Source organism: Meles meles, chromosome 19 (genome assembly GCF_922984935.1).
Source record: "Meles meles chromosome 19, mMelMel3.1 paternal haplotype, whole genome shotgun sequence".
Classification (NCBI taxonomy): domain Eukaryota; kingdom Metazoa; phylum Chordata; class Mammalia; order Carnivora; family Mustelidae; genus Meles; species Meles meles.
Window position 1 is genome coordinate 16,030,592 of NC_060084.1, and position 232,213 is coordinate 16,262,804.

Consider the following 232,213-nt stretch of genomic DNA (forward strand, 5'->3'; position numbering starts at 1 on the left):
AATACTACTGGATGATGGATGTACTCAATTATAAAATATTCAAAAATGCTCCTTTTCGTAAGTCTCCCAAACAGCAAAACTGTTGTAGCCTTTATGTCCAGCTTAGCTCAAACTCTGCTGAATTCATTTCAAAAACTCAAAAATGTGTAATCAATGCTAAGAGACAGCTTAAAAGTGTCTCTATGTATCACACCTGCTTGCCTAGAACGCAAAACACAAAAATCAAAACCAAATACAAAGTAAATTGAAAATATGTGTACCGGAACCGTCTGCTCTTCAGCATCGAAATTCAGATGAAGCATTCTTTGATACAACAAGACAACCGAGATTCAAAATCCAAAGTTTCAGGCTCTTTACTAAACAAACAAACCCCACACTATTAACATTCCCAACTATTCTCTTCTGAAAAGCAAGCATGCACGCGCACACACACACACACACACACACACACACATACACACACACACAATACAAAGTATTGTTCAAAGTAAACTCAGAATTAATACTACAAATATGTTGGCAGTGAACTGCTGTGTGTTGAAAGTAAATAGGTAGCACCGGTCACAGCCAGATGTTGCAGGTGTATCATCAGGGTTTTCATGTTAACAATTCATCATTGAGTGTAGACGAGGTGGTGCCAGGTTGCCACCAGAGAAGCCTGGCGTGCCCAAGTTTAGAGAACAGGGAACAGAGAATGTGTCTTGGTTATAGAACAAAAGAATTCGTTTTATCACTTGCCTTTACCGCTGGAGAAAATGGCTCCTGGTGTGCTGAACTCCATGATAAATGTGCCCCCTCTAGTTCTTTATTGCCTCTGTAAATCACAGGACTGACAGCAGTTAATAAGAAAAGCTTTTGAGTGGTTTTGAAGTTTTGCTTTGTACAAATAAAGTCTCATATTAAAGATTTTGCTAGTCCTGAAGGTGTAGAAAAAGGAGCACGGGTAGAACTTCTATACTTTTAACTGTTTGCCTCCTTTATTTTTTTTAAATTTTCAGAACCAAAAGAAAGAAAACCTTTCAGACATGCACATTGGGAAAACAAAAGAAGATCAGAGACGAAATGGTTTCGTATACTCACAGAGTTGCTGGTGAGTTGCTACTGAAATGACAATCTTTTCTAGTTTTTAGAAGCTGGGTATTCAGATAAATACCAGAAAAGGTATGTGGTGGAAAGAAGGTTGTTACAGTAGATTTATTATTACGTTTCTGACGATAATTGTATGCTTTACCTCTCTTGGCCAAAGCAAATTTCAGTTCAGCGTCAAGAAAGAGAACTCTAAATTCCACTGAATTGATCAGCTGCCAGTTCAATCGTAGGTCCTGGGATCCTGAAATTCTGAAATCATATTTCAGAATATAATTGACGCTAAAAGGAATAACAAAGCTACCTTACCGAGCAGGCTTTTTCTCCAAGGAGCTCAAAATACTTTGCCACAACAGCCTTACAAAGTCCTAAAGGGCAGGTTTATTAGTTGTACTTTCTTGCAAAGGAAGCTGAGGCACAAAAAGTAAGAAGTGCCTGTTCCTGATCATTGCTAAGTTCTCCATATAGCTAAAACAGGACTACCTAGAGTTGGTGTTCTTCTCACAAAATCTCTCTTACCTTACAGTACACAAAATAAGAATTTTGAATGCATTTTCCTCTGACAATATCTCCACAGCACAGAAAAGGAGGGTTAGTAATCCATATAAATTAGCTAACTATCTGCAAACCAGAAACTGGCCAGTTTATAATCTGGAGTTCCACTTCACTTTGACCCAAACAACAAGGCCAAATAAAAATCAGACTTTCACCTGACTATGATGCTTTGGATGTTGCCAACAAAATTGGGATCATCTAAACTGAGTCCAGCTGGCTAAATCTAAATACAGTTTTTTCATGATACATGAAAAAAAAAAATCAGACTTTCAAATTATCTAGTTGAGGCAGTTTGCAACTTGATAGGCATAAAGTTAAAGGGGACTAGGTAATTTAATGTAGGTTTTTTTAGAGCATCAGGATTAAGTACACATTTCATAGTAGTGTATATCCAGGACACAGACTTATGAGTAGGATTTGATTAGTAACATTTTACTGAAACAGAATGAATGTTCCAGAGGTTTTTGTTTCCTTCCTATGGTTTGCTTTATCCTAATCTCTCTCTGGCCAATTCTTTCCAAAGTAAATTTTCTTAACCCATTATCCTAAGTGAATGGGAATAAACAAGAATCCATGTTCTTCCAGGTCTGTCTGTTGAGATTTGCAATCTGCACAGGTCACCCTGGGAGTCACCTGGGGCAGTTGGCAAAGAGATCTTTAAGAGCTCAGACTTGGTCATCAGTCCTTGAACCATGGGAGGTGGAAAAAAGACATGTCATTACCGATCCACCGTACATCTACTACAATGTCATCTCTCTTCATTCCAGAGATTATTCCAGGAGGCCCAGAACACATGTGCTACAAATGTCTATGAAATACTGAGGTGTTTGTCTGGAATCCAGGTTCTGTCTGGATTATTATGATAAATTTCCTTGAACCTGTACTTGGGTTCAACAGTAGAAATCTGGTCAAAGCCCTTGGAGATAAAGGATTCATGTCAAGGAAGTCAGACTGTCCGAATGTCATATAGATGTAATCAACTGAAAGTATATGAGAGAGCATCCATATAGATTTATAGCACACTTGACATTTAAGAAACTGACAAAAATAGAATGGGCACTAACATCCATGGCATTGACCAGATTTCTGATGGTTTAGAACATCAAGACTTATGCCAGGCTGTTCCTGAAGGCAGTGGACCATAGTCCAAAGGAACAGAAACTCCAGCATTGGACAGATCTAGGTGCAAATCTAAACTCAGCCACTTTGGAGCTGTGTGACCCTGCAAATAAACTAATATATCTGAGAGTTCCTTTAAATACATTTCACAGGACTGGTAGATATGAAAGTTTACACTTGTAAGGTGCTCCACAGGGAAGGCACCCACTGAATCACTCATTAATTTGTTCAATACCAGTGTGCAGTGCGCAGGAAGAGAGCTTTACATACATTATTTCATTTAATCCCCACACAAGTGTAGGACTGGCCCTTATGTAAAAGAGAGGTCATCAGAAGATTACTTTAAAATAGAACCATTTCCGGGGGCGCCGGGGTGGCTCAGACGGTTAAGCGTCTGCCTTTGGCTCAGGTTGTAATTCTGGGGTCCTGGGATCAAGCCCCCGCATCAGGCTCCCTGCTCAGTGGGGAGCCTGCTTCTCCCTCTCCCTTTGCCTGCCACTCTGCTTACTTGTGCTCCCTCTCTCTGTGTCAAAGAAATAAATAAAATCTTACTTAAAAATAGATCCATTTCCAATAGGGTCAGTGGACCTAAGGAACAGGAGAGTAGAGATGAACCCTGGAATGCCACCAGAGGACAGACATGGCACCTGCAGTCTGCCATTCCCAGAAGGGGACCTCAAGAGAGTACATCTGGAAAGTCAGCGCTGAGCATCTGCCAAGCCCAGAGAACACCACCAGCAGATCAGTGTAGGCCAGCTAAAACTTTCTCTGTCCCTCCCACTCCCCCTCACCTCTTCCAGCTCCACCCTGGGGGTGGGATGGATTCAGGGGAGAAGCTCCTTTAGGAAAGAAATAGAGAACTCAACCTATTCCCCACCTCCTACTGTGGGCTTCTCAATCTAAAGCAACAAGATGAGTGGCTTGAACTTTAATAAAAGTCAGAATGTTACAATGAACTGGTCATTTTTATTACTGAAATTAGACTGTTCTTATGACCAGAAGTAACCAGAGTGTATTTTCTTAAATCTAAGAGTAGCTGGAAAAGCTAAAATGTGTGTCTAAGATCTCATACAAATGCAGGCAAAGAACTGGCACAAAGTGGGTTTGGGGGTGGAGGAAAGAATATAGTCTGTATCCTAGAGTTCTTTCCAACATGCCATTGATTTTAATATAAAGTATGTTCATCTAATAAGTCCTATGAAACTACAAAATGAAAACAGAAGAGCATGGTCATCAGCCAAATTAAAAATTAACTCTGAAAGTATTGTTGCTGGATTTAAAGATGGGCATTCCATGCTGATATGGAAGTCTAAATGCATGAAATTCTGAATGAGTCTCCGTAATCAAGCATGTATCTCTATCATATTGCACTGGGATTAGTTTAGTCATCTGTCTGAATATACTGAGCAAGAGAAGAAGTCTATAAAGCTCAAAGTGAAGCAGAGCTATAATTTGAATAAATCAGACTGTTTGCTATTTCAAATGATTTTGATAGTCACTTAGATTATCTAGAACTCCCACATCCTAACTACCAAAAAAGAAAAAGAAAGAAAAAAAAAAAAGCTTTCCACACCATCTGAATTCACTAGACAAACATCAACCTATTCCTTCACTTCATCTTGCACGGATCCAACCAAAGACTAAGGGAGTAGTGGGTCTTGAAAGACCCAGGTTTTTGTGTGCTTTGCAACTAGGTTTAAGAATTTAAAAAAAAAAAAAAAAGTGAAGTATTGGCAGGGTAAAAGGGAGCATCTGGGGAAGAACACATAAGAGCTTCAAAAATATTGGCAATATTTTAATATCCCAGCTGGAAGATGAACACATTTTATTTATTTCCTTGTTTTTTATACATCACACACAAATGTATATAATGGTATAGTAAACATTTCAAAATTTTCAAAACCTTTTATCTTTATGGAAACAGTAAAAAGATCAACGAACGGTTCATAGGGGACGGGAAAGAGGGAGGGATGGATAAATAGGTGGAACACAGAGGATCTTTAGGGCAGAGAAACTATTCTGTATGACACTGTAAAGGTAGATACAAGTCCTTATACTTTGGTCACACCCACAGAACGTATAACACAAAGAGTGACCGCTAATGTAAACTATGGACTTTGAGTGATAACAGCATATGTCAATGTAGATTCATCAGTTGTAAAAAATGTACCACTCTGGGGGGTCCTGGGTGTCTCAGTCGGTTAAGCATCTGCCTTCAACTTAGGTCATGGTCCCAGGATCCTGGGATCAAGCCCGGTGCTGGGCTCTCTGCTCAGCAAGGAGTCTGCTTCTCCCTCTTCCTCTGCCTGCTGCTCTGCCTGCTTGTGCTCTCTCTGTCAAATAAGTAAAATCTTTAAAAAAAAAAAAAAAAAAAAAAAAGGGCCACTCTGGTGCAGGATGTTGATAGTGGGGGAAGCTGTGCATGTGTGGGGTCAGAGTGCATCTGGGAACTCTTTTTACATCCTATCCAATTCTGCTGTGAACCTAAAACTGTTGTAAAAAATAAATAAATAAAGCTTATTTAAAAAAAAGGATTTGTATTGCTGGTCTCTCTACTTCTGAATGCTCATCTCCAACTGTTTTAACTATTTTAAGTCACACTTCCATAAGGCCCTCCCTGACACTTCCTCCTCCCACAGAGGAAACCCATTATTCTTCCCCATGCTGCCATAGTTCCTGCCCTTCATTCCAACTTTTTCATGGGATGTGTACTGCATGTCCACTGAAGGAAAGGAAGGCATCATCTTGGTGTTCTTTATATTTCAAACACCTACAAGAATGTCTTGCATATAACAGATACTCAGCATAGCTTATTTCTTATTATGTTTATATAATTTATAAAATAGCATTATTAGAAATATTTATATTATTTATACTATATTTATATTATTATATTGTTAGGGAAAAAATCTGGTTTTCAGCCTCAAATAGATTAAAACTACAATGATGCTTCCAACATCCCCAATACACTGTAATGACACCTATCAGCATTTTAACTAGTTTTCTTTCCTTGCCAGTGAGTAACTGCCACTACTGGAGATATGACCTCATTTGAAAGAATGAAAAGAGCTATCCCAAAGATCATTTAATAGACCTATGCATAATTATCAATTTCCTCTTGAAGCTAACATTTGTTAAAAGAAAAGGAAAGATTCTATTAATGATCAAAACACTTGACTTTCTGGACCTATTCCATTTAATGGGGAAAACTCAGTTCTCTGTTCTTGGGTTACTGCCAGGTGGTCTTTTACCGGGAATCACTCTAAACTTCTAATCACAGTTCCACAACCATCTGCCAAATCATATACAGGTATTGATATTTGCCACTCTACAGTTAAATTACATCAAATGTCAATGCAATCAACTCATTAGCAGGCTTGTATCGAGCTTCAGTGCTCGCTACCCACTTCGGCACCTCTTTGATGAAGCAGTGTATGGACCACATTCCTTGTCTGTCTACCAGCTGATCAGCTCAGTAACACTGCTAATGTAAAATCAAATGAGCAAAAGAAAGAAGTGGTAAAAACCCCTCTGAGCACTCTGGTTCCCTCATATGCAGAATATCAACACACTATAATCTACCAAGAAAAGCAAATGAAATTTAAAAATTGCTTGGAGAATCATTTCAACCAAAAATCACATGAAGTGATTAAAAGGCACTGTAATTGTCCCTGGATCACGCTGTCATTCCACCCTCCTTCCTACCTGAGATTTTAAATCTTTCTTGCTGATATAAAAACCATAAGCAAACCTGAAGTGTGACTGTCACCTGCAGAATGTGAATGTCAGAGGTCAGCATGGCTTACTGGTATGCTGGCCCACTGCTCCAAATTTTATATCTCTTCTGTCCCTTAGTTATTGCCTGACATGATTTAACAACTGTAATTCCTTATTTAACGATGTCAAAGGTTTTTAGGAAATTGACTGTATTTCACCAATGATATATTTCTTCTTGATTACGGAGTGGTTAAAATGATTTTAAACCAAGACAGCAAAATAAAGCAGTAATAAAATCAATAAAAGGTGCTTAAAACATTCCTTCTATTAGGTAATGGCATTTAAAATATCCGTAGCTTGTAATGGCACTTAGGATATGCCCAAAAATCAATGAGCTAAATTACTTATTGAACTAGTTAATTTGAACATTGAGTTTTTTATGTATATTGATAAAATGGGCTACAGAATACTCTGGGCAAGTAGCAATACCACGTTCATGGTCAGATGTCTCCCTCTGCTGGAAAAACAAGTTAAATAATTTTCTTTAGCTACAGAACAAAAAGATCAAAAAATTAAAAGAGACAACCTAAAAAAGTTCACCACAGGCCTCTGTAGGGCTCCAGAAATTCTTGGGAGTAATATAAAATCACTAAGGGTTAATAAACACATGTACCTTTTTAAAACTTTGTCATTAACCTGGACTATGGGAATTTATGTTCAATATACAACAGCAGATGAGAACCAGAATTCAATTATTTCAAAACTCTCTTCCTAATTTTCTAACCATTATCCTAGGGTTCTTTGGTATCTTAGAGTAAGATTCTAAAAGCTTTGAATACTTTTTCTTTGCTGTCAGAAGGAAAGGGCTTGAATTTTAAAAGAGAAAGCATAAATCTGTGCTCAAGGAAAAGTCTACATTCTTAGTAGTTTAATTTGATCAAAATCAAATTTGAACTATCTTTACAAAAGAAGATTTTTGAGAACTCAAAGTATGAATCCACTAAACAGCTTCACATTTCTCTCCCTGCATGGAGTCATATGGGAGTTTTCAATACTATTATTACCATTATTTTTTCCTCCAAACATCTACTATTTAAAATGCTAAGTACTTTATTGAAAAGACTCTTCACTGCTTTTCAATTTCTCCCCCTGCCAGTTCAGCCCTAAGCAGGTGTTAGAGTTCTGAAGAGCTTGCCTCAGGACTTTAAATTCAAACTACAAAGGGGAGCTTCAGAAATTATGATAAAAGGTGTTAAGAGAGAGATGAAGGTGAAAAGGTTATCTGACACTAACCTAAAATTGTATATAGTTCCTTTCAAAAATTACTGTGAACCAGAAAATATAACATTTTGGTTTGGAATTCCTTCAGTAATAGTCCATATATTTTTCACTCACTATTTCAACACATTTCATTTATATTTAAATCAATGGTATAGGGGGCGCCTGGGTGGCTCAGTGGGTTAAAGCTTCTGCCTTTGGCTGGGGTCATGATCCCAGAGTCCTGGGATCGAGCCATGCATCGGGCTCTCTGCTCCATGGGGAGCCTGCTTCCTCCTCTCTCTCTGCCTGCCTCCCTGCCTACTTGTGATTTCTCTCTGTCAAATAAATAAAAAATATTTTAAAAAAATAAAACAATGGTATATATAAAATTACATGCATCGATAGGAAATTTGTAATCAGAGTTGTGCTCATTCTGCATTTGGTTTGACTTTGTGTTGCTTTGTTTTGTGTGTAGGGAGATTAAAAAGTAAACTACGGAAAAAATCATTTTCGCGTGCTGAAAGATCACTGACCAACACGTTACAGAGGCGCTGTAACATACCACCCAAGTTTCACAATATGGGTAATGAATGTCTGACTCTTGCTAGGTGCGGATGCTATAAAGATGACTAAGCCAGCCTTTAAACATACTCCAGGGCAGAAGAGTCACATGTCAAATGAACCGTTACCATTGAGCATGATGAGCACTATATTAGAAAGATGCACAAAGTGCTGTGGGGACTCAGAGGACGGAGGAACTAACACTGCCTGGGGACGCAAGGAAAACGCTAATGGTAGAGATGACCTTCTGAGTGGGATCCTTGAAAAAGACCTAGAAACTCTCCTGGTATATAAGGCAGTCAAAGATAATTCAAAAAGTGGGATAAGCACAGAGAAAAGCAAATGCCAGGTAAGAGCTGAAAAGGCTGGAATTTCAGGTTGCTTGGGCAGAAGGCAAGAGGTCTGAGGGGTAGGTAGAAGCCAGGCTGGGTAGTGTCTTGGATATTTTCCTTAAGTTCAGATTTTTGTCCCATAGGCGTTGGAAAGGTTTAGAAGGATTTTAAGGAAATATCACTGGGGCAGGGAATTTTTTTTAAAAGACTTTTTCCCAGGGTGCCTGGGTGGCTCAGATGAGGGTCTGACTCTTGACTTCAGCTCAGGTCATGATCTCAGGGTCATAAGATGGAAGCCCCACATGGAGCTCTGTGCTCAGTGCAGAGTCCGCTTGAGATTCTCTCTCTCCCTCTGCCCCTCCCCCTACTTGTGTTCTATCGCTAAAATAAATAAAATAAAATCTTTAAAATAAAATAACACTTTTCCCTTTCCTTTTCTTAGAGAAAGCAAAAAATTACCATTTACTATTGCCAAGCCTTGCTCTATTCTTAAAACACGAAGTATGCCAACTTCATGTTGATTAAACTTCCTTCAAATTCCTTCTCCATAGTTTTTCCAGGTGCATTAAAACTTAACTTCAACTTGATAAAGTATGTATGTGTGTATCCAAAATGGAAAGGTACATACATGTAAAACTAAAAGTAGTGGCTATATTTGAGATTAGAATTAAGGTTGATTTTTTTCTTCGACAGCAGTTAATTAATATTGTTGCCCCAGTTTTTCAAATTTAAAATAAAAAAATTCCTCTTTGATTTACTATCTTGAAGAAAATAAGAAAAAATATCTCTCTCTTTAAAGACTTTATTTATTTATTTATTTGACAGAGAGAGAAAGATCATAAGTAGCCAGAGAGGCAGGCAGAGATAGAGGGGGAAGCAGGCTCCCCACTGAGCAAAGAGCCTGACAAGGAGCTCAATCCCAGGACCCGAGATCATGACCTGAACTGAAGGCAGAGGTTTAACCCACTGAGCTACCCAGGCACCCCTTCTTTTTTTTTTTTTAAGATTTTATGTATTTATTTGACACAAGAGAGAGATCACAAGTAGGCAAAGAGGCAGACAGAGATAGAGGGGGAAGCAAAAATATCTCCCTCTTTAAAAAAAAAAAAGCTTCATCTGTCTTTAAACCTAGTAATTGTTTTGCTACTAAACTCATAAATCTTCATCTAAAATCTAGATAAAACCAAGAAGAAAAGAAATATTTAATTTTACACAGCCATAAGAGTGCTCTGAAAAGAATCAGAATGGAAATAAAAGACAAAAGTGGCCTTCCCAGCATTTTAAAACATTAAAGAAATGCAACTAGTTGTTTGCTTATTTATGTTAATGTAATGAATTCTTTTTATTAAAGCTGATAGCACGTGTAATCCAAGGAAGAGGTAAATTCAAAATAAAGGTCTTTGAGGCTCAAACCAAAGGATCTCCCAGGGCTGAATGTGGCCTCCTGGGTTTTCTTTTACAGTCAACTGCTATAAGTGTTCCTGTACCAATCTTAAAGTGTCTTGTTGTAATCACAGCAGCCCCTAACACTGATCCTGAAAGAAAATTAACTCTTCAGATGGGAGATTTCCTACAGTCTATGCACTGCAGTCTCTCTGGGCTTCATCCAAGATTGGTGAACTGTGCACCATTGTGGCCTGCTTACAGGCTTTCAGAGCACAATGGAAAATAGTTTTCTAACATATTTGTACCATGCATGGGGTCCTGTGGAGAGTTCTATTTCCTGGATATAAACTAGAAATTGCTGTAATTTTTTTAGTTCTTTTTAATTTGCAGTTAAGTGAACCATGACAACAATAAGAGGAATAACAATCATCCAGGGCCAACACACAGGACCATCACTTATGTAAAACAAAACAAGGAAAAAAACTCCTTAAACTAATCAAGTCATTATGCAACAATTAGCCATTTGAAAAATCAAAATGATCAACAATATATTTAGAAATAGGTATTTAAGAAAACACATTTTCATAAACTAAAAATACCTTAGGGAAAATATAAGGATAAAGAAATATTCAGCAACAATGAAACATGAATTCTAGCTCTTTTTCTACTGGATTACTTAAAACATAAACATCAGCTAATAAAAATAAAAAATTCTTATAATCTGTTATAAAATATAACAATGATGAGGACTCTACACTTCAATGACAATGATATCTAACATCTCTGAGCTCTTCCTATGTTCTACAAACTGTGCTAAGCAATTTATGTCACAGGACAGACTTGCTGTTTTTATCTGCCCAGTATTCATTACCCACTTCTGATTACAACATCCCCTTTTCCTTCTCCATTCCATGTGGTCCTGGTGAGCTGATCCATCACAGTAGCTCATGCCCAAAATGATCCCAAACTAGACATTTAGAGTTAGAAAACTCTATTCCTCTGAGCACAGTGGTTAGTTAGTTCAGGGAAACCCCCTAGTCCTAGAAAATCCAATCAAATTCCACAAAAAAAGGTTTGGAGTTCAAGGTCTCCCTTCCTTTAAAGATTTAAACCTGTGACTGACTGTAGCCATCAACAGGCTTCCTTGTTACTAGTAGGAAACTGGTCTGAAAATGAGCCAAAACGTTGAAAGATGATAAAAGATAGAAAAATGAAAATATCATTTGGGCCCCTGGAAAAAAGGGCCCCTGGACCTGCCCGGTACATGTGATAATAAATTTCCCTTTGACAATCAGCTGGTTAGAACAGAAATCAAGAATGGTCTGATAAATAAAAAAATAAAAAACGATCACAGGGTCATGAGCTTGAGATCCATGATGGGCACAGAGTTTACTTGAAAGAAAGACAGATAGATCGATAGATCTGATTATTACACATGCATATGGGTAGCCCCCACAGTCACACAAATACACACTGACAGCAAGGGCCCCCACAGCTGCTTAAATGCCTGTAGTTAGCCCAACCCCTGCTACTGGCACCAGCCCTCCCCACTGAATATGTGTCTACAGCAGGCCCCTGCAACACACAGGTACCTGTAGCTGATCCCCATAGCTGTGTGGATACTACCAACTCTGGCCACCATTGCTGCTGCCATAGTCTTACCCACCAGAACTAGAGGCAACACTGAGGACCTCAACAACCCTACAACCACTCCTGACATCCCACGGCCTTCACCAAGCATCATGCAGTTGCTGTGGAACTCCTCAGCTCCTCAAGCCAATGAGACACCACATACCCATGGCTGCAGAGCGATCCCTCACTACCATGAGATGCAGGGCCCTCGCCTATAAGTGAAGGTCTTTCCTTACTGAAATCAGTCCATAAAGTCTAGAAGAGGTAGCTGCCTCTTCAAGTATACAGACACCGATGTAAGGCTATAGGGATCATAAAGAATCAGGGAAACATGACACTACCAAATGAAACAATAAATTTCTAGCACCTGACCACCCCAAAATGGAAGTGCCTGACAAAAATTCAGAATAATTGTTCTAAAGATGCTCAGGGAGATATAAGAGAACACACAAAAATAATTTAACAAAATCAGGAAAATAATATAAGAACAAAATAAGATATTTCAACAAAAAAAATTAAAAAAAAAAACAAAAACAAAACACTGGGATGCCTGGGTGGTCAGTCAGTTAAGCATCTGCTTCATCTGCCTTTGGCTCAGGTTATGATCCCAGGGTCCTGGGATCAAGTCCCACATCGTGGTTCTTGCTCAGCAGGGAGCCTGCTTCTCCCTCTGCCAGTTGCTCCCATTGCTTGTGCACTCTCTCTCTCTCTTTCTCTGACAAATAAATAAACAAAATCTTTTAAAAAGTAGAAAATATTAAAAAAAACAAATTTTGGATCTTAAGAATGCAATGAATGAAGAATCTGAAAGAGAGCTTTCAACAGCAGATACAACCAAACATAAGAAAGAATCAGTGAACTTGAAGAGTGATCCCTTGTAATTATCCAAAGGAGCAAAAAGAAAAAAGAATGAAAAAGAATGAAGAAAGCCTACAGGATTTACAAGATACCATTAAAAGAAACAACCTAAGCATTATGGCAGTCCCAGAAGGAAAAGAAAGAGAGAAAGGGGCAAAAAAATTATTTAAAGAAATAATAGCTGAGAACTTCCCAAATCTAGTTCCAAGTTCATGAAGATCATAGGTTCCTAAACTAATTCAACCTAAAGAGATCATCTCTAAAACACATTATTATAAACTGTCTAAAAGAAAAAGAGCGAATTTTAAGGCAGCAAAAAACAAGAAAATTCTTCATATATAAAGGAAAACCCCATAAGGCTATCAGTTGCTTTCTCAGCAGAAACTTTGCAACCTAGGAAAGAGCAGGATGATATATCCAAAGTTCTGAAAGAGGAAAGCTGCTGACCAAGAATATGGTACCCAGTAAAAATGTCCTTCAGAAATGAAAGATGGGTAAAGACTTTCCCAAATAAACAAAAGCTGAGGGAGTGTAACAACAATAGACCTGCCTTACAGGAAATACTGAGAAGAATCCTTGAAGCTGAAATGAAAAGATTCCAATAATAACATACAAATATGAGAAAAAAGATACCTGTGAAGATGAGTACACAGTCAGATTCAGAATACTCTAATACTGTAATATGGTAGTGTATTAATCATTTAACTCCATTATAAAGATTAAAGGACAAAAGTATTAAAAATAACTATAGCTACAGTAACTTGTTAATGGATACACAATATAAAAAGATGTAAAGGTAAAGTGTAACATCAAAAACATAAAATGTTGGGGAGGGAGTAAAAGGCAAATGAAGTTGTACTAATCAGCTTAAAGTAGAATATTATACCTGTAAGATGTTTTATATAAGTCTCATAGTAACCACAAAGTAAAAATTTACAGAAGACACACAAAAAGTAAAGAAAAGGGAATCAAAAGAATTGTTATAATATGGCTAATATGGGTACATCAGTAGGTTTATTATCATCCACTTTTACAGATGAGGAAACAGAGGATGTTAAAGTAGACAGGACTTCCTGATTATAAAGGCTATGCTATTAACCCACTGTACTCTTCTGCCCTGCTGATATGACAACATATTTCCACAAAAATAACAATATATGACCATGGAAAAACTGAAAAACAGAACAATAAGAAAATGCAAGAATGTCTAGGAGGTTCAGTCAGCTAAGCGGCTGCCTTCAGCTCAGGTCATGATCCCAGGGTCCTGGGATGGAGTCCTGCATCGGGCTCCCTGCTCTGTAGGGAGTCTGATTCTCCCTCTGCCCCTCCTCCAACCCATTCTCTGAATCTCTCTCTCTCTCTTTCTCTCTCAAATAAATAAAATCTTAGAAAGAATGAAAGAATGGAAGGAAGGAAGGGACGAAGGAAGGAAGGAGATGCAATATACTACTAACTGTCATTACTATCTGGGGATAACCAATGTTAACAATTTGGTGCATTTCTTTCCAAGTTTTTTTTTTTTTTTCCTGAAGCATTATCTAGTAATATTTCATATTAATAATTAACTATTCAGTGGGTACTTAAACTACTATTTGGTATTTCCTATACTTATTAAAAACCTCACATCACTGTTCAATATGTTCAAAACCCACCCCTGAAAAGGTTAAATTATAAGCAGAAGGCAATACACAACTTGAGGGCCTCATTTGCAAACCAGCCTATATTGATACATATAGGTTTACTCAAAAATATAGAAACTTTAAAAACAATGAGAATCTACTGAAAGGTCAGCACAGTTTGCATAGACCTCTCAACAATTCAAATGTTAAGTTACCAGCATTCCTGGAAAGAATCAAAATTATAAGAAGATTCTAAAAGCCTGGCTTTGAGAATTTTATTTACTCAATGAATGTTCATTCTGGCACTAGCCTGCCCTGGGATCCAAAGAGGGAAAGTACAAAATCTCTGTCCTCTAGGAATCCTCATTCTACTGTGGGAGCCTGAAAATAAACAGAGACTAAATGATACAAAAAGTCCAAGAACGGACCACATGCCAAGTACTTCAGTCAAACTGTCCTGAGGGCCAAAGACCTCGCAAAGATTCCTGCACTGAGACCCAAATGATGATGTGGGGATTCTCTAAGCAGGTAATAGAGGGAAAGACACCACAGGCAGAGAGAAGCCTAGGTTCATGCCACACGAGAACCAAGAGTGGAACAGGCAGCCAAACCTGAAAACCTTCATTCCACCACCTTCACTGCACTATCATATCAATGCGGCTGCACCTAGCTAGATGCAAGGCAATCTAAGATCTCCCTGAGTCCCAAAAAGGCACAAGATAGGAAATCTTCATTGCCCTCTCATACTCACACTCATGTAATCCAACACACTGCCCCCTCTCTAAGACAATAAGACAAAGCCCAAAGAAGGGAAAACTGAAACACATCTGATCATCTTGCTCGTGTTCTTCCTCCACTCCCCTTGACAGGAAAAGGAGTGGGATTTTCTTTTACCTTCTTTATATTGTATCTTCATTCTTCCTGACTCTTGCTATGCTTTAATGGTAAGCGGAGCATTTCCTTAAACTACCAGAAGACCTTATAGTTCCATGGACTGAGATCTCCAACCTAGGCTAGAAACAAAAAGAGTAAAAAGATTTAGAAAATTATCTCTCAAGACAATGCTCTGGCTGGCAGAGCTATTAACTTATTGAATAATCCAATTGTGCGTGTCAGAAGCTAAATATTGCATATTTCTCCTTGACCCACACCCTCCTCGCAGATGGAAACCTCCTAAAACCTAGAGCAAATGTTTTGTATGGAAAAGGCAAAAGACAGAAAGGACATTAATAATTTTCCAACGACTACCTCCACTGCACATACACAATAGCCTCCATTAGAACAGATGGAGAAGTTCATTATAACATAATCACAGTCCAATGCACATAGACACATATACATACCCCTACAATGCTTTCTGCCTTTGTATATGTTATTTCTAAAAATCTTACTTTTTCATTTCCTGTTTTCTAGTAGGTTGTCAACTCTAATTAATAAAGTACTAGAATTTTTGAATATTTTCATACTTTTATTATGAAATGATAGGAAAATCTAAAGGCCTCCTCTTAGGAAAATCTGCATTTTTTTTTCTTCAGATGATCTACAGAGGCCTTGAGCTATGTTATCTAATTTATAGCAAGCAGAGAGCTATTTTGAAGCAGTATTTGTTGAATATGTAATACTATCTTATATACACACGTAACCACTGCTCATTAGCTATTGCGTTCTTATTGCAGGAACCCAGGACTTCACTATGTTTGTCCCACCCCAAGTACTTCTCAAGGTCCTGAGGATGTAGTGTATGCACACAATGAGCCTGCAGAATTCTTGGTTTTATCTCCTCCTGCTCTGACCCATCTGTTGTGTATCTCCATGGCTCCCAGGCCTGCTGACACTGCTAGATACCACCATCTTCTACAGACTCCAGTCTCCTGCAAACACCTTTGCTCAGATACCAGTGCCTAAAGGAGCCAAAGCCACAAAGTGGGGAAGAAGGGGTCTCTCCATGTTTTGGGGTTACTCTGTTGGAGAAATACTACGAGCAGTGCTACTACATGTGCACAAATATCTCACAGAGCTTTTGTGAAACAACTCTTGCCATTTTCTCATAAAACTTACCCAACATGGCTTTCCGGCCTCAGCTGAGAGTCTAAGATAGGCTGAAATATTAGTCAAAGCTGAGTGGCAGATATATACATTCTCAAGAATCAGTGCTCTTCCTCTGAAGACTAAGGCTTAGCGTTTGGTGGTCAAATGGGTCTATCTGACTGTCCCCTTGCAACAGTGCCACTGCTGGTTTCTCAGTGTTATATGCAAGTAGAATACTAGAGGGCCTACCCAGTTTTGCCAGACATTGCCAAAGATGTCTGAATACCAGCAATGAATGTAGCTAAGGGTGAAGGTCAGTCAGTCTGCTATGTATACTTTTTTTTTCTTCCAAACATAATAAAATGATAAATAGAAACTTTAAAGTTCAAAGTATTGCCACCATGCTTATAGGACCAGTGTTCCATGTTGTGGAATTAACAAAAATAAAAACTCTTTCAAAATACTAGGGTCTGTAGGAGTTATCCCCAAAAACTGAAAGACAAGATATGAACAAGATGGCAGTAAAGAAATTTCTAGCACTTACTACCTTCCAGAAACATCAATTTGAACTATCCACATGCAAAAATACCTTCACAAGAGGTAAAAATTCAAGGTAAACACAGAAACAAGATGCATTGAAGAGAATGGGAAAGACAGTTTTACATTACTCCTGTCACATTTCCCCCAAGCCTGGACAGCTTAAAGGAAAAGAGACATCCTTTCTGTAGGGAAGGAGAGAAGAGTTAGCACCCAACTTCACCATGAACCCCAGCACCGGACCTGCACCTACAGGCTAAATCCCACAAACCAAGGCTTCCAACCCACCCTACCTTCAGCTGGCTCCTATGGGCCCAGGTAGCTTCTGTGACCCAGAATCCTAGAAAGACCCCATGAATTCAGGCTCCTGATGGACTCCCACAAACCCAGGCTCCTGGCCAGCCCCAGAGCCAGACCAGCTCCTGTGGCTTCAGGCCCCCAGATCATCCCAGCTCCAGTCCCCTACCAAATTTAAGCTATAATCTAGATGAAATGAACCTTAGAGACACATACACAACATTCCACCCAAAAGCAGCAGAATGCACATTCTTCTCAAGGGCACATGGAACATAAATTGTATGTTAGGTCACAAAACAAGCCTTAGCAAATGTAAAAACACTGAAAGCATACCAAGATTCTCTTCCAAACACAATAGTATAAAACTAGAATTCAGTAAAAGGAGGAAAATTGGAAAATTCACAAACATTTGAAATTAAACAACATCCTCCTGAACAACCAATGGTTTGAAGGAAAAACACCAAAAAAGAAATTAAAATATATCTTGAAACAAATGAAAGTTGAAACACAATATACCAATATTTATGGGATGTAGCAAAAGCAGCTCTAAGAGGGAAATGTATAGGATAAATACCTACATTAAGAAAAAAGAACGTGGGGCGCCTGGGTGGCTCAGTGGATTAAGCCGCTGCCTTCGGCTCAGGTCATGATCTCGGGGTCCTGGGATCGAGCCCCGCATCGGGCTCTCTGCTCCGCAGGGAGCCTGCTTCCTCCTCTCTCTCTGCCTGCCTCTCTGCCTACTTGTGATCTCTCTCTCTCTCTGTCAAATAAATAAATAAAATCTTAAAAAATAAAAAAAAAAAAAAAAAAAAAAAAAAAAAAAAAGAAAAAAGAACGTTCTCAGGGCACCTGGATGACTCAGTTGGTTAAGCGCCTATTGATTTCCACTCCCGTTATGACCTCAGGGTTGTGAAATCCAGCCCAGCACTGGGCTCCATGCTGAGCATGGAGCCTGCTTAAGATTCTCTCTCTCCTTACTCTGCTGCCCCTTCCCACTCCCTCTCTTAAAAAAAAAAAAAAAAAGGAAAGAAAGAAAGATCTCAAATAAACAACCTAACTTTAACCACCTCAAGAAATTAGAAGAAAAAAAGCCAAGCCCAAAATTTGCAGAAGATATAACAAAGAGCAGAGCAGAAATAGAGACCAGAAAAGCAACAGAAAAGATCAATGAAACTAAGAGCTATTTTTTAAATGATAAACTACATTGACAAGACATTAGCTGGACTAGGAAAAAAACAGAGATATAAATCAAGTAAAATCAGAAATTAAAGAGGAAAAGTTACAACTGACACCACAAAAATATAAAGCATCATAAGAGGCTACTATGAACAATTACCAACAAACTGGATAATCTAGAAGAAATGGGTAAATTCCTACAAACATCCCAAAACTAAATCATGGGAATGATTGGCTATGCAGTCAGTAGAGCATGTGATTCTTGGTCTTAGGGTTGTGAGTTCAAGCCCCACATTGGGTGTAAAGCGTACTTTAAAAAAGAAAATTATAAAAAGAAGACTAAATCATGAAGAAACAGAAAATCTGAACAGACTAATAACAAGAAGATTGAAGCAATAATCAAAAACTTCCCAACAAAGAAAAATTCGGACCAGAAGTTTTGATGGAAACCACCACTGAATTTACCAAACATTTAAAGAAGAATTAATGCCAATCTTTCTCACATTCATCCAAAAATTGAAGAGGGAACACTTCTAACTCATTTTGTAAGGCCAGCATTACCCTAATACCAAAGCCAGATAACACAAGAAAACTACAGGCCAATATCACTGATAAATATAGATGCAAAAATTCTCAACAAACATGCTAGCAAACCAAAGTCAATAGCACATTAAAAGTATCAGACACCTTTATAACAAGTGGGGTCTTATGAAGTACACAGTGTTACAGAATGAGTTCCTGAATGTGGGATTTTGTGTGCTTTATATCCTTCTTTGTATTTTTTTATATTTTCCAAATTTTATGCAATCATCATATGTAACTTTTATAAAACAAAAACGAATGTTCTTTTAAAAAAAACTTTCAATCTAAGTAGTTTGCGGTGTAAGTAAAAGGTGTATTTTAAACTTAAATACAGGATGCCTGTCTCCCAAAAAAAAAAAAAAAGTATCAGACACCACAATCAAGTGAGATTCATACACAAGATGCAAGAATGGTTCAACACACACAGAGAAAAATAAATAAGATACACTGCATTAATAGATTAAAACCATATGACCATCTCAAATACAGAAAAAGTATTTGACAAAATTCAACATTGTTTCATGATTAAAACTCTCAACAGGGGTGTCTGGGTGGCTAAGGTGTTAAGCACCTGTCTTTGGCTCAAGTCATGATTTCAGGGTCCTGGGACTAAGCCCTGCATTGGGCTCCCTGCTCAGCGGAGAGCCTGCTTCTCCCTCTCCCTCTGCAGCATCCCCTGCTTGTGCTCTCTCTGTGTCTGTCTCTCTGTCTCTGTCAAATAAAGAAAACCTTTAAAAAAAAACAAAACAAAACAAAAAAAAAACTCTCAACAAACTGAGTATGGAAGGAACATACATCAACATAATAAATGCCATGCATAATAAGCCCATAGCTAACATCATACTCAATGGTGAAAGGTTGAATGCTTTTCCGCTAAGATCAGGAACAAGACAAGAGGGGCCACTCTCACCACTCCTATTCAACACAATACTGGAAGTCCTAGCCAGAATAATTAAGAAAGAAGAAAAAAGAAACTGCCTCAAAATCAGAAAGGAAGAAAAAAACTGTATCTGTTTGCACATGATCTTATACATGGAAAATTCTAAAGGTCACTCAAGTAATTATTAGAATAAACAAATTCAGTAAAGACGCAAGATACAAAATCAACATACAAAATCATTTGGGATCCTGTGGCTCCTGGATGGCTCAGTTAGTACAGCATGAGACTCTTGATCTTGGGGATGTGAGTTCAAGGCCCATATTGGGTGTGGAAGCTACTTTAAAAAATAAATTTATAAAAACATGCTTATTAAAAAAATCAGTTGGGATTCTAAAAACTAACAAAATATCTAGAAAAGAAATAAAGAAAACAATCCCATTTACAATAGCATCAAAATCTATAATATACTGAGGAATAAATTTAACCAAGGGCAAAAGATTTATACACTGAAAATTATGACACTGATGAAAGATTAAAAATGACACAAATAGGGGCGCCTGGGTGGCTCAGTCGGTTAAGCCTCTGCCTTCAGCTCAGGTCATGATCCCAGGGTCCTGAGATCAAGCCCCACATTGGGCTCCCTGCTTGGCGGGAAGCCTGCTTCTCCCTCTCCCACTCCCCCTGCTTGTGTTTTCTCTCTGTCAAATAAATAAAATCTTAAAAAATAAATAAATAAAAGATACAAATAGGGGTGCCTGGGTGGCTTAGTCAGTTGAGCATCTGTCTTCCACTCTGGTCATGATCTCAGGGTCCTGGGATCAACTCCGGAATGGAGCTCCCTGCTCAGCAGGTTATCTACTTCTCCCTCTGCCCCTCCCCCTGCTCATGATCTCACTCTCTCATGCTCTCTCTCTCTCAAGTAAATAAATATAAATCTTTTTAAAATGAATCAGAAGAATTAATAATGTTAAAATGTCCATAATCTCCAAGCCATCTATATATAGCAACCCCTACCAAAATTCCAATGACATTTTTTACAGAAATAGAAAAAACAATCCTAGAATTTGTATGGAACCACAAAAGAACGCCAAATAGCCAAAGCAATCTTGAGCAAAAACAAAGCTAGAGGCATCACACCTTCTGATTTCATACAAAGCTATAGCAACCAAAACAATATGGTAAGCGTAAAAGCAGACACATAGACCAACAGAAGAAAATGAGAGCTCAGTGGCCAATATTTGACAGGGAAACTAAGAATACTCAAAGGGGAAAGGATAGTCTCTTCATTAAATAGTGCTGAGAAAAACAATTAGACACACGCAAAAGAATGAAACTGAACCCCTACCTTACATCATTCACAAAATTTAACTTAAAATGGGTTTAAGACTTTCATTTATGAAAAGTAAATGAAAATGTAAAGCTCCTAGGAGAAAACTCCTAGGGGAGTTCTAGGGGAAACAGATGCTTGACACTGATCTTAACAATATGGTAGACATGACACCAAAAGCATTAAGCAGCAAAAGCAAAAATAAATGAGTGTGACTACATCAAACTAAAAACCTTCTGTACAACAAAATAAGCAACCTACGGAATGGGGAAAAAATATTTGCAAACCATGTACCTAATAAGAGGTTTACATCCAAAATACATGAAGAATTAGCAAACAGTAACAACAATAATAGTTTTTTTTAAATGGGCAGAAGACCTGGATAGACATTTTTCCATCCATACAAATGGCCAACAGGTACCTGAAAACATTAGTCATCAAGGAAATACAAATCAAAACCACAATGAGGTATCATCTCACACCATAATAACATGGCTACTATCAAAAAGACAAGAGATAGCAAGTGCTGGCAAGGACAAGGAGAAAAGGTAACCAATTCCTGTGCACTGTTGATGAGAATGTAAATTGGTACAGCACTATGAAAAAAACTATGAAGATGCCTCAAAAAACTACCACATGATTTAGCAACCCACTTCTGGGTATAGATAGAGAGGAAATGAAATCACTATCTGAGACGTCCATACTCCTATGTTCATTGTGGCATTATTCACAATGGCAAGACATAGAAAAAACATCAGTGTCCATTAATGGATCAATTGATAAAGAAAACGGATGAATGGGGGAAAAAGGAGTGGAAAAAAAGTCATACCTATATAACGAAATATTATTCAGCCATCAGAAAGAAGAAAATCCTGCCACTGGCAATATGGCTGGAATGGAACAAAAGGGCATTTTTCTAAGTGAAATACATGAGAAAAACAAATACTGTATGATCTCATTTGTATGGAGAATCTTAAAAAGTTGAACTTACAAAGAGTAGAATAATGGTTGCCAGGGGTTGAAAGGATGGGAGAAATGGGTGAAAAGGAGCAAATTTCCAGTTATAAGCTGGGGATATAATACACATTATGGTGACTATAGTTAACAATACTGCCTTATATACTTGTGAGTTGATAAGAGAGCAAATCTGAAATGTTCTCAACACCCCCCCCCAAACACACACACACACACAAAAGATAATTATGTGAGGGGATGCAGGTATTAACTAATCTTATTGTGGTAATCATTTTGTAATATATATGTGTATCAAATCATCACGTTGTACACATTAAACACACAATGTCATATGTTAATTACATCATTATAAATCTGGAAAAAGAAGAACTTAATATTTAAAAAAATAAAGAAAAACAAAGGTGATCAAAGAGAGGAAACTGTATTATCCTTAAGGTGTCATCAGTTCCTCTTAAAGTACAGAATTCAATGAACAAAAGAAGTGGATTTCTTATACCTTCTTCTGCATTCCTCTGAATGAATTCAGCCCCCAGTAGTGGCTACAATTTGAAGTATGATTTCATTTAAAAAATGAAAATCTCATTTATTAAAAAATAAAAAATTTCATTCCATTTAAAAAAAGGAGGGCCAAGACAGAAAATAACTTGCGGGATGCCTGAGTGGCTCAGATGGTTAAGCATCTGTCTTTGGATCAGGTCATGATCCCAGAGTCCTTGGATCAAGTCCCATAAACGGCTCCCTGGCTCAAGTGGGGAGTTTATTTCCCCCTCTGCCTCTCTCTCTCTCTCTCATGAATAAACAAATTAAAAAAAAACAAAAACTTCCTTGTGATTTTAAGCCATTTTCATTAAACTTTTCACACATTTTAGGAAAAAAAAGTAAAGCTTTCTTTAGACTTACATGACAGGAGAAAAATCAAAATCAATCTTTGATCTTCTGATACCTATCACATTTTTAATAACAAAACTGGGGAAAGAGAATCCTTTGGAGCTCCTTCCGTAACAGATACATGTCTACCCTGTGTTGAACAGCATTATATAAGAGATGAAACAAGAATATCTACTTTGGGGAGGACAGGGTGGCTCAGACCAGTAAGTGTCTGGCTTCTCTTAGGCTTGGGGTCCAGATCTTCCCATTTCATGCTCCTTGCTCTGCGGGGAGCCTGCTTCTCCCTCTGTCTGTCTCTCGCCCTGCTTGTGCACTCTTTCTCTCCTGCCTCTCTCTCTCAAACAAATAAAATCTTTAAAAAAAAAAAAAAGTTTAAGAATATCTATTTTGGGGGCGCCTGGGTGGCTCAGTGGGTTAAGCCGCTGCCTTTGGCTCAGGTCATGATCTCAGGGTCCTGGGATCGAGTCCCGCATCCGGCTCTCTGCTCAGCAGGGAGCCTGCTTCCCTCTCTCTCTCTCTCTCTCTACTTGTGATCTATCTCTCTATCTATCTACTTGTGATCTCTCTCTGTGAAATAAATAAATAAAATCTTAAAAAAAAAAAAAAAAAGAGTATCTACTTTGAATCAGGCACTAAACACCAGTAAGCATGCTTTAACAATCACATAATGGGGGCTGACCTAAATTTTCTTTACCTTAAAGTTCTGTTTTCTTAATTAGCAGCAATCATTATTAGCCAAATCAAAAACATTAAAACAAATGAGGAAAATCCAAAGCAATGTCCCCAAAAGTAGGAAGAGTACATATAATAAATTGATGGGTAGAACCCAGAAAAGAATTATCAAAAGCTCCTTGATTACCCTGGAAGGAGACCAAAATTCAGAGCAAGAGTCTCTTGGTTACTTTTGAGAGAGGTCAGACCCGACCTCCAGTGCTATGGGGAAGGTTAAAAGTCATTCAGACAGGGCAAACAGGTGCATCTGGTTGGCTCAGTCAGTTAACTGCCTGCCTCGGCTCAGGTCATGATCCCGAGATCCTGGGATGAGCTCCCAAACCCGGCTCCCTGCAGGCTCTGCGGACTCCCTCCCACTGTCCAACCCCCTACTCTCTTTTATTTAAGATTAAATAAAATCTTAAGAAAAAAAAAAAGGCAAACAATAAGCAAACAATTCAAGTTGCTTAAGTATTGTTTCTGTTTACACAAACAGCAGCTTAAAATTAGAAATACAAACTTGTATGGGATTAAATGATTTGCCTCCTTCCGCAGATACGCTTAGATTTTGCCTCCCGCATTACCCACTTTAGTCTTCCTTTTTCTCTTTCCTAGCTAAATACCAAAGCATATTTGGAATTAGTTTTTACCCTTATTTCAACCCTTACCTAAGCTTTCATTTGAAAATCAACCTGAATGACCTGACTCCAGGCACAAACTGAATTCTTCTAGCCCTAATTAAATGGTAACTAATAGAAACAGGTAGAAAAATATAAAAACAAGTTGATTATCGTCCATGAGTCCATAATAAATATTAAGGGTTAATTCCCCGACAATAAGAATGAAATAAATTACCAAATCTACTTTAACCACATGCCCTAATGCTAAAGACTTAAAAGTTAAGAAACTCTGGAGGATTCTGGCTTGAAACAATGGTGAACATTTTCTGGGTGGTGGAGATATGAGTTATTACTTCCTTCTAATATTTTTTTCTACAGTCTTCAAACGCGGTGGAGGGGAGGACGGTGTGAACTGGGAAGGAACTAAAACGAAAAGCCGCTGCAGGTGACGGTGCAGGCCCAACACCAGGAGGTCAACCTTTATCAGTCGCCACTGTCCCTTTAGCTTCGAAGACCAGGGAAACTGGTAATGAGTCACCCAAGCCGGGCCCCACCTTGCTCCGGCCTTTCCCCTCCTCAAGATGGCAGCAGGCGCGAAAATCCCGGGTGGCGCGCGCGGCACTCTGGGAGCGGAAAAGGGGGACCGCGGCGGCGGCCGAGCCGGAAGAGGAGGAGCCGGGCCTGGAGGATTCGCGAGTGTCGCTGCGTCTGCCTGTGTTTGCGGGTCGCAAGGAGCGGAGTCTGGCGGGCGGGGTGTGTCGCGATGCCGGAGCTGGCGGTGCAGAAGGTGGTAGTTCACCCCCTGGTGCTGCTCAGTGTGGTGGATCATTTCAACCGGTGAGTGGGTGCGCGGGGCGGCCTATTGGGATCGCCGCTGCTGAGTCACCGGCACGCTGGGACGGCGCGGCGGCCGCCGGGGCGCTGAAGGGCGGGGGGTGGCACTGACTCGCGGAGGGGCCCGGACCAGCCTCGGATCACGAAGCCTAAATCACTAGCCTCGTCCCCCGTCCCCAGCCGTCACTCTGCGGCCGGGACTGCACGTTCCTTTTACCCAAGTCCGTACGCTGCCAGAGTATTGGGGGGAAGCTTCATTTGGTCCTGATCCCCCAGGCCTCGTGCCCATCTGTCACCACGTCCTCCCCTTTTCACCAGAAAGAGTCGGTGCCTCGTGGGAAAGCCTAACATTTGCGTCTCTGCCTGTGAAAGCTGTCACCAAAATTCTGGTCTCTGCGGGGGCTCCCTTGAAAAGCTGTAGTTCCGAAGCAGGAATCTGTTTTGATGGTAACCTAAAATGTAGATTAGGTGTCAAGCTTTTCTTTTAAAAATGAGAGCTTGAGTAGCTTTGGGCATTAATGAATAAGCTGAAACATCCCAGAGATGTTTCTTCCGCCTTCCTTTCTCTTGTTTTGGAGCTGTTCGTCCCGCTGGACCTGTTACACGTGTTCATAACTTTTACACGGTGATTACTTGAATTGGCAAGTGTAAAGGCCCACTTGGGAGCATCTTCTATAAAGTCAGTTGTGAAGTGCCTGTTGTCTTGCAGCTTGCCTCCTACAACTACTCATTCAACCATAGCTAATAAAAGTCACGACTCCATGAGGTTTAGGGTCCCCATTTCCACAGCTTTTGCATGCATTCCCACTATACAGTAGTCACTGTCTTTCTCCCTTGGATACTAGAGGTGGTAAGGGGACAAGCACCATTTCAGTTCTATGTGGAGGACATAGTGCAGACAGACACTGCTAACTGCTGTGTCATAAGAGATGTAGGGTTTTGTTTGTTTTTTTTTTAATGTATTTTTGTAGACCAAAAGAAAAGCACATGAGTGTGGAACTTCCCTTTGATGTGTGACAATTCCGTGCCTAAGACTTCCCCCAAAATCAGAACTACCATGGATACAGAAAGATTTGTTTTAGTCAAATCCCAAATTTAGTAAGCATTTATCTATCTGCCAGACTGTATATTTAGAAGAATAGTACAGTGAAAACAGTAACTGTTAAGGAACTACAGTTCGTTTCACAGTGGCCTCTGTCTTTCCTTTGAATGTGGAATTGCATTGTGTATGTGTCACACATTTGCTGCTGGTCAAAGGAGAATACATTGTCAGTGAAATGAGATCGTATAAGTGAAACACTTGTAGTTCTCGAAGACGGAAGTCACTGAGGACGTTTGACAAGTAGATAGAAATTCTGAAGTAAACTCTTTGTTACTCATTCAGCCATCCTGTCAGTGTTGCCGGTCACAGCTCACTTCTGACTTCTGCCTGATTAAGCCATTCACGGAGACCACAGGTGGCATATCTCAGCATCAGAACCCATTTTCTGAGCCTCTAGATGGTATAAAGAATTAGAACTTCTAGTGGGGCTTGTCCACGTGGAATAGATATTCCAGAGAATAACTGGCAAGCCACCCCATAAAAGTGGTTCTACTTCAGCATCTTTATCTCTGAAAATATTTAAGGATAAGAAAGTTGGGGAAAGTTTAAAGGAGAAAACTGCAGAAGAGAAAGGTGGCAGCATAACTTAAATGTACTTTTCAAACACCAACCAAGTAACATTTTAAAACTCTTCAGACGTGAGGAGTTTTCATTTTCTCTATTTTCAGGTTCTAGAAAGTTTGAAATTTTTCTGAGCGTGTATTTCTTGCAGTCAACAGTGTAAAGACTGTCAATGTACAAAGTTGGTGAATTTCCCATTATATTTATTAAAATTTAATATTAAGGACTAACCTGACACTATTCTGTTTGTTTAGTGGGATTAGTTCCCAGGTAAGCCAAATTGTATCTGTACCATTGATATTTCCCACTGAGTATCTAATTTGGGGGTCAACCATCTCTATATGCCTGTCAGACTGACCTTCTGCTTTTTCCTTCAGAATAGGCAAGGTTGGAAACCAGAAGCGCGTTGTTGGTGTGCTTTTAGGGTCATGGCAAAAGAAAGTACTCGACGTATCCAACAGTTTCGCAGGTATAAGCAAAATCTTAATTTCTGAGCCTGGGTTAAAATGTCAAATGTTTTCAAAATTAAGAAAAGAAACATGATTTCTGTTTTTACTACAACCTAGAAATTCTCTGTCAGAATTGCTCAAATATAGGAGGAAGGCTAAAGGTTACTCACTAAACTGAGTAGTAAATATTTTAAATTTGCAAGCCATATGGTCTCCATTACAACCTCTCAGTCCCTCATTTTGTAGCAGGAAAGCAGCTATAGACAGTATGTTGACAAAGGGGTAGCTGTATGCTAGCAAAACTTTATAAAAATAGGCAGCTCTGATGTTTGTAAATCCCTGCACTAGACTGTTAGCCATGGTTATGGAGACCATTACCTTTTACTCAGTGTCATGAACCTTTACAAGAATGTATCTGTGTATTTTATGGCTAAAGTAACAACAAAGAACAAAATAATTGCTCTCCAATGAACTCTAGACTAGAGGTCATGAAGTTCAGTATTTGAAAGGACCAGGCAGTTACGTTATTTGTCAAAGGAAAGTATTAGCAAGTGATGGGGCTTTCAGTAAACTGATGAGCAGGTGTCCATGTTAAAGGGGGAAGGCGCTCCCTGGCTCCAACCAGTTGTTACCAGGTCTTCCAATTTCAAGAGAAGCTGGAAGTCTGGATTTTACATGAAATCTCCCAGTTTTTAATGAGAGCTACTCAAAAATAATTTTAATACCATGCTGTACAAACCACTTAAGTGGATCCCATGTGGCCTAGGGGTCTCCTAGGCTAGTTCTATCCATCACCCTAAACTAAATCTATTTTTTTTTTTTTTTAGTCCCTTTTGATGAAGATGACAAAGATGATTCTGTCTGGTTCTTAGACCATGATTATTTGGAAAACATGTATGGAATGTTTAAGAAGGTCAATGGTATGTCTTGATGTTTTTTAAGAAGACATTGTGGCATTGATTTGTGTGTGTTTTTAGGTGTGTGCGTGCACCCAGGTACATGCCCCTGATGTCATTTATTAATATTCCATTTTCTTCAGTGTTGAGGGCTCTTTCTCTTAGCTATACTTAGGTAAGCATAGTCGTAGTAGAAGAATGAGAAGATAGAGTAGCAGTGTGAGGCCAGCTAGACCTTGGTTTGGGATCTAACCAGCCCTCTGTAGCAGAAAAGTGAAGAACTATCAAACAAAATCTATCTGCCCCTAGAACCTAAGTACCATCAGGGTAACTATAGCTCTGTCACATATATCATTTTCATTTTATTTCATTATAGCAACCATGTGTGCTTTGGAAGTCTTTATACCCACAAGGTTTACAGTTCTAGTCTCTGTGACATAGACTTGTATTTGTTTATGTATTGCCTTGGAATTGTTTTCTAGTGTCATGTGTGACTGGTCTCAGCTAGTCTGAGATACAGATATCTGAATTTCCCTCACTGTTTATTTTCTGAGAATTCTGGTTTTCAGTTTTAGATTTCACAGGTCTGTCAAGATTTAAAATAGATGTATCGAATTTTGAAAAAGTAGAGAACATAAGGACTAGCGTTCTTACCACCCTTTTTGAGGGAATTCTGTAGACCTTCATGTAACAGTTCAAACCCACTAATGTTTTCCTTCCCAGCCAGAGAAAGAATAGTTGGGTGGTACCACACAGGCCCTAAACTACACAAGAATGACATCGCTATTAACGAACTCATGAAAAGATACTGCCCTAACTCAGTAAGTGTGCTCTATCTTTAAAACGCTTGAATGATATTCCTTGCCAGATAACTTACATAAGAATCCTAAGAAGGATTCAGGTAGCAAATCATTTCATGTTTTTTCTCTAGACTGCCTGTGTTAATTGGTAGTGTTTTGTATAAAATACAATAACCCAGGATATTTAGTAAGTAACAGTAAATATGTGCTGTGTGCTTAATCCTCTCGGTCACTATACGGGGTTGTTCTCTTCCTTACAATAAGAAAACTGAGATTCAGAATTGTTAGTAAGGTCTCCTACTTGTGGGGGCCATGATCAAACTGTTGGCTCTCTTGATTCTGGCTTCCTCATCCTTGATAACGACACTGTACTACCTTGAAGCTTGTTAGTGGATGAGGGTGATAAGAGCAGGGCAAATGGTGGGATCATGTGAAATGTAGACTCATTTTTGCTGAAAATTCCCATTCTTGTCTGGTTGAATGAATGAAATAGCTTCGGTAATCATCATCAGAAGAATGGCTGTGATTATTCCTTATGTGCTTGGTGTGAGGTGGTTTGCTAAGGTGTGTTTTTCTGCCAGGTACTGGTCATCATTGATGTGAAGCCAAAGGACCTGGGACTGCCCACAGAAGCGTATATTTCAGTGGAAGAAGTCCATGATGTAAGTCTTCTTCCTAGGAGCCAAGATTAGATTTGCTGCTTATTGGACAATTTGGATTTTGTGGTGTTTTTAAGTCCACTAACAAAGAGTAGGTTGTTGATTTTTGTCAACAGTTTGATACTATGTTTCTTTCCCCCTTGAGTTTTTGAGTCACCAAATTTTAGAAATCAAGAGGACCATGGAAATCTAAAATGCCCTTTTACACATGAAATTGAGGCCCAGACTCATCATATGATTGCCCAGAGATGTTCACAGCAAAGGAAATGCAGAGCCTGGTGAGCTTAGTCTTAACCTAATGCAGTTTCCACTGTTCAGGTTCTCTGCACCAGCATTCCTTTCTCCTTAAAGATTTTCATTCCCTATAGATGAGCCAAAGGTTTTCAGATAGAGTGAGTCAGAGCTGCCTGGAGCCAGATGGCAAGACCCATCTGTGTGATTTGACACCTAAATACTCAGCTCCACAGCATCCAACACCTGCTGCATGCTTTGGGTGTAGACACAAAGAGGTTTCAGAATACAGCTTTTCTCTATTTCCAGGAAAACTAAACTCATATTCTAGGGTAGCATTTGATGTGAAAATACATGTGTGTTTTGTTGTGAGCATAAAATTTTGCACTTGAGCTTACTCTTGAATTTTCAGAGTCAAAAGTCTGAGGATAAATTCTGCCTTTGGATTTAGATATGTAGACTTTATCCTTATATTCAGTTTTTAAATCAGGAAAAAGATACCAGGATAACTCCCTGCAAATGTTCCTTGCACTGAGCTCTGTCCTCCTGTTTCTCTCCTTGTCTTGCCACCAGAGATCTTATATCAAAATATATTTCCTTGTTGCAATAAGGCTTTCATCCTTGGTCTGGTACAGTTTTTAAAGTTAATTTTACCCTTTTTCAAAAAGGAATCAGAGGCTCTTACATACACACACACCCATGCATGCACACATACAAATCAAGATTTTTAAGTAGGGGACAAAAGGCACATGAAGGCCACAACATTAAATGAAGCCAAGGAAAAATGAGTACCTGAAAAGGCATTCCATGTAGTCCTGACCGTTCTAGCAGACACAATCAAGACGAAAATGGCATTTGCAGGATTCACACTGTCACGGATAAAATAATTACTGCTAACATTTATACCACTTAGTCACTTTCCCAAGGCCTTGCTGCTGCCTTGCGGACACTTCACAGCCGTCACATACGTCCAGCCTCTTCTGGCATGAGATATGAGGAAAGTTGTTCCTGAATCCCATCAGAAGTAACTAGGTGATAACAGGGAACCATTTCCCCAAACAGACCTTTTGACTGATTCAGGCTACAGAAAGCCGGTTATTCTGACTGCATTGTTTTGCTGCTCGGGCATCATTTGATCTGAGAGACAGTAGGTGGTTAAAAGTTAGATTATCTGACATGAGCTTATCTCCGGTACACGTATTCTGTGTACTGCCTATTCCAGAAAGAACTGTATGCTTTAAAAATCAGCCTAATTGAGACTTCTCAAGTGTCCATTCCCACAGTGGGCTTAAGGGATTATCAAGATTTTCCTCAGAAACACGGAGCAGCACCATTGCAGTGTCAGTCTAGAAGGCTGAGCTTTCAAAGCAAACCTCACCCATTTCTGCCAGCACTTGGGAAGCCTGGTGGCCTGATGATGTACCCATGAGGTGATCTGACTGAAAGCAGAGGAATCAAGGTGTGAAAGGAACATGTGCCAGGGTGTTTGTAAGTAAATAACTACAGTTAAGCCTCCTCTCCCAGGATGGAACTCCAACCTCGAAAACATTTGAGCACGTGACCAGTGAAATTGGAGCCGAGGAAGCCGAGGAAGTTGGAGTTGAGCATTTGTTACGGTGAGCTGCAGGATGGCATCAGAATCATAAGCGGCCCAAGAGGCTCTATTAGGAGTGGGGAGATCTGGGTTCCAGGCCTGGATCATTTCTAGAGTGTCTTGAGTCACAGTTTCGGACCGTGGATAATACACCTTATCAGCAAAGGGCAGTGTTGACTGTGACAGGAACACGTGTGGGAAGGAAATGCAGGCGTGCATTCTTCCCATGTGTATTGTTTTCAGTGAAGGTAGCCTGTTGTCTATGGAGAAGCTATGTTAGGATGGGTTTTTATTTTAAAAAACTATAATTGACTTAATTCGAAAGGGTCGTAGTTTCTCTCAATTCAAAAAGTTAGTCCTGATGGCAGCTTCTCACAACATTGTATAGATGCAAGTGAAAAAATGCCACCCTTTAAGTGAAGATGGTTTCATTTTAGGTTTTTTTTTTTTTTTTTTTTTTTTTTGAAAAAATGTCCTTTGATAAGAAAAATATATGCTTCCAAATCAAAACTAAGGCAGTTTACAAAATGATGAAGGAACATTTTTCTTTTGAAAACTTGCCCTTCCCCACCAAGCAGGGTATTTGCCTAGATTGTGGGAACCTGTTTGATGATATGGTATACTGATGCTTTCTCCTGCCCTTTCTTCTTGTGGGTTATTACAGAGACATCAAAGACACTACAGTGGGCACTCTTTCCCAGCGGATCACAAACCAGGTCCATGGTTTGAAGGGACTGAACTCCAAGCTTCTGGATATCAGGAGCTATCTGGAGAAAGTGGCCACAGGCAAGCTGCCCATCAACCACCAGATCATCTACCAGCTACAGGACGTGTTCAACCTGCTGCCAGATGTCAGCCTCCAGGAGTTTGTCAAGGCCTTTTACCTGAAGACCAACGACCAGATGGTAGTGGTATATTTGGCCTCACTGATCCGTTCTGTGGTCGCCCTGCACAACCTCATCAACAACAAGATTGCCAACCGGGATGCAGAGAAGAAAGAAGGGCAAGAAAAAGAAGAGAGCAAAAAGGATAGAAAAGATGACAAAGAAAAAGAGAAAGATAAGGAAAAGAGTGATGGAAAGAAAGAAGAGAAAAAGGAGAAAAAATAAAACATGTAGCTTTTTAATTTGTAAATTAAAATCTTATAAACTAATTCAGTGTGCCACTAGAGGGTTCTTTTTACTTTAAGTGCTTTTTAAAAAGCTGTACTGCTGAGAGCTCTCTGGCCTGGGTCACGCTCGCTGTGGCGGGAAAGCGAGTGCACAGAGGCACTGATGTCACGGCCGAACTGTGGCTTAGGCTGCTGTGCATGGGGGATATGATAGCTCAGACTTCAGATCTCGGGAGAAAAGTGAAGAGAGGTAAACAACGTTATTGGTACTCTTCACTCTTTTATCTGTAAAACTGGAAGTTGAATTTTCCCCATCTCAGAAGACTCTTGGGGTTGGTTTTTGGCAGTTTCCAGAATTGCAAAATGGAGTGCATGAATTCCGTAAGCCTTAGAACACCCTGAGTTCTGACCCCTCTGAACTCTGTACCTGGAGCTCTGGCCAGCTCAGGGCGTGGGAGCCAGCTCCATATATTGTTTACCTTTGAAGATACAATTAAATGACTTGGTTTGTAAGTCTGTGTTCTAGTCGTTTTTGATTCTGAGAGTGATAGTTGTTTTCAGAAGCAGCCAAGACTTTGTTTTTAATTGAAGCTGCCTTAAAGAATTTAGACTTGGAATCTTTCATGAAGGAGAGTCTCATTCCTTTAAAAACAACCTGATGGTGAGAAGAGCTCTCAACCCATCCCAGAAGACCTGGATCCTAGTTTGTGCCTCAGGTCATCTGTGAAGTCCCTTGGAGCAGTTTTTCATAAGGGACACAGTTACTACAGTAGGCCTTGGTACCTCGGACCCCGACGTTAGTGGGGATGTTTTAGTGGATGGAACAAAGTTGCCCCAAACTTTCAGGTCTCAGAACAAATAAGTACTTAATCATTTGACTTCCAGGAGTCCCTTAGATACTAATTTTCCTCTCTTGAGCAGATAGTTCTTTCGTATACCATATGGATTATCACTGTTCAAAAATTTAAGGATATAATAAAATGGCACTAAAAGTCAGTTGAATTTCAGTAACCACTGTACAGTGGTTCTAAGATCTCAAAGTTTACTGGAAACATCAATTTTTATTCCAAAGAGCTAGTGAGTGGGAAAGGGGAAGTTGACAGTATGAGGTGTAAATAAGCTTTTATTCTACTTACTAGAGGCATGCCAACATTAAGGGCTGACTTCAAGGTTCATGAAGATTCTGACCTAAAATGGGATGGTCAAGGAAAAACTGGAAAACCAACTTTTACTTAATCTATTCCTGCAGTCAAGATGAGGGTTGCTGCATCTAATATTTGAAATAATAGTCAAGGCCTGAGATCTATTACCCAGAGGAGTGCTAAAGAAGCTTTTGAAATTGGACATTTCAAACATAACTGATTTGAGAAAGGAAATCTGGAACATTAACTTTCTCCAGCAAATGGGCAGGGAAGAGCCAGTATATTTCTGGGGCTAGAGGGGTAATGAGAATGAGGAGTGGGTCATTTATGTAAGTGCTCAGGGCAATTAGAGACTACATAGGAGTCAGTCCACTTTTAGTAGTATAATCTGAACTCAAAAAGCTTTCCAGGGTTTTGCAACAACAATGCCACATGCTTTAAAGTCAGTCACCATTTCATAAGCTGGAAAGTTTGTTGAGCAACTAAGGCCATGAGAATATCCAGACTTTGCTGTGTTTGGCCCACAAATGGGCAGAATTGACTTCTACCTTTTTTTTCTTAGATTTTTTTTAAATTTTTAATTAATCTCTTCAACCAACATGGGGCTTGAACTCACAACCCTGAGATCAAGAGTCACATGCTTAGCGACTGAGCCAGTCAGATGTCCGAAACAATACCATCTTTCTAACAGGATCCTCTGTTTCTTGCAAAAAGTGTGTAGCCTGTAGCTTAGGCTCATTTTCTAAGACAAAATTGATCATCCCATATAAGAGAGTGACTCTCATAAGGTTATTAATAAAATTTTGCTTATACAAATAGCAAATGAATTCACAGTAAAGCCCATGACCCTCACCTGACATAAACCCTTGTGTTTGTATAGCCTGACAGTCTCAAGATGAGATTTCTAAACCACGTCTGTTGTTAGGTTTGATTTTGTTTTGAATTTTTATTTCAGAGAGAGAGAGATCACAAGTAGAGAGGCACGCTGAGAGGAGGAAGCAGGCTCCCTACTGAGCAGAGAGCCTGATGCGGGGCTCGATCCCAGGACTCTGAGACCATAACCTGAGTTGAAGCTAGAGGCTTAAGCCACTGAGCCACCCAGGCGCTCCTGTTGTTTTTAAAAATACCAAAAATTATGTCCTGGGAAAAGTCTCCTCCAAAGTCTGTAGCTGTAACATTACCCTCACTTCCACTTCCAGCACTTCAGACTGACTTAACAGAGTTCAGTCCATTCCTGCTATGCACATTACGGAGGACGGTATTTGTGCCTTACTGATTTTGTGTGATAACTAATATCTGAAATATCCCTTGACTTGTAAATTAGTTATCCTTCATGTAAAGATGGAAGCTATCAGAATGGAACAACTGTGGGCCAACTAATCAAATGTTCTTTAATTATGCTCACTCAGCCCACCAGTCACTAAAGGGACAAAAGAGAACTAATCCTATTAAGGAGCTACCTTATTACTTCTCCTATGTGCTAGATGCAGAGTAAACCTTTCCAGCAGGAAACAGCAACCTCAGAATAGCAATCCATTTTCTGGAGGATCCTGGAGCTATGAGAACTCAGCCATATACAATGACTTTGACTTCAAACAAAAGAATTAACACAGGTCCTCATAAAAGAATGAAATCAGGGTTGTTTGTTAAACTACAACAGACTAAGAAAACTACCTCATCTGCTCCTGTTCCCAAAAATGGGGAGGATTTGTGGCATGCTTCGAAGGCAAGGGAACGTTTCATGTATGTGACCCACAAGAGCAGACTTTTTTACAGCTTTTCTACGCAAATTCATTCCAAATTATTCTATGTAATAGAGGCAAGTGCTGATTTGCTTATCTTGGTGCTATTCAACTCTATTATCAATGTGTGCCTGGGAACAACACAGAGTGCAGATCTTTCAAAAAAAAATAGACATTCTTGTTGGGGGAGTAGGTAGAAAGTGACTTAGAAAGCAGGGAAATGGAAGTGGAGAAATAAAATAGAGGAAAAGAAAGGAAGGGAAGACCAGGGAAATAAATGTTTCCAGGGCACAGATCCAGAGAAACTTTTTCTCAGCATTCCTCTTTGGAGCCAATCTGTTCTTCGACACTAGAGGGCGCTATTGACTAATCTCGTCTCTTGCCCAGAGAAGCCTTTGATGCCCTTTCCGCACGGGATTGGGAACCTTCCCCAGAGTTGCCTCCCATCATTTCTGCTTTGGGCTACAACCATCCAGACAAGATTTTGAAGGAACATGGAGAGTGTATGGATGCAAAAAAGTTGGGTAAGTTTGCCACTCCTCTCTACTCACACTACTACTTAGGCAATGAATATACTCAGTCTCCTCTGCTCTTCAGATAGCTCATGCTTTGATTTTCCTCACTAATACCACCCCTGATTTCTTTAAAAACCATATTTACTGGTGTGCTGGTAAATGTGAAACGACTAGTTCTCCCAAAAAGGGGGGCAGCAGGGTTTGATTTGTAGCTTTGGCCAATTCCCCTGGTGTAAATACTCCCACCATGGCTTGATGGGATGATCCCAGCATTAGTTGATGGGAAGAGCCCAGCATTAGTTGAGAAGAGATGCACAGTAACATGGCATGACAGAGTACTTCCTAAATACAGATACAATAGACACCAGTAACCTCAAGAATACGCATGATAGTAAAATGTAGTAAGATTATTTGGATATGATGCATTTTGAGTATGACCTTTTTAGATATAACTTATTTCAATAAAAATTTATACAACTTACCAACCTCATTAGAGTCTCTAGGAATCTGTGTGAAGATCCCTCTTTGCAGTTCTTATCCACATGGAAGTGAGAACCTTTATTTTGATATAGACAAATCTATCCATTTCTTGCCTCTGGTTAGCACTCTGTGGGTCACTCTGTGGGTCAAGTCCTTTCCCAGCTCTGGGTCACCTGGGTGGCTCCATTGGTTAAGCCTCCAACTCATGATTCCAGGGTCCTGGCTCTGCACTCAGCAGGGAGTCTGCTTGAGGATTCTCTCCCTTTGCCCCTCCCCCATTCAAATAAACAAAATCTTAAAGAAAAAAAATAAATAAGAAGTCCTTTCCCAGATCAAGACTTCTTCTCAATACACATACATCTATTATACTCCACAAGGTGTTTTCCTTCTCAGCTTAGTACCCTATCAACCTCTATCTACTATAGCTACTCAGACCAATCATAACGTAACACGGCTACTATTTTAAGCAAAATAACCAACTAAGGTCCTCACTTCATCTATTAGGGTCTTTCCTTCTTTTCAACCCTGGCCTTACCCCTACCTCTTACTCTTCAGCATGTAAACACTCAATTCTCTCCCATCATCACATACACACACACCCCTCTGTTTCAGTTAACTTCATTCAGCAAATAAATACCTATGTTCACTAAATTATCTTTATCTTCTGAGCATTTTTTAAATCTTATGCAGCCCAGTTTTTGTCCCCACCATGCCCCTAACAGCCTGTACTAAAGCCACCAATGGCTTCTGCTTTCCCATTCAATTGACCCTGACCTGTCAGCCCTGACCTCACTTGACCTGACCTCTGAAGGCTTCTCTCCAGGAGCTCATCCTGCCTCTCTTGGACCCTCATGGGCCCTTTGCTCTACTAAAGTGTCATCTTACTTAACACAAATTTTTAAGTCTCAATCTATATGACGCTTCTAATTCCAAAATTTGTTTCTCCTCTTTATTCCATATCCTGGCTAGTTGCCCACTCACCCAGAGTTTAGGAGTCACACTGGTCACACTGCTCACCTTCAGCCTCTGCTTTCAGCTCCTGTGGGTCCTACCCACGTGGACCATGTCTGACAGCTGCCCTCTGTGTTTCCCTGCCCCTGCTCACAAGTCCAGCTACCTTTTCTGTGGCTAAGGTTGCCCACCTGCAATTTCTTCATACTTTCTCACCTTCCTCTTCCATATTCTATCCTCATGCCAGAGTCAGCTTGGCTGGACGATGAAGATGGAGAGGGTTGCATGAGCTTACTCATCAGCTCATGCCAATCACCATTGTCACTTTTATGGCCCATCTCACTTGCCCTGTTTTTACCTTTATCCTGATTTCCATTATAGTTTTAACTCTCCCCCAACACACACATACTCACAAGTAAAAGATGCTTCAATGTGTTTAGTAAATGTCCTTACATATGGATGGATCGTGGAAGAATATGTAGTCTAATTTTGAATGGGTATGCATTTTACATTACATTTATTTCCCTTTCGATTTCACTCTTTCATGCTCTTTTAAAATTCAAAACAATATTAGGTCTCCTAGGTCAGTTAAGCGTCCGACTCTTGATTTTGGCTCAAGTCATGATCTCAGGGTTGTGAGGTCCAGTCCAGCATCGGGCTCCACACTGGGCATAGAGTCTGCTTAAGATTCTGTCCCTCTCCCTCCGCCTCTCCCCCCTGCTCACACATGACTCTCTCTCTCTAAAATAAATAAATACATAAATACATAAATAAAATTCAAAACAATATTGTAAGGGCCTATCTTCATTCACTTCATAGCTTTTAATCATGTGTAGCAAAGACATTACTACGTGATCTTCAAATCCCATTTCATATTCCTTGTTCCTGACCTGCCACAAACAATACCTCCCATCCACTTTGCTGTTAGAGACAGCCACAGGTTAGTCAAGGCAATGAAGAGACGGGGGCGGTGTACACGGTGTAAAGCCCCTTTTGTCTCTTCCTCCCCTTGCCTTGGCAATAGAGGATGAACATGTTGAGCTCCGCCCTGACCCACCAACCTCATTCACACTGTTCCTGCTTACCCTCCATCAGTGCTCAGCCACACCAGCCTTCTAACCACGTCTGGAACATGCCAGTCTCCCAGTCAGGCCACTGTACCTGATGGGTCCAACCCCAGATGTGGCTCTTTGCTTGATGGACTCCTTCCCAGCTTTCAGATCTCCAGGCTGAAACACCTGTTTGGAGATGCTTTCCCTAAGGTCCTCTAAAAGATCCTTTCCCCCCTATCCCCCATACTATTCTCTCTCCTGTTTATCCAGGGTACTGCATGGTAACTATAGTTCCTAATACTACTTCCAAATATTGTATACTTGAACATTGCTAAGAGAGCGGATCTGAAATGTCCTCAACATTAAAAACAAATGGCAACTATGTGAGGTGATGGATGTGGTACTCATTTTGCAATCTACATATGTATCAAATCATCTTGTACACCTTAAACTTACACAGTATTCCCTGTCAATTATATCTGAATAAATCCAGAAAAAAAAATACCTATCCAGGGGTTTCCCAGACCCTGTGGCAGATCACTGATGCACTGGGGTGTGTGCCTGTTGGAGAGCAGGGACAGGGTGAGTCGAATTCAATCCCTACCACATGTACCCTATATTTTAGCCCCTGTGAAACAATTACAAGGAGGTAGCAAACCATCATGACTATAAAACCCAAAAGTTCAACGGTGAAATGAATTCCCTCATAAAAGAAACAGTGCTTCCACATCCCTGGCCAGCCAGGGCCAGATGAGGCCACTATTGAGGAGAAAGTTGTGCCCCTCGAGCCAACCTCAGCAGGAGTCGTGGAGCTGCAGAGACCCTCCTTCACACTGGTTTACTGCTGTAATGGTACCACCTACCTAGCTGCTCACCCTATAATTATAGAGGAAACAGACCCAAAATTGTTCTTGAGAGATTGGACATGACTCTTTGCCAACTGGGTTTGGCTGGAGGCTCAGATAAGCACTAATGACATCCCGACGCAGAGGGCCACAGTCACAGGCTGGGCCAGACCCAAGGCCTCTGAGATCATTGGTTCTGCCAGGCAACTGACGTCAGGCTGTGGACTGGGTACAGGGACTGAAATGACTCCCTCTTCCCAGTATTTGCTTTCCCCAAGGAGAGGAAGAAGAGCAATACTGGTCCCTTTCCGCCTTTGTTCCTGTTTAGTGGGATTTTTTTTTTTTTTTCTACATACAGTCTCCATGCTCTGGCTCTTTCATTTACTAAAAATCATGGCCACATTCAGGGCCCAGAACATGGAAGAGATGCTAATCCGAGGACACCGAATCTGACCTAAGATAGTGTATGAGTTTTCTATTACTGTGTTAACAAATTGCCAAAATGCAGCAGCTAAAACAACACATATTATGATTTCACAGTTTCTGCGGGTCAGGGGCTGCAGCACAGCATGGCTGGGTTCTCTGCTCACGGGCAGGCAGCAATCAAGGGGTTGGCTGGGCTGCAGTCATCTTAAAGTTCCAAGCACATGTGCTCATGGGCAGGTTTCAATTCTTCATGGGCTGTTGGATGGAGGGCCTCTGTCCCTCACTGGCTGTTGACACAAAGCTGCCCTCAGTCCTTTGCTACATGGGTCTCTCCAACATGCAAGTTTGCTTCGTCAAAGTGCACAAAGCCAAGAGGGCAATGCAGAGTCAGCTGGCAAGGGGGAGGTCAAAAACCGTTGAAACGCAGGCACACAAGTGACACCTGTCACCTTGGCCATGTTCTATTTGTAAGAAGAGGCGACCACCTAAGACGTCTGCCTTCCTGGGGCACCTGGGTGGTTCAGTTGGTTAAGAGTCTGCCTTTAGCTAAGACCATTATCCTGGGATTCTGGGATAGAGTCCCACGTCGGGCTCCCTACTCAGCTGGGAGTCTGCTTCTCCCTCCCTCTGCCCTTCCCCCAGCTCATGCTCTCTCTCTGTAATAAATAAAATCTAGAAGAAAAGGAAGGGGGGAGGGGGGAGGAAGAAGAAAAAGTAGAAGTAGCAGTCGTCGTTATCGTCTGCCTTCCACTGATAGAATTTCAGCAGAGTAATCCACAATAGGCTATGGGGGGGTTCCCTTTTTTAATTTCAGAACTTAATTAATGTCTTAGAACGAAGATAATGTTAATAGAAAATGCAGAAGGAAAACATTCCTCCTGTTAATAAACAGGACTATCTATTATTAGCAAAACAAAACAAAACAAAGCAAAGCATCAGGAACCAAATCAGTGCTCTTAGAGAGGTAGGCCTAATGGCCTTAACTGTGGCAAAACAGCAAAATTTAATTCTGACACGTATTTATCAATGCTCCCTGCAGAGATTCCATTAAAATGATAGTGAATGAATGTAAAAGATTTCTCATTGTCCCCTGGCCACTTGGCCCAATTTGAGAGAGAGAGAGAGAGAAAACCTGAGAGATAGAAAAGAAAATTCAACAAATTTCTAGGAGGAAAGAAGAAGTGGCCTGCAGCAGGATCTCCAGCCGAGATGAGTGTGGAAGGAGGTTCGCCAAGGAGAGTTCTGGAAAGCCGGGAAAGGCTTATCTGAGAGAGGCTGGAATTAATGCCACAGGGGTAAACAGGGGCAGATCCCATCAAAGTCAGGTCCCTCCTGGGACCCTGACACACAGACTGCCAGCTACAAGCTGCTCCTCCCCTCACCCCGCCATCTATCAAGGGAAAGGAAGTTAATCGAGAAGGCAGATTAATCATCTCTTTGCCCTCTCCAGCCTTGCTAAAATGATAGTGAAGAAAGCTTTATAAATCTTTCTCCACAAGGGCAAAGAGAACATAAGAGGATTCAGTGACTGGACAAGGATGTTCACGCAGGTGTTGAAAGGTAGAAAGCAGGTAGAGGAGCATCGCCAAGCAGAAGTTTTAACCGAAAACCCTGCAGAGGGAGATGCAGAGGAGAAGTGAGCAAGTCCCCAGAGAGACGCAGTACTTGGGAGCAGCAGGAGGGCAGGAAAAGTGCGGACAACTCGGGTCGTTCAAAGTAATTACTCTATGGAAGAGTGGGCCACCCAGGTCCCCATGCCCAGCCACAGAGCCTGGCCATCTCCCCTCTGCCAGCTGCAGGAGCCCAGGCTGAGGGAAAGGGCAAGAAAGTGAGAAAAGGTCAAGTCAGGGGCCAGGACTCTGAGAACCAAGGTTCCTTCCTTCCCCTGATCCCCAGCAAGCCTACAGTCAGGTGTACCCCTCAGCTCAGGTATCTCCCCCCCCCCCCCCCCAGGCAGAGAACAGAACTTTCCTCTTGCCTCTCCAGAGAAAATGATCACCCTAGAGAAAAGACACGTGAGCAGTGATATTTACGGTCCCGGTATAAAGCAGTATAAAGGTCCACCTGCCATGAGTCCTCTTACAGCAAAGACCAGCGGGCAAGAAACCATCCAGGAGTGTCTTCTGAAATATGGAGAACCACAAAGGTTAGGGAAGGAGTTGTCTCCCTTCATGTGTGCTTTTTCCTAATGGTGTTACAGCTATCTCCTCCTGTCCTGCTGGGCATCCATTCGACAGCCTTATCTTCTGAGTGGCAGTCTGGGCCCTGGCCTGAGCATACCTAGGAATATCACAGATTCAGGCTGGATCCCTGGATGATTTGTCTTGATGAGTTTCTGCCTCCATCTTTTTCAAAGCCATGGCCCGGTGCATAGGAGAGGCAGCTGGGTTTTGCGGCAGTTTGCTGGTTGGCCACTTTTCATGAAACAGGAGGGAGCACTGGGCGGGTTCTCAGGCCCTGTCCAGACTGGAGCTTATTTAGACCCCTTGATCTCCCCCCCCCCCCCCCCCCGCCAGCAGCTGCACAGCCAGGCACTGCTGGCAGGCTCTGGGGGCACCAGCACACTCGCGATCTTGGTCGACACTTTGCGTTTTGCTCTATTTCTGACCCTTGGAGGTCCCTCCCTTGTTTTTGAACAAGCCTTTTTGGGTTTCTCTTGTTTTATTTTATGTGTCTTTATTATATGTTCGGAACAGAGAGGTTGGGAATTTACTACACCATCTCGACAGAACGCATTTTGGTTTCTAACACTGACTTTACTCCGTAGAGAACAAAGAAGAGTTGATTCTGTGTTGGGGCGATAGTACTGAAGTTGGGAATAGAGTATCATAGAGATCATCAAAGACATCCAAAAGAGGCAAGCTGAAGGGGCCAAAACTGACAGGCATCTAAGAAAATAATGATTGCAGAAAATAATGTCTCTGGGACCAACTGAGTCAAGTTAGACCCTGAATCCATGATGTTCAAATGGTATGGATAAAAGTGCGCCAAAGAACTCACATGTTCCAATGTGAGTCCGCTAAAGGTGGACTCATAAAGCACGGGCTATAGAAAAGTGAGTTAGACTGGGACACTTCAATCAAGCTCAGAATCACAGGGTCCCAATTAGTAAAAGGATATTTAAAAACTGGATTCACAGGGTAGACCATAGGGATACGAGCTGGGGGTAAGAACTTTAGGCACTAACTCGTTTTCTTCAGTGGGGCTGGGGCCTTATTGATGCCAAGTCTAGCCGAAGAACCAGGAGAGCTTTGCTGCAGGTATGCTGTTGTAAGTATACCTCTAAACAGAGACACAGAGATCTTTAGGGTTTTTCTAGAAGGGTGATGTAAGCCCCAATGCAGAATGCCAGTGGGATAGCAAGAAACTCCAGATCCACGGAGGTCCCACCTTATGTAAAGTCTCACTGACACCTGGGAGACCCACTGGAGATCTTTGGCAACAAAGGAAGTCCTATCAGCTCGCTTTACTTCCAAAATAATTGTATAGCTTTGACTAATTACATCAGAACTTCTTACAGAGTGTACGGGTGGGGGGCCTCTCTGCCTGCCTAATTCTGCTTGAAACACTTTCAGAATAAGGAAAAAAGAAATTGAGGATACAGGAAAAGCAAAGAGAGGTACTTAGAACCACCGCCCCCCCCCCCCCCCCCGCCCAGGGTGAGAGACTGGATAAGAAAGAAAAAACTGTATTATATTATACTATTAATTCTGGAGCAAACAATATATATTTATATAATCATAGTATTATAGATGTCTTTTGTTACTTTTCAGCTTTTTGAATAAACCTTTAGAAGTACAGATGATCTCATTGTGATTACACAAAACAATGTTAAAAGGGGAAAAAAAAGAATTCGTGTAGAAGTAAAAGGACAGCTACCCAAAGTCAGGAGAGGGAATGCAGACGGAGAGCTGGAAAGACAGCCAGGGGAGCTCAGATGCACTGCTCAAAGGGGGGTGAGAAGGGACCCTGTCCATTGCTAAGGCTAGGAACACAGGAACCTTTCTGAGGGCCATGGGGTAGACTCTGTTGGGGGTTTAAAGTTGTATCCGGAAAGATACAAAGAAACTAGCAATCCCAGCCTCTAGCAGATGATCAGAGCAGCGGAGGAACAAGAGTAAGGGGAGGGTGGGTGGTAGGCTTTCACTATAGACCCTATGTATCTTTGAATTTTAAAACTTTTAAAAAAATTTTTAAGTAAAAGTAAAGGTAACTTTACTTCCAACTTCCAGGACTGCCCCCTCCCAGAAGAGCAGCACCAGGGCACAAGACCTGCCAAAGGGCATTCACTGAAGGGGTGCAGCCAAGAGCAAACTGTTGGACACAATTCTAATGCCCCTTAGGATGGAAATGGGCATATCATAGGAACCATAGGAACTATAGGCAGTAGTTAAAGAATCACTTATACTGGGCGCCTGGGTGGCTCAGTGGGTTAAGCCGCTGCCTTCGGCTCAGGTCATGATCTCAGGGTCCTGGGATCGAGTCCCGCATCGGGCTCTCTGCTCAGCAGTGAGCCTGCTTCCCTCTCTCTCTCTCTGCCTGCCTCTCTGTCTACTTGTGATCTCTCTCTGTCAAATAAATAAATAAAAATCTTTAAAAAAAAAAAAGAAAAAAAAAGAATCAATTATACCTATGTTGAGGAAGAGGGAAAGGCTTCGCAAACACCTTGTTGAAAGAGACAAGTGGTTAGCATAGATAAGATCCCATTTTTGGTATATTTAAAAGTGATATATATATACGATCTGCGTAGGCACAGTGAATAGTATGGAAGGGCCGCAGCAAACTTAACAGCAGTCATTTCCGAGGTAAGACTGGGGAGAACAGCTTCTTACTTGTGTCTTACTTGAATTTGTTATGGGATGTCTGCATACGTGTAGACTTCTTTCAATAATGTTCTCAAAGCACAGCATTGCTCTGTCAAGTGGGAAAGGGCTTTGGAGGGGCGCAGTGAACTCCCCGAGTAAACTCCAGGGACAAACCAATCTGAACACCTCTGCCTCCCTTGAGAAGAGGCACGATCAGGGCAAGGCTTGATCAACGTCATTTCCATGTCAAATGCCTTAAGACGCAACAGCATGGTGATCTGTCCCATCTGAATCCTTAAGTGTTCAAAAAGTGGGGAGCAAGACCTCGTATGACCATTAGTTCAAGATCATGGCATCCCTCTATCATGGTGAGAGACTCAGTGAATGTTTCTCGAATGAACAACAGCCCAGACACTGTCCCCAGAAGCTGGTTTCCAAAACCCACTGGACCTGCAGCCACAACAGTTCATGTTCTGGCCCCGCAACAACTCTTCACAGAAACCCTGGCCTGGTGGGGGGGGCGGCGGTGAGGGCATCCAACCCTGACCAAGGGCCACCCCCGTGATCCCTACACAAGGACTCAGCCTCCCACAAGAAGTGTGACTGTCTCAGTTAATAACACACACATTCCTGACACCAGCAAGGTCATGGAATTTCCACCCCTGTCTGGGCCTGGAGGGTCTGTGGGGCCCAGAGGCCTCTCATTCCAAGCACAGCGATCTTGCAGACATCCACACCAACGCCGCCCATAGCTGCTGATTGTTTATTGCACAAGAAACTGGCAACACCAAGGCAAGGGGAAAGGCATTACAAAACCATCTGTTGACCAACCCAGAGCTACCGAAGGACACTCGACACAACACCTCAGTTATATACACGTATGTACACACACGCACATGAACACACTCGGAACACCTAGGAGTCTCAGGCTTCCAAACCCCACATAGAAGCTTGCACCCCAACCCCCCAGGAGAGAGGGACACTGCAGGGAAGCACAGCAAATAACTCCAGGAGAGAAAAAAGGCTGAGCTCCACTGAGCCACACCACTCAAATCAGCACACGCAACTGGACATGGGCTGTGCCTCCATGGGCCAGGGTGGGGAAGGACAAGGGTCTGGAGATGTGAGCTGGTCCTAAGAAGGCCCCGTGACTGGTCAGTGGGCCTGCCTGGGGACCTAGGAAGCTCAAGCTAGTCTGCAGCTGGTGCTCAGCGCGAAAGCCCCGGGGGCCTAAACCAGGGAGCTCAGAACCGCCATTGCGCCAGTATCCCAGAGGAGCATGTTCGCCTTTGCACATCTCCACACATGGCGGCCCGCCCATGTCAGAGGCTGGTGGGGGCTCCAGACACCGAGTCAGACCGTGTGCCACAGCTCGAGGCCCTTCCGCTGACCTCCGTGGGCAGACAAAGCCTCACTCCCGGGCAGGATGAACGTGCTCTAGGGCAGCTGGACACGCTGCATTCTCAACAGGAGACTAATGGACCTGCCTGTAGCCTCAGGGGCTGCTGGGGAATGACAGGGGTCCCCACCCGCACATGCTCCATCACTCGGGGCTACTGGACATCTGCATCTAGGAAAGGGAGTTTTCCATCAAACGTGGCAAAGTTGGGTGAAACGCCATCCCCTCCCTTCTCTGTCAGGGCTTGGGGACTAGGCCGCCGTGAAGCTGGGTCGGGCCTGCCTTGCTCACAGAACTGCTAAGCGGGTTCCTAAGAGGAACAGCTGTTTGGGAAGTTCCTGGACCAATGGTGTTGGGTCCCTCCGGGTCCCATCAAAACCAGTGTACCAGCTCCTTGACAGAGAGTGACAGCAGCATACCGACATCAAAACACAAAGTAACCCTACACACAAAATGCTTCAGGTTGATATAAAAGGGAAAAGAAAGTCTGAGGGAATTTGTTGTTTCCAACCCACCGACACCCAAGCAGCTGGTACAACCCTTTATTTGCAGGAAAGAACAAACCGTCCCGCACCGAGCGCAGAGATGGGCCTCACTGCTCGGCCTCAGTGGCTGCGTCCTGCCGGGAAAGGCAGCAGCAGGCCTCCACCCAGAGCTCTCTCCGGTGCGGGAAGAGTTTCTCTCCCTCAGACCTCCATTCTACACAGATCACTGGAAAAGTTCTATTTAAAACAGAACCTCTTTTACTGGCAAAGACCCTGGGCTTTCCCAGCCCAGAAGAGCTACCCCGAGTGAGCGGCCCGTCTCCTCCTTGCCGAACTGGCCTGTGAGAACCAGGGCTCCTGCCGCAGCTCTTCGGCACAGGGCACCCTTCCCTGCGCGCTCATGCATACATAGCACTGGGCTTAGGGGAAAAGGAGGAAGAGCTTACAGAGAGGGTCAGGCCTCCAGACTTTGCAATGGGTGAGGGGGCCAAAGGTAACACGGGGGCTTTATTCCAGACTGCCACCAGTGGGCAGGAGAAAGGAAGGGATAGGCAGGGCCTCTTGAGGTCGAGCTCTGCTACCACCAGCCTGATGACGCTGTGGTCCCACGCACGGCCACCACCTGGGGGGGCCTCCCAGGAGCTCTGTGGCCACCGGCCTCTGGGGGGCAGAAAGAACTCATGACTACATGTGCGCTGGGGGGTGAGGGAGAGGGCTGCCTCAGTTACTCCTGTCCGAAGCCCTCAGTCTCCTCGATGGCGTACAGCAGCTTCTCCTTCAGCTGTTCGTAGCTCTTATATGGTGGGAGATCCAGGCGGTTAAAACTGTTAAGAGAGGGAAGCAGAAGAGTCAGCACGGGGAGGTCGGGGCTCCACGGCCCTGCCCCAACCTGGCCAGAGTGGGGTCAAAGCAGTTCACACGGCCGTGGTTCCCTCACAACACCGTGTGGCCAGATGCCAGAACAGAGTCCTAGAGAGCCCTGCTGTGTGAAGCCTTCAGGCTTCCTGTGCCTGGTCCTTGGAACGGTCAACAGACAGGGCAGGGCAGCAGCAGAAATGGGGAAATGGGGGCCTGGGCAGAGGGCAGCTCTTTGTCTACTGGAATGGAAGTGTTTGGTGAGGGATACGAACTGCTGCCACAAATGCCAGAAGCTCAGAGGCCCCTCCTCTCCAACCCCAGAGCCACACAGATGTTGCCAAAGTCCCTGAAGCTGCCCTACCCAATGGGCTGCCCTCAGGAGCTCGTGTGGTCTGCGAGCTGTGGCCACCTCCCACTAAAACCAGCGCACTCACCACGTGTGGCTTCTGGGCAGCCAGGTTTCCTTGCCAACCTTGTCGACACAAAATTTCTGCGGTCCGTTGCTACCTGTTATCCAAAGGAGAAACAGCATAGGCAGCAGGACCACGCCTTCCATGGGCAGGACCCTGACTACCCCCCTCAGAGCGGCCCCCAGGCCCACCCCAGGGCGCCAGCAGGACAAGGGGAACACATACCAATGAGTTCGGCAAATCCGCCAACAGGCAGGCGGCAAGTCCCAGTGACGAACTGCAGCAGTCGGATCCTCTTCTCGTTGTCCATCTCCTTCACCACCTAGGAAGAACTCGGCCAGTCAGAGCAAAGCCGGGACGCCCACCTGACCCAGAGCCTTGCCCTAACCTGTGATTCTGGTCAGCCGGCACCCCTCTTCGGGATTGAGAACACAAAGCCCGGGTTGGGTGGCAGGTTACAGCCACCAACCTTGGGAACCCCAAAGCTGCTCCCTCTGAGAGGCAGAGTTTGTATACAGGCCATTCCCTGTAGCTCATGGGACATCTCGGTCTCAGGGGCACCGTAAGCCAGGTTTTCTCTTCCCATTCAAGTTCTGCTTTTAAAAATATACTAAGGATGGGCTCCCTAGAGCATTAAGGAGCCTGCTTCTCCCTCTGCTAGAGGCTCCCCCTGCTTGTGCGCTCTCTCTGCTCGCTCTCTAACATAAATAAATAAAATCTTTAAAAAATAATTAAAAAGTAAATATTTTTTAAAAGGGGGGGGCTCCTGGGTGACTCAGTTATTAAGTGACTGCCTTCAGCTCAGGTCATGATCCCAGGGTCCTGGGATCAAGCCCTGCATCAGGCTCCCTGCTCGGTGGAAAGCCTGCTTCTCCCTCTCCCACTCCCCATGCTTGTGTTCCTTCTCTCGCTGCGTCTTTCTCTGTCAAATAAATAAATACAATCTTTGAAAATATACATATACTAAGGATGGGAGTGACTGCTTCATGGGAATGGGGTTTGTTTTTGGGGGGAGATGAAATGTTCTGAAATTAGACGGTGGTCATGACTGCCTTGTACTGTGAAAGGCCAATGAACCGTAATACCTTAAAATGCTGAACATGGTGAGTTTTATGGGGTGGGAATTTTGCCTTCACAAAGGAATGTTTATACACCTACTCTTCCTCATGTATGCTATACTTCATAACGACAACAAGAAGACTACACATACAAACGGACCAACTCATTACATCCAGGACTCGGGTCATTCAGTTTCTCCAGAGACAAGCACATGCTGGCCCGTGTCCCCAGGCTGGAAGGAAACCACACGACCAATGGGAGCTTTCCTTCCTGCCTGCAGGCTCACCCCTGTCCCACCAAGGTTGACCACCAACGTGTCCTTTCAAGAGCCCTGGTCACAGTCCAGCTGCAACAGCTCTGTTCGTCCCAAGGCTGGGTCTCTCTTCTCCTTCCACAAAGTGAGAAGAGCGTGAGAGATGAGGGAGGTGACCAGGCAACACGCGTCCTTGAGCCTGAGATCGAATCAGGTCTCCTTGCTGAGGCTGACTGCTAAAGCCTATCTGGACCCCTGCCCCAACCTCCCTGGGACGGGCCCCAGGACCTACCTGCCAGAACCACTGGATCTGCTTGCTGTTCTTGGTGTAGTGTCGGTAAATAGTGTTCCTCTGCCAGTCGCTCATGTCTATCTCCTGCATGCCGCACAGCATGAGCTGCAGGGAAGACACATGTCAGTGGCCCAGGCCAGCCCTCTCCCTACTCACTAGCAGATGAAAGCATCCTGAACATCTTCCTGATTTCTGCTGGCAGCAGTAATAATAGGAGGGACATGAGTGTTGGACGTGGGCCCCCTCAAAACAGTGCGAGAAACCCAACCACAACTCTCTAGCCTCGGTCCGGAGGGAGTGTGAGGTTCCACTGGCAAGCTTCTCTGGAGGCAGAGTTTGCCAACAAAGGGCACGAATGCCCTGGAGGCCGGGGCTCAGGGTCCCAGCGACCTCAGCTCTCACCTCCAGCTCCTTCTCATCAAAGTAGCGCAACCACTCCAGAGGGGCCACCTCGTTGAAGCCATCCAGGAAGGCTTTGGTCTGCTCTTCCACGCCGCGGGTGAAACGCCAGTCAGTCAGCAGCCTGAAACCGAAGACCAGCCATCAGGGGAGCTGAGACCCGAAGCTCACGTCCACCTCGGGACCTGCCGGGAGGCTGCTGTCACACAGCAGCGAGGAATCAGCTGAGAGGTGACTTGGGCACACACCCAGAGCCAGTCTGCTGCTGGCAGGGGCCGGGGCCGACGCCAAATGGGAGGCTGTGAACCCTGGTGAAATGCATGGGGGACATGGATGCAGGGTATCCCGGAGACAAGGGTGGCTCTGCTCCCCTCCCCCCGCATTGGCTCTCCAGCACTTAAGACTTACATGATGTACTCGTCCTTGTTCTCCTCTGTCACTCGGATGCTCTCACCACCTTCCTTGAGCTCGTGGGTTGTCACCTTGCCCAGGATCTCCATGTCCTGGATGAAGTACAGCTCTAGGCCACACTCTTCCAGGTTGTTCTCTCTGGTGACACAAGAGACCAAAAGGGAAGGGTCTACCTTAGAAGGGTCCCCCCTCATCCTGCTCTGTCCCTCACTTTAGTGCTCATGGGATGCCAGGACTCACAGCCTTGATCCAGAGCAGCCGCACGGGACCTCTCCCTGAGGCATGGAGAGAATTCTGGAGCTGCCCTACAGGGAAACCTAGAAGCTGCACATCTCCACAAGCACTTCTAAAGCCCATCTGAGCGCAGAGCCAGTCTGGCAGAGAAAATAAAGGCCAGCAGCGCCTGCTCCCCAACCAGAGACCCCTCTCCTCCCAGCATGGCACAGGGGAGAGGACTCACTTGATCCAGACAATAGAGTTGTAGAATTCGGGGTCAATAGATTCCAGGTCCTTCAGGGTTGGTCTCTTGTTGAGCATCCGCTTATAGAAAGGGAGGGTGAAGCCTGTGTCAATGAACTTTCCATGGTACAGAGCCTGAGGAAGAGGAGACATGGAAAAGGGCTTTGGTCTTCTTAGGACACTGCCCGAAGCAGGCTCTTGGATGCTCCACACCAAAGCCCAACTACTGTTACCTACCCTTTCTCCCCAAGAGCAACTGTGACCTTGACACAGACTCTCATCACACCTGTAGACCACCGGGGCAAACAGAACCAGCCTACTTAGGAACACAGTGCCTGCCCAGCACACTTGCCCACCAGCTCCCTGCTCCAGCAGAGAAATGCCCCACGCTCATGGACAGCACAACGCCAGGTGGCAGCCCTGACTCACTGACGCTCCGAGCTGGGCAGCAGAGGCAGCCAAAAATAATGCAGACGCTGTGGACGGCGAGAGCTGGCGGGCCAGCAGTGAGTAATAGTCTAGGGTTTTACTGGTCTGTCCTGTCGGCTGCTGGGCCAGGCGGGTCTCTAGACCTGGGAAGAATGTGCCCACTTCCTGAGCCCAGCACCTTGGCCAAGAACTTCCAGACAAGGGGAAGGGACATATTTAGTCATGGCTCTTGGGTTCTTGCGGGCAGAGCATTCAGGAAGTCAGGAAGAAGCAAAGGAAAATTAGCAATGAAACATCTTAAACTACCAAATACAGCAGAAGGACTGTGGCCACCATGGGCTCCCCTTCCTCAATCCTGGCTCTCTACCCTCACAAGACACTCGACAGGATGCACATGACATGACTCCCTCCTCTCTTCACAGTGTGTCCCTATTTCTAGATAAATACGGGTACCGTCACTCTGCTTTCCCTACTCTTCACCCTGTCCCTGATGATGCCTCCTACGTCCTGACCAGCTGGTCTACCAGGACTCTCTTCTAAGCTACTGTTGATTCCAAATCCCCTTCCAGAAGGCCCAAGTGTCTCAGGCAGACATTCCCTAACACTCTCACCCAAGGGCTGTGGCAAACGGTGGCAAGTGGTGGTAGCCCGCCCTGCATCTCCCCTCCCCCGGCAAGAAAGACAGCATGTCGGCAGCGTTTGTCATGCCAACATCCTGGACAGGGTGCATGCTGAAAGTTCAGTGGTGCCCATGGCCCAGAAACCCTGGGCTATCACTGACAAGTCCCACACAAATCAACACAAGAAAACCCTCTCGAAGCCCCTGGGGACGCCCCTGAGGGAGCTCTGAACTATCTCCAGAACTCTCTCCTGCTTTTTGTATTTCCTGTTAGGTGTTCTGTGAGGAGTGTGGAGCTCAAAGTTGGGGCATCCACTGCAGGTTGCTGTTGGTACATCCGGCCTCCTCGGCTGCTGCCCTGTCTAGAGATCTCACAGCAATGCGTCTTACCATAGCAATGAATCTGCCAATAAAGCGGAAGTAGGTGAGGTGGTCGGGGTTGATGGAGGAGGCAGGGTTGATCTGCAGGCAGTAATTGTTCTTCCCGGCATACTCAAATAAACAATACATGGGGTTGAGCACCTCATGGGACAGGAGGAAAAACCACTCCCTGTGAGAAAAGATAGAGAAAAACAAGAGTAATGGATCCCTTCCTGCAGATGGGATGGGACTCTCTTTTGCTGTCCTGTTTCGGTGAGTTTGGAGACACGGTTCTCTAAGTCGAGCCCCACTGGGATGAACACCTGGTATGACCTGTATTCACAGCTGGTCAGTGAGCGAGGGTGAATCAGGACAACTGCACTTGCAGGCAGTGCTCAGGAAAGCCTGCGTGCATGTCTCCGGGCTCCCCGACGATCTATTCCAGGACTTTCTATCCGATATCCAGTATGGCTGATGGCAAAGGAGCTTGTGGTACCCTGAGGCCACCAAGTATACTTGTGTAGGCTGCTCTGTACAAGAGCACTATGTTAAAGTATCATACACTTGCACATTTATTACAATAATTTTCCTGCATACAGCAGTCAGTCTGGTTTTTTCCTGATAAAACCAAAGTATCATGACCATTTCCCATTGAGAAAGGGCATCTTTTTCTAAATCTTGCAGAGGTGCTGTAGAAAACAGCCCCCCCGTTTCCAACCTGAGTAGGCAGCATGAAAGGAATACACAGTAACACGTTCCTAGGTCCTGATGCATGAAAACTCTGTAATCCATGCTGCCTCTAGATTTTTAAACCTCACTCCCATTAGCTACACAAAAGGCATCTCATTTCCCTTGCTCTTTGCCCTCCCCTCACCCCAAACCCCATCACCATGCATTTGTCTGAACCAACACCCATGCCTTGACATCTCTTTGTGGCCTAGGTAACAAGCTTCAAGCCAGAATTCAGGGTCCTTTCAGGCTTGAGCTAAACCAGCAGGAGGACATCCCAAGGGGGGCCAGTCCCTGGCTGCTTGTGGCCGGGCAGACGAGGAGTCCTTCGATGCAGAGGGTGCCTCGGTATCCTGTCCGTGGTTCTACCCTGTGGTAGAACAGCATGACGTAACCTACCATAGGGTAAAACCACTGGCAGGACACAGAGAGACAGACACACACGGGGTGGGAGCCACAGCACCAAGCAGAGCCTGGAGAGAAGGTCACCATAGTCACCACGGAAAAAGAGCAATTGATCCACAGGGGCCAGCAAGGAGGGCAGCACCACCAGCAAACAGAGGACCAGAAACAAGTGAACCCAACACCAAGAGAGAATATGTCCCCAACACCAGGAGAGGTCAGTGAGCTGAGCAGTCGCCGCAGGCCAAGATGCTCCTTCTCCCTGCCAGGGACGTCAGCCCCATGATCCAACGCAACGTTTTGTCAGAGACTCTGTTAGCTTTTGTAGGTAGGCTAGGGTGAGGGCAAGACAGAGCTTTAGGCTCTTTTTATGGGCATGTCAGCCATTTTAACTTTATTGACGCTATGCACATGACGTGTAGCTGAGCACTGACTGAGGCCCTCTGGATGGTGACACAATTTATGTCAGGCACACGCCAATATACTAGGTTTCAGTGATATACCTGCCCCAGCTGCCTCAACAAGAGAAGCCTAGGGTCGATTTTTAATGGAAACAATAGGACACCAATATTTAACCCCCGTCACTGGTGCAGACAGACTGGTTCAAGTTCAGATAGTTTCCTGCACCACTGTCCTAAGCCCTGACCTCTGAAGCTCCCAGCCTCTCCACAGACCATTAACTAAAGGGTTAATGCCTAGCCCACAAAGGGACCCCAGGACCCTGCTCCTGTACCCATGTGGACCAGCTGTACCCACGCCCACTCCTGAAGGTGCATGAGAATTCTGGGGACCGATGTGAACAAGGGGGAGGCAGCTTTCTGGCCCTGAGCTCTACAGGCTGGGGAAATGGGGTGTGGCCCAGCCTTCGAAGGGTGCTGAGCTCACCTGGCGATGCCTCCATAGTCCAGGCCCTCCTCGCCACGCATGATGATGTACAGCCGGCGGCGGAGGTCGTAGGGCTTCATGTTCATGATCTGGGGAGACAGAACATTGTGGCCCACCTGCCACTCCCACTTCCATGGCAGCTCAGGGGCTGGGGCAGGGAATTCTAAGTCCCTCTCTTCCACAGAGACTTGTCACCAAGGCCCACACCCTGGAAACTCTACCATAGGGGTTGAACAGACCACGTGACAGAAGATGGTGTAGTGCGAGGGGGCCTTCTGCTTGTTGGGTCTTAGACACTTATTATTCTCTAACCTGTTGGAAAGAATCCTCGAACAGCGTCTGCCTGGAAACACTGATCTTCACATGGCTGGGGAGGGCATTTGACTAAAAAAGAGAGAAAGAAAACACCCCGAATCAGGACCTCAGTGGTCACTATTCAGTCAGGTCTCCTGTGTGTATGAACAGGCTTCCCGTCTCCCGGGCCAGTGGCGAAGAACCTGGTACCCTAGAAATGGGAGCTAGTGACTGGAGACGATGTCAGACAATGCTGCGGGCAGGACTAGTAACAGGCCCCCACGTCGGACGCAGGCATCCCAACATCTCTGCGAGGTTGGGAAATCATGCTAAAGTAACTCAATTAACCCCACCGTCTGGGGGAGGTCCGGTCCCAGAACTCACGTGACAGAGGAAACGGAATTGGTGATACTTCCACCGAAAACTTCGGTCATAGGCACCAGGGGAACCTTGCTTCGTCCTGGGAAGAGGAAAGATGTTCTAGAATCCATGTGATTTCTCAAGAATTAGCAAAGGTTAGCCCTGAGGAAAGCTGGTACTATGTTGAAGACCAGAAAGGCAGGCATGAAAGAAAGGAGATGACCGCCATTTCTGTAGACAGATTTGAAGAGTAAAAAGAAAAACCAGAAATAAAGCCAGACCTCTTGCTTTTAAAGAAAGGCCACAAGTGTTATTCCAAATAAACAGGATAGCCCCTTCCTCCCGCCGCCTGGTTTCTCCCATCCCCTCTAATGTGACACCAAAATTAGCCACCAGAGGGCAGTAAGAGGAGCAAGACAAGGATAAAACTGGGCTGTGCCAACAGCTACTAATGCGGCCTGTGGGAAGTCCTTACCCAGACTCAAACCCAGGGCGAGGATCCTTAAAGGTGGTGGTGCGTGTATTGTGGTCCACAAAATAGCGTACCCCTTCACTGGTGTACTTCATCTCCCACCCTGGGGGCAATGCTGGTTCCTGGATCATCCTGGAAGCATGGGAAGAGAGGAATTAAGAGCCGAGCTCTCCTTCTGGGCCTCAGTGCTTACGAGGCTGGGGTTCCGGAAGTGTTGCTTTCTCTCTCCTTTCACCCAGGCCCCACATAGCCCTGGAGGGTGGGCCTTGAGGAAAGGCACGTGGTACCACCCAAGTCATAAGGACAGTTCTGGAGCAGAGAGAAGTCATCTACCAGCTCTGGGTGGATGGCTGTGGCCTAAGTGGCGGACCAGCTATCCTGAGACTCCACATGCCCCTATCCTAGACTGGCTTCTGGAGAGGTTCCCTCAAATCTCTTGAAATCACCCTATTGGTAACCTGCACAAGTGGCAGAGAGACCAGCAACACCTGCCAGTCGGGCCACTCTCTATCCTTCGGGAAGTTCAATTTAAGAAGCCACGTTCAAGTCTCATTAGGCAGAAACTATATGGTAAGGATCCTGAGGCACTTGTGTGTGGCTAAAGATCCCAGAATACTGACCACAGAGGACCAACACAGTCCAAGGCACTTGGTCTGGAACAACATGGGGCCCACTCGGCCCAAGTCCTTACCCCTGGGTCCGAGGGTCCTCCCACTGGGTAGTACGTGTGTTATGGTTCACGTAATACACCCGTCCATTGTCCTGTCTCTTCTCTGCCATGGGAGAAGAAAGAAAAGAGGACAATCAGCTTGAAACATCTTGAGTCCACGTCCACTTCCCTCTGGTTCCCTCCTCCTGAGCGCCAGGTCCAAATTTCTGCCCCCGTTCCCGACCAGTTAGAGAAGTTTAACCGCTGAAAGCCTGGCTCACTCGCATCTTTCACTGGTAAAAAGGACAAAGAGAATCTTTCCCTACTGGGGAGTGGGGGAAGAATAAACCATTTCAAACTCAAGATCCAGCACTGTCTTTGCTTGGTTGATTTGTTGGAGAGAAGGGGGCGGTGTGGCAACAAGGAGGGGGAGCAGCCCAGCTGAAACCAGAGGCGTAATTGCATCCAGCTGTGTGCAAAGTGGAGGCGCAGCCAGCCACCTCTCAACGCCAGTCCCCACCCCAGTCCCTCACAGGCTGGTCTCTGGTCCTGCAACTGCTCCATCCAAACAGGACCATTGTGGGATGGCTGCATTTCCTTCATATCCTTTTGATCAGCGCTCTGTACCACAGGGCCTATCTACCGCCCACCCTCTTATTCCTTGCATGAAGGCAGAGCTTTGTTCTAAAACTCACATCCCAGCAAAACCACGATGCTGCACGTGTGCGATAAATGCCTGGGGCCACGGGCACTTACAATGCCCATCTTGTGCTTACACCTAAGTGTGCACTTCAAGCCAGGGCAGTATTGGGGGTGGGGGGGCCTCAGGCATACTGTCTCTGTCCTCTGGACAATCTTTGCTCTCTCCCCTCTCCTGGGGCTTACGTGCTTATGGCTGAGAGTCTGGGCAGACCCAATTTTAGCTGGTGATTCCAGGCTTTGAGAGGCATTGAGAAGGATGCCCCCATCAGGTCCAAGCAGACAACAGGCAAGACTAGGGGCAAGGCTGTGAACGGAAGAGGGGTCACCTTTCCTAGGAAGTTCCTGAGCCTTCAAATCTATTTCTGTCCCCCAAACAAATGATATGAATGGCCCTCCCTCTTTTACAATTACAGGGTGAAATTAAAGAAATAAAAAATAATTAGTCCCAGAAGCTACAGGGATACCAAGAGCTAAAAAGGGACAGAATCGAGGAGCCCACTCCTCTCCCTCAAGCATCAGGCTGCAATGTTCCCAGCATCAACCCAGGGTCTTGGTCTCTCTCTGCCTTATGTGGTATCTATTATGTGTGTGAGATTTTAAAAACACAGACAAAAGAAAGAAAAGAAGATGCCCAAGATTATGACAGCACTACCAACACCTCTGATCAGTTTCTGGGACTGTCCCACAGAAGTCAGGCTTCCCAAGAATTTTCTGAGGAACAGGAGAAGCTTCTGCTTTGAACTATATTCTCTGTGTCTGCTTGGCCAAGGGCCAAAGCCAATGCTCATCATCAGGCCGGGGGATCTGTCCAGCCGGTCTGGGGCTAGCTTGCCTCCTTTAGGAAGAAACAGACTTGGAAGCATTTAGTCACATGCCAGGGTCAGGGCCGCTGAAGAGATGTGGATCTAAACCTGAGGTGTCCTGACCCCTGGGTGCAGGGAGAAGCGAGGGCTCTCTCCTGGAGAAGTACAAAGGGCCCAGGATGGAGAGCAGGAGGCCCAGTAGATTTGATCACAGGCTCCCACTAAATGCAATTCTCACTTGATTCTGCCGCTCTTTCTCTTCACTCTGAACTCTCCTTGGGACGGTGGCCCTGTCCTGGCCCAGCCCTGAAAAAGCCAACACAGAGCCCAAAGGATCTGATTAGGAAGGCTCCTGGCCTTCAGCCGGATGTTCTTTTTTCTCAGTTTCATACCGCTATGCTCTTGTGTGTTTTCCTGATCACATGTAAACACCACTGACTCCATGGCTCCCCTTCCCATCCCAGACATTTCACACTTGGCTTCTAGGAGCTCTTTTCGAGGTGCTAGAGCTGCTCTTACTCAGTGACCATCATGTAGCAGAACCGATACAGCAATCAAGCATGTGACTCTGTAGATCCAGGAACAAGTCTGGGTCCCTGGCTCCAAGTCACAAGTGTCTACTGGCTGCCACACAACATCACGGATTCTTGCTTAATCGGATGCGCTCTCCCCTGCCTAGCCAGGGATCCTGTGCTCGACTCCTCATATGTGACTGGCTGCTGGTCTCTGAGACACCAGGGAACTTTCATCAGTTCAAAGAGCCATGTGGATGATCTGTGTACCTAAGGGATTTCCTAGCTGAAAATCAGGAACTGTCTGGAGGCCCCACTAACCCATACGCCCTCCTAGAAGGCCTACAAGGTCCTTCCAGAGCTCTGGAATGCAGTGGTAATTCACTAAGTGACACCCTGTGGGCCCGGGGCGGGGTGGGGGGTGGGGTGCTGCGGTGAAGCAACCTGGTAAATTACTACCAGGGAGTAGTGTGTCTCCACTGGGGGTTCCAGCTCAAAAGCCTTACTTTTCCACATCATGCTCATCCTATCACTTGTCCACTTCTCCGTCTTTACTGGGGAGCAAGCCCCTGCCCAATTTAATACCACACGTGCACATCATCAAAGCAGCATTCACTGTCCTCCACTGGCCCAACCAATACACTAAATCCAACACCTGCCGATTCCTGCAAAAACCGCCCTCTTCCATTCCTAGAGACTCTCGCTGTACCCAATGAAACCCTGCCCCAGCTCTGAGCTGCAGGATGCGCTTTTTGCACGAGCACACCCTCCCAGAATAGCCACAAAGCCCATAATCTCTCCCAAGTCATGGACGTCCATCCTTCTAACTCATTATTGGCAGATCACAGCACGGACCTAAGATTCTCCAGGGTCAAAGAGAATCCAACACGGTACTATTAACTAGCAGCAATGTGCTACCACTGACTTGCCGCCCAGCGCTCAACTCTCTCATCGGCTTCCCTCACAACAGTGTCACAAAGAAAAAGGCAGCTTTCTTTAGTCAAAATCAGGATGAAGTCCAACATCTCAGCTGCAAAGAAAGGTTTGGTGAGGTGGCTCCTTCAGATCACACAGCCACAGACCTGAAACCAATGCACGAGCGAGTAAGCCAGCACCAGAATGCCTTCGTCAATGACAGGTTGGACGGTTGGGTAGAGAGTTTAAGGTCAGGACCAAAACCCAACAGTCCCATGGCTGCCCAGGGACTCTGTCCACAGTCTCATACGCTGCTTCAGCCATGGCGGATGAATGCTCCAGGGGTGCAGGGGAACCCCACTGTTTTCCCAACCTTCCAGCTCCAACGCCTGTAACCACTCGGGCCGGGCCTCCCCACAGAGCATGCTGGCGAGAAGCGAAATGGGAAACTGAGGGCTGGGAGTGAGGCAGACTCTCAGGGAAAGACGACAGAGCACGGAGGAGCATCGGCTGACAGACGGCTGAGGACACAGAACTCGGTACTTACCCCAGCCAGGAGGGAGTGGGCCCAGTGGGTCATGGTCAGTCGAAGTACTTGAAGACTAAACACAAGAAACACAGCAGAACACAGAGGTTAAAAAAAAAAAAGCCACTGGTTTAAAAATAAATGGACCGATAAAAATAAAAATGCCAAGGACTCATTTCCACATTTGAGCACTTTGTACAGGCTACAGCGGGGCCTGAGGTGGCATCGGCGCCTCTCGGAAGTTTTTCTCAAAAAAGAAAAACCAAGAAAGAACCCCCCGCACAGAGGGCCCTGACAGGTTGTGGAGAGGGTGGAGCGAGGGGGAGGAAGATGCGTGGGGAAGAAGGTCGGCCAGGGCAGGGGAGGAAGACAGACGGCCCCAGGCCCAGACAAGGCAGGAGGGCCCAGAGCGGACAGCCCCGCAGGCTCGGCCAGTGCCCTGCTCTCGTCTCCTGCTCCCGGCAGTCGGGCCGACTGAAATCACCACCACCTCCAACTTTCTCCAAGAACCACACACAGGAGGGGAAAAAATATCGCAGGCCTTTCCAATGAAATCATTCCCACAAGCCCTGCCCACGCCCAGAGCTTCCTGGCTGGGGGCTGGGCCCTCCTCCCTCCACCTCCCTCCTGGGTGCCCTGGGAGAGGGAGCAGCCTCCCAGCAGCCGTGGTGTGCACACCCGGCCCAGACTGAGGGTACATTCATGCCCCAGGCCCCTCACCTCCCCCAGGAATGTTTTGCTTCCCTTCACAAAGCACCTTTATTCTGCTCCAGCCTGAACCTGAAGTTGCTCAGTGTTCTGTGTGTGCCTGTCTGGGGAGGTGGGGCTGGGGGCGAGGTGGCAAGCGAGCAGGAGAGAGGAGAAAGAAGGGGGAGAGCGGACTCCAGGCCTTCAGGGGCACTGTTTACATTCGAGCCCCCCACCCGCAGCCTAATCTGCTGGGAGAACCCTCGGGCAGGGCTGCAGTGGACCGAGAGTTCTCATATCCTGCAGGGAAAGGAGCTGCTGTCAAAAACTCTTCATAGTTAAATAAAACAAGTACTGTTCTGTTGTTCCACACTTGCTTGCTTTTTTCTTTTCTTTTCTTTTTTGCTGAAGCATTTTTATTTCACTTACTAAAACTTAATCGTTGCATGAAGGGATCAAGTTCTCAGTGCAGACTTCGGGCTGCCTGGCCGGCTCTGTCTGGGGGCAACGGAGCCACACACGGGCAGGACGATGAATGGGGCTCAGTCTCGGCTTGAGAAAACATTGGTGGAACTCAACTGCCAACGCACGCCCCCCACCGCCGACCCCAGCCCACCCCTTCACAGGCGGCCCTCCGCCCCCAGCTGAAAGGACAGAGAAACTTTCTTTCCAAGGTGGCAGCACAGGCAACTCTTCCAAAGCAAGTTCCAACAAAGATGTTTAAGTCTTGAAACCATAGGTTCCTTGATGGAACAGAGCCCCCTTTCAGCAAAGGGTTTCCTGCCCAGCAGAATGAAACTGCACAAAGGTGTGGGAAGCTGGGCTGTGCTCGATTTAGGGCCCCGGTTACCATCGTCCTGGAGGATGTGCTCAAACTTCCATCCCAATTCAGATTTGTCTGGTGGCTACTGGAAGAGAGCTCCCAAATTTGACATCTCCCAGAGGCTATTCTGGTGACAGTGCAGGGGTAAGGGGGGGGGGGGGGTTGCAGCGGCTCATAAAACCCAAGTTCCTCCAACCTTATTAACACAGAAGAGCAATAGCTATAAAAGCATTCAGTAACAGAAGGAAAGGAACTAACTTGTGAAATACGTGTGCATTTCAGATAATGAAGCCAAATAGAACTCACTGGGTAATGAGCTGTAGCAAAAGGGAAGAAATACAAAAAAGATCATTTTAAAAAAGTAAAAGAAGCATTCAAAGCAAAACTGTTTGCCCCTTCAAATGTTTTGGGGTTTTTTGGGGTTTTTTTTTTTGTTCTTTTTTTTTTGGGAGATGAGTGGATAATCCATAAAGCAGTCACAGGCTCCAATGGGAAATCAACTCCCAACTGGTACCAACTGGGTTTCAGGGGACTGACAGTCATCTTCTGCGTAACTCGACAGATCAACAGACCAAACCATCTTTACTAACAGGCTTGCTGACCCACATTGTACTAGAAACCAAAAAATATTTATCGGCTAGCAAACATTTCCTTTTCCAACACCACAGCAACAACAGTGCAGGCACATGACTTAACGAACAGCTGATCAGATGCTCCCACTCTGAACTTCCGGGGACCGGCAGGAAAGCACGAGGTCGGGGCAATGACTCACTGTTGCAGTGGAGCCCACCGTCCGTAGGAGCAATGGCTGTTCAATGGCAGCACAGCAGGCAGCGTCCTGCACAAACTATTCCCCTGCCTAGCCTACCCTGGTTTCGGCCAGAGCTTTTTTCATCATCGTCCTGTTCATTCTATGAACTACCCCCCATTCCCATTTGGTAAATTCCTTTTCTGCTTAAGTTTAACCAAGTGGATTTCTATTATTCATCAAAATCAACCATGACTTGTACACAAAGCATAGGGAGGAAATAAAAAAAAATTACCAACTCTTGGCTCTTTCTTTCCTTTCTTTCTTTCTCTCTCTCTTTTTTTTTTAAAGTAGGCTCCACACACAGCATGGAACCCAATGCGGGGGCTTGAACTCCTAACCCTGAGATCAAGACCTGAGCTGAGATCGAGTCGGACACTTAACTGATTGAGCCACCCAGGTGATCCAACCTTTTTCTTGATACTTGCCTTTTTTAAATCTTCATACAATGTTGGTTCTCTTTCGGGTACTGTCATTCTTTTTTTTTTTTTTTTTTTTATTTCTTAGCATTGTCCTATTCTCATCCTATCAGATCCACACACCCCACCAAAACCTGCGAAAAGGGGAATAGAAGAGGAAGCAAGAGAGAAGGGAAAGTGACCAGAGATTGAGAAGCATGAACAATACATGAGAAGTCAATGAAAGCGGACACTCACAACAGTCTGACCGCTTGCAGTTAAAGCATAACACAACTACTCTGGACATTTCTTCCCTAATGTACACAGTACAACCTGAAAAATAAGAAAAGGAAGTGGACAGAAAGAAGCTGAAGAGAAACAAAAGAATAAGAGCTACACATCATGGTCTGGAAACCCAAACCCCAAATCTCCACTAAGTCAACCAACTGCCCCTTCTCTTTTCCCACATTTCCCCTAAAATGAGAGATCCTAAGTATTGCTTGGAGCACAGCCAGAGAAGCACAGAGAAGACGGCATGGAGGGATTACAGAAGGGATCAGAAGAAAGATCCTGGGATGTACAGGTGACTCTAAGCGACAAGACAGTTTCCTTTACCAGTAGCAATAGAAAGCAACACTATCGAATCATTTTCCTGGTAACTGTCCCATGGTTGGGACATCTGAGGTGCAGGCCACGAGCCAGACAGCTCACATTGAGTTCAATTCCCTCAGGGACTAAGCACTAAGTTCCAGTAATATTTTAAGATACAAATTCAGAAATAAAGAATGTCTAGCAAACAGAGCCGAGGGCAAGAAAGGCTCCGGGAAGGGCATAAAGGTTACTGTATGGAAGGCAGGCTCCCTTTTTTCACGATCCACCCCGTGGGTGCAGAACAAAACCCAGGTGTTTGAGAGTTCAATCCAAGGGGCTCTCTGCAGAGTAAGAAACGAGAGTTGTCTGTTTCTGGAGAATGCAATTTGGCAAGCACACATCAGGAGCCACAGAATGATCCTGTTCAGTCCTGGGGACACTGGCTACCTCCTTTAGTTCTTAAAGGAGGACCAAAGTGGGGGTTACGGGAGCCTCTAAGAAAGCAGTAGGCACAATGCACGCGAATGGGTGGGCAGCCCCGCGGGTCCACAGCAGGATCACAAAAGAGCGGGCACGGTGAAACTGTGAGAGCAAAACGCAAGTATGCATGTGATGTTCACAAGAAACAAAGGCCGCTGGGGTATCAAGAAACAGAAGCATATCAGAAATGAGGGAACAATAAAAGAAATCAAAACCGTGTGTTGAAGCCGGGGGCAGGAAGGAACTGTGGGAGACTGCTCTGTGGGGTTCCCCTGGCTTCCATCTTGAACTGTTCTTCATGTTCTCTCTAGAGCAAGTGAAGAAGAAGTCTTGGTTTCGGCCCAGCAGGAGAAGGAGGAGGGGAAACCGCTGGTACAGTATCAGCTCTTAAGTCTTCCGAGTCAAACCCTGGGCCGAGGCCAAACCCCAAAATAACTGTATGAAAGCGAGGCTTCTTACTTGTAACCAGGACATGGCACCATAGCAAACGAGGGGCAAAGCAAATCCAGGAGAGAGGGAAGTCAACAGAGAGACATTGAAAGCTGACCCAAAAAAGATTCCTAACACGTTTTTCAATATGAATCTTGTTTCACAGAGAAAAAGGAACAATCACCTCCATCCAGAACCCTCCTGAATCCCCAGCCAAGCTGAGAAAACCAGGTTAGAATACTTAAAAAAAAAAAAAAGAAAAAAGAAAAAAAGTTTCCTTCAAGGGGACACTCCAAGGCAAAGTTCTACGTCTGTGTGCCTGGAATGACGCTGCTAGAGCGACAGAGGCGGGCCAGAGAAATGGATGTTCCAAAAGACCAAGTGAATGTGACCCCTAGAACCCGCCTTTTCACACACCAAACATCTCAGTCAACTAGCAGAACATACTTGGTGCATTGTGGAGGAAAACAAGATTCCTTTAAAAGATTTTTTTTTTTTAATTAGAGAAGCTGAGTAAGCAAGGAAACAAAATGACTGTGAGACTTCTAGAACGTGTCCTTATCTCTAAGTCAAAGGATAGAGATACCCAGACCTTTCTAGTTTTTCAGCTACAACCACCCAAGAAAATAGCAGGTGAAGCCTTTGGGCCCTTGCTCTGGAGGAACGGTTTTTGAAATGCAGAGAATGACTGATCCCACCCACTTGTGCAACGTGCCCAAAGCGGATGCCAGGCAAGTGTGAAAAGGGCTGTGGAGTGCAAGGCCGGGCCTAAGAACCCCGAGGGCACGGATCAGAGCCAGGCATTACAGCTCATCTCGACACAACAGGATGTGACAAACTTTGTGCTTTCTGTATATCCATACTAGGGAAACTGATGTTCCTCATCGGTTTGGTTTACTCGCTATACGATGAGCATCAGCCCCCACAGATGGAAGAGGAGGCAGGCCAGCCCAGGGAGATAGACCCCTTGTGGTTGCTGGTGTAGCTCCTGCTTTGGGTTAGAAGCTGCAAACAAAGACAAACCTGATAAGGAATGCTACTTGGTTAAATGGAATTAAAGATTTTCTGAGCATCTGGGGCGCCTGGGTGGCTCAGTGGGTTAAAGCCTCTGCCTTCGGCTCAGGTCACGATCCCAGGGTTCTGGGATCGAGCCCCGCATCGGGCTCTCTGCTCTGCGGACAGCCTGCTTCCTCCTCTCTCTCTCTGCCTGCCTCTCTGCCTATTTGTGATCTCTGTCAAATAAATAAACAAAATCTTTAAAAAAAAAAAATAAAGATTTTCTGAGCATCTAACTAGGCAAGTTTCTAATTTAAAAAGGTATTGTTGTGGGCTTAGAGTTTATGTCAAATAGAAACAATGTTGACTAAACAAGGTGATTCAATGTTGTGGACCAGGTCAAAAAGTTTCCAGCCTCTAAGTCACTACTTTCTATAGGAATTCTAGTGCAGATCCCAAGCTTCATGTTCAAGGTGCCCTGAGAATACACGGAGTTCGTTCGGGAATTCCCCTGCTCCTACCAAAGCGGCTGTGTGGCTCGGTTCCCCTCAGCCACCACGTCACCGGTAGAGGCTTTAATGGGACGGAAGGTGAGGCTGGGAGGGTTTCTGAAGGGACACAGTACAAGAGGCCATTAGACAGTTTATTTGGAACCACAGCACTCTGAATTCTAGAGTAGGAAATCTAATGCTGTTCTGTAGATAATGACTACAGAAAGCTTCCAGCCAGTGATTAAAATGGCATAATAAATGCCGAGAAAAAGCCCCTCTTGTTAAACCCTTCACAGTGACTTTTAAAAAGCGGTCAAGCAACAATGACCTTTGAAGACTACTCTCCTGGGAATAGGCAATACCGATCAGAGAAGAGAGCAAAGCCAACACACAGAACAATTCAGAGGCTGCCCTAACTGTTCAGTTGGGAGGGACAGAGAAAAATCAGGAATCAGATAGAAGGAAGTTGAACCAGACCAAGGGTCAGTAAATTTTTTCTTCTATGGGTCAGACAGTAAATATTTTAGGCTTTATAGACTAAATGGTCTCTGCTGTAACTACTCAACTCTGTTGTTACAACATAAAAGCAGCCAGAGTCAATATCTAAACTACTGGGAGTGCTTCTGTGCCAATAAAACTTTATTTACAAAACAAAATGTGGGCCAGTTTGGCCCATGAGCCATAGTTTGCCAAGCCCTGATTCAGATCAATTTTAAAGGTCCTCTATCCTTGAGAATCTGTCAAATAAGAAAGATCTAAAGAAAAACAGTAGCAGCTACAAAAAGGATTTGGGCGGCTGTTTTGTTCTGAAAAGTAGAGGTATGGGAGAGGTCACAGCTGACCTTCAGGTTTCAAATCAGAATAAATGGGCTTGGAAGGGGCCAGAAAAGAAATCTGGTCTTGGAAGAAAGGTGGTATCTCAAATCCTTAAACACAGAGGCTAGACATTGAGTTTCTAAATTAGAAATAATGGAATTTGAGGAATTTCACATGATGCATAAAATGTCCAGAGCACTGAGGTTCCCAGGCACGGTTTTCCCCGTTCACCAAACAGACCAACGGCTGCTGCGTGAGGTGGCACATTCTTGGCGCCGGGAGGCTCCACGCCCGCGTGGCGAGCCCCGCCCTCTCACCTGGTAGAGGAATCTTTGGCTGAAGTGCTGCATGGCGCCCTGGAGCTGATTGCGCTGGGACTGCCACTGCTCGTAGTTCCGCACGTATTCGGCCGTCGGGCGCTGCCAGGTGGTGGTCCGAGTGTTGTGATCCACATAGTAAAACCTGCCTCGGGGGTCTGTGCGCTTTTCCCAGCTGGAAACATAAAGCTCAGAATGAACAGAAGGACCACCCACCCCGGCCCTCAAATTCCAGAGACATCCCAGGATGGCCGGCAAGGAGGGACTGTCTGGCCTAGGAGCCTGGCCAAGCGAGCCCAGGTCACGGAGGCTTCTGGGGCTTATGTGATGAAAGCCGTCATTTGTGGCCGCCTCTGCAGCCACCAATCCCTCCTCACCATTAGCTCCTGATTTCCATTTAGGAGATCCATGTTTTTCTGGGGAAGGTGACTTTCCTCCCAAGTGCAAAGTGACCAGCTGACCGGATCAGGAGTGGGCATGTGACCTATGCTGACCTTAATCAAGGCAAATCTCAAGACATTTGCTAGGAATTCTCAGAAAAATATAGTCTCTCTTCTTTGCCAGAGAGGACTGAGAAAGTATGCAGTCTGAGGAGCCATGGGCTGCCATTTTCAATGTAAACACAATATGAGGTTGACCCAATAGATGGCGGAGTAGAAAAACAAAACAAAACAAAAAAGCCAGCCCCTTGGTGAAATTGCTGAGTCATCAGATCAGGGTTCACTTGAAACCAGGATCTACATCTGGAATTTTCAGTTACGTTAGCCAGTGAATTCTCTTCATTATTTAAGCCAACTTGGATCCCAATTTTTGTTCCTTACAACGGAAATCATCCTGATATAAAGTGTCAGTGAAAACACGCTGCATAGTCATGAGAAGAAGAGTTGGTACGAACAATGGCAGGATTCTCTACATTATTTTTAGTGAGAAAGCAACCTTACCAAAGTACTAAAATACCCATGGGTAAGGCAAGGCTAGAACAGATGGTCAAAATCTTCATCTGTGGTTTGTAGGTCTAACTTGATTTGCACACACTGAGGGAAGAAGTGATCAAGAGAAAGTAAGAGAGGGAACTTTGTGGAATGATGGAAATGCTTTAACATTTTGCTGGAGTGTAGGTTACACGGATGTATGCATTTGTCAAAACTCAGCCAGTTACGTACCTGAGATCTGTATATCTTATTGTATGTAAATCATACTTCAATTTTAAACAGTGAATTTGAATCTAATCAAGACTTCATATCTAACTACCAGTTTACAGGGAAGACAAGGGATAGAGGAGCATGTTACCCAACACCTCAAGGTCACACCAGTCACATTTAGAATATGAGAAATTCTACGGAGCACATGCCATGGATCTTCAAGAAATAAATGGTCAGAATAAAATAAGAAAGGGTGGGAGACTTATAGATTGAGAGACTTATGAGACATATCAGCTAAAAGCAACGTGATAGTCTTGAGTTTGAACTGGACTCAAACAAATCACACTGTAAAAACAGTTTTAAGACAATTGGGGAAAATAGAACACGGATTCGGTATGATGACATGAAGTAAGGAAATATTGTTAATTTTGTTGGGTGGGATAATGGTATTTCAGTTTCGTTTTTGTTTTTAAAGTAATCTCTATGCCCAAAGTGGGGCTCAAACTCATGACTCCGAGATTAAGAGCTGCATGCTCTACCGACTGAACCAGCGAGGCACCCCTAGTTTTGTCTTTTTTTTTTTTAACCCTTATCTGTTAGAGATGTATGTGATGTATTTATGGTTCAAAGGATATGACATCTGGGATTTGCTTTAAAATTCATCAGTCACCTCCCCTGAAAAGTAGGTGGTCAGATGAAACAAAATGTTATTGTCAGAACCAGGTGGTGGTTACAAGGGATTCATTGTACTACTCTCTCCAATATGCCTGATGTTTGCATTATAAATTGGAAAGGGGGACAGAGACAAAGAGGCTTTAAAAAGATAAGAAAGAGATACAATTGAAGAAAACAGCACTAACCCAATACAAAGGGAACCAAAAGGGATTACACTGTATGTGTTGGAAACTTTTGTTCCCTAACTACCTTCTCATTTCATCTTCTCTGAATCCTTATCTTACTCATGTGACTACCATGCTTTGGTCTGCTTCCTCAGTTTTCAGTTAGCTTCCTAATTGAATTTTTTTGGCCACCTCTTCAGTGAGTCTTTTAACTCAAAGCCTCTCTAAAAATGGCGTCCCTTCAAGGAGTTCCCAGTCCTGATGGCCAGTACCCAAGCTGCGTCAGAATTCAGCCTGCTAGACTGCATTGACTTCATGACCTACTGTCACTTTGGACTCAGCTAAATGCCACAAGCCTCTTTTCAAATCTGAGTCTCCCCCGGTGTTCCTCCTGCTCGTCCCCTCTCAGGGGTGAAGCTACCCCATCACTCCTGACTCTTCCCTTCCTGCTGATGTCAGTAAACTATTCAACACTTCTGGTGTTATCACCCACCCTTGACTTTCCATTTCTACGTCCAACTATCCCCGAGCAAATCTCCCCACTCTGAGCCAGCCTATAAACTGTCATCGGGATAATCACACCAGACTGCACCCCCCGCTTGAGTGCAACACTCCTGCTCAAAAACTGCAAGTGACTCCTCATCACCCTTAAGTGAAAACCTCGAATTAGTATTCAAGGTTCACAACAAACTGGAACCTTCCCATAAATCCTCTCAACTAGTGACTTTTCTTTTTCTTTTTTTTATCAAAGGAATCAAGTATCAAGAGTTAACAAATACAAATAGTTCTATAGGAGGTACAATAAAAAACAGCCTCTCCTTCCCTACCTCTCCCCATTGCCGATTCCTGCTCCTGAGAAGCAACTTTCAATTCTCTATTGTCTCTTCTATTTATAGCCATATTTCTGAATAACATGCTTCTTCTATTATGCCTTGATTTGTCATATTAGACATTACATGTGAACCTTCCACTATTGGAGCTGAGCACTGAGTTATTGTATCCCACCCCACAAGACACACAGAGCCCTCTCCTCCCCTAGCCTCTCAATTTAGAAAATCATCATAAATGAATATTCAGAGTTTGTATTATGACTTTGTAGAATACTAGAAATGCATTTCCTTACTTGTACAACTTTTTCTTTTTTTCTGAAGTTAAAGAACTATGCATTTCATTCTGCTTGATTCGCAAGAACCTATCACTACTGCACCCCCAGATTCTCAGAGCACAGGTGGCCTCTCAGTGTCACCACGTTTCTCCAGGCCCACTTCATCCTATGCGGACACCTGTCCTCCAGGTCAGCTCTACGTCACTGTCCTGAGTCAGCTTCCCTCACCTTCCTTGTGGGAACGTCTTTGGCCCCTGAATGGAGTCCCCTGTGTCCTGCATCTCATGACTTCTTTCTTGGTTTCCTCTTGTCTGGTGGAACAAACCATCTAGTAGCTTCTGAGAAAGAATGCACCAAAACGAACCCATTTGAAACACTAAAGATACCTTAATTTCAACCCTCAGGGCTGTTAAGATGACTAGGAGTTGATTTCCAGGCAGGAAATAATTTTCCATCAGAATTTTAAGGGTCCAGTTCCATAGCTGGCTGTTGAGACGAGAGATGGTATTCTTGATTCCTGATCTTTGATATGTACCCTATTTTCACCTTCTGGGGGCTTCTGTCAAAACTCAGCCAGTTACGTACCTGAGATGTTCTCTTGCCATCCCAAAATTTCACTAGAATGAAATTCTAGGGTCACTTCTTTTCCCATTCTCTGGGTTGGGCATTTGGTAGGCCCTTTCAATTTGAATACCTTACCTCTCAATTCCAGCAAAATCCTTTCATTCTTTCTTTGATAATTTCCTATCCTCTATTTCCAGTTCTTGCTAGAACTATTCATGAATGATGTTGAAGCTCCTAGACTCATCCCCTAATTTTCTTGTCTCCAACATTATCTTTCAATCCTGTAATTTTTATTTCTGCTGTTATATGTAGTTGACCCTTGATCATTAAGGGTTTGAACTGTGGGGGTCTGCTTACACATGGATTTTTTTCAATAAATACACTATAGTACTGGAAATGCATTTTTTCTTCCTTATGATTTTCTTAACATTTTCTTTTTCCTACCTTACTTTACTGTAAGATTATAGCATATAATACATATAACATACAAAATATTTGTCAATCATTATAAGGCTTTTGGTCAACAGTAAGCTATTAATAGTTAAGTCTTGGGGGAGTCAAATTTATATCCATATTTTCAACTGTGCAGGGTGTCAACTGTCCTAGTCCCTAGGCTGTTCAACAGTCAACTATTTATTAATTTTTAAAAGGTCTTCTTGGGACACCTGGGTGGCTCCATTGGTCAAGTGCCTGCCTTCAGCTCAGGTCATGATCCCAGGGTCCTGGAATTGAGCCCCACATCGAGCTACCTGCTCAGTAAGGAGCCTGCTTCTCCCTCTGCCTGCCGCTACCCTTGCTTGTGCTCTCATTCTCTCTCAGACAAATAAATAAATAAAATCTTTTTTAAAAATCTAAAAAAATAAAAAATAAAATAAAAGGTCTTGTTTCCTGCATGGTCCCTTTTATGGTCTCCTGTTCTTGTAGAGATGCCATATTTCCTCCCAAACTTTCGAGGATATGAATTATAATTTGGTTCTATCTTTCACATTGTTTTCACCAAGGCCCCCTTTCTTTGCTGGTTCCTTGCTATTCTTTCACACTGAAAAGTGAGTCACTAAAATGTTGAATGGACACTCTGGGTATCCAGGGTGTGGCAGGCTGACCCGTGGCTTTACTCCGCTCTTTGACTAAAAGACCCCCGAACAGCACGATCTATAGTTCTCTTCCCTTAGACTGGTCACTTTAGCCAGCAAAAAACTCCAATCTTTAACTTGGGGACAGTATCCTCACTTAATCCCTTTTAGTCTGAGTTCATCTCTGCCTTCCGCTATGGCTGTATCCCACAGGGTGGCTGCGTATGTGCATGTGTGTGAGAGGCGTACACGTGCGCATGCATGCATGGGACAACGGGATGCAAGTGATGGGTGACAACTTCAGAATGTCTAACTGCTCCCTGCACATATTTTTGACTTAACTTCAGGGTTTTTAAGTCTCATTACACACACACACACACACACACACACACACACACACCCCACCCGAATGTCTGACTGTTGAGGCTTTCCAGGGCTCCTAGCTGCAAACTGGCTGGCTTCCTGGGGGATACCCACACTGCAAACTTGGGTTTCAGCTTTCTCAGCTCTGCCATTTATCTATCAGCAACTAAACTTTGATTACCATCTCCCATATGCTGCTTCTCCTCTTCCATTCCTTTATCATTATACTTTTATTGCCATTTTAGGGAGTTTTGAGAAAGGAATAGAAATAAACACATGTTCGATCCACATGTTTAACTGAAATTCCTCAGCACTGGTAAATTTCAAACTTCCAAGCAACACAAGCTTGCCCTGATTCCGGGTGAAATCTTACGAAGACAGACAGACGGAGCAATGGCGGGAGGTCCAGTCCGCCCTTTACTCTCTCCACTTCCAGCAGGCATGTCCGCTGCACCCAGGTGCCTTGCTAGACACACTCTGAGCACCTTTGTTTCACATACACCTTCCACTACCACAAAACTGTTCCATGAATCATTCCCTATAGACATCTTTTACATTCACACTCTTCCCCAAACCTGGATCAACTTCCTCTTGTCACTGAAGTCCACCTCCAGCAATTCCTACAAGATGAGTCTGGCCACCTCCCTCTCAGAGGCCTCCCCTACACCACGCTCTATGGAGACCCCTCTCCCTGCTCCCCTCTGGTCTGAGCACCACCTAACAGCAAATGACTGCATTCATCTTTAGTTACCAGTAACAATACTTCTTGTTCCTAGATTTTAAAAATGACCATTTGGGGGCACCTGAATGGCTCAGTCAGTTAAGCATCTACCTTCGGCTCAGGTCATGGTCTCAGGACATGGTCTCAGACATGGTCTCCCGGGACTGGGTCCCACATCATCGCTGGGCTCCCTGCGCAGGGGGAGTCTGATTCTCCCTCTCCCTCCCCCCCCCCCCCCCCCCGCTAGTGCACTCAAGCATGCTTTCTGCCTTTCTCTCAAATAAATAAAGTCTTCTTTAAAAAATTACCATTTCTCATACAAGCATTCCCTGGCTCTGACAGAAGGCGGTGGCCCTGATAAAGTGAATCCTTTGGCTCAATCTCACTCCTGGGTGACTAGGTCTGCTGAGATAATGGCTCCATCTGTAGTTTCAAGTGTGCTGTGTGCATGGTAATACTCGCCTGGGATGGAACTTCGTCCATCAGTGAGCAATGAGAGCTGAAGCACTCTGTTCTCTCTGGGCTCCCTGTTACAGTGCAGAAGTAGCTGCCAGGGGCTCAGAGGTATGCGACTAAAACTCAGTAAGAACTAACAGGCTAGGGGTGCCTGGGTGGCTCAGTTGTTAAGCATCTGCCTTCGGCTCAGGTCCTGATCCCAGGGTCCTGAGAATGAGCCCCACATAGGGCTCCCTGCTCAGTGGGAAGCCTGCTTCTCCCTCTCTCGCTTCCCCTGCTGTGTTCCCTCTCTCACTGTGTGGCTCTCTGTGTCACATAAATAAAATCTTTTTTAAAAAATTTAAAAAGAAGAAAGAAAGAAAAGAAAGAAAGCTGGCTCTAGTGTCCCACCTCAGAGATTCTTAGAAAACACCATTTAATATCTTCATTTAGATTCTATCCAAATGTTCATGAGATCAAGGCCTGCATAACTATAGACCAGAGGGGGTAAGAGAAAGCAACCAGAACACTTCTAGAGTTAAGGCCGCTTTTATATTTTTTAATTATTTTAACTCAATTAATTAACATATAATGTATTATTGGTTTCAGAAAAAATGCTGCTTTTAAATATATGGGCTATCAACACAAAGTCAAAGTATGAAATGTATCCTGTAAAAAATCAATGATTAATTTGCAAGACACTGGAGAAATTTGACTACTGACTGGGTATTCGATGACAGCAAAGGAATACTGTTCACAATACAGTGGTTTTGTTTTTAATACGAGAACTTTTTTAGAAATACATACCAAAATCTGGTTAAAATTATATGATGCCTGGGGTTTGCCTCAAAATGATCTAAGAAACAGGGAGAGGGCCGGGTGAGGATTACAGATCAGGAGTTGGCAAATTTTTTCTATAAAGGGCTACAACGTGAATATTTTAGGCTTGGCAGGCTATACAGTCTAGGTCGCAATTACTCAACTCTGCCATTGAACATGAAACAACCACAGATTATACGTAGAAACAAATGAGTGTCTGTCCAATAAAACTTTATTTACAAAGACAGGTAGAGGCCGGAATTCATCCACAGGCTCATAGCTTGTCAACCTCTAGTACAGATGAAACAAGACTGGCCATGATTTGAATAATTATTGAAGCCAAGCTGTAAGTATGTAGGGATTCTCTCTATTTAGTGTGTATATATGAAACTATCCATCATAATATGAAAATTTCCAATAATTTCCAAAGTAGTAAGTTTGACCTTTTTCTAAGTCAATATTTTCCTTTGGTTAAATACGTAAATAAAAAAAATATGTAAATAAATATTCTGGACTTAAAGTAGAAAATAGAATGAGGACCAATGATGACAGATTATAGTTTCATTTCCAGAAGGTTAAGGAAAACACAGTATTCTACTGGAAAACTGAAACCAGAAACAGCCCATCCATGGACATTGGTAGGACCAGAAGGTGAAGTGGTATTTGCCTGGCACATAACTGATGGCTGAACCAGAGTATAAGGGTTTTCCTGATATTCCCCACCTCTGACATCCTCTCCCTCTACAAGGTTGGTGGGGAGGTGTTCATATGTTCTGCAGGAGCCCTTTGTGACTGCTTTACTGGGAGGGAATTCTCTCCTGAGAGCAGAATACGTTCTCTTTTGAATGCTCTCAGGACCAAAAGGCACATGTGGAAAGAACTTTCTGTCCCTGGCAAGTGGGAACCAAACCCCTTCTCCTTGAACTTGGACAGTCTTCCCTCACTTGGAAGCCTCACTCATCCTCTGGTTTTAGAGAACTTAGCTGCATTCTCACAAAGCCCAGCTGAATAAGAAGCACACTTCAGGGGCCGAATGGGGCAGGATGCTATGAAATGCACCAATACCCTCTCTATCTTGGCTTCCTTATGCCCCTTTTTCCCCAGAAATGCACTATAAATCTTAGGATGTCCTAAGAAATGAGAGGAGAATTAAGTGACTAGGAAAAGCAATCAAGTGACCAGGGGAAAAGGTCCCCGTTCCTTGCTATCTCTGCAGAAAGAGACCGAGAACCTGGTCCTGATAGGGTACCTCTGTAGGTGAAATAACTGAGGGCATCAGGATACCAATGGCCCAAGAGGCAGGATTCCTAGCCATATATACCAAAGAGCCATAGTATCTGAGTATCATTTACTAAAGCTCATGGCCATCAGTCATGACCAACACAATGAATGTGGGCAAAAGGGAAAATAAAGAGAGGAAAGAATGTAGAAGACGACAATGGAAGGGGGGAAAAGAGAGGGAAAGAAGCACAGAATAGTGGGAACTAAAGAGATGACTACGGCAGTGATGGTAGAGAAGCCAGCGGGTGATTCTTGATGCCAGTTCTAGAGTCTCAGGGCTTGCCAGCCCAAGCCTTACCCTGGAGGAAGAGGCCGCTCCCAGGTGGTGGTTTTGGTATTATGGTCAACATAATAGACGCGCCCATTAGGCAGTTCTCGCTGTTCCCATCTGAAAAATAAAGTGAAAGGAAGCATGAGATACACAGTTGAAAAGCATAAGCCGTTGTTTGAGAAGGAGTCCTTCCCTACTGATGTGGTAACTTTAAGAGGATAAAGATGACATATGAGATCAGCCCGGTGGTCAAACCAGGTGCATTCTGTCACTGACGGTGGCACTCAGGAGTACTTCTTGAGAACAAAACCTTCCCTTAATGAAGTCAATGTACTAGCATATGCCACAGGTCACTTTAGCTTCTCCTAAATGACCCATAAAAATCTACATTCTACGGACTTTTCCAAATCAATGTTTCATGGCCATTTCAGGATCACAGATCCCTGTAGGAATGGGATGAAAGCCAAGGACACTTTCCTTCCAAAGTGCACTTACCAACAAAAATTTGTATGCCATGTCTGGGCCTCACAGACCTCGCCTAAAGTTTATCTAGGACCCTCAATCTTTGTAGCCAACACTACCTTTTAAAGTCACAAATTATAGGACTATCCCAATTCTCCTAGCATCAAATATATTTATGATCACATTTCTTTTTAAAATATAAGATTCATTTACAGAGGATCTTTAAAAGAGATCAGGGTGAATCAAGACACACCGTATACTGTCATTTACTGACTGCTCTCCTCACGTTATTTATTGACTTCTCGTCTTACGTGCCTATGTGTAATGATGAGGTAGGGCTGCCGACAGTGGCCATTCCGTGCTAATGGAAGAACAACAAGGTAGCAGACGATCCAAAGAAATAATCTACAAGCAAAACCACTACAAAATATAGTCAACTAGTACACACCCCTACACTCCTCTATTATTCTCACACTCAACACAGTCTGACAATAATTCCACTTACTCAGAACACAGTAATCCATAAATAAAGGATGCAAATTTTTATATTTATAAAATGATCACCGCTTTATAAAGGATATTAATGGTCCCCTTAGGCTTTATGTTTTACATTAATTTCATTCACTTCTACTTGTAGGTACTGCCTAGAAGGTGACCTTTTCCAGGAATTTATTAGTACAGTCAGTTCTGCTGAAATGCTTGTTTTGAAAACATAAATCTATCCCAGCATGATTGATACATGAGGGAACAATGTGAGCATAATGTGAATTTTGTGTTTGCTTATGAACGACTTTTCCTTTTCGAAACATGAAATGCACTCAGATGACTCCCCCAGCTGAAACCAGTCACGTAGGAACACACAGAGCCCATATGCATCTACCAGCTGCCTCGGTTTACTACATGCCATACGCCATACTCATCCACATCTGGCGTCACAACTCCCATCTGATTTCAGACAGCCCTTTTTTGCACCACTTTGTAACAACACTCACAAGCTCACACTCTTCAGACACCCACTTCCACAAGCACAGTTGAGGTCTTTTCATGGAAACACACACTTATTATAGTGTTATGTACCTCAACCATTTAACGTGTGGAAAACTCTGCTACCACCATTATTAGGTTCTTGCTTTTCATGTATATCAATGACACATTTTTAAAAAGATTTTATTATTTATATGAGAGAGTGAGAGAGATCACAGAGGGAGAGAGAGAAACAGACTCCCTGCTGATGCGGGGCTCAATCCCAGGACCCTGAGATCATGAGCTGAAGGCAGATGCTTAACCAACTGAGCCACCCAGGCGCCCCTTTCACTGATACCTTTTTGAGGGTTATACCCCTAACTCATTCTTTTCCTGTAAGCCCTATAGTTTTTATTGCATTTTTTTTTTCACTTCATGGTGATTTTTAGGAACAGGTACATAATAGCAGAGCAGACCGCATACCGAAATACATGTCCTAACTTCTATGACTAAGCCTGGTATGGCTATTCCAATGGACATTAGCTTTATTCGATACTATTTCTCACTTAAACCAAAATGTCTGATCAGCAGCCTGCACTGGTCAACACCTTGGAGGCTGGTTCAGACACAGATATACATGAGGCTTTGAAGAAAAGGAAAAGAAGGGAGGGGCGCGATCACCCTCCGAGCATCAATAATGAGCTACAGCGGGCTCATGTTCTAATCAAGCAGTCCTTGCCTCCACCTTTGAAGGTGAGAAATGCCACCACCATGGGCGAAACTGAGGATCAGAAAAGCCAGGTGACTCTCTTGGGTGCTTCCAACTCAGCTGACTCCCCTTCCAACTTCAGCATGTCACCACAACATGCTGAAAGGAAGAAATGAGGAAAAGGAAGGTTGACTGGAATGTATAGGGAACCTACTACCCAGAAAACAAACAGGTGCCTTCCCAAACCCCATCTCAAAGTGAACAGCACCAGAGTCCAGGTAGGGAGCCCTGCAGAATCAAGACAGCTGTGGAGTGATTGAGCAGCTCCACCACGTTCATCTCTAGGCTCCATCTGAATTACAACCCTCTGCTCCAAAATGATCTGCTGGAAGAGGCTGCACATTCCTGTGCAGGAGGCTTAGCCCTGGGAACAGTGAAGTCCACTGGTTCCACAATCCCACCTCTCAAAAGAGACCAACTACTGGCTGGAGGACCAGAGTGCTACCCACACTGTTAACACTGCTCGAGGACATTTTCTCTCCTTGGGTATTCTTGCTCGAGGTACTGGTTAAAGCAGATATGGGTGACTCGATCCCGGGACCCTCATTCCTCCCACCGCAGAAAGATCCTTACGCTTCACTGTTTTATTAAAAGGGCAGAATATTCAGAATCTGCTGAAAGTGACCCGATGAAAATGCACACTGGGCAAAAAGTTAAAGATCTCCCTCTAGATGCCCTTCTGAATCAAAGACAAAAGAGTAACAAATATTTCCAGCTCGAGAGGCTGATGTTCCATCTATGAAGAACCTTCCTTGTGAGGACTTCTCAGCCAAAAAGCCAGGCTAACATATTGTGGCTTCACACCAGACCCTCAAAGTCCTCCTGTCTGCCCGGTAATAGAGCAGCAAATCTGATACCCTCTTTATTCATCTGAATTCAGAAATGAGACAGTCTTGAGAAAGATGCTTGGCTTACGGGTTAAGTACTGAAATATGGAAGCTGCTCAAGGAAATGGCAACAAACCACTCTTTTGTAACATTCGCTCCCAGGAAGGCTTAAGTGGATGAGAACCCCTCAGTGTTCCCTGAGAAGTTAGCCAGCTCCTTCCCTTCCTTCACAATTTCTGGCACAAACCACCAACAAAACGAGTCTGCTCATTTTGTAGTCACCGTCTGGAAACCCATCCATAATATGTGGGTAAGGCTGCACCTTTTAAAGAAGACAAGATATTTGTTGTAGCAATTGCAGGTAAAAGGTGCCAAACACACATTTTTCTTTATTCTAAAAATTTTTTGTTACAACTTTCATCTTATAAATAGTCTCTACTTTTACAATTCATTTCAGGTGAAGAAGAAACTTGGTTTTGTTATACTTTGGCTCTTATTTTAATTCGAAGATGGGATAATACTTAAAATTCCATGAAGTCGATGCATTTAATTGACACCGTGGTCTTCCTGGCAGAAAGAAAATCGGTGTGAAGTCCTCTTCGCTTATATTCAAGAGTTACCGCAGCTCTTTCCAAGCCCGGATAAGATCTGTCCATCCCATCTTTGATCCCAACTGATCCTGGAAATGAAAGTCGCTCTTTCATGGGCTGTTATTGTCCAGCAAATCTCCATGTCCTTCTGTGAACCCTCTCAATTGGCCTAACTGGAAGAATAGTTACGAGAGGAACAAGACCTTTCTTGCATTACCTTTTTTGATATCTACATTTTTTTCCTTTTAAAATTGGACTCCTGCTCAGATTAAATGTCCGTGTGGGTCCTCCCTGATCCATGACCTGGCCTAACTGCTTTTCTTAGAGAACTCTCGACTCCTCCCTTACCTGCACGGCTCCTCAGAATTCATACAAACCTCTTCCCTTCATTCACTGCAGCACAGTTGGTCGATTCTAGCGACAATCAAAAGAGCCTCCCGATTCTCCTGTCTCCTCAGTAGCTGCTGACCCACATAGATTAAGCCTTCCGACTGTCTTGGTTTGGTCTCCCCATGCCAAGAAAGTGATACTGGCAGCGACCTTTCATCAGCACATCCCTGTCAGGGGTTAGGTTTCTGTCCCTTATAAGCATCTTCTTCACACTGAGATAAAAAGGCTTTTCAATCACACTACCCATGGGTCTCAATACTGCATCCTGGTCACATGGTCATATCCTCTCCCACTGAATAGCTTTCTTTGATGCTCTCAGAAACAGTGTTCAAAGCATCAAGCTTGATTCAGGTGCCTTCCCAACACATTGCTCCTTGGCCTTCAACGAGTAACATTCAGTTCGACCACGAACTACATAGGGTATTTGTATTCCAAGGCACTTAAAAAGTACTCTCCAATTTCAATTAATCGTAGATAATTTTTTTAACTTAAATTACCTTTGTTCCTATGCCTTTTATACAGTTCTGTGTCTTCCGTGCCCATGCCCTAACATGCGTGCCACTCCCCCATCCCACCCCCCACCCCCCCCCCGCATCACCATCTTAAATGGGTAAAAAAATCCCATTGTCAAGATGACACCCAATCATTTCTCTCCTGGACAAACTGAAATTGTCTGGTCCCCCAAACTACATTTCCTGTGGAAGGTTTCCTGAAAGGTCTTCAGGGAATTCTTGATTATTTTGCCACTCAAACCAACCCTGATCAACATGCCACCTGGTCAGATTTCCTATGTTTGGGCAGAATCACATTTTCACCAAGAGTTGGATTAAGTTGGGAAGGGCTGAAAGCCAGGCAAGGAGTTCAGGTTAGTATCAGAGATGTTCTCTTTAAAAGGACCTCATAGGGATGCCTAGGGGGCTCAGCTGGTGAAGCCTCTGCCTTGGGTTCGGGTCATGATCCCAAGGCCTGGCTCAGCGGGGGTCTGCGTCTCCCTCTCCGTCTGCCTGCTGCTTTTCTCTGTCAAATAAATAAAATCTTTCTAAAAATAAATAAATAAAATAAAAGGCCCTCACAGATTTACCTATCAACGTGCTCAAAAAATTCGATCTTAATTACCTTTTATTATTTACTAATTTACACACTATGAGTAATACAGGCACTGGGCGTTAGTAAAGTTGACTCTCATTCAAAAACACTCTGTTACAAAACAAAGTCAGGCCCAAACCCTTACATGCCCCAAAGAAAAGATGTCTTGCTGGCTACTTAGAAAAAAAAACTCAACTTTAGAAAAAGACACAAAGTATTCAAGTATTCTTAAAACTGCCAGTGTGGAAGTTCTGCTCTGCAGAGGCCCAAACCCCACGGTATTTTATGCTCATCTAATAAATGACTCTGAACCAACTCCTAATCCCCAAGCTTCGGCCACTTCCTGGGTGAACCATAAGATTTACTTCTGTTAGGGACGTTTTTAGACTTCTATGAGCCAGAAATCTAGATGCGAGGGAACAAATCTGCTCACCGTTTTCATGGCTTCAGTAGATCCTTTGTAAACTGGGTAGGAAATGTGTAAAACTCGGGTCTTCCCCCAGCAAACCTTCTTGGGATACTGAGCCTCCCTTTCAATCTAAGCAGACTAACCCCTTCTTAAAAAACCATCAGCAACCAGCACTTTATGCCCTTTAAGCAGAGAATGGCAATGTTTAGTAGCAATCAAGGCTTCTGAATTAAGTCTGTTTTTCTTCCCCTTCAACCATCCAATTTCTTTGCACTGGAAAAGTCTCCAAAGCTCCTCCAGGAAGGATGACAATATTAAAATGTATGCTCTCCCGCAGAGGCAAGACAATACCTGAAGATGGTGTACATTAAAAAATTAAAAAAAAAAAGTGAAACATTTTTGCTGATAACAGATCTTGCAGATAAATTTGGCAATGCAGAGGAATAGTCACTGAAAAAAAAAAGAGTTGGAGGGAGCAAAAATAGGTATACTCTTTGAAAAGGGCAATTTGGCAGCTTGGTCAAAAAACTTTCCTATATGAATATCTCATAAGTCAGCAGCTCTTCTAGGATGTATATTGTGGGAATAATCATGTGTCAACGATTTAGCTGTAAGTATATCTATCACAGTAGGTTACAGCATGTTACACAAAACCTGGAAACAACCTAAATGCCCCCAAAATGGAGGAGTAGTACAATAAATTATGTCATTTCTCTAATGGATATTACACTCATTGAAAATAACATGATAGATAATATAGACTTGTCCAGCTAGGTACCATATATTGGGTGGAAAAAGCAAGTTAACAAATAACACATATAATTTAATCAAAATTTTGTTTAAAATTATGTTAATATACTATTTTTCATTAAATCTAAAATGCCATCAATTATATGATTTAACATATTACTAAGAAAGAAAAAAATGCTGCCAATTAAGCTTATAAATTACATCTTGATTTTCAAGTTTAAATGTGAAATAACAAGTGTGTCAGAATCAACAAAATGTGGAGCGTGTGAGTAAAATTTTTACATCAGCGTAAGGAGGAATTTTAGATAAGACACAAACAGCATACGAAGCTTAACAAACAAGGCTGCTTTAAATTTTGAACTCCTGTACAATGAAAGGCAACATTAAAAAGTGAAAAGATGAACCACATCCTGAAGAAAATGTCTGCAATGCACAGAATTAAAAAGAAATTAGTATCCAGCATATATAAACACTACATATTAGAGAGAAAAAGACAAATAGCCAAATAGAAAAATGAACAAAAAGATATGAAGAGGCAACTCAAAAAATGGGAAATCAAAGAACCAAATAAAAACATGTAAAAGAGGTTCAATCTCAGTGGTAATAAAGGAAATTCTAATTAAAACTACAAAGCCTCCACCCATCAAACTGGCCAAAAAGAAAAAACCCTCACAATATTTTTCGTTGTTGTTGTTGTTTTTAAGATTATTTATTTATTTATTTGACAGAGAGAGAGAGAGGGCACAAGCAGGGGGAGCAGCAGCAGAAGGAGAGGGAGAAGGCGGCTATCCATGAGCAGGGAGCCCGATGCAGGGTTGGGACCGTAGGACCATGACCTGAGCCAAAGGCAGACACTCAACCGACTGAGCAACCCAGGTGCCCCACAATATTAAATTTTAGCAGGAATGCTTATGCATGCTCATGGGAGTACTGGTGAGCAATTTGATCGTATCTACTAAAATTGAAGATCTTCAACCCTTACAAAAACATTCCAGCTCTAGTACATGCCTTAAAGAAACAGACATGCAGGAACACTGAGGTGGCTCAGTCAGTTAGGCATCTGACTCTTGGTTTCATCTCACGTCACAATCTTAAAAGTCCTGGCATCCAGCCCTGCTGCATCTCACAGTCCACGTCCAGTGGGGAGTCTACCTGAGGATTCTCTCTCCCTCTCCCTTGCCCCTTTCCCCGCAAAGCCCCATGCACTCTCTCCCTAAGAAATAAATAAAATCTTTAAAAAAAAAAATAGACAACACAGACAAGATACGCACAGAAAAATTTCACTGTAGCATGTTTATAATTGTGAGGAGATAATAACAGTATAAATATAAAATATATAAACATTTACTTAGTTGTCATATTATTAAGTATACAAATGGAAGGTATAATTATATATAAAAATAAATTATCAAACATATATGTTTACTAAAATAATATATGTGTTTAAATATACATTTATGTTTTTATATTTTATATTTACATGACATAAATATAGTAAACATAAATAAATTTGATTTATAAATAAAATTTACCTATTCATACAATAGAATACCTTATAGCAGTTTAAATGAATATGCCAATTCCATGTAGCTCTGTATATAGAGAATGGAAATGGGAAGAGGTTCATGGAACTTTCTAATGGATTTTTAATGTCTTCGTCAAGAGGTTAAAGAAACGGGAAGCCTGCAGCAAACATAACATAACTCGAAAGTCTGATATAGCTGGGTGGTGAGCCCACAGGTATGTTTCATATTACTCTCCAAGCATAACTGCACGCTTACAATATGTTACAATAAAAATATAAATTTTAGGGGCGCCTGGGTGGCTCAGTGGGTTAAAGCCTCTGCCTTTGGCTCAGGTCATGATCCCAGCATCCTGGGATCGAGCCCCGCATCGGGCTCTCTGCTCAGCAGGGAGCCTGCTTCCTCCTCTCTCTCTCTGCCTGCCTCTCTGCCTGCTTGTAATTTCTGTCTTTCAAATAAATAAATAAAATCTTTAAAAAAATATATATAAATTTTAAAAGCACATGCTATAAGATGATTAAATTTTAGTAGATGTGTGTTTACGTGTATGTTGTCTGCATATGTGGTCCTGGGCAAATTGCTTAAGGTCTCCTCATTTGTAAAATGAAGATAAAAGCAGCTACCCCACACAGTGTTGTCAAGACTTAACCATATAATCCATGGGCAAAACTTAGCGTTCCCCTACACACTGTAAACACTGAACACAAGTTAGCAGTCACTAATGATCAGGAAAAACTATATATAATCTGGAAAGCACCAATGGTTAAATCTGGGCATTGGCTTGTTATTGCTGCTCTTCTCCATTTTCTTTTTCTACTTAAAAAGAATCTTTTTTTAAGTTTAAATGCTACTGAGAATGTGAAATCATTTATCTACTCATTATCAAATACTTCTCACCCCATCTCCCTCTAAGCCGGGTACTAGGCTAGGTGCTGGTGGATATGAAAATGGACACAATTGTCTCTGCTCTTGAGGAGCTCTCAAGAAAGTGTAGTAAGAATGGGCATTTGTAATTACACATAATTACACACACATATAGTAGTGTGAGACTGTCTCATGGACCGGACTCGGACAACACAAGAATCTTTGGAAATAAGGTTTCATTTGAGAAGAGGAGGAGGAAGCCAGAAGCATGTGCCGATATTCAGCATTATCTAAGTGTGTAATAGTCCTTGCATGGCCAAGAACGAAACCATATTCAACAAGAAGGCACAGAGTCTCCCAGTATAATCCTTTAATCTGGCGGCACTCAAAGCATGGTCCATGGCCCAAATGGTTACTGTTTAGCGACCAGAAAAGTACAGAAGTTTCCAAGCATTTAGAAACTTCTGTACCAATTTAGCATCGCCACATCTAACTAATGTGATCAGTGGAGAAGCAGAGAACAAAAGTAGAGATTCCTAACAGACTGAAAATAAGAAAATAAAAACAGAAAAGAGAGAGAAAAAAAAAAAAAAAAAGGATTGGTTCTTCACAGACCGTGTAAGAAGGACCGTTTTCTAACTCCCTGGGTAAGGAGCTTTGGCTAGTGCCAAAAATGAGTTAGGAATGAAATGCAATGGCAGCGGCTGGTTTATAACTTAGCGGAGAAGCTCCAAATTCCAACGTCTCTGAAAGCTCTCCACAAACAAAACATCCAAGAGCTCGTAGGAGACTGTCATCCTTGATAGTGTTTCAAGGAGCACCTGGGGCAAAGGGCCTCTGGACGTCCAGGAATGGGTGTGGGGGTAGCGGAGATGACAGAGCCGAAAGATCTAGAAAACACCCCTCCTCAATTAATTCTACTTTGAGGCAGGAAACAGACAGGCCAGCCAATGACTGCGGGAGAAAAAGGATGGTGTGAAATGGCAGTGCTGAGGTAAGTCGGCAGTCCAAACACAACGGCCTCCCTTATGTAAGAAACCACAGCAGAGCGCTGGCTGCCAGAGTCAAATAATGTGCCTCTGTGTGCGAGGGACTGAGGGAGCTGCAGAGCCCAGGACGCACTTGGAGTTTATCTAAGCCATGTACACACGGTCTGTTAATGAGCACTTGGTTCCCAAAGTGGGCTCGCTGCTGATAAAAAACAGATGCAGGGCCAGCCGAGCAAAGTGGCCTCACTCCCCGCTGCCTGTGACCACTATCTCACGTCTCCTGGGCCTTCCTGGCACCCCCTTCTTTAATGAACGTTTGCAACCTGAAAATGCCTCACCCTTCCACTTGGCTTCCTTCAGCCTAATTAAATTTAAAAGTACAGAAAGCTGAAGGGTTTGGAGACAGGGAGAGAGAAAAGGGGCCAAGGGGTGCTCTGTGGACCCACGCAGCACAGCCTTCTGTACCTTCGGTCCTTAAAACATACAGACAGGCGTGTGTAAATTCTTCAAGATCAGAGCTGCAAACACTGCAAATTTCAGAAAGGCAATGCAGCCACCAGGGAGACAGGACTTCAGGATTCCCAAGTGGACCTTGGGCAATCGCTGAGTAGAGGAGACTGAAGGGGTCAAGAAGATCAAGTTGGGAAGAGACAGCTGCTAGATGCCTCGATAAAGCAATGTCGTGTGGCTCAGAAATGACTTGGCCAAGAGGAGACACAGTCCTAGGATCTTCCAGTGCACAAGGACTCCTCATGAGCAGCGAAGAGTGTCCCGCAGCCCGTGAGAGTAGCAAATCTGAACCGAAAGCCGGGCAACCCAGTGGATGACAGCCTTCCGCTCTGGCCTCTGGGAAGGAAAATGCAATATTCCTGTCATAGTTGAGGTACCAAAGAAGCAGAACACATTCATCCAGGTGGAGGAAAAAAAAAAAATGGCATTTAAGTTTACTCATGACAAATATGTCTGGGGGGCCTACTTTCGGTCAGGCTCCCTGTCACCCTGACGTTTACAGCCCAGTGGGGCAGAGAGATGCGAAACAAGCAAAATACACATGTGAGAAGAGTTACAATAGACAGAGCAACTTGACCTTGTCTACCACGGATCAAGGAAAGAAGCCCAGGGGAAGTGCTGGTTGATTGACGGAAAAAATGGTAAGGAGGTTTTTGGAAAGAGTGACCTGCATGGTGGAGCGTCCGAAATCCAGGGAAAGGGTGCTCCATCTGTCCAACTAGCCTAAGCCATTAAGGCTAGAGCTTAGAGACCCGAGCAGAGCCCTCCATGGGAGGCCTGAGTGGGTAGTGGGGGTTATGCCATGTGGGGCTTCTTAGGCCTTATGAAGGATTTGAGCGTTTACACCTAAGGACAAAGGGCAGCCAGGACAGCAATTTTCAGTGTAAAATGTCATGCTCAGAGTTTTATTTAAAAAGATGAAAATTGGTCTCCTTACTCCGAAAGCCAAAGTGCCAGGAATAAAGGAATAACCCATCCTGATCAGATCTCCTGAACCTGTAAATAAGCTGGTGTGGTGACGGTAGGTCTTTGAGTTGCAGAGGTCACTGTGGGAACCATGTCTTCTCCAACTTGCCATCACAGAGCAGCACAGCAAAAGCACGCCATCCGCATGCCCGGCACTCAGCAGTTCTGGTGGTGATTTCCAATCTCCAGGCCCGGAATCAGCCTGCAGAGTACTAAGCTCCCGCTGTCTTAGGGATGGGCACCTTAAGATGGAAAACTGGGTCTCAATACCATCGTACCCATGTTAGAGTGGGCAGTGGCCTCCCCAGACCCGCTCACGGATCTCGCCACATTCTAAATGCTCTAAGGAAAAGATACAGTTCAAACTCTACCTCAGCAAAGTGTTTCAGCCTCTGGCAAGGATGGGGGTGGGGAATCGGCTTCCCTGGGCTGCTCCATCTGCCAAACTTAGAATAAAGAGTGTTTTCAGGGCCTGGAGTTTTCCAGCTGCCTGGAAACAGGAAGAGCCCAATCCCAGAGAACAGTAACCCTCACACACACCCTACATAAAGACATGTTGAGCCATTAGCCCTAATTGCCTGTGACTGACACAGGAGCGAAGCCGGCCTTCCAGGCATTTGCTCAGCGGAAAGAAAACAAACAGCTCACAGGGGACACAGGCAGCCATTTTTTCTCCTTCCTGCCAAAATGATTTTGCTCTGTTCCCCCCAAATTACAGCATACAGATCTAAAATTATAAACCAAACAAAGGTCTTTCTAGTATTCTTCACCACATATGAGAGAGAACATAAATCTCTGCAGGAAAGGGCTCACCAGCAATTGGTTATTAATGTTTTCGCAAAATGAAGAACTTCACAAAAACTTTTCGGAGCCACCTCTCAATGTCCCATCTCTCCAGGTCTGAGGTATTAGGAACTGCTTGCAGTACCTGTCGTTTATTCATTCATCATACTTTAGTAAGATATATGTTAGCTAGCGGGCCAAATGCTAAGGACGTGATACACACGTGGTAAAAATCACATTTGCCTTCAGATTTATGATTTTTGTTTCTAACAAGCTGGTTTTCTAAAGAGGCTTAAGAAGATGGGGCATATTATACATCAAGCAATAGACCGTGTATCCTTCCCTTTTCCTTTATGAACTACCAGGGTTCAGGGGAGCCACCCACAGTCACCACCACCGCCATCAGCCAGACCAGGGACTATGGTGATAAGACACTGGTTTCCTTGGTACCAAACTGATAAGCAGGATGGATTTGAGGATCACAACAGGACTGGCTCTGACAATGACTGGCGGTTGCTGAGATAAGACTTTATTCCCCGGTTCAGAACCATTCCCTTTCTTCACCGTTCCCCATAGTCGATTGAAGAATATCACTCACCAGGTGGAACAGCCACCATGTTCCACCTTTCACTTCCTAGACAGACACATATGATTATGGACTCCCCCTTGCAGGGATGGTGACGCATTGGAGCAAGGACACATCGGATCCAGTGGAGACAGGAAACCAGATCTGTCTGATTCCAGGGTCCATCCTTTTAATCTCTATCGACTATATAGCCAAATTTGAACTTCCTTTTGGCTTAATGGGGTCACCTTCTTATCATTCAAGGTCTTTACCATCAGATTTAACTCTGAACTAAAGGATGGCCAGAAAACGAGTAGTCCATGTTGTTAGCATCAGCCCCAGTGTATTACAGGACGTTTATACAATAATACTCAGAGCCTGATGTCCTCCAGAGATTGTTAAGATAAAATTCAGGAGAGAAAAGCAGCTTTCTCAGCAGGATCTCAATGAACACCCTCCAAAGACGAAGGAAGGCAAAATGAGCTCCTTGTTCCTTGACTCTTTAAGTCAAGCCATTCATTTCAAGTCATGGTATAAGGTAGCATTGATTCTGCCCCAGATGATTTAAATTCTTTTCAGGATTTCTGTAGAATAAGCAGTTCTTCCACAACTCCCTCACTCCTGTGCAAGGCAGCCTCCCCAGAGACTACAAGCCACTAGGTAATAAATAACCATGTTGTTTCTGTCCTGGCGAAGGAGCCTGAGATTTGAGAGGGGGAAGCGCTGCTGTGGGCCAAAAGGCTACTCACCCGGCGGGCAGAGCATCAAGGGCCTGGGCAGCTGCCGGGAGCTGCTGGGTGCCTGAGGTGCTGGGCTCCTCTCCTTCTGCTGGGGTGGCCGAAGCAGGGAGAGACACTGAGGTGGGGTTCGGGGTCACACTCGACACCGCAGCAGGCGACGATGTCACCCCAACAACAGAGGGTTCTTCAGGATCAGTGGCTGCAGTGGGTTCGTCGTTCACTGAAAACAGAGAAATCGTATTGCAGAAATCAACTCAGACTCGTGTTCACATTCACTAGATTTTTCCCTTAAAGTGGTAACACAATACCTACGATGTTACACGCATGTATCTGGCAATGGCAAAAAGTTTCATAAAACAAAACTTCGGAAATGACAGCAAGTCAGTAATGGCCTGCCCCTGTTCTCCACCCCCACACCCCACCCCCAAGAAGTGGGAGATGGATCTGAAATAAATACATCTAACGTTACCTCTTTTGTATACCTGTATTACATTTTTCTAAAGTATTCTGATTACACGTATTACAATAAAAGAGGAGCAGGAAGGAGGGTAATAGGGAGGTGTTTGGTGCTAAATGAAGCAAGGCCAAGGCCACATCTGCAGGGTTACATTTCTTTGAACTTGCCATTTGTCTGCCAGGCACAAATAGCACCTTCCTTCAAAAAGCTCTCTATACTCTAAGAAGCAAAAAACTTCCAACTATGTGCTTGTTCTTTTAAAGTCTCATGCTCAAAGCATGGAACAAAGATTAATACTATAGATGAAAAAGATGAGCACCAAAGATGAGGGACTTGTCTTCCAAATAACGACAGACAAAGAGAAAGAGAGTCAAATAAGCCTGTTCTGAGTCTCCTTATTTCTCCACTTCTTTATCTCTTTTATGATCATTCATGTTCACAAGGACCCCAAGACAGTGCAATAGCTTCTTATTCAAAAAGGGATCCAACAAGGTTTTCGAAGAATTCTTTGAAAATGGCTAAGCCATCTGCAGAGGATTTCTACCTATGTGACTGCATATGTGCACATTTATACTAGAATTCTGTGGGAAAACCCCTTAGATGTGATTTAGCCTCATCTTCCTAATTCAGAAATTCTTTTTGCAGTTTCAAATGTAACAAATGTACTATCTACACTCTTCTCAAACACTTCTGACAAGGAATTTGCTACCATCCCATCACTGAGCAGATGTCCTGCCTGCAAGTTTTTTCTTATGTGAAGCAGAATTTTACTGGCTGGTCCTAGGGAGGTGGGACTTAGAGTGGGGCCCCACCCCCTCACCCCTCCAGCCCCCACCCAATACAGTGTAAGTACGTGGCCACACTGTTTCTCATTCACCTTCTCTTTTCTGGTAAGAAGGCCTGCTCTTTCTCTAATGTTACTAGGCCCTTCCCTTCTTATCACCAGGCTGCTCTCTTTTGGTATCTTCTCCTACTGCCTCTTTTCAATAATGACAGCAGGAACTGAACATAATATATCAGACACCACCAGACCAGCAGAGTCAGATTTCCAATCTAAGTGGTAGTAGTTAACGTGTACACAACACCAGTGTATGCCAGGCAAAGTGTAAAGCATTTTGCATTACCTCCTGTAAGCCTCACACATAACCCCACACATGAGGTACAATGAATATCCCATTTTACATTTGTGGAAACTAAGGCTCAAAGAGGTCAAATAAACTGCTGAGGTTGAGAGGCACCTAATTCTCACCCCTACTGGCTGCCTCCAGAGGGTGAACTCCTCACTAACAATGCTCTCCTTCTCCTTCCATTATCCTTTAAAGCAACCCAAGACGGTAACAACTGAAGCCAAGACAGGATCCTACTGGCTTACCTGAGACTGGGGGCCAGCTGGAACCAAAATTTCTTCACACAATGTGATGCACCTGCTCTTCAGAAATGCAAAAGAGCCTAGGGACGACCTGTGATCCATTCATTTGCTTTCTCCCCAGTGTATAAAACACTGTCTGGCACATCAACTAAATTAGTTGTTTAATAAGTGACGCCATCTTATGCAATTGGTGTATCCCCCACACAGATGAGACTTCGTACTTCTATTCCTATTCTAGCTCAGCTGAGTTGGTGAGACACAACAGATGGCAACTCTCTTCAGGCAAATCTATAAATTTTATTCAACTCCAATACAAAAATCATCATGACATTTTTGAGAACCAAATAAGCTCATTCTAAAAGTTACAAGAAGGGGCGCCTGGGTGGCTCAGTGGGTTAAAGCCTCTGCCTTCAGCTCAGGTCATGATCTCAGGGTCCTGGGATCGAGCCCCGCATCGGGCTCTCTGCCCCGCAGGGAGCCTGCTTCCTCCTCTCTCTCTCTGCCTGCCTCTCTGCCTAGTTGTGATTTCTCTCTATCAAATAAATAAAATATTTTAAAAGTTACAAGAAAAACTAGGGGTGCCTGGATGGCTCAGGAGGTTAAGCCTCTGACTGGTAATTTCAGGTCAGGTCATGATCTCCAAGTGGTGGGACAGAGCCCTGCGTCGTCAGGCTGTGTGCTAAGCGCAGAATCTGCTTGTCCTTCTCCCTCCCCCTCTACCCCTCTCCCTGCTCATACTCATTCTCGCTTTCTCTCCTTAAAATACGTAAAATGTTTAGGAAAAAAATTATTTAAAAAAAAACCAAAAACAGAAGAAAAGCCATGAAAATTCTGAAGAAGAGTGCTGTGTGAATATGTGTGGGAGGGAGAAGAGTTCTCTAAAGTAGTAACACATCATAAAGCTGTAACAATTAAAAGAATGTGGTGTTAACAGGAGAATAAGCAGATGCTGATGAAATAAACAGGAAGTTCAGAAACAGAATTAAACACACATAGGAATTTAGTATATGACAAAGGCGGCATTTTAAATCACTGTAGCAAAGAGATCATTCAGTGGACAGCGCTGGTCAACTGGGTAGTACACTGAGGAAAAGATGAGTTAAGCCCTACCTTATCCAGGACATGAAAATAAATTCCAGATGAATCAAAAATTTTGACATAAGAAATGAAGCTAAAAAGAAACTAAAGAAAACACAGGAGAATATTTTTATCTCAAAGTGGACAAGACTTTTTGAAGTATCACCCAAAATCTAGAAGACATAAAAGATGAATGAATTCAACTATATTAAAGGGTTTTTTTTAAATGGCAAAAAAAAAAAAAAAAAAAAAAAAAAAATCACAAACAAAATCAAAAATCAAAGAAAAACAACAAACCGGGAAAAATTATTGCCAACTCATACTATGGACTAATGGCTAATTCCTTTGATATGAAAAGTAGCTCTAAAAATCAGTAAGAAAAAGACCTAAAATATGCACAGGCACTTCAGAGTAAAAGAAATACAAATTACCCCTGTGGCACCTGGGTGGCTCAGTGGGTTAAGCCTTTGCCTTCAGCTCAGGTCATGATCTCAGGGTCCTGGGATCGAGCCCCACATCAGGCTCTCTGCTCAGCGGGGAGCCTGCTTCCTCCTCTCTCTCTGCCTGCCTCTCTGCTTACTCATGATCTCTCTCTGTCAAATAAATAAATCTTTAAAAAAAAAAAAATTACCCCTAAACGTACTAAAAGATGCTCAATCTCAATTATGAGAGATGCAATCTAAGGGGCGCCTGGATGGCTTAGGCAGTTAAGCGGATATCCGACTCTTGATTTCAGCTTGGGTCATGATCTCAGGGCTGTGAGATGGAGCCCCGCATCAGTCTCTGCCTGGGTGTGGAGCCTGCTTAAGATTCTCTCCCTCTCGGGGCACCTGGGTGGCTCAGCGGGTTAAAGCCTCTGCATTCGGCTCAGGTCATGATCCCAGGGTCCTGGGATCAAGCCCCGCATCGGGCTCTCTGCTTGGCTGGGAGCCTGCTTCCTCCTCTCTCTCTCTCTGCCTGCCTCTCTGCCTACTTGTAATCTCTATCTGTCAAAAAAAAAATAAATCTTTAAAAAAAAAAAAAAAAAGATTCTCTCCCTCTCTCTCTGCCCCATCCCCTCTTTAAAAAAATTAATCTGGTAAATTAAAAAAAAACAAACAAACACTGGTAAGAGTATAAGAAAAACTGGCATTTTCACATACTGTTGGCAGGAGTAGAAATTATTAGAACCTCTGTGGAGAACAGTTGGCAATATGGAAAATTTAATGCAGTAAGAGGGGGTGCCTGGGTGGCTCAGTTGGTTAAGTGTCTGCCAGGGTTCTGGGATCAAGTCCCATCTGGGGCTCCCTGCTCAGCGGGGAGCCTCTTCTCCCTTTGCCTGCTGCTCCCCCCGCTTGTACTCTCCCTCTCTCTCTCTGACAAATAAATAAAATCTTTAAAAAAAATAATAAAACTTAAAAAATAAGACAGATGCAGTAAGAGGGACGTGGGGGGAATGTGGGGTGGGGGTGTAGAACAGAGGCGGTGGGGCTATAGATGAAATTAAAATAGCCATGAACCAGTAATATTTAGAGCTGGGTTTATTGTAATATTCTTTTTGCTGTTATGTATTCAATGTTGGTGACACAAAGGGAGTTGCCTACTTCCATCAGGAGGCACATCACAGCTGGCTGCCACCCTTTTGCAATGTCAGCACCCACTGATGATTATTGCCTAAATCCATAAATTGGTTGGGGATTGCAAAACAGCCATATTCTAATCCTACCATGCCTATAGGAGAAACTTTCCCCTGTTGATTATTTGGCTACCTTGAGGTTCAGCTTGCAAAGAAAAGGCAGGAGAAATGCTTGGGTCTTTCTTTTTATTTACCAATTTTCAGAATAATGAATTGATTTCCTTCCATCCTCCAAAAATGAAAAATGAGATTTTGTTTTGTGTAAAAATCATCATAAGCTCTTGGATTTAAACTTATTTAAAATATTTCAATCCATTGCAATTATTATTATTTTTGATACTAAAATTGTCCCCGTATCTGGTTGGGGTTAGTAATGTGGCAAAAGGGAGTAAAGTGGCAAAGTTCTTCAAGTTTGATTCAAAAATCTATGCAAAAATTTCTAAGATAATTATTAAGTGGGAAAGGGCAGAACAGCATATATATTGGCTAGCGTGTGTGTGTATGTGTGTGCTTTCAAATAAATGTGCATATGCCTGTATAGTCAAAGAGTATCTCTGAAAGAATCATAAGAAACACAACAGTGACTGCCTCTGGGGAGGAAACTGGGGGGGAGAGGACCGGAACAGGAAGGAGACTTTCTTTACACTGTCTGAGTTCTTATACTTTTAAAATTCTCAAGATGAGGGTGCCTGGGTGGCTTAGTCCGTTAAGTGTCAGGTTGTGATCCCAGAGTTCTGGGGTCAAGCCCCGCATCAGGCTCCCCACTCTTTGGGAAGCCTGCTTCTCCCTCTCCCTCTGCCTGCTGCTCTGCCTGCTTGTACTCTCTATCAAATCAATAAATCTTTTAAAAATAAAAATAAATAAAATTCTCATAATGTACATGTATTACCTATTGAAAAGAATTACAATGAAATTATTGACATGAAAAGAACAAAAGCAGAGCCCCATTTTCCACGGCATGCCAGTGGTAAAGACCCTCCAATCAACGCTATTTGGATCAGGCCACACTTGCAGATATAAATCTAGTTCGAAGGGTTCCCACCAGGACTGCATCCATTCACAGACCTAACCCAGAGCCCTTGATTCACCACAGGCACTCATCTGTTTTGGAGCTCTGTGCTACACTTTGATTTGGAAACAGAGTGTGAGAGCCGGATATCCTTGCACTGACAAACTTTCTGTGTCGTGCTTGTATTCTTCTATGCTCAAAAAGTTTTTGAGTGTTGGGGCGCCTGGGTGGCTCAGTTGGTTAAGCGACTGCCTTCAACTCGGGTCATGATCCTGGAGTCCCGGGATCAAGTCCCACATCGGGATCCCAGCTCCATGGGGAGTCTGCTTCTCCCTCTGACCTTCTCCTAGATCATACTCTCTCTTACTGTCTCTCTCTCAAATAAATAAATAAAATATTTTGTAAAAAAAGTTTATGAGTGTGTCTTAGAGCATGAGAGCTTGAAAGAAACTCAGCGGTAAATGCAGCCCATCATGGCCTCTGACTCTGCAGACGATTAAGTTACTGGTTACACCAGTAAGCCAAGGACAGAGCACCATAATCAGGCCATGACAGGGCTTCAAGTAGAGAAAAAAACTGGACTGACAAAGACAAGGAGTTACAATTTAGTCATGATTTAGAGAACTGCTGTATTTTACATGTTTTCTATTAATCCTAATCGTGTGATATATACAACGTAGCTCCCCTCGAAGACTGCATGCACCCTTCTTGAAAACAAGAGCAAATCTGCTCCCTTTGTTTTTCACTACTTCCACTCTCTGTCTCCTGTGTTCTTGTCTACACCTCATTTTCACTTGAGCCCACTCCCTGGAGCCCTCTTCATTACTTAAGCCAGACTGATCTTCTCTGTGGATCCCAAAATACCTGTGCTCTTGACTACTCAACACACAGCCCCTGTGACATCTGCTGTGTTGATACTTAGCTGACAGTGTCTTGAGCTTCTTTTTTTAAACAGACTAGAGGGCAGAGACTTATTTTATAATTTTTTTTAAAGATTTTATTCACTGGGGCTCCTGGGTGGCTCAGTGGGTTAAGCCGCTGCCTTCGGCTCAGGTCATGATCTCAGGGTCTTGGGATCAAGCCCAGCATCTGGCTCTTTGCTCAGCGGGAAGCCTGCTTCTCTCTCTCTCTCTCTGCCTGCCTCTCTGCCTACTTGTGCTCTCTCTCTGTCAAATAAATCAATAAAATCTTAAAAAAAAAGATTTTATTGATTTATTTGACAGAGAGAGAGCACAAGCAGGGGGAGCAGGAGAGGGAGAATCAGGCTGCCCACTGAGCAGGGAGCCCAATGCAGGGCTTGATCCTAAGACTCTGGGATCAGGATCTGAACCAAAGGCAAATGCCCAACTGGCCGAGCCACCCACATGCCCCCTTATTTTATAACTCTTTACACCACCTATGCTCCTTAGCAAAATGTCATTCGACAGATATTTGTTCAAGAAATACTTGTTTAGGGGCACCTGGGTGGCTCAGTGAGTTAAAGCCTCTGCCTTCAGCTCAGGTCATGATCCCAGGGTCCTGCTTCCCTTCCCCCTCTCTCTCTCTACCTGCCTCTCTGCCTACTTGTGATCTCTGCCTGTCAAATAAATAAATAAAATCTTCAAAAAAAAAATACTTGTTTAATAAACCTAATAATCTAGTGAAAGAAGTCTGAAATAAAACCATCTGACATTTGTGTAACACTATCAATCACAAAGCAGTTTCTTTTCATTTTTATTTTGGAATAACTTTATAGACTTACAGAAAAGCTGCAAAGACACCACAAAGAGCAATATTAGGGGAAAGTGAGCACATATGTTGAAGCTGAAAAGTAGACATCAGTACATTACTATCAACCCAGCTTCAGACTTTATTTGGATTCACCAGCTCTACCACTCATGTCCTTTTTCTGTTCCAAGATCCAATCCAGAAACCTACAACCCCTTTAGCAAACTTGTTTTCATTAGCTCATTTACCTGCTTAAGAGCTCTGCAAGGAAGATACTATTCCCATTCTTTTTTTTTTTTTAAGATTTTATTTATTTGACAGAGAGAGATCACAAGTAGGCAGAGAGGCAGTCAGAGAGAGAGGAGGAAGCAGGCTCTCCACTGAGCAGAGAGCCTGATGTGGGGCTCGATCCCAGGACCCTGAGATCATGACCTGAGCCGAAGACAGAGGCTTAACCCACTGAGCCACCCAGGTACCCCTACTATTCTCATTCTATTTAAGACAAAACTGAAGCTCAGAGGTTCCATCCAGACAGGAGCCATGCAGTTGGCAAATAGCAAAACCAGTACTCAAATCCAGAACACCACAAAGTAAAAGCAATGGTGGAGGGAGGGGAGAAGAAACGAAGATGGCTTTGATGGCTTTCCCCTATGGGAAGAAAAGTTGGGTATCAAGATGCCACAGTAAATGGGGTAAGTAGGTAAAATGGTAGTTGAACGGCCTCTGGTTTCTGCAACAAGGAATATTTCACAAGCTTCCCTCTGTGACGCTGGTTAAACATCCTAACTTTATGAATCAGATATTCAGTCAGGACTGAGACATACCCTAGTCGCAGTTAGCCAAGAAAAGATCAGGATTTGTAAATTCTTGTTCTTAATCCTGGACACACCGCCAGCTCACTGTATGTTCCAAGATCTTCAGGTGTGTGTAGCATAGTGCAGGCTCTTGGTATACACACAGGCCTTTTTAGCCCCCACGCTCAGGCATGGCAAAGGCTACTGCCAACAGTGGAAACTTTTTAAACTGAAGATCAACTCATAACGTATGATTCACAGCAAAGCAGTCACTATCGCTCATCCATGAAACACAAGCACTGGATTCCACGGCAACTAGCTGCTCAGTTCTTCACAAGAGCAACCAAAACCAGAAAAATCTTTCATTATTAGCATGACATAGGGTGAGGCTTATATATAAAGAAAAACAACCAAATTAGATGGGGGGAAAAAAAGAAGAAAAATTAGCTGGAAAGCAAGAAGAGAGACTTGAAAACCGTACAAAGCCATACCATGGGAAAGTTCAGTCCTTCCTTGACCAAAATACAGATTTGCCCAACTTCGAAGTATATCCCATCACACTTCTAAGAACTCAAAGACTGAAATTTGTTTTGAAAATGTGTAATACCAAAAAATATCAGGAATAGCCCTTCAAAACATTAGAAAACACACTATCACATGTCAAGAATCAAAATCACATGGGAATAGCCCCAAATTGGAAACAAATAAATGGAATGAGTCCAGAAATAAATTCTCACTGCATATTAAGAACATGATAAGTGATAAACACCAGGTAAAACCACCAGCGAGGGAAAAAAAGTTGTTTCTGGAATAATAGGACCACAATATAAAGAAAAATTAATTCAGATCCAGACTTCATTATATTTAATATGTATACAGACATATCACTATACATTCCATCAGGATAAGTTATTTTGTAACCATGAAAAAAAAATTCAAACAGATATAGTATTTATCCTAGCCACAGACAAGAAAGAATTTTTTCTACTACTGAAGCAAAAAGTAAAACTATAAACACTTTTTTAAAAATGCTCAGGCATAATTATTTTTAAATTTTTATTCCTCGTTACTACAAAAGCCACAGAAAATGAGATAAAATGTAAAACAGTAATATAGGAAGGAAACTTAAAATCACAAATTTAACAAATAAAACTTATACCTAAGTACTTTGTATATATTAAGATAGCCATTATATTAAAAAAAAAACAGAAAATAAGTGTTGGCAAGGATATGAAAAAACTGGAACACTCATTCACTGCTAGAGGAAATGTAAAACGGTGCAGCTGCTGTGGAAAATAGTTTGGGGGTTCCTCAAAAAGTTACACAAAATTACCAGACATTTACCCCACCAACTCTACTCCTAGGTTTATAGCCAAAAGAACTGAAAAATGTACACCCATATTCACAACAGCATTATTTGATATTATTCAAAATAGCCAAAAGGTGAGCACCATCCATTGGGTCCACCAACAGATGAATGGATAAATAAAATGTGGTATACACATGCAATGGAACATTATTCAGCCTTAAAAAGGAATGAAACGTGCTACAATGTGGATAAATCTTGAAAACATGCGAAGAGAAATAGGCCAGAGACAAAATACAAACTATTCCACTTATAAGACGTACCGGAATAAGCAAAATCATAGATTAAATTATTAGCCACTGGTTATCTTTTAAGTCCCCCCCCCCCCCAGTAATCTCTATGCACAGCATGGAGCTCGAACTCACGACCCCAAGATCAAGAGTCTCTTGCCCTACTGACCAAGCCAGCCAGAAGCCAAGAATAAGCAAACAAGACAAATAAGACAGGAGACTAGAGGTTACCAAGGGTGGGCGCTGGAGGGCAGATAGAGAGGAGAAAGTTATTGTTCAAGGGATACAGAGTTTCAGTTTGAGAAGATGAGAAAGGTCTGCATGTGCATAGCGGTGGTGACCCTTACACAACACTGACAATATACTTAATGCTACTACATTACACACTTCAAATGGTGTGATGTCTATGTATATTTTGCCACAATTTAAAAAAAAAAACAACTTACATATAAATCTTTCAGAATATATAAATCTCTCAATCTCCAAACAAACAAAAATCAAATGCTATGGAAAAAAAAATCACAAAAGAGGAAAGAAACAGTCGAGCAAGCAACTAATAACTGGAAACGTGCAATTAGGTTCAACAATGAAGTGGCACCTAACAGCTGTTAGCAAAATAAGCCAGTATTTACACAGTTTCAGGAAAAAATAAACTTCATATACCACCTAACAGAAATTTCATCCTACTGTGATTGCTTCAATCCCTTTGGAAGGCAAGCTGGTAATAACATATTTGATCTCATTTTTAAAAATTCATGTCCTTTGACTCAAACTACGCAAGAAGAAACAAAGATGTGTGCAAAGACATTTGCAATCGGATTTTGTTTTATAATAGGGAAATGCGTATGAATTGAATGGTTAAATGAATTCTGACATATTAACTGTGAAACAGTAGGAGGTCACTAAAAAAGCAAACAAGACAACACAGACGTAGAACTGTGTGTAAAAAACAATGGGATTTAAAAAACCCTCATATCCATGCTACATAATTAAAATTATATGAAAAGCTAACTTTGACAGTCTCAGGCACTCTACATGTTTTATATACTTTATTCCATCTAACAACTTTATGAGATATATACTCTTGTCCTCATTTTATCAATGAGGAAACTAAGACCCAGTGAGTCACTGGGCGTTACACACATACTGTACATGGTGTGTGCGGGGGGAGCGGCGCCTCCAGAATCTGACCGCGACCTGTGTGACTCCAGGCTTTATGTGCATGGAAATCACATTTAAGAGAGGAATAAGAGATGTAATTTTCTTGGATAAAGTTTTCAATAAAAAGTTAGAAAGTAAATCATGACACACAGGTCTCAATGAAGTGCTATACTGTTCATCTACTTGGCTGCACCACTTCTAAAACTTTGTAATGTTACATTTATACAGACAGGCTGCCATTCACTTTCGTTTTACAAAAAAGGATACTTTACAGTTGTGACAACATGAAAAAACCACCTGGAACTCAGCTCTGTTTTTGCCCTAAATGTCTTTTTCATGCATAACTGCAGAGCATAGCCAAGAAGGCTTGCTAAATAAATCTTGTATGTCTGTGGAAATATTTCCTGGAGGCACAGCTACTACCACCATTTTGGAACTGGTCCTCACAGTTCTAAGAGCAACATATTAAAAGATGAAGATGTCCTCATTCATAGCCTCAAAAGCCTTTCTTGTCTCGTGCTGCCGGAAAAGGAGGGTTTGTCTGTTCCCCAAAGGAAAGGTAAGATCTTTCTGTACCCCTTGGATGGACATTAAAAAGCCTACAAAGCCCAGGCTGGCTGGAAGCAAAGGTGAACCGTCATCGCAGCAGAAAGCAGAGAGACGAGATAGAGGCCAAGGCCTTAGTATTTTAACAGGCAGAAATCCCCAAAATGCAACGATCACAGATGGGTTCTGGGAACAGTCTGGGCACTCAGATACACCCCTATAAAACATTCCCAGTGCAGTTTGGGGTTAGAGACATTTGGCTTTCTGAAGACATGGCTGGCACCTGCCTTGTCTGCTGAAACATAGCGTTCCTGGAGATAAGGACAATACGCAAAGGTACCTAAAAATAAACGTAGGAGAAACACAGATCTGTTCCAGTACCCAATAGGAGTGACTCAAAGACCATCGCCATATAAAGTCAATTTACCAATAGTTTTTATAAGAAAAGCAGAGATGGTTGAAGGAAACCAGTTTCAAGTAATGTAGGCCCCTAAAAAACAAAGGCCTGTGGTAGCCTGGCCACAGCCTCCGGAAACAAGTGGTTCCAAAAATCCAGTTCCCCTCCCCATTTGTAAATGCTGGCCCTCCTCTACGAAGGACTTATTTTTCTTTCCATTTTTTTTTTTTTAAAGATTTTTATTTATTTATTTGAGAAAAGTGAGCTAGAGAGCATGAATGTGGGTAGGGAGAAGGAAAAGCAGACTCGTCTGCTGATTAGGGAACCTGACATGGGGCTTGATCCCAGGACTGTGGGATCATGACCTGAGCCAAAGGCAAATGTTTAACCCACTGAGCCACCCAGGCACCCCATGACTTATTTTCCGAAGAGAAGCACGTTTACTGGTGCTAATGGAGCTGTATACAGTTTTCTATATCACAGTCCATAGCTGCCACCTCACCATCCCCCTCCCCCAGACTGGAAGCCAGGGCCCCCCATCGTCGCTACGACTGGATGTCCCAGCCCATGAATATGGCAGTCAGCATAGGAGCACCAGGTGCGCTGAGATGGCAGCTACTTGTACTCCTCATCCCCAGCTCACCCTCGTCCTCAAGGCTTAGGGGGAACGAGCTAACTCAATTCCTTCAGGTAGGTTTCCCAACTCCAGGGAGAATGTCCACTCACCACACATGCATGGAGGCCAGAAGGACAGGCCCCTCCACCCTGCAGTCCAGCCAGGTAATGGTATAGCAAAGCACCATGAACTATCGGAGGGGCTCTGCAGCCCTCATACGGTGCTGTCTGGTGACTGAAAGCCACTAGAAAGCAGTCCTAGTTGAACTCTGACTCAGTAAGTCGGCTCACAAGGGGCAGCAACAAGTCCGATCTACTAGTCTGTGAAGAAGATATGCTTCTCCAATCTCCCCTCCCTCACGCCACACCTCAGTTATCACAAGCACCCACAAAACTCATTCCATGTCACGTACTGATTTAAACATCTGAGGGGGGACCTGGGTGGCTAAGTTGGTTGAACATCTACCTTCAGCTCAGGTCATGATCTCAGGGTCCTGGGATCAAGCCCCACCCACATGGGCTCCCTGCTCAGCAGTGAGCCTGCTGCTCCCTCTCCTGCTCCCCCTGCTTGTGCTCTCTCTTTCTCTCTCTGTCAAATAAATAAAAAAACAGAACAACAACAACAAAAATAGATCTACTCTTAAAAAAAAATTTTTTTTTAAAATCTGCACCTCCCTCATCTACAGTTTACTGAAATAAACATCCAAATCCTTTCCCAAACGCTTCAAATTAAGACAAATTACCAAACGACTGGCAGTCACTAAAGATTTGACAATCTTCAAGACATTGAGAAAAACAAACTCTTTTTTTGCTTTTTAATTTGACACTGTCCTGAGGAGACAGAAGGAAAGCATGACAAAAACTGATTTGTTTTGAAATAGGTCCTTCCCTTCCCACTTACAGAGAAGTAGAATCAAGGGCACAAACTTCTCTGTGGATATGGAAGGGCTACCCATTCTTAAATGGTACGAATACTTTCACTGGAACAACCACGGAATGCGCCCCCCACATTCACCCCTTGTGGCACTCTGGCTTTGCCCCTAGTCAGCATCCCAGTGGGTCCAACAGCGCTGCCATCTTCTCAAACCCAGCCCTGAGTGACAATACTTAGTCTTTTTCTCCCTAGTCTGATCATTCCCTTAAATTAAGGAAATTTAAAAAGTGTCATATTTAAATAAGGTTACCCCCTACCCCCACTACTGATCAGAAATGAATTTAAAAATCAACACTTTTTATTTTTGTGCGAAGGAATATTTTAGAAGAGTGCAGTCATATGGAGAATATTCTCGGCTGAAAAGAATATGCCAGAGACAAAAGACGATGGGCCAGTGGGAAGGCTGATGGATTTTAGTATTGGAGTCTTCTCTAGCCCACCCTACATTCTGACGCAGCAGGTAGAGTCCCGACTCCATGTGAGCAAGGTTAGAAGCCACTGCTTTCGTCCAGGCTGGAATTTTGTGTTGTCACTCACCTGTGCCATTGGCCAAGCCATTGTGGGTTGGGTTCTTGACGGGCTGACGGTGCCGGTTGCTAGTACCGGGGCTTTGCTCACCAGTTGCTGGGGCTGTTCTAGCTGAGCCACCTGAATGTCTGTGTGTCCTGGAAATTCAAAGTATAAAGCAGACAGATATAAGTCACTGTGAAAAAGAAAGAAGTACGTCCCATCTAAGTCATCGTATCACCTCTCTCACTATTTATTGGAAATAAGACTTAATAGCCCCTGTAGTCTTTGACTCAACAGAAGCTGGCTCCGAACAGAGAGACTCAGGTAAGCTTCTCTCTTGGTCATAGCCCAGAAGGCAACATTGGATAAACTTTTCCATTTGAAGTAAATAAATCCAGAGTGAATTGCCCCCACAACTGAAGTAACTGGCAAAATATCCTATGACCATCACATTATTTTTATTGGGCTCAAATGTAATAAATAAACACGAATCACTGGACAGGCTACAGATGACATAATTCTCCCATTAGGTAAAAAGTGCCCAAAACTTATCTAAATATATTTTCTCTATAGCTAGAAACATACAACCCTCGGGAAAAAGAAGTCAAGGGGCACTAGACAACTCCAGCCCATGCATATGTTGACATGTTTTATCTAGGAAAGATGACTCAATGGTCCATTCCAAATAAATGAGGAACAAAACATAAAGGGATCTACATCACTGAAGATGGCGGAATCCGGGAGCAGAGAGTCTGACAACTTCAGAGAACACGAGGCAATGGGCAGTCTGTATTCTCCCAGTCCTGTTGTCGCCTGACTTTGTTCACTCAGTGAAAATGTCTAAGCCTCCCCGCCCTTCAGTCCAGGGGTTTTGTCAAAGGAGATTATTCTTCTGCCTAGTCCTTATCTATTAATTTTCAAGTGAGAGTATTTAAAAGTGAGAGTATTTCAGTATTATCTAATAAAGAAAAGACCACTCATGTCTAGGCAAAGAAACAGAGGTCCACATACCCCAAATCCCCCAAAACACACAGCCCCTTGGAGAGAAGTCCCACACCATGTACACGGGCTGTGAGAATATTTTCAGCAACAAAAGGAACAGCAGTAGCTACAGGAGTGTGTACTATGCACTGGGCCAGAACATTCCATCACAGGTATCCCTGGTGCTTATCCCTGGTGCGCTGTGTGCTTTATTTATTTTATCTCATCTAGCATGGAAACCCTAGAAGGAGTTTACGATTGTTATGCCTATTTTACAGGTAAGAAAGAAGATAAAGAAAGTAAGCAATGGAGCAAGCCTCAAGTCCAGGCAGCCTAAGATCAAGAGCTCCTGTTCTTTGGTTGGAGACTGGGAGTGGGCAGCCTGGCCTTGAACTGAATCCCTCCCAGGCTATTCTTTCACTGCTCACTGGGCAGATGGTGAGATGTAGAGCCCAAAGGGAAAGGTGCCCTGCTGGGCTGGAAGGCTCCATATCCACAGAACACCTCTGCTGGTGAGACTCTCATTCAGTGTATTGGGACAAGTCCACAACACAACAAACTTGGAGGTTTCTAGGGGCGTGAGAAGTGCCCCCACCAACCACCTTCTCCAGCACAAGAAACGGACTTTTTCCAACATGATGGGCATAAGCCAAAATATTACTAGTGATTATCTTTGACTGTTGTTACTATGAATTTCCTAGGTTTTTCCTTTTGTGCTTTTCTAGAGTTTTCTAATTTTCTTCATTGAAATTATACACTTTTGCGGCGCCTGGGTATGTCAGTGGGTTAGAGCCCTGCCTTCGGCTCAGGTCATGATCTCAGGGTCCTGGGATCAAGCCCCACATTGGGCTCTCTGCTCAACAGGGAGCCTGCTTCCCTTCCTCTCTCTCTGCCTGCCTCTCTGCCTACTTGTGATCTCTGTCTGGCAAATAAATAAAATCTTTAAAAAAGAAAGAAAGAAAGAAATTATACACTTTTGAGTAAGGAAAAAACCACAATTTTTTAAGGAGGAAAAAGTTTTTTCTTGGATCAAAATGGAAGGAAGGAAGGAAGGAAGGAAGGAAAGAAGAAACCTAGCAAACCGTGCAGTTTTTCATAGCTAAAGACTGCAAGGCCGTTATAAATGGATAAAGAAGGCACAACTGAGCTATGGAAATAAAGATTTAATTTGGACTCTTTTTTTCCATCTTATTTTTCCCTAAGCTAATTTCATAAATTAAAAGCTGTCAACCACACCTCAATCAAAAAAAAAATTTCAAAGTCCCCACTTCATGGGAAGAAATGTTAGTATTGAGCATTTTCCCACAACTCCTCATCGAAAGTAGAAGGAGTACAGATTCATTCCAAAGGGAGAGAGTCTTCGGCCACTGGTGAATGCATGTGTATGTGTTAAGTGCAGAGAGCTTGACAGAGATAAAATTGGTTAATAAACGGTTTATTTCAGCCAAGAAAACCCTTAAAAGGACAAAAAAAAAAAAAAAGCCTCTTTGATTTGGTACGCACAGCCCACAGTAGAGGGCTGTACCACTCAAGAAGCAGCAGGCTGTGTGGGCAGCACAGGAAAGGCGACATCAGTCCCGTCACACGCACAGGCTCCGAGGAGCCCGTGATCACTTCCAGTCTGCAGCTGCTTGTCCCTCTGCAGAGCAGCTGGACATGACAACAGGGTGGGCCCCATTAAGTCTCCTGGCTCCTCCCTCCCTTCCCCGAAAGGGCATGTGGTCAGAGTTGAGAGCGAACACTCTCAGAAATGTTTCACCACTAATGATAGCAGCTCGCCCTGAATGATGGGCTGCAGCAGGGCTGGGATTAGCCTGTAACCAGGGGCAGCTGGGACCACTTGGCAGGAATTGCTGCCTCCCTGGCCGCAGCCCACTGCCACCTCCGCCCTCCCCCCAACACACACACACACACACACATACACACACACACACCCCCCACCCATTCCCCAGATTCTTCCCTTGCCCTCAATCTGGAGTTTCCACTTTTTTTCACCTTGAATTACCTTTAACACAAGACTCTCAGAAGGAAGAAAGGCCTCCACAGTTGAGGAAAACCTCTTCAACAGTTGAGGAAAAATCTCTTCAGCAGTTTCCTCTCTTGGAGGACTCGCTCAGCCCTTACAAGATGGGATTGTGTCGTGATTAAAAGCTGGCTCAAATGCTGAAACCACACACCATAAGCCAAAATAGTATCAGGACAAAAGTGAGACGATGGGGTGGAGATGAGCTGGGCTCCACCACAAGCAGCCTGGCTTGGGCTCTGCCAGTGACTTCAACTTTGGCCTGATCCCGCCACCATTTTGAGGGTGGAGAAGTCAGCAGGGGTGGGAGGGAGCAGAGGGCATGGGAGAGGGTGGTATGCAACCCCTGAGACAGAAGATAGAACAGCACAACTCCGCAACTGGTTTCAACTTACCTAGTTACAGAGCTTCAGCTCTCTGTCTCTCTCTCTCTCTTTTTTTAAGATTTTATTTATTTATTTGAGAGAAAGAGAATGAGATAGAGCTAGCATGAAGAGAGGGGGAAGGTCAGAGGGAGAAGCAGACCCCCTGCTGAGCAGGGATCCTGGTGTGGGACTCGATCCTGACTCTCCAGGATCATGACCTGAGCCTAAGGCAGTTGCTCAACCAACTGAGCCACCCAGGCACCCAGATTCAGCTGTCTCAACAGCATGCCCTTCTCGGGATTCTGGTGTGTCCTTACCTAAGGTCCTCTCTCAGGACCTGAGGCCTCCCTAAAAAATCGAGTCAAGGCCAGGGCCCTGGAATTCTCTCTCCACATTCCCAGAAGCAGATCTGCTGCACGTGAAGTCCCCCAGATGGGGCTCTGGGCTGTCCCTTGGCATTCAAGCTTTGCCATTCACAGAGCTGGCCTCAGTCCTCAGCTGTACCCTGAGAGCCATAGCCCTGGTTGCTTTGGGACATCTTGCATGAAAGTGGCTTCATGGAAGCCACTGAATAGCATTCATTTATGTTCTGAGCACTAAGCCCTGGTCTAGGGCAACTAGGGCAACTAGACCCAACAAAACAGAAAGGGTCCCTGGTGCTCCAGGTTGGTGAACACATGGAGATGTGGGTAGAGCGGTGTGCCTGGAGAGAGCGTGGAAGCTCCCCATCTTTCCTCATACCTCGCCCAATGTGTGTCTTCCATCAGGGTGTTGATTCATATTCTTTATCATCTCCTTTAGTAAACTGGTAAACATTTAAGACAAAAACAGAAAGAGTCCCTGATCTCAAAAAGTTTACATCTTAGTGGAAATGCACCAATCTGTAATTTTGCATCACACTCTACAATACTGACATGTGAGAGCCACTGGGCCAGTGAGTGACACCAGCTGACAACTTGGCACTGTCACTCCAGTACAGCTTTGTTGACCATCGTCACATATACAATAATTTTTTTTTTAAGATTTTATTTATTTATTTGACACAGAGGGAGAATGAGCAGAAACAGAGGGAGCAGCAGGCAGAGGGAGAGAGAGAAGCAGGCCACCCATTGAGCAGGGAGCCCAATGTGGGACTCAATCCAGGACCCTGGGTTCTTAACCTGAGCTGAAGTCAAGCACTTAACTGGCTGAGCCACCCAGGAGCCCCACATACCCAATAATTTATGTGGAGTAGTTGAACAAAACTTTGTTTCTTTGGTTTAAAAAGAGGCTTGCCTTAGCATTGGAAACATATGTGAAAAGAAGAGGAACAATTCAAAAAAGCAATGGTTCACAAGTCAGAACACAAAACTTTTTGCAAAATTAACAGTGGATTTCAAAATTTGGTGGTGGCTCAGAATTTGAGATTAGTCTATCATATCCTTCATAGTGAATCTGATTTTTTTTTTTTAAGACTTGATTTATTTATTTGACAGACAGAGATCACAAGTAGGCAGAGAGGCAGGCAGAGAGAGATAGAGAGGAGGAAGCAGGCCCCCTGCTAAGCAAAGAGCCCAATGTGGGGCTTGATCCCAGGACCCTGGAATCATGACCCAAGCCGAAGACAGAGGCTTTAAACGCACTGAGCCACCCAGGCGCCCTAGGAAATTGATTTTTAAACATAGTTGGTAGATTCATCAAAATTCAAAATTCCTGCTCTTCCGAAGACATTGTCAAGAAAACAAAAAGACAATCTAGAGACCGGGAAAAAATATTTGAAACTATCTGATAAAGGACTTAAATCCAGAATATTTAAGGAACTCTCAAAACTCAATTAACAAACCAATATAAAAAATAATCAAAAGATTTTAACAGGGGCGCCTGGGTGGCTGAGTGGATTAAGCCGCTGCCTTCAGCTCAGGTCATGATCTCAGGGTCCTGGGATCGAGCCCTGCATCGGGCTCTCTGCTCCGCAGGGAGCCTGCTTCCTCCTCTCTCTCTGCCTGCCTCTCTGCCTACTTGTGATCTCTCTCTCTGTCAGATAAATAAATAAAATCTTAAAAAAAAAAAAAAAGATTTTAACAAACATTTCACCAGAGACAATCTAGAAATGGCAAATAAGCACAGGAAAGTTGTTCAACATCATTAGTCATTAGGGAAATATGAATTAAAATCACAATGAGACACCATTACATGCCTATTAGAATGGACACAATAAAAACAGACAAACAAAAGAACTGACAGTAGCAAGTGCTGAGGAACATGGACACAAAGCAACTGAAAGTCTCAAACACTGCTGGAGGGAATGGGATGTGGTACAGCCACTTTAGATTACAGTTTGGAGGAAAAAGAAAAGAAAAAGAAAGCCATTGGCAGTTTCTCATAAAGTTAAATATGCACTTAGCATACAAACCAGCAATCCCACTCCTAGGTATTTACCCAAAAGAAAGGGGAAAATATGTTTCCATAGCCTTTAGGCAAATTTTTTAGTGACTTTATTCATAATTTCCAAAATGGTTAACAACCCAAAGTCCTTCAGACTGTGGTACATCCATACAAGGGACTAGTACATAGCAAATAAAAGCAAACAAACTACTAATACATGTAACAACATAGATTCACATCAAACACACTACAGGAACCAGAAGACAGACTCAAAAGGCTACAGTGTTTCATTCATTTTTATAATATTTAGGACAAAGCAAGGCAAACAGTATGGAAAGAAAACAGACTGGTGTTGGCCAGTGGCTGGAAGTAGGAGAGGATGACTACAAAGAGGCACAAGGGGATTTTTCAGGAAGATAAAGCTATCTATATCTTGAATACAGTAATGGCTACCGGACTTACGCTTCTTCTTTTTTTTTTTTTTTAAGATTTTATTTATTTATTTGACAGGCAGAGATTACAAGTAGGCAGAAAGGCAGGCTGAGAGAGAGAGAGGAGGAAGCAGGCTCCCTGCTGAGCAGAGAGCCCGACGCGGGGCTCAATCCCAGGACCCTGGGATCATGACCTGAGCCGAAGCCAGAGGCTTTAATCCACTGAGCCACCCAGGCGCCCCCGGACTTATGCTTCTGTCAAAACCCACAGAACTATACACAGCAAAGGATGAATTTTACTGTATATAAAGTACACCTCAGTAAACCTAACTTAGTAATTTTTAAACATCAATTTATATATTTCAGCCACTGCAAAAACAGTCCATCACATGAGAAAAAAATAAAAGTCAGCAAAAGTTTTAAAAGACAGGTAACTCACTGTGTGAGGATATGCTCAAAAAAAAAAACAAAAAACAAAAAACACACACACACACAGAAAGCAAGAATCTCAGGAAGAATATACTTTAGGTGATATTCAAGACTCTCCAAACACTCTGTATTACTAAATGTGAAGAGTCTTCAAAGCTCAGGAACACATTTCTCTGAAATACTGAGAATTCCTGGTTGACTGGACACAGGGTCCTGAGCGTAATTTTCTACGTTGGCAAAAGAGGACTAGGGTACAAAAGGGAGGTTCTGTGACCTCAGATTCAGGCCCATTAGTATTTGACCTCAGCATATACAAAGTTTCAGAGTATAACAACTAACAGTGAGTTTTCCCCCATTTACAAAGTCAAATCAATAACAATGCAAAAGTTAAAAATCACCTAATAACCTTCAAACTCTTCTCACATTCCAATCCAGGGAACTGATATTTGCCTGGATGACTGGACCCAAGAGGGTGGCTGCCCGGCCCCTCCTCCAGGGCCTCTTAACTGGGCATTGTCTTTTAATAGCAGCATGGAAACAAAACTGAGTGAGGCTGGGCCAGTTTCCAGTAAGACAGAACCAGCAGAAAAAACAGGCACTTAAAATAGAAGCAATGAAAAAAAAAAAGGAATTGGCGATGGGAAAAGAAATGGTTTCCACCATTCAGAGATGCATCGTCAATCAAACCTGCTCCCACCTACACGTTCTTCAATCATTCCACTCCATTCAAATGTGGATTCAGGGCAAACTAAATAAATAAATAAACAAACAAACGAACAAATAAAAATAAGGAAGGGATGAAAAAGGAGAGGTGAAAAGGAAAGGCGCAATTAAGAGTTAAAATGGGACCATTCTCGTCATTCCTAGGGTAATTTACGGCTCCATTCCACACCCTACCTCTAGGCTGCCAGCCTCAGAAATGACAGGAAAGGTAAAAATAAAACTGCTGCCAAGTCCATTCAACGTTTTGGAAAGACAAATGATTTACTTGTGCCCAACCTGGAGTACACAGCAATCGTCTCAACAGTGGCAGCTTTAAGAGACTAAAGGATTTATCTTACCCGAGAACATACGATACATTCCAATTCCTCTAACCTAATTCCATGTTGTAGGTCGAGAATAACAGAAAAGAATACTCCAAAACCCTCCCCAAGCTGAACGGGAGCTGAAGTTCAGGGGAAGTATTCACTCATTCTACCCAGCTTGCTGCAGCAGTCAATGACTGATCAATGTCCCTTGGCCTCAGATGCCACGAGGACATAGGCAGCTCAAGCGGCGAGCGTTGTGGGCCACTCGCCTCCACTGACAGGCAGGAGGAACCTGCACAGGGTCCGCCGCACCTCGTACAGGTAAGCCAGAAGGGCGTCTCCACCTTGTCCTAATCAAGTCATCTCGTTTGAGTGTCCCTTGTGCTACAACCTCAGACCAAAAAGGACGACATGGGGACCTGAGGTACTGGGATCAAACAGTGCATTCTGCTGTTATTTCTAAGTGTTCTGACCCAGCAAATCACAAAGGCAGAAATCCAGTGGAAGTGAGGTAAGCTCCAAAAAGAGTATGTTCCTTGGACGTTTCTCAGAACATCCCTCTAAACTGTTCCTGAGAATATAATTCAGGGTCTTTGTATATCTACTCACCTGACAGATCTTCTCTGGGCGCCCAAACCAAATCTTGGTCTAAATGAGCCTCATCTCCGAAGCTACAATAAGTTCCCTTACACTCTCTCACAAAGCATTCTAATTATCCTTTTATGGCAAACAGAAGTATTACAAATACTTCTATTTGTAATTATGTATTTGTTTGTGTGTTTATTTGTTCAATGTCTATCTCCACGAATGTCCATGAGGGCAAGCACCGTATCTCTTTTGTGTACCTTTGCATAACCAGCACCCAGCATGTGCCTGGTCCCACAAGAAGGCATGTAAAAATATTTGCTGAATGAATAAAAGAAGCAGGCTGTCAAGTTCAAAAGTACTCTTGGGCCTGTAATCTCTAGTACTGCCTATGTTCTTTGTAGCCCAGTCACTCATCACGTCATCTCCCACCATCCCTTTAGACAATGGAATCCAGCCAGGGGATAGAATCCAGGACCTAGGAGGTAACTGAGAAGTATCAGAGCTACTGCCTTCCAGAAAGACCAGCTCTAAACATCATGTAAAAACATTCTCTAATATCATGTCTAGAAATAAAAATCATTTCACTAGACTCATTTCACGCCCAAACGCATATACTAAAATTACGAGACAATCTCTAAATCCAACAAGTTTTATTTGGCATGGGTTTTTATTTGTTCTAGTTATAATTTTCAAGCATATTCTAACAGGTAAAGAGTAGGCGAGTGACCAAACATGAGAATTTAAAGAGACACCTTCTATGGTAGGCAGAATTTCTAAAATGGCCCCTCCTCCCAGATACTCCACCCTAATGTCTAAAACCAGTGAATGTGACAAAATATCACACCCTTCATTATGTTATGTTATGTGGCACCAGTGAACTTAAGAAAGGGTGCTCATACAAGCAGGCCTGATCTTATTATATAATATAAAAACAGTATGCTTTCTCTAGCAGATGTCAGAAGTGGAGAGCAGAAAAGAAAATCAGAGAGATTCACTGAAAGCTCAAGGGAGTGGGGGGGCACCTATATGAGAAGGAATGCAGGTGGCTTTCCAGACCTAAGTGAAGCCCCAGTTAACAGCCAGTAAGGAAACAAGGACCTCAGTCCTACACCCGAAAGTAACTGAAGTCTACCAACCACTGGAATGAGCTTGAAGCAAAGTCTTCATTAGGCTTTCCAGATTGGAAGGCAGCAGCCCAGCCAGCCACACTGTGCTGCTACAGAATTATCAGCTTAAAAAAAGTTAGCACTTTAAGGCCTAAGTTTGTGGTGACTTATTACACAGCGATAGAAAACTGATACAACCTTTCAATACAAATAAATGTCAATTTCCACAGAAGACAATACTAACTTTCAAATATGAGGCTAGGTAATAGCCTTGGCCAAATTCTTACAGATCACCCTATCTCACTCCGATTTCAGAACTCCTTATGCAGGCGTGGTACAGCTCCATGCAATCAGGGCTCATCTCACAGCAATAGCATTTCTGTGATATGATGTCCTTTTATGAGACAAGCGTCAAAGACTCAACATTCACTTGGAATTTCAACTATATATAAGTAAGGCATTACTGTTCTTAACGGGTAACATTCTCCTATGGTACAGTTCAGCTACAGGGACTTTATACATTCTTTTCCCAAAAAAGACATATTTATGTATCAACTTATGTCTGATTCCAATGTCAACCTTAAAAGTTGCAAAGATTTGAAAAGATTAGTCCATGCAAACGGTTCAGTATGGAAATACCAGTCATGAAGAAAAAAACAGATGAAACAGGAGAGAGTGAGCAGGCAGTGGGAACCCACCATGCTCTTGGCGGTTAGGCTATGCCCTGGAAAGCACAAGGCAGTCCTGATAAAAAGTCTCCCCTACACCCTGGGCCCCTGAAATCATCACTTCTCAGGAGAAGTGGCGCCAAGGAATGTAAACTGGTAGCAAGACCCACCCCGAAGTTTTGGCAAATACAGAGCAAGAACACAAGACTCTTTCAACTCAACAAATATTTATTGAGCTGCTGCTACGTGCAGCAAGGCACTATTCTAGGCTCTGCTAAGGACAGAAAGATGAATAATGCACAGATGCCTTTAACACAGTATTTGGCTGAGAGTTTGGTACCACTCCCCCTGCACCTTCTCCCCCTCCAAAAAGAAGTGGATGGAAGAAGTCACTCCTTGGTAGTCTGTAATTCATTCTTTTCTATGCTGAAAGCAAAACTGAACGATGTGATTTAAAATAAATCTTTCTTCTTAAGCCTTTTTTAAAGGTAAAATTTTTAAAAAAGAAAAGAACAACAACAAACAAACCTGGTCTTATGCTCTCCTTCTCCTTTGCAAAATAATTATTTGCACTACATTCTACCCTGTGTTTTCACTACTTTCATTTTTGAAAAATTCTTGTCATTTTGTCATTAAAACCTTGTACCTTCAAAGGCTATTTGTTTACACAAAGTAAACCAAACCCGTTAGGCATGCTAAATAGTAAAGGCAAACAAAATATTCAGACAGGGAGCAAGCGAATATGTTCCTGTTCTCTTCACACCGCTGATGCAGAATTTCACACTCCATTATCAAATAATCAGCGAGCCAAAGCTGACTTCAATTCATCAAGACCAAGAAAAGGCACAGCAAACACAGGCTTAAAGTGCAAAGTCAGCCCAGGGATAGGAAACAAAAAAGGCAGCACAGAAAAGGCAAGAGGATGGTGAAAACAACTCCAAGGATATGCAGAAACAAAGAAACATAAGTGGCCTGTGGAAGTTTCAAGATAGACACTATCATACCGGTATTTTAAAAATATAGTTCAATGGCATCGCAAGCAATACCACCTAAAATACAAACACCAAAAAGGTTGAAACTAAATGGGTGGGGGGAAAACATGCCAAGCAAAACAAAACAAAAAGAAGCTGTGAAAAAAAAAAAAAAAAAAAAAAAGAAGCTGTGACAGCTAGGCTAATGTCAAACCAAATAGATCTTTTAAAATAATTTATACAAAGCAGGTGTAATTTACATAGAGTTAAATTCACGCTTTTTAGGGGTACAATCTAACGAGCTGTAACGAATGTATACAATCGTGCTACCACCACCACAATGAAGACACAGAGCATTTCTATCACCCCCAAACATTTCTGGTGCCCTTTTGCAGTTAATCCCACCACCCACCCCTGTCAATTCCTAGAAACTGCTGATTGGATTTCTATCCCTATAATTTTGCCTTTTCCAGAATGTTATATAAATGGATTCATACACAATGTAGTCTTTTGTGTCTAGGTTCCTGCACTTAGCATAATACTTTTGAGTGTCATCTATGTTGTTGTAGGTGGTTCCTTTTCATCCTTCAGACCAAATAAATTTCCAGAGAAAAAGTACTAAAAAAGGAGGATCATGAGATAAAGATAAAAAATTCAATTTGCACATAACTCATATTTCAAATTCATAGTGCAGACCCAATAAAATAATCTTGAGAAATGCATAAAGCAGAAGTTCACAGACACAATCTGGCCCCACCTAGTGCTGCCCTCATCTCCAATTTTCCCACCACTCCCTCCACACCAACAACCACACTGGCCTCCCTACCCTTGCTCCACCTCCAAAGGCCTTGGCAGAAGCCAGTCCTCTGCTCAAATATTCTTCCTCCCAGATATGCTCATGGTCAGCCTCATCTTCTAATCTTTGTTGAAAGGCCATCTTCTTTTTTTTTTTTTTTTTAAAGATTTTATTTATTTGACAGCGAGAGAGAGAGATCACAAGTAGGCAGAGAGAAAGAGAGAGGGAAGCAGGCTCCCTGCCGAGCAGAGAGCAGAGAGCCCGATGCGGGACCCGATCCCAGGACCCTGAGATCACTACCTGAGCCGAAGGCAGCAGCTTAACCCACTGAGCCACCCAGGCGCCCGAAAGGCCATCTTCTTAATGATGCCTCTCTGACTGCCTGTTTATTCCTGAATCTTGTTGTTAAATAATACAGATACAGATATAGCTATATAGATATATTGCATTGGTCAGATTTATTTTTTAAATAATAAAATCAGGGGCACCTGGGTGGCTCAGTGGGTTAAGCCTCTGCCTTCGGCTCAAGTCATGATCTTAGGGTCCTAGGATCAAGCCCCACATAGGGCTCTCTGCTCGGCAGGGAGCCTGCTTCCCCCTCTCTCTCTACCTGGCTCTCTGCCAACTTGTGATCTCTCTCTCTCTCTGTCAAATAAATAAATAAAATATTTTTTAAAAATTTAAAAAATCAGGGGAGCCTGGGTGGCTCAGTGGGTTAAAGCCTCTGCCTTCGGCTCAGGTCATGATCTCAGGGTCCTGGGATCAAGCCCCAAATTGGGCTCTCTGCTCAGCAGGGAGCCTGCTTCCTTCTCTCTCTCTGCCTGCCTCTCTGCCTACTTGTGATCTCTGTCTGTCAAATAAATAAATAAAATCATTAAAAAAATTTTTTTTAAATAAAAATTTAAAAATCAAATTATAAAATAAATAAATAAATAAAGATCAATAAAATCAGAAAAAAGAGGAACACTCTGGGATTCTGCAAGGCACAGGATGTACACTTCCAGAAAGAACTAGTCCACAAGGTTAAACCTGCAAATAGGTCAGGTGGGCCTTTGTGGGTATAATTTTGGCAGGATGCTTGAACCAGATGCCAGAATGAAATGAACTAATACCCAAAGGGAAATAAGGAAGGGAGGCACAAAGAATACTGAGGCCAACAGCTTCACTATATTTTTAATAAGTTAAGGATACATAATAACTTCAGAACACTGACACGTGAAGCATCATGCTCTATAAACTCTGTAATTCAGTTCTGGAACTTTTCATCTAAATGAAAAACTTAAATATAGAATTGTTTCAGTGTTTGAAAGGAGTCATTCTATCAAGGCTACTGAGTTCACCATCACAGAGACAGTCACTAAACTAAACCCCAAAGTTCCACCTTCACAAACCTTGGCACTCTCAAAAAGAGTCATCCAGCGCCAACAGAATCCTAAAGGAAAAGTCTACCTCATCACGCCATACTACGCCACAAACTGGCATAAGCAACCCCCTTCCCCGCCGTCCCCATCTGTCCAAAGCATCTGCCATCAGTTCTGTTCTGCTCTTTAATCATCACAGACCCAAGCTGCCTAAGCAACCATGACTAAAAAGCCATTTCTCCAAGACCCGTACTCTTTTTATTTGCTTCTCTGTAAATCCTCTCCCTTTCAACCACAATTTTCTAGAACTGAGAAATCCCAGAATCTAGATACAGACCTAATTAAAGAGACATCACTGCTGTGCCCTCGCTGTGGTGACCCTTATAATGGCCCCATTGTTCAATGTCAGAATTACATTTTGTTTTGCTCTATATTTCTTAAAGTTTGGTTTTCATTCCTCCCCCTGTGGATACACTTTCAGATTGTGACTACCTCAAGGCCACATGGCCACTAACACCAATCCCAACCACTCTGGAAGATGCCATTTTAAAGAGACAGCTTCATAAACTCCTTCCCCCAATCGCTATTTCTTATTTCCAATGATTAACATCACAAAGCGCTGAGTCCTCTCTATTCCTGCTCTTCACTCTGTCTCATTAATCAATCAACCAGTCCTGCTCGAAGATGACACCTTATAGGTATTTCTCTTGACTTCTCTCCATTCTGCCACTGCCCCAGGCCAGTCATCAACTTCTATCTCACCAATTCCTACAACAGTCCTCCTCTGGTCCCTTGCCTGAACCTCCACCATGGCAGACATTCCGACCTTCTTCTATTGCAATCTTGACTGTGTGCATGGAAGGCAGCTGGAGGGGCAGTAGCAGTTTCCTGACATCTGGATTGCAGATGCAAGGCTGTGACCTTGAAACTAAGGTTCCTCCAGCCCATACTTCTATAAACACCTAATTCCCCATATTAAATCCCTTCTGCTCAAAATACCTAGAGTGGGTTCTGCTCTCTGCAATGAACCCTAAGTGATACAGCTTCAAATTTATCCATTTGATACATTTCTGGATAATTTATCACAAAAATAGCAGACCACACTCTTGCTCAAAATTCAGTGATTCCTTAGTTCCAAAGAATAAAATCTCAAGTCCTAAGTAAAGCATAAAGGCCCTTTATGAAATGGTCTTGCCTTCTTACCCTCTCCTATAGCAGGGATCAGCAAACTGTCTATAAAGGGCCAAGAGCAAATATTTTAGGCTTTGCAGACCACCTGATCTCTGCCGCAGCTACATAACTCTGCCCCTTTGGAGCATAAAAGGGGCCACAGACAGTATGTAAATGCATAAGCATAGCTGTATTCAAATAAAATATTAATTACAAAAACAGGTGCTCAAGAGAATTAAGACAAGCCACAGACCAGGGGAAAATATTTGCAAAAGACATATCTGATAAAGGACTGTCACTCAAAATATAGGAAGGACTCTTACACAATCAGAAAAGAAATCACCCAAGTAAAAAACAGACCAAAGACCTGAACAGACACCCCACCAAAGATGATACACAATCAGAAAAGAAATCACCCAAGTAAAAAACAGACCAAAGACCTGAACAGACACCCCACCAAAGATGATACACAGGTGACAAAAAAACCTGTGAAAGGGAGAACGCTCTTGCACTGTTGGTGGGAATGCAAACTGGTGTAGCCACTCTGGAAAAGAGTATGGAGGTTCCTTAAAAAGTTAAAAATAGAGCTACCCTACGATCCAGCAACTGCACTACTAGGTATTTACCCAAAAGATACAAAATACAGATTCAAAGGGGCACATGCGCTTCAATGTTCCCAATGTTTATAGCAGCATTATCAACAATAGCCAAACTACAGAAAGAGCCCAAATGTCCATTGAATGATTAATGGATAAAAAAGATGGGGTATGTGTGTATGTGTGTATAAAATGGAATATCAGCCATCAAAAAGAATGAAATCAGTGAACTAGTAGAAAGCATATTGCTACCTCTTAAAACAGGTGGTGGAAACCCAGCTCTTCTAATCTTGAACCAAAAGGACAACCATGAGAATATAATTGTTTTTTTTGGATAACCAAAGGTGCCACTTTGAATTCTCTGAGGTCCTGGAGAATCCCATTTCTTCCACAATGCTACTTGGTGGACTGATTTTTAGGAGGAATTTTTTTTTTTTTATACCATTACTACTTTATATTCTGTATATAGCATTTACTATCTCATCCAGGATGAAGGAATGAATCAGAAGGCCTCTTTGTAATAAAGTTCAAATGTGGAAAATTTTAATAAATATTTTTGCCATATCACAAAAAAAAAAAAAAATGAAATCTTGCCATTTGCAATGATGTGGATGGAGCCAGAGGGTATTATGCTAAGTGCAATAAGTTAAAGACAAATACCATATGATTTGACTCATATGCAGAATTGAAGAAACAAAACAAATGAATACAGTGGAAGAGTTAAAAAAGAGAGAGAAGCAAACCATAATGACAGAGAACAAATTGAGGGTGGACAGTGGAGGGGTTAAATGGGTGATAGGTATTAAGGAGGACACTTGTTGTGATCAGCTCTGGGTGTTGTACGTAAGTGATGAATCACTAAATTCTACATCTGAAACCAATTTTTATCATATATGTTAACTAACTATATTTAAATAAAAACTTGAAAGAAAAAAAAGATGCCGTACATCATATGTCATCAGGAAAATGCAAATTAAAACAGCAATGAGATACTACTACAAAGCTTTAAGAATGGCCAGAATCTAGAACACTAACACCAAATATTAGTGAGGGTATGGAACAAGAGGAACTCTCTTTCATTGCTGGGGGGAAGGCGATACGGTGCAACCAGTTTGGAAGACAGCCTGGCAGTTTCTTACAAAACGAAACATACTCTTACCATACACCCCAGCAGTCACTCTCCTTGGTACCTGAAGGAGTCGAAACATCTACACACACAAAAAAACCTTGCACACAGATGTTTATAGCAGCTTTATTCATGGTTGTCATGGTTGTCAAAACCATGAAAACCTAGAAAGAATCAAGCCTGTTCTTCAGTAGGTGAATGGATGAATCAGCTGTGGTACAGCCAATGGAGTATTACTCAGCGCTAAAAAGAAATGAGCTCTCAATCCATAAACAGACATGAAGGGAGCCTAAATGCATATTATTGAGGAAAAGAAGCCAATCTGAGCCACATACTTTGATTCCAATTATATGACGTTCTAGAAAAGGCAGCTTTTGGAGACCAAAGAATCAGTGGTTGCAGGAGTTGAGGGTGAGAGAAGGATGAAAAGGTAGAGCACAGAGGATTCTTAGGGCAGTGAAACTAATCTATATGACACTATAATGGTGGGTAAGTGTCATTGTAAGTTCATCAAAACCCACAGAACGTACAACACTGAGAGTGAATTGTAATGCCAACTACGGACTTTGGGGATAATGGTGTGTCCATGTAGGTTCATCAACTGTTTAACAAATGGGCTATGCCAGTGTGTGATGTTGACAGAAGGCGAGACTGTGTATGTGGGGGCAGGAGGTTTATGGGAAATCTCCGCTCAGTTTTGCAGTAAACCTAACACTGCTCTTTAAAAAAAACCCAAAACCAAAACAAATAAACAGGTGGCATCCTAGAGCTGGTCTGTGAACCAGTTTGCTATAGCTATCTCTGCAAATATCTTTCATACTGACATTAGAAAATGACTAATAGTTCCTCAAATATGCTAAGTTCTCTTTATTCTGCCTTGCCTTTGACCATGCTGTACCCTCTTCCTGGAGTGACTTTCCTTACGCTGATACCACACTGGTCTGCAAACTCCTTCCAAAGTACAGCTCAAACGTGGGAGGCGTTCCCCAAAACCCCCAGGTGGATTCAGGAACACTTGCCACTACCTTCCTCTCGCATGTGAACTCACCACCACTACACAGTCCGTTGTGCTACACTGGTGGTCACCTTCGTATCTCCCACTAGATGTCCTTGATGATGGGGAGCATGGCTTTCCATCTTTTTGTCACCACAACCTAGCTCAGAGTCCAGCATTCTTGTCTGTGGAACCAATATTGCCTTCAAATGCAGACATCTGCCTTACCTTGTCCTAGTTCCTGAAAAGTTCCCAACCAGCTTTCTGGCACACACCACACCTCTCTAGGCTCACGGAGAAGAAATGCCCAAAAAATACCTACAAAATACACAGATCTGAAGAGATAAGTGTATAATAATGTATGGTGCAGGATTTTAACACTGCAAAATTAATAATGTATAAATGAACGTGTAATTCATCTCCATGATTACCTTCCAATGCCTTGCTTTGAAAACGCAGTGAGGCTCCTGTCCACAGTCTCAATCCTATTCCAAATAAACCAACTACTCAGGAAAGAGTCCCTTGCAAGCAGGGACTGAATCTTAGTTCTTTCTTTCTTTCTTTTTCTTTTTTTTTAAGATTTTATTTATTTATGACAGGCAGAGATCACAAGTAGGCAGAGAGGCAGGCAGAGAGCAAGGAGGAAGCAGGCTCCCTGCTGAGCAGAGAGCCTGATGGGGAACTCAACCCCAGGACCCTGGGATCAGGACCTGAGCCGACGAAGGCAGAGGCTTTAACCCACTGAGCCACCCAGGCGCCCCATGAATCTTAGTTATTTCTAAAGGAATAAATGAATTCCATGTATTTCTCCTCTTACTCTGTTCTCTTCCTGAGCAATAAGGCTCTACCCAGATGTGAAGTAGAAGCTGTTGGGTGGGAGGCTTGCATGAAAACTGTCAAGGTGTTCAGCTGTGTTTCATGCTGACCGGGTGACATATCTAAGTAACTACAGTTTGGTCATCTCAAGTGCAGGAGAGGTAGCAGTGGCCAACGAAGACTGAGAAAATGGCCCAGTGCCCAAAGGCTCAACTCCCGTACTGTCCGTGCCTCTGTCCCCATTAGCTTTGCTTCCCAAACCCCCTTGGCCCTCCCAGGACTCCCAGCAGTGTTCCCAGCAGACTCACGCCCTGTTGAGTTTATTTTTCTTTCCTTTCTGGGCTCGGCTGTCTACAGACACAGCTGATGAGCTATTTAGAGCTCACCAGAGACCTTGGGGCTTTGTAAGTCCCCGAGACGATAACTCTTTTAAATCTTCAGAGGTCATTAATGCCAAGGCAAGGGAGTCAATAAATTTCATAGGCTTTCATCAAAGCAGGACAAAATGGAAAAGAGGAAAGAAGGGTGGGTGAAAACTCTAGCAGGAGAGGTTCTGAAACGTCTACATGTAGAAGAATCACAGGGGAGCATGTTAAAACGTGAGGTCTGCCCAACACTGGCCAGTACTCGCAGCTGACCGTGGACGTGGGCTAATTCCAGGTGTCCATCCCCTCACACCAAACACACAGAGGCACATACCTCGCTGCACATCTGCATCTGCGCTTCCACAAAACAAATGTGGACACACACGACAAAGGAAAGTTAATTGCTTAAGCTCCTTACAGCTTCTTCAACTAGATCTCTTTCAGTTTTCAGGCCCATTCATGAAATGCAACACCTCTCCTTTTTGTCTCCCCAGTTCCCTTACAGAACTGTGGAAAATCTACAGGGATTCTTGACTGAGGAGCTAACTGGTCAAGTCAGAAGGCATCTCCAGCTGTGCTCGGAGGTGCAGCACGGCTCACAGACAGCCCCGAGGGTTTCAGCTGTGGTCTGGATTTCCCTCCCTGCCCTAATTTCACAGAACGGCTGGGGAAGCGCGGAGGAAAAACTCACAGGTGATGGAGCATCAGAGAAGTACGGAGGGACTCACACATCCTGACTTTCTACTCTCCAGTCTCCAATTACACACCCATTTCTAACCGAACAGTACCTCTAGAGACAGCTGTCAGTACTGGCACGGATCCCCTCTGCGGGGTCCTTTCCCTCCACGGACGCCCCACTGGTGGCTTCTCCCGTTCACCGTTCACTCCCTCCACTAGTCAGTCCCTGAGATATCATACTCAACCCTCGCACAAGGGACCACAGTCTCTCTGCAAACTCCCACTTCCACTCTCTCCTCGGTCTTTCCCCCCACACCACAGATTTCTTCTCCCTCTGAACTGCCCGGAACACTCATAGTTTTATCTGCCCATTGCACACAGATCTCATGTATCATGAAGACTGTGAACCGGCCATGGAAAGGGGAGGCCATGCTCCTGGCAAGCCGTGTGCAGTGTGCGCACAGTACCAGGCACGTATCAGATCTGCAAAACCTGAATTGACTTAGGCACCGTTCCCAAAGTCAGCTCTCATTCCAGCAAAATAAAATAAACGCTTGGGGATTATTAAAGGGTGTGGTAGGTACTCCCCCGTGCCAACGAGCATGCGCTCTCCCAGGGGGCTCCATCACACACCAGGCCTGCTCCACCACTGCCCTGGAAGAAGGAACACTGGCTGAGGACACCGGGCAGGATGACATGGACAGAATCCGGGGGGGCACCACGTAATCACGCCACTCCAGTCAAACACTAAATAGTGTCAGGCCAGGCCTTCTCAGGCCACCAACTCTAGTGCTGTTGGGACACATTATCTGGCAGTGGCTGGCTTCCATCTGGAACCCGTTCCCCCAACTCCCAAACTAAATTCTCAAGCCTTAGGCTGAAGTGACAGGAGCACGACCTATGAGGCCGATGGGAAGCACCAACTTCGAATCAGTGGCTACTGCTACATAGATCAACCAGGCAGAAGGAAGAGAAGTGGTCATTACGGAGCCTGAAGAAATCCTAAGTTCTGACATCTCTCTGCCTCAACAGCAAACGACAGTGTCCCCAACCTAATACCATTGCTGTTCGGTTTTCTCAGATTGACAGAGGACACTTCTTCTTTTTTTATTGTGAAATAAATCATGCAAACTGAAGAATACATTAAATATATGTTCAGTTCAAAGATGAATAAGATGAACACTCGAGGACTACCGCTCTGTATTCATAAGGCTGGGAAATTTCCATGTGCTTTTTCCTCGTTTTACGCACCTCCAGCCCCAAAGCGATAACCAACCTATTAAATTCAAGGTCACTTATTCCCTTCCAGTGCTCGCTTCGGCAGCACATATACTTATTCCCTTCCATTTTTTATGGCTTTACTGGTTATGGAGGCATTCATAAAAAATATATATGGTTTATTTTGACATTTTTAAACTTTATATAAATTACATCATACTGTGGGATTTTCCCCCATGCCCTGCCTCTCTTGTTCAACATTATGTTTCTGAGATTCCACCATATTGATGCAACTACCTTTCACCCATTTTAGTATGGGATGGTGCTTCACTGTAAGACTATACAACAATTTATATTTACTTTACTCAATCAGACCCATTGACAGCATACTAATACGGTGTGTCTATAAATCAGCTTATGCCACATGATAAAATAACTACAGATGTTTCACCCAATTATTCTTTTTTTTAAAAGACTGTATTTATTTATTTACTTTTTATTTATTTGAGAGAGTGAGAGAACACAAGCAGGGTGGGTAGCAGAGGGAGAGGGAGAACCAGGCTCCCTCCTCAGCAGCGACCCATGCTGAGCAGGGAGCCCTATACGGGGCTCATTCCCAGGACCCCGGGGATCATGACCCAAGACGAAGGCAGCTGCTTAACGGACTGAGCCACCCAGGTACCCCTCACCCAATTCTTCTTAAAGAGTGAGCAAGATCCCACTCAAAGACAGAGCTTGAAGGGGAGGAGTCTTATTCTGCAAGCAAATGGTCCCTTGACTGGATGACCTTGGGTAGATGAACCCCTAAATAAAACCCTTACATGGTTCCAGTTCGACAGCTTAATAAAGGAGGCGGAAGGAGAGGAAAAGATGTTTGACTTCACCATCTTCACCTTCGTGGACACGTCAGAGCATCTTTGATCAGAGTGAAACTACTCAAACTACTCAAACTCAAACTACTTGGAGGGCACGCTGCCCACCCATAGTTAATTAGCATCGAATGTCTACTGTGGCTTATGAGAAAAGGTGCATCCATTTCTCTGCTGAAGTCTGGTTGCTGCTTTATAAGACAACAACCCTCAACACAAAGCAACAAAGAAGGGCTCCTAGGACATGTGAGTTTCAAGATCTACTCACTAGAGAACTTCAGAGAGCAATAAATAGGTCAAGAACTTAATTCCAAAGTTGTGAAGGGTTGGACCCTGCCTTCCAGTCCCCAAACAAGTGACATCAGTTGCATATGACAAAAAACTTTCCAAGTCAGCTCAAAGACCAAGATGGCAGCTGCTAGGGCCAAAGCTAAGAAGGCATCATTCTCAGAGGGTGAAATGCTGAGGTGTTCTTCTCCACCAGCTACTCACCACCAAAGAGATTCTGTTTTCTCTAGCTCGAGGTGTCCCTCATGCCTCTGTTGACACAACATTTGCCAATTATATCATTGGTCCTTAACCTGTGAGACTTGACTGTTTATCCCAACTTATAACTCATCCAGCAAGTCAAGGAAAAGAGTGAATGGTCTTCGGGGTGTGAGGCAACACCTTTGAACAGGCTTGGGGAAAAGAGAACAGGGAAATGGCACCTTGGCTTCTACTGACACTACACACAAAAGATCCAAACATGCAACTCTCTCTTGCTCCCAACACCTCCTTGGCCAACCCTTAAAACCACTGAATCCAGAGATAGCTGATGGCTGTCATTACAGGGATCTTTCAAGATGCTGTGGGTAGGGGCAACTGGGTGGCTCAGTGGGTTAAAGCCTCTGCCTTTGGCTCAGGTCATGATCCCAGGACCCTGGGATTGGGCTCTCTGCTCAGCAGGGAGCCTGCTTCCCTTCCCCTCTCTCTGCCTGCCTCTCTGCCTACTTGTAATCTATCTGTCAAATAAATAAATAAAACTTAAAAAAAAAAAAAGAAAAAAAGATGCTGTGGGTACTGGCTGAAGTCATACTGTGTTTCTCAAAGCATTACTCCCACTCCCTCCCTGGGATTTGTTCAGGAAGACGAATTTTACTAGTTTTGTCACCTACTCTCTGCAGATAGTAACGATTTACAAACTACACTCATTAAGATTCTTTTCCCTAACATTTCCTTTAAATGTCTGGAGATTTTGTACACCATAATAAATAATTAAATAAATAAATAATTTTTTAAAAGTCCCCAACTCCATCCTCCCCATCTCTCAAACATACCTGGGAATTCAGGTGGCGTGGAAGTGAATTTGCACTGTTAACCCACACATAAGATGGGTATGTCAATAAATAAAATTAAGTCATTCCTCATAGCTATAATAAGTATAACATAACTCAGACTCCAAGAGCAGGAGGGAATCATGGATCACCCCCAGAAATAGAAATGCACAACAGAAAATCTCACATACGAAGAACCATTGCTCTAAGCATTTCTGTGTGTATCCCAAAAGGATAACTGTGGTCGCAGGCTCCATAACATAAAACACCAGTTAAGCTCTGTTCGACAGTCTCTCTTACCCAATTAACCAGCTTAGCCAGTACTGATCGCTGACAAGGAACCCCTGGCCCTCCCGAGAATCCTGAATTCTGTACTCCCCTCTGGACCTCCTTAACACAGTGAGTCAGTTGGAAATTTCCAATAGTTTCTAACATTAATTGTTCCCCGCCACCCCCCAACAGGTTTTCAATAGCTCTGAGCACCTTCCTAGCTCTTCCTCATCCACAAGGGGGGATTCTTACCGAGATCTCCCACCAAAGCAGTTTGTGCTGGGGGGCTGGTGCCGGTTCTCTGGAGCAACAGTAGTCCCGCTGGATTCTCTCGAGGGTGGCTGGGATCCTAAAGAGGAGACCCATCACAAGAAAAGACAGAAACATTGAGAAGCTCAACCTTTGTTTGAGATGTGGCTCAGGAACAAAGTCCAGTTTGTGTATCTGAGTGCCCCACCACATGGGACCCTGGCAATCTAGCCAGCAGATGATGACCAGGCAAAGTAGGGGCAAGCAGTGGGAGCATTTGTCTGTATCATAACCAGAAAACTTTTTAAAAAATCCAAAGCCAATTCAATTCAAATCAAATCATGACGCTCTTCTGCTCAAGACTCCTCAACAGCTTTCTGCTTCTTAGGATGAGGTCCAAAATCCTCACTAAGGTCTTCGAGACTGTGGTGATCTGAACTGACCTGCTCTTACCTGCCACCACTCTCCTTCTTGCTCTCCCTGGTCCAGCCACCCGGACCACCTCTGCTTCCACTGCAGGCCAAGCTTACTCCCACCTCAGGGCCTTTGCACAGGGGATTCCTCTACCTCTTATTCAGCTACCCCATTCCCACACCTCCATCTTGGCCTGTCTAAACTCTTCAACTCCAGTGGGTCTCAGCTTCCTCAAAGAAATCTTTCCTGGCCCCCAATTTAAGTGAGAGCCCCCTAAAGTATGAGAATTTCATATCACCTGGTACTTTTCCTTCACAGCTTTTGTCATGATTACAATTACATAATTATTTCTTCATTTACCTGTTTCATGTCTAACATCCCTGCACCCACCAAGTAAATCATGAGCTCCTAGGAGTAGAGACCATATGAATTTGTCCCTGCCATCTGGCTAGCACCTGGTCCAAGATTTAGTACATACCAGGTGCTCAATTATAGAAATATGTGCAGAATGAGTTAATAATGCATGTTTCCTCCATGCACCTACAGTACCCGAAGCATCACTCCATCCAGGGAGGATTCTCCAGTCAAGGCCCATCCAATCACTGAGATTCTACCCAAATGTCCTTAAATTAGAATTCAAATTTCACTCCCTTGAAGCTCCAGAAGGCTGTTTAGGGCTTGGAAAGTGCTGTAGTTACCTCACATTTAACGAGAAAAATTGTGGAGAAACCCAACCCATCTCAGACCTCAGACTTCATGAAATAATTTCCTGCTAGATCCAAAGGTGACTAATTTCAGACTAGATCAAAAGAAACAAACTGCTCTCATTCAGGACAGAGTGGGAGATACTCCAATTTCCCTGCTTCTGCCTGTATTTTGCTAGTGTGAATCTCTAAGACACACAGTCCCCTTTCCCAACCAATACCGTCATATAAAAGTCACCTCCAAGATCCCCCAGGAAGTGTAACTGTACTGGGAGGAAAAAATGGGCCCAAGTAACATTTAATAAAGACACTTTATGTTCCAGAGCCCATGTGGGATGAAAAGATATTTTCTCTGCCCTCAAAGCAAAACAACAACACACACTTGACATTTATTTTGGTCCTTTATCAGAAAGCTGCCCTTAAAAAACCATGTCACAGTTTTGATCGTGCTAAGATTGTTAGGAGGATTCAGGACTAGCTACAGGCCATGGCTGAGCGGGACCCAAAGTCAGGTACCTGGCGAGAACCAAGCCCCGGGCACCCCCACCCCAGCCCTGCCCCACCCGATCCCGGCACAGCCCCGGGGAGCAGGGCGGCACTCACCGTCTGTCACGGTGCTGCCATTAGGCACACTTCCCAGATCAACAGTTGGCCCGTCCAGGAAAATTGTCAGCTCACCACCCGAGACAACACCGCCTTTGTTCTCCGTCTGCAGGTTCAGGGTCAGCTGCGTGTTCTCCACTGTTGAACACAAAAAGCAACAGGGATGGACTAAACCAAGGGCACCCCAAGTTAAGATTCTGTAGGTTCTCTGCCCTCATTTAACCTACTCTGGCACCCCTGGCAATATTTTTCTGTCACTTCGAATCTGTCTTGTGGCATGGAAAGAGGAATGGGAAGGAACAGGTCTCATTGTCATCACTGCTGTATTAGACTGCGGGGAAAGGCTGGACTCTTGTTTTTCTAAACACGTTGTATCTTTGTAATTTCAATGTGACTGATTTGTTTGGTTATACTTACGGGACTGTGATAAAAGTCCAGAGATACTGATGGCCTATGGAGGAAGCAGTGAGAAGCAGCATCCCCCTACCCATATAAAGAATGGTGGCAAAAAAGAAGAGAAACAGGTCAGGAGACCCTGAGGAAATGTCATCAGGAGTCGTCTCTAGATGAAGAATTAAAGGGGCTTCTTCTCAGATTATCTGTATTTTTAAAATATTGTTTTTAATTTTCACTTCTGAAGATGTTTTACTTAGAAATAAGGAAAAATGTTTAAGCAACAGAAGTTCAATAAAGTTAAGTCAGCCCCACAACAGTCACACGGCCCTGGGTTAGTCCCTGAGGAGAAAGCAGTCGACAAGTGGCTCTGTGAGGAGTAAGAAGGCACCTCGGTGTCACCTGGCCCCTAGAACACCAGGCAGTCAAGTCCTGTGGGCGAGCAAGAAGAGTTGGGAAACCACAGCAGAAAAACAGAACAAACTGAAACGAGGCAGAAGCCCCAAGCCCTCCATGGTCTGGAAACTGCTGCACCCCACCCCCCAAACCTCACCACCAAGCTTGGCCACACGGAACAGCTTCCACCAAGTTACTGCTCAGGAGCTAAAACCTCCAGTTCAGGGTCATTCGGTAATGACCGAGAGAACAGCATTTAAGAGGATTTCCAAAGGGTGCGTGCTTGTTCCATGCCTTCCCACACCTTACAGAGCCAGGCTAGGAGAGCACCACATATTCCAAACTCCCTCCCCACCCACCACCCATGAAACCACCTGCTCTACTCTATCTCTTAATTGCTACTCTATTATTATAAGCTATCTCACTGGTTTTCCATCACGAGGCAGCATATGCATAAAAAAGTCTCTCTTTTAAGTACTTTCTAGAAACAACCTCCCCCAACTAAAAAAGCCAGCCCCAAATCTAAGATAGAGACACAATCCTTTAAGAACTAAGGAAAAGTCTGGATCAATTCAAGGATCTACTATAAGAATGTGGAAACCAGTTACCTTTGCCTATTCAAGTTCTCCTAAGTATCTCTACCTTCCCTCACTCTCTCTTGCCTATAATGGATCTCTCCAAGACCTTTTGAGTCTGTTGCTACTTTCAGTCAGTTTCAATCAGGGGCTTGGTGAGCTCAAATATTTCTGTAAAGTAATACCTGTAATCTGAAAACGAGTTCCTTCAAAAGTCTAGCTGTTGCGAAAGAACTGAGGCCTTTTGACCACCAGCACCCCTTTGCCAGCCTTGCAAATGAGCCAACCAGAAAGGAGGGCCTCCAGCTCCAGTTGAGCCTTCAGATGACTGTGGTCCAGCCACCGTATGGACTACAGCCTCATGAGAGATCCCAGGCCAGATCTCCCAGCTAAGCCACTCACAAATCCTGACCCACTGAAACCTGCAGATAATGATTACTTATTATTATTGCTTAAAAGAGAAGTCAAGGGGTATCTCCCTACTATATTATGCGGGGATCCAGGGCCTACGTCCCTAGCAGGTAGTACAGCACAGAGGTTCAGGATGGGCACCAGCCAGGCAGACTGGGTTCAAATCACAGTTCCACTACTTAGTAGCTACAGCATTACTCAAATTATTTAACACGAGCTTCAGTCTCCCCACCTAGAAAACAGGAATAGCAAGAGCACATTTATTAGGGCCCCGCAGGCTCCTAATAGCCTGTCATTTTTATTATCTCCCTGTTGACTTTCCTGTCTTCAGGCTGAAGAGTCCCAATTTCTCTTGGTCTAAGTTGTTCCCTGCAAAGGCATACTTCTCTGGACCTTTTGGAGCCTTTTCCAGATTGTAGCAACAAACTTCAAAAAGTCTTCCAAGGTGAGCTACCTAGCCATCCCAAGGACCAATCACCTTCTCATCTTGTTTCTAGGACACTTCCGAGAGATGCCCTGCCTTCTGAACTCAGAAATGTGCTGGGATGAGCATTCCAAAAGGATTCCTTGATTCTTTTCTCGGTATCTCAAAGACCATTATTTTACAAATGGAGTGTGGGCATGGCTTTCCCTCCTTTCTGGAGGGATGATATTGGTCAAAGGGAAGCTAGGGGAGCCCCAGGCTTCTTGTTGCTTATTTCAAACTCCTGAAAGTCATACTGCCGTGGTCCTCTGACAGAAGCCACAGGCATAACTTGAATTTTTCTCTACACAGTCTCATCTTAAGGTTCCAACTTAGCTCTTCTCTCTACCCATTAATCACATACAGTAGTCATTATATACTTGTAGGCTCAGAAGTGACCTTGCAACGCCTTGAGATACATTTTACCTTCCAAAAAACCTAGGGAGGAGGGACATCTTTCCTCTTTAAACAAAACTTTTCAGACCATAATTCCTCCTTTGTTCTATTTACTTAAAAAAGAGAGTCAGAGAGACCTCTGACCATCACCATCCTCACCAAGTGATCAAATGAAGCATTCCTAAGAGCGGGACAACCCGACACACACACACACACACACACACACACACACACACACACACACACACTTCCTGATGTGATGCAGCATGAGGTACACAACATCACTTTCAAAGTCTTCTTGCTAAAAGCACTGAGCCTGAATTCAATTAAGCCACTCAATCTCCTTCCCAACATACATGAAATAAGGGGACAGAGAAATAAATTCAACAATGCCATGAGGAAGCAATCAGACAAATCCAGAATATGGGACATCTATACAATAACTGTCCTAGGCTCTTCAAAAAGACAATGTCTTTAAATACATTTCTGAAAAAAGTGGGACAAGGAGGAGACTCTTCTAGATCCGAACAAACATAACCACCAAATGCCATGCAATGTTTTATTAAACATTAGTTTGAAAAAAATATTCTTGGGGTGGGGCGCCTGCGTGACATATTCAGTTGAGTGTCTGACTCTTGGTTTTAGCTTAGGTCGTGATCTCAGGGTCATGAGATCAAGTCCAGTCTCTGGCTCCATGCTCAGCACAGAGTCTGCTTAAGACTCTCTCCCTCTCTCTGCCCTTTCCCCCGCAACTCTCTCTCTCAAATAAATAATAAAAACAATATATTCTTGGGGTAAGTGGAGAAAATTACATCCAGACTGACTGGATATTAAATGTTGTCTGAAATGACTGTTAATTTTCTTAGGTTCGATAAGAACACATGGTTTTACATATGAATATTCCTAGTTTTGAGAGATGCAAGACGATTATGATGGTATCTATAATTACCAAATGGTTCTTATAGGAGAATAATCTGTAATTCTGGGGAAGGAAGCCTCACGTCACGATAGCTGCAATTTACCTTCAACTGGTTCAGGGGGGAAATGCACATGCCCACAGGTTCACACATACAGATAAAACAAATGCGACAAAATGGTAACAAGTGTGGGGTCAAGGTGGAGGGCGTCTGGGTGTTCATTGTATTCTTCTTTCCATTCTCTTGTCTATTTGAAAATTTCATAATACAAAGTTGGAAAAGGGTTTTTTTTAATTGGCAAAGCTATTAAAAAATTAAACCTCTGAAAACAGTACACCCCATTATTCTCTTTGGAAAAAAATACCTGAGCCAGGAGAGCCCTACAATGCATAAGGGGACTAAAGAAACCATTAGCTAATTGAGTGACAGACTTGAGCGTACAGGGGAGGCTGAAAGGAGTAAGTGTGGCTGGAAAACATACACTGGAAGCTTAGTTATAAATAGCAGCCTTAGCCACTTCGCCTCTGGGGCCCTCGGGTTTTAGTACAGCCATGCGTACAACTCTACAAAGGGCCTTTCTCTTGCAGCAGGTCTTCCTACTGCCTTTTGAGGCACTGCTCAAACACCAAGAAATCGCTGAAAAGGGGGCACGGTAAGTCGACTGCCATAACCAGAATGAGACTGTGCCCAGGAAGCGCACCAGTTACTCTCGGCCTTGTCATCCCCACACCACCTGTGGTCAGGCCGTCCATGTGTGTGTAAAGAGCACCTACCAGTTGAGTCACTGAGATTTTTTTTTTAAAGATTTTATTTATTTATTTGACAGAGAGATAGAGAGTACAAGTATGCAGAGCAGTAGACAGAGGGAGAGGGAGAAGCAGACTCCCCGCTGAGCAGGGAGCCCGATGCGGGACTTGATCCCAGGACCCTGGGATCATGACCTGAGCCAAAGGCAGCCGCTTAACTGACTGAGCCACCCAGGTACCCCAGGTCACTGAGATTTAACAGCAACCAAACGGACAAAAATCGTGTGCCCTGGTGTTTCTATTCTAGTTGGGGAAAACAGACAATTAGCAATTTTTTTTTTAAGATTTTATTTATTTGACAGACAGAGATCACAAGTAGGCAGAGAGGCAGGCAGAGAGATAGGAAGAAGCAGGCTCCCTGCTGAGCAGAGAACCCGATGTGGGGCTTGATCTCAGGACGCTGGGATCATGACCTGAGCCAAAGGCAGAGGCTTTAACCCACTGAGCCACCCAGGCACCCCGACAATTAGCAATTTTTTAAAAGACAATTGCATCGGGACACCTGGGTGGCTCAGTGGGTTAAAGCCTCTGCCTTCGGCTCAGGTCATGGTCTCAGGATCCTGGGATGGAGCCCCACATCGGGCTCTCTGCTCGGCAGAGAGCCTGCTTCCTCCTCTCTCCCTGCCTGCCTCTCTGACTACTTGTGATCTCTGTCTATCAAATAAATAAATAAAATCTTTAAAAAAAAAAAAAAGACAATTCCATCATCTGTTAGAAGGTGGCAAGGGCAGGAGAAACCAAGGCACAGAGGAAGGAAGAGGGTGAGTGCTAGAGATGGCAGGAGGGTTTGCCATTGTGAGAAAGGCTTGCTGGGGAGGTGACAACTGAGCAGAGACTGAAAGAAGGAGGAGCCAGGGGAAGCCGGGGTAGGTGTCTAGAGGAAGAATATTCGAGGCGGAGAGAAAAGGAAGCACAGACGTCCCACACAGGAGCAGGCCTAGAGTGTCTGAGGAATGGCAGGAGGCTGGCATGGCTGGAGTGGATGAGGGACGACATGAGCAGATGAGGACAGGAGATAGGTCCTCAGAACCCACAAGGAAAGCCTTGGAAGCTCCCGCAAGATCTCTGGCATTTCCTCTGCGTGAGACTGGGAGCCACTAGGGGGCTGTGAGCAAGGAAAAGCCATGAGTGGCGCTGTAGTGGAATCCCTGGGGCTGCGGGAGGAGCAAGGGCTGAAGCAGAGGAGACCTGGGAGGAAGTCAGTGTGATATTCCAGGCAGGAGCAGCTGGTGGCTTGGGCCAAGACGATTGCAAGGTCTTCCAGGAACACAGTGCTTAAGGAAGACTCTACCTTGGCTTCCTCCCTAGCGTGTGTTAGGAAAGACCCATGATTCCCCAAGTACATGAGCCCACCAGTCTCTCAGAGTCTTGGGGCAAAGGACAGGCAGGTGCTGCAGAAAGCGCCAACTTAGAGCATGGCTCAAGGAAGTCTGATTCAATTATAAGCAGATGAAACATATATAATGAAAATATCCCGCTGGCAAGAGGCTTCCATTCTCTGAGAAAGCTGAAGGCCTGAGCTCGTGCTAACTTCAGCAGTCAGCAGTCAACAAACGTACTTCGGTTACAAGTTCTGTTTTACGTACTATCTGGTTAGCCAGGCCTTATAATGCTACGTCATGAAGGTCAAGAGACAGCAGTAGAGCTGACTATCAGAACCTAGGGAAAGAATCTGGAAAATGTCAAGGACCATTCCAGGAGAACCCTTCAAACGCTGGCATACAAAGAGAGACCAGCAAATATCCAGGTGCTTCCAAATAGAGGCACACACCACCTCGTCAAAAAGGAAAACAGAACCCGATCAGATCAAGTCTCTTGATCTACCTTTGAGTTTACAGGAGACACGGAGGGACAGAGGAACAACAGCAAGATCCAAAAGGTGAGAAAGTACAAGACAAGCTGTCCAGTTCTTGCAACACTGAACTGGTGTGGGTAAAAAGGAGGAGAACGTATTGGTTAAAAGAGACTGAAGAGACATATCAGCGACTTTTGGATCCTGATTCGAACAAAGCGAACAAACGGATGTTAGAAACTTTAAGACAACTAGGGGATGTAAAACTGGGCTAGTTGATAATACTTAAATAACTACCGTTGTGCTTTTTAGGTATGAAATTGGTTTTATGGTTATGGGAGCCCTTCTCTTTTAGAGCTCCCTACTAAAATATCTGTGGATAAAATACACCTGGGCTTTAAGGAAGAATGACCGAGGGGACACCTGGGTGGCTCAGTCCATTAAGCACAGACTCTTGATTTCCGCTCACCTCATGATCTCAGGGTGATGAGATGAGCTCTGCCAAGGGCTCTGGTCTGGGGAGCCAGGTCTGCTTGAGATTCTCTCTCCTTCTACCTCTGCCCCGCCCCAGCTTGCAGGCACGTGCTCTCTCACTCTCAAAAAATAAATTAAGTGGGGAAAAAAAACCAAACCCTAACCCAGTAGGGGGTGGAGTAAGACGTAAGATTAAACAGGAATGGCCACTGTCGATGGCTGTGGAGCTGCTTGACAGACACTCATGGACTCTTCTTTCCACTTTCATGAATGCATGACATTTTCTATAATAGCTTTTTCCCCCCCAAGCCAGCATCCCTAAGGCACAAACAGTGACTGGAATCAACTAAAAATAAGAATTTGACATTACATATACAGTCTGAAATACAAAAAGGTAGAGGATCTACAATCAAGCTGCTTCAGGAGGAACTCCCACTCTCATTTTTCCTTACTTCAAAGCCTCAGATTTGCAAGTGGCTTCAAGTTAATCATTTCCTATTGGGAAGAGCGGTTACGTGCAATAAAGATGAGTAATATTTTTCTAAGAGTTACTTTTTCCCTTTCTTGACTTGGACTTTTTAACATGTTTTTTGCATATGGTATTAATAAGTATAGATAAATAGAGCATGGAAGTTGCCTTCCTTATTCCAACAAAAGAGAAAATGAGGTAAACCAGAACTGCCAAACTGTGCCACTGGTAATGGGATTCAGTTATGAAATCCAGAACTCCTGCCTGGACAGCTTCAATGCGGTGTGTGCGAAAGAATGTTCGACTTTAGAATCTTCATCATCACTGCCCCTCCTGCTCACACAGAACAATGTATATGCATGTACACACATATCTTTTAAAAGGAAAGATCTTCGGGTTCCTGGGTGGCTCAGTCCTTTAAATGTCCCACTCCTGATTTCAGCTCAGGTCTTGATCTCAGCTTTGTGAGATCAAGCACCATGTTGCGCTCCATGCTGGGTGTGGAGCCTACTTTAAAAAAAAAGAAAGATGGGGCGCCTGGGTGGCTCAGTGGGTTAAAGCCTCTGCCTTCACCTCAGGTCATGATCTCAGGGTCCTGGGATCGAGCCTCGCATCGGGCTCTCTGCTCGGCAGGGAGCCTGCTTCCCCCTCTCTCTGCCTGCCTCTCTGCCTACTTGTGATCTCTCTGTCAAATAAATAAATTCTTAAAAAAAAAAAAACAAAAAAAAACAACTTATTTTTTTCTTTTTCTTCATCACTCAGAATACAAATGTAAAGATTTACCAGGAAATGTGAGAAAAATAAAAAAGGACACAAAAGTAGGATACTTTTAAGGGAGACTAAGTACTCTCGGGTCAAGTGTCTCGGAAGCCCAATGAAGATGTGATTGATCTGGCCTTAACGGAGCTGCTCAGTGGAACAAACAAACCTTCTTCCTGCCTCCCTCTGCCCTCAGTCCCATAGGCCCATCAAAAGAAAGTGAAAATAAGCAGGGCATTCATTAACAGGTCAGTGTTCATTCTACACAGAGCTGTGAAACACTGGTGCACAGAGGAACGGAACCGGAGGAAATTCCAGAAGGGCAGAGAGTAAATAGTCTCCTTTCCATTCCCCGGCTCCCTGTAACTCAGACACACACAGGCTGGAGTGTACCCCAGGTTTAAAGAGAACACTCTTTCACATTCCCTTTGCAGTAAAGGAAGCCAGAGGCTTCCAGGATTTACTGTTACGATGTCTCTTTGGCTTCCAAACTTACCCAGAGCCTAACAAGAGAAAGTCTTTTCTAGCAAGCCACCATCAGATTATAAACATTGGAATTCTTGTTGGGGTACCAGTGTTGACTTGGCTTCACCCCATCTCCCCTCAGCCCCCATCACTGACAATTTGGCAGGCTCTTCCTAGAACACAAGGTGCAAAGAAGAGTCTACTCTGGTCTTGAAGCCTCTTCTGTATGGTGCTGCTGGGAGTCCCCAGTGGTCCCTAAATCAAAGTTTTGGTCTATGGGGGTTGCAGTAACTCCACTAAAATTGAAAATAGCTTCATTTTATAAAGCCAGGTTGTAAACTTTCATATTCTCTCTCTCGTTCTTATTCATTCATTCAAGAAGCATTTTCTGGGCCTCCACTATCCGTCTGACACTGGATGAGAGGCTGGGTTATGATGAAGAATGAAAATAGGCTTAAGTCTCTGTATTGAGGAACTCACAAGTCACTTGAGAGAAAAGGAACTAAATAATCTCACAAAACATGTAAAACTGCAACTGTATTAACAGATTTCATGGAAGACATCTATGGTCTCATGAGCACTGGATAGGGAAAATTTCCTAAGGAACTGACAACTCAACTGTGCTCTGAAGTTTCAGGCATAGAGCACGTTGAAGGGTGGAATAGAATACAGAGGAAGACCAAGTGAGGCAGAGGAAATACCATGTGCAAAGAAAGGCCTTGTGGCACAAACGCACTCAAGAAACTGAACAGAGGAGTGGGGATGGAATGGAATGTGATCCAAATGGGGTAGAGGACCCAGGTGGTGGCCATACAAGGCAGTGCCTTGTGGGCCCGCCATGTTAAAAAGTTCTTCTCTATCCTAAGAACAGGAGCATGGTACTTAAGGTTTTTTTTTTTATTTTTTTTTTAAGATTTTATTTACTTATTTGACAGACAGAGACCACAAGTAGGCAGAGAGGCAGGTAGAGAGAGAGGAGGAAGCAGGCTCCCCTGCTGAGCAGAGAGCCCGATGTGGGGCCGATCCCAGGCCCCTGAGATCATGACCTGAGCCGAAGGCAGAGACCTTAACCCACTGAGCCACCCAGGCGCCCCACTTAAGGGTTTTTAATCAAGCTGTGACAAGATCAGCTTTGTGATTTCCAAAATCATTCTGTCTGCAGTGTGAAAAAGACTGGATGGAAGTAAGGATGGATACAGGCAGAGCAGACAGGAGAGCAAAAGAAAAGACCAGGCCAACAGAGGTGGAGATGAAAGAGGTGGACAAACTTGTAAAGGTAAAACCCAAGAGAACCTTAAAATAGATTAGCAAAGTAAACAGGCAAGAGCGGTAGAGGTATTGAAGATGACTCCTGAGTTTCTAACTTATTTTAAATAAATAAATGGTGGATCTACAAACTGAAATATGGAAGAGTAGAAAAGGGTCAAGCCTGGGAAAGAGTCAATGAGTTCAGATTTGGACGTGTTTCTGACATATGCACAAGAAGACAGCAAGAAAATAGTCAGGTATGTGGCCATGGAGCTCATGGGAGAGATCTAGGCTGGAGATTCAAATCTATGGGTCACCTGCACATGGTGGTTATGCATAAAGAGGAGGTACGGACGAGAATGTGATCGCAGAAGAAGATGGAATGATAGGAAACTCAGCTAACAAACAGATGATGACCTTGAAAAACAGAGAAGAGTTAGAGAGGCAACAGGAAACTCAGAAAAGACTCCTGAGAAAGCAGGAAACATGGGCTCCAAAGCATGGATGGAGAGTCCACCCTCAGAAAGAGGAAGAGGGACACCTCCTCTCCTACCAGAGGAAAGAGGGAGGAGGAATTAGGCACGTGCATCCTCATTTTAGTACATGACAGATTTTGTTAATCATCATCATTCTCATTTCTCTTGACTCAAGTCAAAAGCCAAAGCCCATGCAGAAGCAGACATTTTTTCTTCACTTACAAGAAAAAAAAAAAAAAAAGCACACAGGCATACACTTTTCAGAACTGGCCCCTCATTGCAGTCATCCATCGAGAAAGGTACATTAGAGACAAAGTCTCTCTAGAACCGACTGAAGGTCCTTTTAACACAGGATACAAAAGGCCTCATCTTGGTAAATTTCACCATCAAGCTGTAGCGTATTTTTTAATTTTTCAAGTGATTCGGGGGAATAAATACAGATCTGGGAAAGTCAGGTCTTCAGAATAAACTATCAGTCCATCTGAGTTACTGCTGCCTCGTCATTAGAGCTCCTTGTCCCTGATGGGAAGGAAAGTCCTTGCCACTCATGAATGTAATTCCTAGATTCCTATACTACAGCCCCTTAACAGCTCATCCATTCTCTGTTCCCTCAGGGAAACTCAGCAACATACCACGTCTCCCGGGTGGCATAGGATCAAAGCCATGTTTATAAACATGGCAGGGGAAGGCTTTCAATGAACAAATCTCTCTTTTTCAATGGTCTTTAAATATAAAATGTAGGAGCCCAGCTAAAAGAGAACTTTCACCATTAAGATTCTGCTTTTAAAAAGTCAGCAGTTATAAACTTCCAGTTATAAAATAAAGACTGAGGATGTAATGTACAACATGGTGATCACAGTTAACACTGATCTATTCGAGAGCAACTAAAAATTCTCATTGCAAGGAGAAAAACACATTTTCTTTTTTCTTTCTGAATGTTTGAGGTGATAAACATTAGCTAAACTTGTGGTAATCATTCCGCACACACACAAAAATCTCCTTTGTAAGCAACTGCTTTTTAAAAATTAGAATGTCAGATAAGTGAAATGCAATGCCACAATGAAGGTATGGATTAATGATTACAAAGAGTATATAAGAATATAAAACATTATTCACACTACATTGAGTTAAAAAAAAAAGAACATGAAGTTATAGAACGCACCCTATTACTAAAATCCTATAAAAATAAATATGTAAAGGGACAAAGAAATAAATGAACCAGAGAAAAACAGTAAGTTGTGTTTGAAGAGTAAGATTATGAAATAAGGTTTTATTTTTTAAATTTCCATTATCTTCATAGTGGACAAATTTTTTTTCTATCACTTAGACAGAAATCTATCAGATAGAAATGGCTATCAGTTAGACATGTACATGGAAGTGTTTACACATGAAGTGACAGGATGTCTACGATTTGCTTTCAAACACTCCCCCAAAAAAGTTGGGTCTGGAGGCGAAAGACAAACTGACATATGCTGATCCTTCTTAAAAGTGGGTAACAAGTATGGGATGGTTCATTACACTGCTCTACATTAATTTATGTTTGATACTTTCCATAATAAAAAGTTTTTTAAAATGTCCCATTTATGCTATAAAATATTGCCTTCACAATAAATAATATGAACTTAAAAAATAAAAAATAACCACAGCACGCTTATTATGAAAACTTAAATGGGGCACCCGGGTGGCACAGTCAGTTGAGCATCTGACTCTTGGTTTTGGCTCCGGTCATGATCTCAGGGTTGGGAGACTGGGCTCTGCATTGGGCCCTACGCCCAGTGCAGAGTCTGCTTGAGATTCCCTCTCCCTCTGCCTCTGTCCCTCCCACTCAAGCTCTCTCTCTTTAAAATAAATAAATCTTAAAAAAAAAATTGAAACAATATAGAAATGCAAAGTATGACACCTGCGCCATAAAAACACACATTCCAAATCCCTTCCCCAGGCTATAACTCACAGTTGTCGACTGTTTGAAGTCACTGTACTTGCCAGCAGTAACACAAATACACACAGATAAACTACACATACAAAACTGACTTTATCCGAGAAAAGTCATAACCTTCGATTTTTCACTTAATGTGTTCCATGACTCTTCAAAAATATATACAGAAGCAATCTATCCATTTAGGGGGCTTTTCGGATTGAGAAAGGGGCATGTTCAAGGTGAATTCTGCCTGGACTGTAATGCCCCCCTCTATGAGAATGAATGTATATAATGTGTGTATAAGTGAACACTAATTAAGAGAAGGGAGGAGAAGCGAGAGGGAGGAAAGGAAGGCACAGAGATCATAATCTGAGAAATGGGCGCCGTGCTGTCCTGTGCATCATAAACAGCATCCCCCAAGCCAGGGGTGAAGATCTCCACCCTGTACCTAACAGTGGCCCTAAATGCCACCATCTAATTATGGCATCCGTGCTCTGGCGCACTATTGCTCTCCCTCCTGACACACCACTCTCTGCCAAGAGTAAGTCTCCTTCTCTAAGAAAAATACTCTGAGTATCCTGGAAGACTGGAGGAAAAGGGAAAGTAATACACTCGAGTGAGATAAATAAGGTTTCATCCTAACACTCTTCCAGCAGCCACAAGGCCTGCCCTGGGAGAACCTGGGAGACTGGAATGGACAATTGGGCAGAAGTCGCTCCCGAGTAACTAGCGTAAAGTAGAGACCTGAACATTAGATGAAATGTTGCAGGGGTTTCTTTTTGTTTTGTTTTGTTTTGTTGGCAAGGGGAAGGAAACAGCTCATATCCAGGCAACAGTCTCATTTTCCTATCACGATTCTGGGCTCTCCGCAAGGCCACCATTTCAGGCCTATAACAGCTGTCAGTTTAGAATCGAAATGCTACGTGGCTGATTAGAAACACTACAGGTCCTCTAGGACACGGCACTATGCCTCTGTGGGGCAGGTTTAAGAGGAATGAGAGGAGTTTCTAGAACTGTACAAACAGTACGGTCCTATACTAACAACCTAATTTAGGAGGAAAGTCTCCCAAGTCTTCATTAAGTAACAACCTCCAGGCCTGCACTGTCCAATGTGGAAGCCCCAAGCCACACGTGGCCAGAGCACTAGAAACGTGACCCGTCCACACTGAGATGTGCTGGGAGGATATAACAACATACCAGATTTCAAATGCACAACATGCACACAAAAAAGAATGCAAAAATCCCTCAGTAATAGCTTTCTTTATACTGGTTATATATTAAATTGATAACACTTGGGGTATACTGGACTAAATAAAATATAGTACTAAAATTAATTTCACCCGCTTACTTTTGCTTTTACTTTTTTTAATGTGGCTACCAGAAAATTTTAAATTATATACATGGTTCACATTATATTTCTACTGGCCAGTACTGTTCCAGTGCCTCCTCCCTGCCAATTTTTGGTCATAATCTTAAGCAGTTCTCACCCACAAGGCCCGGATGGCACGAAGGGCCATCTCCGTATGACTTGACAGCACCAAGCCCATTTCTGTCTCAAAGCTTCCCAAGTGTTCCCTCAGCCTGGAATGCTTTTCTCCTGTTGGTCTAGGCATCCTTTCGCATCCTCTGGAGTCCTGGTGTCCCTTCCCCAGGGAAGCCTTCCTTGACACCCCCCCACCTCGGGATAGATGAAGTCCTCAGAGCATCTTGTACTTCCCTCCATCACGTCTGTCACCCCTGGATTAGCGTCTTTTACTGACCTACTTCATGTCTGCCCGGTTTCCTCTCTAGATCCTAAATTCCAGGACAGCGCCTTGCTCATTCCAACTCTCTAGCATCTTGCCCAGAGTTGAAGGTAAAAATTTACCATGTGAATGCTGGTAAGTAAACTTCATATCCACTCCCTTCTCCAGGCAGGTCCCACAATCCTGAGAAAATGTGCAAGAGTGCAGATTTCCTCTCCTACAAAACCCTGCTCCAACACTGAGACATCCTTACATCTAAAACGGCAAAAAATGGGGCACCTGGGTGGCTCAGTGGGTTAAAGCCTCTGCCTTTGGCTCAGGTCATGATCCCAGGGTCCTGGGATGCAGCCCCACATCAGGATCTCTGTTCAGCAGGGAGCCTGCTTCCTCCTCTCTCTCTGCCTGCCTCTCTGCCTGCTTGTGATCTCTGTCTGTCAAATAAATAAATAAATAAATAAATAAATAAATAAATAATAAAAATAAACAAAATGGCAAAAAACAAGACGGAGGGAAGAATGCCTTGACCACCTACTATGAACTAAAATGCAGAAGGTCACAATATACCTCTAGAAGAAGAGAAACGGGAACAGCCGCAGCTGGCATTCTTGTTTCAAGGGGTAGAATCACTCTTTGCTCAATATATGCTCCCAGGAGGGAGGGTGACGGGCTTCCAAAACCGAGAGGCTTACAGAACACTCCAGAGGCAGCAGTAAACCCCAGACTATGGCGAGGCAGCCACGTACGAGGGAAAAGATTCCTGACAGAAAGCTTTTCTTCTTCCTTCAAGTGAGGTTTCACAAAGCAACCTCTCTGCTGGTGACACAGAGAGCGGGTCTGTTTTAACATTCATTGCAGGGGCCTGTGTGTTTATTTTTGAGACTTCTGGCTAAAAGGACCTTTTCTTTCAAACAGCTCTCCACAGACACCAAAGCCATGAACTGGGCCCGGCTGTAACTCTGAGAAGCTGGGGACGTGGGGTTGGGGGAGGGGGGTGCTTCTGGCTTCTTTGGGAATTCCTTGAGGTTCTGGCTTGGCCATATCTGCCTGAGGTGCAGATGATGGAAAGCAACACACAGAGAGCTTTTCAGAGACTATTAAAGACGGTTTTAAATCCCAATGCCTGGCATCTGGTGCCAATCAAGAAAACAGTAGTCACTGATGTAACTACAACCAGACCAGGGCAAAATGAAACAAAGGCTTGCATTTGGAGGCTGGGGACGGATTCAGCCTGACGACTCCCCAGAGCAGGCACTTCGGACTACCCCGGCCCCACCTCTGCCTCAGAGGTGAGTCATGACACTGGCCACAAAAACCGAAGTCGCAACAAAAAATGTTCATCCTCTCTAATCTGAGGACATATAAAATATAGGGCATATATTTTAGACATATGTGTTAGCATCTTGTGTTCTAGGCACAGGAGTGAAGGGATGCCTGAGAGTGAACAAAAATCAAACAAGGCCTGGCCCGTGAAGCTTACATTCCAGTTGTAGAGCGCAAGGAGTGATATACACTAAATATATTGTATTATATGGGGAGAGTGCTAGAAAGAAAATAAAGCAGAGAAAGGAGCAGGGAATGTTGGGTAGGGAGGAATTGCAATTTGGCCAAGGCCAGATGATTCCATTTGTACAAAGTGTGCAGAAAAGGCAAATGTACAGACACAGAAGGTAGATTTGTGGCTGCCAGAAGTGGGGCGTGGAAACAGAAATTAATGGTAAGTGGGCATGAGAGATCTTACTGGGGTGCTGGAAAAGCTCATGGGAATGATGCACAACTTGGTAAAATTTTTAAAAATCACTGAATTGGGGCACCTGGGTGGTTCAATCGGTTAAGCATCTGCCTTTTGTTTCGGTCATGATTCCAGGGTCCTGGGATACAGCCCTGTGTCAGGCTCTCTGCTCAGTGGGGAGTCTGCTTCTCCCTCTCCCTCTGCCCCTCCCCATCCACATGCTCTCTCTCTTTCTCATAAATTTTAAAAATAAAGTAAGTGATTTAAAAATCACTGAATTATACACTTCTGAAATAGAAAGAATGGTCAAAGAAAGCCTCCCTGGGGTGGATCTGAGTAGACGGGAAGGGGTGAGGGAGCAAAGCCATGAGGACACATGAGGAAGAATATTTCAGGAAGAAGGGAAGGTCAGTGCCAAGGCCCTGAGGCCAAGAAGAGCAGTGGGTTAGAAGAACAGCAAGGAGGCTTTGGGACCAGAGTGGGGCCTGTAGAGGGGGATAAAGGTTGAGATAACAGAGGAGTGACAGGAAGATCAGGGAGGGCCTTTTAGGCAATAGGGGAGGACTTTAATTTTTACTCTTAGTGCAATGGGCAACCACTGTGGGAGTGTTATGTGGTGGCTCACAGTTAGTTTGGGTTATTCTAGCTGCTGGGTTCAAAAGTGCACTGCAGGGAGACAAACACCGTTGCAGGGAGACTGCTGAAAAGAGGCATCTGGACATGGGTGATGGCAGCAGTCATGGTGAGAAATGGTCAGCTCCTCGAACATATCTCAAGGGTAACACAGGCGGGACATGCTAACTGGAAATGGGTCATAACAGAAAGAGTGGCATCAAGGAAGACACCAAGGTTCTAAGCCTGAGCAAGACTCAATCACCACTGCCTGAGATGGAGGAAGCTATGGGAAAGCAAGTAGCTTGACTTTTAACATGTTCCTTTGAAGATGTTAATTAGACATCCAGAAACACGCAGTCTTTGGTTTCCACGGCTGCGGCCCAGGCTGCAAGTCACATGTGTCCAGACCAAATTGAAAGCCGTGAGGCTAGATGAGGTCGTGAAAGATGGGGGTGTGAATGAACGAATGGATGCAGGACTAAGCCAACCTGGGGTACCCCAATGTCTCCAGCCTGGCGAGGAGTAAACCAATAAAAAACGACAAAAAAGGAGTGACCAGAAAGACAGAAAACCCGTCGGGTTTGGTGTCCAGAAAACCAAGTGAAAACAAAGTCCAGAGGAGGGATCACTCATCATATCCCATCAGGGAAGCAAGTGAGCAGAGGATGCCATCTGACCCCTAGATTTCATAACAGGGAGGTGACTGAGGCCTGTGACTCAGGGCAAGCAGGACAGAAGCCTCCCTGGAAGTTTCCCAAGAGGAGAGAGGACAAAAGAGATGCAAATTAACATAACAAAGAGTAACCGCTTTTCACTTAACAGAGGTGAACAGGTTGACAACCCCTAGCACCACCGACACAGAGAACAGGTAGAGAAGGGTGAATCAGTGAGTGGTGAGCATGTGAATGGCTTGGGGCTTTGCAGCAGAACCAGGCCACAGGGATCAAAAACCTTGAAACTTGCATGCCTTTGACCCAGCAGCTGCGTGCCTAGGAATTTACTACCTTAAGAAAAAAGGCACAGCTCTCTTTATAAGAATTGACCAAAAAGGGGCGCCTGGGTGGCTCAGTGGGTTAAAGCCTCTGCCTTCGGCTCAGGTCATGATCCCGGGGTCCTGGGATCGAGCCCCACATCGGGCTCTCTGCTCTGCAGGGAGCCTGCTTCCTCCTCTCTGCCTAGTTGTGATTTCTCTCTGTCAAATAAATAAAATATTAAAAAAAAAAAAGAATTGACCAAAAAGTTTTTCTTATAACAGTAAAAGAGTAGAAATGGCCAACAATAGGAGATTGGCTAAATTATGGCACATTCATTCCCAAAAAAGGCTACTGCAGCCATTGAAAATGGTCTAGTTTCACTGAGGTTAAAAAAAGAAAACAAAATTAGGTGAAAAAAGTTACAAAGGAATCTGCAGAGTGAGTTCCCATTTTGGAAAAAAAAGTTACATCTACATACATATATGATTTACACACCACCCCAAAAAGCTTAGTAGATATATAACAAAGGATTTATGGGGTTAGTTGGGAACGTTAAAATTTTAGGTGATTTTAACCCTCTCCCTCATTGGAAGGCAGTAGATGCAGACAGGATGTGGGACTAAAAGGCCTGGATTCAATCCCTGTTCTGTCACCACCTACTGTGTGGCCTTGGAAAAGTTATAACAACATCCACCTATTTAGGTAACATCCCCTCATCTAAGGGGATGACAATACAATCTATCTCACAGGTATACAGGAGGACTGAATAAGTTTTAATATTTGTATTTCAAGAATTCAAAACAATGCCTGATATACACTAAAGCAGTTCAGAATGCTTTTGTCAGGAGGGCTGGGTGGCTCAGTCAGTTTTGGGCATCTGCCTTTGGCTCAGGTCATGATCCAGGGTCCTGGGATCGAGTCCCATATCAGGCTCCCTGCTCGGTGGGGTGTCTGCTTCTCCCTCTCCCTCTGCCCCCATCCCCAGTCATGCTCTCTTTCACTCTCTCAAATAAAATCTTAAAAGGGGGGGGCACCTGGGTGGCTCAGTGGATTAAAGCCTCTGCCTTCCGCTCAGGTCATGATCTCAGGGTCATGGGACCGAGCCCCACATCAGGCTCTCTGCTCAGCGGGAAGCCTGCTTCCCTCCTCTCTCTGCCTGTTTGTGATCTCAGTCTGTCAAATAAATACATAAAATCTTTAAAAATAAATAAATACATAAATAAGCATGGAAATCATAAGAAGAAAAACAACAACAATATTTTCAGTTTTAGAGGCATGTATTATAGAAAAAAAGTAATATTTTCAATTTGGAGAATTTCTCAGAAATTTTCTGTAAGCATTCTGCAAAACTAAAAAAACTAGGTCTTGTTTGTTTACCAGGGTTAAAAATTATGGGCTATGTAAACTGCTTTGACCATTTCTATCATCAGGCCTGTTCAAGACACTGGAGTTTGTAGGTATGTCCTAAGTAAGATCTCCTGATCAGCTTAGAGGACTGTTACATACTGCCTTTCGCTTTTGTCCCTTCTCACTTCTTCCTCAAGTTTAAGAAGCCGTGAACAGGGGCACCTGGGTGGCTCACTGGGTTAAGCCTCTGCCTTCAGCTCAAATCCCAGGGTCCTGGGATCAAGCTCCACATCAGGCTCCCTGCTCAGCAAGGAGCCTGCTTCTCCCGTGCTCTCTCTGCCTACTTGCGATCTCTGTGAAATAAATAATTAAAATAAAATAAAAGGAAGTAGTGAACAACTTTATCAATTTAAACGTATAATTGTTTTTGCCTTTCTGCTTCCGTTGCTGCCATGGCCCCTGCAATAAAGCTTGGGGGGGTGGGAAGGCACAAAAAAGAAGCAAGTTCTTAAGTTTACCCTTGACGGCACCCACCCTATAGAAGACGGAATTGTTGGGGCGCCCGGCTGGCTCAGTTGGAAGGGCCAGTGACTCTTGATCTCAGAGTTGTGAGTACGAGCCGCATGCTGGGTCTACAAAGTACATACGTACGTACGTACATACATACAGAGAAGATGGAACCACAGATGCCACCAATTTTGAGGAGTTTCTCTGAGAGAGAATCAAAATCAATGGCAAAGCTGGGATTCTCAGTGGAGGGGCTGTACCACTGAAAGGATCAAGAGCAAGATTACTGGGGCACCTGGGTGGCTCAGTGGGTTAAAGCCTCTGCCTTCGGCTCGGGTCATGATCTCAGGGTCCTGGGATTGAGCCCCACATCGGGCTCTCTGCTCCGCGGGGAGCCTGCTTCCTCCTCTCTCTCTGCCTGCCTCTCTGCCTACTTGTGATTTCTCTCTGTCAAATAAATAAAATATTTAAAAAAAAAAGAGCAAGATTACTGTAACTTCTATGGTGCCTTTTTCCAAAAGGTATTTGAAATATCTCACCAAGAAATATCTGAAAAAGCATAATCTACGTGACTGGTTGCACAGAGCTGCTAAGAGCAGAGAGTTATAAACAGCGTTACTTCCCGATTAACCAGGAAGAGGAAGAGGAGGATTAAAAAAGTCATTTATCTGGAATATTTTGTATGAGTTCTTCAATAAAACTTGGGCGCCAAAAAATTAATTAATTAATTTTAAACATAAATGTAAAAACTGCTTTTAACTGTAGAGCCATTTTTTTTTAATTTTCTCTCTTCTCCCTCTGATCCAAGTTCCAAGAATTAGTAGTTTTATTTATCTTTCAGTTGAAAAACTGGAAAAACAGCTCTGTGTTTACTTTAAAATAAATGCATGCACTGTCTGTCGGACATGCCTCCTTGAGATGCACAGCCCACCCACCAGAACACTCCGTCCTTACAGGAGAGTGAGGGAGGTCTGCACCCCTCATGACTGGCCTATCTGTTCTCAAAATGTAAAGTGCCAAAACAACCCTCTGCTTATAAGATTTTTTTTTTAAAAATAGAGAGCTGTTTGCTTTCTTGCTTGCCTTTTTCTTTTCCTTTTTTTTAAACACACATGGGCAAAGAAAAGAGAGATGCATAGGAAATGGAGAGCATAAGCAAGGGGCTTTTCAAAGTCTACTTCACTTTTCACAGTGGTATGGGTACAGCAATTCTCAAAACACCTTGTGTGCATTCTAGAATAGAGGGAATGAGTAAATATACGGATGATGCTGAGAGCCAGAGCTCTCATACAGGAAGAAAGACAAGTTAGGAAGAGCCCTGCGGGACTGAACTAGAAATGGAGGTTCAATTATGAACTCACGGTGTTTAATACAGAGACACAGAAATAGCTATTTACACATCTGTGTGTACACATGCGCATAGAGAGCACATAGTTGGATGGACAGACAGAAAGTTTGTCAGAAAAAAAAATGAAGGCTTAATAGCTGAAAAAGTTTTGAAGAAGAGGAGCAGGAAGAAGAAATATGTCCAACCTGATGCTGACACTCCGTCCAAAGAAAACAGTGAGACTGTGTAAAACCCATTAGGAAAAAAATACAACTGGATCCCTATCCCACATCATATATCAAAATAAACTCTCCACTGACTAAAGGGTTAAATATTTTAAAAACTAATTAAAGAAAACGGTCACAGGGCACCTCGCTGGCTCAGTTGGTAGAGCACGCGACTCTTGATCTCAGGATTGTAAGTTCAAACAACACGTTGGGTGTAGATATTACTTAAAAATAAGAAAGAGAGAGAGAAAGAGAGAGACGGGGGAAGGAAGGACGGACAAACAAATGAAAATTATCACAAGTGTCAACTTAAGGAAGGTATCAAGCTTTACATTTTTTCCTAAGCAGTTAGCTTTGTGGTTCTCAGACTTGAGGATATATCAGAATTCCCTGGAAAATCTGTTAAAACAGATTGCCTGAACCCTAGCCCCAGAGTTTCTGATTCTACAGGGCCTCAGAATCTCTATTTCTTTTTTTTTTTCTTTTTAAGAGTTTATTTACTTGAGAGAAAGAGAGTACACGAGCCAGGGGGAGAGGCAGAGGGAGAGGGAGAAGCAGATTTCCTGATAAGCAAGGAGCCTGACACAGGGCTCAATTCAGGGCCCCAGGATCATGACCTGAGCTGCAGGCAGATGTTTGACCCACTGAGCCACCCAGGCACCCCAGAATTTACATTCCAGCATGTTTCCAACTGATGCCCATGTTCACCCCTTCTGATTTTTTTTAAAAGATTTTATTTATTGGGCGTCTGGGTGGCTCAGTGGTTTAAGCCTCTGCCTTCGGCTCAGGTCATGATCTCAGGGTCCTGGGATCAAGCCCCGCATCGGGCTCTCTGCTCAGCAGGGAGCCTGCTTTCTCCTCTCTCTCTGCCTGCCTACTTGTGATCTCTGTCAAATAAATAAATAAAATCTTAAAAAAAAAAAAGATTTTATTTATTTATTTGACAGACAGAGATCACAAACAGGCAGAGAGTCAGGTGGAGGGTCGGGGTGGGTGGGGGGGGAAGCAGGCTCTCCACCGGAGAGCCCAATGCGGGGCTCAATCCCAGGACCCTGAGATCATGACCTGAGCCGAAGGCAGAGGCTTTAACCCACTGAGCCACCTAGGCACACCTCACCTCTTCTGATTCTTAATGTTACCTCTATCATATAGTAAATTCTATCCATATTGGAACATATTTAGAAAATAATATATGATGGAGGACATATAAGGATACAGGAGCAAGTTTGAAGAGCTACCCACTAGCCAAACCAGGGATAATAAAAGCATCAAAATAATGGCAGAAATAAATTATAACCCACTGAATGAAATAAGAATCCATGAACTGATGGGGCGCCTGGGTGGCTCAGTGGGTTAAAGCCTCTGCCTTCGGCTCAGGTCATGATCCCAGTGTCCTGCGATCGAGCCCCGCATCAGGCTCTCTGCTGAGCAGGAAGCCTGCCTCCCCCTCTCTCTCTGCCTGCCTCTCTGCCTGCTTGTGTTCTGTCAAATAAATAAATATTAAAAAAAAAAAAAAAGAATCCATGAATTGAGACTGATAATACATACCTACATGCCTAAAAGAAAAGGAAATGCTCTTCCTTGCACTAGTACAGCAACTAATAAATGTACAAGGAATGGTAAAAAATTTGCAACCATCACAGTAACTGATTCAGAAAAAAAATCATTAATGAATGCAAAAACAAGAAGGTGAAGGTGTGACAAGAGACAGATATTTACGTAATTGCAAAGTATTATTTCTCCCAAGAAATTACTTTTTAGTTATAAATAGAAAATAGTCATTTTACTGTGGAGAACATGGCAGATACCACTTTAAGGCAATGATCAAAGTTAACATCAACAAAGTTAACAGTGAAACACACTGAGTCATATGCCTCCTGATATTTGGCACTGTGGACACAATATCATTTCTGCAGTGTTGCTGCCAAAAATACATACCCTGAATCTAATCCTGAAGAAAACCCAGAAAGAGCTAAACTGAGAGGATTCTACGAAAAGACTGGCCTGAACTCCTCAACAATGACAGTGTCATGAAAGACAAAAATAGGCTGACGAACTAATCCCAGATTTAAGGAGACATGACAACGAAATGCAATGCCTAATTTTACACAGGACCCTGGGTCATGGGGGAAAAAAATCACTTTAAGTGCATTTTTGCAATGTTGCAAAAATGTTAGGTTTTTTTGGTTTAATTGTACAGTGGTTAGGTAAGAAAACATCCTTCTTCTTAAAAAATCGACAGTTAGGTATTTAGGGAAAAAGAAGTACAAGGGTCTCCCAATGTTTATAGCAGCAATGCCCACAAACAGCCAAACTATGGAGAGAGCCCAGATGTCCATCGACAGATGAATGGACAAAGAAGATATGGTATGTACATACAATGGAATATTACGCATCCATAAAAAAAAATGAAATCTTCCTATTTGCAATGACATGGATGGAACTAGAGGGTATGATGCTAAGCGAAATAAGTCAATCAGAGAAAGACAATTATCAAATGATTGCACTCATATGTGGAATTAACAAAAGAGGATCATAGCGGAAGGGAGAGGAAAATAAAAGATGAAATCAGAGAGGGAGACAAACCTTAAGAGACTCTTAACTATTAAGAAACAAGCTGAGGGGGCACCGGGTGGCTCAGTGGGTTAAGCCTCTGCCTTCGGCTCAGATCATGATCTCAGGGTCCTGGATCGAGCCCCACATCGAGATCTCTGCTCAGCAGGGAGCCTGCTTCCCCCTCTCTCTGCCTGCTTCTCTGCCTACTTGTGATCTCTCCTTGTCAAATAAATAAAGATCTTTAAAAAAACAAAACAAAACTGAGGGTTGCTGGAAAGGAGGTACATGGGGGGATGGGATAACTGGGGGATGGGCATTAAGAAGGGCATGTGATATAACAAGAACGGGGTATTATATGAAACTGATGTATCACTGACCTCTACTTCTGAAACTAATAATATACTATATGTTAATTGAATTTAAATAAAAATTTTTTAAAAGAATGATATATACATGGACTATAATAATAGCAATATAATATAGTGGCATAATTATAATAACAATAAATTACTTGCGCTGAACATTCAAAAAAAGTACAAGGTTGATAATTTAAAATGATTCAGGAGCACCTGGGTGGCTCAGTCAGTTGGGCATCTGCCTTTGGCTTGGGTCATGATCCCAGGGTCCTGGGATCAGGTCCTGCATCGGGCTCCCTGCTCAGAGGGAAGCCTGCTTCTCCCTCTCCCCTTTCTGCTCCCCCTGTTTGTGCTCTCTCTCTCTCTGTCAAGTAAATAAATAAAATCTTATAAAAATATAAATAAATGCAGAGAAAGGGGAACCCTCCTACACTATTGGTGGGAATGCAAGCTGGTAGAGCCGCTCTGGAAAACAGCATGGAGGTTCCTCAAAAAGTTGAAAATAGAGCTACCCTATGACCCAGCAATCCCACTACTGGGTATTTACCCCAAAGATACAAATGTAGTGATCCGAAGGGGCACATGCACCCGAATGTTTATAGCAGCAATGTCCACAATAGCCAAACTATGGAAAGAACCTGGATGTCCATCAACAGATGAATGCATAAAGAAGATGTGGTATATATATATATATATAATGGAATACTATGCAGTCATCAAAAGAAGTGAAATCTTGCCATTTACAACAACGTGGATGGGAACTAGAGGGTATTATGCTGAGCAAAATAAGTGAATCAGAGAAAGACAATTATCATATGATCTTCCTGATATGAGGAATTTGAGAGGCAGAGTGGGAGGTTTGGTGGGGTAGGGAAGGAAAAAATGAAACAAGATGGGATTGGGAGGGAGACAAAACATAAGAGACTCTTAATCTCACAAAACAAACTGAGGGTTGCTGGGGGGAGGAAAGGTATGGAGAGGGTGGTTGGGTTATGGACATTGGAGAGGGCATGTGCTACGGTGAGTGCTGTGAAATGTGTAAGCCTGATGAATCACAGACCTGTACCCCTGGGGCAAATAATACATTATATGTTAATAAAGTAATTAATAAATTTTTAAAAAGAAAAGAAAAAAACAAAAATAAATAAATACAATAAAATGGTTTAGAAAATGATTATAGATGTAAATATAGACAGGGACAATGTTAAAGCAAATGTATCAAAATATTAACAGCTGGATGCAGGGTACAGGGAAATTCCTTGCCCCTTCTTTTAACTTGTGTCTCAATTTGACATTATTTTAAAATAGGAAAGATTTTTGTGCATTTTTTAAAATTTTTTTTAAAAGATTTTATTTATTTATTTGACAGAGATCATAAGTAGGCAGAGAGGCAGGTGGGGGGCAGTCTCCCTGCCGAGCAGAGAGCCCAATGCCGGGCTCGAACCTAGGACCCTGGGAGCATGACCTGAGCCGAAGGCAGAGGCTTTAACCCACTGAGCCACCAGGCGCCCCTGGTTTTTTTGTTTTGTTTTTTGTTTTTTTTTTTTTAATCTACTTCAAGCTGTATCTCCCTCCTGGCAAGGAGGACAATCTGGCAGTGCCAAAATCTACAGTGTTAATGAGGCCAGCTGCAGGAGAGGGGAACTACAAGAAAAAAATCAATCAAGTCTTACATCCTACCTGCTACCAATTTAGAAAGAAATCAAGATCATCCAATGGGCAGATACAAATGAAATATGTTAATAACTACCGAAGCTGGGTGACGGGGATTCTGCTTGAAAATGCCCCTAATATAAAAGTTTTTAAAAATCAATATTCAGCCCCAATATGTGGCTTCCACACAGAGATGAGTAGAGCCGTCCTTAGGAGCCAAACCAGTCCTCGGACTCAAGTACTTCTTGCAGCCATAGCCAGGTCAAGGTCCTTTCAGAAAGTCGGTCAAGGCTGACCCTTATGCAACTGCAGGACTCAAACAAAGCCCTCCACCAGGCATAACACACCAGCTGAGTTTCCCAGTCAACTTCAAGTCCACCCAGGGGACAACAAGGCAGCGAGTGAAGGAGGGAATTGTGTCGCATGGCGCAGAAAAATACCAGGCCGGACAGGCGCTACCGGTCAGGTCTTTTCCCAGGAAAGGCTGTTTCGGGAAGACGAGGCCACAGGGAGAGGAGTCACCTAACATGCCATGACCTACTAACCTACACAACCATATTCATACTCAACACACCACTCTGGACACATTCCCAGCCTAGCAGCTCCCCGAAGAATGCAGGTGCCAAGACCCTGGAGCTGAAATACCTCATGTTAATGGCAGCCTCTCCACTCCACATCCCCAGAGCCTTTGCATCTGTCCAGGCTTAGAACTCTCCCTTGAGGAGCACCTAAGTGGCTCAGTCAGTTGAGAATCTGCCTTTGACTTGGGTTGTAATCCCAGAATCCTGGGATCAAGTCCTACATCGGGCTCCTTGCTTGGTGGGGAGGCTGCTTCTCCCTCTGGCTGCTGCTCCCCCTGCTTGTGCTCGTGGGCTCTCTCTGACAAATAAATAAAATCTTAAAAAAAAAAAAAAAAAGAAGAACTCTCCCTTGGAACAACCTCAGGGCTACCTCCCATTTAGGCAAGGAAGTCCTACATCAAGAAACAAGGTCTCTTCCACTATCTCAAGGATTTGAACGTCCCCAGCTTTGGGAAGAAATAAATCAGAGGAGGCAGAAGGCTACCACGGCTGCTACTTATATAGTACTGACACATGTCTGGCACGATTTTTAGCTCATTTAACTTCAAAATGACGTTTTACAGATAAGGCAACAGAAGCACAAAGAAGTTATGTGATGGTCCTACACCACAGAGCTGGTGGAATCAGGATTCAAACCTAGGGAGTCAGACTCCGGAATCTACATGTTCTTAACCACTTTTCTAAGCAACAGCTATGTAACCACCAGAAGCAGCCTTGCTCTAAACAGAAGGCTTTATGAAACACGGCTGGAATGTTATATATCTCGTCTATGCCATTGTCATCCTAGATTTCTTTTTCTAAGAAAAAACAGCCCACTGCCTATTACGACCCACATTTTCCATCAGATTTGGGTCTGATGTGCCTCACTCCTCTGGTGCCTCACTCACTCTGGTGCTGGCCAGAGCAGGAGGAGCTACGGTGACTGTCACACAGCATAAGCCCCTCGGGTGGCTATACATCCACTCTGTGAACCGAGGGCCCTACGTATATGCGTATGTGTGTGTGTGTGTGTAAACACCCTCAATAGAAATATATGTATATGTCTTCCAAAATACATGTAAAAGAATAGGCAAAGCAGCTTTGCTCATGATGGCCCCAAACTGGAAAAGAGCCCCAATGTCCACCAACAGGACAATAAACAAATAAACAGTGGTAGAGTCATACAATAGGAACCTTTACCCCTATAAAAAAACAAACCAGCATTACATGCAAAAGCATGGGTGACTCTCACAGATAAAATGATGAGCCAGGACAAGCAAATGTACTGTATGATTTCACTGATAAAAATTCAAGAATAGGCAAAACTGACCAATACTGTTAGAAGTCAGTATAGTGGTTATGTCAAGGTAAGCAGAGGGATATTGACTAACAGTAATGTGGGAATCTCCTGGGATCCTAGAAATGTTCTATATCTTGATCTGAGTAGTGATTACACAGATGTAAACATATGTAAACATTCACTGAACTACATCACTTAAGGTTTGTGCACTTTTCTTTAAAAGAAAAAAATGTGAATACCCACGGGGGGGTGGGGGAGGGAAACAAAGCCAAGTTGAAAGCATGAAGGTTTTCATCATTAAACAAGACAAAAATAAATGCACTATAAGCTTTCAACTCAAAAGTTATAAACAACCAACTGACTGGATTAAAAAATATATATCTAGGGCAAATCATTGAAAAAATTAAAGTTAAAAATGGAATTATTAGGGTGCCTGGGTGGCTCAATCAGTTGGGCAGCTGCCTTCAGATCAGGTCATGATCTCAGGGTCCTGGGATCGAGTTCCACATCGGGTTCCCTGCTCAGCAGGAAGTCTGCTTTTCCTTCTCCCTCTGCCTGAGGCTCCCCTGGCTTGTACTCTCTCTCTCTCTCTCTGTGTCAAATAAATAAAATCTTTAGAAAAAAAATGGAAATATTAGAAAATATGGTATAACTGATAAATCCAAGAAGTCTTGTGAAAAATAAAGAGCAAAAGTTAAAACAAAAATGCTTACAATAAAAAAAAAACAAAAAAAAACCGCTTACACTAGTCAAGAAAAAAATTGGGAACAAATACCAAAAATCTTAAGTGAAAAAAGTTAGGAATTTTTTTTAAAATGAAAATGAGATTTAAAATCTTTATACTAATAAATTTGAAAAATCTCATGAAACAATTTTTCTCAGAAAATATGAATTAACAAAATTGATGCAAGATGATCAGAAAGGGGCACCTGGGGGCCCAGTGATTAAGCGTCTGCCTTCAGCTCAGGTCATGATCCCAGGGTCCTAGGACCAAGCCCCACATCCGGCTCCCTCCTCATCAAGAGGCCTGCTTCTCCCTCTTTCACTCCCTCTGCTTGTGTTCCCTCTTTTGCTGTGTCTCTCTCTAAATAAATCTTAAAAAGAAAGAAAGATGAATCAGAAAAGCTGAACAAACCAATCATTATGGGGTAAAAAACTGAAAAAGTCATCAAAGAATTCTTTCAGAGAAAGCAGCCAGACCCAGTTGGTTTTACGGGTAAGCTCTTTCCTGCACTCACAGAACAGATAATTCCCATGTTATAGAGTCTGTTCCTGAAGCTGGAAAGAGCTTCAATTTACTTTACAAAATTAGCTAAACCTCGATTCTAAAGCCGACAAAAATAGTACAAAACTGCAGACAAATATTACTTATGAATATAGGCGGAAAACCCCTAAATAACATATTAACAAGCAATTCTAACAAAATTTTCAAGGAACAATCCAACATGAGCAATTGGGTATATTCTAGAAATTTAAAGATTGTTACTAATAGGTAATCAATGCAAGAAATAGAAAGAAGAAAAACCATTTAATTATCCCAATAGTTACCCTTTAAAAAAAAAAAAGACATTTATTTTAGAGAGAGAGAGAGCATGAACAGGGAAGGAAAGGTAGATGGAGAGAGAAACTGAAGCAGACGCCACGCTGATCCAGGAGCCCAATGCTGGGCTTGATCTCACAGCCCTGGGATCATGACCTGAGCAGAAACCAAGAATCTGACGCTCAACCAATTGCACCACCCAGACTCCATCCCGCCCCAGTTACATAAAAGATATTTGACAGGGGCGCCTGGGTGGCTCAGTGGGTTAAGCCTCTGCCTTCGGCTAAGGTCATGATCTCAGCATCCTGGGATCGAGTCCCGCATCGGGCTGTCTCCTCAGCAGAGAGCCTGCTTCCCCCTCTCTCTGCCGCCTCTCTGCCTACTTGTGATTTCTCTCTCTGTGTGTCAAATAAATAAATAAAATCTTAAAAAAAAAGATATTTGACAAAAATTCAACACCCTTCTTTATTAAAACAACATCAACAAAAACCAAACAAACAAAAAAAATACAATGATTAATAAACCAAGTGGGGTGTGGGGCAAGAAGAGGTTACTAACACCCAACTTCCCAACTTTACACCCAGAGAAAAGTCATTAGAAGCCTGGTTACCAGACAGGGTGAGATGGTCATTCCATCACCACTAAAACAGGAAGTTATATGCAAAACAACTAATGGGAAAAAAGCATAATTATTTCCTAATGTGAGCAAAATTATCAATCTTGGAAACCACATAAATGTCTACCAAGAAAACCCAAAAGAAACTATTGAAAAACTATACTAAGAATTCAGCAATTGAGGGCGCCTGGGTGGCTCAGTGGGTTAAAGCCATTGCCTTCGGCTCAGGTCATGATCCCAGGGTTCTGGGATCAAGCCCTGCATCGGGCTCTCTGCTCTGCGGACAGCCTGCTTCCTCCTCTCTCTCTCTGCCTGCCTCTCTGCCTACTTGTGATCTCTGTCTGTTGAATAAATAAATAAAATCTTAAAAAAAAAAAGAGTAGAATTCAGCAATTGACCGATTATAAAAACAAAACAAAACAAAAACATGCAAAAACTAATAGTCATATAACAACAACACTAAATTAGGAGGCCCAACAGGAAAAATCCCACAAAAAATAAGATCAAAAATATTTTTACAATTTAAAAGAGTCTATCTAAAGATAACTTCAAAATTATTTGAGTGAATTTAGAGACACTGCATGTTCTTAAGTAGGAAGAATTAGTATAGACATTCTCCATAAAGGAACTTTACATAGGATAGAATTTCCATATATCTTAGAGGAGGAGGAGGGGAAGAACCTGAGAAAATAATTCAAAGTTCAGGTGGTGTTGTCATATATGCAAAGAAAAAGAGGAAGGAAGATTTTGAAAAGCAGAGAAGCCCAAAAAGTCAGATATTAAAACACGGTAATGTTACAACAGCTAAGACAGAGTGAGTTTAAAAGTCTAAAAAACTAAAAAAAAAAAAAAAAAAAAAGTCTAAAAAACAACAGATGAAACGGAAAATCCCCCACAGGTCCAAATATGTGTATGTCTACATGTGTGTTTGTATGTGCATACATATATATTTTTTTAAATATAGGCTAAAGGTAACAAACAAACCATCGGGATGATAATCACAGATTTCAATAAGTAGTGCTAAAGCAACCAGTAAACTCTAGGGAAAAATTAAATTAGATCCCTCATCACACTGTTCACAAAAATAAGCTCACTTGAAGAATTAAATGTGGAGATGCCTGGGTGGCTCAGTTGGTTAATCATCCGCCTTGGATGAGGTCATGATCCCAGTTCCTGGGATTGAGCCCCACTTTGGGCTCCCTGCTCTGCAGGGAGCCTGCTTCTCCCTCTCCTTCTGCTCCCCACTCCTGCTTGGACTCACTCTCTCTCGCTCTCAAATAAATAATCTTTAAAAAAAAGAATGTGAAAAAAGAAAACTACAATAAACTAGGAAAAACCAGAGGTGACAATTCATCCAAACTCAGGATGGAGAAAGCCTTTCATAAAGGAAAAAGTTACAAATGCAAGTTTAAAACATCTGTTTGAAAAACTGAAAAAAAAAAAACCAAACCTAAAATGCAAATGAAAAACTGGAAAAACATTTACAGATTATAAGACAAAGAGAAATGGCCTTAACATATAAAGAATTCTTTCAAAACTGAAAGAGAAAAATGTACACTTTGATAGAAAAATGAGCAAAGAACATTAATGAGGCAATAAACACACTCTAAAAACATTCAATCTCCTTCAATAAATCATAGCATCAAAAGGCAGAGTGAAGTTGGGGTAACTTCAGAGCCATAACAACCAAATTCAAAGAGTAGACCTTGTCTGAATTCAGGTTCAAGCAAACAAACTTGAAAACAACACTTTGAGACAATGGTGAAATTGAACAGGAACTGGGTATTAGGTGATAATAAGGAATTCACGTTAATATTGCCAGGTGTGATAATGGTGTAGTAATTGTATAAGAAAAAATCCTTTTTGCTTCCTCTTTGGGCTCAGACCTAGTTTGCAGTGACATGGCTAAATGGACCAAGAAGGTCAGAATCATTGGTACATACGAGACCCATTATGGTGCCTCTCGAAGGAAAATGGTGAAAAAGACTGAAGTAACACCATGTGCAAAGCACTCTTGTTCCTTCTGTGGCAAAACCAAGTTGAAAAGACAAGCTTCAGGGATCTGGCTTTGTGCTTCTTGCATGGAAACAGCGGCTGGTGGGGTTCAGACCTACAGTACTGCTCTGCAGTCACAGTAAAGTTGGCGGCCATCAGAACCTTGCAGGACTTGAGAGACCAGTAGAAGCTCCACCATCTGAAACATTACGAGCCTATAATAAATGGGTTAATTTATGCAACAAAGTAAAATTTCAAAAAAGAAAATACCTTTTTTATAAGATACATGCTGAAGACTCTAAAATATAATACTGAAACACCTGTAATTTACTTTGAAATACTACAACCAAAAAAAAAAAGTAAAAAATAAAAATTAGATGAAGCAAATCTGGCATACTAATTATCAAACAGACCAAAAAAAAAGTCCCCAATAAAAGCCAAGAGGCAAAAGAAACCAGCAGTCTTGACCACTGCTGATGGGAGAGTAAACTGGCAGAACTTTTCCAGAGAGTAATCTTGCAATATGTGTCCAATGTCACAAGTATGTGAAAAATATTCAAATCCAGCAAACCCATCTTCAATAATTTATCACAACTGTCAAAATGGGCACAGATTAATAAACATATAAGTTTAGGGGCGCCTGGGTGGCTCAGTGGGTTAAAGCTTCTGCCTTCAGCTTAGGTCATGATCCCAGAGTCCTGGGATCAAACCCCACATCGGGCTCTCTGCTCAGTGCGGAGCCTGCTTCCTCCCCTCTCTGCCTGCCTCTCTACCTACTTGTGATCTCTGTCTGTCAAATAAATAAATAAAAATCTTAAAAAATATATATATAAGTTTACCATAGCATTATTTATGACTATAAAATACCGAAAACACCACCAATGTCCATCACACAACCACCTGAGAGACTACTACCAGGCAGTCATCAAAAACTACACTTTGGAAGAATAATTAAAGCTATTTCAATATATTGGGGGGGGTGCCTGGTTGGCACAGTCCGTTAAGTGTCCAATTCTTGGTTTCAGCTCAGGCTGTGATCTCTGAGGTGAGAGATCAAGCCCCACGTCAGCCTCCACACTCAGCATGAAGTCTGCTTAAGATTGCCTCTCCCGGGGCACCCAGGTGGCTCAGTGGGTTTAAAGCCTCAGCCTTGGGCTCAGGTCATGATCCCAGGGTCCTGGGATCGAGCCCAACATTGGGCTCTCTGCTCCCCTTCCTCTCTCTCTCTGCCTGCTGCTCTGCCTACCTGTGATCTCTGTCTGTCAAATAAAAAAAAATAAATCTTTAAAAGAAAAAAAAAGATTGCCTCTCCCTCTGTCCCTTCCCCTGCTCATTCTCTAAATAAATAAATAAATAAAATCTCTCCTTTTTTAATTTTTTTTTTAAGATTTTATTTATTTATTAGTCAGAGGGAGAGAGAGAGAGCACAGGCAGACAGAGTGGCAGGCAGAGGCAGAGGGGGAAGCAGGCTCCCTGCTGAGCAAGGAGCCCGATGTGGGACTCAATCCCAGGACGCCAGGATCATGACCTGACCAAAGGCAGCCGCTTAACCAACTGAGCCACCCAGGCGTCCCAAATCTCTCCTTTTTTTAAAGGACAAATACTGTATGATTCTACCTACATGAGGTACCTACTCAGATACATAGAGACAGAAACTAGAACGGTGGGAGGTAAAGAGAGTGAATGACTTGCTTGATGGGTACCGAGTTTGAGTTTGAAATTCTGGAGACAGATGGTGGTGATGGTTGCACAGTAATGTGAATGTACTTAATGCCACTACGCTGTACACCAAAAAATGATAAAAATGATAAACTTTATGTGTAAGTGCAATTTTATCACAGTTAGAAATAAATAAGTAAATAAAGATATATTGAGGGGCATCTGGCTGGCTCAGTCTGAAGAGTGTGTGACTCCTGATCTGGGGGTTGTAGGTTTGAGCCCCAAAACCCCCATGTAGAGATTACTAAAAAAAAAAAAAAAAAAAAAAGTAAATAAACTTTTTTAAAAAAGATATATTCATACATTTTAAAGAGAAAAAGGCATGTTGCAAGATATTATGTTTATGTATGGTCTCAATTGTTTCATTGATGTCTTAAATATTTGTATGCAGGGAAAAAAAAGGTTCAGAAAAACCTATATCAAAATGGTAGTAATTATCACTAAGTACTGTGGCTTACAGGAGAATTTTATTTTCTTTGTGTGTCTGTGTGCTCTCATGTAATTTCTAGTTTTTCTACAATTACTTTTGTAATCAAAAGTATGTTGACAGAACAAATGAAGAAGGGGACAGTCACAGCGGCTGCTGATCTTAATGTGAGAATGTCCTCAAGTGTATTTCCAAATGACAACAAATTTGATAATCGAATTATAAAATGCATGCTAGAGTTTGGGGAAATAAAGACCAACTCAGAAGATAAACCATCAGAGAATTAAAAGAGAGGCATATTCCTGGTTTTAAACAGTTCCTGAAGCTGGAGTGGGTTCACCACATCTCTGCATGCCCCGCAGAAAGGGAAAGACAAGAGGAGCCTCCCACACCACTCGAGTGGCCCGGACAGGCTCCGAAAGAAAAGACTCTCAAATCAACACGGTGCTCTCCCTGGGAGCCAACACTCCCCACCCCCATACATCTCTCTTAAGCTAAATCCACTTTCAGAAAATATTTTCTAGACAGCAGACATCAAGAGAAAAAGGAGCCTTTCTTTCCGTGGCATTCCCTCACCACATATGGTCCTGCTCTCAATAGAGGCTTTATGAGGGAGGGTCCAGATACCACAGGCATGGGCTATGCCACGGACCACAAGCAGCAATAAATAGACTGCAGGACTTGGACTGCCATGCAGCAGAGGCACCCTGAATAATTAACACAGCACTTCCATCACATTGCAACCTTTGGTAAATGTTTACTGAGTGCCTACTAAGCACAAGGCACTATTTGTAACACCATCCCCCCGACACACACACACAAACACACGCCGCTTCTTTGTTCTGCTCAAGGACTCACACCAGGAAAGTAATGATTTAGGCTGGAGGCACCGGACAGTTTGAGTCAACAGGTCACATGTCCCCCAGATCAAGAAAGGAGGAGGAGAGGCAGAAGGAGAGCATTCAACCTCCAGAAAGTATCGAGGAGACACATCACTGCATCCCACCGGGACAGCCCGGGGACAAAGGAGGCCGAACCCAGCAGTGGAGGCATAGAGGAGCTCCGGCCTTCCTAACACTCCGCGACGGCATTCACAGGGAACAGTCACCGCAGCCCCTGGTCCTGGAGGAAACTGCAGCACCAGGCCTCTCCGTGGCGTGTGAGAGAAATCCCAATCCCACAAATTCTTTTCCCCACCCCCATAAGTGAATCACATCGGCCACCCCTTCATCATACGTACTTTTGCCCCCATTGTTCTTCAGAACATTGGAGAGGTTGACAGAGGCAGTGCCTAGCAGTTCATTTCTCAAAGTATGGCAGCTCCAGACCTTCAAATCTAAATGACTCTGGGCCGTGACATTCCTGGAAAACAAAAACTTGATTCATCACATCCAAGCCTCTTGGTCTTCCTACAACTTAGAAGAAAACAGATAAACTTACTGCTGACATCTTGGAAGGGGGGGGGCTCAAACAGGGAGACACTCGTATGTATACTCTTCCCCCCACAAAGCTGACCTTGTAACCATCCAGCCAATAATGAACGCTCTGTGACCTCAATGATGCAGAAACACCTGGTGAGAGGTGCCTTGGGAACCAAAGGCAGAGGAGTTAAAGGTGTCACAGGAAAGCAGGATCTCCCACAACCCCCGTGGAGCACCTTCTCTCTTTCCCCCAGGTTACTGCAAAGAGAAGAGACTCTCTTACAAAATGATGATCTCATTCCAGAGAAGCTCGGAGCTCCCAATGCGCTTCCCCGTCTTCTTGGTCTCACTGGGGAGTCCGTCCACTGCCACCTCCACAAATGAGTTAATTCGAGGTTGACGGTTATGCACCTTGGGCTTTGCTGACACCACTGGACGAGAAGGAAAGGAAAAGTCAAAGATGAGTCAGAAGGCTCCCAGCTGCCCCCCTGTGGCAGATGTTCTCACTCTTTTTTAGTGTTTCTTTAAAAAAAAAAAAAATAGGTTTGGGAATTTTTTCTGACCCTAAAAAAAATTTATTTTTAAAAAAATGTAAGGATATTTTAAAACTATGAAGCGTAAGGAAAAAAGCACTCCTAACTAAAACACTGGGATAATTAATATTGAGATATTGTCAAATCCACACTTAACACTCTCATCCTTTATGCTCCCACTTCTTCAAGAATTGTTCTCCCTCCAAAATCAATTCTAAATGGCTACGATATGAGCCAGTTGGCTCATTGTACAGACGTACCATGCTTTAGCTAACTATTCTTCCAGTGCTTACAATTTTTCACTCTGGGAAAATCATCATGAATGTATATATTTGCAGGCCCTTCTCAGTATTCCTCAAATGATATGAATATTTTTTCTTCAAACTGCTTCATTCCCTTGCAAAAAGGATAAACCCATGTAGATGCCAATATATCCACGTCACCACCATCGTACTATTACGTTTTTTCACTATTTGCAAATCAGAGGTTAAAAAAAAATCATCTAAGTTACGGAAGATTTAATGAGCACTTATTACAGACACTAGGCTATGCACATATCATCTAAATGAATCCTTGAAACAAACACATGAGGCAGCGAATACATCATCATCCCCATTTCACCCAAGCGGAAGCAGGCTTGGGGAAGTTAAGTCATTGCCTCAGGTGACAAAGCCTGGGGGCTTCAAACTAGGATGTACGCCCAGGCAACCAGACTCCCCACCACGATGTACGTCATTACCAGATTTTGCTTATTGGTTATATTACCGTTCTTCAAATACTTGTGAGGGTGAATATGTTTTCCATGAGCTTGTTAGCCATCTGCCTTTCCTGTTATATCTGTAACCTTCATGTGGCAGCATTTCTGATGTTTATTTGGTACAAGCAAGCCAAACTGAACAAGTATGCAGGCATCTCTTAGAGCATATATTAGCCATGGTGGAAACTCCAGGTTACCGAGACGGACCACACCTAAGATGTCCTCAATCCCGTAACCCAAATCAGAGCATGTGACTGGCATTTCTTACCCATGAGGCAAGACTGAGCTCCCCTCTGATAAGGTTTAGCAAACCTCTCTCTCCCACACCCTTCTGAGAGTCCTATAAGGGTCCACAACTTGAGAAAGGACAAAACTACCTCTGGATTCTTTTAGCAATACCTGTGTTTTCCAGGCCCAATAGAACAGTAGAGAGCAAGTCAAAGAACAACAGCAGCAAAAGCTGTGGCTAAGATTCAGGAGCAAGTGGGTATGGTAGGAGGAGAAACAGGTGGGCGGGGGGGGGGGGGGGGGGGGGGCGGGGAATGTGGGCCAGAGTAGAAAACTGAACGACTTTTCACATAGACTAAGGTTAACTGACGCCACCACGTGGTGGGAGAGTAACTCTGCACACAGAGCCTCAAAAAAAAGGGGCAAGAGGAGAGGACTAGTTATAATTATAGTCCTATCATTTTGAGCTAGACAGTTTCTTTGAAATCAACAAGTTCATAAGGAGAGCACCTGATATAATGATTAGTACTAGGTATTATATAAGACTGATGAATCACTGAACTCTACTTCTGAAACTAATAATATACTATATGTTAATTAACTGAATTTAAATTAAGAAAAAAGAAGAAGAAATCAACAAGTTTGAACCCTTCATTTAATAGTTGGGCCAATTAACTAAGGTGCAGGGAGGTGAGATAACATATCCAAAATCAGGGAGCACCCAGGCCAATTCTCTGTTATAATGTTTCCTTTTTTTGTCCCTCTAGCTTTTCTTCCTAGGTTCGTCCCCACCTTTGGAGGTTTATTTTTTGTTTTGGGGGGGGGGGGTGTTTTTGTGGTATCTTTACTTTTTTTTTTATCTTGACATAATTTCAGATTTAGAAAAGTTGCAACAAAAATACAAAGAATTCCTATAAACCGTTCGCCTAAGGGTCACCAAATACTAACTTGTTACTATATATTTGCTTGATTATTCTTTCTCTTCCCTGAGTCTCTCTCATATACATACACATCCGGTCCTGAAACCTGGAGAGTGAGTTTTAGATGCTGTGCCCCTTTTCTTCTAAATACTTCAACGTATATTTCTAAGAACAAAGACAGTTTCTAATAATACCATAATATAATTATCAACATGGAGAAATTAAATAATCTTTAAAACTACCATCTAATGTACAGACCTCATTTAAATTTTGTTAAATGTCCTATCAATGTCCATTATAGCAAAAGAGAAAAGACACTTTTTTTGTGTGTGCGTGGCCTAAGATCCAATCTAGGATTACATATTGCAGTTGGTAGTTTTATTCTGAAGTTTCCAATCTACAGAAAGGTTAAAGAATAGGACAATAAGGGGTGCCTGGGTGGCTCAGTGGGTTAGAGCCTCTGCCTTCAGCTCAGGTCATGGTCCCAGGGTCCTGGGATTAAGCCCGGCACCAGGCTCTCTGCTCAGCAGGGAGCGTGCTTCCCCCTCTCTCTCTGCCTGCCTCTCAGCCTACTTGTGATCTCTGTCTGTCAAATAAATGAATAAAATCTTTAAAAAAAAAAAAGAATAGGACAATAAATAACTGTATATTCTTTTTTTTTTTTTAATTTTATTTATTTGACAGAGAGAGGTCACAAGTAGATAGAGAGGCAGGCAGAGAGAGAGAGAGGGACGCAGGCCCCTGCTGAGCAGAGAGCCCGATGCGGGACTCGATCCCAGGACCCCGAGATCATGACCTGAGCCGAAGGCAGCGGCTTAACCCACTGAGCCACCCAGGCGCCCATAACTGTATATTCTGCAGCAACTATCACTCTGCCACATCTGCTTTTTTAAAAACCCTTTTTCCAGGACACCCAGGTAGCTCAGTGGGTTAAGTATTTGCCTTCAGCTCAGGTCATGATCCCAGGGCTCTGGAATCGAGCCCCACATCAGTGGCCTTGAACTCACAAACCCAAGATCAAGAGTCATGTGCTCTACCATGAGCCAGCTAGGCACCCCACCACATTTATGTTTTTTTGTTTTTGTTTTTGTTTTTCTATGTGTGTGTCTTCATCATTGCTATTCAAGAGAACTTCAGGAGCACCTGGGTGGCTCAGTCATTGGGCATCTGCATTCGACTCAGGTCATGATCCCAGGATCCTGGGATCAGGTCCCCCCTCGGGCTTCCAACTCAGAGGGGACCCTGCTTTTCCCTCTCCCACTCCCCCTGCTTGTCTCCCCTCTCTCACTGTGTCTCTCTCTGTTAAATAAATAAATAAAATCTTAAAAAAAAAAAGAGAGAGAGAGAGAACTTCAGTGATAAGGAAAAGCTCTGTGCCAACACAGGCCAGTGCATGGCCATGAGATACACATGGCTACTGAGCTTTTGGAATATAGCTGGTATGACTGAGGATTTAAATTTAAAGTTTAATTTTAATCCTAACATAAGTAGTTCTATGTGGCTAGAGTGGCTATCTTTCCAGAAAGCACAGGATACAGATACAGGAGATCTATATTTATGTATGGGCATAATTCTGCACATACCCACAAACTTTTTTTTGGTAATCCATTTGAAAGTTGTAGATATCACGACTGATCAAACCTAAATACTTCCAGAATACAACTTGTAAGAATACGGACAATCTAGGGTGCATGGCTCAGGAGACTGGGTGTCTGCCTTTGGCTCAGGTCATGGTCATGGTCCCAAAGTCCTGGGATTGAGTCCCACATCGGGCTCCCAACTCCAAGGGGAGTGTGCTTCTCCCTCTGACCTTCTCTCCTCTCATGCTCTCTCTCACTGTCTCTCTCTCAAATAAATAAATAAAATCTTAAAAAAAAAAAGAATATGGACATTCTAAACATTGTACACTTGAAACTAATATAACACAGTATGTTCATTATACTTCAATTAAAAAAAAATAAGGAGGGGCATCTGGCTGGTTCAGTTCGTAGAGCATTCAACTCAATCTCAGGGTTGTGAGTTTGAGCCCCATGCTGGGCATAGAACTTCCTTTAAAAGGGGGGACGGAAGAAATGCAGGCACCTGGGTGATTCAGTCGATTAACTCCAACTCCTGATCTCAGCTCAGGTTTTGATCTCAGGGTTGTGAGCTCAAGTCTTGAGTTGGGCTCCAAGCTAGGCATGGAGCCTACTTAAAAAAAAAAGAAAAGAGGGGCACCTGGGTTGCCTCTGCCTTCGGCTCAGGTCATGATCCCAGAGTCCTGGGATCGAGCCCGCATGGCATCGGGCTCTCTGCTCAGCAGGGAGCCTGCTTCCTCCTCTCTCTGCCTGCCTCTCTGCCTACTTGTGATCTCTGTCTGTCAAATAAATAAATAAAATCTTTTAAAAAAAGAAAAGAATAAAAAAAGAAAGAAAAGAAATGGAAGACATTTTTCCACCTAACCACACCACCACCACACCATTATTATACCTAAAAAAAAATGTAGTTAGGAGGAGTCAAGATGGCGGAGAAGTAGCAGCCTGAGACTACATCAGGTAGCAGGAGATCAGCTCGATAGCTTATCTAAACATTGCAAACACCTACAAATCCAACGGGAGAGCGAAGAGAAGAAGAACAGCAACTCTAGAAACAGAAAATCAACCACTTTCTGAAAGGCAGGACTGGCGGAGAAGTGAATCTAAAACGACGGGAAGATAGACCGCGGGGGGAGGGGCCGACTCCCGGCAAGCGGCGGAGGAACGGAGCACAAAATCAGGACTTTTAAAAGTCTGTTCCACTGAGGGACATTGCTCCAGAGGCTAAACCAGGGTGAAGCCCACGCGGGGTTAGCGTGGCCCCAGGTCCCGCAGGGTCACAGAAGGATCGGGGGTGTCGGAGTGTCGCAGAGCTCGCAGGTATTAGAACGGAGAAGCCAGCTGCAGAGACAGAGCCGAGGACTGAACTCTCAGCTCGGGGTTACCTTGAACTGGTCGCGGGCTGGGTGAGCTCGGAGCGCGGCTAGAGGCTGGGGATACGGGAGTGATTGGGTGCTGTCCTCTGGGGGCGCACTGAGGAGTGGGGCCCCAGGCTCTCGGCTCCTCCGGGCCGGAGACTAGGAGGCCGCCATTTTCATTCCCATCCTCTGGAACTCTACGGAAAGCATTCAGGGAACAGAAACTCCCAAAAGCGAACCCAAGCGGATTACTTAGTCCGGCCCCCGGTAAGGGCGGTGCAATTCCGCCTCCGGCAAAGACACTTGAGAGTCACTACAACAGGCCCCTCCCCCAGAAGATCAACAAAATATCCAGCCAGGACGAAGTTCATCTATCAAGGAAAGTAGGTTCAATTCCTAAGACAGAAGCGCAATTCCAGAGGAGGAGAAAGCAAAGCACAGAACTCATGGCTTTCTCCCCATGATTCTTTAGTCTTGTGGCTACTTCAATTTTTTTTTTCTTTTTTCAATTTTTTTTTCTTTTTTCTTTTTTCTTCTTCTGCTAAATTTTTTAAAACTTTTACCCTTTTCTTTTTTAACGTTTTTTGACTAGCTTATCTAAATATATATATTTTTCTTTCTTTTTTATATTTTTTCTTTATTTGTTTTATTTTTTAAATTTTTTTCTTTTTTTTTCTGAACCTCTTTTTATCCCCTTTCTCCCCCCCACAATTTGGGGTCTCTTCTGATTTGGTTACAGCACATTTTTCTGGGGTCTTTGCCACCCTTTTAGTATTTTATTTGCTCCTTCATATCCTCTTATCTGGACAAAATGACAAGGCGGAAAAAATCACCACAAACAAAAGAACAAGAGACAGTACCGAAGGCTAGGGACCTAATCAACACAGACATTGGTAATATGTCAGATCAAGAGTTCAGAATGACGATTCTGAACATTCTAGCCGGGCTCGAAAAAGGCATGGAAGATATTAGAGAAACCCTCTCTGGAGATATTAAAGCCCTTTCTGGAGAAATTAAAGAACTAAAATCTAACCAAGTTGAAATCAAAAAAGCTATTAATGAGGTGCAATCAAAAATGGAGGCTCTCACTGCTAGGATAAATGAGGCAGAAGAAAGAATTAGTGATATAGAAGACCAAATGACAGAGAATAAAGAAGACGAACAAAAGAGGGACAAACAGCTACTGGACCATGAGGGCAGAATTCGAGAGATAAGTGACACCATAAGACGAAACAACATTAGAATAACTGGGATTCCAGAAGAAGAAGAAACAGAGAGGGGAGCAGAAGGTCTATTGGAGAGAATTATTGGAGAGAATTTCCCTAATATGGCAAAGGGAACAAGCATCAAAATCCAGGAGATGCAGAGAACCCCCCTCAAAGTCAACAAGAATAGGTCCACACCCCGTCACCTAATAGTAAAATTTACAAGTCTTAGTGACAAAGAGAAAATCCTGAAAGCAGCCCAAGAAAAGAAGTCTGTAACATACAATGGTAAAAATATTAGATTGGCAGCAGACTTATCCACAGAGATCTGGCAGGCCAGAAAGAGCTGGCATGATATATTCAGAGCACTAAACGAGAAAAACATGCAGCCAAGAATACTCTATCCAGCTAGGCTATCATTCAAAATAGAAGGAGAGATAAAAAGCTTCCAGGACAAACAAAAACTGAAAGAATTTGCAAACACCAAACCAGCTCTACAGGAAATATTGAAAGGGGTCCTCTAAGCAAAGAGAGAGCCTAAAAGTAGTAGATCAGAAAGGTACAAAGACAATATACAGTAACAGTCACCTTACAGACTAATAATGGCACTAAATTCATATTTCTCAATAGTTACCCTGAATGTTAATGGGCTAAATGCCCCAATCAAAAGACACAGGGTATCAGAATGGATAAAAAAAAACAAAACCCATCAGTATGTTGCCTACAAGAAACTCATTTTAGACGCGAAGACACCTCCAGATTTAAAGTGAGGGGGTGGAAAACAATTTACCATGCTAATGGGCATCAGAAGAAAGCTGGGGTGGCAATCCTTACATCAGATCAATTAGATTTTAAGCCAAAGACTATAATAAGAGATGAGGAAGGACACTATATCCTACTCAAAGGGTCTGTCCAACAAGAAGATCTAACAATTTCAAATATCTATGCCCCTAACGTGGGAGCAGCCAACTATATCAACCAATTAATAACAAAATCAAAGAAACACATCAATAATAATACAATAATAGTAGGGGACTTTAACACTCCCCTCACTGAAATGGACAGATCATCCAAGCAAAAGATCAACAAGGAAATAAAGGCCTTAAATGACACACTGGACCAGAGGGACATCACAGATATATTCAGAACATTTCATCCCAAAGCAACAGAATACACATTCTTCTCTAGTGCACATGGAACCTTCTCCAGAATAGATCACATCCTGGGTCACAAATCAGGTCTCAACCGGTATCAAAAGACTGGGATCATTCCCTGCATATTTTCAGACCACAATGCTCTGAAGCTAGAACTCAATCACAAGAGGAAAGCTGGAAAAACCCAAGTACATGGAGACTAAACAGCATCCTTCTAAAGAATGAATGGGTCAACCAGGAAATTAAAGAAGAATTGAAAAAATTCATGGAAACAAATGATAATGAAAACACAACAGTTCAAAATCTGTGGGACACAGCAAAGGCAGTCCTGAGAGGAAAATATATAGCGGTACAAGCCTTTCTCAAAAAACAAGAAAGGTCTCAAGTACACAACCTAACCCTACACGTAATGGAGCTGGAGAAAGAACAAGAAAGACACCCTAAACCCAGCAGAAGAAGAGAAATCATAAAGATCAGAGCAGAAATCAATGAAATAGAAACCAAAAAAACAATAGAAAAAATCAATGAAACTAGGAGCTGGTTCTCTGAAAGAATCAATAAGATTGATAAACCCCTGGCCAGACTCATCCAAAAGAAAAGAGAAAGGACCCAAATAAATAAAATCATGAATGAAAGAGGAGAGATCACAACTAACACCAAAGAAATACAGACAATTATAAGAACATACTATGAGCAACTCTATGCCAACAAATTTGACAATCTGGAAGAAATGGATGCATTCCTAGAGACATATAAACTACCACAACTGAACCAGGAAGAAATAGAAAACCTGAACAGGCCCATAACCAGTAAGGAGATTGAAACAGTCATCAAAAATCTCCAAACAAACAAAAGCCCAGGGCCAGATGGCTTCCCAGGGGAATTCTACCAAACATTTAAAGAAGAACTAATTCCTATTCTCCTGAAACTGTTCCAAAAAATAGAAACGGAAGAAAAACTTCCAAACTCATTTTATGAGGCCAGCATCACCTTGATCCCAAAACCAGACAAGGATCCCACCAAAAAAGAGAACTACAGACCAATATCCTTGATGAACACAGATGCAAAAATTCTCGCCAAAATACTAGCCAATAGGATTCAACAGTACATTAAAAGGATTATTCACCACGACCAAGTGGGATTTATTCCAGGGCTGCAGGGTTGGTTCAACATCTGCAAATCAATCAATGTGATACAACACATTAATAAAAGAAAGAACAAGAACCATATGATACTCTCAATAGATGCTGAAAAAGCATTTGACAAAGTACAGCATCCCTTCCTGATCAAAACTCTCCAAAGTGTAGGGACAGAGGGCACATACCTCAATATTATCAAAGCCATCTATGAAAAACCCACCGCAAATATCATTCTCAATGGAGAAAAACTGAAAGCTTTTCCGCTAAGGTCAGGAACACGGCAAGGATGTCCATTATCACCACTGCTATTCAACATAGTACTAGAAGTCCTAGCCTCAGCAATCAGACAACAAAAAGAAATTAAAGGCATCCAAATTGGTAAAGAAGAAGTCAAACTATCACTCTTCGCAGATGATATGATACTATATGTGGAAAACCCAAAAGACTCCACTCCAAAACTGCTAAAACTTGTACAGGAATTCAGTAAAGTGTCAGGATATAAAATCAATACACAGAAATCAGTTGCATTTCTGTACACCAACAACAAGACAGAAGAAAGAGAAATTAAGGAGTCAATCCCATTTACAATTGTACCCAAAACTATAAGATACCTAGGAATAAACCTAACCAAAGAGGCTAAGAATCTATTCGCAGAAAATTTTAAAGTACTCATGAAAGAAATTGAGGAAGACACAAAGAAACGGAAAAATGTTCCATGCTCCTGGATTGGAAGAATAAATATTGTGAAAATGTCCATGCTACCTAAAGCAATCTACACATTTAATGCAATCCCTATCAAAATACCATCCATTTTTTTCAAAGAAATGGAACAAATAATCCTAAAATTTATATGGAACCAGAAAAGACCTCGAATAGCCAAAGGAATATTGAAGAACAAAGCCAAAGTTGGTGGCATCACAATTCCGGACTTCAAGCTCTATTACAAAGCTGTCATCATCAAGACAGCATGGTACTGGCACAAAAACAGACACACAGATCAGTGGAACAGAATAGAGAGCCCAGAAATTGACCCTCAACTCTATGGTCAACTAATCTTCGACAAAGCAGGAAAGAATGTCCAATGGAAAAAAGACAGCCTCTTCAATAAATGGTGCTGGGAAAATTGGACAGCCACATGCAGAAAAATGAAATTGGACCACTTCCTTACACCACACACGAAAATAGACTCCAAATGGATGAAGGACCTCAATGTGAGAAAGGAATCCATCAAAATCCTTGAGGAGAATGCAGGCAGCAACCTCTTCGACCTCAGCCGTAGCAACATCTTCCTAGGAACAACGGCAAAGGCAAGGGAAGCAAGGGCAAAAATGAACTATTGGGATTTCATCAAGATCAAAAGCTTTTGCACAGCAAAGGAAACAGTTAACAAAACCAAAAGACAACTGACAGAATGGGAGAAGATATTTGCAAACGACATATCAGATAAAGGGCTAGTATCCAAAATCTATAAGGAACTTAGCAAACTCAACACCCAAAGAACAAACAATCCAATCAAGAAATGGGCAGAGGACATGAACAGACATTTCTGCAAAGAAGACATCCAGATGGCCAACAGACACATGAAAAAGTGCTCCACGTCACTCGGCATCAGGGAAATACAAATCAAAACCACAATGAGATATCACCTCACACCAGTCAGAATGGCTAAAATTAACAAGTCGGGAAATGACAGATGCTGGCGAGGATGCGGAGAAAGGGGAACCCTCCTACACTGTTGGTCGGAATGCAAGCTGGTGCAACCACTCTGGAAAACAGCATGGAGGTTCCTCAAAATGTTGAAAATAGAACTACCCTATGACCCAGCAATTGCACTACTGGGTATTTACCCTAAAGATACAAACATAGTGATCCAAAGGGGCACGTGTACCCGAATGTTTATAGCAGCAATGTCTACAATAGCCAAGCTATGGAAAGAACCTAGATGTCCATCAACAGATGAATGGATAAAGAAGATGTGGTATATATACACAATGGAATACTATGCAGCCATCAAAAGAAATGAAATCTTGCCATTTGCGACGACGTGGATGGAACTAGAGCGTGTCATGCTTAGTGAAATAAGTCAATCGGAGAGAGACAACTATCATATGATCTCCCTGATATGAGGACATGGAGAAGCAACATGGGGGGTTAGGGGGATAGGAGAAGAATAAATGAAACAGATGGGATTGGGAGGGAGACAAACCATAAATGACTCTTAATCTCACAAAACAAACTGGGGGTTGCTGGGGGGAGGTGGGATTGGGAGAGGGGGAGGGGGCTATGGACATTGGGGAGGGTATGTGCTATCGTGAGTGCTGTGAAGTGTGTAAACCTGGCGATTCACAGACCTGTACCCCTGGAGATAAAAATACATTATATGTTTATTAAAAAAAAAAAAAATTGGAAGGGGAGGCGAACCATAAGAGACTATGGACTCTGAAAAACAACCTGAGGGTTTTGAAGGGTCAGGGGTGGAAGGTTGGGGGAACAGGTGGTGGGTAATGGGGAGGGCACGTTTTGCATGGAGCACTGGGTGTTGTGCAAAAACAATGAATACTGTTACGCTGAAAAAATAAATAAAATGGAAAAAAAAATGTAGTTACTCCCTCTATCATTTGATATTCATTACTCATCCAAATTTCCCCAATTTCTCCAAACATATTTGTTAGAGTTGTTTCCGCCAATCCAAGAACCTATCAGCATGAGCAAATTGGATTTGGTTACTGGTTCCTTAATCTTCTAAAACCTAGAATGCTCTCCCTTCTTTTTCCCTGACAATGACTTTTAAAGACTTCCACCAGCTGTCTCACATAATGCACCAAATGCTGTTTTTCTGATTGTTACCCTCATGATGAGATTCACAGTGAACATTTTTGTCAAAAATACTACATAGGTTACGTTGCATGTGTCTTACTATACACACTGGGCTGTCCTCCTACCGTGGATACTAAATTTGATCCTCTGGTTAATGTACGGTCTGTCAGGTCACTCCACCGTAAAGATACATTTTCCCCTTCATAACTTATAATTAATCAGTGGGATGATATTTTGAAGGTTTCATGCTCTTAAAACACAAGCCAAATTAAAAGCCTCAACATCTGAGCAGATTTATCTGGAAAGCTTATTTACTGTTTGATGAAATATAAATGCCAATTTCACATTTTCACATAGAATTTAGCTTTTAAAGTTAACAAATAAGGCAAAACAAAAACAAAAACAAAAACAAAAAACACACATGGCCAAAATTGTAACCTTGAAAAGCTCTTAGGAAGGTACAGAAAAGAATCTGATATATTGTCTTTCAATATAAAGCAAAAAGTCAGTTTTAGCTTTGTTGTGCTGGTTTTCAGTGTTCAGTTTCTCAGTGCTTCTTCAGTTAAGTATCAGATAAAACAGCTCGTTTATGCTGCTGTATTTTAAAAGTGTATTTTAGGGGTGCCTGGGGGGCTCAGTGGGTTAAGCCTCTGCCTTCGGCTCAGGTCATAATCCCAGGGTCCTGGAATCGAGCCCCACATCGGGCTCTCTGCTCAGCAGGGAGCCTGCTTCCCTTCCTCTCTCTCTGCCTGCCTCTCTGCCTGGTTGTGATCTCTGTCAAATAAATAAATAAAATATTTTAAAATAAATAAATAAATAAATAAAATAAAACTGTAGGACTGCATTATAGAGAGGCATAAGGGAAGTGAGGCAGAGAGAAGGAACAGCAAAGTCACCTCTCCCAAATTACACTATAGGCTCTCTCTTTTTTTTTTTTTTTAATATTTTACTTATTCATTTGACAGAGAGAGACCACAAGTAGGCAGAGCAACAGACAGACAGAGAGGAGGAAGCAGGCTCCCTGCTGAGCAGAGAGCCCGATGCGGGGCCCGATCCTAGGACCCTGGGATCATGACCTGAGCTGAAGGCAGAGACTTAACCCACTGAGCCACCCAGGCGCCCCACACTATAGGCTCTCTTAATGAAACACATGGGAGGAGGAACCAGCTACACATTCTACTTTGTTATTTCTCTTTTTCTCTTCCCCCTATCATTTCCCTCAGTGGTATTACAGAATCCCTATAGGTTAAATGCATCTGTAGTCAGACATGCTTGTATTATCCAGTTAGCTCATTCCACACTAGTAAAAATTCACACTGAGGAAAGGCAAACAGACATCTTTACAAGTCAAATGCATTCCTGAATAATATGGCCCCAAACAGGGACCTCATTGTGTCACCAGGGTCTATGGGCAGCCTTCTGTTTTACCCGAGACTTGATAATTTTTAGACCAGGTAGTAAAAGCTAAACTCCCAAGTTCAAAACCCTATCAAGTTCTCTCTAATGCTTCTCCCTCCTCAAGAGGGCTAGACTAGAGCAACCATGAAACATCAACAAAAATGGTTAAAATGTATCAAGACTATTTTTTAAATCAATAAGTAAATAAGAAACAGGCAGAGAATCTACAGAATAGGAAATCCAAATTTCCCTTAAACATAGGATAAGATGTTACACATCATTTATAATGAAAGAAAGGTGAAATAAAAGTCCGCTGAGAAAACAGTTATTTGGGGGCGCCTGGATGGCTCAGTGGATTAAGGATCTGTCTTTGACTCAGGTCATGATCCCTGGAGTCCTGGGATAGAGCCCCACATCAGGCTCCCTGCTCAGTGGGGAGCCTGCTTCTCCCCTGCCCCTACCCCTCTGTTCATGCACACTCTCTCTCTCCCTCAAATAAATAAATCTTTAAAAAAAGAGAGAGAGAGAGAGAGAAAAAAGTTATTTTTACCAATCAGACTGGCAAAGATTAAAAAAAAAAGTCTGAGAACACATTGTGTCGGTAAAGATGTGGGGAAACAGGCACTGCCAGAAGAGTATTCCTTCCAAGGAAGGCAACCTGGCTCTCAAGATTACAAAATCATATCCCCTTTCAGGTATCTTGGAAGGGACACACAAGAAGCTGGTAACGTTAGTTTCCTAGCAGGGGCATTGAGGAGCTGAAGGAAAGGAAACAATTTTAAAGCATCTGAATGAATTAAAGAGATGAATAATACTTGCATTTCAGAAATAATAATTTTTTAAAATGATGAGACAATTTTGCCTCCATATGACCATGTCTCTGAGAGGCCAGAGCTGTGATACTAAGCGCTGTCCCGGGTCACCAGGCATCTCTCAGTCCCGTGACTCTTCCGCAGAGCTAAGGCTACCAAAGCAACCTTCTGTCACTCAAGCAATATTCACTGACAGCCCACTAAGTGTCCGGCACTGTTCTCTGTCACTGGGGTACCAAAAGTAATCAAAACAGACCAAAAGCCCTATTTTTGTGTTTACACTCTATTGAAGGAGAACGTCAATAAAGGAAATACATAAAAATCCTTAAACTGCATTGGGGCACCTGAATGACTCAGTCAGGTGAATGTCCAACTCTTGATTTTCGTCTCAGGTCACACTCTCAGGGTGGTGGGGCTGAGCCTCAAGTTGGGCTCTGCACTCAGTGCAGTCTGCTTGTCCCTCTCCCTCCCATGTGCTCGTCCCCGCAATTATGCACCCATACTTGCTCTCTCTCTCTAAAATAAATAAACAAAATCTTTAAAAATATATATATACTATTAATAAGGCTAAGAAAAAAATATAAAGTAGTGAAGGGGATAGACTTGAGGAAGGGGGGGGGAGGCTGCAGATGGGGGAATCAGGAAGGCTTGTTAAAGAGGTTGACTTTTGGGGCACCTGGGTGGCTCAGTGGGTTAAAGCCTCTGTCTTCAGCTCAGGTCATGATCTCAGGGTCCTGGGATCGAGCCCCACATCGGGCTCTCTGCTCAGCGGGGACCCTGCTTCCCCCACCCCACACCACCTGGCTCTCTGCCTACTTGTGATCTCTGTCAAATAGATAAATAAAATCTTAAAAAAAAAAAAAAGAGGTTGACTTTTGAGTAAAGACCTAAAGAAAGCAAGGAAGCAAACCAGGTATATATCTGGCCCCAAAGGATTTCACTCAAAAGGAACAGCAAATGCAAAGGCTCAGAGGTGGGAGTGTGCCCGGCACACACATGAAAAGCAACGAGGCCCATGTGGCCGCAGCAGGGTATACGTGGAAGAGTAACAGGAGATGAAAAATGCGAGTGGTGGGTGAGGTCATATCCCGTGGGACCTTCAGCTTTTACCGGGTGAGATGGAGCACCCCTGACACATTTAAAGCCTTGATATGCCTGCTGTGTGACCAGAAGGATGAAGGAAGGCAAAGGACAGAGGCAGGGAGGCAGGTTAGGAAGCTACTGCCTTAATCTAGGGTGGAGATGGCAGCTTGTGGACGCTGCAGGTGGTGCGAAGAGGGTGAATGATGGATAGTTCTGAAGACAGACATAATCAGATTCCCTGACTGGCTGAATACAGAATATGATAAGGAAAACCAGGAGCTTATATGGTTACTAAACATTCAAGTGGAATGACAAGTGGGCTACTAGAGATACAAAATCTGGAAATAAATCAAAGGAGAGGCCCAGGCTAGAGACATAATTTTGGCAGTGTTATTACTGGCGGCATTTAAAGCCATGAGGTTGTGGGGGGTGGCGCTGGGTGGTGAAGTCGGTTAAGTGACTGACTCTTGGTTTCAACTCAGGTCCTGATCTCAGGATCCTGAGATTGAGCCCCACACATCAGGCTCCATGCTCATCATGGAGTCTGCTCAAGTTTCTCTCTCCCTCTGCCTCTCCTCACCATACACTTGCGCAAGCCCTCTCTCTCTCTTTCTCAAATAAATAAATAAATCTTTAAAAAGAAATAAATAGGGTGCCTGAGTGGCTCAGTGGGTTAAAGCCTCTGCTTTTGGCTCAGGTCCTGGTCTCAGGGTCCTGGGATCCAGCCCCGCATCGGGCTTTCTGCTTAGCGGAGAGCCTGCTTCCCTTCCTCTCTCTCTCTGCCTGCCTCTCTGCCTACTTGTGATCTCTCTCTCTGTCAAATAAATAAATAAAATCTCTAAAAAAAAAATTTTTTTTGAAAATAAAAATAAATAAATAAAACCATGAGGTTGGATGAGATTACCTAGGGAATGAGTACAGGTAGAAAAGGGTGAAGGAATCACCATTAATTTTTGCCAAAAGTTCCTTTTATCCTTCTTTTTTAAGAATTCCAGCGATAGGGGTACCTGGGCGGCTCAAGTGGTCAAACATCTATCTACCTTTAGTTCAGGTCATGATCTCAGGGCCCTGGGAGGGAGCCCCATGTCAAGCCCCTGCTCAGCAGGGAGTCTTCTCCATCTCCCTCTGTCACTCCTCCTGTTTGTGCTCTCTCCCTTTCTCTCAAATAAATAAATAAAATCTTTAAAAAAAAAAAAAAAGGAAGAAAGAAAGGAGAAGAATTCCAGCTATATGGACACCTGGCTGGCTTGGTGGAGCATGCGACTCTTGATCTCAGATTGTGAGTCTGAGCCCCACGCTGGTTCCAGAGATTACTTAAAAATAAAATATTAAAAAGAAAAAAGAAATCCAGATATATGGTAACCCTGTGAGAATGAAGAGTTAGACTCAGTACCTGGCTCTCAGACCGAGGTATGGTATAATTCTACCTCTTTCCCATAGACTGCCCTGGACCTCAAACGGTAAACATTTCACATGGTGACACTCACCTTTCAAAGTAAGCTGAGACTTCTCAAAAGGCAGGGCCACTCCTGCCCGGCTGGAGCTGGCAGATGCCATGTCATCACCAGAAAACTGCAAGACAAACAGCAAGAGGTTTAGAGGATATCCGGTAAGAGACTGAGGAACTGCACCCCTTTTTAATATTTCAGTTGAAAGAGATGAACCAAGAAAATATAAAGGTCCAAGCAACTTCGTGCTAGTTTTGTCGGGGTGGAGTTTGTCTTGTAATGACTCCTGAGCCTAGCTAGGTCTCTGCTAGCCTAGGAAGGGCAAAGGACTATTACGACATCGACATTTATAGGAGAGAGCCTAATATAACACTTCCAAAAAGAAAATAACAGTTCAACCATTTTTTAAAAGTCCAATTTTTGGGGGCACCTGGGTGGCTCAGTGGGTTAAAGTCTCTGCCTCCGGTTCAGGTGATGATCCCAGGGTCCTAGGATTGAGCCCCGCATCAGGCTCTCTGCTCAGTAGGAAAGCTGCCTCCCTTCCTCTCTCTCTGCCTGGCTCTCTGCCTACTTGTAATCTCTGTCAAATAAATAAATAAAATCTTAAAAATAAATAAATAAATAAATAAAAGTCCAATTTTTAAAATCAATAAAGAATACATAAAAGGGGCGCCTGGGTGGCTCAGCAGATTAAGTGACCAACTCTTTACTTAGGCTCAGGTCATGATCTCAGAATTGTGAGATCAAGACCGGAATCAGGCTCTATACCCAGTGTAGAGCTTAGGGATTCTCTCTCTCCCTTCTCTCTCTGCCCCTCCATCCCCACCGCCAGGTACACTGTCTAAAATAAAAATGAATAAATAAGTAAATAATAAAAAGATACACGAATGGCCAATAAGCACATTCTTATGTGGACATCATTAGCCATCAAGCATCCCTGTCACTCTACCTTGGCTCAATGCATAAGTCTATCTTGCATTTTGAATGGATCTTTTACTTACACACAATTTTGTAACATCGCCCTTTATCATTTGAAAAATATTGGTTCACTGAGCTATGTAGATATTCCAAATGTTGACACATTTCATTATACACTATCAGAAAAAGCACATTTGTGAATGTCACCACTGATCTCATCAAACAGATCTTTAAGTATTGGGAAAGTGTCAAGCTCTTCGTGGCAGATGTAAGTATTGCAAAATTCTAATTTTCCCTTAAAAACTCATATTTTATCATTGGCAACAAATACTGCCCATTGTTTTCCTTCAAGTGACAGGCTCACTTCATTCATCTTCAACAAAATGTCTGCCAAATACCCATCTAGAAACTTCAGTTTGTTCAGTTTTTTTTAAGTAAAAATAGCATTTCATTAAAAAAGCAACTTCGCTCTCGATTCAAACACTCACACAAGTGCTTCCTCCCAAGACAACCATCATCCTTGGGCGTGCAGAAGTGCCGTAGGCGTATTTCCCATTTCATCGCACAGAATATTAAAAAAAAGACGTGCATAGGGGTTGAGACTTAATAAAATTAAAATTTTTTACTGCTTTGTCAAGCACATTCTGAAGTCAAACTGGCCTGTTCTCTTTTTACTGAGTCTGCTGCGGTGAGGAAGACAAGGACAACCGCCCGGATTACAACAACGGCAGCCAACAGTTGTACTCACCTTCGCTTTTGCACCATTCGTGCAAATGCAGTCACGGTGGAAAAGGCAAATAAAGTTATTATGAAAATAGTTTTGATCTTGCAAAACCTTTTAAGTCTCAAGTGGCCAGCAGAGGTCGAAGGGACCCTCCCTGCCCCCCCGCGCGGAAAACTGCTACTGTAAAGACACTAAGAAAGTCCTCTTCAATTCAACATCATTAATACCTTCTTCCACTGTATTTCCTTCTGATCTCTCCTCCAACTTGCTATTCTGAAGGGTTACTCAGCCTTAAAAGATGGTTATTAAGTCACCATATTTCGCTAAGAATGGAAACCCCTTAAGTGAGGATGAAAATGTAGCTACCATAAAGTCACACTGATTTTGACATTTTCCATAGCTGAAGTCAAATACTTTTATACTTTTTTTTCAAGATTTTAGCCAAAACAAAACAACTGCCTTATTTATAAGGTATATGCAGTCCAAAAAAATTTTTAGTGACCAGTTTCTCCTGGAGTAGTCTATCACAGGCATTTTACTTCAATCTTAGATATGGGGTGGCAATGGAAACATCTGAAAAGTTCTAGGGAGCATCTAAGAAGACAATACAGAAACTACCGCTATCAGGTTCTTAAGACCAGACCTCTGTGTTGCTAAGTCCAATAGTGAATTCTCAGTCCTCGTCTCATACAACCTACCGGCACATCTGACATGACAGATCAATCACACTCTTCCTTGAAATGCTTTCTTCTGTGGTTTCCAGGACATCATAGCTGCCTGATGTTTCCCCCTGCCTCTCGGGCTGCTCATTCTCAGCCTCTTTAGAGACTCCTTCTCTACTCGCCAACCTCTAACCAGCAGGGTGTCCCACAACTCAGGCCTTGCATGTCTTCTGGTAATTTCTCGTATGGCTTTAAATACCAGCCAACTGTTGACAATCCCAAATTGGTGTGTTTAGTACAAACTTCACCCTCGAACCTCAGCCCCTCTTTGTCTAATGACCAAACGAATCTTCTGATATTCCCTCTCAAACCTATTTCTCGGCCTTCTGCATCTCAGTTAATGACAACTCTTTCCAACCAGTGGCTCAGGCCAAAATTCTAGGGCTCATCCCTGCTTCTACCTTCCCTCTCATACCCCACATTCAAACTGTCAAGAAATCCTGTTGTTTGGGGGCACCTGGATGGCTGGGTCAGTTGAGCGTCCAACTCTTGATTTCGGCTCAGGTCATGATCTCAGGGTGGTGCGATCAAGCCCCAAGGTGGGCTCGGTACTGAGTCTGGAGTCTGCTTGAGATTCTTTCCCTCTCCCTTTGCCCCTCCCCTCTGGGCTATCTCTCTCTAAAATAAAATTTTAAAATGTTTAAAACATATTTGGAAGTCCTCTTGGTTTTACCTTTAAAATATTCCCAAGTTCAAACGTTTCTCTCCACCTCTTGGCATCATCTTGGTCCAAAGCCCTGTGATCTCTTACCCAGATTATCTTTCTCTTGCTCAGACCCTCTTTACCTTCAATCTAATCTCTATGCTCAGCAGATTGATTTTTTTTTAAGATGTATGTCAGATTACATCACTCTGCTATTCAAAACCATTCAGGGGCTTCCAGTCTACTGTAAAGTCAAAGTCAAAGTCCTTAAAATGTAGGCCCTGCATGATATAGTCCACACCCCTCTCTGACCTCCCCTCTCTTTTCTTTCCCCACTTCCTCCCTCTCCTGAAGCTATACAAGCCTCCTCGCTCATCCTTGAACATGCCAGACATGCTCCCCTACTGGACTTCTACCTTTTCCATCTAGAATGTTCTTTCCCCAACTGTTCACCTATAGGGACTACCTCAGGCATGTACTCGGAAGTCACTTTCTTAAGAGGTGCTCCTGGACCACTCTATTACCCTACCTTTCCACATGCATTTGGATCCCTCCTTCCCTATTTTACTTTTCCTCCCTAGCATTTATCACTGGCATGGTTCAAACTGTATGGATTTATCATATTTATTGTCTCTCTCCCTCCCCTAGAATGTAAGCTCCACGAAGGCTGAGATGTGTGTCCCATCTGTTAGCCCTGGAGCCCTGCTCTGCCATCCAGAATGATGCCTGGCTCTTAACAGGAGCTCCATAAATGTTTACCCAGTGAACTGGAGCATCACTGTCTGAAATTTAAAAGGAAGATGTTTGATTTCCTAGACTAAATTTGTTTTGGTAAAGAAATAAAAAGATCAATGCTCTCTTTCCACCGAGCAGACCAGCAAGAGATGAGACGTCGGAGAAAAGGTAGTGGTGAGAAGCCTTACACAGTTCTGAGGGCAAATGAGATGGTACCTGGCAACCTCTGTAAGTGAAAGATGCATACATTGCGCCTGGCAGGATTCCCCTCCTGGGTCTCGGCCCCGGGAAAAAAATCTCCCAACACGTGCCGAAGAAGCCGGGTTGCAGAGATGTTCACCACAACAATGTTTGTAATAGCAAAAATTTGTGAACAACCTAAATGTCCATCAATGGGGGAATAAATAAACTGATTTGTGAATGACCTAAATGTCCATCAATGGGTGAATGAATAAACTGTGATCTACTTAAAAAATGGAATTCTACGGAATAGCTGGAATATCTGAATTCAATCTACACGTACAAATCCCACATTATGGGGCGCCTGGGTGGCTCAGTGGGTTAAAGCCTTTGCCTTTAGCTCAGGTCATGATCTCAGGGTCCTGGGATGGAGCCCCGCATCAGGCTCTCTGCTCGGCGGGGAGCCTGCTTCCCTTCCTCTCTCTCTGCCTGCTTCTCTGCCTACTTGTGATCTCTGTCTGTCAAATAAGTAAATAAAATCTTTTTTTAAAAATCCCACATCATAATGGCAAAAGGGGGAAAAAAGCAAGTGAAAACCTAAGTGTAAGATGATGTCATTGGTGCACACTCGAACTTACACAGAATCAGTTGTATATACTGCTGTGGCAAAACACGAATGGAATAAAAGTATAAAAGTGTGGCTGGGAAGTAACCACACCGAAGCGAGAATGGAAGTTACTTCTGGGGTAGCACAGAAGGGACCATGGGAACTGGTGGAAGGACAGAGACCTAGGGAACTTCAAATGTATCTGCAACATTTTGTCTTTTAAAGAAAAAGTTCTGAAGCAAATATGACAAGATGTTAATATTCATTAAATCCAGATGGTGGTTTTTATGACAATTTATTATCTTATTCTCTGAACCATTTTACATGTTTGATCTCTCTCATAATTTAACGATAATTTTAAAGAGGGAGAAGATCATATCTTGAATAATGAAGGAAAAATTAATGATTAAAAATGCACCTCAGGGCTTTCGGTAACAGAAGTTAAAGCACTACAAGCAGGAGATCCATTATGTAGAGACTCAAAAAATAAAAGAATATTTTAAAAATCTTTACATCTATTAGGACTCTTTCTTTCCTAAGGCAACTCAGCTGAGGGTAGTTTTAAACTAGCACGTCCTCCCTGAGCTTTTCTCCTTTTAGCCTATGGCCTAAACTCAAGAGAATTCACGAGAATGAAACTGGCGGCATCTCCTACATGGCCCATTAAATGGGAGGAAGACCAAACCTCTGGACCTATATCTGTCAGGGCCCCACAACAAAACCAAGCAGATAAATTCTAAAGAAGTCTCAGAAGGAAGAAAGCCAACTGGAAAAGCAGAAGAATTAGAGTAGATAACACGTTTTCTTTCTCCAATGTCTTTCGTGATTGTAGTCCAGTGTTTATTAACAATAATCAGTGTTATTACATCGGGGACTGTCTTTCCAGATCTATTAAGGAAAATACCACCTTGACTTTACAAGGTAGGTATTTTGAACTGTAAGACCTTTTCAACCATGTATTTTTAAAAAGTAACCATTACTAGAGAAAAGAAGTCAGATCCCATTTAACCTCTTAGCCTCTGCTTCAGGGTCCCATATGAGACATGGTCCCTAATGGGCAGGAGGCTCCAACCCCCAACTATGTACTACTGGAAGGTCATGAAACCTGAGGCCCAGGATTTACTCTATAACTGTCTCGGCAACCCTGCACCTGGACTCAAGTAATTTTTTTCCCTTGCTCATAGCAATGAGAAATGTTTGCATCCAAATCACTCCCAAAAACAAGAGTTAGCATAAGCCCGGGGCAGGAGGGAGGTGGAAGGAGAACAATGTTGTAAGTATCACCAAAGGTTATAGACACACAGAGAATTTCATTATTGAAGGGTGTAATGGATATATTGAGTGGGGAAGAGGAAAACCAAAACTAACTCTGGTTAGTTGGATTTACCCAAATTTCTTTAAAAACACTAAAAACAATTGCTTCTTGGCTTTTTGGCTAAGATCAAATATAAAAACACTAAAAGCATATTGTCCTCTGAACCTGTCCTCTATGTAAATCTTGAAAAGCATTTTTTTTTTAGGGATGCCTGGGTGGCTCAGTTGCTTGAGCATCTGCCTTCAACTCAGGTTATGATCCCAGGGTCCTGGGATTGAGTCCCACATTAGACTCTTTGCTCAGTGCGGAGCCTGCTTTTCCCTCCGTCCCTCCCCCTGCTCGTGCTCACTAGCGTGTGTACACGCTTCTCTCTCTGAAAAATAAATAAAATCTTTTTTAAAAAAGTCTTTTTTGGGGCGCCTAGGTGGCTCAGTAGGTTAAGCCTCTGCCTTTGGCTCAGGTCATGATTTCAGGGTCCTGGGATCAAGCCCTGCATCGGGATCTCTGCTCAGCTGGGAGGCTGCTCCCCCCGTCTCTCTGCCTGCCTCTCTGCCTACTTGTGATCTCTCTCTCTCTCTGTCAAATAAATAAAAATCTTTGAAAAAAAACCCTTTTTTAAGAAAAATATAACAGAATATAAAATATAAGAGTACATCATACATAAAGGAAAGTATTATTTTATGAAAAGTCTGTCCAGATAAATGGACATTTATATGTACAAGTACACTGGATCGGGGCACCTGGGTGGCTCAGTCGTTAAGCCTCTGCCTTCAGCTTCAGTGTGATCCCAGGGTCCTGGGCTCAAGCCCCACATGGAGCTCTCTGCTCAGCAGGAAGCCTGTTTCTCCCTCTCCTACTTCCCCGCTTGTATTCCCTCTCTCACTGTGTCTAGATGTCAAAGAAATAAAATCTTAAAAAACAAACAAACAAACAAACAAGTACACTGGATCATGATATAAAATACATTCCTTACTAAAGGTTCCTTACTAAAGGTTGCATGAGAGTAGCTCTCCAACAATCCCATGTTAGGTAGGACTTCAGATTAGAGAGACACTCACAAAACACCACAAAACCCAACAAGTAATCAATAGATTTGAGGACTAACTATTCACTCAGAGAAATGTCATCAGTTTATTACCATTTTAAGTCTGAGAAATTTTCCCACACATATGTAAAATAACCTCATGGGCCTGGATGAAAGGTATTCATTCACTCATTGAACAAATATTTACTGAGCATCTATTATATACCATGCACTGTTTTTGGTGCGAGTGATACACGGTGAGTAAAACGAAACAAAATAAAATTCCTGCTTTAGAGGTTGTCCTGGTGAAGAGCTCTTGACTCTTGCATGGAAAAGGGAAAAGTAACCACTATAAAATATTCCAAATGTTCTCCACAACAAGGGCCTATTCTCTAGCAAAAACGACTTCACCAGAGCTTTATCCTAACTATGGGGAGGAAGTTCCCCTGCCTGAGGTCCTTCTACTCTTCCTATATCACTTAATGAGGAAAAATAGTTAATAAACACTTATGAAGGTGACAACCCATGGACATAGACCCATTAAAAGACTGAGGGTGTTTTGTTTTGTTTTGTTTTGTTTCAGATGTATTTATTTTAGAGAGAGAGCATGTGAAGGGGAGGCGCAGAGAGAGAGGGAGAGAAACTTAAGCAGACTCCATGCTGAGCTTGGAGCCCAATGCAGAGCTCAGTCTCACAACCATGAGATCATGTCCTGAGCTAAAACTAAAATTGGACACTTAACTGCACCACCCGGGCACCCCTAAAAGACTGGGATTTAATGATAAGACTACAAAATGCTGGCCTCCCCCATACTTTCCCACCATATCATGGGTCTAGTATAACACTAGAATACAGCTGAAAGAGCTGAAAGGTGCAAATTCTATTTACGAAGTGGTTCTTAAGGAAGACCAAAGATAACAGGGAGACCAAAACAAGGATACTAGATGAATTTGAAGCCTCTGGTACCTACAGTTATAGCAATTATTTTGTTTTGTTTTAAGTAGGCTCCACACCCAAGGGTGACTGAACTCCTGAACCTGAGATCAAGATCTGAGATGAAATTGAAAGTTGTATGCTTAACCAACTGAGCCACCCTGGTGCACCAAGTTAGAGCAACTGTTAAACCCAAATTAACTCCTAGCCAGATTAACATAAAACCCCAAACTAAAGGCCTATTCACCTCAGCTCCTATTACCCAATACATGATGTCCAGCTTTCAATTAAAAATTATAAATAATATTAAAGGGCACCTGGGTGGCTCAGTCAGTTGAGTGTCTGACTCTTGATTTCAGCTTGGGTTATAATCCCAGAGTCGTGGGATAGAGCCCCATGTAGGGCACGACGCTCAGCAGGGAATCTGTTTTGAAATCTCTCTCCCTCTCCCTCTGCCCCTCCCCCCTCCACATACTCTCTCACTCACTCTGTAGAATAAATAAATCTTTTCAAAAAATTATAAGCAATGCTAAAAGGCAAGAAAGTGTGAAAAGACAAAGCAAGCATCAGAACCAGACTTAGAGAAGACACAGATTTTAAAACTAGTGGACAGTGAATTTAGAATAACTATGGAGAGATATATTAAGGGCTCTAATGGAAAGAGGAGACAACACCCAAGAACAGATGGATAATGTAAGCAGAGACATGGAAGCTCTAAGAAAGAAAGAAGAAAAGGCTAGAAATCCAAAAACAGTGTAAAAGAAACGTAGATTGTCTCCATGGGTTCATCCGTAGACAGCACGGCTACAGAATCACAGAGCTTAGAGCTATGTCAATAAAAACTTCCCAAATGGAAATGCAAAAAGAAAGAATTTTTTTTTTAGGGTTTTATTTATTTTCTTGAGAGAGAGAGAATGAGTAGAGAAGAAGGGGCAGAGGGAGAAGCAGACTCACCACTGAGCAGGGAGCCCGATATAGGGCTCCATCCCAGGACCCTAAGATCGTGACCGGAGTTGAAGGCAGCCACTCAACCAACAAAGCCGTCCAGGCACCCAAGAAAGAATGTTTTTAAAAGTCCAAGTACTGTGGGATAGTTTCAAAATGTGCAAAACATGCATAATTGGAATACCAGAAGAAGCGAGAACAGAGCAAAAGAAATATCTGAAGTAATAATGGCCAAGAATTTTCCAAAGTTAATGACCTACTGCAAGCCCCAAATCCAGGAAGCTCAGAGAACAAGAAGCAGGAGAAACACCAAACACAAGAACAAAACAAACAATTAGACATAGAATATTACCATACTGGGGGCACCTGGGTGGCTCAGTGGGTTAAAGCCTCTGCCTTCGCCCAGGTTGTGATCCCAGGGTCCTGGGATCGAGCCCCACATCGGGCTCTCTGCTCAGCAAGGGAGCCTGCTTCCTCCTCTCTTTCTGCCTGCCTCTCTGCTTACTTGTGATCTCTGTCTGTCAAATAAATAAATAAAATCTTTAAAAAAAAAAAAAGACTATTACCATACTGAATCTAGAGAAAACCAAAAACAAAGGGAAAGTCTTGAAAGAAGCCAAAGGGGGAAAGAAAATAGCTAACCTATACAGGAATAATGGTAAGAATTACAACAGGTTTTTGGGTTTTTTTAATTTTTTATTTTTTTACCAGAAACCATATAAGCAGGAAGAGAGCAGAGAGAAATATTTAAAGTATATAAAGAAAAAACACACTAACCTAGAATTTTGTGTCCAATGGAGCTATTCTTTAAAAGTGAAGGAGTAAACAAACAACTTCCTCAGACAAAAACATACCCTGAAAGAAATGTTTAAAAGAAGTCCTTCCAGGAGAAAGAAATGATACAGGTCAGAAACTCGCATCTACGAACAGAAAAGAAGGGCATGGGAGAAAGAATAAATGAGGCTCCATCCACTGGCTTCTTTAAACTCTAAAAGATTGAACACATAGGGAAAGGACATGTATCAAAAGGGATGCCAGATATAAAGCAAATGAAAGAACTGCAGAGGTGACAAGTGATACCAAGAAAAACAAAACAGTGGAGGAGGACAGGAATTTAAGATGGCGGTCAAAAGTCAAAAAAGCTGTGGATGAGGAAAGTCTCATTGAGAAGGGGCTTTTTTTTTTTTTTAAGATTTTATATATTTATTCGACAGACAGAGATCACAAGTAGGCAGAGAGGCAGGCAGAAAGAGAGGGGGAAGCAGGCTCCCTGCTGAGCAGAGAGCCCAACGAGGGGCTCGATCCCAGGACCCTCGGATCATGACCTGAGCCTAAGGAAGAGGCATTAACCCACTGAGTCACCCAGGCGCCCCAAGAAGGTAGCTTTTAACCAAAGATCAGAAGAAGGTGAAGGACAGAACTGAGAATAACACTGGAAGAACATTCCAGGCAGATAAAAGAGCAAGAGCTCTCGAGGTAGTAAGACAGACTTGGGACTATACAAAACAAACAGGGGCCAGTGTGTCTCAAGAGCAGTGAAGGAGGAGGAAAATGGCAATAAGGGATATAATGGAATGTATCCTGTTAGGTAAAATTATTATTATTATTATTTTTTAATTTGACAGAGATCACAAGTAGGCAGAGAGGCAGGCAGCAGGGGCATGGGAGGGGTGGGGAGCAGGCTCCCTGCTGAGCAGAGAGCCCCATGTGGGGCTTGATCCCAGGAACCTGAGATCATGACCTGAGCCGAAGGCAGAGGCTTTAACCCAGTGAACCACCCAGGTGACCCAGGTAAAATTATTCTTAATGAACTATGAAATGCTTTGGAGCAGTGGTTCTCAATTCTTTCTGCACATTGGAATTAACTGGGAGCACTAAAAACAAACCAGCCAACAATGACAGCCAAACCCCAACCTCGGGGATTCCCATTTGACTGGTCTGGAGTAGGGTACAGACAGTTACATTATTTAAAAATTTCCCAGGGGATCCTAATATAAAGCTGGGGTGTGAACCACTGGTATAGCATTACTGAATTAGTTGACTACACTAAGCGTAGGACTTCACCTCAATCAGAATGTTTTTGCTGTTGTTGTTGGTTTTAAACATTTTATTTATTTATTCATGAAAGACAGAAAGAGACAAAGAGGCAGAGGCAGAGGGAGAAGCAGGCTCCCCATGGAGCAGGGAGCCCGATGCGGGGCTCCATCCCAGGACCCTGAGATTATGACCTGAGCCAAAGGCAGAGGCTTAACCCACTGAGCCACCCAGGCGCCCAGCTCTATGAGAATGTTTAAGACTAAACTAAAATTATGCAGAAAAATTGCACTAAACAATATGCAGATTTTTAAAAATGGGGCAATATAAAACTTTAGGAACAGAACACAGTGAAGGAGCTCTGTGCCAGGAGTGGCTCCGAGGAGACTAAGCATTACACCACCTTCCCTGATACCAACTTTTCCCTTAGAGAGCCTTCCAGGAGCTCTTAATAAACATAACAGATTAAACACATACATTTATCTCTGCTCCCTTCTCAAATCCCATCAAAATGACAGAAAAGAAACACAAAAATATAAACCAACTAAAAATGAATGGAAAAGGAAACAACAGACAGAGGGGGCAGCCGCATTCTGGAAAGGGCCAGTGAGATGCCAGTAATGGTTGGGGGGTGGGGTTGACAAGAAGCAGGCTGGTAGCACTGGGGAATCACAGAAAGGGTGACTGCAGGCACTAGGTGTGTCTGAAAGTGACAGCAGAGTTGGCCTACAAACAGGAGAGAAGAGTAAAAAGCCTGTATGAGAAACAGGGTTCCCAGACCCCCTCCCCAACAATTCAGCCAGGCAGTCACCCCCTCCTCAATCCCAAATAGGAAGAGTTCATTTTTAGTCTCTGGATAGATTACACCAGACCTGAGGGTAGTGATCAGCTGAGGGTAGTGATTAGTAGTGATTAGGCACCATACTGATCCAGACAGATAAGTGGAAGTCTACATCCTGAGCTATGAGAAGTCACTGCCCCATCCCCACTCACCTTCCCTCATTTGAGGCCTAGCACACAGCTCAGCCTGTGGCTACTCAATACATAAAGGAATCCAACTATCTAAAGAGACCCTCAGAAAGAAAAGCCAGATATTAAAACATAAAAAGAGGGGTGCCTGGGTGGCTCAGCGGGTCAAAGCCTCTGCCTTCCGCTCAGGTCATGATCCCAGGGTCCTGGGATCGAGCCCCACATCGGGCTTTCTGCTCAGCAGGGAGCCTGCTTCCTCCTCTCTCTCTCTCAGCAGGCAGGGAGCCTGCTTCCTCCCTCCTCTCTCTCTCTCTTTTTCTCTCTCTCTCTCTGCCTACCCCTCTGCCTACTTGTGATCTGTGTCTGTCAAATAAATAAATAAATAAAATCTTTAAAAAAATAAAACATAAAAAGAAAAAATAAAACTCAATTGATAAACTCATCCTAAGATACATAAGGAAATACAAGGGACCCAGAATAGCCAAAATAATCAAGAGCATGGTACTACTATAAAGATAGACACAGAGCAAGTGAAGAAAATTGAGAGTCAAGGAGGGCCTGGGTGGTTTAGTCAGTGAAATGTTTGCCTTCAGCTCAGGTCATGCTCTCAGGGCCCTGGGATCAAGTCCTGAGCTAGAATCCCCGCTCAGCAGGGAGTCTGCTTGTCCCTCCACGTCTGCCCCTCTCCACTCCCAGCTTGTGCACTCCGTCTCTCTCAAATAAATAAATACATAAAATCTTAAAAAAAAAGAAAAGAAAATTGAGAGTCCAGATACAAACTCATACACCTACATCCAACTGATTTTAGACAAGGATGCCAAGACAATACAATGGAAAAAGAGTAACAGTCTTTTCAACAAATGGTGCTGGGACAACTGGGTATCCATGAGCAAATGCACAAAGGTAGACCCCTACTTCATACCTTATACAAAAATGAATCCAAAATGGACCGAAATCCAAAATACAAGAGCAAAACTATAAAATTCAGAAAAAAAAAACACAGGTTTAAATCTTTATGGCTTTAAGTCAAGAAATGGTCTCTTAGATATAATATGAAAAGTACAAACAATAAATAAAAACAAGATAAATTTGACTTCATCAAAATTAAAATCTTCTATGTTTCAGAGGATACCATCAAGAAAGTAAAGATAAGGGGTGCCTGCATGGCTCAGTGGATTAAGCCACTGCCTTCGGCTCAGGTCATGATCTCAGGGTCCTGGGATAGAGCCCCGCATCGGGCTCTCTGCTCCGCGGGGGGGCCTGCTTCCTCCTCTCTCTCTGCCTGCCTCTCTGCCTACTTGTGATCTCTCTCTCTGTCAAATAAATAAATAAAATCTTTAAAAAAAAAAAAGTGATGATAACCCAAAGAATAAGAGAAAATATTTGCAAATCAAGTCTAGAGCGGCACCTGGGTGGCTCAGTGGGTTAGGCCTCTGCCTTCGGCTCAGGTCATGATCTCAGGTCCTGGGATCAAGCCCCGCATCGGGATCTCTGCTCAGAGGGGAGCCTGCTTCCCCCACCCCTCTGCCTGCCTCTCTGCTTACTTGTGAAATCCCTCTCTCTCTGTCAAATAAATTAAAAAATCTTAAAAAAAAAAAAGACATGTCTAGACTATATAAAGAACTTTTACAATTCAATAATAAAAAGACAAACAATCCAACTTTAGAAACAACGGGCAAAGGATCTAAACAGACATTTCTCTAAAAAAGATATAAAAACTCGGGCACATGGGTGGCTCAGTTGTTTGAGCGTCTGCCTTCAGCCCAGGTCATGATTCCAGGGTCCTGGGATGGAGTCCTGTGTCAGGCTCCCTGCTCAGTGGGGGTCTGCTTCTCCCTCTCCCTGAGCTGTTCCCCCTGCTTATATTCTGTCTCACTCTCTCTCTCAAATAAATAAAATCTTAAAAAATATATTTTAAAAATAAGATATAAAAAATGTATATCATGGGTGCCTGGGTGGCTCAGTGGGTTAAGGCACTGCCTTCAGCTCAGGTCATGATCTCAGGGTTCTGGGATCGAGTCCCGCAGCAGGCTCTCTGCTCAGCGGGGAGCCTACTTCCCTCTCTCTCTGCCTGCCTCTCTGCCTACTTGTGACCTCTCTCTGTCAAATAAATAAAATCTTTTTTTAAAAATGTATATCATTAGTTATGAGAAATACAAACTAAAACCACAATAAGACATCACCTCACACAAACTAAAATGGCCAAAATCAAAAAGGATACAATAACAAATGGTACTGAGAACTTGGAGAAATTAGAATCTTCATACACTGCTAATAAGAAATGAAAAACAGTGCGCAGTTTTAGAAAAGTCTGGCAGTTCCTCATAAAGTTACAAAGGCGGGCGCGTGGGTGGCTCAGTAGGTTAAGTGTCTGCCTTTGGATCAGGTCATGATCCAAGAGTCCCAGAACTGAGGCCCTCATTGGGCTCCCTGCTCAGCAGGGAGTCTGCTTTTCTGCACTTCCCATGGCTCATGTGCGCTCTCTCTCTCTTTCTCTCTGGCTCATTCTCTCTCTCAAATAAATAAATAAAATCTAAAAAAAAAAGTGGGGTGCCTGGGTGGCTCAGCGGGTTAAAGCCTCTGCCTTCAGCTGAGGTCATGATCCCAGGGTCCTGGGATCAGGCCCTGCATCGGGCTCTCTCCTCAGCAGGGAGCCTGCTTCCTCCAGTCTCTCTCTCTCTGCCTGCCTCTCTGCCTACTTGTGATCTCTGTCTGTCAAATATATAAATAAATAAATATTAAAAAAAAAAAAGAAGTTAAACAGAATCAGCACACCTAGCTGGCTTAGTCAGTGGAGCAGCAACTCTTGATCTCAAGGTTGTGGGTTCAAACACCACATTGGGTTAAAAACTACTTGAAAATAAAATCTTTAAAAAAAAATGTTAAATGGAATTACCATCAGACCCAGCAATTCCATTTCTAGATATATATGCAAAAGAACTGAAAATATGTTTCTCTACAAGACTTCTACACAAATGTTCATAGCAGGGTTACTCGTAACAGCCAAAAAGCAAAACCAGCGTTGGTGGTATAGTGGTGAGCATAGCTGCCTTCCAAAAAGCAAAACCATCCCAAATGTTCACCGATTGAGGAACAGGTGAGTAGTATGTGGTATATCCATACAGCAGAGTATCATTTGATCATAAGAAGGAATGAAGCGCTGTTTCATACTACAATATGGATGAACTTTGAAAATATCATGCTAAGTGAAAGAAATAAATGAAAACCAGGCAAAAAGGCCAATTACTATATGATTTCCTTATATGAAATATCTGAAACAGGTAAATTCATGGAAAGAGAATGTAGATTAGTGATATGCTAGGGTTGAGAGGGTTAGGGGACTGGTGTGACTGTTAATGGATACAGGTTTTGTTCTGCTTTGTTTAAGATTTTATTTATTATTTGACAGAGACACAGCAAGAGAGGGAATACAAGCAGGGGGAGTGGGAGAGGGAAAAGCAGGCTTCCCATTGAGCAAGGAGCCTGATGTGGATCTCGATCCAAGGACCCTGGGATCATGATCTGAGCCAAAGGCAGGCACTTAACAACTGAGCCACCCAGGCGCCCCTGGATACAAGGTCTCTTCTGAGGTGATGAAAATGTTCCAGAATTCGTGCTGAGTGATGGCTGTACAACTCTGAAAAAACTAACACCACTGAATTTAAGACTTCAAAATGTGAATTTTCAGGTATATGAAGCATAGCTAAATTTTTTAAAAATTTTTTTCAGTGTTCCAAAATTCATTGTTTACACACCACACCCAGTGCTGCATGCAATATGTGATGTGCCCTCCATTACACTCACCACCAGGATCACCCAAGGCCCCACCCCTCTTCCCTCCAAAACCCTCAGTTTGTTTCTCAGAGTCCACAGTCTCTCATGGTTTCATAGCTAAAATTTTTTTGAATGCTCACAGTTAGGGGCTCCTGCGTGGCTCAGTGGGTTAAGCCTCTGCCTTTGGCTCAGGTCATGATCCTAGGGTCCTGAGATCGAGCCTCACATCGGGCTCTCTGCACAGCAGGGAGCCTGCTTCCTCCTCTCTCTACCTGCCTCTGCCTACTTGTGATCTCTGTCTGTCAAATAAATAAATAAAAATCTTAAAAAAAAATAAAATAAAAGCTCACAGTTAAATAAAACAGAGGTCAAAGAAAACCTCAAAACAATTTAGAGAGATAAAATATTGTACCCATGAAACAAGAACAAAATGTAATTTTAATGGAAGGCAGGCAGGCAGGCAGGCAGGCAAGTAAGTTGGCTGGTTGGTGGACTCAGAGAATAACAAACTGCTCTTAGAAAGGACAGTTCTCATAGCAGAAACAAAGCTGATAAAGTGAGGAAATACACTAAAAAGTGAACTGAAAGACAAAGAAGATGGTAAATAGGTAAAAAATGACTTTTTTAAAACAGTGGTTTTGTTCAAAATGTCCAAAGTCTAGGACACCCAGGTGGTTCAGTCAGTTGAGCATCCAACTCTTGGTTTCAGGTCATGATCTCAGGGTGGTGAGATGGAGCCCTGCCTCAGGCTCCATGCTCAGCACAGAGTATGCTTTGGATTCTCTCCCTCTGCCCCTTCCACTCGTGCGCTCTCCCTCTCTAAAATAAATAAATCCTTAAATTATCCAATGTCGGGGCCAACTGGGTGGCTCAGTGGCTTAATAAGCCACTGCCTTTGGCTCAGGTCATGATCTCAGGGTCCTGGGATCGGGCCCCGCATCGGGTTCTCCGCTCGGCGGGGAGCCTGCTTCCCCCTCTCTCTGCCTGCCTCTCTGTCTACTTGTGATCTCTCTCTCTCCCTCTCTCTCTCTGTCAAATAAATAAATAAAACCTTTAAAAAAAAAATTATCCAATGTCCATCTTACAGCAAGTCCAGAAATAAAAAAGAAAAAAAAAGAGAAATCATAAAAGAAATGTCACAGATTTTCTTAAGCTGAAGGATACACAGTTCTAAACAGAAAGAACCCAACTAAGTGCCCCAAAATGATAAAAAACAAACAAACCAACCAATCTATTGCACAATGTCATGAAATTTCAGAACACGAGAACAAAGGGTATACAAACTTCCAGTCACATTTACAAACAAGAAAAATCAGAATGGCATCAGACTTCTCAGAAGTAACACCAAAGGTGAGAAGACAATGCAACGCTTTCAAATTTGAAATAAAAAGATTTTTTTTTAACTTTTCAATCTATAATTCTACAACCAAAAAACCATCAATCAAGTAGGATTGGAAAACCATGGTTTGTAAGGTCTCACAGAAACTCCTCCCCATGCTGCTTTTGTCAGGAAGCTACTGAAAGATGTGTTCCAGGGGAATAAAGGAAAAAGATGGAGGACAGTGGGGATTCACATGGGAGAGACAAAAGCAATTACAAGGTTAACAATGAAAAATCCCAAGGCATTACAGTAGAAGAGCCCAGAGAGTAACCAGTCCAGATTAGAGAATTTATAGGAAATGTCAGCTCTAGAGGAAAGAAAATAGAAGAAATAGATTACATGATGCATCTGAGTGCACTGAAAAAAGTAGCACTTTTAGCTCTATTGCAGTATTTGATGCAGGATTAGTGACAGGAACACAAAACTATGCAGATGAAAAAATCAGGAAATACGGAACTAGTAACAAGTTATATGATAGGAAATGCAATCCTAACATACTGTGTGGCTCAGCTGCGAATATTTATAACAGCATAAACAACTTAATCAAAACTTGTGATGTGGGAATAATCACAAGGTGGAGGTACAAGCGTGTAGAAGTCTGTATTTGTGGAGACCAGCCAGAAACTGGGCTAAATCCTCACCTTCAATAGTTAAAAGGCAGTAGATAAAACTGACAGGCTAAGAGAACAGTATAAAACTGTCATTCAGAAATGCAGAAGTTGGAATGCCTTGCTGGCTCAGTCGGAAGGTAGAGCATGTGATTCTTGATCTCAGAGTCATGAGTTCAAGCCCTATGTTAGGTGTGGAGCCTACTTTGAAAGAAAAAAAAGGGGGGGGGGGGTGCGCCTGGGTGGCTCTGTTAGCTAAGCGACTGCCTTCAGCTCAGGTCATGGTCCTGGAGTCCCAGGATCGGAGTCCCGCATTGGGCTCCCTGCTCTATGGGGAGTCTGCTTTTCCCTCTGACCCTCCCCACTTCTCATGCTCTCTCTCTCAAACAAACAAATAAAATCTGGGAAAAAAAAATAATAGAAAAGAAATGCACAAGTCAATACTAGAAGAAAACTAAGTTGAAAGTCACTGACTGCACAGAGCAAGAATCAAGAACAGAGGCGAAGCCAGTAACTGCTGTTGCCTTCTCAGTCTTACAAGGCTCTTTGGCTCTTTAAACTATGTGCATGTATTATTTTAGTCATAAATAAAATTTACATTCAGAAAAGAAAAAGGCTCCTCTTCAAATCAGGTCATAGGATGATGTCCTTATTTAATTTTAATAAGAACATCCCATCTGACATTCAATTAGAGTAGGGGGTTGAATCATGGCACACAAAAACATATGTCTAAGTATAACCCCCTGGAACCTGTGAATGTGACCTTATTTTGCAACAGGGTCTTTGCAGAGGCAATTAAATTAAAGGTCTGAAGATGAGATCACCTTGAATTTCGAGTGGGGGTAGTATCCGTCTAGGAGACAGAGAGGAGACACACAGACACAGGGGAGGAAGCCATGTGAAGGCCGAGCAGGGATTGGAGTCCTACGATTCCAAACCAACAAATGCCTTGAGCCACCAGGAGAGGCAAAGAAAGAATTCCCCACCATCCCACCAATACCACCCCACCCGCCCCCACTCCCCCACCCCACCAACCCCAGAGGGATCAGGCCCTGTCGATACTGATACTGTCACCTTAATTTCGGACCTCTGGCCTCCAGAACATTGTTTTAACCCATCACGTTGGTCAGGTTTATAGTAATGTGTTAAACAGATGAGGAAGAGGAAACTAATACAATTAGCAGCAAAGGCTTTAGAAAACCCAGATTTCAAATGACATCAGGCTGAAACTCAAAGTCCTCTTCCCACAACACATTCTTTGGAGGCCCAACTCCCAGGCCCGCAGGAACTTCCCAAAAGAAAGCAGCCCAGCAGTCACAGGAGGTGTGGTCGTGCTCAAACTGTGCTTCTTAGTTTGTGATTCCAGATACAAAAGGTGGCTAGGACAGGTTGATTTTTGAAACCAGGGGACTATAATGGCCAAGGGATCCCCTGACATTCACCTTTGCATTTCCAGGGCCTGGCAGCCCACTGTCTGACTGTGCCTCTTCTGGACCCTTCATTCCAACCTGCCCAGTCCAGAGCCAGGGTCAGTCTTTCAATAAAGCTGATAGGCCCCACTGTGCCAGGCCCTGGAAATACAATGGGGAATGTCAGGGGGTCCCTGCCATCTGGGACCTCAGATCTCTTGCTCTGAGGGACCCCCATTAAAGAAATCTTCAAGGGGCTTTTGGCACAAGAAAGCAACCATGCATAAACTTTAGCAAGGGATAGCTCTTGCAGTATCTAAAGCACCTGATCCTTCTTCTCACCCAACTTCAGGAGAACCTTTCAGACCAGTCAATTTTTAGAGGCAAATAGGTCTGGCCACTCACTAGCCTTTGCGTGATAGTGGACAAGTTACTCACCCTCCCTAAAGCTCAATTCTTTTTTTTTTTTTTTAAAGATTTTATTTATTTATTTGACAGAGAGAGAGATCACAAGTAGGCAGAGAGGCAGGCAGAGAGAAGGAGGAGGAAGCAGGCTCCCCGCGGAGCAGAGAGCCCGATGCGGGGCTCGATCCCAGGACCCTGAGATCATGACCTGAGCCGAAGGCAGCGGCTTAATCCACTGAGCCACCCAGGCGCCCCTAAAGCTCAATTCTTCATCGGTGAAATGAACCTAAGAATATTACTTACCTTATAAGATTACTGTAGGGATTAAATGAGCCCAATCAAGGAAAGCGGCTAGCACACACAGTAAGTGCTCTGCAATATTAACGAAAATACAAGCTAGAACAGTTCTTGACGCTCAAAGTCTAGGCTCTGCAATTCCTCAGATTCTTCACCCAGCTTTGAGTCAAGAAACCACTGAACACTGATCTCAAGATGAAAGGACCTGTGAAGCGCATGGACCAAGGAAGGGCAAAAACTATTCATCGACATCAAGATTTTAATTGGGCAGTTGTAGAAACAGGCAGAGCTTCTTATAATTACAGATCTACTCTATATTCACTTTTTTAAAAATGTGGAAGAGAAGGGTCTGTTCAAAAATTCCTCCTTTCCTTCATACTCTCCTGCTTTTCCAGCTCTTTCCAACACTAATTCTTCTTGCTTGGCCTCTTCTCTCTGGCCAGCATTGAGCTACCTTCCATTTTCCAAAGCCCCACATTGAAAAACAATCCAACACAACTAAATTTTGCCAAATGACATCGGTAAAAGGCCAAGCACTTAAAAAGAGAGGGAGGGACAGGGAAGGTCATATCTTTGGAAGTACAGTGGAATTATAGGCTAATAATAAAAGAGAATGGAAAGCAGATCGCACAACAAAACAGGAAGCAAAAGGCATGGGTGACACAGAGGAAGGGGACCTGCCCTAGGTCAGGACTGCCAAGCCTTAGTATTTGGTATTTTCCTAGAAGCAGTTATTAACACTTGACTTAAATCACTGAGTGTTTGTTTACAACCTTGTGGGGAGAAGCAGAGGTCTGCAACTTTCTAAAAAAGATTCAGTTCGTTCATTTTTAAGGGAAACAAGAACTTCCCTTTTGTTCCTAACTCTCGGAAATTCCAGAATCTATAACAGCCCATGGTGACTCAAAATCATTCAAAAGCAGCTCACTGATTTGCTTCCAATGGGAGATTATGTTCATGTATCCACCGCCACGTATCTCACTAAGGGAAGCAAGAGCTCTGCACTCAAAGATCAAGACTCAACTCCCAGCTCTTCCATGTCGGAGTTACATGACCTCACGCACGTCACTTCGCCTCAGTGAGGTTCTGTTTGTTTAAATCTGTAAAACAACAGAATACCTGACAAACAAAATGCATCTGATACATGTCAGGTTAAGACCAATATTTAAACATTAAAAACTCATTATCCATCCTTCTAGGCTGTGTCTTTCCCATGGCTCTTGGAGGTCTCTAAACTTAATTCCCTGCTCTAGCCTTACTCCTCTATACTCCTTCTCCACACAGCAACCAGACTGAGCCTGTTAAAAGGCAGGGTGGATTGTGTCCAAGCCACTGCTTAAGACTCTCCAATGACCCCAATCACTCTGATTAAAAAATCATCGTCCTTAAAATGGGTTGCAAGGCCCTCCGTGACCTGCCCATCCCCACCTTGCCCTCAACATTTCTTTGACCTCATCCTCCTACTCTCCCTTGCTCATACTCCTCCAGCCACCGAAGCCCCCTAGCTGGCCCACAAACCTGCTAGGGGTGCGCCTACTTAGGGCTACTGAACTTGCTGTCCCCTCTGCCTGGACCACAATGTCCCCACTTTCATGGCTCCTCGCTTCACCTCCTTCAGGTCATTACTCAACAGTCACCTTCCCAGGAAGGCATCTCTAAAGACCCTGTGCAAAACTGCAGCCCCAGCCAACACTCCACATCCCACTTCCCTCCTTTATTACAATAAAATATGCACTTTACTTGGTTATTTTGTTTATTGTTCCTTTCCACTAAAATTTAAGATCCACAAGGGCAGGAGTTTTTCCTTTTCTTGTGTACTATATTCCCAGTGTTTAGAACAGGACTGTCCAATATAATCTTTAATTTTCTAGGAAACACATTTTAAAAAGTAGAAAGACACAGGTGAGATTAATTTCAATTATACTGCATTTAACCCAATAAACTTAAAATGTTACCGTGCGTAGCATCTGTTGATATTTTATTAATATTATGCTTCTTACAACATTCGAAAAAATCAATGACATATTTTACTTTTTTTTTTTCAAACTGACTCTTCAAACTCCAGCGTGTATTTTATACTCCATCGCAGATCTCCAGTACTCAACCACAGTGCAACTCCAGTTGCAACTCCAGGCACTTACATACTCACTGAATGAAAGAATGTTCTCTCAAGAAGAGGCACCTAGGGGGCGCCTGGGTGGCTCAGTGGATTAAGCCGCTGCCTTCGGCTCAGGTCATGATCTCAGGGTCTTGGGATGGAGCCCCGCATCGGGCTCTCTGCTCTGCAGGGAGCCTGCTTCCTCCTCTCTCTCTGCCTGCCTCTCTGCCTACTTGTGACCTCTCTCTCTGTCAAATAAATAAATAAAAATCTTTCAAAAAAAAAAAAAAAAGAAGAGGCACCTAGGGTGCCTCTTGGAATTTTTTAAACTTCAATTACATTTCATATTCATAATTTTTGGTATGATATATATACTATTTTTTCCTTAAAATGTCATACTTCCTATACTTGAAAAAATACTTTAAAATAATACTTTATAGGGGGGCCTGGGTGGCTCAGTGGGTTAAAGCCTCTGCCTTCGGCTCAGGTCATGATCTCAGGGTCCTGGGATCGAACCCCGCATCGGGCTCTCTGCTCAACAGGGAGCCTGCTTCCCCCCCTCTCTCTCTGACTGTCTCTCTGCCTACTTGTGATCTCTCTGTGTGTCAAATAAATAAATCTTTAAAAAAATAAAATAATACTTTATACTCCTTCTGTAAATGGTAGAGAATGAGTCTATGGCCTGGATTTGAGTCCCTGCTCAGTCACTAGCTCTAGAATCTAAAGCAAGAACATCAATAAGCCTCAGCTTCCTCATCTGTGGAATAGGGACAGTCCTGAACTTTACAGGATTATGGTCCCGCGATGTTGGTAAAAGCTCTTTATAACCAAGGAAGTCATCATTAGGTAAAAGGGATTAAGAAGCCAACCCAAGCCTTTTTCCTATGCCCACCGTCTTCATATGTACCAATAACACAGAAAATGGTCTGATAAGAAAAAAGCTAGGTCTTGGGTTCAAATCCCTTGTCCTTCACTTATAGCTGTGTGACCTCTACAAAGTTATTCATTCACCAAACATTTACCAAGTGCCCACAATATCCAGCCACTAGGGTAGAAGCCAAATGCAATATGAACCCTACCCTTGAAGGATGTGCAGTCTAGCAGGAACAAAGAGACCAGTAAAAAAGAAAGCAATAAACTACTAAACAAAACAAAACAATAACAACAACAAAAAAAACAAGTCCCTCTCCCTTAGGTCTGTTTGTTCATTCCGAAATGTGAATAATACCTTCTCAACCTAACTCAAAGGCTGCCACAGAAAATATTTTTTTTTAAATATCAAATACTCCAAGAACTTTAACTCATAACATGTCAGCAAAATCATTTTTTTTTCCCTACTGTTAACCCAAAACGACTCCGACTCCTGTGAATGTCCAGTTGGAACATTCACTCTAGTTATACCACATCTATGTGGCATATTCATTTCACTTCTGCAAATTTTAGTAAACATGAAGAAAATGAGAGTAAGCAGCTTTTACACAGGTATTTAATATCAAAATCATGATTCAGGTCACAATACTAAGAAACACAAAAGGGACCGTTCAGTCACCCTACTTAGTTACACTTTGTCAAGATAAGCAGTCACATGATAAGGGAAACTGAATAATTTAAACCGAAGAAAGAAGAAAAGTCATAAAGCACTACAGATACTCTGGCCAAGATTTCTGCAGTCACTGTTGCTAAGGTAATGCTGGGCTAGGTCGTGGTCAATAGTTTAGGCTAAAAGCCATTTTACGGTCACAGCAAAGTGCCCTCACTCTTTTTTTTTAAGGCTCGAAGTTGATGAGACCTGGGAAAATCTAAAAGAAAGATGATCTGAAGAGCTAGGTTCCCAAGAAGTGGAACCCTACCCAACCAGGACTAAGTGGGTGTGACGAAAGCAAAATGATCCAGATTCTGTGATCCTTCCCGAAGTTTAAAAACTGAATGGGACCAAAATCAAAGCCTCGGGTAACAACCATTTCCAAAGAGAAAGGACGAAAGAGACTCTCAGCTGGGGTTCACACAGCATCTTCTTTCTGATTTCTCCTTTCCCTCCACGTCAAACACTCAGGCGCACCGTTCCAGCTCAGTCCCAAGTCGCCCCTTCCTCCAGACCCGAACCCTCCACAAAGGTCACGCCTCTTCATCCCTAGGACCTAAGCTCCTTTCCTTCTGGCAGGACTCGCTGGCCGCCGCACCCCCCGGCTGCCTCCGCGCCCACCTCCAAGCACCCCCGCGCGCGGCCCGCCGCACGCCCACCCCGCTCGGGCGGGAGCCGGGACACCCCTCCTCGGAGGCCGGAACCGCCGAGCCAGGCCCCTCCCACAGGAAGCCGCCGCCCCCCGGCGCCCGGGCCGCACCGCCCCGGCCCACCCCGCGCCGTCTCCCGCCCCCCGGCCGCCCCGCGCCCCCGGCCGCCCGCCCGCTCGCCGCACCCCCCGCGCCCGTCGCGCCGGCGCTAGCTACCTGCCGCGGCCACAGAAGCGGCGCCCAACTCCGCTCCCACTTCCGCCTTCTACCGCCCGCACTCGGGCCGGGTCACGTGACCGCGCGCGGTCACCTGACCCGGAAGAGGCCGGCCGGACTCTCAGGTGTGGGCAACCTAGGCCTGGTTTGGGCGCCTTTGGCTGGGAGACGGGCTTCTTGTCCTTTGTGTATGTCAAAATAGAAGGGGTCCCCACTCACCAGATGGTCCCGGAGTAAGCAAATAAGTTGAAGGTTCACTGTCTGCCAGGCGCTTCGTTCACTCCGCCAACCCCGGAGGCGGGTCTATCGTTAGCCCCATTTTACAGGTGAGAGGAGGCCATCAAATCAACAAGTATTTATTGAGCTACTTAGGGTTACCCCGTAAATACGGACGCCTAGTTAAATTTGCATTTCAAATAACTATGCAATATGTAGGGGCGCCTGGGTGGCTCAGTGGTTTAAGCCTCTGCCTTCGGCTCAGGTCATGATCTCAAGGTCCTGGGATCGAGTCCCGCATCGGGCTCTCTGCTCAGCAGGGAACCTGCTTCCCTCTCACTCTCTCTGCCTGCCTCTCTGCCTACTTGTGATCTCTCTCTGTCAAATAAATAAATAAAATCTTTAAAAAAAAAAAAAAGACAAGACCTCTGTGAACAGAGTATGAGGCCATCTTTCAAATAACTATGCAATATGTAGACGTGCCCCAAATACTGCATGAGAGTATTATACTATAAATACTCCTATGATAGATACCCACCCCCCAAAAAAGTATTTGCTGTTTAGCTAAAAATTTGGGCATTCTGTAATTTTACTTGATGTATCTGGCAACCCTATGCCTAGTAGGTACGACGCACCGTTCTAGGCTCTGGAAACACCAAAGTGGCCGTTTATGGAGCATCTGTTTTTGTGACATAAAGCTAAGATAGGAAAGCTTCAAAACCCCCGATTGGGTCCATAAAATGCCCCACCACACCAAACTAACCCCCATTCCCTTAATTTACAAAACAGAATTTTATTAATTATAAAGAACATTTTAATGTTCTGGTTCACAGGAGGTCTCTTTAACAACATTCTGTACTAATAATATGGACCTTCAGCTTTGACAAGTTGAATGAAGACTCAGTTTTTTCATTCTTAATCACCATTAACTAAAATTAATACTAATTACTTAATTAGCCTTAAGCACTGCGAATTAATTATCATTATTTTTGGATTTTCAAATTTAGATGGATCCTATTATGCATGCAAATTAAATTGGTTGAGCACTGCTACTTTTCCTATTCCCATTCCAAATCCAGGAGATGGTATTTCATGGAGATACAGGCCTCTTTAATACCTTAAACTCTATATTAATTTCCTCTTATAAAACTATTAAAACTTCTCTAGTTCCACTGAAGGAAGTTTTTTCTTATTCCAGAGGGATTAGGAAAGAATTCCTTGATTTGGAAGCATTTAAGTAGATATTTACCAAAGAAAGAAATGATTAGGCAGGGGCGCCTGAGTGGTTCAGTCCGTTAAGCGTCTCCCTTCACCTCAAGTCATGATCCCAGCATTTTGAGATAAGTCCCTGCATGGAGCCCCACATTGGGCTCCCTTCTCTGTGGGGTGCCTGTTTCTCTCCCTCCGCCTGCCACTCCCCCTGCTTGTGCACTCTCTCTCCCTGTCTCTCTGTCAAATAAATAAAATCTTTTAAAAAAAGAAAACAAAGAACTAAGCAAACATGCTCACAATTGTGTGTGTATTAAGGGAGTAAAACCTAAGGTGTATATGGTCACCTATGAGGCCTTACATGATCCCTCCCCACATCTCATCTCTAGTTACTCTTTTTGGACTTGATTTTCCCTTTGCCTGGAAAGCTCTTTTCCCAGAGTCAGATGGCTGACTCCATCTCTCATCCAATGTTTGCTCAACTATCACAGTAAAGCTTTTCCTGATCAGCCTGCTTAACTATGCAACCCATCTCTTACTTGCCCTCCTACCAGCCACTGTTCCTGCTTAATATTTTTCCTCCATACTTAATCACTATCTCACTTATAAATTAATGTATGCGTGTGTGTGTGTGTGTGTGTGTGTGTGTGTGTAATCTGTTTCCCACTAGAAAAATTATGAGGACAGGAGCCATATCCCCAAATCCATACTCCTAAAGCAGTGCCTGGCTCACAGGAGATCTCTTTAAGTAAACTGGTGAATGAATAGATTTCATCAACATTTATTGAGCACTGAACACATTGCTGTAGATCCCGCAGTATAGAAGACGTTTTTCAAAGACACACCAAAAAATCTGAAGTATGTTTTCATAAAAGTGTCCCCTGAAAGTTAAAAGGTAAATTGAAATGCTCATTTGAGGAAAAATATCCCTCTTTTTTTTTTTTTTCTCTCTCCCACAGTCTCTGATTTCCAACCTACTTAAAGAATACACACAACTGGGGCACCTGGGTGGCTCAGTCAGTTAAGCAGCTGCCTTCAGCTCAGGTCATGATCCCAGGGTCCTGGGATCAAGCCACATCGGGCTCCCTGCTCAGCAGGGAGTTTGCTTTCCCCTCTCTCTCTCTGCCTGCTGCTCTGCCTACTTGTGATCTCTCTCTCTGTCACATAAATAAGTAAAATAAAATCTTAAGAATAAATAAATAAAATCTTTTTTTAAATGCACAATTAATTACAATGCAAAGCAGAAATAAAAACTGCTCATTGAGGAACAGAACTAAAATGTCATAAGTTTGATAAGAAAGAAAAGTACAAATCTGTCCTTGGGGAAAAAAATCTGATTTGAGTAATCAGAGACTGGTTTACAGAAGGGACCACTGAACTGCTTCTGGGAGACTAAGTAGTGATTGGCCAGCACAATTTTCCTGTGGGACACTCCCAAAAATGTTCAAAGGAATTCTAGGGATACTTACTGATTGCACATAGTGTTTCTTCTGCATCAACTTTTCCTTTCCCCTAGCCCACTGTTAAGTGCATAGTTTCGCAGCCTCCTAGTGTGCCAGTCCTGGAAATGAATTCGGATCTTCACTGGCCCACAAGTAAGACCTTTCTCTCTTTTTTTTTTTTTTTAAAGATTTTTATTTATTCATTTGAGAGAGAAAGGGAGAGAGAGCACAAGCAGGGAGCTAGGGTGCAGGGGCTGAGGGAGACGCAGGCTCCCTGCTGAACAGGGAGCCTGAAGCGAGGCTCAATCCCAGGACCCTGAAATCATGACCTGAGCCACCCAGGTTCACATGTAAAAAAAAAAAAAAAAAATACCACCAGGGCTTCACATGTAAAACTTGATATTATCTCCAAATGAGTCATACATTGAGTCCCTCTACATGTTTTTCAAAGTGTTAATTTAATGTAAACTGCTTAAAGTGACCATAATTTTTCTAATAGTGTGTTAGATTTCTTTACTTTTGAAAACCCATTAACTTAAAAAAATTGAAGTGTTTCAGGGCTTACTTCACCTGTGAGAGATCCTGTTCCCAGATGTCCTCAGCTACCACACATACTACCTTCAATTTCCTGAACACTACTTGGACTTTCATACCTCAGTGCTTCTGCCTTACTTGTCCTTCAAGATCTGGCTCCAAAGGCACAAATTCATTTTGTTCTATCACCCAACCCATGATGGTATAAATTAGTTCCCAATACATATTTGTGGAGTAAATTAAATTCCTTCTAAGGCTTTAGGGAACTTGGAGACTAATGTTACAAAGAAACAAAAAAGCAATTAAAATACTGCTTTAAAAAGTGACAAAAGATACACTGTGTCAAGAGACCTTCTGTATTAATAAATATTCTCAGTCTTCACTGGAAAATGAATGGCTCAAAGCCTGATCTTCCTTGTCATGATTCTCCTAAATCTGTGGTTCTTGAGTGTGTCCTCAGCTCAGCTCAGCAGCAGCACATAAAACTTACTAGAAATGCAGATTCTCAGACGCTGCCTGGATCTACAAATCGGAATGTGAGGATGGGGGCGCCTGGGTGGCTCAGTGGATTAAGCCGCTGCTTTCGGCTCAGGTCATGATCTCAGGGTCCTGGGATCGAGCCCCGCATTGAGCCCCGCATCGAGCCCCGCATCGGGCTCTCTGCTCTGCAGGGAGCCTGATTCCTCCTCTCTCTCTGCCTGCCTCTCTGCCTACTTGTGATCTTTCTCTCTGTCAAATAAATAAATAAAATCTTAAAAAAAAAAAAAAAAGAATGTGAGGATGAAGCCTAGCCATCCATTTTTGGTTTTGTTTTTGTTCCTAAGATTTTATTTTTAAGTAACCTCTACACCCAGTGTGGGGCTCCAGCTCAGGACCCCAGGATAAAGAGTTGCATGCTCCATAGACTGAGTCGGCCAGGCACCCATACCCATCTGTTTTTACAAGTTCTCCAGATGATTCTGACGCACACTCCAGTTTGAGAACCACTGACCTAGATCATTCTTCTTCATTCTAGGGATTACAGAATTATTACTGCCAACTTTCATAAACCTATTATGGAGTCCAGTTCCCACATCCTCCTTCCCTTTTTAGGCAACAGGAGCAATCAATTAAAGAAGGAGCGAAAAGAATACTAATGTTGAGTGGATTATATATTCTAGGCATGAGATTAAGATGAGTAAAGGGGATGCATATAGAAGGGTCAGAGGCACCCCAAATATTTCAGAAGTGGCATCAAGGAGAGTACTGGTTGCAAACGAAGGTGAAGAGGTGGGGGGGGCACCTGGGTGGCTCAGTCAGTTAAGTGGTCCAGCTCTTTGTTTCAGTTCAGGTCATGATCTCAGGGTTGTGGGATTGAGCCTGGTGTAGGGCTCCACAATCAGTGGGGAGTTTGTTTGGGATTCTCTCTCTCCCTCTTCCTCTGCCCCTCACCCCAACCCATGCTCTTTTCCTCTCTCAAATAAATAAAATCTTTTTTTTTTTAAATGAACGTGGGAATTAAGATGACTCAGATTCTTACCTTGAGTGCCTTTGCTGGAAATGCCACTAGTAAAAAATAAGAACTCTAATGAGTGAAAAAAAGTTTAAACAGGTTAAGAGATAATTACATCAATTTTAACCTTCCTCTTTAGTGAAGATGTCTAAAATTTTTATTTTTTTATTAATTTATTTTTAAAGATTTTATTTATATATATGAGAGAGAAAGCACAAGCTGGGAGAGTGGCAGGCAGAGGAAGAGGGAGAAGCAGGCTCCCCGTAGAGCAAGGAGCCAGACTCTGGACTCTAGGACCACAATCTGAGCCAAAGGCAGATGCTTAACTGGCTGAACCACCAAGGCACCCCAAGATGTCTAAAATTTTTAGATGGATGTTTCCAGAAAGCTAAATTGGGAAATAAATAGGGATCAGACCTAAAGATTTGGGAGGCCTTCCTACAATGTAGTAATTGAAGCCTTGAAGATAGATAGTATTGCTGAAGGAGAGAACTTAGCAGGACAAAGGGGCCAAGACATTTCTGTGGAGGGTGCTCTGTGTGCAAGGCAGAATGAAATCCAGTGAAGGAGGGTGGGAAGCCATCAGAGAGGCAGGGGGACCAGGATCCTTAAGTATTACCAAAGTCAAGAGAGGAGAGACAGTCCAGAAAGAAGAGATGGTCAGCAGTGTCAAATTTTGTAAAGAAACAGAAAGCTGAGAAATAAAAACCAAAAAAATTTGATATGATCAACTAGAACATTAGAAACTGCTTTCCAGGGGGTGCCTGGGTGTCTCAGTTGTTAAGTATCTGCCTTCTGCTCAGGTCATGATCCCAGGGTCGTGGGATGGAGCCCCATATCAGGCTCCCTGCTCAGTGGGAAGCCTGCTTCTTCCTCTTCCGCTCCCCCTGCTTATGTTCCCTCTCTTACTGTGTCGCTCTCTGTCAAATAAATAAATAAAAAATTAAAAAATAAATCTTAAAAAAAAAAAAAAACAAGAAAAAAAGAAAGAAAGAAACAGCTTTCCATTTCCACCATGCTATTTCAGGCAGGGCAGTAAGACAGGAGCCATTGAAGAGAATAAATGGTAAGAAAAGTTGAGACCGATGTTTAGAGAAAGAACGGAGATTTGGGCAACTGTTCAAAGAGCTGCCTAGGGCACTGAAAGGCTTTTGAGGGTAGGATGAATAAATTATAATCAAGCGATAAGATTGAAGACTTGACAAAGGAGGCTTGGAATGACTCAATTACGCTGAAGATGAATGACAGAAAACCCACGTCATCATTCTGCTTAAATTCTCCGGTATGAATTTTGACAGACCAGATCTCATAATTATAGAATCTCAGATTGCAAAAGGAATTTAGAAGTCATCTAATACTCCCTTTCAGTTCCATCCCGCAAAGGTTTATTTGCTAGTAAATTAGGTGCCTTGCTTTGAGAGTGGGCGAGGATATCAAAGACTCTCAAAATCAAGCGGGGGTACGTAAGCAGCGGTCAACAGAGCATAATGGATAAGAAAGTGGCTCAGGGGTTGGTTTGTCCCTTAATCAATGTATTCTTACCTATTCTTTCCTTTCCTTTGTCCCTTCCCCTCCCGCCCCCTCTCCTTTCTTCCTTCCTTCCTTTTCCTTCCCTCTTTCTCCCTTTTTGTAAATAGGCTCCACACCCACGACCGCGCCGTGGAGAGTTACCCCCAGATATTAATCTTCTTAAAACCGAATACTAGACATGTTAGCTGAGACTAGCTGTCTTGAACAGCTAGCCCTTAGACACAAAACAGTACCTATCTCATAGACTTGTGATCTTAAAATGAGTTGTAGTTTCTCTGTATTGACTTGTAATAGTAGGACTATATACAGGTTTTACATTTAAAAGTAAATAAGGCGCTAAGGGGTGGGCCGCAGGAGCCTACCTCCTACAGTGTCTCCCAAAGTTTGACATGCCCACACCTGACTGGGCTAGGGGAGACGTCGCGCATGCGCGCGGGTATCCCTGAGCTGGGAAAGGCCTATGTGGCCGCCAGGAGGCGCCGCTGAGTCACAACTGTACCTCCCGTCTCCCAGAGGCCCAGATTGGAACGTAGGGGTGGAGCCAGCTCTGTGCGCAAGCGCACCGAGGGCGTGTTCCGTCAAGATGGCGCTCGTGGAGCACGTTGTGGCGGATGCCGGGGCTTTCCTGCGAGACGCGGCTCTGCAGGTAAGGAGGGCTACCGCCAAGAGGATCAGGGACCGAGCTGGCGACCCCCGAAGTAGTGCGGGCAGTCGGTCAGTGCATTGCGTGGTATAAACGGGTGTAAGCTGTGTGGGTCTTTCCGCAGGACATCGGGAAGAACATTTATACAATCCGGGATGTAGTGAACGAGATTCGGGATAAGGCCACGCGCAGGCGGCTCGCCGTCCTGCCCTACGAGCTGCGTTTCAAGGAGCCCTTTCCGGAGTACGTGCGGCTGGGTGAGTGCCTCTGCCCCGGTGTTGATGGCGAAGCTGGGTCCCAGGCTACCTGCTGGGGACCGACTGGGGTGGGAGTGGAGGTCTGGCTGTTTTATCAGCTTTGATTCAGAACCACGTTCTAGGAGATCATGGGGCCAGAGAGGCTCTCTGGGTCAGGAGGCAGCCAGACCTTGCCAGTTACTAGCTATATAGAAGTTACTTAGTCTTTCTGAGAAGTAACTAATGGTAATAGGGTTTGGTTGAAGGATAAAATAAGAAGCTTTTAGGGGCACTTGGGTGGCTCAGTGGGTTAAAGCCTCTGCCTTCAGCTCAGGTCATGATCTCAGGGTCCTGGGTTAGAGCCCCATGTCGGACTCTCTGCTCAGCAGCAGGGAGCCTGCTTCCTCCTCTCTCTCTGCCTGCCTCTCTACCTACTTGTGATCTCTCGCTGTCAAATAAATAAAATCTTTTTTTAAAATATTTTATTCATTTATTTGACAGCGAGAGATCACAAGTAAATAGAGAGGCAGGCAGAGAGAGAGAGGGAGGGAAGCAGGCTCCCCGCTGAGCAGAGAGCCCGACGCGGGACTTGATCCCAGGACCCTGAGATCATGACCCGAGCCGAAGGCAGCGGCTTAACCCACTGAGCCACCCAGGCGCCCCTAAATAAATAAAATCTTTAAGAAAAAAAGCTTTTAGTACAGTGCTTAATACATAGTAAGTGCCCAACAAATTTTAGCTGCTAATACCTGCTTTTTAGGAAATGTGAATGGTATTAAAAAGCAGAGTTGTTACAGAGCAGTCCAATAATTTTGTTTCATCATAAACTACAATAGTTATTAACAGAATTAACTTGTAATCCCATTATGGAATCTGAATATCCTATTAATCTGGCTTGTTATACTTAGAATGAAAGAATTTTAGACCAGAGAAGATACCTTCTATTCCAACATAATACCAGATTTAATAAGGAACTCTCATCATTTGCAGACATTATGTTTTCAGTTACTTTCTGTTAACTTTGTTCTCCTGTCCCGTGGTCTGGACTGAATAAGGATGTCACAGTAAACCTAACTGGCTTGAATTTTAATGATAGAGAATACAAATGTCTCAACAGTGGGTAGAAAAAGGAATGAAAATATTAAGAAGGTTTTCTTGGGATATTGATCCTGAGTTCTTTTTCATACTTTCACTATGGTTCCCCAAGGTCATAAAGCATTTTGTGTCTAATTTGAGTTGGGGCTCTCTTTACAGTGACTGAGTTTGCAAAGAAAACTGGCGACTATCCCAGCCTCTCTGCCACAGATATTCAAGTGCTGGCACTCACCTGTCAGTTAGAAGCAGAGTTTGTTGGGGTGTCTCACCTAAGACAAGAACCAGAAAAGGTAAATCAGGAGGATTATTGGTTTTCCTCCTTTTAACTTTTTTATTCCGGGAACTATCAGATACACAGAGTAGAGGGAATAGTTGGACCCAGTGTCCACATTACTCTGTCTCCACACTTATCAACTCATGATCTATCAGGTTCATTTCTACTGACCCCCAGCCCTTAGGATTTTGAACTCAGACACTGTATTTCATTGATATTTCTTGGTCTCTCTCTCAAAAAGCCAAAAAACCCCACAAAATCATTAAGCAAAATTAATAGTAATCTCCTAATATTGTCAAATATCTACCTACTGTTCACATTTCCCAGTTATTTTACAATTTTTTTAACATTTGTCTGGGTCACGATCCCAGTAAGGTTCTAATGTTTTAGTTAGCAACTGCATCTTGGTATCTCAGTCTCTTGATCTGCAGGTTTTTAGAAAGGGTTGGTTAAATTTGGAAAATGCAGAAATAGAGTAAAAATCGGCTATGTTCTTGCTATTTTTTAAATAGAATTCTTTCCAAAAGCAAGAAAGAACACTATGTGCTTGCCTGTTTTGTTTGTTTTTTTTAAACTCTTGCCACTTTCAACATTGCTTAATGTCTGTCTAAAATCATCAGAAGTCTTCTAAACTCACATTTGTGTACGAATTGGAACTGCCTTCACATGTTTTCAACCAGATTTAGAGCCCTCCAGTTCAAAGAATCTAAAACTATGTAAAGTTTACACAATGTGTAAAAACACACAGATTTCTGTGTGTCACCGAAATGTTTTAGGGAGATGGGGTAAAGGGAAACATAAAGCCTGAGTCTGTGACTGAGCACAGTGCGACTAGTAGCTGGGTTTCCATTTGGCATCCGTCAGTTCATGATTCCTAAAAACTGCCCTTTTCCTGCAGTCTTTTGGGCAGAAGTTGGTTTGGTGTTTTTTCTTTTTTCTTTTTTAATAAATTCTGCGGGGGGCTTGAACTCATGACTGTCAGCTTAAGAGTCTCATGCTCTACCCACTGAGCGAGCCAGGTGCCCCAGGAGTTAGATATTTTGTATCAGAAGCTTTAAAACAGTATATCTTTAAAAAATAATACACTATCAGGGGACTGGGTGGGTCAGTGGGTTGAGCCTCTGCCTTCGGCTCAGGTCATGATCTCAGGGTCCTGGAATCGAGCCCCACATTAGGCTCTCTGCTTGGCGGGAGCCTGCTTTCCCCCCCTCCCTCCGCCTGCCTCTCTGTGTACTTGTGATCTCTTTCTTTCACTGTCAAATAAATAAAATCTTTAAAATAATAATAATAATAATACATTATCTTTTGACCCAGCAATTCCACTCTTAGGCATTTATCCCAAGTATATAACTAAAGATACATGTAAGTTTTATAAGTAATGCTGTTCATCAATGCGTTCAAAAAACTATTCTAAAGTCATTATTTGGTAGTTATGGGATCACTGAATAATTATTTTTATGTTTCCCAATTTTTAATAACTGTAGGGAAAATACTTTGTTTTCTGTTCACTTACTCTTCATACTCAATTGTCAGACTGTATTTCTCTGCTTAGAGCTGTCACTTTTTTCTTTTCTTTTTAAAGGTTAAAGTGAGCTTATCAAGTCAGCACCCAGAAACTCCTCTACACATTTCTGGTTTCCATCTCCCCTCAAAGGTAATTGCTTAGACAAGCCATGCTCACCTGCCCTCTTGTGCTATGTATCTCCACAAATTGTATGCAGTGAACCACATTTATCTAAACTAATATCCTAGTTTGTCCAACCCCTGTCTGATCTGACGTGTCATCTATCATTCCGTATATAATCCTCTCAATTTTCAGGTTTTAAAATTATTTTTCTTTTAGCCTCAGTCTAAACCCCCACGAGAAACAGTACAACATGGACAGCCAGCTGGTGAGCCTGAGAACCTAGAATTCACTTCCTTCATGTTCTGGAGAAACCCTTTGCCTAATATTGATCATGAACTTCAGGAGCTGCTGGTAAGGCCCTACGTTTGATTCCCCCAAGGACAGCATGCCGGCTTCTTCCTCCTGTTCCCGTGGCCTGGGACTTTGTGGATTCTGTTGTTTCAGATGGACAGAGATGATGTTCCAAGTGAGGGGGATGAGGAAGGAGAGAACGGATTTGAAGAAAGGAAAGACAAGGATAGCGATGATGACGGGGGCGGTTGGATAACTCCCAGCAACATCAAGCAGATCCAGCGGGAGTCAGAGCAGTGCGCTGTCCCAAAGGATGTGCGGGTTGGCTGTGTGACTACAGACTTTGCCATGCAGGTGGGTGGATGGGCATCAGCCGGACCTAGGCTCTAGTTCATAACCTTTCACGGGAGTATGTACAGCTCTACTCTGTGATGCCCCTTTTCCTGGTTCTAGAAACTTTACCTGTGCTCTTTGATTATCTGTAGTTTTGGTTGGGAACTAGAAAATCAACATAGTGACAAAATATATGTCTTGTATTAAGTTTTTAATGTTTACTATACATGGTCTGTTGTTGGTTCTCTTTCAATATGTTTCATGTTCTGTTCTTAGTTAGGTTCTTGGAAAAAGTAGAGGTTTCCAGCTCCCAAAAGAGTGTATTTGCCTTTGACAAGATAAATGTTTGTGTGTGTGTGTGTTTTTCTTTAAAGATCTTAAAGGCGCCACAATAAATGTCTTTGTTAAGAGAGATGCTTAGTGAGGGGCCCTGGGCCAAAGACCTGGCCCCTTCAAATGCAAGGGGGAAATCTAGGTCTTAGCTCTAGTTTACATGCCATGAGTGGCATCCTGATCTTCCTTTCCCTCAGCAAAACCCCCTTACGAACCAAACCAGGCTTTGTGAAGTCCTTTCACTGCAATTATACAGATGTTAGACTTTGGTTTTGCTGACTTGGGTGGTGCTTTTGCTCATTGGTTGCAGAACGTCCTGCTTCAGATGGGGCTGCATGTTCTGGCCGTGAACGGCCTGCTGGTCCGCGAGGCCCGGAGCTACATCCTGCGCTGCCATGGCTGTTTCAGGTACGTGGCTGACGATCTGCACCCGCGGCCTCTCTGTGGACCGCTTTTCTCCATCCTTTGTGCCAGTTTCTGGAAGGATGGCCTTGTGTGTGGGTTTTCCTCCCCCTTGTCCTTCATATGCACCTAGGTTCTGTCCTCACCAGAGCGCTGAAAACTCTGGGACAGAGGTCACCAGTGACCTCCTGTCTTCGTATCTTAGTCACAGGATTAAAGGCATGGATTGTGGAGCATAGAGCCCTCATCACTTAACCATATGCACTGCAGCATTTATGGATGAAATGATGCCTGCGATTTGCTTTGAAATAATCCACAGGTGGGAAGAGTGGGTGGGGGTAGGATGGAACGGGACGACCATCGATGGATACTTGTTGAAGCGGGGTGAGGGGCCCTGGGGGGTTCGTTGTGCTCTTTGGTCTACTTTATGATTAGATTTTCTATTTCAAAAAAAAAAAAAGTGGAATGGATTCAGACACAGGTTCAGATCCAGATTCTGTCTCGCAATAGCTTTACAGAAGTTGGTGAACTCAGATTTTTCTTGCATAAAATCAGAAGGGCTGATTGTCGTAGAGAAGTGTGATATCTGGAACAGGACACAGTCCGCTCAGGTGAACTGTTCGCAGAGCATGCCCTTCTCTTCTGGCTCATAAAGTGGTCCTCATGGGGGGACGGAGGGTGCTGATGTTCTCTGGGCAGGCCCCAGGGTCCTGGAGACCTGCTTGGAGCGGACAAAGCTGTACTTCAGCTTTGCCAGGGAAGCATGGCCCTGGGATCTTACGCTGCGGTGGCTGAGAGCCTCTCCATAGATCAGTCCAGATTTGGTGGCATGATACAGATCATCTCGTGGAGGAGCAAGGTGTCTCCTGGGTCCCTAGTGCTGTTCCACTGAGGGTAAAGTTGTGTAGATGGACCACTGCTCCCCTGCCGGCTTTAAGACAACCAGGCACTCGTGACCCAGGGGCCCTGCCCTACCACCAGCCTCTGCCTTCTTCTCAATCTTTAGTTTGAAAATGTACCAGGTCTAGGACAGTAAAGCTCCTTGCTTCATGAAATCCCATTTCCCCCATTGCCCTTTGTTATAAAACCCCAAGTTCCCCAAATGAACATGCATTCTTAGCAGCTCTAAGAAACGTTCTCTATTCTTGTGAGACTAGCCCAGTGACTGGACAGTTTCTTTCACAGGATAATGAGTTCCTAGCATCTGTTGAGAGGCACTTACTCTCAGAGACTTGCAGGTCAAGGATTCAGCTTCTTGGGAGATTCACCCAGCTCAGGGACTTGTATAAACACTGCCACTTAGTCTCTGACAGCAGCAGCTTTCTTGTCCAAGGTCCCCTGTTGGGGCTTGAATGCACTGCGGAGAGACAAGGCCTCAGGACCTGCCCGCCCTTGACACTCACGCCCTTTTAGCCGTAGCAACTTTCCAGTCTTTCCTGTGGCATTCATTAATACATTCTGGGCACTTCTGGAGCTACCTCCTGGCCCAGCAGCCTGGCTGCCATCTCCAGGCGAGGTGTGGAGAGCCGCAGGAATAAGCCCTTTGACTTGAGTCAGGTGCCATTCAAAGCACTGATTGTGGAACCACCTTCCTGGCCTTGTAGCTACCACTTACTGGCTCTGTGCCTCAGTTTCCCCATCTATAAGATGGACAGAATGCCAGCTTTATAGGATTGTTTTGATGTTAAACTTGTGGAATAATGCCTAAAAGTTTAGTAAGACTTCATTACTAGCGTAACAACATTTGGCTCAACTTCCGAGCCGAATTACGGACTTGCTGCCTGTGTCACTTTGTTCACCTTTGCCCTTGGCACAGCGCAGTGGCGGCTTGTCTCGGCAGCACAAGGCTGGGCGGCCATGGTCTGTGACATGTCGGGCCATTCAGTCTCCCCTATTCCTTGTCGCTTCCTTCTCCTCTGACAACCATAACTCACCTTGTGCTCTGGGGACAGGGTTTGCCCCCCAACGGCTTCCGTGCCAAACCTTTCCTTTTCTCTCCAGGACCACATCTGACATGAGCCGAGTATTCTGTTCGCATTGTGGAAACAAGACCCTGAAGAAAGTGTCCGTGACCGTTAGTGACGATGGAAGCCTGCACATGCACTTCTCACGCAACCCGAAGGTGCTGAACCCTCGGGGCCTCCGGGTGAGTGCGGCTCTCCCACTCCTCTCGCAGCCAGGCCTGCAGCTGGGAGAGCAAGACCTCTTGGCACCAGGATCAGAATCTGCAGAGAGGACCAGGAAAGGCTTGGCATGGAACTGTCCCTCTGATTCCTTAAACCCAGCCTTACCTTGTGGCACGAGATGGTCTGGCACTCTTCTAGTTCCGTCCCTGCCCTGAAATCAGCCCTTCCTCTGATTCCTTATGGAGAATGGGGTTTTTTTGGTTTTGTTTTTTTTAAGGATTTTTATTTTATTTGACAGAGATCACAAGTAGGCAGAGAGGCAGGCAGAGAGAGAGGGGGAAGCAGGCTCCCCGCTGAGCAGAGAGCCTGATGCAAGGCTTGATCCCAGGAACCTGGAACATGACCTGAGCCGAAGGCAGAGGCTTTAACCCACTGAGCCACCCAGGTGCCCCGAGAATGGGGTTTTGAAGCACAAGGCTGCGCACAGGGTGGGCTCCTTGCCCTAGGGGGTCAGAGAGGTCTCAGCCCACGGTCGATAGAGATTGTATGTAATTATACACAGGAATATTTTCTTTTACGTATCTGTATTTTAAAATGAGTTAAAATGGGGCGCCTGGGTGGCCCAGTGGATTAAGCCACTGCCTTCAGCTCAGGTCATGATCTCAGGGTCCTGGGATCGAGCCCCGCATCAGGCTCTCTGCTCCGCAGGGAGCCTGCTTCCTCCTCTCTCTCTGCCTGCCTCTCTGTCTACTTGTGATCTCTCTCTCTGTCAAATAAATAAATAAAATCTTTTAAAAAAAAATTAAAAAAAAAATTTAAAAAAAAATTAAAAATGAGTTAAAATAAGTTCCATTTCAACCCAACAGAGTTCATGCTAGCCCTCCCTAATATCTTGACACCATTTTCCATAATTACTTATTTGCTCAATCCTAGAACACTTGTTTCAGAGTTACCCACACCAGTGAAAATGGTACCTGCTTAGAGTTCTGTGTGCGGAGGTAACTCCATTGCTAGCTGAGGGCGTGTAGTCACAGCACAAGTAGCAGTGACTGATAAACTCCGCTGATGTCATCTGTATGCATCCAGAGCCATCAGGAAGCTTGACATTAACAGGGTCGGATGTGTTTGGATAGGGTGCCTGCCTAATGACTTGTCCTTTCTTGTTTGCAGTATTCGCTTCCCACTCCCAAAGGGGGCAAATACGCCATCAACCCCCATCTGACTGAGGACCAGCGCTTCCCTCAGCTGAGACTGTCCCGAAAGGCCAGGCAGAAAACGGACGTGTTTGCCCCTGACTACATAGCTGGGGTATCTCCCTTTGCAGAGAATGACATCTCCAGCCGGTCGGCTACGCTGCAGATCCGAGACAACACCTTGGGAGCAGGGAGGAGGCGGTTAAATCCCAATGCTTCCAGAAAGAAGTTTGTGAAGAAGAGGTGAAGCGCAAGCTCGGCAGGCGGGCAGGATTGCCGCCACAGCTGCCGAGGTGCTCGGGTGCCCCCTTGCCCCGGTTGTCAGGTCCAGATCCCTCTGGGTCCAGACAATATGCCTAGCTTATGCAACGCTGCTTCCTGACTGCCTGGGATGGGTTGGGTTCATGGTGGAACTGGGCCATCCTTGGCCTGTAAGCATCCAGAGAGCTGGGATTCCTGGCATGTTGAGCAGAGTTTGATGAAAACAGAAGGAATGGCCCCATGGAGCACATCCTCAGCATTCAAAGAAAGGCACTTCCAGCTGGTAGTATTTTTCTAATAAATGTGGTTGTAAGCTCCTGTGCCTTTTCATTACGTCACCAAATGTCTACTGCTTAGGTAACTGGAAGGTGACACTTAAGCTGTATACTCAACTATCAAGCATTTACATTATATTTTTTACAAAAAGATATACTAGGTTTGTTATAATAAAACAAAAGCAACTGTTTTTTTGTTTTTTTTTTTTAAACTTATTCTTGGGGCACCTGGATGGCTCAGTCAGTTAAGCATCTGCGTTCAGCTCAGGTCACGATCCTGGGGTCCAGGGATCTAGCCTCACAGCAAGCTCCTGCTCTGTGGGGAGTCTACTTCTTCCTCTGCCTGCTGGTCCCCCTGCTTGTGTGTGTGCTTTCTTTCTCTGCCAAATAAATAAATAAAATATTTTAAAACACACACACACACACAACTGGGGCGCCTGGGTGGCTCAGTGGGTTAAGCCTCTGCCTTCAGCTCAGGCCATGCTCTCAGGGTCCTGGGATCGAGCCCCACTGGGAGCCCGCTTCCCCCTCCCCTGCCTGCCTCCCTGCCTACTTGTGATCTTGTGTCAAATAAATAAATAATATCTTTTAAAAAAAACAAACTTACTCTGGAGCCTTTCAGTCATTTAAGAGAGTTCAGTGTAGTGAACTGCTATAGCCTTTCACCTAGTTTCAGTCCTACTTTGCCTTGTTTCCTTTTTCTCTTCTACACCCATGAGTACGCCAAGAATCTCCTAGGAAAAGGATGTTCTTTTGCATCAATTTAGGAAACTTAGAATTGATATATTACCATTACTGATGTAGAGCAGAACTCAGTTTTTCCAAGTTTGTTCCACCATCCTTCCTATTATTTCTGAACCCTTTTCTTAAAGATTGATGTATTTTAGTGAGAGGGGCAGAGGGAGAGAGTTTCACACAGAGCATGAAGCCCAACATGGGGCTCAGTCCCACTACCCTGAGATCATGACCTGAGCAACCAAGAGTTGGACACTCAACCTACTGAGCTACCCAGATACCCCTGAACACTTCTAACCTATGCCTTGTGCAGTTGACTCTTTTTTTATTAAAGATTTTATCTATCAGAGAAAGTACAGAAGCAGGGAAAGCTACAGGCAGAGGGAGAAGCAGGCTTCCCGCTGAACAGATGCTTTACCAACTGCGCCACCCAGGCGCCCCTGCAGTTGACATTTTTAATAGTATCACATTTGTTAAATGTCCCTCCATTTGTGCTTAACCGATTGCATAACCACAAGCAAATGTAGGGGGAAACCCTTTAGGCAGGAATAGTTCCGTGAATGGTAGATATATAGGGTATTACGTTAAATGACACTAACTGATTACTTGGGATATGAACCTAGTACAAGACTTTTTCCAAGTTCTTTATATATTGATAGTATATATACAAAAAATATATATAGCATGTGTATATATATATATATATATATATATACTAATCTTACGGAGCTTTTGATGATCTTCAAAAACTCCTTAATTAGGTTTTTTTTCTTGTATAGTTATCTCACCCATTTGGCATATAGTTAAATTGAGTTTAAACCAAAAACACTGGGGCGCCTGGGTGGCTCAGTGGGTTAAAGCCTCTGCCTTCAGCTCAGGTCACAATCCCAGAGTCCTGGGATCGAGTCCCGCATCGGGCTCTCTGCTCAGCAGGGAGCCTGCTTCCCCATCTCTCTGCCTGCCTTTCTGACTACTTGTGATCTCTGTCAAATAAATAAAATTAAAAAAAAAAAACATTAATAAGGTGTTTTGCATTTTTTTAACATAAGTAAACAGTTTTAAAAGTAAAAACCAAAAGGTATACTTAGAGGTAGATGCCATTCCCTCCCCTCCTGTTTCATCTTAACAGATAAGGTCATTGGTTTCTTTTGTTTCTACTTCATCTTTGTTTTGTTCTGCAACTTTTTTTTAAGATTTTGTTTTTAGGGGCACCTGGGTGGCTCAGTGGGTTAAAGCCTCTGCCTTCGGCTCAGGTCATGATCCCAGGGTCCTGGGATCAAGCCCTGCATCGGGCTCTCTGCTCTGCAGGGAGCCTGCTTCCTCCTCTCTGCCTGCCTCTCTGACTACTTGTGATCTCTGTCTGTCAAATAAATAAAATCTAAAAAAAAAAAAAAAAAAAAAATTTGTTTTTAAATAATCTCTACACCCACCATGGGACTTGAATTCACAACTCTGAGATCAAAAGTCCCATGTTCCACTGACCAAGGCAGCCAGGTGCCCTGTTTTCTTAAACTAATAGTAGTAGGGGCACTTGGCTGGCTCAGTAAAATCAATCCATATCCATCCACAGAGATCTTCCTTGTTTTTATCACTCTGTCATGAGAAGCTACCAGTTCAAGCACTTCATCATGTTACAGGCTCTGGGTTGAGTAATCCACGTTCATCCATTTACTGGGCAGGACATTGTTTACAAGATGTAGGTGCTGTGAACAGCAGACATCCTCTACTTGAGATTAAATGCCTTAAAGTCACATAGCTTGTGAGTGTCCAGGCTCACTGAAATCACTAAGATTTCAGCTTAGTCTGTCTGCTTTTATGCAACAAAGGACCAGTGGAGACCATAAGAAACAGGGTGAACATTGGCTCTCCTGCCCTCCACCTCTGTGAAGCTCACTGAAGGTGCCGGCTTACAGGCTGGCCGTCACCGCTGCTGTCCAGGGTGCTGGAGGAGAGGGTTGTAGGGGCAAGATCCCGTGAGAGTCTGTTTCTATTTCTCCTCATACTGTTAGACTTAGAGAAAAGCAGGGGGTAGTATAACACCCATGTGCCCAACACAGAGGTCAATTTTAGGCAACCAACTTGAACAATGGAAACCTGAGTCAGGTAGAAGGACCCTTAGGGACCCCGAACCCCACACCACCCCACCCCACCCCCATGACTACATACAAACAGGCCCATCAGGTGATCCACCACGAAATATCTGTAAGTTCCAGCTGAACAATGGGTTACTTATACTCAGACACACATACCAAAAAAGGAAAATTCCATACTTTCCCATTCCTCCTCACCTCCCTTATCTCTAGAACCAAAAGGCTGCTCTGGTCCCACCCAGCAAAGAAAACCTCAGAAGGATGCTTCTCACAGTTCACAGGCCAGAGCTAGTACTGTGGCCCCACCCACCCAGACAGGACCAAGAAATGCATTCCAGTCAACAGCCGGAAGGCAGGATGTTAGAAATACTTGGTGAATAGCCATTAGTAACAACTACAAATTGTAGAGATGCATACAAGTGGCTTTGAAATAAACTTGGGAGGGGCACCTGGGTGGCTCAATGGGTTAAGACCTCTGCCTTCGGCTCAGGTCATGATCCCAAGAGCCCCGCATCGGGCTCTCTGCTCAGCGGGGAGCCTGCTTCTTCCTCTCTCTCTGCCTGTCTCTCTGCCTACTTGTGCTCTCTCTCTCTCAAGTAAATAAAAATAACAACAACAACAAAAACTTAAAAAAAAAAAAAAGAAAGAAACTTGGGAGCAGGAACAATGGGATAAAATGTTCTAAGTTTGTGCATAGCAGGCTGTTAATTCCAGCGTTTAGGCCGTTAGGACTTGAAGTTTTAAAAGTTTATTTATCTAAGTTATCCTTGAAAGTTTTGATTGCTAGTTCAGGACATGCGAAACTCATATTTAACCCAAATACTACTGGCAACCTTGACTGACACTTTTAGTTATTAATAATTAATAAGATTTCTGAGGTAGATAAATGGAAGGACTCCATAAAAATCTGCTCTTTGCTCCTTTTCTTGCTTCTATTCTTGCCAGGACCTGCACCTCTACCCCACTTTACACAAGGCTCAGAATGTCCTCCTTATAGGGGACAAAGAGTTAAAGATTTCCTCTAGAGTCAATAACATCTAAGGAAGGGCCAGATGAGAGGGACCCCACAAAGCCGTCATGTGCATATTCCAGACCACCGGGGCCAGACATCTCCATGCCAAGACCCTCTGGCTCCAAGGAAGAACACCTGGGCTCTTGTCTTTGTTCTAACAGGTTCCTGGATGCCTGGAAGCACAGGTACACTGGACGACAATCCTCATATTTGAACAAAGAGGAGACTCCTGCTCCTTTCCTTTCTGAGTCTCCCAGACACATCATCTGTATCTCTTCCCTATCTCCAATAAGCTCATGGACTCGCATTTGATTTCTCTCCTGCATGAAGCCAAGGACCCTCTTGTCTAGTACTGCAGGACCCCCTCTGGGTCCCCGGATCAAGAGTGCCAGCATCAGTTCTATACAACTATCTTCTTTAAAGCAAGATCAGTTAATAGTTAATAGTTAGTTAGTTAGTTAATAACTAACAGTTAAAGTGTTAGTGACATTCCCAAAACACCTCCTAGGGAAGAGTACCACCATAATCTACCATCAAGCAGCAAATGCAAAACCCTGGGACCTCTGGAAGCACAGCCCTCACATGTACTAGTTATTTTCACCCCAGTACATGTGGACAGGGGGATAGTTATAGTGGAAATGATTGCCGTGTCTAGCTCACTGTGTTTGTGTGTTCATGAGTTTGGAGGTAAATTCTCATCAATGCGACCTTTCTGCATTATTAAGACAACAATGAGACTGTAATTCTGGGACCCATGATGACATGGAGGTATGGTGAACATTTACCACACTGTAGTAATGAGCTGATCACAGGTCTGCAAACTTGGGAACTGGGTGGGGTTTATCTTTCTATACCCTTCGTGAGGCTCATAGCCAGGTTCTTGAATGATGTTTCATAAATGCTTGTAGGACTGAGTGCATGACTCACACCAGTCTGGAGAAAATGATCAAGAGACAAGGAATGCTTTTCCCTAACTTTCCTGGTAGTTTGCTCCTGGAAATTACAGATGAGTTCCCTCCCCCTGAAGGTGTTTGTGCCAGAACTGAAGAGTTACTAGCAGGACAAAAAGGATCAAGCATTGAAAATGGAGTCCCTTCTATACTTTCTTTTTCTTTTTTTTTTTTCAAAGATTTTATTTATTTATTTGACAGAGAGAGCTCACAAGTAGACAGGCAGGCCGGGCGGGGAGGAAGCAGGCTCCCTGCTTAGCAGAGAGCCCGATGCAGGGCTCGCTCCCGGGACCCTGGGATCATGACCTGAGCCGAAAGCAGAGGCTTTAACCCACTGAGCCACCCAGGCGCCCCTATACTTTATTTTTTTTTTTTTGAAAGATTTTATTTATTTGACAGAGAGAGACACAGTGAGAGAGGGAACACAAGCAGGGGGAGTGTGAGAGGGAGAAGCAGGTTTCCCACCGAGCAGGGAGCCTGATGAGGGACTCGATCCCAGGACCGGGAATCACGACTTGAGCCGAAGACAGATGTCCAGTGACTGAGCCACCCAGGTGCCCTCATTCTATACTTTAAACTCCGTGTTTCTATCAGATAATACCTCTCCACAACACATGCATACCACTTCAAGAGAAATTTCAGTTTACACATAGCTAAGCCCAGTAGAGAATGGTCTATCTGACAATATATAACATGACAAAGTTCCAGCAGAACACAGGGGAACATAGAAGTTCAACCTAACAGTGCATGATCCACACCCTCATGACTGGGGCTGGGGGACAAGAGGAGAGGAGGTTTACAGCAGAAGAATCATTAATCCCCTAATACCAAAGGCCTGTTCCCTCCAGGGATACATGGCTGGTAGCCACAGGAACCACTGAGGACGACAGATGCCCAGGTCCCCAGGCAGGCCTGTGTGGGCCAGCACTACTGCACCAAGTCCCACATCCACAGCAAGGGGCTTTGGGGACTTCTTATGCTAAAATGGAGGCACCCTCATGGAGGCAGCCACCTGCTAAGGTGACTAATGAGGCTGTTTGTGTTCTTTCATCGGGAGGAGGATGGGGGACTCCTGAGATTTCTCCTACCTTTGCTTTTTTATTTCTAGATAATGAAGACCATCAGCACTGGCTGCTCCCTGATGATGTAGGAGAGACCTTGAGGACACGGTTTTAAGTTAACACGTAATGCTGGTTCCTACATACTCCAGGGAAAAGTCTGCTCAGAGAACCCCCTGGGAACTTACAGTTTTTAAACTGACAGCAAATTAAAGCTGGAGGGACCTTTAGGGTGATGCAGCTGAAACCTATGTTGTTACAGATACAACCAGGGCTCAAAGAGAAGAGCACTGGCAGCTTATCTGGAGCTGGACTCAAGAATTCTGACTCTAATTCTGAGCGCAAGTGAGGGCTGGAAGCTTCCTCTGGAATCTGAGGGCCTGAGTTCAAATTCTAAACTATACCACTAACTAGCTGTAGAGCCATGGACAAGCCATATTACCACTTGGGTCATCAGTTTCCCTATCTCTAAAATAGGGCTTTTATTCCCTACATCACATCATACATGAAAATTACGGCAAAGCAGATTGCAGACCTAAATATAAGAGCTAAAACTGTAAAATTCACAGATTAAAAAAAAAAAAACCAAACAGGTATAAATCTAGTGTTAGACAATGATTTCTTAGGACACGAAAACAGAAGTGATAAAAGGATCATAAGTTAGACTTCATCAAAATTAAATATGTGATTTAAAAGACACCACTGAGAAAATAAAAAGACAACCCAAGGAATAGGATAAAATATTCAAAATTATTTATCTGATAACGAATCTGTATAAAGGAGGCACCTGGCTGGCTCGTGGTAGATTGTGTGACTCTTGAAATCGGGGTTGTGAGTTCAAGTCTGATGTTGGGTGTAGAGTTTACTTCAGAGGAAGGAAGGAACGAATGAACAAACGAACTTTTATAAAGAACCCTTACAATTCAGTAATAAAAAAGACAATCTATTTTTAAAATATGCAAAGAAAATGATTAAACATTTCTCCAAAGAAGATATATAAATGTCTGAGAATAACATGAAAAAATGTTGACTATCACCAGTCATTTGGAAAATGCAACTCAAAACCACAATAAGATACTCCTTCACACACACACTGGGATGGTTATAATAAATGAGACAACAGCAAAGTGTAGGTGAGGAGAAATTCTAACACTCCTACTTTGCTGGTAGGAATGTAAAATAGTGCAGCTACCTTGGAAAACAGTTTGGCAGTTTCTCTGATGTTAAACATCATGTAGCCAGCAATTCTCCCCCTGGACATCTACCCAGGAGAAATAGAAACACATGAAAACTTAGACACATGTGTTCATAGTAGCATTATTCACAATAGCAAAAGGTGGTAACCACCCAAATGTCCACCAACTGATGAGAGGATAAACAAAATGTGGTTCATCCATACAATGGAATATTAATCAGTCTTAAAAACAAATGGAGTACTGTTATCTATTACAACATGGATGAACCTTGAAAACACTAGGTCAAGTGAAAGAAGATAGTTAAAAAGACCACATAATATATACCATTTGTATGAGATGCCTGGGATGGGCAAATCCATAGAAACAGAAAGATTAGTTTTTGCCTAGGACCGAAGAGTGTGGGACAGGCAGGAGAAATGGAGATGCTAATGGGCACAAGGTTTCTTTCTGGAGTAATGAAAATGTTCTAAGATCAGATTACTGTGACCATTGCAAAACCCTATACATTTATTAAAAGTCATTATAGGGGCGCCTGGGTGGCTCAGTGGGTTAAAGCCTCTGTCTTCAGCTCAGATCATGATCCCAGAGTCCTGGGATCGAGCCCCGCATCGGGCTCTCTGCTCTGTGGAGAGCCTGCTTCCTCCTCTCTCTCTGCCTGCCTCTCCGCCTACTTGTGATCTCTGTCTGTCAAATAAATAAAATCTTTAAAAAAAATAAATAAAAGCCATTATACTCTCCCCTTTAAATGGGTGAGCTTCAAGTCCTATATATCTCAAATCTATTTTTAAAATGAGAATTATAATAGCACTTCCCTCAAAGTGCTGTGTGGAGAATTAGCATGAGTTAATACATGTAAGTGTATTCAGAACAGGTCTTGCTGCCTGGTCAGTAAACTAGTGATCATTACTTCCTATTCTGTAGGGGAAAAGGAATAAATTCTGTTGACTTTTCTTACAGGAAGGGGTACTAAAGTTAGAAGAATTGTCCATTGTTAAGTACAGCATGACATATTCTGATCACTTAGAAAAGCACAGATTAATACAATATGGTTTCCATAGTAGTACACAAGCTCAGGTAAAAGTACAGAATAAGGGGCACCTGGGTGGCTCAGTGGTTTAAGCTGCTGCCTTCAGCTCAGGTCATGATCTCAGGGTCCTGGGATCGAGTCCCACATCGGGCTCTCTGCTCGGCGGGGAGCCTGCTTCCCTCTCACTCTCTCTGCCTGCCTCTCTGCCTACTTGTGATCTCTCTCTGTCAAATGGATACATAAAATCTTTAAAAAAAAAAAAAAAGTACAGAATAATGTCATAAAGGAGGCACCCGGCTGGCTCATGGTAGGGTGTGTGACTCCTGAAATCAGGGTTATGAGTTCAAGTCCGAGGTTGGAGGTAGAGCTTACTATTATGGGATTATTCTTTTAATATTTATCTGGACAAAATGTCACAACACTGGGAATAAAAACATCTCAAGTACTTATAGGGAAAAAAACAGGTAGGAATTAGGAAGTAAATGATATCAGAGTGTCCACATCCACTATAAAATCCTACACACAACTAGTCAGATATACAATATCAAAAAACTTACCTTCCATTTATCCTTTGTTAGCAAACTATTAGAAAATGTAATCTGGGAGGTGGGGGGGGGGTGAGAAAAGTAAACCAAAGAGGAATACAGGGCCTCCATCATAAGAGAGAGGAGAAAAGGAGTCCTCAGAAAGATACCTCTGCAGCAAACCTCAGAGAGCGATCAGTCCAGACTGAAACAAAGGACTTCCAGAAGGATTCCCAGAAGAATAGAAGGGGTATAACTGATGAGTTTGACCAAGTGAAAATTAGCATTCATGGTGTGCTTATCTTTGTTTTACACATTTTTGATTTTTTATTTATTTTTTTAAAAAATATTTTATTTATTTATTTGACAGGCAGAGATTACAAGTAGGCAGAGAGGCAGACAGAGAGAGAGGAGGAAGCAGGCTCCCCGCTGAGCAGAGAGCCCGATGCGGGGCTCGATCCCAGGACCCCAGGATCATGATCTGAGTTGAAGGCAGAGGCTTTAACTCACTGAGCCACCCAGGCACTCCTGTTTTACACATTTTTAAAAAAACAGTTTATTTATTCGACATAGAGAGCAAGCACAAGAGAGCACAGGCAGGGTGAACAGTAGAGGGAGAGGGAGAAGCAAGTTCCCAGCCCATCAGGGAACCCGATGCAGGCTCAAAGTTAGGACCCTTAGATCATCACCCAAGCAAGTGGAGGGAGGGCAAGGGCAGGCAGGGAGCAGAGGGAGAGTGTAAACAGAGTCCTCACTGAGCAGAGAGCCAGACACGGGGCTATACAGGGCTCAATCCCATGACCCTGAGATCCCGGCCAAGCAACCCAGGCACCCCAAGATTTTAAAGTAATCTCTATACTCAATGTGGGCCTCAACTCACAATCTCAAGATCAAGAGTTCCACTCTCCACCAACCGGGTCAGCCAGGCACCACTGTTTTTCACAATTTCTTTCTTTCTTTCTTTCTTTCTTTCTTTCTTTCTTTCTTTCTTTCTTTCCTTCCTTCCTTCCTTTCTTTCTTTTAAAGATTTTATTTATTTCTTTGATAGAGAGATACACAGCGAAGGACACAAGCAGGGGGAGTGGGAGAGGGAGAAGCAGAATTCCCACTGAGCAGGGAGCCCAATGTGGGGCTCGATTCCAGGACCATGGATCATGACGTGCGCTGAAGGCAGACGCTTACCAACTGAGCCACCCAGTCTCCCCTGTTTTTTCACAATTTCAATGGAAGATTTAGGAAAAGTGGAGTGTTTATGGTGTAGAAAACTAATGAGGAAAAGAGGCAATTGTTAACTCTAGGTAAACAAGAAGCTGAAGAAAGAAAATGATCATAATTTACTCTTTGGCTCATTACCATAATAGCATATACCCTAAATACTGATTTGGCCAATTTTTTTTTATATTGCCATATTGGGAGAATAGAAGGAGGAAAGATGGTGGACAATATCAAAGTTCTAGTCCTCGCTTTTCATAATATCAAGCCAATAGATAAGGTCTTAAAATAATTAACCACAGGGCGCCTGGCTATTTTGTGTCTGTCAACAGATGAGTGGATAAAGGAGACATTTACATACACAGCTGGGCATTATTCAGACATGAGAAAGGAGATCCCACCATTTTTGACAAGATGGGTGGACCCTGAAGGCATTATGCTAGGGAAAGTAAATCCGAGACAGAAGAACAAATACTATGATATCACTCATGCATGGAATCTAAAAAATACTGAACTTAAAAAAACCAGAGTAGAATGGTGGTTCTCGGTTGGGGGTGGGGAGTTGGGGAGACATTTAAGGGTACAAACTTATCACTAGAAGTAAGTTCTAGAGCTCTAAGGGCAACATGGTGACTAAAGTCAACAATATAAAAAAAAAAAAAAAAGTCAACAATATCATATGACAAACTTCCAGGCTACCAAGATACTAAATCTTAACTGGTTTTCAACACAAAAAGGGTGTTGAAAGACTTGAAAAGGGTGTTACCTAATATTGTAGCAATCATATTGCAATACAGAAATGTATCAAACCGGGGCGCCTGAGTGGCTCAGTGGGCTAAAGCCTCTGCCTTCAGCTCTGGTCATGATCCCAGGGTCCTGCGATCCAGCCCCACATCGGGCTCTCTGCTCAGCAGGGAGCCTGCTTCCCCCTCTCTATGTCTCTGCCTGCCTCTCTGCCTGCTTGTGATCTCTCTTTCTCTAATAAATTAAAAAAAAAAAAAAATGTATCAAACCAATACGGCACACACAAAAAAAAACAACCCAAAAAGAAAACCAATTTGGGGCACCTATCTGGCTCAGTACCTAGAGCAGATGACTCTTGATCTCTGGGTCATGAGTTTAAGCCCCATGTTGGGTGCAGAGCTTACTTAAAAAAGAAAAAAAAAAGTAAAAAGGATGAAAGGAAACAATGTGTATGAAAACTAGATAAAGAAGTAAAATGATTGATTGTTCCAGAATGAGAAAAAGTGGGAATAAAACATAGGACAAAATCTGAATGGCGATTAAAAAAACCCAGGATTTGTGAAAAAGGGGTATGTTGGGAAAGGAAGTCTATGTTTGGTTCAGCTAGCTAAGATTGGAAAGGATTTAAGGGTATTTGGGACTTTTTTAAATGAGATTGATTGATTTTATTTATTTGAGAGAGAGAGAGAGAGAGAGAGGGAAAAAACAGGAGCAGGGGGAGGGGCAGAGGGAGAAGCAAACTCCCCGCTGATCAGGGAACCTGACCTGGAACTTGATCCCAGGACCCTAGGATCATGAGCTGAACCAAAGGCGGACCCTGAACTGACTGAGCCACCTAGGTGCCCCCTTTAATGAGTTTTTATATGGAAAGTACACTGGTACAAAATTAGATTTAGTTTTCTCTCTCTTAAAAGGACAGGTTTTCTTAGATTTCTGGTCTGCTTTTTATGTGATTGTAAAAGTTTCCTTATCATTTAGGTAATTTGCCTGGACAGCAAAGATTTTGGGTCTTCTTACAACAAAGTAAACATCTGTACTTGCCTTTAACATATGTCATCACTTTGGTTAAGTAGGTAATTCCACATTATTTCCTAGTATTTATTTATTTACTAGAAAGCAAGTGCAAGCCAGGGGAAAGAGAAAAACAAAAAATCTCGAGGAGGCTCCATGATCATTGCAGAGCCTGACACAGGGCTCAATCTTAGGGACCTTGAGATCACAACCTGAGCTGACATCAAGAGTTAGACACTTAACTGACTGAGCCACCCAGGTGCCCTTGATCTATATCCTATCTAATCAAATGTACAAACCATTCGACATTTTCTTCAAATAAAATTCTAAATGGGATCTTTTGACCTCAAACTAACTTTAAGGTTTACCGGATGTTCCCTGGGAAAGCTAAAGGATTTCTCTCTCACCTACAAAGATGTTAAAATAATAACGTTTCTTCGGTATATTAAATTACCCGGCAAGCATTATCAAATAAGAAGTGAGGCTAATTCTCCTTAGGTGATATTTGTATGGATGCCTATTAAGATAGGGGTTATAGAAATAGTACAAAACTCCTTCAAATCTGATATGTCCTAGGACAATGTTATCATTCCATTTATGATCTTAAAATACATAACAGAAATAACCAAATGTCCTTGTCAATTCTATTATAATGAACTCTCATCAGATGCTTAACCATGGACATTTTATTTTTTTTATTTATTTGACAGAGAGAGACACAACGAGAAAGGGAACAGAAGCAGGGGGAGTGAAAGAGGGAGAAGGAAGCTTTCCATTGAGAAGGGAGCCCGATGCAGGGCTCGATCCCCGGACCCTGGGATCATGACCTGAGCCGAAGGCAGATGCTTAACAACTGAGCCACCCAGGTGCCCCAACCATGGACATTTTAAAGTCTTTGTCATTTACAGACAGTTCCTATTTTACTCTGATGCTTTTGCAAAATGAAGATTGACGGGAAGGACCCTACCAAGTACTCTTGACCACTGACCCTGCCGCCCAATTTCAAAGTGTCAAACCTGGGGATACACATCTCACAGCTGAAGCAGGTGCTACCTGGCACCTGGCCCTGTGCAAAGGACAGAGACCTCAAAAAAAAAAAAAAAAAATCTAACTGAGGAAAAAGACAAGTAACTAATGTTGCTCTGACATTGTTTCCATTCTTTCTTCCCTCTATGACCATCCTCTTCCTAATTGTTACACCATGAAGGTCTTGATGATTCTTTTGCTCACCTTTTGCCTTGCTCTGGCCTGGATGAACGACGCCATTGTTCACCTAGCTTGGGCCACTGCAAGCCGTGTGTGGGGCGGGGCGGCAGGGGAGTGGGTACTGCAACCTCCAAGTAACTGTCAGATTTGCCACCATACTTGGCTTCTCTGAAACAAACAGCCACTTTCTATCATGTTGGGCTCCCTAATCCTCAGAGTCCCTTTCCCGGACTCTCGTTAATGATCCCAAACCAGGGAAACTCATGTCTCTGTTCAAAGAAAGGGACACAAGGCAAGAGTAACCAGAATAAACCGCCTGTGCAGTCTGCAGCCCTCCAGTTTTACTGACTCTCACCTTTCTGGTCCCTAGTCACAGATTCAAATGGGAATTACCAAGAGTCACTCATGATTCAAAATTCATTTCCTGTGGCAGATCCCTACTGTCCTGTCCTGGTTAAGGTAAGTGCCAGTGAGGCTATGATCAGGCACCTCTCCCTAACTCTTGAAGATATTGCAGAATCTGCTGCTAACGCGTTAGCTGCCCTATAGACATCCCTAATCTCTCTAGCCAACATCGTTCCTGGTAAGAGGAGAGCAGCTGATGATCTTTTAGCTGAGCAAGAGGTTTTTGTGCCGTGGCCAACACCACGTGCTGCACTCAGGTGGACACTTGGAAGTTGAGACGTGGCTGTATATGATCACTGAGAAAGTCAGTTGGCTTTAAAAAGTGCCCCTTCAACTGGGGTCTTTCTTTGACCTATTTGATTCTGATTGGCTTGGGTCTTGGCTCTCATGTGTACTCCAGACATTTGGCATTATCTTGCTTACAATAACCATAGCCTCCTCAGTGTACTATATTCTCTCGAAGGCTTTAAAGGCATATTTTCTGCCCTCCACCACCAAGCAAATGATCTCCCTAAGATTAGAACACAGTAAAGAATCCAAGAGAATAACTGATTTAAGGAACATGAACCCAATGTTATGTGACCTGTGAATTATACATAATCAATGAAGACTTCCAGAGAGTAACTGGGAATAGGACTAAAGCCTTGCATTAAAATATATATATATATTTATTTATTAGAGAGAGAGAGAGGGCTCACAAGAGAGAGCCAGTGAGCATGAGCTGGGGTGGGGGGGCGAGGAGCAGAAGGCTGAGTAGTGAGCCCCGGCAGGACTTGATCTTAAGACCCAGAGATTATGACCTGAGCCGGAGGCAGAGGCACCCCTAAAACCTTGCATTTTTAAATCAGATCTCTTGGGCTGAGGGTCTAACTGAAGGGGGCAATTGCTAAAACAAGATAACAGATCCAAAATGGAGTCACTTACGCTTAGCCCTATGTTACTGAACAGACTTGCAGTTTAAATCAGTCAGGAATGGCCTGATCAGCACTAGTTAGGTAATCTACCTGATAGACCCTTCCACCACCCCCTCAAGGAAAATAACCTCAAAAGAAACCGATCCACTTTTCACAAAGTGTAACTTACTTGTCCCCCCCCCCCCCTTTTCTGCCTATAGAAGTCTTTCATTTTGTACAGCTCCTCAGACCCCCATTCTACCTGCTAGACTGGATGCTGCCTGGTTCATGAATCATTGAATAAAGCCTCTTCCAAACGTACTGTTGAATTTTATTTTTTATTTATTTTTTTTTTCAAAGATTTTATTTATTTATTTGACAGAGAGTGAGGACAAGTAGGGGGAGCAGCAGGCAGAGGGAGAGGGAGAAGCAAGCTTCGTGCTGAGCAGGGAGCCCAATGTAGGTCTCAATTCCAGGACCCTGGGATCACGACCATGGCCGAAGGCAGACTCTTAATGACTAAGCCACCCAGGTGCCCCTTAATTTTATTTTTTAACAGAATAAAGAATGAATTGGTATTAAGTGAATGTTCATTTTTCTCTAGGCTCAACATGGCTTGGCTTGGCACTGTAACTAATCTTTAACATCTATATCTATCTATCTATCTATCTAGATAGATATTTAAGATTTTGTTTATTTATTTGACAGAGAGAGAGCACACACACATGTAGGGGGAGAAGCAAAGGGAGAGGGAGAAGCAGGTTTCCCACTGAGCAGGGAGCCCAATGTGGGGTTCGATCCCAGGACCCTGGGATCATGACCCAAGCCCAAGGCAGAGGCTTAACTACTGAACCACCCAGGTTCCCCTAACATTTTTATATTTTGTCTATCATCACTTTCTTTTCTGCAAAATGATTTTCAAAAACATTGTGTTAAAGAGTTATTTATCAGGGTGTCTGGCTGGCCCACTTGGTGGGGTGTATAACTCTCAATCCCCACATTGCGTATACAGATTACTTAAAAAATAAAACCTGGGATGCCTGGGTGGCTCAGTGGGTTAAAGCCTCTGCCTTCGGCTCAGGTCATGATCCCGGGGTCCTGGGATCATGCCCCACATCGGGCTCTCTGCTCCGCGGGGAGCCTGCTTCCTCCTCTCTCTCTCCCTGCCTCTCTGCTTAGTTGTGATTGCTCTCTGTCAAATAAATTTAAAAAATAAATAAAATAAAACCTTAAAAAAGGGAAAAAAAACAGACTTAAAAGATAGTTATTTGTCTTGATTATTGAGTTTTTTTTTTAAGATTTTATTTTTTATTTATTTGACAGAGAGAGAGAGAGGAGGAAGCAGGCTCCCTGCCGAGCAGAGAGCCCGACGCAGGACTCCATCCCAGGACCCTGGGATCATGACCTGAGCCGAAGGCAGAGGCTTAAACCACTGAGCCACCCAGGCACCCCGATTATTGAGTTTTTTAAGCACACCCTTAAATTTTACAAACCCTTCCCATCTCCCTTCCCTCTGAATTTTCTTAG

At 43.3% G+C, this 232,213-nt stretch overlaps 3 protein-coding genes across 3 annotated transcripts; 2 read left to right on the forward strand and 1 right to left on the reverse strand.

The window, feature by feature from the left end:
- The first annotated feature begins 24,809 nt into the window (after positions 1–24,809).
- Positions 24,810–32,896, forward strand: PSMD7 (proteasome 26S subunit, non-ATPase 7). The gene is made up of 7 exons (XM_045989238.1): positions 24,810–24,983; positions 27,021–27,112; positions 27,920–28,012; positions 28,712–28,809; positions 29,370–29,450; positions 31,203–31,294; positions 31,937–32,896. The coding sequence occupies exons 1-7, from the start codon at positions 24,910–24,912 to the stop codon at positions 32,379–32,381; spliced, it is 975 nt and encodes a 324-aa protein (XP_045845194.1). The 5' UTR covers positions 24,810–24,909; the 3' UTR covers positions 32,382–32,896.
- Positions 32,897–45,090: 12,194 nt separating this feature from the next.
- On the reverse strand, positions 45,091–201,196 carry WWP2 (WW domain containing E3 ubiquitin protein ligase 2). The gene is made up of 24 exons (XM_045988596.1): positions 201,112–201,196; positions 176,982–177,066; positions 160,800–160,947; positions 160,336–160,457; positions 125,945–126,082; positions 124,227–124,323; positions 101,473–101,600; positions 87,668–87,878; positions 74,500–74,589; positions 65,860–66,034; positions 59,045–59,099; positions 55,608–55,689; positions 54,920–55,048; positions 54,469–54,544; positions 54,103–54,174; positions 53,791–53,879; positions 51,805–51,964; positions 50,368–50,501; positions 49,905–50,045; positions 49,500–49,620; positions 49,098–49,202; positions 47,719–47,815; positions 47,518–47,590; positions 45,091–47,049 (listed from the first exon to the last, which is right to left on the reverse strand). The coding sequence occupies exons 2-24, from the start codon at positions 177,049–177,051 to the stop codon at positions 46,950–46,952; spliced, it is 2,613 nt and encodes an 870-aa protein (XP_045844552.1). The 5' UTR covers positions 177,052–177,066; positions 201,112–201,196; the 3' UTR covers positions 45,091–46,949.
- Positions 201,197–208,098: 6,902 nt separating this feature from the next.
- NOB1 (NIN1 (RPN12) binding protein 1 homolog) lies at positions 208,099–216,874 on the forward strand. Its single transcript, XM_045986698.1, has 9 exons — positions 208,099–208,180; positions 208,302–208,434; positions 209,668–209,798; positions 211,365–211,436; positions 211,626–211,760; positions 211,854–212,054; positions 212,677–212,774; positions 214,770–214,914; positions 216,065–216,874. Exons 1-9 carry the CDS (start codon positions 208,118–208,120, stop codon positions 216,332–216,334), a joined length of 1,248 nt encoding a protein of 415 aa, XP_045842654.1. The 5' UTR covers positions 208,099–208,117; the 3' UTR covers positions 216,335–216,874.
- The last annotated feature ends 15,339 nt before the right edge of the window (positions 216,875–232,213 follow it).

Bases quoted from the DNA above. Each gene is read 5' to 3' on its own strand.
- PSMD7 (XM_045989238.1), top strand. From the start codon at position 24,910: ATGCCGGAGCTGGCGGTGCAGAAGGTGGTAGTTCACCCCCTGGTGCTG. The intron at 24,984-27,020 runs GTGAGTGGGTGC...TTTTTCCTTCAG, and splicing joins GTGGTGGATCATTTCAACCG to AATAGGCAAGGTTGGAAACC. The intron at 28,810-29,369 runs GTAAGTGTGCTC...TTTTTCTGCCAG, and splicing joins AAAGATACTGCCCTAACTCA to GTACTGGTCATCATTGATGT.
- WWP2 (XM_045988596.1), bottom strand. From the start codon at position 177,051: ATGGCATCTGCCAGCTCCAGCCGGGCAGGAGTGGCCCTGCCTTTTGAG. The intron at 160,458-160,799 runs GTAAGAGAGTCT...TTTGTTTTCCAG, and splicing joins TGGAATGAGATCATCATTTT to GAATGTCACGGCCCAGAGTC. The intron at 55,690-59,044 runs GTAAGTACCGAG...CTCCCATGGCAG, and splicing joins CCCACTCCCTCCTGGCTGGG to AGAAGAGACAGGACAATGGA.
- NOB1 (XM_045986698.1), top strand. From the start codon at position 208,118: ATGGCGCTCGTGGAGCACGTTGTGGCGGATGCCGGGGCTTTCCTGCGA. The intron at 209,799-211,364 runs GTAAATCAGGAG...TTCTTTTTAAAG, and splicing joins TAAGACAAGAACCAGAAAAG to GTTAAAGTGAGCTTATCAAG. The intron at 212,055-212,676 runs GTGGGTGGATGG...CATTGGTTGCAG, and splicing joins CTACAGACTTTGCCATGCAG to AACGTCCTGCTTCAGATGGG.